Source organism: Heptranchias perlo, unplaced genomic scaffold (assembly GCF_035084215.1).
Source record: "Heptranchias perlo isolate sHepPer1 unplaced genomic scaffold, sHepPer1.hap1 HAP1_SCAFFOLD_44, whole genome shotgun sequence".
Classification (NCBI taxonomy): domain Eukaryota; kingdom Metazoa; phylum Chordata; class Chondrichthyes; order Hexanchiformes; family Hexanchidae; genus Heptranchias; species Heptranchias perlo.
The window spans coordinates 2,954,856-3,231,385 of record NW_027139453.1 but is presented as its reverse complement, the minus strand read 5'-3'; the positions used below and the strand labels follow the sequence as shown (position 1 = coordinate 3,231,385).

Here is a 276,530-nt window from a genome sequence, read left to right as displayed (position 1 = left end):
ATCGGACTCAAAGAGGAATAACCCGTCAATACTGACATTCACTCAGAAACATCCTGTAAATACAGATACTTACCAGGTACATCCAGCAAATACTGACACTCACTCAAGAGCATCCTGTAAATACTGACACTCACTCAGGATCGTCCTGTAAATTCTGCAACTCACTCAGGAACGGCCTTTAAATACTGACACTCACGCACGAACTTCCTGGAAATACTGGACTCACAGAGGAATATCCCGTCAACACTGACATTCACTCAGAAACATCCTGTAAATACAAATGCTCTCCATGTACATCCAGGAAATACTGACACTCACCAAGGAACATCGTGTGAATACTGACAATCACTAAGGAACATTCTGTAAATAGAGACTCTCACTCAGGGTCAACCTGTAAATATGGGCACTCATTCAGGAATATACTGTAAATACTGACACTCAATCAGAAAAATCCTGTAAATACTGATACTGACTCAGGAACCTCCTGTAAATACTGACACTCACTCAGGATCATCCAATAAATAATAACTCTGACTCAGGATCATTCTGTTAATACTGACACTCATTCAGGAACATCCTGTAAATACTGACACTCACTCAGAAAAATCATATCAATGCTGAGACTCACAGAGGAACTTCCAGTAAATATTGAAGCACAGTCAGGAAGATCCTGTAAATAATGGCAATGACCCAGGAATAACCTGTTAATACTGACACTCACTCAGGAACATCCTCTAAATACTGACACTCACTCAGAAAAATCCTGTCAATGCTGAGACTCACAGAGGAACTTCCAGTAAATATTGAAGCACAATCAGGACGATCCTGTAAATAATGGCAATGACCCAGGAATAATCTGTTAATACTAACACTCACCCAGGAACATCCTCTAAATACTGGCACTCACTCAGAAAAATCCTGTCAAAGCTGAGACTCACAGAGGAACTTCCTGTAAATATTGAAGCACAATCAGGACGATCCTGTAAATAATGGCAATGACCCAGGAATAATCTGTTAATACTAACACTCACCCAGGAACATCCTCTAAATACTGGCACTCACTCAGAAAAATCCTGTCAATGCTGAGACTCACAGAGGAACATCCAGTAAATACTGACACACAATCAGGAACATCCTGTAAATACTGTCAATGACACAGGAATAATCTGTAAATACTGACACTCACCCAGGAGCTACCTACAAATAATGACACTCAATCAGAAACTTGCTGTAAATATTGACACTCACTCAGTAACATCCTTTAATTACTGACACAAATTCAGGAACATCCTGTAACTACTGACAGTCATTCAGGAACAACCTCTAAATGCTAACACTCTACAAGGACTTCCCGTTAATAATGACACTCTCTCAGGAAAACCCTGTTATTACTGACACTCACCCAGGAACAACCTGTAAATGTTGACAATGAGCCTGGAATGATCTGTAAATAATAACACTCACTCTGGAACATCCTGTAAATACAGACACTCACTCAGCAACATCCTGTAAATACAGACACTCACTCTGGAACATACTGTAAATACAGACACTCACTCTGGAACATCCTGTAAATACAGACACTCACACAGGAACATCCTCTAAATACAGACACTCACTCAGGAACATCCTGTAAATACAGACACTCACTCTGGAACATCCTGTAAATACAGACACTCACTCAGGAACAACCTGTAAATACAGACACTCAATCAGGAACAACCTGTAAATACAGACACTCACTCAGGAACATCCTGTAAATACAGATACTCACTCAGGAACAACCTGTAAATAGTGACACTCACTCAGGAACATCCTGTAAATACTGACACTCACTCAGGAACATCCTGTAAATACAGACACTCACTCTGGAACATCCTGTAAATACAGACACTCACTCTGGAACATCCTGTAAATACAGACACTCACACAGGAACATCCTCTAAATACAGACACTCACTCAGGAACATCCTGTAAATACAGACACTCACTCTGGAACATCCTGTAAATACAGACACTCACTCAGGAACAACCTGTAAATACAGACACTCACTCAGGAACAACCTGTAAATACAGACACTCACTCTGGAACATCCTGTAAATACAGACACTCACTCAGGAACAACCTGTAAATAGTGACACTCACTCAGGAACATCCTGTAAATACTAACACTCACTCAGGAACATCCTGTAAATACAGACACTCACTCTGGAACATCCTGTAAATACAGACACTCACTCAGGAACAACCTGTAAATACAGACACTCACTCAGGAACAACCTGTAAATACAGAAACTCACTCAGGAACATCCTGTAAATACAGACACTCACTCAGGAACAACCTGTAAATAGTGACACTCACTCTGGAACATCCTGTAAAAATAGACACTCACTCAGGAACAACCTGTAAATACAGACACTCACTCAGGAACATCCTGTAAATACAGACACTCACTCAGGAACATCCTGTAAATACAGACACTCACTCAAGGACATCCTGTAAATACAGACACTCACACAGGAACATCCTGTAAATACAGACACTCACTCAGGAACAATCTGTAAATACAGACACTCACTCAGGAACATCCTGTAAATACAGACACTCAATCAGGAACGCCCTGTAAATACTGGCATTCGCCCAGGGTCATCATCTAAATAAAGACGCTCACGCAGGAACCTGCTGTAAATACAAACATCACGCTGGAAGATCCTGTAAGTATTGGCACTCACACACGAACATCCTGCAAATACAGAAACTCACTCAGGAAAAAAAAAAGCAGCAAATACTGACACTGACCAAGGAATAATCCGTAAATACTGACACTCACTGGGGAACACCGTTTAATTCTGACACTCACTTGGGAACATCGTGTGAATACTGACACTCACCAAGGAACATTCTGTATATGCTGAAACTCATTCGGGAACATCGTTTAAATACTGATACTCACTCGGCAACATCCTGTAAATGTTCACACGCACTCAGGAAGATGCTGTAAACACTCACACTCGCCCAGGAACATCCTGTAAGTCGTGATAAACACGCAGCAACATCCTGTAAATAATGACACACACTCAGGAACATCCGGTATATATTGACACTCTTTCAGGAACATCCTGTAAACACTGCCACTCAATCAACAACATCCTGTAAATACTGACACTTACTCAGGATCATACTGTAAATACTGACACTCACTCAGGAACACCCTATAAATAATGTTACTCACTCAGGAACATCCTGTAAATATTGACACTAAATCGAAAACATCCTGCAAATACAGACACTCACTCAGGAACATCGTGTAAATACTGACATTCGCCCAGGGTCATCATCGAATTAATCACGCTCACTCAGGAACATGCTGTAAATACAAACATTACGCAGGAAGATCCTGTAAGTATTGGCACTCACACAGGAAGATCCTGCAAATATAGAAACTCACTCAGGAAAAAAGCAGCAAATACTGACACTGACCGAGGAATAATCCGTAAATAATGACACTCATTTTGGAACATCCTGTAAATACTGACAGTGACCCAGGAATAATCGGTAAATACTGACAGTGACCAAGGAACATCCTGTCAATACTGAAATACACTCTGGAACATAATGTAAATACTGACACTCACTCAGTAACAACTGTAAATACTGACACTCACTCAGGAACATCCTGTAAATACCGACATTCAACCAGGAACATCCTGTAAATACTGACATTCATACAAGTACATTCAGTTAATACTGACACTCTCTCGGGAAAAACCTGTAAATTCTGACACTCACCCAGGAAACTCCTTCAAATACTCACACTCACAAAGCAACACTCTGTAATATTGACACTTTCCCAGGATCATTCTCTAAATACAGACACTCCATCTGGAACAACCTTTAAAGACCTACACTCACTCAGGAACATTTTGTAAATACTGACACTTGCCTAGTAACATGCAGTAAATATTGACGCTCACTCAGTAACATGCTGTAAATATTGACACTCACTCAGGAACTTCCTGTAAATATTGACACTCACTCAGTAACATGCTGTAAATATTGACACTCACTCAGGAACTTCCTGTAAATATTGACACTCACTCAGAAACTTCCTGTAAATATTGACACTCACTCAGAAACTTCCTGTAAATATTGACACTCACTCAGTAACATGCTGTAAATATTGACACTCACTCAGGAACTTCCTTTAAATATTGACACTCACTCAGAAACTTCCTGTAAATATTGACACTCACTCAGAAACATCCTGTAAATATTGACACTCACTCAGGAATATCCTCTAAATGCGGACACCTCACAACTGCATCCTGTAAATAGTAATACTCCCTACGGTACTTCCTGTAATTATTGAGACTCATGCAGTAAAATCCAGTGAATAACATGACTCGCCTAGCGACATGCTTTAATTACTGGCACTCGTGCAGGAACATTCTTTAAATACTGAACTTTACAAAAGAACATCCAATGAATACTGATACTCACTGAGAAACATCCTATAAATCCTGGAACACGCCTGCGAACATCCTACGAATAATGTAACGCAGCTCGCAACCTGCTGTATACACTAACATACTCCCAGAGCCTGTGTATATACTGACATACTCCCTGACCCGGTGTATATAGTGACATACTTCCTGTACTATTTATTAATAATGACATTCTCCGAGGAATCAATGGCATCTCTGAGACACTCCAAGGTTCGGAACTTCATTGAAAACATTCCCGGGGACTCCCTGAGAATCCAGTCTCACTGTACCAAACCCTGTAAACGCTCAACCACTCCCAAACATTCTGCAATTACTGAGAACTTCAATTACATTTCCTCTGAATATTGACACAATCCCAGTGATTAATTATCAATAGTGACATTCTGTCCAGGACCAACTGTAAATACTGACACACCCCAAGGGCCCTCTTAAAGCAACCTCACACTCAGGCTCCCGATCATAGAGCTTAACTCCCAGGGACCCATGTTGCATTAAATCTCACACCCAGAAGACCTGGGTAAACACAGCTCCCATCCTCCAAATCGCATTTGGTAATAAAGGCTCAGCAGGAGACCCTGCAGTTACATCTTCCATTCCGGAAAACCCCATATAGATCTAACGACTTACCAGGAGACCCCGTAATTCTAACTTCCATCCAGGAAACACCATATCTCTAATGAGACTTACCAAGAGACCCTCTAATTACAACTTCCAGACTGGAAAAACCCATATAGTTATCGAAACATACGGGAAGACCCTGCAATTACAACTTCAATCCGGGAAACCCCATATCTTTATCGAGACTTACCAAGAGACCCTCTGATTAAAACTTCCACCCCGAAAAAAACAAAGAGATTTAGAGACTTACCAGGAGACCCTGTAATTATACCTTCTATCCCCGAAACCCCATATCGATATTGAGACTTACCAGTAGAACCCGTAATTTCTCTTCTATCCCAGAAACCAGGAGACCCCGTAATTTCTCTTCTATCCCAGAAACCCCATATCGATATAGAGACTTACCAGGAGACTGTGTAATTTCTCTTCTATCCCAGAAACCCTATATCATAGAATCATAGAAGTTACAACATGTAAACAGGCCCTTCGGCCCAACATGTCCATGTCGCCCAGTTTATACCACTAATCTAGTCCCAATTGCCTGCACTTGGCCCATATCCCTCTATACCCATCTTTCCCATGTAACTGTCCAAATGCTTTTTAAAAGACAAAATTGTACCCGCCTCTATTACTGCCTCTGGCAGCTCGTTCCAGACACTCACCACCCTTTGAGTGAAAAAATTGCCCCTCTGGACCCTTTTGTATCTCTCCCCTCTCACCTTAAATCTATGCCCCCTCGTTATCGACTCCGCTACCTTTGGGAAAAAGATTTTGACTATCTACCTCATCTATGCCCCTCATGATTTTATAGACTTCTATAAGATCACCCCTTAACCTCCTACTCTCCAGGGAAAAAAGTCCCAGTCTGTCCAACCTCTCCCTATAAGTCAAACCGTCAAGTCCCGGTAGCATCCTAGTAAATCTTTTCTGCACTCTTTCTAGTTTTATAATATCCTTTCTATAATAGGGTGACCAGAACTGTACACAGTACTCCAAGTGTGGCCTCACCAATGCCCTGTACATCTTCAACAAGACATCCCAACTCCTGCATTCAATGTTCTGACCAATGAAACCAAGCATGCCGAATGCCTTCTTCACCACCCTATCCACCTGTGACTCCACTTTCAAGGAGCTATGAACCTGTACTCCTAGATCTCTTTGTTCTATAACTCTCCCCAACGCCCTACCATTAACGGAGTAGGTCCTGGCCCGATATATCGATATAGAGACTTACCAGGAGACCATGTAATTACATTTACCATCCCAGAACATCCATTTAAATTATAGAGAATCAGCAGGAATTCCCGTAATTACATCTCCCATACAAGAAAACCCATATCGATAAAGGGACATGCCAGTAGATATCGGAATTACATCTCCCATTCTGGAACCCTACATAGATATAAAGACTTAGCAGGACACCTCCGCAATTACATCACCTATCCCAGAGACCGCTTCAAGATATAACGACCGAAGAAGAGTGCCCGTAATTAGATCACCCATTCCGGAATCCCCATATCGATACCAAGACTTATCAGGACACGCCTGTAATTACATTTAACATCCCAGAAACCCCAAATAGATATTCCGAATTAGCAGCAGAATCACGTAATTTTATCACCCATTCCAGAATCCCCATATAGGTGCAAAGTCTTACCAGGAGACCCCAAAATTACATCGCCCATCCCGGAAAACCCATATTGATATAGAGACTTACGTGGAGTCCCCGCAATTACATCTCTCATCACGGAAAACCCATACAGATATAGGGACAGACCAAGAAATCCTGTAATTATAACTCCCATTCCTGATACCCCATACAGATTTAGACACATCCAAGGAGGCCGAGTTTCCATCCTGGAAACCAGATACAGATGTAGACTTACCAGGGGATCCCTTAATTGCATTTCCAATCCTGGAAACACCATATGGATATAATTTCTCAGCAGGAGACCTCCGTAATTATATCTCCCATCGGAGAAACCCCATATGGATACAGAGACTGAAGAGGACAGCCCAGAATTACATCTCCCATCCCGGATAAATAATGTAGCTATGGAGACTTGGATGGAAAACCCGTAATTACCTTTCATCCTGGAAACCGATATAGATATAGAGGTTTACGAGGAGACCCCGTAATTACATCTCCGATCCCGACAACCCCAAATGGATAAAGAGAAATACCAGGAGACCCCGTACTTAAATCTCGAATCCTGGAAACACGTGTAGATATAGAGACTTACCAGGAGACCCCGCAATTTCATCTCGCATCCTGGAAACACATGTAGATATAGAGACCAGGAGACCCCGTAATTACATCTCGCATCCTGGAAACACATGATGGTATAGAGACTTACCAGGAGACGCCGTAATTACATCTCGCATCCTGGAAACAGATGTAGATATAAAGATCTACCAGGAGACCCCGTAATTTCATTTCCTTCCCAGAGATCGCATATAGATATAGAAACTTACCAGCAAACATCGTAGTTACACCTTGCGTCCCGAATCCCCCATATACATATGCATGCTAGGCAGGAGCTCCAGGAGAAGTGAAGATGCGGCAGTAAATTACAAGAACAGTAATACAGTGAAAGGTAGGTTACAAAACTAACAGCTGGATATAGAGGCTTATCAACAATAGCATCATCAGCGGGGAGTAGACAGTAAACGGGAAGAACAGTATCACAGTGAAACACGTGTTATGGAATTAATAGCTGATATAGAAGTTAACAGGAATACCAACAGCAGCGAGGAGGGGATTGTAATTTACAAGAACAGTTATACAGTGAAACATGGCTTGGAGAATTAATAGCTGGATATAGGATATAGACGATTACCAGGGACATCAATAGAAGCGAGGAGGGAATTGTAAATGACAAGAATAATAATACAGTGAAACCTGTTTTCTAGAGTTAATGGGTGAATATAGAGACTAACCAGGAACACTAACTGCAGAAAGGAGGGGATGGTAACTCACAAGAAATGTGATACGGTGAAACGTGGGACATATAAATAATAGCTCGATATTGAACTCACCAGGAACACCAAGATCAGCGAACTTGAAGAAATAAATGAGAGGAACAGGCGAACATTTAATCTTGGATTATAGAATCGATAGTTTGATACAGAGACTTACCAGGCGCAGCAACAACATCAAGGAAGGGGAAGTAAATGAGAAGAACAGTAATACAGTTAAACATGGTTTAGGGAATTAATAATATAGAATATTACCAGGGTCACCTGCAACAGCGAGGATGGGATAGTAAATCTTTTGAATAATCCGAAGTGCCAAATATATCCGAACAGCTAATCTTAGTCTATCATAATTTGCAGAAAGATAATCAAACTCCCAGGAGAAACTCCTGCCCATTGTTGTAACATTCCAATCTATTGTAACCAGATTATGACCCATTGTTGTCACATTCCAATCTATTGTCCTCAGTTTATGGCCCATTCTTGTCACTTTCCAATTTATTGTTCTCAGATTCAGACGCTTTCTCCCACTCTCTGTCGAGCCGCTGATCCCTGTAAAGGCCGGAGGTGGTACTTCACCTGACAATATGGGATAACACATTGCAAGGAGCTCCTTATTTATAGCAAAGGGAAACTCTCCAGTGAAACAATTAGGGCCCGTGGAGGCTGATTGAAGTACGGTCACTGAATAAACAGGTTCAGTTAACGCCTTTCAACCCAATACATTTTAAATCACAAAATATATTTATCCTAATATTTCACAGTTGTAAATCTAAAAGCTCAGCACATTATTTAAATTTATATTTGGAAGAACAGAAACTCTGAGACCCGCAATCTGATAGCATCGGTGTGACGCGAAATCAGCTTCAATTACAGATTGCAGATTATTTCTGAACGTGATTTATTAATTAATTTCAGTTAGTTTCTACCCATTTCTAAAGGGTTGGCTTTACACTCAGAGATAGAAACAGAACCTTTTCCCAGTCAGCTTGAAGACCACCCTGCCAATATTGGTGTAATCTCTGGATAACCCGTCAATATTTTTAAGTCAATGGATTATCTTGGAAATATTGGGTACAGTCTCTAAGTTTACCTTTAAGTAACGGTACAATTTTTGGATTGTACTGTATATATTCGCACAGTCTATGGGTTTCCCTGCAAATATTCCTACAGGCAACGATAAAGGCTCTGGATAATTCTAAAATTATTGGGCCATCTCATGATTTCCCATTATTATTGAAACATCTTTGGATACTCCCCATGAATATTGGCACCAACTCTGCATCATTCTCCAAATACTAACAGTTTCTGGATCCCATGTAATTATTACTCCAGTCTCTTCTCTTCCAGTAAAGTTTAATGCAGTCTATGGATATACTTGTAAATATTGGTATATTGTCTGGATCGCTTTGCAACCGTTGTAGAGTGTGTGAATTCCCTTAAATAAGAGTTTTGCCTTACGCTCTCATAAGTTAGTAGCAAGAACACGTAGCCTTTGTGAATATTAGTAGAGTCTCTAAGTTTTCTAGTGTTATATTTAAACACTAACTACACCCGTTCTCGATATTTGTGCGTTCCCTGAGACTGACTATCACATTATAGGGACTGATCGAAAGTGTACTCTCCATGGTACACCTATACATAAGAACATAAGACATAGGAGCAGCATGAAGCTATACGGCCCCTCGAGCCTGCTCCACCATGCAATCAGATCACGGCGGATCTTCAACCTCAACTCCACTTTCCCGCCCGATCCCCATATCCCTTGATTCGTTTCGTGTCCAAAAATCTATCGACCTCAGTTTTAACTGTCCTCATCGACTGAGCTTCCACAGCCCTCTGGGGTAGAGAATTCCAAAAATTCACAATCCTATGAGTGAAGATTGTTTTTTCTCATCTCAATCCGAAATGAACGATCTCGTATTCTGAGGCCATGACCACTTGTTCTAGACTCTCCAGCCTGGGGAAACCACCCCTCAGTATCTACCCTGTCAAGCCCTCGAAGAATTTTGTTTGCGTTTCAATGAGATCACCTCTCATTCTTCATAACTCCAGAGAAAAAAGGCCCAATCAACACAATTTCTCCTCAAAGGACAACCCTCTCATCCCACTAATCAATCTCGTGAGCCCTCGCTGCACTGAATCTAAAACAAGTACATCCTTCCTTAGGTAAGGAGGCCCAAACCACTCACAGTAAATCAGGCGTGGTCGAACTAAAGGCCTTTTTAATTGCAGCAAGATATCCTTACTGTTGTACTCCAACCACATGCCATAAAGCATAACATATCATTTGCTTTCCTTATTGCTTGCTGTCCCTGCATTTTAACTTTCTGTGATTCGTGTATAAGGACACCCATATCCCTCGAATATCAATATTTACCAGTCTCTCACATTTTAAAGAATATTCTGCTTTTCTATTCTTCCTACAAAGTGGATGATTTCACATTTCCTCACATTATACTTCATCTGTTACCGATTTGCCCAATCACTTAAACTGTCTTTAAACCTTTGTATCCTCTCGGTGTCAATCTCATAGCTTACATTCCCACCTAGATTTGTACCGTCAGCAAACTTGGCTACATTACACTAGGTCGCCTCATCTAAGTCATTAATATAGATTGTAAATAGATGAGGGCCATGGACTGATCCTTGCGGTACCCCACTAGTTAAAACATGCCAACCCAGAAATGAACTGTTTATTCATATTCTGTGTTTTGTGTCTGTCAGCCGATCCTCAAACCATGCTAATATATTACCCCCAACCCTACGGGTCCTTATCTTGTATGACAACCTCAACTGATGCACCTTATCAAACGCCTTTATAAAATCCAAACATGCTGCATCCACTGGTTCCCCCTTATCTGCCCTGCTGGTTAGACCCTCACGAAACTTTAATAGATTTGTCAAATACGATTTCCCTTTTATAAAACCGCGTTGACTCCGGCTAATCACATTATGAGTGTCTATGTGTCATTTCATCACAGCCCAATAATAGATTCTATCATTTTCGCAACCACTGATGTCAGGCTAACTGGCCTGTAGTTCCCTGTTTTCTCTCACCTTCCTGTCATGAATAGCTGGATTACATTTGCTGCCTTTGAATCGAGGGAATTCTGGAAGATGAAAACAAATGCATCCACTATCTCTGTAGCCATCTCTTTTAAAACCCTAGGATGTAAGCCATCAGATCAAGGCGATTTGTCCGCTTTTAGTCCAATTAATTTATCCAGTACCTTTCCTTTACTAATCTTAATTACTTTAAGTTCCTCACTCTCATTGGACCCCTGGTTCACCACTATTTCCGGTACCTTTTGTGCCTTCGACTGTGAACACAGATAAAACATATTTGTTCAACGTCTCCGCCATTTCCTTAATCCCCATTATGATTTCTCTTGTCTCTACCTCCCCTAAAACCCTTCTTTTCTAAGCTGTGTTGTGTGCAGCATTGCTGTGGTCGGGACAAGACCACCGTAACTGATGTGTGGGGCAGTGATCGTACAGTGGTGACACACGTGTTAAAAAACGGGTGTGAGGATGAACGCAACAACTACAGGCCAGTCAGTTTAACCTCGGGAGTGGTGAAACTTTTAGAAACGATAACCCGGGAAAAAAATAATCGTCATTTGGACAAGTGTGTATTAATTAAGGAAAGCCAGCACGGATTTGTTGAAGGCAAATCATGTTCGACGAACCTGCTTGAGTTTTTTGATGGGGTAACAGAGAGGGTCGATGAGGTCAATGCGGTTGATGAGGTATAAATGGACTTCCAAAAGGCGTGTGAAAAATTTCCGCATAATAGGCTTGTCATCAAAGTTCAAGCCCATGGAATAAAGGGGACAGTGGCAGCATGGATACGAAATTTGCTCAGCAACAGGAAACAGTTTGCGGTGGTGAACGGTTGTTTTTACCGACTGTAGGGAGGTGTACAGTGTTGCTCCCCGGGCGTCGGTACTAGGACCACTGCTGATTTTGATATTTATTAATAAATTGGATTTGGGTGTACAGGCCACAATTTCACAATTTGAAGATGACAGAAAACTTGGAAGGGTAGTGAACAGTGAGGAGGATAGTGATAGAGTTCAAGAGGATAGAGACAGACTGGCGGCATGAGCGGACACATTGCACATGAAGTTCAACGCAGAAAAGTGTGGAATGTTATATTTCGGTAGTAAGAACGAGGAGAGGCAATATAAACTAAAGGGTATTATCTGAAAGGGGTGCAGGTAAAGAGGGGTCTCGGAGTATATGTGCACAAATCGTTGAAGGTGGCAGGGCAGGTTGGGAAAGCGGTTAAGAAAGCATATGGGATCCTGGGCTTTATAAAAAGAGGCACAGAGTACAAAAGCAAGGGTGTTATGATGAAGCTTTGTAAAACACTGGTTCGGCCACAACTGGAGTATTGTTTCCAGTTCTGGGAACCGCACTTCAGGAAGGATGTGAAGGCCTTATGGAGGGTGCAGAACAGATTCAATGGGACGATGCCAGGGATAAGAGACATCAGAGACGGGCATAGAGTGGAGAAGCTGGGGTTGTTCTCCTTATAGGAGAGAAGTTTGAGAGGAGATTTGATAGAGGTGTTCCAAATCATGAAGGGTCTGGACAGAGCAGATAGACACAAACTGTTCCCATTGGCGGAGGGGTCAAGAACCAGAGCACATAGATTTAAGGTGACTGGCAAAATAACCAAAGGTGACATGAGGAAAAACTTTTTGCACAGCGAGGCTTCACATCCTTCATTAAGTGCGGTGCTGAGACCAAGGCAGAATATTCCTGTTGTGGCCGAAGCAGTGTTTTATAAAAGTTCATCATAACTTCTTTGCATTACTACTCTATGCCTGTATTTATAACGCCCAGGATCCCCTAAGCTTTCTTAAAATATCTTTACACAGCGAATGGTTGTGACCTGGAATGCATTGCCTGAGGAGGTGGTGGAGGCAGATTCAATAGCGCCTTTCAAAAGGGTATTGGATAAGTACGGGAATGGAAAATAATTGCAATGATACGCGGATAGGGACGAGTTAGATTGCTCTTGCTGAGAGACGACACTGACTCGATGCGCTGAATGGCCTCCTCCCGTGCTGTTACCATTCTCGGATTGAATGCTGAAGTACTGAACATCACGACCAGAATTCGAACCCACGCAATCTGAACACATGGCCTTAGACCATGCGGCCATCCTCGCTCCCTGGTGCATCATTCAAATCCATTAATCAACAGGTCACGTTCTGTATCAGATTGCCGGAAATCCTAACATGGTCAGCGAGTCGCCGTCAAAAATGTCATATGTTTTTTGTGTTTTGCCCATGTTGATTTTCATCCATTCTCATTATACAGACAGTATTTTGGGACTTGGTTAAAAATGTTCCGTTCTTATGTCAACAGGAATCTAGAAAGAATTTAAATTCTCCACCTCGCTAAACACCACGGTAACTATTGCCCCCATTCTATCTTGCAAACACACCAAGTGCCGCCTCAATTGAAAAACCTTAACTAATACGATCCCCCTCTCCGCCACTATTTAAAACCTCAGGTGTGCATAAACAAAGTGTGAGTGTGTTTGTTTGACTGCGATATTTTTGAAATAGCAGCCTGCAATCCCTTCGTGTCTATGGAAAGTTTGTTAGTGACGAAAGTCGAATCGTGCCCTGACAATACTGGAGCATCAATGTCGGGGCTCAGGCCACTGGACCGCGCTCTATTTCAGTGTTGTCCAATGGAAAATGCTGACTAACCGCAGGTGTGACTGTGGAGACACCGTTTTATCCACATGAACGGATTTTAGTGGAAACATCTCCCACACACAATACAGGGAAATGGACTTCACATGTGTGTATTTCACAACATCTTTCACCATTCAGTAACCAAGGAATTAAAACACTCACAACGACGAAACAACACTCGCACAATCTCCTTTTCATCTTATCATTTTACCAACAACACAAAAAGGGTTAAAGATCACATGCAAACCGCATGCGAATATGAGTATTGAGATCACACGCCGAAAGACTGTGTTCATTACTCATTTTTCAATTTAATAATTTCAATTTAAAATACATAAAGGGCAAAAGGGTAACTAGGGAGAGAGTAGGGCCTCTTAAGGATCAACAAGGTCATCTAAGTGCGGAACCACAAGAGAGGGGTGAGATCCTGAATGAATATTTCACATCGGTATTTACGGTTGAGAAAGGCATGGATGTTAGGGAACTTGGGGAAATAAATAGTGATGTCTTGAGGAGTGTACATATTACAGAGAGGGAGGTGCTGGAAGTCTTAACGCGCATCAAGGTAGATAAATCTCCGGGACCTGATGAAATGTATCCCAGGAAGTTATGGGAGGTTAGGGAGGAAATTGCGGGTCCCCTAGCAGAGATATTTGAATCATCCACCGCTACAGGTGAGGTGCCTGAAGATTGGAGGGTAGCAAATGTTGTGCCTTTGTTTAAGAAGGGCGGCAGGGAAAAGCCTGGGAACTACAGACCAGTGAGCCTGACATCTGTTGTGGGTAAGTTGTTAGAGGGTATTCTGAGGGACAGGATCTACAGGCATTTGGAGAGGCAGGGACTAATTAGGAACAGTCAGCATGGTTTTGTGAGAGGAAAATCATGTCTCACGAATTTGATTGAGTTTTTTGAAGGGGTAACCAAGAAGATAGATGAGGGCTGTGCAGTAGACGTGGTCTACATGGACTTCAGCAAAGCATTTGACAAGGTACCGCATGGTAGGTTGTTACATAAGGTTAAATCTCATGGGATCCAAGGTGAGGTAGCCAATTGGATACAAAATTGGCTTGACGACAGAAGACAGAGGGTGGTTGTCGAGGGTTGTTTTTCAAACTGGATGCCTGTGTCCAGCGGTGTGCCTCAGGGATCGGTGCTGGGTCCGCTGTTATTTGTTATTTATATTAATGATTTGGATGAGAATTTAGGAGGCATGGTTAGTAAGTTTGCAGATGACACCAAGATTGGTGGCATTGTGGACAGTGAAGAAGGTTATCTAGGATTGCAACGGGATCTTGATCAATTGGGCCAGTGGGCCGATGAATGGCAGATGGAGTTTAATTTAGATAAATGTGAGGTGATGCATTTTGGTAGATCGAATCGGGCCAGGACCTACTCCGTTAATGGTAGGGCGTTGGGGAGAGTTATAGAACAAAGAGATCTAGGAGTACAGATTCATAGCTCCTTGAAAGTGGAGTCACAGGTGGATAGGGTGGTGAAGAAGGCATTCAGCATGCTTGGTTTCATTGGTCAGAACATTGAATGCAGGAGTTGGGATGTCTTGTTGAAGTTGTACAGGGCATTGGTGAGGCCACACTTGGAGTACTGTGTACAGTTCTGGTCACCCTATTATAGAAAGGATATTATTAAACTAGAAAGAGTGCAGAAAAGATTTACTAGGATGCTACCGGGACTTGATGGTTTGACTTACAGGGAGAGGTTAGACAGACTGGGACTTTATTCCCTGGAGAGTAGGAGGTTAAGGGGTGATCTTATAGAAGTCTATAAAATAATGAGGGGCATAGATAAGGTCGATAGTCAAAATCTTTTCCCAAAGGTAGGGGAGTCTATAACGAGGGGGCACAGATTTAAGGTGAGAGGGGAGAGATACAAAAGGATCCAGAGGGGCAATTTTTTCACTCAAAGGGTGGTGAGTGTCTGGAACGAGCTGCCAGAGGCAGTAGTAGAGGCGGGTACAATTTTGTCTTTTAAAAAGCATTTGGACAGTTACATGGGGAAGATGGGTATCGAGGGATATGGGCCAAGTGCAGGCAATTGGGACTAGCTTAGTGGTATAAACTGGGCGACATGGACATGTTGGGCCGAAGGGCCTGTTTCCATGTTGTAACTTCTATAATTGTAATTCACCACATCAGAATTCCCATTTGGCCATAAGAGCCCAGTTGCAACGGTATTGAACGACACTGGTCGATGCCACGATAGATTGATTGGACGGGCCGTGTTCTGCTGAACCCCAACACGAAACATTCTCACAACAATTAAAAATAAACCTGCCGTGGACGGATGTCCGGTTGGTTTTCTAGTTGGTTTCCTGGTAGGAGCAAATCAACAAGGCAGAAAAAATACCTCCAGACGAAGGCACAAAAAAATGTTCGGTACATGTAAAGAACTAAACGTCAGAAGTGAAATTCGAACAGAGACATACAGGAGAAATTGAAATTTAAACACAATGCCTTCAGCCGCTCGGCCATCCTGACTCCAAACTCTGTAAATTACTGACCCTGATTTTCACACTGAGTCCCAATGACCGGTTCACTCTCTGGTTCTCGGTAAATCCTGCTGGGACGCCGTGTGACCTGGATACATGCTCCCCGGATTTCCCTGTACCTGTGCACGGTATATGGGGATGTTCGGTCGGGCTGTGATATCTTGTTTCCCATGAAGAGGCAGCAATGCGCGGTCTGAGGCTGAATTCGTTGCTTTCCGTCGGCAGCGGGTGATTGAAGAGAGCGGGGCCGGACAGGCGGTCTGAATGTTGTGATTTGTCGCGGCCTCAGTCACTCAGGGAACTGGGGAACAGCGAGAAACTGATGGGTTGTTGCTGTATCGCTATTGAATTTTAATTTTCCAATATAAAGGGAGCGACATTCATTGTGGAAACACCATGTCAATATAAATTAAAGGGCTCAACTCTAAAAGGGGTAATGGAACGGAGATACCTGTGCATGAATCGTTGAAGGTGACGGGACAGGTTGAGAAAACGGTTAAAAAGCATACGGGATCCTGGGCTTTATAAATAGGGGCTGAGATTAGAAAAGTATGGAAGTCATGATAAACCTTTATAAAACACTGGTTCGACCACAACTGGAGTATTGTATTTAGTTCTGGACACCACGCTTTAGGAAAGATGTAAAGGCCTTAGAGTGGGTGCAGACGAGAATTATTAGAATAGTTCCAGGGATGAGGGACTTTCGTTACGTGGATAGACAGGAGAAGATTCGATTGTTCTCCTTGGAACAGAGTAGGTTGCAAGGAGATGTGTTTGAGGTATTCAAAATCATGAAGGATCGAGACAGATCAGTTGGAGAGTAACTGTTCCCATTGGCTGAAGTTTCAAGAACCAGAGGACATAAATTTCAGGTGATTAGCAAAAGTACGAAAGGTGACATGAGGAAAAACTTTTTTAAAGAACGAGATGTTAGGATCTGGAATGGACTGCCCGAGGGGCTGTTGGAGGCAGATTCAATCATAGCCTTCAAAAGGGAACTGGATAAGTACTTGAAAGGAACAAATTGCAGGGCGACGGGGTAGAGCGGGACGAGCTGGTTTGCTCTTGCCTTGAGTCGGCGCGGACTCGATGGGCCGAATGTCCTCCTTCCGTCCTGTAACCTTTCTATGATTCGATGATTCTACATGGAAACAGCCTGTTGTCATTCGCTACAGAAATATCCATGTCAAAGCGAGCCAGCTCTCCTGCAACCAATGAGTTCTCCCTTCGGACCTTGTCTGTCAAGAAGAATTCTGATTTCCGTGAAGTCAATCTCGGATTTTTACAGCAAAATACTGCGGATGATGGAAATCTGAAATAAAAAGAGAAAATTCGTCTGGGCTTCTGACGAAGGGTCTTCGACCTGAAACGTTAACTCTCTTTCTTTCTCCAAAGATGCCGCCTGACTTGCTGAGCTTTTCCAGCATTTTCTGTTTTATTTCGTTTTTTTACATATTGTTCCTGCGCCTGCTCTTGGACCGCTGGGTAAATGGTGGAATATCAGCCGCGCTCAGCTGGGAATGTTTCCGTCCTCTTCACTATTAGTGCAAGGGACAACTTTATAGACGCCGTGTAGTGTTACAGACCGGCCCATCGGACAGGCTCATTTCAACTCATCTCATTTTCACAAACCTGAACATTACTGAAATAGAGGATGGTGAATCACAGCTGGAAAAATCAATCCTCTCTATCACTGGGGGACTGAGTCTTCCAAACTTCAGGTGTTTAATGGCAAGGGGAGTTTGATATTCACAAATAATACAGCACAGATTTTCACTCAGGCAAGATTCACCCCCTTTATTATGGAAAAAGAAACTGAAAATAAAGAGCTGTTCTATTGTTCGCTGCAATCTGAAGCTTTAACTCAGTGAATTAAAGGCGAAGTGTTGCTCATGATCTGTCTGTAGCGCAATCGGTTATCGCGTTTGCTTATTTAATTGTAAAAATATGATGTTTCGAGTCCATCCAAGAGCGATAGGGTAACTTTTACCCGAACTTTTATGGTCTCGCCTTTCCCGGTTTCTAATGTGTGTCTTGGTGCAAGAAAATGGGCCGGAAACATTCCCAGCTGAGCACGGCAGATGCTTCACGGTTTACCCAGCGGTCCAATAGCAGGCGCAGGAACAAAATATAAAAAAACCTAAATAAAAACAGAAAATGCTGTAAAGGTCAGCAAGTGAGGCGGCATCAGTGGAGAAAGAAACAGAGTTAATATTTCAGGTCGAAGACCCTTCGTCAAAAGCCTGACGAATTTTCGTTTTTTATTTCAGATTTCCATCATGCGCAATATTTGACGATAAAAACCGAGATTGGCTTTACGGAAATCAGAATTCCACTTGACAGACAAGGTCTGAAGGGAGGACTCACTTGTTGCAAGAGAGCTGGCTCACTGTGACATAGACATTTATTCAGTGAGCGACACCAGACTCTTTCCTTTTTTCCACAATAAATGTCGTTCCATTTATTTTGGAAAAGTAAAATGATATTCACATTCCGACAGGTTTCAGTTGATTTCTGAGCGATCATGAAAGGAACCTGGAGCGCTGCCTCCGTTAATAACAACAGTTCTAAGCCGCATTTCGGATTCAGTAACAAACCCATCAGTTTCTCGCTGTTCCTCAGCTCCCTGAGTGAATGAGGTCACGACAGCAGCAACATTCAGGCCGCCTGTCCGGTCTCGCTTGCTCCAATCAACCGCTGCGGACGGAAAGCTCCGAATCCAATCTCAAACCGCGCGTTACTGCCCCTCCCCGGGAAACAATATTCCACCGCGCGACCAAACCTCCCCATAGACCGAGCACAGGCACAGGGAAATCTGGGGAACTGGTATCCTTTTCACCCGGTCTCCCTCCAGGAATGACCGACAACCAGAGTGAAACGGTCACTGGGCCTCTGTGGAAAATCAGGGTCACTAAAATAGCAATTGTCGAGTCAGGATGGCCGAGCGGTCTAAGGCGCTGCGTTCAGGAAGCAGTCTCCTCTGGAGGCGTGGGTTCGAATCCCACTTCTGACATTTCGACCTTTGCAAACACAGAACGATTTTTACTTCTTTCGGCTGCAGGCGATTTTTGGGCCCAGTGAATTTGTTCTTTCCAGAAAACCAATCCGCCATCCTTCCACGGCAGGTTTACTTCTATTTGTTGTAAGAATGTTTCGTCCTGGGGCTCAGCAGAACACGGCCCGTCCCATCAATCCATTGTGAAACAGACCAGTGTTGTCCAATACCTTGACCATGTAATAAAAATGAGTAATGAACACAGTCTTTGGGCCTGTGATCTCAATACTCATATTTGCATGCGGTTTGCATGTGAACTTTAACCTTTCTGTGTTGTTGGTAAAATGATAAGATGAAAAGCAGAGTGTGCGAGTGTTGTTCCGTCGTTGTGAGTGTTTTACTTCCTTGGTTACTGAATGGTGATAGATGTTATGAAATACACACATGTGAAGTCCATTTCCCTGTATTGTGTGTGGGAGATGTTTTCTATTAAAATCCGTTCATGTGGATAAAACGATATCACCATAGCCACACCCGCGGTGAGTCAGCAATTTCAATTGGACAACACAGGCATCGAGCGTGGTCAAGTGGCCTGAGCCCGGACATTGATGCTCCAGTGTTATCAGGGCGCGATTCGACTTTCGTCACTAACAAACTTTCCATGGACACGGAGGGATTGGAGGCTGCTATTACATAAATATCACAGTCAAATAAACACACTCACACTTTGTATATACACCACTTGAGGTTGTACAATAGTGGGGGGCACTAGTTAATGTTCTTTCAATGAGGCGGCACTAGTTGGGATTGTATGATAGAGTGGAGCAGTAATTACCGTTGTGTTTTAGTGAGGTGGGGAATTTAACAATTCAACACATGCAAAACACAAAAACTTATTTAAGCTTTGACTGACTCGGTGACCATGTTCGGATTTCCTTCAGTCTGAAGCACAAAGTTATCGGTTGACTAATGGCGAATAGAAGAATTATTCATCTTCTTTAAAGAGTTTGCTGAGTTTCTCGTAATTAATACAATAAACTGTTTTGTACAAGTGAATTCTCCGAAACGGGATTCGAATCCGCCTCCCGCACTGAAAATATTTGCAGACCGCTGTTCTCTTCTGAGTTGTTCCTGTAATAATTTACAGAGCTGAGTTTCAGTAGTATTATGTTTATCACTCTCGGCTAATATACAAAAAGTCCCGGGTTTGAAATTGCGTGGAATTATTTTGAAAACATTCCTCATTAAGGACTCAAAAATTCAAAAGTTGAAGAATTCATTTTGAGGTTAAATATGAATAAAATACAATATCTCATAGCCCCGGTGTATTCTTTCTTTCTCTGTACATTTCTACACACAGATACCGGCAGTGTCTCTCCCTCACTCCCATTCCCTGCCCTGATGATGCAATAAACCCCTCTCAAAGCTGCACATTCAGTTGATTTGTGAGAGATCATTAAATGATCCTGCCGCGCTGCTTCTGTTAATAACAAGAGGTTGTAACCGGATTTTTTCAGCGGCAACAAAGCCATCAGTTTTTCTCTGTTGCACAGCTCCCAGAGTGAGTGAGGCCGCGACAAGCTGCAACATTGAGGCCGCCTGTCCGGCCCCGCTCTCTCCAATCACCCACTGCCGGTGGAAAGCAACGAATGCAGCCTCGCATTCCTGCCGCTCACTGGGAAACAAGATGCCACCGTCCGTTCAAACCTCCCCATGCACCGAGCAGATGGGCAGGAAATACTGGGGAGATTGTATCCCAGTCACTCAGCCCACAGGAAGCATTTAACGAAGTCCGGAATGAGTGAAAATGTATTTGTGTTTTTATCTGGAAATGAGAGAATGTGACCACTGCATCCAGGAGTCGGGAGTCTGAGGCGCTGCGTTCACGTCACGTGGAGACGTGGGTTCCAATCCCAGTCCTGACGTTCAGTCCTTTACAAAGACGGGACAATTTTTGATGCATTCGGCTGGATGGGATTTTCGGCCTTGTTGATTTGTTCCTTCAAAAAAACCAACCCGACCTGCATCCGAATCCTGACCACGAGATCACCAGGAAACCTGCTGCAATTTTCCTGCAAGCAAGCCGACCAACGCTGCCCATCCTGCTTCTCCCTTTGAAATTTAGGTCACTTTCGCCCCTGACAAGCTGCTCAAACAAAATGACATTTACTGTAAGAACACGAAAGACTTGTTCGGAGAATGAAAGCATCAAGTGCGGGTAGGCATGAACATGGAATGGACAGTGAGGGGAAATACTATCACACGCTGCTGGTGTCACTGTTCCCATTTCCAAAACACTCCTACCTGATCAATGCATCTCCTTGGAAAGGTGCAAGTCAACGCCGGCCTGTCATGCCTCATTTGAAGCAAGTGACACTCACATTTTCTGTCAGTTTCACCTGCCATCTCCTTCTGTTTCTGTCTGTTATTTTCCTCCAGCTTCCTCTGTTCCTCCAGATGCAAGGGAACTGGATGTTCGAAACAAATACTGCGGCTGAAAAATAAACCTTAACAGGAAAGCAGGGAGAGGGGAAGAAAGATGTTGGGCATTGAGAGAAGATGGATTTTGCAGATGCCAGGGTAAATAGACACATAGATCTCATCTCCCTGCCTCTCTCAGCCACTGAATATCTTAATGCTCAAGAGATGTTCTCACTGCCCCAGGCCCATTCTCCCGAGTCACCCTGTCCCTCCGATCCTGCACACGTTGCTTCGCTTTGAAACTCTCCATCACCCCCGTGCTCTCTCACCTACATTGGCTCCCGGTCCGCCTTTGCCTCGATTTTAAAATTCTCATTCTTGTGTTCAGATCCGTGCATGGCCTCGCCTCTTCTTATCGATGAAACCTCCCACAGCCCGACAACCCTCCAAGACCACTGAGTTCCTCAAATTATGGCCTCTTTTGCACGCCTTATTTAATCGTTCCACCATTGGCGATCTTGCCTTCAGCTGCCTGGGCCTATACTCTGGAATAGCCGACTTGAACCCCTCCGCCTCTCTCTCCTCCTTTATGATGCTCCTTTTTGACAAAGTTTTAGTTCACCTGTCTGAATATCTCCTTTTTTGGATCTGTGTCAAATTTTACCTGATTCCGCTCCTGTAAAGCGCAGTGGGACATTTAATTATGTTAAAGGCGCGATATAAATGCAAGTTGTTGTGAATTGTAAGGTCTCCCACCATTTAAAGAAGTCAGGATATATCAGTAAGCTTCGTAACTGCGAAGCATCTATTGCTGCGCCCGATTCACCGTTTCCATCACCAGCCCAGGAGCACCCTCTCGAGAGGATGTACATAGTGAGACTGAGGGTATCTCACAGGGTGAAGCACCGAGCACCAGTGAGCAGGGGGAGCTCGAACTAATTATGATAATTACTGTTACACAAACTTTGAACAGCCCATAACTTAAACAATGAGCCAATATTAAACCAATCGCCACGCGCTGGCGTGACTCCAGTGGCGCAATCGGTTAGCGCACGGTACTTATATCACAGTGTTTCAGGCTCGAGAAATGTTAAGGTTGTGAATTCGAGCTTCACCTGGAGCAGTTTAACCTTTTGCTTCTGAACATTTCCACCGGAGTTCAAGGGACAGCTGGTATGTTCCACAAAGCATCGCCTTCTTGGTGATCTCATGAGGGCACTTCAGGTCTTCTGGCCGGCCGTCTTGCAATAGCAGGTGTGAGTTTAGTTGTTCACAGGCGGGAGAGGGGTCGATTGGCGACAGCGTGAAATGACAAAGGAGGCGGCACGAGATCTTTAAATCTAAAGAACCAAACACACAATTCCTCTTTTCGTGAAGCAAAAATTCTTCTGTTTGAAGTATCGTGTCGGAAAATTCGGAAGGTCAATGTGTTTCCCGCTGTCACTGAGGAACGGGTGAAATTATTCCGCTTTCAGTTGTTGATCCGCTGACAGGTCGAGAGACCTTTTCCAGGTCCCGTGTGGGAGAAGTTTAGCTTTTGAGCCACTGGGTAAAGTGTTTTTTTTTAACTGATGCCAACGAATGACAGGACATTTGGCACAAACAAAAAGATTTGTAAACTCACGAGTTTCCTCTCCATGTTTCTTACATCAGGTTCAACACAAACAAGAATTCTCCTCAAAACGTTACTGAGAATTTCATAAAACGAACCCTCACCCGAGTTCGACGCCGACAAGGGATAATTCTGAGATAGACCATGAATCTGCATGATGGAAACTAACACAACGATAAAGCCTGGATAGCTCAGTCAGTAGCGCATCAAACGTTTAAGTAATTTCAGGGATTCAGGATTCAAATCCTTGTTTAGCTTGTCAATTTTAAAACAGCTGGCAAATTATGCCTTTCCAGCAGAAAAACAACTGCGGGAGAGACGATGCCTGCGATTTGTTGTCAATATGTTGACCTTTGGTGAGCATTCTCAGAAAAAGGGCTTTGTTCTTGTCTGACCACCATTTTTACCAGAAACATTTGGACAGTAGATGATCAGTTAGAAAACCACTGATTGCCCGTTCACACCACCCGTCCTTTTTTGTACAGAAATTGAAGTTTATTGTCTAAACTGCTTCAAAGTGAGTCTTTTCCACAGTTACCTGGAAATATTTGGATTGGTGCAGTTATCTGCAGCTTGCCAATTAGATGGTGAACACTGAGTTTAGTTTGGCTCATCTGATTTCTTTGCTCGAATAAATTAGATACTTTTTAACCCCCACCCACTCCTTGCAGACACTTCCAGCATCATCTCCGTGGGCGGTAGAATGCAGAGACATTCAGCGCTACAAATCAATCCGTGCTGCCTCTTACCGAAACTCGGGAACAATGTTCACCATTTCAGCCTCTCAGATGCCGATGTCGCCAATTTCATCTTGTGCAGCCAGAACCGCTGGTGATTTTACAGTCACTGAAGTTCGAATCACTTTCCGCAAAGTTTACTCTAAGAGAGAACAACGAAAAATAAAGGAAAAGTGAGCGTTTCATCTTTGGTGGCGAAGCAATATCGCTGCTCTCTTTCCTTCCACCGTTCATCTTCCTGCGGGCGATGAACCTTCTGCACGCCGCCATTTTGTATCACATGACCAGGAAGTGAAACACGTTGAACGTGAAAGTGGGAGCAACAAATTGGATCAAGCGATCGGCGGGTCGGGATATTTCAAATCAAACAGCCAAGCAACGAGGGGCGGGTCAGCTGTTGCATAAGAACATAAGAAATAGGAGCAGGAGTAGGCCTTACCGCCCCTCGAGCCTGCTCCGCTATTCAATGAGATCATGGCTGATCTTCGACCTCGACTCTATTTTCCCGCCCGATCCCCATTTTCCTACACGACACTTCAAACAGAAGAATGCCTGTTTCACGTAATGAGGAATTGTGTGTTCGGTTCTTTAGATTTGAAGATCTCGTGCCAACTTCTTGCCCATTCCATGCTGTCGCCAATCGCCCGTTCTCCCGCCTATTAACAACTAAACTCACACCTGCGATAGCAATACGGCCGGCCAGAGGACCCTAAGTGCCCACACGAGCACACGAAGAAGGAGATGCTTTATGGAACAGACCAACTGCAACTTGAACTCCGGTGGAAATGTTCAGAAGCAAAACGTTAAACTGCTTTAGTTGAAGCTTGAATTCACATCTTCGGTATTTCTTAAGCCTGATGCTATTATATAAATACCGCGCGCTAACCGATTGTGCCACTAAAGATGGTCTCATCAAACACTCATATTTTCGGCATGTGAAACTGTATGTTCTTTCAGACAGGTTTCCGAGTGGACACATGCAGCCAACTGCCGCATGGGCATTGGTGTTTTCGGGGTCGATTTCTTACTTGCCTTAGAGGAAGCTGGCGTTCGATTACCGCCCAATGCAGGAGCATTTCCATTCTGCATTCATGACATCGCGTGAATTGGGATAAATTCATATTCAGCTTCAATCTGTACAACATCTGGAGACATGTTCTTTTCCCCATGCGTGTTGCATCCACAAAACCTCGGCTTCTACACGCAAAGGGCGGGGTGGGGGGGGAGACGTTTGGAACGCACTTCTGCAGACGGTCGTTGATGTAACTCACTTGTGAATGTTAATTCTGAGATTGATCGATTTCTGTGAACCAATGGTATTAAGGCTAAGGTGGGTATATGGAGTTAGGTCACAGGTCCACCATGATCTCATTGAATGGTCGAACAGGCTCGGCGGGCTAAATGCCACTGCCACTTGCTGCCTCCTGATATGCGCCACCTATTCCTGCAAGAAAGCAGGACGTGTGCCTGTGTGATGTACCTGTCATGTTTGAATAGCTGACAGTTTGTGTGACCTGTGAGTTGTGGGTGGGCGGCTTTCAAAAGTGGTAATGTGTGAGGGCGAGAGAAAGCCTCTGGTTCAAAGAGTTGAGTACTGATGGAAAGAGTTTGTTGGTATGCGGGGGATGGGGGGTGTAATGCTTAGTGCAGTTCATAGGAGACGCCACTTGAGAGTTGACCTCACTCACCTTGACGACTGAAGTCAGAGCATTAAACTTCTTCCTGCACTGCTTCCATGTTCATTCTGCTGTGCGCCTGGCATTGAATTCGTCCCCCGCTGCCTCCCTCTGCCTTTTGAATATATGTCTGGAGGACCTCGTGCACCGCCCCACACTCCCTCCCGCTCTGCGGATATCGGATGTCACTCCTTCTGTCCACCCTTTGGAAGAAGATCTCCCAGCATCAGCAGAGACATTTGGTGCATGGACTCTCCAGACCTGGTAACAACTCAGATCGGCTGATTGGTGAGGTCTGGCGTGCAGATTGGAGGATGTGGGATTTAGTAGTGCACAACCTTTAGTCAATGTTTAAACATCAGTGTGCAAACATAGGGATGCAACCTGCATCTGTGTTTTACGTGTGCAATGGCTGTTCAGACTCCGTGCAGACAGTAGACTGTTATTTTTTTAGCAAATAAGGTGTACCTGCTGCCTTTTCGAAATTGCGATGAACCATCCTTCGTTTCAGAGATTGAGCTCCCCTGGTGGTGGACAGTATGAATTGCATTGATTCTCCGTGTCAGGTCCGGAATGGAACGCTGATGGGAGCTAATTCCTCGGCCCAGCTGAACCTTGCGGCCTGCCTGTGCAAGGGTCATTGGGCGCTGTTAATAGCGCATGACGCCAGCTGCACCCAAAAGCGGCCCTTATCCAACTTTTACCACAACATTCCTGCTGTTTATATGCATTATCCTGAAGAATATTAAATACTGTTCTCAACATCTTTTGAATATAAGAACATGGAAGGGGGAAGACGTTTTCGTGGGCCATCTTGGGACCAATGACGGCGGTAAGAAAAGGAAGGAAGTCCTGCGCAAGGAATATAAGAGGTTAGGAACTAAATGAAAAAAAAAACAGGACCTCAGGGGTGATAATCTCGGGATTGTTACCCGAGCAACATAGTAATTGGCAGAGGGAAAGGCAAATCAGGAAGGTGAATACGTGGCTGAAGGACCGGTGTGGGAAGGAAGAGTTCAATTTCATGCAATGCTGTCATCAGTATTGGGACAGGTTGGAGCTATACCGCTAGAACGGGCTCCACCTGAAAGAATGGTACCAATGTCCTAGCGGAAAGGATAAAAGGGTTTGTGGATAGGACCTTAAACTAGTAAAACGGGGAGAGATCTCGTGAAAATGACATAAGTCTGAAGATAAAAGAAATAGGATATGAGAGTAAAGGTCAGAACACGGAAAGGAACTAAATAGTCAGGGAACAAATACAGGTGAAGAATATCAGTACAAAATGACTGTTAAAAATGAAGCAAGGGGGAGCAAATATTAAAATCAAATTATGTTGCCTGTACAGCATTGTTTACAGCATCCAAAACAAAACGGGGGAACTGGGGGCAGTAATTCGAAGCGAGGAGCCAGATGCTATCGGGATAACTGAAACATGGCTACAGAAAGAACAGAAATGGCAGTTAAATATTTCAGGATATGACGTATTTGGAAAGGATAGAGAGGGAAAGAGCAGCTGTAGTAATTAGAGACAAAATAACGGCAATAGAAAAAAGGGACATGAATAATATTAGGATTGAAAGGGAATCCATGTGGGTTGAGGCAAAGAATAACAAGTGATCGACCATGGTAATAGGTATATTCGACAGACTACCTAATAATGGAAGGCAAGTGGAGGAAGAAATAGGGAGACAAATCTATGAAATGAGTAAAAAACATTGAATAATAATCATCGGAGTTTTCAACTACCCCAAAATGAACTGGCAAGAAGAGTTCGGAAAAGGGGGAAGGGAGACGGAATTTTTACAGTGTGTACAGGACTCCTTTCTTACTCAGTATGTGAGATGCCCGACAAGAGAGGAATCACTGCTGGATCTATTAATGGGAAAGGAACAGGAGCAGGTAAGAGAGGGACGCATCGTGGAACATGTTGGCAATAGCGATCATCACATAATAAGGTTTAAAATAATGATTGAAAAAAACGTAAGTAAGAAAAAGAACAAAGTAATAAATTGGAAAAAAAGCGAATTTTGAGTGGATGAGAATGGAACGAGGGAAGATAAACTGAAAAAAAAATGTTGAAAGACAGAGAGTTAGAACAAAAGTGGGAAATATTTAAAATGGTGATCAATAGAGTCCAGGAGAAATATATTGCTCCAAAAAACAAAATAAATCGAGCCAATAATGAAATATTTTGGATGAACAAGGAGCTGAAGATGAAATTGAAACTGCAGAATAAGGCATATTCCAAGTATATAGACAATAAAGGAAAGGTTGACTAATGGGAATAAGAAGAGGTTCAGAAAGATGTCAAAAAACAATTCAGAAAGCAAGGAGGAACTACGAAATTAAAGTATGAAGGAATATAAAAAGAAATAGTTGAAGTATTCTTCAAACACATAAATAACAAAATAAAAATCAGGATAGGGATAGGGCTACTAAGGGATGCACAAGATCAGCTCACAGGTAATGACCTTGAAATGGAAGAAATATTGAATAGTTACTTTTCCTCAGTAATTACCAGGGAGTCGAATAAAGTCGGTATGATATCAGATGAATCGATCAAAATGGACATTTAAATTAAAAAGCACGGTGTGGGGGTGGGGTGGTGGTGGTGAAATAAATGATAAACAATTCAGACATAGAGAGGATAAAACCATTGATCCAGATGAATTGCATCCACATATATTAAAAGATGTTCGGGAAGAGATAGCAGAGGAACTATTACATATATATACATAAATCATTAGAAAAGGGAATAGTGCCAGAGGACTGGCGGACAGCTAATGCTCTTCCTGAATTTAAAAAGAGAGATAGAACAATTTCAGGGAACTACAGACCAGTTCGCTTAACTTCGGCGGTAGGAAAGATAATTGAATCTTTCCTCACAGATGTAATAGGAAAACATGTGGCAAACGAAATATAATAAAGAGTAGTCAGAACAGATTTCAAAAGGGAAAATCATGCTTGACCTAACTTATTGAATTATTTGAAGAAGCAACAGAAATCGTAGACAAGGGCAATGCAGTAGATGTAATATATTTGTTTTTTCAAAAGGCCTTTGATAAGGTACCACCTTGTAAACTCAAGAGTAAGGTCAGAGCATGTGGAGTTAGGGTACAGGTAGCAGGGTGGACAGCAAACTGGCTACAAAACCCAAAACAGAGAGTAGGTGTTAAGGGTAGTTACTCAGACTAGCAAAGGGTGGGAAGTGGTATTTCACAGGGATTAGTGCTGGGATCATTGTTGTTCACAATTTACATGAAAGATTTGGACTCGCGAATCGGAAGTACAATTTCAAAATTTGCAGATGACAACCACTTGGGAGGTGTAGTTAATACAAAGGAAGAATGCGTCAAAATGAAAGAGGACATTAATAAACTTGCAGAATGGGCGTGCAATTGGCAAATTAATTTCAATATAGATAAGTGTGAGGTGGTGGTCTTTGCTTTGTAAATTAAGGAGGCCACATATTTCTTGGATAATAAGGGACTCAATGGGGCACTGGAGCAAAGGGATCTCCGGGTACAGACACACAAATCACTAAAAGTAGGTGAATAAAGCCATAAAAAGACAAACCAAGCACAGGGCTTCATTTCTAGAGCTAACATGCAAAAAGAAGAGAGAAGGCATGGAATGAACAACATCAACAAAGTGAAAGCAAGAGACAGATACAATCGGAGTGTTCAATCACTTCTGCTCCGGGTTTAACATCATTTGCTGGCGAGTGACTATCAGTGATTGCGTGGTCAAAAGGATAAGGCGTCTGACTTCGGCTTTAATGGTGCTGTGACCACAAAATCGACTTTCTACCCAGGTCGTTTCACACACTGGGTGATAAAGTGACCAACATGGCCTGGAACTTTTTTACACCCAATCATTTATAAGAGTCCCTGATCTGATGTAACGGAAATACATTATAAATCGACACAAAAAAACCACAGCACTTACATTACTGAAACGCCATAGCCCGCCCAAAGTTGCTTCACATACAATGAATTATATCTTAATTATCATAGTATCATGGTCAGCACAGCACAGGAGGAGGCCATTTGGCCCATTTTACCGATGCCAGCTCTTCGAAAGAGCTATCGAATTGGTCCCATTCGTGTCCCCTGTCAGTAACAGTTAACAGAAACTGTAAGTTCAGTCACAGTTCACAGAAACTGCAAGTTCAGTAACAGTTGAGAGAAACTGCAAGTTCAGTAACAGTTAAGAGAAACTGCAGGTTCAGTAACAGTTAACAGAAACTGCAAGTTCAGTCACAGTTCACAGAAACTGCAAGTCAGTGGCCGTTAGCCGTTAATCAGTTGTCGGTGATGGTCTGAATTGAGGGTAATTACTGTGAGCTGGAAGCTGATTGAATAGTTGTAACTGCTGTTCTCAAAAGGTGTATCAAGTAAAAGGTGCACGCTGAAGCACAGAGGGAATTGAGTGGATTGTGAACAGAGTGGGAACTTGAGAATTTGGTGAGACGGGGCATTAGGTGTGGAGGGAGAAAGACAGTGAGCAGCGAGGAAGATCTCTGAGAGACCCGGAATAAAAGGGTAGGTTAATCGTGTTAAGTGAACAATAAGTAAATTAATAAAAATGGAGTGTCCAAAGAGAGATTAGAAAAAATAAACTGAATGAAATAGACGGGAGCTGAGACCCATCGCCTGCAATTCTGGCTCCATGTGGAAAACTTCAGGACTTTTCATACGTCCTGGAGGGCCAAGTTTGCAGGAAATGCCTCCAGTTCCTCGAGCTCAAGCTGAGGGATTCTGAGATTTCGGGGCAGCTGGATTCACTGCAGAGCATAATCGAGGCTGAAGATTTCCTGGATCGTACCTTCCAGGAGGTTTTCACCCCGCAGCCACAGAGAGTTCAGGACAGCAAGTTGGTGGCCATCGGAAAGGGTAGCAAGAGGCAGGCAGTGCTGGAATCTTCTGGATGCGTGCCACTGCCAAACCGGTGTTCATCACTGGATGCCAGTGAGGGTGATGACTCCTCGAAGGAGAGCAGTCCTGAGCATGGCACCATGGGGCAAAGGACTGCACGGGGGAGCACAGTGACGTGTAGAATTGCAGTAGTCATTTGAGATTCGATAGTAAGCGGCACAGACAGGCGTTTCATTGACCGTCGCCGTGAGTCCCACTTGGTGTGTTGCCTCCCTGGTGCTAGGCGAGTGGGCATCATGGAGAGGGTGTGGAACATTCTGCGGGGGGAACCGGAACAGCCAGATATCGTGGTCCATGTGGGTACCAAAGACAGAGGTAAGGAAAGCTATGAGCTCCTGCGGCTGGAATTTCAGGAGCTCGGAGGAAGTTAAAAAGCAGGAACTCAACATTAGTAACATTTGGATTACTCCTAGGGCAACACGCGAGTTTGTAGAGAAATAGGAAGATAAGGCAGGGTAACGTGTAGCTAAAGACATGTGCAAGAGGGAGGATTTCAGATTCTTGGGGCATTGAGACCAGTTCTGGGAGAGAGGGAACATGTTAAAGATGGGTGGCTGATACCACAAATGAGCTGGGACCAATGTACACATGGGAAGGTTCACAAGTGGTGGAGGGATTTGAAATAATTTGGAAGGGGGTTAGGTACCAGGATGGAGCATTAGAAAGGAGAAACGAAGTACACAAAGGATTGAGAGAGAGAGATAGCACTAGTGTAAGAAATAGCACATTATTAGGTGGGATCAGACTGAGAGAGAAGACGAGAAGGTCGAAGATAGGTTTAGAGTGGACGTGTTTAAACCCACGAAGCGTGGTCAATAAGGTTGGTGAGCTGCAGGCGCGAATATTCACACGGGAATATGATGTGTTAGAGGTAACAGAGACCTGGCTCAAAAAAGTACAGGAATGGGTACTAAATATTCCTCGATACAAGGTGTTCAGGAAAGACAATAAAGAGGTGTGTCGGGGGAGGTAGTGACGGGGGTTGCAGCATTGATGAAGGAGAATATTGCAGCGTTGGAGAGAGACGGTGTCCTTGAGGGATCATGAGCAGAGTCTGTTTGGTTCGAGTTAAGAAACAATATCGGTGTCATTGCATTACTGAGTTTATTCTAAAGGCCACCAATTAGTGGGGAGGATACAGAGGAGGGAATTTGCATGGAAATCACAGAGATGTGCAAGGACTATAGAGTAGTGATAATGGGAGACTTCAACTATCCTAATGTAGAATGGGATAGTGATAGTGCATAGAACAAAGAGGGGGAAGAATTTCTGAATTGTGTTCAGGAGAGCTTTCTTGATCAGTATGTTTATGGCCCAACGAAGAAGGAGGCATTGCTCGATCTGGTTCTGGGGAATGAGGTGTGCCAAGTGGAGTAAGTGTCACGGGGAGGGAAATTTAGGGAACAGTCATCATGGAATCATAAGGTTCAGGTTAGTTATGGAAAGTGACAAGGAACAATCAAACACAAGAATACTAACAGGAGATGGGCTAGAGTAAAAATACATGATTGGAGGAGGGCCAATTTCAGTGGGTTGAGAACGGACCTTGACCGAGTAAATTGGAATCAAAGATTGGAAGGCGAAACTGTAAACAAAAAATGAGCCGCCTTTAAAGAGGACGTGGTTCGGGTACGGTCTCGGTACATTCCCACGAGGAGGAAAGCTTGGCAACCAAAGCCAGAGATTCCCGGATAACGAAAGCGGTAGAGAGTAAGATGAGGCATGACAGATGTGAGGTTGATAATACAAGTCCGAACCAGGGTGAATATAGAAAGTGCAGATGAGATGTGAAAAGGGAAATAACTGGGGAAAACAGAGAGTATGAGAATAGATTGGCCGTGAACATAAAAGGGAATTCAAATATCTTCTGTCGGCATGTGAATAATAAACGGACAGTGAGAAGCGGGGTGGGACTGATTAAGGACCAAAAAGGAGATCTACTCATGGAGGCAGTGGGCATAGCTGAGTTAGTAGATGAGTACTTTGCAACTGTCTTTACCAAGAAAGAAGATGCTGCCAAAGTCACAGTAAGTGAAGAGGTAGTTGACATTCTGGATGGGCTGAAAAATGACAAGGAGAAGGTACTCGAAAGGCTGGCTGTACTTAAAGTAGATATGTCACCCGGTCCACATGGGATGTATCCTAGATTGCTGAGGGAAGGAAGGGTGGAAATTGCAGAGGTGCTGGCCATAATCTTGCAATCCTCCTAATATATGGGATTGATGCCAGAGGGCTGGAGAATTGCAAATGCTACACCCTTGTTTAAAAGAGGGCGCAAGGATAAACTCGGCAACTACAGGCCAATCAGTTTAACCTCGGTCGTGGGGAAGCTTTTAGAAATGATAATATGGGACAAAATTAATAGTCACTTGGACAAGTGTGGACTAATAAAGGAAACCAAGCACGGATTTGTTAAAGGCAAATCGTGTTTAAATAACTTGATTTAGTTTTTGATGAGATAACAGAGAGGGTTGATGAGGGTAATGCGTTTGATGTTGTGTTTGTGAACTTCCAAAGGGTGTTTCTTAAACTGCCATATGATAGGCTTGTCACCAAATTGGAGTCCATGGAATAAGAAGCGCAGTGGCCAGAGAGATTCGAAATTGATCACGTGATAGGAAACAGAGAGTAGCGGTGAGTGGTTGTTTTTCAGACCAGTGGAACGGATATAGTGGTGTTCCCCAGAGCACCGTCCGATATTTTTGGATATATATTAATGACTTGGACTTGGGTGTACAGAGCACAATGTCAAAATCTGCAAATTACACAAAACTTGGAAGCGTAGTGAAGAGTGAGGTGGTTAGTAAAAGACTTCAGGAGGACATAGACAGGCTGGTGGAATGGGCGGACGTAAGGTAAATTAAATTTAATGTCGAGAAGTGCGATGTTATATATTTTCGCAGGAAGGACGAGGAGAGGCAATAAAAAACTAAATGATACAATTCTAGGTGGGGGGGAGGGGTGGAAGTGCAGGAACAGAGCGATCTGGGGGTATATGTGCAGATAACTTTGAAGGCGGCAGGACAGGTTGAGAAAGTGGTTAAAAAGCCTACGGAATCCTGGGCTTTGTAAATAGAGGCATAGAGTGCGAAAGCAAGGAAGTTATGTTGAGCGTTCATTGAACACTGCTTCGGCCACAACTGCAGTATTGTGTACAATTCTGGGCACTGCACTTCAGGAAAGATGTGAAGACATTAGACAGGGTACAGAAGCGATTTACTAGAATGGTTCCAGGGATGATGGACTTCAGTTACGTGGATAGACTGGAGAAGCTGGGGTTGTTCTCCTTATAGCAGAGGAGGTTAAGAGGAGATTTGATAGAAGTGTTCAAAATCATGAAGGGTTTAGATATTGTAAATGAAGAGAAACTGTTCATATTGGCGGAAAGTTAGAGAAACAGAAGACGCAGATCGAAGGTGATTGGCAGACGAACCAAAGGCGACAGGATGAAAAACGTGTTAATGCAATGAGTAGTTATGACGTGGAATGCGATGCCTGAAAGTGTGATGATGTGGAGATGCCGGTGATGGACTCGGCTGGACAAATGTACGGAGTCGTACAGCACCAGGTTATAGTCCAACAGCTTTATTTGAAATCACAAGCTTTCGGAGCTTTGCTCCTTCGTCAGGTGAGTGAAGGGTTCCATAAAGGCACTGCATGTATAGTCAGGGACCCTTCACTCACCTGACGAAGGAGCAAAGCTCCGAAAGCTTGTGATTTCAAATAAAGCTGTTGGACTATAACCAGGTGTTGAAAGTGCGTTGGAAGCAGATTCAATTGTGGCTTTCAAAAATGAATTCGATAAATGCTTGCAGGGGGAAAAAAGCTGCAGGGCTACGGGAAAAGAACGGGCCAATAGGACTAATCGGATTGCTCTTACAAAGAACTAGCATGGGCTGGATGGGTCGAATGGCCTCCTTCTGTGCTGTAACCTTTCTATGATGACATGATTCTATGAACGTTACTATCTATTGAATCTGCTTCCACCACCCTTTTAGAAATTCCACATCATAACAACTCGTTGCTTAAAAAGTCACCTCACTTCCCCTATGCTTCTTGTGCCAATTATCTGAGAATTTTGATTCATCCTTCATACCAACGAAACAAGGGCTAGGAACTAACGTTATTACAAAATGAAGGAATATCTATTACATCAACAGACTTCAAGTTCGTCAGACAAACTCTTTCGTTACAACACCAGCAATTGGGAGGGTTGCGAGCTGCAGTGTGGATCAGATTTTTCTGTGTTCCTCCATTCGTACAAGTGTACATTGGTCGATGTCCCTATTCTTGGTCCTTTCTGTACTGCAGGCTGCATTTTTCCAATGGTCAATGCCATGCAGCCTTGGTCCCTACCGCTGATGTCAAAGGGGCAGGGCTACAAGGTTAGTAGAATCTATCCACGCTGAATGGGAAATTTGAGGTTATTCACTTTGGTAGGAAGAACAAAAAAGAAGAATGTTTTTAAATGGTGAAAAAATATTTAATGTTGGTGTTCAGGGAGATCTGTGTGTCCTCGGACAAGAAACACAGAGTTAGCATGCAGGAACATCAAGCAATTAGGAATGCAAACGGAATGTTGGACTTTATTGCAGGGGGGGTAACAATTGCATCAATACTTCCTTATAGTAAGGAAATCTTGCTGCAATTGTACTGGGCTTTGTTGAGAACACACTAGGAGTACTGTGCACAGTTTTGTTCTCCCTTTCTCAGGAAGGATATACTGGCCTTGAGAGGCGGTGCAACGAAGGTTCACAAGATTGATTCCTGGGATGAGAGAGTTCTCCTATGAGGAGAGGTTGAATAAAATTGGCCTATTTTCTCTGTAGTTTAGAAGAATGAGATGTGATCTCATTCAAATATATAAGATTCTGAAGGAGCTTGACAGGGTTGATGTTGAGAGGTTATTTCCCATGGCTGGAGAGTCGAGAACTAATGGGCATAGTCTCAGAATAAGGGGTCGGCCATGTAAGACTGAGATGAGGAGAAATTACTTCACACTTCACTTTGGAATTCGCTACTCCAAAGGGCTGTGGATGCTGAGTGTTTGAATATATTCAAGGCTGAGATCGGTAGATTGCTGGACACGAGGGTCCTCAAGGGATATTGGGATCAGGCAGGAAAGTGGAGTTGAGGTCGATGATCAGCCATGATCTTGATGAATGGCCGAGCAGGCTTGAGAGGCCGTAAGGCCTACGCCTGTTCGGATTTCAGATGTTCCGTCTGCATGATCTGGGTAAAGGTAACACTGGAACAACATTTTCAGGTTTGAAGGCACTTCGGGGAACAATGCCCCTTGAACCGAATTAAAAATCACCGTAGTGGTGCCTGGGGATGTCAGACAAGACATAATTTTTGGGGCTCTGCCTCACTGGAGAAGCACTGACCAAATTGTGACCACCTGCTGCTGGCCTTGTATTATTGATGCCATACAATACTGCAGGGGAGCTGCGCCAGGCTGCTTTGAGCAGATGCATCAAACAAGCCTCTGACTGGGGTTTGTCAGAGGAAATGTCCCAGAGTCATAGAATCTTATAGTTCAGATTTCCATCCAAGTACATACTATGGTTGATTGCATTGGCGTCATGGCTTCGACTGAAACTTGGCTCAAGGTTGGCGACACCTTAGGAATAAGTTAACAGGTGTTGACTATTCACCCCCTCGAGCCGTTCGTTGGATTTTGGCTGATCCCCATCTTAACTCCATTTAACCGCCTTTGATCCAAATGCCAATGGCGTTACTGGCGAGCGTGTCCTGACAGCATTTGACTGGGTGAACTTCCTCCATGTGATGCACAACTTCGAAGAACGAACTACAGACTGTCTCTATCTTGGCACAATCTCCGGGGGTTGCACAGGCATCATTTCCTCTCCAAAGGTATTATTTCAGAATGAGGGTGTGTGAATTTTGATGACTATGACAACGGTGACGAGGAGGTGGCGGAATCGGGTGAAAATCCTCACTAATCCCAGGTGATGTTCAATAAGATGATGTTGGTGATGACACTGAAAAGATGTAAGAAGCCAAATGGTGATTTTTGACTTAAAATGGTATCACAGCAGTGCTCGTGAGGGATTTAAGCTCGTATTTCAATCAGTGAAAATACCGAAGCGAAAATCAAAACTCCAAAACCGACACGCACTGCTACACGAGGATCCTCTTGTCACTGAGTAGCGGTTGAGGTGATTATGGTTTCCACCTGCAGACAAGGAATTGCTGATGGACATGTTTGGGCTGGAGTGGGGGCCAATGGACGGCGGAAGGTAATGGTCTTTCGAGTGGGACAGTTGGGAGAAGTGGATAAGTGGGAAGTCGTTGAAGCGACTGGAAGTGGAGAATCGATTGAGCTTGGTGTTGGGGCAGCTCGGAGTGGTGGGGAAGTGTGAGATGGAGCTGAGGCAGCTGGAAATGTAGGATACGTTGGTGTTTGGTTGGAGTTGATGGAAGTGATGGGTAGTGTGGAATAGCACAGGGCGGCAGGTAACGGTGGATAATGTGGAGGTTGAGGAACAGACGATGGGGAATGTTCATGGAACAGGGTGAACGACAGGCGTCAGATGGACTGGACTCTCTCTCTAATACTATAACTGCAGCGGAATTACCTGATGGTCCCAACTCCTGTAAAATCGGGACTGTCTGCCGACAGCTGGACCATTGTTCATCTATAATTCCGCTACAGCGCTTTCTAACTCCTCCACCCCACGACTTCTCTTTAGCAGAACTTCAGCACGTGGAATCCTACTTGCTCTAACCTGTGCAGCAAGTGTCTCAGCTTTATCTCTTTTCTCTACCTTTATATTTAAATCTTTCTCGGCCTTCCCCTTCTCATCGTGCATTTCCATCGCTCTATCCTCTTGTTGCTGTTTATTTCATTCCTTCAATATTTCTCACTCCTTTCTGAGACCATTATTGGTCTCGGATCTCAGCCACGAGCAGGAATGCAATTTTGGTTCTAAACTTCCTCGAGATCTGCAGAATGTCCTTTTTAATGATCTATGCTAACTCAGTCAGGCACTTTGTCTTTCCTAGAAGATCACTGATCCTTAGAGATGTCTCGCCATGATGCACAGAGTACACATCTATATATTCGCCCAGATCTTCCATATTCCCCAATCAGCTCGAAATGCGTCTGACTGGAGATGGCCCGACCCAAATCAGACGTTAAAATACCCAATGAATTCCAGTCCAGACAGCTCGCCAGTTAGGTTGGGTTTGTGGGATAGTCATTGATCTTTACCATTAGTACAAATTCGTGGGCTAGCAAATAGTGTGACGTATGGTTAATATATTTTCTTCATCAATTGAATGATAAAACCCATCTTATACCTGGTCCTGTTCATAATCTTACATTCCCACACTCTCTCCAGATTACCTGGTCTTATGGCAATAACATTTCTCATCGGTTCCGATCAACTGTTAGTGAATAATGTCTGTCACACACGAGGCCCTGTCCTCGTCCTGTATGTGACCTCCTACAGCTGCAGCAAAATTAGTTGGAGTGTGTGTGTTTTACATTAGGAAATGCTCATTAGCGCCATTTGAGAAAGAGCGACTTGTATTTATTCCGCGCCTTTCACGACCGCAGGTCGTTTGAAAGCGCTTTACAGCCAATGAAGGACTTTGGAAGTGCAGTCATTGCGGTGCTAATGTACGAAACGCGGCAGCTGATTTGTGCACAACACGGTACCACAGACAGCAACCTGTCAATGATCATGTTTTTTAGTGATGTTGGTGGAGTGATAAATATTGTCCAGGACTCTTCCCTGTTCTTCTTCGTTATCGCGCGGTGGGATCAATCAAGTCCACCTGAGAGGTTTAGCATCTCATTCAAAAGACAGCAGCTCTTGACAGAACAGAACTCCTTCGTGCTGCCCGTCCGACAGTGCAGCGCTCCCTCAGCACTGACCCTCCGACAGTCCAGCGCTCCCCAGCACTGACCCTCCGACAGTCCAGCGCTCCCTCAGCACTGCCCCTTCGACAGTGCAGCGCTCCCTCAGCACTGACCCTCCGACAGTGTAGCGCTCCCTCAGAACTGCCCCTTCGACAGTGCAGCGCTCCCTCAGTACTGACCCTCCGACAGTGCAGCGCTCCCTCAGTACTGACCCTCCGACAGTGCAGCGCTCCCTCAGTACTGACCCTCCGACAGTTCAGCACTACCTCAGTCCTGCCCCTCCGACAGTACCGCGCTCCCTCAGCACTGCCCCTCCGACAGTGCAGCGCTACCTCAGTACTGACATTCGACAGTGCGGCGGGGACTATCGGCTTGGGTGGAACATCAACCAGGATTGAATTCTGACGCTGGAAATTCTTCCATTCATCTCAGTTTTTAATGAATTTAACATTTATAGTAATGGGATATTTCACCACATTCTTCAACTGCTCTCTGAATTTAGTCTGGGTCACTGCATAAATACAAGTGTTTGTGCAGCAACTCAGGAGTTGGAGCATGAATCCAATTTCTAGTACAAAAAGAGGTGGTTGGAAAGACATATAACCAAGATACCACATTCGCTGCGCTATCGAACACATCATAAACAGCGCCCATAACAGGATGAAATTCCCCGAGATAACGAACAGTAAAATGATGGATTTCCTTCGGCTCACCATCTCTGGGTCTCTGGGGTTCTCCCCACTGTCGTGGCCCCGGAGTCTCCTGCGGGCTCTGCTGGCCACTAAAATGTATCTGACGGTGAAAACATTGAGCAGCAGAATCAGAACAAATGGGACACACGGAGTGAGGATATAATGAAGGAGTTCGATTGCTGTCCATAATTCTGAAATCTTAACAAGGACGCTCACATAACAAAACCAGGGGTTATTATACATCGTGTACCAAGGTTGATACATAAAGTACCAGAAAATGTTATTTAAACAGCTCACCACAGTCACTGTTCCCAGAATCACAGCCGCCGTTTTCTCGTTGCAATATTTAGTTTTTAGCTTCTGGCAGCAAATGGCCACAAATCGATCAAAGGTGAAACTAACGGTGAACCAGACAGAACAGTCTGTGGCTGCGTACAGCAGGACGGCGTGAATATTACACACGGGAATGAATCGCACAAAGCTTATTTGATGAGCAGTCGGAATTTGCCTCAATATCAGATCGGTGATAACGACCAGTGGATCCGCCGCTGCCATGGCTACCAGATAGCGAGTGACACATTTGGAGAGTCCGCACGTTCCTTGACACAGAATCTTGATCGTCACTAAGTTAACTGGTAAGAAGAGAAATAAACAGACACATTAACAGAGCAGGATGAGAGCGAAATCAGAGGTTTGATTGAGTTGGGGTGAAATTTCCAGACTTGTTCTTGCTTCCAATGATGGAATTGAATAACTTTCATTGTGAACGGGCTTTCAGCTGGAGAAAGGAATTACAATGAAAACTATAACTAACTGCTCAGTGATAAATTGTGAAACGAATCCGGGAGTGGGATTAAATCATGGAAACATAACGCGGTGTGAAATAAACTGTTAATTAAACAGGACATTGCTTGAACTTCAACTCAAATCTGAAACTTCAAGTCCACTGAATGTAAAATATTTATTGAGAAACATTTAAAAACTCTTTCCAATCACAGAATCTTCAATCGACTTACAAACAATCTTCACTTTAAATAATGTAAATGATATTACCAATCATGTTTTGAGAAGGGTCCTCGTCCGAACTGGTGACTTCTCTCTTCTCTCTACAGATACTCGGGGTATTTATACCGACAGGTGCTGGTGTATACTGTACAATCTGGAATCGGCCGCCCTTTATACACTCCGAGTCAATGAGTGGGAAACCGGCCATGGTGTATAATGTACAATGTGGAATCAGCCGCCATTTATACACCCGAAGTCAATGGAATGGAAACAGGCAGTGGTGTATAATGTGCATAGAAACATAGAAATATAGAAAATAGTAGCAAAACTTGGCCATTCGGCCCTTCGGGCCTGCTTCGTCATTCAAAATGATCATGGCTGATCGTCTAACTCAGTACCCTGTTCCCGCTTTTTCCTCATATCCCTTGATCCCTTTAGCATTAAGAAATATATCCATCTCCTTCTTGAATACATGTAATGACTGAGCCTCCACTGCCTTCCATGGCAGAGAATTCCACAGGTTCATCACCCTCTGAGTGAAGAAATTTCTCCTCTTCTCTGTTCTAAATGGCATACCCCATATCCTGAGACTGTGACCCCTGGTTCTGGACTCCCCAGCCATTGGGAACATCCTCCCTGCAGCAAGTCTGTCTAGTCCTGTTAGAATTTTATATGTTTCGATGAGATCACCTCTCATTCTTCTAAACTCTAGTGAAAATAGGCCAAGTTGACCAAATCTCTCCTCATACGTCAGTCCTGCCATCCCAGGAATCAGTCTGGTATACCTTCCTTGCACTCCCTCCATGGCAAGGACATACTTCCTCAGATAAGGAGACCAAAACTGCACACAATACTCCAGATGTGGTCTCACCAAGGCCCTGTATAACTGCAGTAAGACATTCCTGCTCCTGTACTCAAATCCTCTTGCAATGAAGACCAACATACCTTCCGCCTTCCGAACAGCTTGCTGCACCTGAATGCTCGCTTTTAGCGACTGGTGTACAAGGACACCCAGGTCTCATTGCACCTCCCCTTTTCCCAATCTATCACCGTTCAGATAATCATCTGCCTTTCTGTTTTTACAAAAAAAGTGGATAAGCTCACATTTCTCCACGTTATACTGCATCTCCCACTCACCCAACTTGTCTAAATCACACTGGAGCCTCTTTGCATCTTCCTCACAGTTCACATTCCACCCCAGCTGTTTGTCGTCTGCAAACTTGGAAATGTTACAATTAGTTCCCTCATCCAAATCATTGATATATGTTGTTAATAGCTCGGGCCCAAGCACTGATCCCTGCGGTACCCCACGAGAAACTGCCAGCCACCAGGAAAAAGACCCGTTTATTCCTACTTTCTGTTTTATGGAATCGGCCGCCCTTTATACTCCACGAGTCAATGGATGGCAAACCGGCCGTGCTGTATAATGTACAATGTGGAATCGTCCGCCGTTCAAACACCGAGTCAATGGGTGGGAGACCGGCCGTAGTGTATAATGTACAATGTGGAATCGGCCGCCTTTTATCCACCCCGAGTCAATGAGTGGGATACCGGCCGCGGTGTATAATGAACAATGTGGAATTGGCTGTCCTTTAGAAACCCAGAGTCAATGGATGGGAAACAGGCCGTGGTGTATAATTTACAATGTGGAATCGGCAGCCCTTCATACACCCAGAGTCAATGGATGGGAGACAGGCCGTGGTGTATAATGTACAATGTAGAATCAGCCGCCCTTTAAACAATTCGAGTCAATGGGGAGAGACAGGCCGTGGAGAATAATGAGCGCGAATTCCAATCGCCCTTTTTGGAACATCGCAAATGATTCACATTATAACCAGCTGTGTGAATGCAGATTTCGTTCTTTGTATTTGATAATAAGATGAATATAATTTACCACCTTGGGGTTTAACAAAGTATCTGAACCCGACTAGATCAGTTCTAATCTGTAGTCCTTTAACAGTTGGTGAGATGTGTTTAAGTGCCTGGACCCGACTAGAGCAGTTCAAACCTGGAGTCCTGTAACTGTTGGTGAGATTTGATAAAGTATCTGAACCCGACTAGATCAGTTCACACCTGGAGTCCTGTAACAGTTGGTGAGATTTGATAAAGTATCTGAACCCGACTAGATCAGTTCACACCTGGAGTCCTGTAACTGTTGGTGAGATTTGATAAAGTATCTGAACCCGACTAGATCAGTTCACACCTGGAGTCCTGTAACTGTTGGTGAGATTTGATTAAGTGCCTGTACCAGATTTGACCAGTTCTAATCTGGGGTCCTGTTAATGTTGGTGAGATTTGATTAATTATCTGAACCCTACGAAATCAGTTCTAATCTGGAGTCCTGTATTTGTTGTTGAGATTTGATTAATTATCTGAACCCAACTGGATCAGTTCTAATCTCGATTCGAGTAACTGTTGCGGAGATTTGATTAAGTGTCCAAACCTGACTAGACCAGTTCTAAACTGAAGTCCTGTAACTTTTGGCGAGATTTGATTCAGTATCTGAACCCGACCAGATAAATTCTAATCTGGAGCTCTGTAAATATTGGTGGGATTTCATTAATTGCCTGAGATTGATTAATTATCTGAACCCGATTGGATCAGTTCTAATCTCGAGTCCTGTAACTGTTCCTAAGATTTCATTTGGTATGTGAACCCGACTAGATCAGTTCCAATCTGGTGTCGTGTAACTATTGGTGAGATTTGTTCAATTGTCTGAACCCAACTACATCAGTTCACACCTGGAGTCCTATAATCGTTGGTGCGATTCGATTAAGTATCTGAACCCGACTACATCAGTTCTGATCTGAATTCCTGTAACTGTTGGTGAGATTTGAATAAGCATCTCAACCCGACTAAATCATTTTTAACCTGGAGTCCTGTAACTGTTGGTGTGATTTGATGAAGTGTTTAAACCCGAATCGATAAGCTCTAATCTCGAGTCGTGCAACTTTTGGCGAAATTTGATTAAGTATCTGAACCGGACTAGATAACTTCTAATCTGGAGTCGTGTAACAGTTGGTTAGATTTTATTTATTTTCTGATCCCGACTAGATCAGTTCTAAACTGGATTCATGTTACTGTTGATAAGATTTGATGAAGTATCTGAACCCGACGATGTCAGTTCTAATCTGGAGTCTTGTAACTGTCGTTGAGATTTGATAAGTGCCTGAAGCCAAATAGATCAGTTCTAACCTGGCGTCCAGTAACTGTTGGCGACATTAGATTAAGTTTCTGAACCCGAATAGATCAGTTCTAACCTGGCGTCCAGTAACTGTTGGCGACATTAGATTAAGTTTCTGAACCCGACTGGATCAGTTCTAACCTGGCGTCCAGTAACTGTTGGTGAGATTTGATTAAGTTTCTGAACCCGACTATAACAGTTCTAATCTGGATTCCAAAAACTGTTGGCAAGATTAGATTCGGTTTCTGAACCCGATTAGAACAGTTCAAATCTGGAGTCCTGCAACTGTCGGTGAGATTTGACTCGTGTCTGAAGCCGACGAGATCAGTTCTAACCTGGAATCAGTAACTGTTGTTGAGATTAGATTAAGTGTCTGAACCCGACTAGATCATTTATATTCTGGAATCCTGTAACTGTTGGTGAGATTTGATTAAGTGACCGAAACCGAAGAGAACAGTTGAAACCTGTAGTCCTGCAACTGTCGGTAAGATTTGATTAAGTGTCTGAACCCGACCCGATCATTTCTAATCAGGAGCTCTATAACTGTTGGTGAGATTTGATTAACCGTCTTAACCCGACGAAATAAGATCAAACCTGGAGACCTGTAACTGTTGGTGTGATTTGATTAAGGGTTGAAACTCGAATCGTAAGTTCTCATATGGATTCGTGCAACTCTTGGTGAGATTTGATTTAAGTATCTGGACCCGACTGGATCAGCACTAATCTCGAATTGCCTAACTATTGGTGGGATTTGATTTAGTGTCCGAACCCGACTAGATCAGTTCTTATCTGGAGCTCGATAACTGATGTTGAAATTTGACCAAGTTCTAACCTAGAAACCAGTAACTGCAGGTGAGATTTGATTGAGTATCTGAACCCTACGATATCAGTTCTAATCTGGAGTCCGAGAAAAGTTGCTGCGATTTGATTAAGAATCTGATCCCGACTAGATCAGTTCTAATCTGGAGTCGTGTTACTGTTGGTGAGATTTTATTAAGTGTCTGAAGCCGACTAGATAATTTCTAATCTGGAGTTCTGTTACTGTTGATGAGATTCTATTCAGTGTCTGAAGCGGACTAGTTCATTTCTGATCTGGAGTCCTGTTACTGCTTGTAAGGTTTGATTAAGTATCTCAACCCGACCAAATCAGTTCTAATCTGGAGTCCTGTACTTGTTGATGAGATTTGATTAAGTGTCTGAACCCGACCAGATCAGTTCTAATTTGGACTTCTGTAACTGTTGTTAATGTTTCATTAAGTGCCTGAACCGGACTAGATCAGTTCTAACCTAGAGTCCTATAACTGTTGATGAAATTTAATTAACTGCCTGAAGCCGACTAGATTAACATTAATAATAAAAACGGAAAATACTGGAAGTACTCAGCAAGTCACACAGAAAATACAGTCACACAGTTAAACAAGATTTACAACATGAATAGTAGGAGATAGTTCCTTACCCGGAATCCCGACAGCAGCCAGGATAGGGTAGTATATCTTCTGTACGGCATGAACGGCCGCAAGTATCTGAAACTCAACGAACATTCTTCCCCTCTCCTTTTTGCAGCTGCTCCCTGCTTTTGCTGAGGGTGATGCTCTGACTGATACCATTGAGTAATACATTGAGGTAAATCCCTGATTTATATCAGAGGGAAACCCTCCAGTGACTCAATTAGGTTCCATGGAGACTGACATTAATTACAGTCACTGAACAAACACATTCAGTTAACCCGTTTTAAACCCAGCACTTTTTATATAACTAAATATAATTGTACAGAGGAACTGCCCCAGCACGATATATTAATATTAATAACAATGGGGAAGGACAAACAATGTGAAACCCACATTCTGATTGCACTGATTGTCACCTTGATTTCTTCGACCTTGCTATCTCCCGTGGCTTCTCTACTTCCATTTTCCCGGTCACATACATAAGAACATAAGAACATAAGAACATAAGAAATTGGAGCAGGAGTAGGCCAATCGGCCCCTCGAGCCTGCTCCGCCATTCAATAAGATCATGGCTGATCTGATCCCAACCACAAATCTAAAGAACACAAGAAGTCGGAGCAGGACCCGGCCACATAGCCCCTGGGCCCTCTCCGCCACCCACAGGGCATTGACCGATCCGAACTCAGCTTCATGTCCAATTTCCTGCCCGCTCCCCATAACCCCTAATTCCCTTTACTTCTAGGAAACTGTCTATTTCTGTTTTAAATTTATCTAATGATGTAGCTTCCACAGCTTCCTGGGGCAGCAAATTCCACAGACCGACCACCCTCTGAGTGAAGAAGTTTCTCCTCATCTCAGTTTTGAAAGAGCAGCCCCTTATTCTAAGATTTATGCCCCCTAGTTCTAGTTTCACCCATCTTTGGGAACATCCTTACTGCATCCACCCGATCAAGACCCTTCACAATCTTATATGTTTCAATAAGATCGCCTCTCATTCTTCTGAACTCCAATGAGTAGAGTCCCAATCTACTCAACCTCTCCTCATATGTCCGCCCCCTCATCCCCGGGATTAACCGAGTGAACCTTCTTTGTACTGCCTCGAGAGCAAGTATGTATTTTCTTAAGTATGGAGACCAAAACTGTATGCAGTATTCCAGGTGCGGTCTCACCAATACCTTATATAACTGCAGCAATACCTCCTTGTTTTTATATTCTATCCCCCTAGCAATAAAAGCCAACATTCCGTTGGCTTTCTTGATCACCTGCTGCACCTGCATACCAACTTTTTGATTTTCTTGCACTAGGACCCCCAGATCCCTTTGTACTGCAGTACTTTCCAGTCTCTCGCCATTAAGAAAATAACTTGCTCTCTGATTTTTCCTGCCAAAGTGCATAACCTCACATTTTCCAATATTATATTGCATCCGCCAAATCTCCGCCCACTCACCCAGCCTGTCTATATCCCCTTGCAGGTTTTTTATGTCCTCCTCACTCTCTACTTTCCCTCCCATCTTTGTATCATCTGCAAATTTTGATATGTTGCACTCGGTCCCCTCCTCCAAATCGTTAATATAGATTGTAAAGAGTTGGGGACCCAGCACCGACCCCTGTGGAACACCAATGGTTACTGGTTGCCAGTCCGAAAATGAACCATTTATCCCAACTCTCTGCTTCCTGTTCGATAACCAATCCTCCACCCATGCCAGAATATTACCCCCAATCCCGTGATTTTTTATCTTAAGTAATAATCTTTTATGTGGCACCTTGTCGAATGCCTTCTGGAAGTCTAAATACACTATGTCCACTGGTTCCCCTTTATCCACCCTATACGTTATATCCTCGAAGAACTCAAGCAAATTTGTCAGACATGACTTCCCCTTCATAAAGCCATGCTGACTTTGTCCTATTAAATTATGCTTATCTAAATGTTCCGTTACTGTCTCCTTAATAATAGACTCCAAAATTTTACCCACCACAGATGTTAAGCTAACTGGCCTATAATTTCCAGCCTTCTGCCTACTACCCTTTTTAAATAACGGTGTTACATTAGCAGTTTTCCAATCTGCCGGGACCTCTCCTGAGTCCAGGGAATTTTGGAAAACTATCACCAAAGCATCCACAATCCCTACTGCCACTTCCCTCAAGACCCTAGGATGGAAGCCATCAAGTCGAGGGGATTTATCCGCCTTGAGTCCCATTATTTTACTGAGTACCATCTCCTGAGTGATTTTAATCGTATTTAGCTCCTCCCCCCCGAGAGTCCCCTGTTTGTCCAGTGTTGGGATATTCTTAGTGTCCTCTACTGTAAAGACTGAAACAAAATATTTGTTCAGCATTTTTGCCATCTCCATGTTTCCCACCATTAATTTCCCGGTCTCATCCTCTAAGGGACCTATGTTTGCCTTAGCCACCCTTTTTCTTTTTATATAACTATAGAAACTCTTGCTATCTGTTTTTATATTTTTTGCTAATTTCTTTTCATAATCTAACTTCCCTTTCTTAATCAATCCTTTAGTTACTTTTTGCTGTCTTTTGAAGAATTCCCAATCTTCTATCCTCCCACTAAGTTTGGCTACCTTATATGTCCTTGTCTTTAGTCGGATACTATCCTTGATTTCTTTACTTAGCCACGGGCGGCTGTCATTTCTTTTACACCCTTTTTTCCTCAGTGGAATATATTTATTTTGAAAGTTGTAAAATAACTCCCTAAATGAACACCACTGCTCATGTACCGTCTTACCCTTTAATCTATTTTCCCAGTCCACTTTAATCAATTCCGCTCTCATACCATCATAGTCTCCTTTATTCAAGCTCAGTACGCTTGTTTGAGAATCAACCTTCTCACCCTCTAATTGGATATGGAATTCAACCATGTTGTGGTCGCTCGTTCCAAGGGGATCCTTAACTAGGACATTATTAATTAATCCTGACTCATTACACAGGACCAGGTCCAAGGTTGCCTGCCCCATTGTAGGATCAGTTGCATACTGCTCAAGAAATCCATCCCTGATGCACTCAATGAACTCGTCCTCAAGGCTGCTCTGCCCAATTTGATTTGTCCAGTTAATATGATAATTAAAATCCCCCATAATTATGGCTGTTCCCTTATTACATGCCCCGACTATCTCCTGATTAATACTTCTTCCAGCAGAGTTGCAACTATTAGGAGGCCTATATACTACGCCCACTAATGTTTTTTTTCCCTTATTATTCCTTATCTCCACCCAAACTGTTTCATTATCTTGATGCTTTGTCCCAATATCATTTCTCTGTATTACAGTGATTCCTTCCTTTATTAACATAGCCACCCCACCTCCCCATCCTTCCTGCCTGTCCTTCCTGATTGTTAAATACCCTGGCATATTTAATTCCCAGTCGTCGTCACCCTGCAGCCATGTTTCTGTAATGGCCACAAGATCATACCCATACGTAGTTATTTGTGCCGTTAACTCGTCCATTTTATTACGAATGCTACGTGCATTCAGATAAAGAACTTTCAAATCTGTTTTGTGACGCTTAGTTCCTGCTTTTTCCTTTTTTAACACTTTACCTATTACTCCATACCTTCTGTCCCTTCCTGTTACGCTTTCCTCTCTCTCCCTGCTCAGGTTCCCAACCCCCTGCCACTTTAGTTTAAACCCTCCCCAACAGCACTAGCAAACACTCCTCCTAGGACAGCAGTCCCGGCCCTGCCCAGGTGCAGACCATCCGGTTTGTACTGGTCCCACCTCCCCCAGAACCGTTTCCAGTGTCCCAGGAATTTGAATCCCTCCCCCTTGCACCATTCCTCTAGCCACGTATTCATTTGAAATATCCTCCTATTTCTACTCTGACTAGCACGTGGCACTGGCAGAAATCCTGAGATTACTACCTTTGAGGTCCTATTTTTAAATTTACCTCCTAACTCCCTATATTCTGCTTTTAGGACCTCATCCCCTTTTTTACCTATATCGTTGGTGCCTATGTGCACCACGACAGCTGGCTGTTCGCCCTCCCCCTCCAAAATGTTCTGTAGCCGCTCCGAGACATCCTTGATCCTTGCACCAGGGAGGCAACACACCATCCTGGAGTCTCGGTTGCGGCCGCAGAAACGCCTGTCTATTCCCCTTACAATTGAGTCCCCTATCACTATAGCTCTGCCACTCTTTTTCCTCCCAGCCTGTGCAGCAGAGCTACCCGTGGTGCCAGGAAGTTGGCTGCTGCTGCCTTCCCCTGATAACTCGGTGTGAGGACAACAGTGTGCTGAGAGTTCGGTACGTGTGGGAGTTGAAGGGTTAATCTCTTTAAATCTAGTGCATATTGCTTCAACTGTTTAAGGTCAATTTAAAAGTTTAAATTTCTAAGTTTCTGTCTGGATTCAGCAGAGAGCTGCTGTAGCAAGTTAATTGGTTAGCTAGATTCAATTGGTCCCTGAAGGTGGGGCAGGCCTGACTCATCTGAGCCTCAACTGTAGAAATACAGGGGCCTGTCAGTGCGGACAGCACGGTGTGAGGACAACAGTGTGCTGAGAGTTCGGTACGTGTGGGAGTTGAAGGGTTAATCTCTTTAAGGGTTAATCTCTTTAAATCTAGTGCATATTACTTCAACTGTTTAAGGTCAATTTAAAAGTTTAAATTTCTAAGTTTCTGTCTGGCTTCAGCAGAGAGCTGCTGTAGCAAGTTAATTGGTTAGCTAGATTCAATTGGTCCCTGAAGGTGGGGCAGGCCTGACTCATCTGAGCCTCAACTGTAGAAATACAGGGGCCTGCCAGTGCGGACAGCACGGTGTGAGGACAACAGTGTGCTGAGAGTTCGGTACGTGTAGGAGTTGAAGGGTTAATCTCTTTAAGGGTTAATCTCTTTAAATCTAGTGCATATTGCTTCAACTGTTTAAGGTCAATTTAAAAGTTTAAATTTCTAAGTTTCTGTCTGGCTTCAGCAGAGAGCTGCTGTAGCAAGTTAATTGGTTAGCTAGATTCAATTGGTCCCTGAAGGTGGGGCAGGCCTGACTCATCTGAGCCTCAACTGTAGAAATACAGGGGCCTGCCAGTGCGGACAGCACGGTGTGAGGACAACAGTGTGCTGAGAGTTCGGTACGTGTGGGAGTTGAAGGGTTAATCTCTTTAAGGGTTAATCTCTTTAAATCTAGTGCATATTGCTTCAACTGTTTAAGGTCAATTTAAAAGTTTAAATTTCTAAGTTTCTGTCTGGCTTCAGCAGAGAGCTGCTGTAGCAAGTTAATTGGTTAGCTAGATTCAATTGGTCCCTGAAGGTGGGGCAGGCCTGACTCATCTGAGCCTCAACTGTAGAAATACAGGGGCCTGTCAGTGCGGACAGCACGGTGTGAGGACAACACAGTGTGCTGAGAGTTCGGTACGTGTGGGAGTTTGGTAAAGTGGGGGAAGGAGGTGCTGCTTTGCCTTGCTTATCCTGCAGAGCGGTAGTGGACCTGAGAGCGGTGAGCGGCGGTAAAGAGCGAGACCAGAGCGGGGATAAAAACAGCGCAGAGAGAGCGAGAGTCCAGTCGGTGAGCGGCGGGAGAGAGCGAGACCAGAGCGGGGATATAAACAGCGCGGAGAGAGCGAGAGTTCAGTCGGTGAGCGGCGGGAGAGAGCGAGACCAGAGCTTACTCTGAGAGCGAGACTCTGAGACCAGCGGCAGAGTTCAGGGTGACGTCACCAGTCAGAAAGTGACGCGGCACAGGGGAGGCAGCTGATTGGTGAGTAGGTTCAGGTGAGTATTTCTACCATTTTACTGTAAGTAAAGTAATAAGAAAGGGAAGATCTGCAGGTTTTATAGCAGATAGTGTTTTTTTTTAGTGAACCTAGGTCCCTAGTATAGTTAACATTTTCTAATTTCAACGTAATTTAAAAGGGGTAACTAAGCTAAGGCAAGTCATGGCAGCAGACCTCGCACCCGTGATATGCTCCTCCTGCAAGATGTGGGAAGTCATGGACACTACCAGTGTCCCTGCCGACCATGTGTGCGGGAAGTGTATCCACCTGCAGCTACTGACCGATCGTATCTCGGAGCTGGAGCTGCGGTTGGACTCACTGTGGAGCATTCGCGATGCAGAGAAACTCGTGGAAAGCACGTTTAGCGAGTTGGTCACACCGCAGGTAAAGGGTATACAGGCAGGAAGTGAATGGGTGACCACCAGGAAGAGTAAGAGATGCAGGCAGGTAGTGCAGGGGTCCCCTGTGGCCATCCCCCTCTCAAACAGATATGCCACTTTGGATGCTGTTGGGGGGGATGGACATTTCAGACCAATAACCTGCATCCCTCACCATCCACATCTCCAGTTCCATTCTAACCTCACTTCCTACTGTGTCCGCCGCTGAAAAAAAGTATTCTCTCTCCAAGTCATTTGGAGCGACTCTTTAAAACTCCCAAATTACTCGCCTTTAGTTGTCCATTTCCAAGGATATTTCTCCAGTTTTCGATCTGCTCAGCCACTCACTAATCTACACCTTGATGTCCTTAACCCCAGTAAAACCCTTACTCTCTTCCACTCCGGTCAGTCCCCTGGTATATCCCTCATCTTCTCTCCCTTAAGCCACAGAGTAACGAATTGGTTGAGCCATCCATTGCCAGATCTGCCTCGACCAGATCAAAACCTATCGGGCCTTGGTCTCCTCTGCTAAAACAGCTCACTACTCCATGATTATCCCGGGACGCAAACATAACCCCTTGTCTTCCTTTCTCCACTGCCAACCGTCTCGTTAAACTTCTCTTCACTGTCCCTCCAACCGAACCATTAACAACTGCGAGAAACTGACGGGTTTCATTGTCACTGTTCAGAACATCCATTCATCTGCCTCTGGGACATCCCCCTTACCCATCAAGAAAAACCTCCCCCAAGGCTTCTGCATCATTTAACCCTGAACATGGCCCTTTCTCTACTTTCTCTCCTTTCTAATTTCATACCCACTCCCTGCTCATAATTCCCATGGGACCAAACTCCTGTTCTTTAGACCACTAAACGTCGGACCACCCAACTTCCTGGCCCTCAAGTGAACAGTTATTGTCAACGGTTTCCTCTCCTGAAAGCCAAGCCCGCCTGTCCTGCAGCTCCCTGTTTGAATCTCTCCAATAAGATTGGCGCCCCTGCAGCAGGACTGAAACGGCCCTAATCAATGTTACAAATGATATCTTATGTGACTGTGACCGTGAAGCACTCTTCCTCCTCAGCCTTCTCGACCTGCCTGCAGTCTTTGACAGGCTCGACCACACCCTCCTTCACCGACGCCTCCCCTCCGTTGTCGAGCTAAGTTGGACTGCCCAAGTTTGGTTCCACTCTTGCCGATCCAATCATCTCCCGAGTATCTTCAGCAATGCATTCAATTCCCAATCCCGTGCCGAAATATTTGGAGTCTCCAACGGATCTACCCTTCCCCCCCTCGCCCTCATATGCACGCTGCCCCTTGGTGAGATGATGCAAACACATGGGGTCAGCTCCCACATGTACGCTAATGACACCGAGCTGTGACTCACCACCAGCTCTATCGACACGTGAACTACCTCTGTCTTGGCAGACTGCATGTCTGAAATCGAGACTTGGATGAGCCACAAATTACTCCGATTGAATATTGGAAAGACTGAAGCCATCGTCTTCGGCTCCATCTGCAAACTCCGTACCCTCGCCAGCAATTCCATCCCGCTCTCTGGTCATTCTGTTCGGTTGGAATAGGATTGTCCGCAATCTATTTGATGCTGGGATGAGCTTCCGACCGCATATCATCTCCATCATGAAGGCAGCCTTCTTCCGCCTCTGTAAAATCACTTGTACCTGAATTCGCCTCAGCCACCTGCTCCAGGAACATTCATCTATGAAAATGTCACCTCCACACTCGAATATTCCAACGGTCTCCAGGCCGATCTCCCATCTTCCACTCTCCATGAACTCGAGCTCATTCATAACTTTGCTGACCGTTACCCCTGTGCTCGCTGATCTACTTTGGCTCCTGGTCCCCTAAAGATTAAAATTTAACATTGTCATCCTTGTGTTTAAATCACTTTATAGCCTCACGTGCCCTATCTCTATAAATTGTTCAAGCCATACAACCACCTGAAAAATCTGTGTTCCACCATCTCCGACATCTTGTGGACCACCCCTTCCAGGCTACCCACAAATGGGGGCTGAGCATTCAGTCGTCTTGGTCATAGGTTCTGGAATCCCATTCATGAACCGTCCTTTCTCTCCACGTCGCTCTTCCACATTTAAAACTCCTTAAAATGAGTCTCTTTTTTCCAATCATTTCGACATCACATCTTCTTCGGCTCAGAATCGAATTTTTCTGATTATTTTTCTGTGCTTCTTGACTTCCCTCCGAAATGGCCAAGCTGTAATTTGAAGATTGTGCCTCATCGTTCATGATTCCAGGAACAGAGGAAATCGTTTCTCTGTATCGACTCTATCGAATATTTTCAAAAATTTTAATCAACTCCGTCAGATCACACCTCAATCTTCTACACTTAAGGGAATATAAAACTAGTTTATGCAACCTGTCCTCATAGTTTAAGGATCTAAGTTTGGTATCCTTCCAGTGAAGCTGCTCTGCAACATTCTAACGCCAATATTCTTGAGAGTAATTTTACGCCACTCATCTCAGCCCCGGCGATATTGCTGCAGGAGTTCCTCAGGGCAGTGCCCCAGGCCCAACCATCTTCAGATGCTTCATCAATGACCTTCTCTGCATCATAAGGTCAGAAATCGGGATGTTCGCTGATGATTGCAAAGTGTTCAGTTCCATTCGCAAACTCTCAGATAATGCAGTGGTCCGTGCCTGCATGCAGAAAGACCTGGACAACATCCAGGTTTGGGCTGATAAGTGGCAAGTAACATTCGCGCCAGGCAAGTGCCAGGCAATGACCATCTCCAACAAGAGAGAGTCTATCCACCTCCCCATGACATTTAATGCCATTACCATCGCTGAATCCCACACCATCAACATCCTGGAAGTCACTATTGACCAGAAACTTAACTGGACCAGCCACTTAAATGCTGTGGCTACAAGAGCAGGTCAGAGGCTGGTTATTCTGCGGCGAGTGACTCACCTCCTGACTCCCCAAAGCCTTTCCAGCATCTACAAGGCACAAGTCAGGTGTTTGATGGAATACTCTCCACTTGTCTGGATGAGTGCTGCTCCAACAACACTCAAGGAGCTCGACACCATCAAGGTCAAAGCAGCCCACTTGATTGGCACTCCGTGCACCACCCTAAACATTCAATCCCTTCACAACCAGCGCACCGAGACTGCAGTGTGTACCATCCACAGGATGCACTGCAGCAACTTGCCAAGGCTTCTTCGACAGCACCTCCCAAATCCGCGAACTCTACCACCTAGAAGTACAAGGGCAGCAGGCGCATGGGAACAACACCAACTGCACGTTCCCCTCCAAGTCACACACCATCGCGACTTGGAAACATATCGCCGCTCTTTCATCGTCGCTGAGTAAAAATCCTGGAACTCCCTTCCGAAAAGCACTGTGGGAGAACATTTACCACACGGACTACAGCGGTTCAAGAAGGCGGCTCACCATCACCTTTTCAATGGCAATAAAAGATGGGCCTTGCCAGCGAAAGCCACATCCCATGAACGAATTTTAAAAATATGTACATCCTGAGCTGCAGTGCCCAAAACTGAACGCAGTATCTCTCGATGGGGTCTGACCAAGCCTCGATACAACTGAAGCATAACTTCCTCCCCTTTGTATTCCAGGCCCTTGAGAGAAAGGCCATTCTTCCATTAGTCTTTTTCTTTGCTTTTTGTACCTGCCTACTTACTTTTAATTTTGTGTATCCTGTTCAATTCCTCGTTTCCCTCCATTTATACTCTAAGTTATCTTTCCCAGTTCCAAACTGAATTCACATTGAACTCCGTCTGTTATAGTTTTGCCCACTCAATTAATCGGTCTCTGTCCCCTTTCAACTCTCTGCTCCCCTCTGCACGACTTACTGTTCCTGCTAATTTAGTGCCACCTCCAAACTTAAATATACAACCCTCTCTTCTTTCATCCAAGTCATCAATAAATATGTCAAAAAGTTGACTCCCCGGAAGAGATCCCCGGAGAACATCACTTATCACATTTAGAATATCAGAAAACAAACACTTTATCTCCACAATATATTTCCGACATCACAAACAATTCCCAACCCAGATCAAAAAGCCACTTCCAATTCCATACTCTCTCATTTCTGCGTATAATTTTTGTGTAGAGCTTTAACGAATGCCTTCTGGAAGTCCATTTACAAAACACCTTAAGAAACTCCCATGCCAATCTTATTCGTGAACTCCTCAAAAAATTAAATTGATCAGGCATTGGATGGACTATGAGTTGAACGACGTAACAGTAAAGCATTCAAGACTTTGGTAGGAATTGGTACAGATCATTGTGCAGTCGTAATTTAATGGGGGATGTATCAATAAGGAGACATGAGAAGCATGTAACGAAAGCAATGTTGTTATAATGGGAGATTTTAATTTTCAAATGGACTGGTGTAAGCAAAGGTTTAAACATAGAAACATAGAAAATAGGAGCAGGATTGGGCCATTCGGACCTTCGACCTGCTCCGCCATTTAATATGATCATGGCTGATCCTCTATCGAAATACCATATTCCCGCTCTCTCCCGATACTCCTTGATGCATTTTGTGTCTAGAAATCTATTTGGCTCCTTCTTAAATATATTCAGCGACTTGGCCTCCACAGCATCCTGTGGTAGAGAATTCCATAGTTTCACGACCCTCTGAGTGAAGAAATTTCTCCTCATCTCAGTCCGAAATGACCTACCCCCTATCTTGAGACTGAGACCCCTCGTTCTGGAACCCCCAGACAGGGGAAACATCCTCCCTGCATCCAGTCTGTCTAGCCCAGTCAGAATTTTATACGTTTCAATGAGATCTCCTCACATTCTTCTAAACTCATGTGAATACAGGCCGAGTCGAACCAATCTCTCTTGATACGACAGAACTGCTATCCCAGGAATCAGTCTGGTGAACCTTCGCTGCACTCCCTCTATGGCAAGTATATGCTTTCTCAGGGTAACTGTGAACAATACTCCAGGTGTGGTCTCACCAAGGCCCTGTATAACTGCAGCAAGAGATCCTTGCTCCTGTACTCAAATCCTCTTGCAATGAAGGCCAACACACCATTTGTATTCCTAACTGCTTGCTGCAACTGCATGTTTGCTTTTAGTGACTGATGTACAAGGACACCCAGGTGCCTTTGCACATCAACGTTTCCCAATCTATCACCATTTACACAATACTCTGCCTTTCTGTTTTTCCTTCCGAAGTGGATAACTTCACATTTATCCACATTATACTGCTCTGCCATGTATTTGCCCACTCACTCAACTTGTCTAAACCGCCGTGAAGCCTCTTTGCATCCTCCTCACAATTCACGATCTCACCTATTTTTCTGTCGTTAACAAACTTGGAAATGCTACATTTGGTTCCCTCCTGCAAATCATCGATACATATTGTGAATAGCTGGGGCCTAAGCACTGAACTCTGCGTTACCCAACGAGCCGCTGCCTACCACCCGTGAATAGCTGGGGTCCAAGCACTGATCCCTGAGGTTCCCCACTAGTCACTGCCTGCCACCCCGTGAATATCTCGGGTCCAAGCATTGATCCCTGCGGTACCCATATATTCACTGCCTGCCAACCCGTGAATAGCTCGGGCCAAAAACTGATCCCTGCGGTACCGAAGTTTACTAAGACTGTCCTGCAGTCTGTTAATGTTGTCCTTCTATTGACGTGATTTCATATTGTAAAAATGCTCAGCTTTCGCCCTTACCTGTTCAGTGGGAAATTCTCAGTCAAATTAAAGTCGGACCGGTCCATTGGGCCTGACTGACCCTACAGCAATGGTCAGTTTCAGGATGAAGTATTAAGAGGTTTAATTAAAGACCGCCATTCAATACTGAAGCATTTGATAAAAGGGTGGGTAAACAGTTTGTGCTGCAAATGAAAACGCCTGGGTAAACATTATCCGAATGATGCACAAACAAAGGCAGACTTATAATTTATGGTTTCACATGCTAGAATGGCAATTATATGGATAAATTGCGAAACAACAGACACGATAACAAAGTAAGGCAGATATAGTTGTTAGTGCAACAGGAAAATGAGCTTGTTAAGTGAGGAAAATACAGATATTTTAAGGGATAAACTCATAAGTTCTCCTTATAAGAAGTTGCATTTTTAACTTTTATGCAATTATGTTATGCAGAATTTATGGATTGTCACGTGGACACAGTTAGAACCACGTACAAAACTGTCGGTGCGTAATGAGGGTTCGGTTCTGTAAAGGCCGAAGATACTGAGATCAGAACTGTAACAAGTTTCCAGTCACAGGTTTCTTAGTAAATATTGCCTTTTAAGAACAGTATAAATGATATTGCTTGTACTGTATGATTACTGCATACCCTAGAAAGGATATGTTGACCTTGGAACGAAGTTAGCTCAGATTCACCAGAATGTTACCAGGTCTTAAAGGCTTAAATTATGAGACATTACTTATACTGGACTAGGAATCCCAGAAATATAGAAGATGTTTGATTTAGACTTCTAGGATTTTGAAAGGCATTGAGAGGGTACAGAGAAATAAAATAATTTCTGCTTCTGAGGAAGTCTTGGAAAAAAGGACATAACTTTGAAATCATTGCCAGGCCATTGAGGAGAGAAGTTTTGTAGCGCAAAAGCTGGTAGAAGTGTGGAATTCTCTCCGACAGAAAGCAGTAGATGCTAATTCGATTAATAATTTTTAAATCTGAGATCAATAGTTTATTTTTAGCCAAGAGCTTTGAGGGGTATAGGTCCAAGGCGGGTGGATGGAGTTAGGATATACATAAGCCATCATCTCATTGATTGACGGAACAGGCTCGAGAGGCTGAATGGCCTACTCCTATTCCTATATTCCTCTGAGACAACTGGTTTTCAAAGATTAAGAATTTAATTGAGTTGCGCAGTACTTTATGAAAAAGAACACTTCATCAACCAGTTAATAGATAATTAGGCAATAATAGATAATGCACAGCCAAAAAAGTAATAGTTAATTGTTAAATCGGATATGATGAACAATTCAAAGCGGAATACATTTACAGTTCACTGCTAATTAGGGTATGATAACAAATACACAGAGAGAGGCAGTTACAGTTAATCGTAAAGTTCGATATGAAAACGGGGGAATCAAGTTAATGTTAAAATTGGATATGATAATCAAAGAAGGGGAATCAAGTTATCGTTAAATTGGAAATGACAATCAATAGACGGCGATTCAACTTATTGTTAAATTGGAAATGATAATCAATAGATGGCGATTCAACTTATTGTTAAATTGGATATGATAATCAATAGACAGCGATTCAATTAATTGTTAAACTGGAAATGAAAATCAATTGACGGCGATTCAACTTATTGTTAAATTGGATATGATAATCAATAGACAGCGATTCAACTTATTGTTAAACTGGAAATGATAATTAATAGACGGCGATTCAACTTATTGTAAAATTGGATATGATAATCAATAGACAGCGATTCAACTTATTGTTAAACTGGAAATGATAATCAATAGACGGCGATTCAACTTATTGTTAAATTGGATATGATAATCAATAGACAGCGATTCAAGTTATTGATAAGTTGGATATGGTAATCAATAGACGACGATTCAAGTTATTGATAAGTTGGATATGATAATCAATAGACGGCGATTCAAGTTATTGTTAAATTGGAAATGATAATCAATAGAAGGGAAATCAAGTTATTGTTAAATTGGATATGGTAAGTAATACACAAAGTAATAATATTACATTTAACTGTTGAATTGAAAATGATAACCAATACACAGTGATACAATGAATGTGATAATCCACCCCTGTTTTCTTCCTCTTTGGGCTGGAAACCTACTGATAATTGAAGTTCCCTTGTACACCTTTCAGGAACTCCTCACCTTCTTTTCCTTTACACTGTTTGGTTATATTAGACTAATTGAAGTCTGCACATTATCACGACTCTAAAGTTCTTGAACGTTTCTACAATCTGCCTCTAAATTTGCTCCTCTGTCTCCTTCCCACTATTTGGTGGGCTCTAATATCCACTGAGCAGCGTAATCGCTCCTCTCTTGTTCCTTAATTCGAACCGAATAGATTCAATCTTTGAAATCTTAAATACATCATTCCTTCCTAGTGCTTTAATGATATATATTTTTTTCAATACTGCCACCCCCTGCTCCTTTTCTTTCCTTCCGTATTTTTCCTGAATACATTGTAGCCAGGAATATGAAATGTTCATTCCTCCCCTTTTTTGAGTCAGGTCTCCGTCACAGGCACTAGATTACAATCCCACGTGGTTCCTTGCGCCTGCAGTTCATCAACCTTATTTACCACATTTATGTACATTCACTTGTTTTCTGCACCACCCCCCCCCCCCCGCCACCCCCATCTGACCCCTCCTACCTTTGAACTACTATTAACTCGACTGCTGTTCGTCTCTCCCAGTCCTCTGCGCACCTTACATTTCCTCTCTTCATCCAGGTGTTCCTCTCCCTGCCAAAATAGTTCCAGTGATTCCAATCCACGTGTTCAATTCTAAACTTGCGCCTTTGTGAGTAAAAAGTTCCCACTGCTCCTTTACATTTCCGTGACAAAATATGAATCAATCCTGGTATAAAAAATCAGCTGTTCCATGTGGTTCAGTTTTCCCCAGTGAGATAGACAGGAGGGAGCGAATCTTTCTGTGAGGAGGTTGAACCCGCCTCCCAGGGTAAGTTGCATTTTCTGCCTCAGCATCTGCTTCCCGCTCGGTAGCTGCTGAAACTTCTCTCTCGATGACAAACTGATTCTCGTTTGGAGCTAATCATTCAGGTTTGAGATTAAACACAGACAAGCAACACAGGAGCGCTTCTGGTTCATGGCTGTAATCCATAAATCTGAAGTATTTTAGCAACGAGGTTAAAGAGCTGGATTCTAAATCGAATGGGAACCTAAGCACTGGTTTGACCCGATTTATACGGTTAATGAAGTGAAGTGAGCCTTCTGGATCCACTTTATCCCTTCATTTCTAACAGTATTTATTGTGAGTGACAGATTGAAACTAATTGAGATTTCGGTTGTCAGCTTTCCGATAACTTGGAAGCTGATGAAGGGACAAAATAAGGAGAGCGACAAAATGACACCAAAACTCGAATTAAAACAATCACCTTGTCTCTAGTTTTAAGGACCATTAATTCTCCCCAGTGTCCTGTCCAATATTTATCCCCACACCAACATCACTAAAACGGATTATCTGGTCATTATCACCTCGCTGCTTTTTTTGGATCGTGCTGTGCGCATATTGGCTGTCGCATTTTCCACATTTCAACAGTGACTAAACTTCAAAAAGCACTTAATTGACTGAAAAGTGATTTGGGACGTCCTGCGGAGGTCAAAGGCGCTATTTTATGCAAGACTTCCTTTAGGTGGCACCATGGCCACGGTTGCAGGTTGGAGCGCAGTCGCTTGTTGATTCAGGAAAACCTTAACCCACCATCCATTGCGGTCCGTGGTGGTACAATGGTTAGAATTCTGCGCCCGCGCCCCGGGCTCGATTCCCACATGGAAGATTATCTTTTTTGAGAACCGAATCAATTTTAAGGTAACCAATTAAATTCTGAATAAGTAAAAGCTTTTGCAGTGTCTGGTGGTTTCGTATGATTCAATGTTACTGAGAATTGAACACACAATTCTTACACAGTTTTCCAAAAATGTGCATTTTTATTATTTATTTTTTAACTTGATTTCATGCGGTAATTTTAAACAGTTTATTCCGATCAAACATTGGAATGTGGAAGCGGAGAAGGCCATTCAGCCCCTCGAGCCTGTTCCGCCATTCAATGAGATCATGGCTGATCTGTATAATTTGATGCATGCACCCGCCTTGGCTCCATATCCCTTATTAACCTTGGTCAGCAAAAATCTATCGAGCTCAGATTTAAAATTATTAATTGAGCTCGCACCTACTACTTCTTATGGGAGAGAGTTCCACAGTTCTACCGCCCTTTGTTCGAAGAAAAAGTGTTTCCTAACTTCTCTCCTGAACGGCCTGGATCTGATTTTAAGGTTATGTCACGTTGTCCTAGAATCCTCCAGCAACAAAAAAGAGTTTATCTCTATCTACCCTATAAATTCATTTCAAAATCCAAAAACCTCAATCAAATCATTCCTCAACCTTCTATATTCCAGGGAAAATGAGCCTAGTTTATGTAATTTCTCCTCATAATTTGACCCGTTTAACCTTTGTATCATTCTGCTGAATCTGCTCTCAACACATCCCAATGCCAATATATCCTTCTGAGGTTCGGTATCCAATGCAGAACGCAAAACTCCAGATGGGGTCTGACCAAGGCATAGTACAACTGAATCATCACTTTTGTACTCGAACCCCCTTGAGATAAAGGTCAATATTAACATTCAATCAGGCTTTTTGATTGCTGCTTTTACCTGTCTACCGAATTTTAATGATTTGTGAACATGGACTCCTAAATACCTTTGCTCCTCTGTAGTCCTGAGCTTCTCCCCATTTAGAAAGTAGTCTGATTTATATTTCTTGTGTCCAAAGTGGGTGACCTCACACTTGCCCACTTGAACTCCATTTGTCATAATTTTGCCCACTCTGTCTATGTCCCTTTGCAATTTGCTGCTCCCGTCTACACTGCTTACTGTACCTCATCATTTATCCTCATCTGAAAATATCGATATCCAATCCTGTATTCTTTCCATAGAACCATAGAACCATAAAAAAGAAACAGCACAGATGGGTGCCATTCGGCCCATCGTGTCCACGCCGGCTCGAAGAACAACTAGGTTACCATTCTAATCGTACCTTCCAGCACCCGGTCCGTAGCCCTACAGCTTACAGCACTTTAGGTTTAGGTCCAGGTATTTTTTAAAAAGAGGTGAGAGTCCCTGCCTCGACCACCAATTCGGGCAGCGAATTCCATACGCCCACCATCCTCTGGGTAAAAAAGATTTTCCTGATGTCCCCTCTAATCTTTCCGCCAATCAGCTTAATCTATGTTCTCTCGTACTTGTACTCTCCGCTAGGAGAAACAGATACTTCCTGTCGACTCCATCTGGGCCACACATAATTTTGTACACCTCAATCAAGTCACCCCTCAGCCTCCTCTGCTCCAAGGAAAACAACCCCAGCCTATCCAATCTCTCCTCGTAGCTGCAATTTTCTTTCCGTGGCAACATTCTTGTAAATCTTCTCTGCACTCTGTCCAGAGAATTATGTCATTCCTGTAATATGGTAACCAGAACTGTGCACAATACCCCAGCTGTGGCATTACCAGCGTTTTATACAGTTCCATCATTACATCCCTGCTTTTTCATTGCATACCTCGGATAATAACGGAGAGCATTTCGTATACCTTCGTCTCAACCTTATCTCCCTGGACTGCCACCTTCGGGCACCTGTGCACATGCACTCCAAGGTCGTTCACTTCGTCTGCCCCAATCCATATATTCCCTTTTACTGAATATTCCATTTTACTGTTTGCCCTCTCTCAGTGCATTACCTCACACTTCTCCGGGTTGAACTCCATTTGCCAATTTTCCGCCGACTCCACCAACCCATTGATATCTTCTTGGAGTCCACAGCTATCCTCTTCACTATCAAATACACGGCCAATTTTTCTGTCGTGTGCAAATTTGCCAATCATGCCCCCGACATTCAAGTCCAATTCATTAATATACACCGCAAACAGCAAGGGACCCAACACTGAGCCATGTGGTACGCCACTGGAAACGGATTTCCGTTCGCAAAGACACCCATCGACTTTTACCCTTTGTTTCCTGTTGCTGAGCCAATTTTGGATCCAATTCCCCTCATTCCACTGTATCCCATGGGGTTTAACTTTCTGACCAGTCTGCCATGTGGGACCTTGTTAAATGCCTTACTAAAATCCATGCAGACAACATCCAATGCACTTCCCTCATCAAACCTCATTCTCACTTCCTCAAAGAATTCAATCAGATTTGCAAGGCATGACCTTCCCTGAACAAATCCATGCTGACCATCCCTGATTAAACCATGCCTTTCCAAATGAGAGTTTATCCTATCTCTCAGTATTGATTCTAATAGTTTGCCCACCACCGAGGTAAGACTGACTGGCCTATAATTTTTCGGCCTTTCCCTCGTATCCTTTCGAAACAATGATACTCTGTTTGTAGACTTCCAGTCCTCCGGTCCCTCCCCTGTATCTCGTGAGGATTGGAAAATAATCCGCAGAGCACCCGCTAATTCCTCCCTGGCTTCCTTCAATTGCCGAGGAAACTATCCATCCGGCCCTGGTGACTTATCAACTTTCAAGAATTCCAGTCCCTTTGGTACTTCCGCTCTCGTTATCTTCACCTTATCGAATCTTTCACATCTCTCCTCTTTCACTACTACATCTGGATCATCCCTTTCCTTTGTGAATACGGACACATAATATTCATTGTTTCTCTGTATTCCTACCCACATCCTCTGCTTCTACACACAAGTTACCCTTATCATCCCTGATAGGTCCCACCTTTTCCTTAACTATCCTCTTGTTCTTAATGTACTGATAAAGCATTTTGGGATTTCTTTAATCTTACCAGCAAATATTTTGTCATGGCCTCTCTTTGCTTTCCTTATTTCCTTTTTACGTCGTCTCTGTACTTTCTATGCTCCTCTATGCTTTCATCCAAGTCATTAATAAATATTGTGAACAGTTGAGGCCCCAGAAGAGATCCCTGGGGAACACAACTTGTCACTTCCAGCGAATCAGATAATAAAAAACTTTATCCCCACTCTGTCTCCTACCTCCCAATTAATTTTCAACCCATGTCAAACGGTTACCTCAAATTCCGTTCCTCTCAATTTTGCCAAAACATTTCTTTCCTCTTTAATTAATTTCCTGCAAATTGAATATTACTAAACCCGCGAAACATTTCCTGTCGAAATGAAACACACGTTACAGGACATGTATCGAGTATATAGCAAGAACCTCGCGATTTTGTTATTAAACAGCGAGAATACGGATGTTAACACTGAGCGCCTGATCTGGATCGAACCCATTAGCCCGAGGTGACGGGACCCCCTCCGCGTTTATATTTACCAAAAAATGAAAATCAGAATTAGCGAACGTTCGTATTTTACAGGACATGAATCGGCCAATCGGCCCGTTGAGCTTGGACAGTAAATTCTCTCCACTCTGTTGTTCTAAGTGTAGAGTTTTATTAGATCAATTTGTCTTTAATTTTATTTCCCTTCTCTCTATTTTACGAACTCAGTGTGTGAAAGAGGTACGAATTGAGGGCTAAACATTTAGATCAAGATTTGAACATTATTTATTTTAATTGTAGCTTAATGAGAGACAAAGCGTGAATTTAGTTGCCAGTTTTCTGATAACGCAAAAGCTGAAGCTCCAATTTTATAAAAGAAAGAAAAAGTAAATGAACGATATCAACAGAGTGAAAGCAAGGGACAGATAAAAACAGAGTCTTTAATCACCTCGGCTGCAGAATTAAAATCAGTTTGTGAACGGATAGGTCAGTGGTCATGCAGCCCAATGGATAAAGCTTATGACTCCGGTGTGAATCATGATGTTATCAGAAATTTGCAAGATTGATTCTGTCACGGTCAGTTCACAAACTGGGTGAAAACGCGTTCTTAATGGGTCGCAACTGTTTTACACCCGCCCATTTCTAACAGTCCCTCCTGATGAAACGGCAATATATTAAAAAGCCAAACAAAGAGACAGGATATTTATATAAAGTTATAGCACGCTCCCAATCGGTTCATAGAAAATGAATTATATCTTAATTATGTTTTGAACAGGCAAAAAAAAATCAAACTTACTTTTGTGAAACTTATCAAAGTGTCAGTGTGAATGTAAGAATCACCGATCTTTGGGACACGTTGTCTAAATTGTTTCCGGGCTGTCGAGTCAGGAGAAAGACTCAAATTAAACAAACTTGATAAGAAACGCAGGTTTGTGAGTTTCCGCTAATTCTTATGCCTGGGACAGACTGCATCATTGAAGGGAACAGTAGGTCGTTTATATAAAACCATCGGGAGTTGTCAATGCTCCTCTGAGCCAATAATTCGAATACACAAAAACTTTCTAATCCCATGACACGGGTTCAGAGGTCAAACTGCAGGGATCAGCCGCTGACCACTGACATTCAGTGGAGAGGGGCCAGTGTTGTTCATTGGGAGAACAGCCGCTGACCACTGATATTCAGTGTAGAGAGGGGCCAGTCTTGGTCATTGGGCATCAGCCACTGACAACTGATATTCAGTATAGAGAGGGGTCAGTGTTGATCATTGCGTGATCAGCCGTTGACCACTGATATTCAGTGTAGAGAGGCGTCAGTGCTGGTCATTGGGGGATGAGCCGCTCTCCACTGACATTCAGTGTAGAGAGGGGCCAGTGTTGGTCATTGGGGGATCAGCCGCTGACCACTGATATTCAGTGTAGAGAGGGGTCAGTCTTGGTCATTGGGACATCAGCCACTGACAACTGATATTCAGTATAGAGAGGGGTCAATCTTGGTCATTGGGACATCAGCCACTGACAACTGATATTCAGTATAGAGAGGGGTCAGTGTTGATCATTGCGTGATCAGCCGTTCACCACTGATATTCAGTGTCGAGAGCGGTCAGTGTTGGTCATTGGAGGATGAGCCGCTCTCCACTGATATTCAGTTTAGAGAGGGGTCAGTGTTGGTCATTGCGGGATCAGCCGTTGACCACTGATATTGAGTGTAGAGAGGGGTCAGTGTTAGTCATTGGTGTTTAGTAATTGACTTCCTCACCGGCCACGCCAGATCCTCGGGATCAATGTCGGACAAACGCAAAACTTCAAATCTAAAATGTTATTCCATTTGCACAGAAACAACGTAATGCAAAGTCACTAAACGAAACGCAGAGCAAAAGAAATGTCAGTTAATTTTGGTATTTTCAAAAAGATGGTGAGTCATTGCAGACCGCTGTTACTGCGGTCGCTTCATTTTCTCGGTCAATTAATGGTTTAGCGTCGCAAATATTTCACCGCCTTTGTGGCGCAATCAATCAACTTGTTCGGCTATTAACTGAAAAGTTTGTGATTCTAAGCCCACCCAGGGCCGTAAACAGAAAATTAATTGACTTGTCGGTTAAATTTACAGTCTGAGACGTTCACTGTTTCAATGTGTCCTTCGACTGTAATATTGTCCTCATCACAGGGTGTACATTTGAAGTCGTCTGGTGCATTTTTATGACTGGTTTTGGACCAGATTATTCAGCTCGTGTAATAATTTTGTAAATACTGATTCGGCGAAACAAGGATCGGAATAGACTGTTTACGATTTCGGTATGAAAATAATTCAAATAAATATATAAACATTCTAAATGAAAACTATACACGAATCGGGAGTTCCACCCTCAGTATCAACGAATCTTTGAAATTCACACTCTGCGCAGGGCTTTAATAATTGCTTTTAGACTTTGATTCGTTCTCTTTAATATTATTGGCTTCTCTACTGTTTTGTAAGAAGTTGTTTTTTAAAGTGGAATTGAACCCGGTTCACAGCAGTGAAAACACGGTGTCATAACTGGACCTCCTGCTCAAATTCCGCCCAACTTTTCCTGCGTGAGCTGGTCGACAGGATTCTGATATGGGACCTGGCACATGGGGCCACTGAAAGAAAGACTGCTTTTTCTTTCGGTTGCCCGTCACACCCCATGACGTCCCAAAGCGCTTTACAGACAATGAAGCACTTTTGGTAGTGTCGTCACTGCTGACATGTAGGAAACGAGGCAGCCAATTGGCGCATAGCAAGATCCCAAACACAGCGATGTGACAATGACCAGATAATGTATTGTAATGACGCTAGTGGAGAGATGAATATTGAACGAGGTAGCAGGGAGGGATAATTGCCCTTAAAGGGGAAGACAAGATGATTGTATCAATTCGAGTTTTGACCTTTGTAATGCTTTTCTTTCCTTATTTTTATCTCCTTCAGATTCCAACTGATCAGAAAACTGACAACTGAACTCTCAACGAATTTTCGATAAATCTGTCACTCAAAATGAACAATGTTATAAATAAAGAAATAAACCGGATTGAGACGGTTCACTTCACTTCACTGAAACGACCAATTCCGGTTAAACCGGCGCGGCGGAGTCACAGCAGCTCATCGCTGATCTGCACCTCAACTCCATTTAGCGATACAGAAACTGGAAAACTCATGTTTCGAGGCGAGTTTACTAATTTCCTGCAAAATGAATATCACTAAACCACCAAAACATTCCCTGCCCTGATTAAACACACAGCAAGGGGATGTGTCGAATATATAGCAAGAAACCCGCGATTTTATTGTTACACGGATAGAATCCCGTGCTCAATAATAACATTAACACTGAGCGCCAGGTCTGGATCTGACCCGTTTACCCCATGGTGCGGGACCCCGTCCACGTTTATATTTACCAAAAAAAGAAAATCAGAAAATAATAATCTCACCCAGCAGAATTTTGGGATGTTCCTATTTTACAGGACAGGATGAGGCCACTCGGCCCGTCGGGCTTGGATAGTAAATTCTGTTCACATTCTCCGCTCTCTGTTTTTCTCCGTGTACATTTTTAGTTTACCGATTTGGCTTTTATTTTATTTCCCCTCTCTCTATTTTTCAGGCTGAGTGCGAAAGAGGCTAAACATTTTGATCAAAGATTTGAACATTGTTTATTCTGATTGTAGGTTTCTCGGAGATCCAGCGGGAGTTCGGTTGTCAGTTTCCTGATTCGTCGGAAACAGTAGAGCCAACTTGCTACAAGAAAGAAAACAATAAATGAACAACATCATCAAAGTGAAAGTGAGAGAAAGATGCAAATTGAGTCTCAATCACCCCTGGCCCGGGTTTAAGATCTTTAGCTGAAACTTTGCAGCAACGACCGTGTGGCCTAATGGATAAGGCGTCTGACTTCAGTATTAGTCGTCGATGTTATCAGAAGATTGCAGGTTCGAGTCCTGCCGCGGTTGTTTTTGCATTCCTTCGAACGTGCGCCGTTGCAGTTTCATCCCGAACCGTTCCTTGCAGTTGCTGACCTCATGGAACGGAAATCCGTAAATTCCTTTGCTGACAGAAGTTGACCCGACACTTTCAACATTGTCGGCCTGGGTGCTCGGGCAGGACACAGTGTAAAAGTGACTTTATTTCGACTGTTTGGATTCAGAAATGTTCGAATAATCCATTGTGCTCTGTCCGGACGGGTCCGAATCCCATCCGTGTCGTTATTGTATTGAACTTTCGTTGCGGCCCTACAAAAGATTTCCACAATCAAAATGGGCTTGAATGCTATTATTATCAATCCAACACCGATGTTTTAAGTCTGTGTCCCTGGTTTGTTTCTATTTTGTTTAAATGGAGAGGGACAATTGGAATTTTTCACCTGCTGTAATGAGATAAAGGGTGAGTAGAGAGGACAGATCGGAGACAGATCTCTCTGTCCTTCCTTGCTGCCTCTGGGGTTTACAGCGAATGAAAGATTAACGGGAATATCAAATGATAAGGGAGCTGGAACTTAAAGGGTTAACTTTATCAAAACTTTTTAACAATCTTGAACCAGTCCAGATATTAGATTTGCACCAAGTCTGTACATTGTTTCTGTTAAATTTAATTCCTCCACCCGGTCTTCATCAAGAAAAAATTAAATCTGGAGGGAAGTCCGGTCCAGATTTGAGCGCAGGATCTCTCTCAGTGTTAACAGTCTCCCGTTTTGAACTCGAATCCCACCCATGGCTCGGTTCCCAGTAACTGCTGCAGAGATTGAAGGACTTCGGTCCCTCCTGCATCTCCTGCATTTTACCATCTCGCGATTATTCGATCGGTATTTGGTAACATGGGAGAAAGCCTGGCTTTCAATCCCGAACATTTAAATCCTCAACAATCCGTCTGTTGATCCCATTCCACGGTGTCTTTAGTTAACAATAACCGCGGGAGTGCAATAGGAACCCAGTCCGCAGTTTGCTTCCTTCTCTGTTCCTGTTCTCTCTCGGTGTCTCTGAAAGACGATACACTGTTTGGATCAGGAACCGAGTTCTGATCAGACCTGTGACAGACAGGCAAGAATCCGTCACTGAAACCCCGAGACACAGGGAATGCTGTTCATTCTGTTCCAGGGACACTTCGTGAGTCGCTGAAACGTTCGAATTCCTATTCCCACAAAGGACGGAGCCAAGCGGAGGAGGGACGTGTTTCTCAATGATCGGACATTGGAGCCCATCGAAGTGTGAGTTCCGATGGTCGATGGGTGTCTGTGGAACGCCGTGAGGGCTTTGGTTTCCTCTCTTAAACTTGGACCCTTCAGTTCGGTCTTTGTGTTCAGCTCTTTTTATTGGTGTTACTGAGTCAGGAATGTTGGACAAGACAGCGGGAGAATTCCCTGCGCTGCTTTCAGCAGCGCTGGGTAATCTTTAACATCCACCGGCAGGTTCTCATTTAATCGTCTCTTCTGAAACCTCCCGCCAGTTATCCCTCAGGACTGCCCTGATCTGGGTTCCTTTGCCAATCACCTTAAACCTGTGCCTTCTGGTTCCCGACCCTTCTGCCACTGGAAACAGTTTCTTCTCACACGCACAATTAAAATCGCTCATGATTTTGAACACCTCTGTCAAATCTCTTCTTAACATTCTCTGCTCTAAGGAGAACAACCTCAGCATCTCCAATCTCTACACATAACTGAAGTCCCTCATCCCCGGTACCATTCTTGTAAATCTCTCCTGCACCTTCTCTGAAGCCTTGATATCCTTCCTCGAGTGTGGTGCCCATCACTGAACACAATACTCCAGCTGAGGCATAACTGGTGTTTTATTCAGGTTTAGCATAACTTCCTTTCTTTTGTACTCTATGGCTTTATTTATGAAGCCAAGGATCCAATATGCTGATTTAACAGCCTTCTGTACTTGTCCTGCCACTTTCAACGATTTGTTTACATACATCCCCAGATCTTTATGTTCCTCCACCCGATTTAAAATTGTACTATTTAGTTTATATTGTCTCTCCTCATTCTTTAGGCCAAAATGTATCACTTCACAGTACTTTGCGTTAAGTTTCATCTGCCATGTATCTGTCCATTTCATCAGTCTTTCTGTTTCGTCCTGAAGTCTGTTACTACACTTTTAATTGTTTATCACATTGTCCAGTTTCGTGTCATGTGCACACTTTGAAATTCTGCCCTGTCCATCCAAGTCCATGTTGTACACTATCTATTTCAAGCCGACGCGATCAGGCCTTCTTTACCAAAATCGTTCTCAATGTGCGACGAGCTTTATCAAGTAAGACTTTGCAGAATGTATGAGGTAAGAAACTACGTTTTTTTCTGTATGTCCAACGTAATAAAGTGCTTCCTGATTTCACCAGTGAAAATCCGAGCTCTAATTTTATGTCCCGCCCCACCGCCACCACCAGAGGAAATAGCTTCTCAGTATCTACTCTTCCAAATCGTTTTATCATTTTAAACACCTCAATCGGACCAATCTTTCAAACCGAAGGGAATATAATGCAAGTTTGGCTCGGGATCCCGGTCTGGTCTCTGTCGCGGACAATGTTTTCTCCCTGATCGGTTTCCCTCTGCTTTCACAAATTACCCCAGGGACCAACGTTTATACCTGGAGTCAGCACCAGGCAGAGAGATAGAAACAACTGCCTGGTGTTTATTGACCTGATCGGGTGGTTAATGTAACCCAAGGCTGATGCACTGAGATCACCAAGCCTGTGCTCGGCTCCCATTTGGTTTGGTTCCCTGTTCGACGCTTGTTCTCGCCGGGTGAAGTCGACAGATTTTCTCTTTCACCAGGTTGTTACAATACTGGACCGGTGTCATTTTTTTGTGTGAATAACTGGGATAAGTGGACAGAGTAGGGACAGAGAAGGCTGTTGGAACCCGGAGTGGAACAAAGTATAACTTTTGACGGACCAGAATTATTTCAATATCATTATAATCCTGCAATTGCTGGGACCTCGAGCCACAATGATGCATTCACGGCGTGCGCCATTGTCGATAGGTGAATGTTGCAGCAAGTGAGATACGGGATGGGGTGATTTGCCCATAATTTCTGGAACATTTGCGCCGTTCCTCGGAAAGGCTCGATTAAACGATAAAAGTTATTTTCGTCGCTCAGCCCACCGTTGCCGTCAACGGCGATCGCCAATTCGCTGTATTTACGCCATTAATCGCGCCGCAGCTAATTACGATTGGACAATGAAGGCAAATAAAGTATGAAGCAACAAGAAGTCACAGAGAAAAGTCACAGACTTCAGCCTCTCAGCTTCTCTCCTGCCTTCTCGCTCTCAGGCTCAGTCTTTTGTTACTTTTCAGTCGTGTTTATTTTTGCTCCCTCCCATCTTCCTTCCTTCTATCCTTCACTGTCCTCTTTCTTGGAAAAAGGCGCTCCTGCCGTCTGCAGCTATGAAAAAATCTGAGAAGCCAATTGATGATTTTTCACTTAAAATGGAAGCGTAGTGGGGCTTAACTGGAGTTCGATCCCCGGACTTCTCACTTATCAATCAGTGAAAGCCTCAAAGTGAAAGTAAAACCCGAAGTTCAACGAAACGCTGGCAATTGACCATGCAGCCATGTAAAACTTCGCTGCCACACACAGCCGATCAGCCATCCTTTCAGACGCTTCCTCTTCATTCAATCTCGCTTTCTATTCCGATGAACAGCATCATCGAGTTGTACACTAATTATTTCAAGTAAACAATATCAACATCTCTTCACCAAATTTTGAATGTCCAACTTGTCTTATCCAGGATGAATTTCTAAAATTAAAATCATCTGAAGCAAAATTGCCGTTTGTGTGAGAATAGGTACACCGGGTAGACTAGCGCGAATACACATTTCCTAATGGAAAACAAACACACATTAAACTATTGTGCAGTCGATGACGGAGGTCACCCACAGGAGGAGGTCAGGGCCGGGTGTATCACACACAGTACTCACCAACATTTCATGGGAAGAGATCAGAAATGCAATAGGGTAAGACCAGATAGTCTGGAGAAAGTTTGGGAATCAAACAGGATGAATAGGACTAGATATAAGATGTACTGACAGGGGATAAGGAAGAGAAGGTCATGACTGATATACATGGTTTCTCAGGCTGAGACCGTTGAACAAATGATGGATAATGTTTCGCAGACGCACTGAAGGGGAAGGCTCAACAAAGCCGCTTGACAAAGGTATCAATACCATAACGTTGGGCAAAGTTTGCACAAATGTGGGCGCCGTGGCTGAGTGGTTAAAGCACCTGTCTTGTAAACAGGGGATCCTGGGTTCAAATCCCAGCGGTGCCTTTAGTTCATGTTGTTTGTTTCTTTGCTCCCATTTTCCCACCCTTTGTGCTTCAGAGAGCAGCGAGAGCAATGATTCCTCCTCCTCATTGGCAGCCTCCAGAAGCCCTTCGTTTTGCTTCCCAGCCTCTCTGTGTTGACTGCCGAGTTAAATTAGTTCCAGAGATTCCCATCCACGGTTTTCCAATTGCAACGAATCATCTCCGTGAGGTTAAAGTGCCCCCTGCTCCTTTACATTTCTATTAAATAATATCAATCAATTGCAGAATAATAATTCAGCTGTTCGCTGATATTCTGTAGACAGGAGGGAACGAATCTTTCTGTGAGGACTTTGGACAAACTGATTCAAGGGTAGAGCTGAACATTCAGGGTGGAGATTAAACACAGACCAACACCGCCGGACCGCTTCTGGTCAACGCACAGACCTTCTCAGAGGACAAACACGGGACGCAACTAACAGAGTACCCTACGTCGTCCAGTACTTCCCCGGAGCGGAGAAACTACACCATGTTCTCCGCAGCCTTCAACATGTCATCGATGACGTCGAACACCTCGCTATGGCCATCCCCACGCCTCCACTGCTCGCCTTTAAACAGCCACCGAACCTCGAACAGACCATCGTTCGCAGCAAATTACCCAGCTTTCAGGAGAACAGCGTCCATGACACCACACAACCCTGCAACGGTAACCTCTGCAAGACATGCCAGATCATCGACACAGATACCACCATCACACGAGAGGACACCACCCACCAGTTACATGGTTCATACTCCTGTGACTCGGCCAACGTTGCTTACCTCATACGTTGCAGGAAAGGATGCCCCATAGCATGGTACATTGGCGAGACCATGCAGACACTGCGACAACGGATGAACGGACACAGCGCAACAATCGCCAGACAGGAGGGTTCCCTCCCAGTCAGGGAACACTTTAGCATTCAAGGACATTCAGCCACCGATCTTCGGGTAAGCATTCTCCAAGGCGGCCTTCGAGACACACAACAACACAAAATCGTCGAGCAGAAATTAATAGCCAAGTTCCGCACCCATGAGGACGGCCTCAACCGGGATCTTCGGTTCATGTCATGCTACGCGTAACCCCACCAGCGGGAAAAAAAGTTAACTGTTTTTTAATATAACTGGACATTCTCTCTCTCTCTCTGCCTTTCGGGTCTCTTTCTCTCCTTGTCTGTGTAATTTGAGCCTTGTGTATTCAGTATACTGGGACATACTGTTTTCCGTGGCTAACCTGTCTGAACACCAACGACACCTTTGATTCCCAGCCTAATATAAGATATGCGATTTGAGAACCTCTCATTCACTCACTCACCTGACGAAGGAGATAATCTCCGAAAGCTTGTGATTTTCAAATAAAACTGTTGGACTATTACCTGATGTTGTAAGATTCCTTACATTTGTCCACCCCAGTCCATCACCGGCATCTCCACCTCATCATTCAACTAGTTCATCGCTGATCTGTACCTCAGCTCCATTTACCCGTCTTTTCTCCACACCCTCTGATAACCTGAACCAACAAAAATCTCTCGACCTCAGTACTGATATTTTCATTTCATGGAGTCACCACAGCCTTTTCGGGGAGAGAGTTCCAGAGTTCACGGAAAAGCAGTGCCCATGACAAAAGCTGGTCTCGATCTACAAACCGCCTCCTCAATGTACCCGGTTTACTGGACGGGCAGAGAAATTGAGGGGCAGCAGATCCTTACAATTCCTGCGCTCAGCTCCAATACTAAACAGCAAATCCCCAATGTTACAGAAAGAGTTTTCATTCGACATTCTAAGCCCCTTGTATTTGAAATGTGCTGTTGAGAATACAGCACGTGCAGACAAAGGGACAGGCAGAAATGCAGATTTGGCAAATCACAACGCAAAATAGATCCTCACAAATTAAACACATTGTATAAGGAAATGGGGAAAATGATAAACAGTAACGATAATAATGAAACTAACGATAATAATCCTCATCATCATCATATTCTTTTTTTTATTCGTTCACGGGATGTGGGCGTCGCTGGCGAGGCCGGCATTTATTGCCCATCCCTAATTGCCCTCGAGAAGGTGGTGGTGAGCCGCCTTCTTGAACCGCTGCAGTCGGTGTGGTGACGGTTCTCCCACAGTGCTGTTAGGAAGGGAGTTCCAGGATTTTGACCCAGCGACAATGAAGGAACGGCGATATATTTCCAAGTCGGGATGGTGTGTGACTTGGAGGGGAACGTGCAGGTGGTGTTGTTCCCATGCGCCTGCTGCCCTTGTCCTTCTAGGTGGTAGAGGTCGGGGGGTTGGGAGGTGCTGTCGAAGAAGCCTTGGCGAGTTTCTGCAGTGCATCCTCTGGATTGTACACACTGCAGCCACGGTGCGCCGGTGATGAAGGGAGTGAATGTTTCGGGTGGTGGATGGGGTGCCAATCAAGCGGGCTGCTTTATCTTGGATGGTGTCGAGCTTCTTGAGTGTTGTTGGAGCTGCACTCATCCAGGCAAGTGGAGAGTATTCCATCACGCTCCTGACTTGTGCCTTGTAGATGGGGGAAAGGCTTTGTGGAGTCAGGAGGTGAGTCACTCGCCGCAGAATACCCAGCCCATCACATGCTCTCGTAGCCACAGTATTTATATGGCTGGTCCAGTTAAGTTTCTGGTCAATGGTGATCCCCAGGAAGTTGATGGTGGGGGATTCGGTGATGGTAATGCCGTTGAATGTCAAGGGGAGGTGGTTAGACTCTCTCTTGTTGGAGATGGTCATTGCCTGGCACTTATCTGGCGCGAATGTTACTTGCCACTTATGAGCCCAAGCCTGGATGTTGTCCAGGTCTTGCTGCATGCAGGCTCGGACTGCATCATTATGTGAGGGGTTGCGAATGGAACTGAACACTGTGCAGTCATCAGCGAACATCCCCATTTCTGACCTTATGATGGAGGGAAGGTCATTGATGAAGCAGCTGAAGATGGTTGGGCCTAGGACACTGCCCTGAGGAACTCCTGCAGCAATGCCCTGGGGCTGAGATGATTGGCCTCTAACAACCACTACCATCTTCCTTTGTGCTAGGTATGACTCCAGCCACTGGAGAGTTTTCCCTCTGATTCCATTTACTTCAATTTTACGAGGGCTCCTTGGTGCCACACTCGGTCAAATGCTGCCTTGATGTCAAGGGCAGTCACTCTCACCTCACCTCTGGAATTCAGCTCTTTTGTACATGTTGGGACCAAGGCTGTAATGAGGTCTGGAGCCGAGTGGTCCTGGCGGAACCCAAACTGAGCATCGGTGAGCAGGTTATTGGTAATTAAGTGCCGCTTGATAGGACTGTCGACGACACCTTCCATCACTTTGCTGATGATTGAGAGTAGACTGATTGGGCGGGACATACCTGGGCAATTTTCCACATTGTCGGGTGGATGCCAGTGTTGTAGATGTACTGGAACAGCTTGGCTAGAGGCGCAGCTAGTTCTGAAGCACAAGTCTTCAGCACCACAGCTGGGATGTTGTCGGGGCCCATAGCCTTTGCTGTATCCAGTGCACTCAGCCGTTTCTTGATATCACGTGGAGTGAATCGAATTGGCCGAAGACTGGCTTCCGTGATGATGGGGATATCGGGAGGAGGCTGAGATGGATTATCCACTCGGCACTTCTGGCTGAAGAAGGTTGCAAACGCTTCAGCCTTGTCTTTTGCACTCACGTGCTGGACTCCGCCATCATTGAGAATGGGAATGTTTGCAGAGCCTCCTCCTCCCGTTAGTTGTTTAATTGTCCACCACCATTCACGACTGGATTAATCCAGAAGGAGAATTAATTGTGGGGAATGTCCGTGGAACGAGGTATATCATAGGTGAGAGCGCAGTCGATCAGCATCGCCTCAAGATTTCGGCCACCGAGACGCACCGGTAGCTTCCAAAAGCCGTTTTATTTCCTTCTTTCAGAATCCAAACAGTGGGAATTAAGTCACCGGTACAACATGTCCTGCCCGTGCACCCAGATCGACAATGTTGAAATCGCACAGTCAGGAAGACAAGGAATGTATGTATTTTCGTCAAGTCTGTTCTGGGTCTGTTAGAAATGGTCGGATGTCAAACAGTTCCGGCTCATGGAGAACACGTTATCAACCAGTTTGCAAAACGACCACAGCAGGACTGGAACCTGCAATATTGTGATGCCATCACGATTAAGAGCGAAATCAGATGTATTTTTTATTGGACCACGATCACCAAATGATCTAAAACCCGGAACAGTGTTCATTAAAGCCTTTACTTCTTTCTGTCTCTTGCTTTCACTTTGTTGATGTTGTTCATTTAATTGATTATCTCTTCTTTTACCAAGTTGGCCCTTCGGCTTCCGAAATCGAAATAAATCTTTCAATAAACTGACCACTGAACTCCCGCTAGGTCTCCGAGAAATTTACAATCAATATAAACTATGTTCAAATAATTGATCGAAATGATTAGCCGCCAAACCGAACCTCTTCCACACTCAGTCCGTAAAATAGAGAGAGGAAAAGACAAATTGGTGAACTGAAAATCTATACTGAGAGCAACATAGAGCAGAGAGAGCGAACATAATTTACTGCGGGCCCCGACGGGCCGAATGGTTTCTTCCTGTTCTGTAAAATACGAACATTCTCTAATTCAACTGGGCGTGATTACTATTTTCTGATTTTCATCTCGTATTAAATATGAACGCAGTGTATGTGTGAGATTGTGTGAGTTTGGGGGTGTCCCGGACTCTCGGGGTAATGGGTTCGATCCAGATCTGGCGCTCAGTGTTAATATGTGTATTCTCACTGTTTACTAGTTAAATCGCGGATTTCTTGCTATGCACTCAACATATTCCCTGGGATGGGTATTTAATTTCTGCAGGGAAAATTTAGCGGATTTCGTAATAATTAATTTGCAGGAAATTAATAAAAAGGCAAAAAACATTTTTGCGAAAATGAGAGGGCAAGGAATTGGAGGGAGCCTTTTAACTTGGGTTGAACATTAGTTGGGATGTAGGAAGCAGAATGTGGGAATAAAGTTTAGGTGTTCTGATTGGCGGGATGTGACAAGTGGTGTTCCCCAGAGATCTGTTCTGGGGATTCAACTCTCCACCATATTTATTAATGGATAAAGGAATTGAGGGTTGGATATGCAAATTTGCAGATGCGACTAAGTTTGGACGGACGGTAAATAGTGAAGATGGGAGCAGGACGTAGCAAAGGCGCATAGACAGATTAAGAAAGTGGGCAAAACTATGGCAAATAGAGTTCAAAGGGGGCAAGTCTGAGGTCATCAACTTTTGACACATTAATCGGCTTATTTTCTAAATGGCAAATGGATGGAGGAGCAAAGAGATTTGGGAGTCCAAGTACATAAATCAGTCGAAGGCAGTAGACAGGTCCAGAAAGCAATCAAAAAGGCTAATGGTATGTTGGACTTTATCTCAAGGGGGCTGGAATACAAACGTGATGAAGTGATGGTTCAATTCTATAGAGCCTTGTTCACAGCCCATTTAGTGAACTGTGTTCAGCACAGCGCCTCAGAAAGGATATTTTGTCCTTGGATGAAGTGCAGCTTCACCAGAATGATACCGGGGCTGAAGGTGTTAGTTTTGAGAACAGTTTGCATGAATATAGCATTTCATCACTTGAGTATAGGAATTGAGCGATGGTCTGATCGAGGCGTTTAAAACGATAAATGATTTAATCTGGTAAACAAGGAGAAATAATTTCCTTTGGTGCGGAAATCAAGAACATAGGGACATCAACGTAAAATTAATTCGAGGCCATTCAGTATAGGAATTGCGGGATGGACTGATCGAAGTCTTTAAAATGATAAACGATTCAATCGGATAGATACGAAGAAACTATTTCCTTGTGTGGGGAAATCAAGGACAAGTGACATAAACTTAAAAGTAGATCGAGGCCATTCAGGAGCGAAATCAGGCAGCACGTTGTCACACGAAGGGCAGTGGAAATTTGAAACTCATTCTCCCAAAGGCTGTAAATGCAGGGGTTCAATTGCAGCTTTTAACAGTGTGAAAGATAGATTTCTGTTGGTTAAGGCATGTGGAGTAAAGGTGGGAAAATAGATTCAAGATACTGATCAGCCATGATATATTGGATGGTTGAACAGGCCCGATGGGTTGAATGGCCGACTTCTGTTTCTGATGTTCGATTTGTCGTAGGCGTCAACGACTATAAAGTCACAGAAAACATCTAAGTGAAACTCCCTGGAATGGATAATAATTAAAAATAATGAACGGAGCAGAAACTGGAATCCCCACCGCAGCCCACAGAATCCTGGGGACGTAGATTTCCGGAGAGGTTCTGCTTCTGACTTATTCCTATATTGTCCAGGTCCCGATACCTCGGGTAGCGCATTTCAAACAGAAAGGTGTCAGTTTTGTCATCATGTGTAAACTTTAAAGATTCTTCATGTCAGTGAAACCGAGGTTGTTTCAAGCCCGTGTCCACATTTCGTCTTCTGAGAGTTGAAATTTATTTTATTCGAGGTGTTCCTGCAAAGCCCGATGTCTTCCTGTTCCAAAGACATAAATTTCAAATTCAATTGTGAGCATATATTCCCACATTCAAACGGATGGAGAAATGATGCAAAAGGGAGGGCTTCAGATTCCTGGGGCATTGGGATTAGTTCTGGGGCTGGAGCGTTCGGTTCAAGATGGACAGGTTGCACCACAGCAGAGCTGGGACCAATGTTCTTACAGGGAGGTTCAATGGTGACACGGGGGAGGGTTTAAACTAATTTAGCAGTGGGATGAGTACAGGAGGAAATAGTACAGAGGAGAAACAACGTGCACAGAGGACTGGGAGGGACACATTCCACTAGAGTGAAGAACAGATCGGAAATATCAGGGATCAGATAGGGGGAAAATTCAAAGCAGTCGAAGATGAGTTTGGGGTCCAAATGCTTAAATTTACGTAGCGTGGTAAACCAGGTTGATGAGAAGCCGGCTCAAGGGCACAATGTGTCTATGATATAGTGGCAATAACAGAGAACTGGCTCAAAGATGGGGTGGATTGGATACTTAATACTCGTGGCTACAAGGTATTCAGGAAAGATAGGGAAGGGAAGAAAAGAGGGGCAGCATTGATCGAATAAACTATTAAAGCATTTGAAAGTGATGATGTAGTTGAGAGGTCAAAGACAGAATCTATTTGGTTAGAGTGAAGGAACAATAGAGGAGCAATTCCGCTACTGGATGTATACTCTACGGTTGAAGTTGTGTATATGGAATTTCAAATCGCAGGTGGTAAAGTACCACATAATAGAATTGTTAGAAAAATTAAAGGCGGTGGGATTAAAGGGACAGTTGCAGCGTGAATACAAAATTGGTTGAGAGACAGAAAGCAGAGAGTAATGGTGAACGGTTGTGCTTCAGACTGGAGGAAAGTATACAGTGTTGCTCTCCAGGGGTCAGTATTTGGACCACAGCTTTTATTTAGATATATTAATGGCCTCGAAATGGGTACGGAGGATATAATTTCAAAGTTTGAAAATGAAATGGAATTGTTGTAAACAATGTGAAGGATAGCAGCAGACTTCAGGTAAACAGAGACAGACTGATTAAATGGGCAGACATATGGCAGATTAAATTTAACACAGAAAAGTGTGAAGAGATACATTTTGGTAGGAAGAATAAGGGGAGGTAATATCAACTAAATGGTACAATTTTAAATTGGTTCAGAATAGAGAGAGCTGGAGGTGCACATACTCAAATCTATGAAAGTGGCAGGACAAGTTCAGAAGGTTGTTAACAAGCATATGGGATCCTGGGCTTTACTAATAGAAGCATAAAATCGTAAACAGTTTTGATAGACTGAATGAGGAGAAATTGTGGCAGAAGGGACGTTAACCAGAGGACACAGATCCAATGTGATCAGCGACATGTGGAAACATTTTTTAGGCAGTTGGTTGTAATGAAATGGAATACATTGTTTGAATGGGTGGTGGAAGCAGGTTCAATAGAAACTTACAAAAGGGAATTGGAGAAAGACTTGAAGGGAAAGAATTTACAGGGCTATGGGGAAAGAACTCTGCCACTAGTTGGATCGCACTTTTGAAGAGTCGGCCCAGGAACGATGGGCCGAATGGCCTCCTACTGTGCTATACCACATTATGATACTTTGATACTCTACGTTTCCATCGCCGGGGGCGAAGTAAACCCTTGAAGGATATCTCAGAATTCTCGGCACCGATTTCGTGCATCGACAGGAGTAAAACGTTTCACAAAACAGAACGGAAACTGAACCTCGTTCTGATTAACGTGTTGCAGTGATGCAGTCAGTGTCCGGCTTACTGTATATTGTTAGATAGAAATGTGAACAAAATATTGCACCAATCGTTGGGATGTTTCATTTCAAAACACTTGCAATATCATTTGGAATTAATTAGTGCAGCACACACATTACAGTGAAGGGAATTGCGGGCTGTCCAAATGAATGGAAGTAATGTCAAAGCTGCTGCTGTTCCCTGATCCCACGGGAGGTTTCCCTCGATTATAAATAATGATTTTCTCTTAATCTCTCATCTCATAGAGTCAGTTGGAGCCGTGTGTCCAGCGTCAGGATTCATCATCACTTCTCAGACAGAATGAGAGTTCCATTCACCGCGTATCCATTTACCGAGTTACCGCCAATTTTACGGACAACAATGATTTACTATCCGTTTATAGCAGCCGTGGGAGTCCCCGGTAAGTTATTATATTCATTTCCTAAATGTATGATTCAGGTTTTAACCGTATCATGGCGCTTATCACAGAAACTTTCCTTATTTCACTGTGTTATTCCCAAGTTATTTCAAGGCAGAAATTCAGTTACTGTATTTCCCGCTCTATCTTGTTCCTTGACTGATCATTCTATTGACATTCTAATGTTATTGTTCATCTCCATCAAAAGCTGCAGGTTATTTTCTTTATTAAATGTCTTTCAAATTGATGTACTTTTAACTCAGAATCCGTGCAGTATGTGATATAATGGATGTATTTAGATTTCAAGCTTTTTATTGTGTTCCCAACAAACTCCCTCTCCTCTCTTCCTTCTCCTGATCGAACACTCGGCAATATCCGTTCAATACGTGGACATATAACAGACTCCCTCTCCTCTCCACCTTCCCCTGATCTAACACTCGGTAATATCCGTTCAATGCCTGGACATATAACAGACTCCCTCACCTCTCTTCCTTCTCCTGATCTAACACTCGGTAATATCCGTTCAATGCCTGGACTTATAACAGACTCCCTCACCTCTCTTCCTTCCCCTGATCTAACACTCGGTAATATCCGTTCAATACCTGGACATGTAACAGAAACCCTCTCCTCCCCTCCTTCCCCTGATCTAACACTCGGTAATATCCGTTCAATGCCTGGACATATAACAGACTCCCTCGCCTCCCGTCCTTCAGCTGATCTAACACTCGGTAATATCCGTTCAATGCCTGGACATATAACAGACTCCCTCGCCTCCCGTCCTTCCGCTGAAATAACACTCGGTAATATCCGTTCAATACCTGGACATATAACTGTGAATCCGGACAATCAGGACTGAGGTTTGTTCAGTCCCATTAATCAGAATTTTCCGACAGTTTTCGGTCTTTTCCTACCAAAGTGTTGATATTATTCCTGGTGCTCTCAGAAAATTTCGATGGTGGGTTTGTACTACACGCGGAACACAAATTCTCCCCCCGATCTTCTCCCATGACCGGTTATCAGCCTGTTCTCAGCCATCTCTTCAGCAAACGGGCCGGCATTTTGATGCCTTGAGCCGGTGGGAGCACCCCTTGCTGTAACGATGCAGGTGAGATTGGGAATCCAATGCCGTGAGTGAGGGATTGAAACCGCCGAGAGGCGCTCAGTGAAACTGTCTTGTGTTTGTTCCGATTTGAGAAACCCGTTTCACTTTCACCACCCACATATTACCCATATCATCGATTAGATGCCGGGATGTTCTCCCTTTATCCAAACCGGACACTTTTATTGGTTCGATCACTTAATGCAAGTTGATACAACACCTGCTGCACTCTTAGAAAGTCTGTCCTCCCGGTCAAAACGCTGCTCGATACAAATTCACCTTTAATATCATTCAGATCCTTAGAATTAAAAGATAGTTCTGATCACATTTACCCAACCTGTCCCCGTATCCCATCATCACCTCTTCCTCCATCCACCTCTCCAATCTACTTTAAACCTTGGCAAATTTTCTGCCTCAACCACGAACCCAGGAATTGAATTTCACCGCCTCCCAACTCTCTTTGTAAAGAAGTTTCTCCAGCTCTATGTTCTAAATGTGTTATATTTAATCTTGCATCGATGGCGCCTCAATCTTCAGCCCCTCGTCTATTTTAAACAATGGGCTTGTATCTACCTTCTCACAACCTTGCATAATTTTAAACACTTCCATATAATCGCCCCGTAATTTCAGTCTATGTTACACTGCTATACCTCACATTTACAGTTCAGAAAGACAGAGTCCAGTTTATGAAGCCGCTGTGTTTTAACTCTGTCTGTACCACGGACTCAAATTTCCCGCTTCAGTTGGAAAACGGAAATTTCACATTGAGTCGAATGAATTCCCATCACGGGGTGCTATTAAACCCTTCCACCGTCCAGCTTTCATTTGGAAGGAAATGTGATCGGAATTATGCACCAATACTTATGGTGTCTGATTATAAAACTCTGTAAAGTCTATTTAAAGATGTTACTCAGTAAGAACAGAGTGAAGTGAGTTCACTAACTGTCCTACTGACTGTCACCAATCTCAGTGTCAATGCAGCCTAATACTCCCACTGGAAGGTTAGCGCCTGTATTAATGAGGGTTTCTCGGAATATATCAACTCACAGGGTCAGTTGTAGCTCGGTGTCCCTCACCCAGAATCAAAATAAATTCTCAGACACTAAAAAAAAGTTTAATTGATTGTATATCCGTTCGCCGTGTTCCAGTTCTCCAGGTGGTGTTTGGTCTGGCCGGTAACTGATTCGGAACAATTACTCACTTTGTGAATCAGGGTTTAACGGTATCACTGATCTTCTTAAGTTTCCGATAAATTGGTCTTTTTTTCGTGACGTATTTGTGTTCATGTTTCTTTCTCAACGTCAGAATTTCATTGACGATCAAATCTGCCTTTTCTTCCATCTTCCTTGTGTGATATGTTCATTGAGATCATAATGTACTTGTAATGTTCAGCAAAAGCTCGAAACCTTCATTGAATGTGGGGTCAGCTGGTGTTATTTTAACTGAGAATATCTTCAGTACTGGATGAAATTTTATGTAACCACCACCTCCCACCAACTATTCTCAAGTTGTGTTAGAATGTCAATCATTTCCGTGCTTTTGACAGTTTTCGACCAAGAGATTATTAGCAAAAATGCGAACGCCCAGAATTGGATGTAAACTTGTGACAGGAGTCAGTAATTGGTTGTGAGGTAGGAGACAGAGAGTAGGGATCGATGATCGATGTCAATGGAATCTTAGCTTTCATCGCAAGGAGTTTAATTGAAAAGTGTGGAAGTGATACTTCAGTTGTACAGAGCCTTGTTCAGACCCTATCTGGAGTACTCTTTTTAGATTTGGGCAAAGAATCTCAGGAAGGATATAATGGCCTTGGAGGGGATGCAACACAGATTCACCAAAATGATACCGGCTCTTAACGGGTTCAATTATGAAGCCGGTTCGCATAAGCGTGGTTTTGTTCCGGTGAGTTTAAATGGGCGAAGAATGATCCAATCTCGGTGTTTAAAATGATAAAGGGATTCGATCAGTTAGATGCAGAAAAAAACATTTACTGTGGTGGGGTCCTGAATAAGAGGTTAAATTTAAAATTAGAGCTCGGACATTTGTGAGTGAAATAAGATAACACTTTTCACCATAAGAATTCTGGAAATCTGGAAATGAACAGTGAGATTGATAGATTATTGTTGGGTCAGAATATCAGGGGATATGGAGCAAAGGAGGGTAAATGGAGTTAGGGCACAAATCCACCCTGATCTAATTCAATAGTGGAACAGACTCGAACGACTGAATGACCGACTCCTGTTCCTATGTCCTTTTTTCCCGTATCTAGGATAATGAGTCATAATTTCTGAAATGAGAGTTAAAATCATCGTATGCCCATTTCCAGAGTAACTAAAACCTTTACAGGTACAAAAGATTTCCTGTGTTAATCTTGCAGCCCTTAGAGTTCCCGGTAAATCACTGTAAGCTGTTCCTGTTTGTATAAATCCAGGTCTCACTGTATCACTGCTGCTCTTCCTGGTCTGGTAACTTGCTCTGTTTGTCTGGAAGTGATTAGTCTGTTGATTTCGGGTGAGTTTCAGAACTTTAGCGACTATCCCCACCTCCCTTTCCTCCATCTTTCTTGCGATATGATTATTGCTTGAATAATGTTCTTTTAATCTACATAAAAATATCTTGTTATTTTATACATTGAATGTTTCAGGGTAATGCGGCTCTAAATGAGAATATGAGCAGTATTCGCCCAGTGAATTGTTGTTAGATTTTGAAGTGGTTCCAGTTTATCTGCAGCAGCGACAGGGAGCTCTGGCTAATATTCTCCAGCTGACATTCTCTGGTTATCTTCTTTTCCTCGCCGTTAACTGTAACAGATAGTAACTGTAGTTTAATACAAAGTGAAAGATTTTGAATTCACTTTCAGTTTTAGTGGAAGATATGCTGGGAAACGGAAGTAAGAATCTGCTGATAGATAGTGAAGGCCCACATTAACACTGATAGAGGGTAACTTACAAGTGTTGTATTACAGTGTATTTCTGGGAAATGATAGGAAGAGTAGCATGTGGAGTTGGTGGAGAGCAGAGGGATCTCAGTGTAATGCATCCAAGTTTGCTGATGATGCGAAGCTAGGTGGGAAAGTAAGCTGTGAGGAGGATACCAAGAGACTGCAAAGAGATAGGGACAGGTGAAGTGATTGGGCAAAAAAGATTGCAGATGGAGTATAATGTAGGGAAATGTGAAATTATTCACTTTGGTCGGATGAATAGAAAATCATTTTTAAATGATGAGAATTTATTAAATGTTGGTATTCAGAGAGATTTGGATGTCCTCGTAGAAGAAACATAAAAAAGTTAACTTGCTGGCATAGCAAGCAATTGGGAAGGAGAATGGCATTTCGGCCTTTATTGCAACGGCTTTAGACTGCAATAGTAAGTATGTCTAACTATAATTGTACAGGGCTTTAATGAGACCTCACCTGAAGCAATGTGTACAGTTTTGGTCTCCTTATTAAAGGCAGGATATTCTTGGAGGTGGTGCAATGAAGGTTCACTGTATTGATTCCTAGGATGAGAGGGTTACCCTCTGAGGAGCGATTGAGTTGAATGGGCCGATTCTCTCTGGAGTTTAGAAGAATGAGAGGTAGTCTAATTGAAACATATAATATTCTGAGGGCGCTTGACAAGGTTAATTCTGCGAGGTTGTTTCCCACGGCCGGAGAGTCTAGAATTTGGAGGCATAGTCCCAGGATAAGAGGTCGGCAATTTAGGACCAAGATGAGGAGGAATTTCTTCAATCAGAGGGTTGTGAATGTTTGAAATTCTCTACCCCAGTGGGTTGTGGATGTTGAGTTGTTCAGAAAATTCATGGCTGAGTTAGATGGATTATTAATTGTAGAGGAATCAAGGGATATGGGGATCGGCAGGAAAGTGCAGTTGAGGTAGAAGGTGAGCCATGATCTTATTGAATGGCGGAGCAGATACGAGGGGCCGAATGGCCTACTCCTATTCCTATTTCTTATGTTCTTTGCTTTCTTTGTTTGAAGTGCGGCCTCTGTTGTTACTTGCACTGGTCGAGGCTGCGATCTGGGGAACGGGTTGAACTGCAGCCTCTATTATCACTGCACTGGTCTCGGCTGCGACCTGGGGAACGGGTTGAACTGCAGCCTCTATCATTACTTGCATTGGTCTATTCTGCGATCGGGGGATTGAGTAGAACTGCAGACTCTATTATCATTTGCACTGATCTATTCTGCGATCCGAGGACCGGATTGAACCACAATCACTATTGTCACTTGCACTGGTCTGAGCTGCAATCTCGGGATCGCTGCCATCACCCCCCTCTGATGTCGGGATTGTGCCCCTTGTTGCATCCTGTACTTTGGAAGGTACATTGATTTTTTTGGGATAATAGAGCAAGATAAAGTTATCTGTTGTTGCTCATTTCGCACTCTTCACCCCTTGTGCTCATTGTTGGAGTTTCCCCAGATGGTGTTGGAATGTTGAAGTCGTCAATAACAAGACATGGGTTTTGCAGCGAGGGAAAGTCTGTTGACCATGTGAACGATTCACGTGGGCGTTTGTAAAATGAAATTGCTGCAACTTGGTCGAGTTCAAACCGAACAAGTCCCCTTTTATGATGGTGTTCGACAGCAGAGTTTTGCTGCAATCTGTTGTCACATCCTCCAGTCTGAGAATAAAATCTGACAACTCCGAGCCATTTCCGACCACCAGCTGGTCCACTCCCCTCTCCTGCTCACGGGTCCAAACCCAGCCAGTTGAGCTCAACCTTGGTGATCCCCATTTTGTATTGACCGCATTTCGGACTGGCTTCTTTTTCACTGCTCCGCAATGAACAATTATCTCCCAATTTATAATTGACTATTTATTACTTATCAGCAATCAATGTTCTTACGTTATCTTTCCATTACGTCATTTGCTCTTCCGAATTACTACAGAATGTAATTATTTATAAATTATTATCTCGCTTTATTTTGGCGAATGTTCATCAATGGCATGAACAATCCTTGGTGCTGCGCCGGGTTTACACTGCTCCTCTGACGAACTTACGGCGTCAGAGAGGGTGCAGTTGCGAGTAAATTCACAGAGAATGTCTTTGATGCATTCCTTCCTCTTTACTGGGAATATTTATTTGTCATTATTTACTTAGCACTCTCAATAGTTTCACTCAAAATAGTTGGAAACTGACTCTTTTGCTGCAACCGGGTCGCTTATTCACTGGTTCTGTTTGTTTCCCTTTCACAGCTAACGTGATGACGATTATGATCATCTCCCGAGGAAAGTGCGGTCTCTCTAAATGTGTCACTCGCTACCTGGTGGCCATGGCAGCGGCGGATCTATTGGTCATTATCAATGACGTGGTACTGTTTCGGATTAAGGAGTATTATTTCCCGACTAACTTCCTGTTCCTCACCCCTGTGTGCTCTTTCCAAACTGCCCTTAACCATGCTGTCTCAGACATTTCTGTCTGGTTAACAGTCGCTTTCACTTTTGATCGTTTTATAACCATTTGTTGCCAGAAGCTGAGGACTAAATATTGCACCGAGAAAACTGCAGCCGTGGTTATAGGAACTTTGTGCCCGCTGTTCTGTTCAAAAAACATCCCCTGGTACTTTGCATTTGAACCATACATTATATTGGAGAACGTACCCTGGGGCTGTATTGTAAAACCAGACTTTTATCCTTCAGCTGCATGGGTCGCATTTACATGGATTCACCGCTGTTTCACTCCATTGCTCCCAATACTACTGGTACTGCTGCTCAATTCTCTGACTGTACGAAGCATTGTAGCAGCCAGTAGAGTCCGCAGGAGGCTTAGGGGCAGCAAGAGTGATGCGAATCACAATGATCCGGAGATGGAGAACCGAAGAAAATCCATCATCTTACTGTTTGCCATTTCCGGCAATTTCATACTGCTATGGATGACGTATGTTTTATTTTTCCTATCAGTGCGAATTACAAACCGTTATTATCGCACAGGTTTCAATGACCCGATGTTTATCGCAGATCAAACCAGCTACATGCTCCTGCTTTTGAGCTGCTGCACAAACACGTGTATTTATGCAGTGACCCAGACTAAATTCAGAGAGGAGCTGAAGAATGGGGTGAAATATCCTCTCAAATTAATATTTAAATTAGTTAAACGAGGACAATAGCGGCAGAATTCCCGGCATTGGAACTTTATTCCGTCTCATATCCCACCCTGTGCTCCTCGATGGGTTTTAGCGGGTCCCAGCAGGTTGGCTCTCCTTCCCGACGCTTCCCAAACCCAACACTGGGAAATATGTGACAAAGACCGCATGTTCTATACATTGTAACATCGGAACAGGAGGAGGTCATTCAGTCCCTCGAGCCTGTTCCGCCATTCAATGAGATCAGGGCTGATCTGTATCCTAACTCCACTTACCCGCCTTAGCTCCATATCCCATAGTACTCATTGCTGCCAAAATCTATCGATCTCAGGTTTAAAGTTATTGATTAAGCGAGTAACTATTGCTTTTTGGGCGAGATATTTCCACACTTCCACCACCCCTTTCCTAACTTCTCTACTGAATGATCTGACTCTGATTCTAAGGTTATGCCCCCTGGTCATAGACTCCTCCACCAGCGAACAATATTTATCTCGATCTACTACATCAATTCCTTTCAAAATCGGAAAAACCTCAATCAAAACACCACTTAACCTTCTGCGCCTGCGTGAGATCACAAAGACGATCTGCCAACATCGCGCCTGTGGGAGAGTCTCAGTTATCCCTTCCTGTCTCAAAGCTCTGATGTTGCTTTACTCTGTAAGCACACACTCCCTTTATTAAATGCTCCGAATAACGCTTGGTGCGTTCCTTTCCGTTGATCACTTATCTTTTTTTTGTCGCCAAGCAAATCATTTGCATTCTGTTCTTTTCATAAATCACATTTTGTTCCACTTTGTCACTCAGTAACATTGACCATTTTAACATGTTATTAGCTCAGACCTCTCTGTTTATTCACGGATTTCTTGGCTTGCAATACCCAATTGTTTCCAATTGGGAAAATTGGACCTCACTCATGTCTTATTTGACTTTTGCCAATCTGTGTGCACATTTATCTCCTGAAAATACCACCCCAGATTTTAAAACCCTTTTTTTATCTCATTTTGTTACAACCTCCCTGTTTACCCCTGGAACCTCTGTCAGTGATGTGACCCATTCGGCCTTTAACCTGTTCTTTATCCATCTGGTATTCAGCCTGCCCCACAGCTGGTCCCGTTGAATTTGCCTTCATTCCAGCCGATTCAATTGGGCCAGTTCCACTTTCAGGCGGATCATTTCCTGTTCAGTATCATAATCTTCAAACACCCCTTTCTTTATAAATACAGGTGGGATCATTTGGTATTACAGGTTACTTTAACCAGCAAATCTCCGCGTTGTGTTTCTCCCAATCCGCCATCTATTGCCCTGTTCTCCCGTTCGCTCAATTTAACATTTGTTCCTTTATACTGTCAGCCTTGACTAAGCGGTTGAATTCTCGATTCTGAGCCAGACGGTCATTGTATCGAACCGTAATCCAGAGATTCGAGCATATAATCTAGGCTGACACTTCAGTGCAGCACTGCGGGTGTGCTGCATTGTCGGAACTGTCACACTCCAAAGACAAACGGAGGAGGAGTATTGTGTCAACATTTGGAGCAATGCGGTTCGCTTCTGTGTCCTGCATGAGATAATTGGAAATGCCACTTGGATTCCTGCTTCTGGTTAGAATATTAATGCATATTGATAACTGAAATTAATGGAACAGTAAACTGCATAAAATGCAACATTGGCATGCAATAATTACAGGTAATTGTGTTTAAAATGCACTCGTGTAAATATTAAGATGATAAATATAAGTGCAGTGCAGTTGTAAAGATAACTAGTCTGTAAAAAAGTGTTTTGAAGATAGAGTTTTCTACATTTTTGTTGAAATACACAAATTTCAGCTCACTGAAAGGAAATCTTTCCAAATAACATCACAATAACATGAATACAATGGGCTTTGACTTCGAATAGTGTGATATCATTGACCATGCAATGTTCCACTAAATGCATTGATTCGTATCGAAATCAGACGAATTATCCACTAGCCAAAGTGGTCGGCGATTGATTTTGTAAAGTATCCGAATACAAATGGGAGAGGTTTATCCTGGTACGTTTTTCACCAATGGTGCAGAGAAAACACAGACGAGGAAATCCCAACGTGTTTTCCTATCATCAGTACGTCCGTTCCCATCAGCTGAGATCGCTTATCCTAAAGTACATCAGAAGACAATAAAGGGACACTCTGGGACTCAATGAGAGATTCACTCAACTGTGCCAGACAGGCGTAGGATTCAACTGTAATTTCAAAACAAAGATGGGAAATAAATATATTGCAATGTAACTAAATGAACATTTTGTGAGAATGTAAATTGTACTTGTAATCCTATTCTAACCGGCAGAAACTGCGGCACGAATACAGAACTGGAGATGTTAGGAAAGGAGACACTGACTGTTCAAAATCATGAACGGTTTTGAAAGAATCAATAAGGACAAAGTGTTTCCAGTGGAAAAAGGGCCGGTAACCATAGGACACAGGTATAAGGTGATCGGCAGAGCAGCCAGTGGCGACATGAGGAAATATTTTTTCACCCAGCGAGTTGTAATGATCTGGGATTCAGAGCATGAAAGGATGGAGGAAGGCAATTCAACAGTAACTTTCAAAAGGGCATTAGATAAACACTTGAAGGGGAAAAACACAGGGCGATGGGCAAAGAGCAGTGGAATGGTCATATTTTGATAGCTCTTTTGAAGATCCAGCGAGGCGCGATGGGCCGAATGTCCACTTCCGGTGCTGTACCTTTTTTGATATTATGACTGGAACTGAACCATTCGCGGAAATTTTCAGACATTTAAAGGCGTGTTTGTGATGGGCCAGGATTTGTCCTGTGACTCTGTCAGTAATGACAGGAAGCAGAACGTGCAAAGTGTCCTAAACCATGAGCACATTCGTTTGATCTGATAGAAATGTTCAGCGTGGATAGTAGACTGAAAGTTGTTCAATAAATAGACTCGTCTAATATCATTGCTGGAGTTTGATAGAGAATATTTGAATCTTGGTAACACCGTACCACGTACAGAATCAATAGCCGACAGAAGCCTGGATAGTTTGGGAAACGACAAGAAGAAAAACACATTTAAGCAGGATTTACAGAATTATTAACTGGGTATAGAGATTTACCAGCCACACCAATAGCAGCAAAGATAAGCCAGTATTTTTATTTATCAATCAATGCATTAACAAAGACACAAAAAGTTGAAGCACAGAATTCCATTAAAACTGATGGTAAACAGGAAGAATAAAATTAGAGTTAAACATGGTTTATAGAATTAATCACTGGACGTAGAATCTTCCGATGAACACCAGCAGCAGCGAGGAGGGGATAGTAAATCTTCTGTATATCCTGAAATACTTTAAATATTTGTTCGAAAAAGGTATTGAAAATCGATCTGCGAATCCATGATTGTAATTCTGTGAGAGTGACTGATGGCTTTTATGCGAAAGCAATGAACTGACTGTATGAGTTCACACAGCGAAGGGAGCTCCTTATTTAAAGCAGGGAGCATTAATCACAGGCATTTAACAAACAGACTTGTTGTCAACATAATACTTTTCTACAACAGAATCTAGCTTAACATATAATACACATTTTTAAATTGATGGTAAGCGAATGCGAAATATTTCAACTGCCCATAAAATACCGAGGAAAAAACAGAAAAAACCGAGTTCCTCCTCCTGTGTTGAGCTAAAGCGGAGGAAGAAATACGAGATAGTGAAAGAAAAAAAGCAAGGAATGACAGCGGAAAAATATCTGGATCGCAGAAACTGGTTCTCTGTTTTAATCCATCCCAAGATATCAGGGTACACATTTCACGATAAACAACTCTTCCTAAATTGCAGAATCTTACCAAGCACGGATCCCGGCGATGGAACGATGAGCTGCTCCCAACTCAGGCCTTAAACGAGAACAAGACAACAACAACATGTTTCGAAAGAGTGACCTCACCCAGACAAACATATCATGGTGTTTACAGAGGGGGTGGAAAAATAAAAGAAGCAAAGGATTGGCACCAAGGAATCAAAGGAAAACGTATAAAATATTAACAAATGAAATAATTAGCGTGGAAACATCGGAACACTCCATGAAACCCATTGCAAACTTTCGCATTCTCGCAAAATAAAACTGTAAACTTTAACAGTCTCATAGAAACACCCTGTAAATATGTATAAACTCACACAGCTCTCCTATAGGTATAAACACAGTGAGAGAAACAACCTGTCACTATTTATAGATTCAGACAACTAACATATAGATATAAACATGCCGAGAGAAACAACCTGTCACTATTTATAGATTCACACCACTAACATATAGATATACACATACCGAGAGAAACAACCTGTCACTATTTATAGATTCACACCACTAACATATAGTTATAAACATACCGAGAGAAACAACCTATCACTATTTATAGATTCACACAACTGTCATATGGATATGGACAAACACAGAGAAACATCCTGTAAATAGTTATAAGTTCACGCAGCTATCATTGAAGTGAGAAGTGTTCCATTTTTAAAGGGAGAAACAGGCGAGGCAATGTAAAAAAATTGGTACAATTTTTAAGTGGGTGCAGGAATAGAGTGACCAGAGGGTTAACATATAGAAATTTTTGTCGGTCGCAAGACAAGTTGAGAAAGCTTTTTAAAAAAATGTGGGTTCCTCGGCTTGAAAGAGAGGCATACAGTACTAAAGCAAGGAAGTTATACTAAACCTTTACAAATCACTGGTTAGGTCTCGGCTGTGGTATTGTGTCCAATTCTGAGCATCACACTTTCAGAAGTATGTCAAGGCATTGGAGATGAAGCAGGAGAGAATTACTAGAATGGTTCCAGGGATGAGGGACTACAGTTATGTGGAGAGACTAGAGAAGCTGGGATGGTTCTCCTGAGAACAGAGAAGGTTAAGGCGAAAATTAATCGAGGTGTTCAAAATTAAGAGAGGGTTTGACAGAGAAAAAAATGAACAGTTTCCACTGGCAGGAGGGTCGATATCCAGAGTACACAGATTGAAGATAATTGGCAAAAGAACCGGAAGACAGATGAGGAGCAATTTCTTTACGCATCCAGTTGTTATGAACTGGAATTCACTGCCTAAAAGGGCGGTGAAAGCAGATTCAATAGTTACTGTTAAAAGGGAATTGGATATCTACTTGAAAAGGGGAGTGGCCTTGTGATTACTCAACATTGCCGACAGACCCCATGATGTGTCATTTCTTCAGCTCAAACCTCTTACGGATTATGACCATTATCGTCCTCCCTCAGCTGATGAATCAGTACTCATTCATGTTGAACATCATTTGTTGGAATCGCTGAGAGTCGAAAGAGCACAGAATGTACTCTGGATGGGGGAATTTCAATGTCCATCATCAAGATTATATCCGGATCATCCCAGCGGTGGATACGTTGAGCTGGCATCGACGTGGCGAGCTCACTTCTGGGAAAGGACAAAATGTCGGATGCGGAGTGGGCGTGGCAGCAGCGTTGGAGGCGGCCATGTTGGGTCATTATTGTCTTACGCGGCGAGGTCACTTCCTGTGAGTCGCACCGAGGCCAGAGCCCCTGTCCCCTCTCCCTTTCTGCAAACCTCCATTGTGCTCAATGTCTGGGGGTCGCTTTGCTTCTCTCACAGCAGGGGATTAAGAACAATGTTGAAGAGCTTCAAAAGGGTTTAAAAGGAGACTAATGTTATAAAGTGGATTAAAAAGAGGGTTAAACGGGGTTAAATAAGTTACTGGTTGAAATGGTATTAAAGAGGTTAAAAAGAGGGCTAAATAAGTTGAAAGGTTAAAAAGGGGGTTAAACTTTTAAAAGGGGGTTGGAGGAAAAAAAGTGGTTCAAGAGGTTAAAAGGTTTAAAAAGGACAGTTGTAAGCGGTTGAAGGAGGTTAAATAGTTAAACGGGCGGTAAAGGGGTTTAAAAGGGGTTAGGAGAGAGACTGTGAGCGCGGTGAGAAAGAGATGGGTTTCAAAAGGAACCACAGTCGGAGAGTTTGGAGAAAGACAGTCTCTCCAAAAAATGGGTTTAAAAAGGGGCCAAAATGAGTAGGGTTGAAAAATGAGGTTTAAAAGGGATTAAAAGGGGTTTAATGAAGTTTCAAATGATAAATTAAAGTGGATTTAATAAGGGGGGATACAATTGGTATAAAAAGGAGGTTTAAATAGAGGGTTCAGGGGGCCGATTGAACCTTGTCTTATTTGCGATTCTATATTTTAATTCTGGACCAGTGTGCGATGCTCATTTTCTCTCGTGCTCTGTCTGAGTTTGTGTCACACCTTTACTCTGTTTCTGTTTAATTCTCTCCCCCTCTGTCTCTCTGGCTCTCTCATCTATCCCGCTCTATTTCTCACCACTTCTTGCACTGTGTGTCTCCCTTTCCCTCTCACTTTGGTACGGTCTTTCCCCTCACTCTTTGCCGAGGAGGGAATGCCATCGCCTGGTCCATTCCCACCTTTCCAGTCATCGTCAGAGAATCAACTGCAATTGCTTCTATTCCCGCTCCCGCACATTTACCCCCGGAATCGCTCATTGCTCTCCCCTTGGCCCCCGCCTATTTATCCTCTCCATGCTGCGCCTCGCCGAGATCATCCGAAAACACAACGTCAGGTTCCAGACGGCCTGTGGCGATCAAGCGCTCGTTGGGATGTCGCTTTTTGATCCTTCGATGTTGGCTGTTCCTATCATTATGAGGTACAATTCACCCAGCGCTGGATTGTTCACACGCTAATATTGAACCTTAGCTCCGATCAGACCGTCGAGAGAAAGGTTAGTTTCACACCACGTAGACCTGTTGTTGCAATAGTAATCCTGCTCAGTCCGGGAGGAACCAGTTCAGGCTGCTGACGAGACCCAGCTCCACATCCCCACCATCTCTCCCGACCGCTCCACTGCCTCTCATTTGTTAGGCTGCTTCTCCGTCATCCAGCATTAGTTGAACAGAAATTTCCTCCGATAAAACGTCGGGAATACCGAAGCCATTGTCTTCGGTCCCTGCCACTAAATCCATTCCCGAGACACCGACTCCATCCCTCTCCCTGGCCAATGTGTGAGGCTGAATCAAACCGTTCACAACCTTATCGCCCAAATTGACTCTGAGATGAACTTCTGACCCCATACCCTCTCCATCACCAAGACCGCCAACTTCCGCCTCTGCAACATCGCCCGTCTCCACCCTTTGCCTCAGCTCATCTGCTGCTGAAACCCTCATCCATGCCTTTGTTACCTCCAGACTCAACTACTTCAATGCTCTCCCAGCCCGCCTCCAACCTTGAACCCTCTGCAAACTTGAGCTCATCCAAAACTCTGCTGCCGGAATTCTCACTCGAATCAAGTCCCGTGCTCCCATCACCCCTCTGTGTTCGCTGATCTTCATTGGCTCCCGGTCCAGCAACGCCCCGATTTTAAAATTTTCATCCTTGTCTTCAAATCCATTTACGGCCTCGCCCCACCTTATCTCTGAAACTTCTACCAGCCCGACAACCCTTCGAGATCTCTGCGCCCCTCCAATTCTGGCCTCTTGCCTTTCCCCGATTTTCATCGCCCCACCATTGGCGGCCATGCCTTCAGCTGCCTGACCTCTGAAGTGCCGTCGCAAAACCTCTTTGTCTCTCTGCCTTCCTTTCCCCCTTTAAAACGCTCCTGAAAACCTACCTCTTTACCAATGTTTTTGGTCACTTGTCCTCATATTTCCTTCGGCGGCTCGGTCTCAAATTTTGTTTGATAATCGGTCCTGTGAAACGCCCTGGGATGTTTCACTACGTTAAAGGCGCTGTATAAATGCGAGTTATTGTTGTTAATATTCACCTATATCTCTGTCAGGGTGTTAATATTCCTGAGATCAGTGGGAGTCTTTTACAGGTCACATGTTGTCTCTGGCGGGGGCTATGAAGTACAGAGTGTCTCAGTGAGAGTGTTAATATTAAGTTCTGTAATCTATCGGTGTGTTAATATTCATGAATCATTGGCAGTATGTTATTGTTTACTGGAATTCTCTGGCAGTGTTGTGGTTGGTACAGGGTGTCTGTTCATCAACTGTAATATTTACAGGATGCTTATGTTCTTTTATTAACTCATCCTGGGGGTCTAAGGGAGTGATTCCTTGCTGACAGGAAGTGACTGGCAATATATTAGTATGGAAAGATATCAGTATTTCAGGGCTTGCTGCGTGTATCTGTGAGACTTTTCAATGTTTACAGGGTGTTTCCTTGAATCTGTTAATTTTTACAATGTTTCTGACAGTCTGTTAATGTTTACAGTGTATTTTTGTGAGTCTGTTAAAGTTTACAGTGTTTCTATGATTCTATTAATATTTACAGTGTCTTTCTGTGCGTATGTTATTATTTACAACCTGTTTCTGTGAATCGGTTAATGTTTACAGGGTGTTTCTGTGAGACTGTTCATGTTGACAGGTGTTTTATGTGAATGTTAATGTTTACAGGGTGTTCCTGTGAGAAGGTTAATACCTAAAGAGCCATTCTGTGCGACTGTTGATGATTACTGCGTATTTCCTTGAGTCTGTTAATGTTTACCGGGTGTTTCTTGACTGTGTAAATGTTCACTTGTTGTCCAATTAAGTTTGCAAATATTCAAAGGAGTCTTCCGTCATGTTACTGAACGTTTAATTGACAATTTATTTCAATAATTTAAAGCATCTTCCAACGATTGTCCAGTCCCACAATGTCTCGACAGGAAGCAGTAGTGAAATTCCCGGCCCCATTCAAGAAGCACTGCAGGGAGCTCAGAGGTTGTGATCGTCCCCAAACCTCCATTCAAATTGGGAACCGATGATCGCATTTTGGACTGGTTCGGTGTCATAGCCGATTGACCCCAATATCTCAATAGCACAAACCCCGGGGGCGGAGCGGGTCGGACAGAATATGAAAGAGGATTGAGTTCTGATGCTGGGAATTCTTCCGTTCTTCTCATCATTTAATGGTTTTAAGAATTAGAGAAAAGGGATATTTCAACATATTCTTCAACTGCTCTCTGAATTTATTCTGCGTCACAGCATAAATACAAGTGTTTGTGCAGCAACTCAGGAGCTGGAGCATGAATCCCAGTTCCATGAGAAAGATAGGCGGAATTCCAGTCCGACCTGTGAAACCGAACACCCGAATCCATATAGAATACAACGTAAACATCGCCCATAACAGAATGAAATTCCCCGAGATGACGAACAGTAAAATAATGGACTTCCTTCGACTCGTAATTTCTGGGTCACCGGGACTCTCTTCACTGCTGTGGTCCCGGAGTCTCCTGCGGGTTCTGTTGGCCACTACAATGTGTTTCACGATTAAAACATTCAGCAGCAGAATCAGAAGAAATGGGACCCCCGGGGTTAGAATATAATGAAGAATTTCGATTGCTCCCCATACCCGCCAATCGTTAACACTGCCCTCGACAGCACAAAACCAGGGGACGTTGCCAAGAGTATACCAACGCGATAACATAAAGTACCAGGTGATGTCCTTTAAACAGCTCAGCACAGTCACTGTTCCCAGAACCACAGCCGCCGTTTTCTCGGTGCAATATTTAGTTTTCAGTTTCTGGCAACAAATGGCCACAAATCGATCAAAGGTGAAAGTGACGGTGAACCAGACAGAACAGTCTGTGGCTGCATAAAGCAGGACGGCGTGGATATTACACACCGGGATGTTATAGAGTAAAAGTAATTGTTCGTAATAAGTAATGGGAATCTGCCTCAAAATCAGATCGATGAGAACGACCAATAGATCCGCCGCTGCCATGGCCACCAGGTAGCGAGTGACACATTTGGAGAGGCCGCACTTTCCACGGGACAGGATCACAATCGTCACTAAGTTAACTGTAAGGAAGGGAAATAAACAGGGAAATTATATTTCTGGCTGGGAGCTAAAGCAGCAGTTTGATGGAGTTCGGGGTGAAATTTGCTTCTTTATTACTGCATCCAGTGATGGACCTGATTATTATACTTGTGATACGGCTTTCCACTGGTGACAGAGTTTAAATATAATAATAGTGATTGGACTGGGGAATAGAGAAACAAACAGAGATTTCTGCTCGAATCAGGAGTGGATTGAGAAGTAAATAAAAGAACGGGATTAAATTACACATGAAAGACAATAGGTTTGCAATGACTCAATTGTAAATATTAATACAATCTGTGGTTCCAAAGTAAATATTGTCATAATCTGTGGACCCACTTGTTAACATCGTACCGTCCCTTTAACTCTTGTAGATATGGCCACAGATTATAAGCGGCCCTATAAACATTCAGGAAATCCATTAAACCAACTTTCAACATTCCTACAGTCTCTGGATCCCGTGTTAATGTGGTATAGTCCCTGAAGCCCTCTGAACAATTGGTACATTCACTGAATCCCCATTAATGTTGATCTTTTCATTCATTCTCCAGACCGTGTCAGTCTAGGAAAGGGTCGGTGGACAGTGTCAATATTTCAAACAGTAAAAGAATCATAGATAAGACAAGGAGGAAACTCGGTCCACCGTACCCTAGCCGGCTCTTTTAAAGAGTTACCAGTTAATCCCACTCCCCTGCCCTTTCCCGACAGCACTGAAAATGTTTCCTTTTCAAGTATATATCCAATTACCTTTTCGACGCTACTGTTAAATATTCTTCCACCACCTTTCAGACAATACATTCCAGATCATAACAACTCGCTGCATGAAAAAAAAATCTCCCCATCTCCCCCTGCTTCCTTTGCCATTTTTCTTAAATCGGTTCCTTTGTTTACCGACCCTCCTGCCAGTGGATACAGTTTCTACTTGTTTACTCTATCAAAACCCCTCATTATTTTGAACACCTTTATTAAATCTCCGCATGGTTTTTCTGCTCTAATTGAACAATCCCAGCTTCTCTAGTCTCTCCGCATAATGAAACCCTTTATCCCTGCTGCCATTTTAGCCAATGGCCTCTGCACTCTTTCTTTGACGAACTTTCTAAAGTATGGTTCCCAGAATTGGGCACAATACTCCAGCTGAGGCCGAACGAAACAGTACCAGAGCGTGTACATATTCAGGCAGACGCCAGAATGCGTCAGTGTTTACATGGGTGGGTGAGTCAATATTTACAGGGTTACCAGGGTGCGTGCCCATTCAGGCAAAGCCCGAGTGCGTTGGTAAGTACAGTTTCTATAACAATAAGTCAATGCGAATCTAGAACAAAGGACCAGGAGTGGGCCATTGAGCCGCTCGAGTCTGTTCACCATCCAATAAGATCATGGCTGCTCCACATCTCAACTCCTTTTACCGCCCGTTTGATCCATATAATTTGTTAATAAACACAAAACTATCGATTTCAGTCTCGAAAATGTGAATTTACCCAATACACACATCCATTTGGCGAAGAGTGTTCAAGGTTTCCACTACCCGTTGGGTCAAAAAGTGCCTCCTGATTTCGCTCCTAAATGGAATAATTTGCCCTCTACTTTTGGATACCACCAGAATGGAAAATGTTTTCGGTATCTACCCGATTCAATCCATTTGTGACTTTAAAAACGTCGATTAGATAACTTCTCAGATTTTAAACTAACGGCAATACAAAAAAAGTTTATGCATCCCACAAGTACTGACAAGCACAAAGGAACATCCAGCAAAGAGTGAGAATCACATGAGAATAACGTATAATTACTGACACACAAATAGAAAGATCCAGCAAATACTGACACAAATTTAGAAACAACCTGTAAATATTGACACTCAACCAGTAACATCCTGTACATACTGACACTCGACCAGGAACATCCTGGAAATACTGACACTGACCTAGGAACATCCTGGAAATACTGACACTCAACCAGGAACATCCTGGAAATACTGACACTCACCTCGGAACATTCCATAAATAATGTTACTTAACCAGGAACATCCTGTAAATACTGACACTCACTGAGGAAAATTGTGAAAATAATGATACTCAGCTAGGAATATCCTATAAATAATGACACTCACTCAGGAACATCCTGTAAATACTGACACTCACAAAGGAACATCCTCTAAATACTGACACTCAAACAGGAACATTCTTGAAATACTGACACTAAGCGAGGAACATCCTGTAAATACTGACACTCACAAAGGAACATCCTGTAAATACTGACACTCACCTCGTAACAGGCTGCAAATACTTACATCCTGAAAAAACTGGAACTCACCCAAGAACATCCTCTAAATACTGACATTCACCTCGTAACAATCTATAAATACTGACACTCACCTAGTAACATCCTACAAATACTAACATCATGTAAATGCTGACACTGACCAAAGAACATCGTCTCAATACTGACACTCACCTCGGAACAATCTATCATTACTGACACTCACCGAGTAACATCGTGTAAATACTGACACTCACCGAGGAACATCCTGTAAATAGGGACACTCAAACAGGAACATTCTGTAAATATTGACACTCACCTAGGATCAGCCTGAAAATTATTACACTCATGCAGGAAAATCCTGACAAAAACTGAAACTCACCCAGGAAGATGCTCTAAATACTGACATTCACCGAGGAAGAATCTATCAAGACTGGCGCTCACCGAGTAACATCCTGTAAATACTGACACTCAGCTAGGAACATACTGTAAATACTGACAGTCGAACAGGAAATTCCTGCAAATACTGACACTAAAACAGGAACATCCTGCAAATAATGACACTCACCCAGGAACATCGCCAAAATACTGACACTCACCCAGGAACATTCTTTAAGCACTGACACTCACCCGGGACCCTGCTGTAAATACAGACAGTCAACGAGGAACATTCTGTAAATAATGTGAGTCACCTCGGAATATACTGTATACACTGACATTCAACCAGGAGCCTTCTGTAACTATTGACACTCACCTAGGAATATCCTGAAAATACTGACACTCACTCAGGAATATCCTGTAAATGGTGACATTCACTCAGCAACATCCTATCAATTCTGACACTCACACAAGAATATTCTGTAAATACTGACACTCGCCCAGGAACATCCTATAAATACTGACATTCGCCCAGGAACATTCTCTAAATACTTACACTCACCTGGTAGATCGTGTAAATAAAACATCACGCAGGAACATCCTGTAAATATTGACACTCCAACACGATCATTCCTAAAATACTGACACTAACCGGGGAACATCCTGAATGTATTGACACTCACACAGGAAAATCCTGCAAATACTGACACTCACCCAGGAACATCCTGTAGATAATGACACTCAAACAGGGACATTCTTAAAATACTGACTCTAACCGGGGAACATCCTGGATGAACTGACACTCACCCAGGAAAATCCTGTAAATACTGACACTCAACTAGGAACAGCTTGCAAATACTTACGCTCACTAAGGAACATCCTAAAAAAATTGACACTCACTGAGGAACATCCTGTAAATACTGACACTCACCGAGGAACATCCTGTAAATACTGACACTCACCGAGGAACATCCTCCAAATACTGACACTCACCGATGAACAATCTATAAATACTGACACTCACCGAGGAACATCCTCTAAATACTGACACTCACCGAGGAACAATCTATAAATACTGACACTCACCGAGGAACATCCTCTAAATACTGACACTCACCGAGGAACAATCTATAAATACTGACACTCACCGAGGAACCTCCTCCAAATACTGATACTCACCGATGAACAATCTATAAATACTGACACTCACCGAGGAACATCCTCTAAATACTGACACTCACCGAGGAACATCCTCTAAATACTGACACTCACCGAGGAACATCCTCTAAATACTGACACTCACCGACGAACAATCTATAAATACTGACACTCACCGAGGAACATCCTCTAAATACTGACACTCACCGAGGAACATCCTCTAAATACTGACACTCACCGACGAACAATCTATAAATACTGACACTCACCGAGGAACATCCTCTAAATACTGACACTCACCGAGGAACATCCTCTAAATACTGACACTCACCGAGGAACATCCTCCAAATACTGACACTCACCGAGGAACAATCTATAAATACTGACACTCACCGAGTAACATCCTCTAAATACTGACACTCACCGAGGAACATCCTCTAAATACTGACACTCACCGAGGAACATCCTCTAAATACTGACACTCACCGAGGAACATCCTGTAAATACCAACAATCAAACAGGAACATCCAGTAAATACTGACACTCACTCAGGAGCATCCTATGAATACTGACACTCATGCACGAACTTCCTGTAAACACTGGACTCACAGAGGATTATCCCGTCAATACTGACATTCACTCAGAAACATCATGTAAATACTGACACTCACTCAAGAGCATCCTGTAAATAAGGAAACTCACTCAGGAACGGCCATTAATACTGACAGTCACTCAGGAACTTTCAATAAATACTGACACACAGGAGCATCCTATAAATACTGACAATCACTCACGAACTTCCTCGAAATACTGAACTCACAGAGGAATATCCCGTCAATACTGGCATTTACTCAGAAACATCCTGTAAATACCGATACTCACCAGGTACATCCAGCAAATACTGACACTCACCCAGGAACATCGTGTGAATACTGACAATCACTAAGGAACATCCTGTAAATACAGACTCTCACTCAGGATCAACCTGTAAATATGGGCACTCATTCAGGAATATACTGTAAATACTGACACTGACTCAGGATCATCCAACAAATAATGACTCTGACTCAGGATCATCCTGTAAATACTGACACTCACTCAGAAAAATCCTGTCAATGCTGAGACTCACAGAGGAACTTCCAGTAAATATTGAAGCACAAACAGGAAGATCCTGTAAATAATGGCAATGACCCAGGAATAATCTGTTAATAATGTTCGCCCTCCCCCTCCAGAACATTTTGGAGGGGGAGGGCGAACAGCCAGCTGTCGTGGTGCACATCGGCACCAACGATATAGGTAAAAAAGGGGATGAGGTCCTAAAAGCAGAATATAGGGAGTTAGGAGGTAAATTAAAAAATAGGACCTCAAAGGTAGTAATCTCAGGATTGCTGCCAGTGCCACGTGCTAGTCAGAGTAGAAATAGGAGGATATTTCAAATGAATACGTGGCTAGAGGAATGGTGCAAGGGGGAGGGATTCAAATTCCTGGGACACTGGAAACGGTTCTGGGGGAGGTGGGACCAGTACAAACCGGATGGTCTGCACCTGGGCAGGGCCGGGACCGCTGTCCTAGGAGGAGTGTTTGCTAGTGCTGTTGGGGAGGGTTTAAACTAAAGTGGCAGGGGGTTGGGAACCTGAGCAGGGAGAGAGAGGAAAGCGTAACAGGAAGGGACAGAAGGTATGGAGTAATAGGTAAAGTGTTAAAAAAGGAAAAAGCAGGAACTAAGCGTCACAAAACAGATTTGAAAGTTCTTTATCTGAATGCACGTAGCATTCGTAATAAAATGGATGAGTTAACGGCACAAATAACTACGTATGGGTATGATCTTGTGGCCATTACAGAAACATGGCTGCAGGGTGACAACGACTGGGAATTAAATATGCCAGGGTATTTAACAATCAGGAAGGACAGGCAGGAAGGAAGGGGAGGTGGGGTGGCTATATTAATAAAGGAAGGAATCACTGTAATACAGAGAAATGATATTGGGACAAAGTATCAAGATAATGAAACAGTTTGGGTGGAGATAAGGAATAATAAGCGAAAAAAAACATTAGTGGGCGTAGTATATAGGCCTCCTAATAGTTGCAACTCTGCTGGAAGAAGTATTAATCAGGAGATAGTCGGGGCATGTAATAAGGGAACAGCCATAATTATGGGGGATTTTAATTATCATATTAACTGGACAAATCAAATTGGGCAGAGCAGCCTTGAGGACGAGTTCATTGAGTGCATCAGGGATGGATTTCTTGAGAAGTATGTAACTGATCCTACAAGGGGGCAGGCAACCTTGGACCTGGTCCTGTGTAATGAGTCAGGATTAATTAATAATGTCCTAGTTAAGGATCCCCTTGGAACGAGCGACAACAACATGGTTGAATTCCATATCCAATTAGAGGGTGAGAAGGTTGATTCTCAAACAAGCGTACTGAGCTTGAATAAAGGAGACTATGATGGTATGAGAGCGGAATTGATTAAAGTGGACTGGGAAAATAGATTAAAGGGTAAGACGGTACATGAGCAATGGTGTTCATTTAGGGAGTTATTTTACAACTTTCAAAATAAATATATTCCACTGAGGAAAAAAGGGTGTAAAAGAAATGACAGCCATCCGTGGCTAAGTAAAGAAATCAAGGATAGTATCCGACTAAAAACAAGGATATATAATGTAGCCAAACTTAGTGGGAGGATAGAAGATTGGGGATTCTTCAAAAGACAGCAAAAAGTAACTAAAGGATTGATTAAGAAAGGGAAGTTAGATTATGAAAAGAAATTAGCAAAAAATATAAAAACAGATAGCAAGAGTTTCTATAGTTATATAAAAAGAAAAAGGGTGGCTAAGGCAAACGTAGGTCCCTTAGAGGATGAGACCGGGAAATGAATGGTGGGAAACATGGAGATGGCAAAAATGCTGAACAAATATTTTGTTTCAGTCTTTACAGTAGAGGACACGAAGAATATCCCAACACTGGACAAACAGGGGACTCCCGGGGGGGAGGAGCTAAATACGATTAAAATCACTCAGGAGATGGTACTCAGTAAAATAATGGGACTCAAGGCGAATAAATCCCCTGGACCTGATGGCTTCCATCCTAGGGTCTTGAGGGAAGTGGCAGTAGGGATTGTGGATGCTTTGGTGATAGTTTTCCAAAATTCCCTGGACTCAGGAGAGGTCCCGGCAGATTGGAAAACTGCTAATGTAACACCGTTATTTAAAAAGGGTAGTAGGCAGAAGGCTAGAAATTATAGGCCAGTTAGCTTAACATCTGTGGTGGGTAAAATTTTGGAGTCTATTATTAAGGAGACAGTAACGGAACATTTAGATCAGCATAATTTAATAGCACAAAGTCAGCATGGCTTTATGAAGGGGAAGTCATGTCTGACAAATTTGCTTGAGTTCTTCGAGGATATAACGTATAGGGTGGATAAAGGGGAACCAGTGGACATAGTGTATTTAGACTTCCAGAAGGCATTCGACAAGGTGCCACATAAAAGATTATTACTTAAGATAAAAAATCACGGGATTGGGGGTAATATTCTGGCATGGGTGGAGGATTGGTTATCAAACAGGAAGCAGAGAGTTGGGATAAATGGTTCATTTTCGGACTGGCAACCAGTAACCAGTGGTGTTCCACAGGGGTCGGTGCTGGGTCCCCAACTCTTTACAATCTATATTAACGATTTGGAGGAGGGGACCGAGTGCAACATATCAAAATTTGCAGATGATACAAAGATGGGAGGGAAAGTAGAGAGTGAGGAGGACATAAAAAAACCTGCAAGGGGATATAGACAGGCTGGGTGAGTGGGCGGAGATTTGGCAGATGCAATATAATATTGGAAAATGTGAGGTTATGCACTTTGGCAGGAAAAATCAGAGAGCAAGTTATTTTCTTAATGGCGAGAGACTGGAAAGTACTGCAGTACAAAGGGATCTGGGGGTCCTAGTGCAAGAAAATCAAAAAGTTGGTATGCAGGTGCAGCAGGTGATCAAGAAAGCCAACGGAATGTTGGCTTTTATTGCTAGGGGGATAGAATATAAAAACAAGGAGGTATTGCTGCAGTTATATAAGGTATTGGTGAGACCGCACCTGGAATACTGCATACAGTTTTGGTCTCCATACTTAAGAAAAGCCATACTTCCTCTCGAGGCAGTACAAAAAAGGTTCACTCGGTTAATCCCGGGGATGAGGGGGCGGACATATGAGGAGAGGTTGAGTAGATTGGGACTCTACTCATTGGAGTTCAGAAGAATGAGAGGCGATCTTATTGAAACATATAAGATTGTGAAGGGTCTTGATCGGGTGGATGCAGTAAGGATGTTCCCAAAGATGGGTGAAACTAGAACTAGGGGGCATAATCTTAGAATAAGGGGCTGCTCTTTCAAAACTGAGATGAGGAGAAACTTCTTCACTCAGAGGGTGGTAGGTCTGTGGAATTTGCTGCCCCAGGAAGCTGTGGAAGCTACATCATTAGATAAATTTAAAACAGAAATAGACAGTTTCCTAGAAGTAAAGGGAATTAGGGGTTATGGGGAGCGGGCAGGAAATTGGACATGAAGCTGAGTTCGGATCGGCCAATGCCCTGTGGGTGGGGGAGAGGGCCCAGGGGCTATATGGCCGTGTCCTGCTCCGACTTCTTGTGTTCTTTAGATTTGTGGTTGGGATCAGATCAGCCATGATCTTATTGAATGGCGGAGCAGGCTCGAGGGGCCGATTGGCCTACTCCTGCTCCAATTTATTATGTTCTTATGTTCTTAATACTGACACTCACCCAGGAACATCCTCTAAATACTGGCACTCACTCAGAAAAATCCTGTCAATGCTGAGACTCACAGAGGAACTTCCAGTAAATATTGACACACAATCAGGAAGATCCTGTAAATAATGGCAATGACCCAGGAATAATCAGTAAATACGGACACTCACTCAGGAGCAACCTACAAATAATGACATTCACTCAGAAACTTCCTGTAAATATTGACACTCATTCAGTAACATCCGTTAAATACTGTCACAAATTCAGGAACATCCTGTAACTACTAACAGTCATTCAGAAACAACCTCTAAATGCTGACACTCTACAAGGACTTCCCGTTAATAATGACAATCTCTCAGGAAAACCCTGTTATTACTGACACTCACCCAGGAACAACCTGTAAATGTTGACAATGAGCCTGGAATGATCTGTAAATAATAACACTCACTCAGGGATATCCGGTAAATACTGACAGTCACTTAGGAACATCCTGTAAATATTGACACTCACTCAGGAACATCCTATAAATATGACATTCGCCCAGGAACATCCTATAAATACTGACACTCACCTGGTACATCCTGTGAATAAAACCTCACGCTGGAAGATTATGTAAATACTGACACTCACTCAGGAACATCCTGTAAATCCTGACACTTACTCATGAATATCCTGTCAATACTGACATTCACCTGGTTCATCCTGTAAATACTGATACTCACCCAGGAAGATCCTGTGAATTCTGACACTCACACAGGAACATCCTGTAAATACTGACACTCACTCAGGAACATCCTCTAAATACTGACACTCACTCAGGAGCATCCTGTAAATACAGACACTCAATCAGGAACATCCTGTAAATATTGACACTCACTCAGGAGCATCCTGTAAATACAGACACTCAATCAAGAACGTCCTGTAAACACTGACATTCGCCCAGGGTCATCATCCAAATAAAGACGCTCACCCAGGAACATGCTGTAAAAACAAACATCACGCTGGAAGATCCTGTAAGTACTGGCACTCACACAGGAACATCCTGCAAATATAGAAACTCACCCAGGAAAAAAGCAGCAAATGCTGACACTGACCAAGGAATAATCCGTAAATAATGACACTCAATCAGGAACATCCTGTAAATAATGAAACTGACTCAGGAACATCCTGTAAATAATGAAACTGACTCAGGAACATCCTGTAAATGCTGACACTCACTCAGGAACATCCTGTAAATACTGAGAGTGACCCAGGAATAATCGGTAAATACTGACAGTGACCCAGGAACATCCTGTAAATACCGACATACACTCTGGAACATCCTGTAAATACTGACACTCACTCAGTAACACCTGTAAATACTGACACTCACTCAGTAACACCTGTAAATACTGACACTCACTCAGGAACATCCTGTAAATACTGCTACTCACGCACAAACATTCTGTAAATACCGACATTCATCCAGGAACATCCTGTAAATACTGACTCGCATACAAGTACATTCAGTTAATACTGACACTCTCCCGGGAAAAACCTGTAAATTCTGACACTCACCTAGGAACAACCTGTAAATACTGACAATGACACAGGAACATCGTGTAAATACTGACACTCACACAGGAAACTCCATTAAATACCCACACTCACACAGCAACAATCTGTAATATTGACACTTACCCAGGAACATTATCTAAATACTGACACTCACTATGGAACATCCTTTAAAGACCGACATTCACTCAGAAACAGTTTGTAATTACTGACACTTGCCTAATAACATCCTGTAAATACTGAGACTCACTCAGGAATATCCTCTAAATACGGAAACCCTCACAGCTACATCCTGTGAATAGTAACACTCCATACGGTAATTCCTGTAATTATTGAGACTCATGCAGGAAAATCCAGTGAATAATATGACTCGCCCAGGGACATGCTTCAATTACTGGCACTCATGCAGGAACATTCTTTAAATACTGACCTTTACGAAAGAACATCCTGTAAATACTGATACTCACTGAGAAACATCCTATAAATCCTGGAACTCGCCTACGAACATCCTACGAATACTGAAACGCAACTCGCAACATGTTGTATACACTGACATACTCCCAGACCCTGTGTATATACTGACATACTCCCTGACCCGGTTTATATAGTGACATAATTCCTGTACTATTTATTAATAACGACATTCTTCGAGGATTCTATGGCGTCTCTGAGACACTCCAAGGTTCAGAGCTTGATTGTAAACATTCCCGGGGACTCCCTGAGAATCCTGTCTCACTGGAAGAACCCCTGTAAATGCTCAACCACTCCCAAACATTCTGTAAATACTGACAACTTCAATTACACTTCCTGTGAATACTGTCACAGTCCCAGGGATTATATATCAATGTTGACATTCTGTCCTGGACCCACTGTAAATACTAACACACCCCAAGGGCCCTCTTAAAGCAACCTCACACTCAGGCTCTCGATCATAGAGCTTAACTCCCAGGGACCCATGTTGCATTAAATCTCACATCCAGAAGACGTGCGTAAACACCTCTCCCATCCTCGAAACCCCATATTTAAATAAAGGCTCAGCAGGAGACCCTGCAATTATATCTTCCATCCCGGAAAACCCCATATAGATCTAGCGACTTACCAGGAGACCCCGTAATTATATCTTTCATCCCGGAAAAACCATATCTATAGCGAGACTTACCAAGAGACCCTCTAATTACAACTTTCATCCAGGAAAACCCCATATAGATACCGAAACATACGGGGAGACCCTTTAATTAAAACTTCCATCCCGAAAAAACCCATATAGAGTTATCGACTCACCAGGAGACTCCGTAATTATATCTTCTATCCCGGAAACCCCATATGGGTATAAATACTTACCAGGAGACCCCGCAATTATATCGCCCTTCCCAGAAACCCCATATCGATATAGAGACTTACCAGGAGACCATGTAATTGCATTTACCATCCCAGAAGATGCATATAAATTATAGAGAATTAGCAGGAGTTCCCGTAATTAAATCTCCCATACAAGAAAACCCATATAGATAAAGGGACATGCCAGTAGATATCGGAATTACATCTCCCATTCTGGAAGCCTACATAGATAGAAAGACTTAGCAGGACACCTCTGCAATGACATCACCCATCCCAGAGACCGCTTAAAGATATAAAGTCCGAATAAGAGTGCCCGTAATTAGAACACCCATCCCAGAAACCCCATATCGATATCAAGACTTATCAAGAGACGCCTGCAATTACATATAATATCCCAGAAACCCCAAATAGATATTCAGAATTAGCAGCAGAACACCGTAATTTTATCTCCCATTCCAGAAACCACATATAGGTGCAGAGACTTACGAGGAGACCCCAAAATTACATCGCCCATCCCGGAAAACCCATATTGACATAGAGACTTCCGTGGAGTCCCCGTAATTATATCTCCCATCACAGAAAACCCTTACAGATATAGGGACAGACCTAGAATTCCTGTAATTATAATTCCCATTCCTGATACCCCATACAAATTTAGAGACACCCAAGGAGACCGAGTTTCCATCCTGGAAACCATATACAGATGTAGACTTACCAGGGGATTCCTTAATTGCATTTCCAATCCTGGAAACACCATATATATATATAATTTCTCAGCAGAAGACCTCCGTAATTATATCTCCCATCGGAGAAACCCGATATAGATATCGAGACTGAAGAGGACAGCCCAGAATTACATCTCCCATCCCGGATAAATAATGTAGCTATGGAGACTTAGAAGGAAAACCCGTAATTATCTTACATCCTGGAAACCGATATAGATATAGAGGTTTACGAGGAGACCCCGTAATGAAATTTTCTATCCCGACAACCCCATATGGATATAGAGACTTAACAGGAGACCCCGTAATGACATCTCGCATCCTGGAAACGCATGTAGATATCGGACTTACAAAGAGACCCCGTACTTTAATCTCGCATCCTGGAAACACATGTAGATATAGAGACTTACCAGGAGACCCCGGAATTACATCTCGCATCCTGGAAACACATGTAGATATAGAGACTTAGCAGGAGACCCCGTAATTACATCTCGCATCCTGGAAACACATTTAGATATAGAGACTTACCAGGAGACCAAGCAATTTCATCTCGCATCATGGAAACACATGTACATATAGAGACTTACCAGGAGACCCCGGAATTACATCTCGCATTCTGGAAACGCATGTCGATATAGAGACTTACCAGGAGACCAAGCAATTTCATCTCGCATCCTGGAAACACATGTAGAAATAGAGACTTACCAGGAGACCCAGTAATTACATCACGTATCCTGGAAACACATGTAGAAAGAGACTTACCAGGAGACGCCGTAATTACATCTCGCATCCTGGAAACAGTTGTTGATATAAAGATTGACCAGGAGACCCCGTAGTTACATCTCCTTCCCAGAGATCCCATATTGATATTGGAACTTACCAGCAAACATCGTAGTTAAACCTTGCGTCCCGAATCCCCCATATACAAATGCACGCTAAGCAGGAGCTCCAGGAGAAGTGAAGATGCGGCAGTAAATTACGAGAACAGTAATACAGTGAAAGGTAGTTTACAAAACTAACAGCTGGATATAGAGGCTTATCAACAATAGCATCATCAGCGGGGAGCAGACAGTAAACGGGAAGAACAGTATTGCAGTGAAACACGTGTTATAGAATTAATAGCTGATATAGGATATAGAGGATTACCAGGGACACCAATAGAAGCGAGGAGGGAATTGTAAATGACAAGAATAATAATACAGTGAAACCTGTTTTCTAGAGTTAATGGGTGAATATAGAGACTAACCAGGAACACTAACTGCAGAAAGGAGGGGATGGTAACTCACAAGAAATGTAATACGGTGAAACGTGGGACATATAAATAATAGCTCGATATTGAACTCACCAGGATCACCAAAATCAGCGAACTTGAAGAAATAAATGAGAGGAATATGCGTACAGTTAATCGTGGATTATAGAATCGATAGTTTGATACAGAGACTTACCAGGCGCAGCAAGAGCAAGGAAGGGGAAGTAAATGAGAAGAACAGTAGTACAGTTAAACATGGTTTAGGGAATTAATAATATAGAATATTACCAGGGACACCTGCAACAGCGAGGATGGGATAGTAAATCTTTTGAATAATCCGAAGTGCCAAATATATCCGAACAGCTAATCTTAGTCTATCATAATTTGCAGAAAGATAATCAATGTCCCAGGAGAAACTCCTGCCCATTGATATAACATTCCAATCTATTGTAACCAGATTATGATCCATTGTTGTAACATTCCAATCTATTGTCTTCAGATTATGGCCCATTCTTGTCACTTTCCAATTTACTGATCTCTGATTCAGACGCTTTCTCCCACTCTCTGCAGAGCCGCTGATCCCTGTTCAGGCCGGAGGTGGTACTTCACCTGACAATATGGGATAACACATTGCAAGGAGCTCCTTATTTATAGCAAAGGGAAACTCTCCAGTGAAACAATTAGGGCCCTTGGAGGCTGACTTGAATAACAGTCACAGAATAAACAGGTTCAGTTTACGCCTTTCAACACAATACATTTTATATCACAACATATATTTATCCAAATATTTCACAGTTGTAAATCTAAAATTCAGCACATTATTTTAATTAATATTTGGAAGAACAGAAACTATGCGACCCGCAATCTGAGAGCATCGGTGTGCAGCGAGAGCAGCTTCAATTACAGATTGTAGATTATTTCTGAACGTGATTTATTAATTAATTTCAGTTAGTCTCTACCCATTTCTATAGGGTTGGGTTTACACTCAGAGATATGAACAGAATCCTTTTACCAGTCAGCCTGAAGACCACACTGACAATATTGGTGGAATCTCTGGATACCCCATCAATATTGGGAAGTCAACGGATTATCTTGCAAATATTGGTACAGTCTCTGGGCCCACCTTTAAGTATCGGTAATTTTTTGAATTGTACTGTATATATTCGCACAGTCTATGGGTCTCCCTGCAAATATTCCTGTAAACTACGATAAAGGCTATGAATAATTCTGAAATTATTGGACCATCTCATGATTTCCCATTATTATTGAAACATCTCTGGATAACCCCCCAAAATATTGGCACCATCTCTGCATCCCTCTCTAAATACTAACACACTGTCTGCATCCCATGTAAATATTTGTCCAGTCTCTCCACGCACAGTGAAGTTCAGTGCAGTCTATGAATCTATTTGTAAATATTGTTTTTTTTCTGGATCGCTTTGCAATCGTTGTAGAGTGTGTGGTTCCCCTGAAATAAGAATTATAGCCTTACCCTCTCATTAATTAATAGCAAGAACTTTGTAGCATTTGCAAATATTGGTAGAGTCTCTAAGTTTTCTCCTTATATATTTGAACACTAACTACATCCATTCTAAATATTGGTGCATTCCATGAGACTATAGGGACTGACAGAAAGTGTAGTCTCCAAGCTACACCGATACAGAAGAATATAAGATATCGGAGCAGCATTAGGCTATACGGCCCCTCGAGCCTGCTCCGCCATTCAATCAGATCATTTTTTTTATTCGTTCACAGGATGTGGGCGTCGCTGGTGAGGCCAGCATTTATTGCCCATCCCTAATTGCCCTTGAGAAGGTGGTGGTGAGCCGCCTTCTTGAACCGCTGCAGTCCGTGTGGTGACGGTTCTCCCACAGTGCTGTTAGGAAGGGAGTTCCAGGATTTTGACCCAGCGATGATGCAGGAACGGCCGATATATTTCCAAGTCATGACTGAACTTCTACCACAACTCCACTCTCCCGCCCGATTCCAATATCCCTTGATTCCATCAGTGACCAAAAATCTATCGACCTCAATTTTGAATGTAATCAGCGACTGAGCATCCACAGCCCGCCGGGAAGAGCATTCCAAAAAAAAATCACATTCCTGTGAGTAAAGAATTATTTCACATCTCAATCCTAAATATCTGACCCCGTATTCTGAGACCACGAACACTTGTTCCAGACTCTCCAGCCTGGGGAAACCACCCCTCAGCATCTACCCTGTCAAGCACGCCATGAATTATGTTTGCGTTTCAATGAGTTCAACTCTCATTCTTCCAAACTCCAGAGAAAAAATGCCCAATCAACACAATTTCTCCTCAAAGGACAACCCTCTCATCCCTGGAATCAATCTAGTGAACCTTCTTTGCACTGCTTCTAAGGCAAGTACATCCTTCCTTAGGTAAGGAGGCCCGAACCGTACACAGTAAATCAGGCGTGCACTAAACACCTATTTAATTGCAGCAAGATGTCCTTACTCTTATACTCCAGCCCCATGCCATTAAGCAGAACATATCATTTGCTTTCCTTATTGCTTGCTGTCCCTGCATTTTAACTTTCTGTGATTCGTGTATAACGACACCCATATCCCTCTGAATAACAATATTTACCAGTCTCTCACATTTTAAAGAACATTCTGCTTTTCTATTCTTCCTGCAAAGTGGATGACTTCACATTTCCCCACATTATACTTCATCTGTTGCCGATTTGCCCAAACACTTAAACTGTCTTTAACCCTTTGCATCCTCTATGTGTCAATCTCACAGCTTACTTTCCCACCTAGCTTTGTACTGTCAGCAAACGTGACTACATTACACTAAGTCGCCTCATCTAAGTCATTAATATAGATTGTAAATAGATGAGGGCCATTGACTGATCCTTGCAGCACCCCACTGGTTAAAACCTGCCAACCCGAAAATGAACTTTTTATTCTTACTCTGTGTTTTATTTCTGTCAACCGATCCTCAAACAATGCTGATATATTACCCCCAACCCCACGAGTCCTTATCTTGTATGACAACCTCTTGTGATGCACCTTATCAAACGCCTTTATAAAATCCAAACATACGACATCCACTGGTTCCCCCTTAACTGCCCTGCTAGATCGACCATCAAAAAACTTTAATAGATTTGTCAAATACGATTTCCCTTTTATAAAACCGTGTTGACTCCACGTAATCACATTATAATTTTCTATGTGTCCTTTCATCACAGCCCAATAATAGATTCTATCATTTTCCCTACCACTGTTGTCACGCTAACTGGCCTGTAGTTCCCTGTATTCTCTTTCCTTCCTTCCTTGAATAGCGGGGTTACACTTGCTGCCTTAGAATCGATGGGGATCGCGGGAAATCTGGAAGATGAAAACAAATGCATCCACTATCTCTGTAGCCATCTCTATTAAAACCCTAGGATGTAAACCATCAGGTCCAGGCGATTTGTTGGCTTTTAGTCGCATTAATTTATCCAGTACCTTTTCTTTACTAATCTTAATTACTTTAAGTTCCTCAATCTCATTTGACCCCTGGTTCACCACTATTTCCCGTACCTTTTGTGCCTTCTACTGTGAAGACAGATACAACATATTTGTTTAACGTCTCTGCCATTTCTTAATTGCCCATTATAATTTCTCCTGTCTCTGCCTCATCTAAAACCCTTCTTTTCTAACCAGTATTGTGTGCGGCATTGCTGTCGTCACAGCAAGAATACCGTTTCTGATGTGTGGTGCAGTGTTCGTACAGTGGTTACACACGTGTTAAAAAAGTTTGTAAGGATAAACTCAACAACTGCAGGCCAATCAGTTCAACCTCGCGAGTGGGGAAACTTTTAGAAACGATAACACGGGACAAAATTAATAGTAATTTGGACAAGTGTGGATTAATTACGGAAAGCCTGCACAGATTTGTTAACAGCAAATCATATTTCACGAACTTGATTGAGTTTTTTGATGGGGTAACAGAGAGGGTCGATGAGGGCAATGCGGTTGATGAGGTATAAATGGACTTTCAAAAGGCGTTTGAAAAATTGCCGCATAATAGGCTTGTCATCAAAGTTCAAGCCCATGGAATAAAGGGACAGTGGTAGCAAGGATACGAAATTGGCTCAGTAATTGGAACAAAGAGTAGTGGTGAACGGTTGTTTTATGGACTGGGAAAGATATATAGTGGTGTTACCCGGGGGTCTGTGGTTGGACCACTGCTGTTTTTGATATATTTTAATGACTTGGACTTGGGTGTGCAGGGCACAACTTCAAAATTTGAGGATGACACAAAACTTGGAAGTGTGTTGAACAGTGAGGAGGATAGTGATAGTGTTCACTCGGACAGAGACAGGCTGGTGGCATGGGCGGACACGCAAAGTGCATCACTTCACACTTATCCGCATTAAATTGCATCTGCCAAGTGACAGCACACCTTACCAGTCTGACTATGTTCTCCTGAAGTCTCCTGCGATTTTCCTCACTATTTACAACATTGTAAAGTTTTGTACCATCCGCAAAATTCGAAATTGTACTCCCCATACCCAAGTCTAGGTCATTTATATATAACAGGAAAAACAATGACCCTTATACTGACCCCTGGGTGATCCCACTGCACACTTCAATCCATTCAGAAATACACCCGTTTACCACTACACTCTGCCTTCTGTCCCTTAGCCAATTACATACACACGGTACGACCGCCCATTTAATAACATGAGCTTCTATTTTCAGAATAATTCTGTTCGGTGGCACTTTATCACATATGTCCTGATAATAGCTATAACCCCGTGATTTTAATCTTAAGCAATGAGAATACAAACATTCAGGCCGAGTGAGAGATCGGGTTCATTCCCATTACTCGGGGGTGACGGGACCCGAGGAGAGCCAATCACATATGGGTTTACAGTCTCCGAAATCAGAGACGGAAAATAGCAAATCTCATCCCATCGAAATACATCAGTTGGGCTGAAGATCCGACAGCCCCTCGTCCCATCCCGGGTTTCCAGAACTGGCCGCTCAAGGGAACCTGAGAAGTCCATCAGAGGAAAACAAACAGGGGCAAGAGACATAGGCAGAGATAGAGAGATACATGCAACGAAAAAAAGAGTAAAAATCACCAAGTTCAGTGACTGATCAGAATTGAAGGTGCAGCTTAAAGGAAATTCCATCCCATGCGGTGAAATCTTCCAGCTGAACATTGGGCTGGAGGATCTCTGAAGCTCTAAGATAAGTTAGCGCTGCCTGGTACCGACAGACCTTATTTATTTGAGCATGTAACAGAATATTCCATTCCATGCGACACTGGTACAAGTACTGGGACAGGAAGGAACTGTACCATTGGAATGGACTCCACCTGAACCGAGCTCGGTACTGGGTCCGAGCGGAAAGCATAAAATGGGCGGTGAAAAGGACTTTGAACCAGTAAATGGTGGGGGAATGGCTCAGGTTGAAAAGGTAGTATGAATAATAATTCTAAAACAAACGAAAGGGAAGAGAGTGAAGTAGTGCTCAGAAATTACACTTTAGGCACTACAGATAAAGGCAAAACTAAAAGATATCAAGTAATTATATTAGGAAAGAGAAATAAGAAATGTGTGAGAAAAATAACATGAGAGCAGAAGGAGAGGGTAGGGTGTGTGGCGGAAATGAAGCGTTCTTTATACATACACACCGAGTATAAGGAAGAAATTGAATGAATTGCAGGCGCAAGTTCAACTTAAAGGTTAAAGGATGTTAGCCATTACTGAGACATGGCTGCAAGACGATCAGAACTGGAACTGAATATAGCAGGTTATAAGGCCCACAGGAAAGATAGGGAAACTGGAAGAGAGGGAAGAATAGCCTTAGTGATTAATGATGAAATGCTTCGATGATAAGAGAGGATATAATGAGAGATAGGCATGCAGTGGAGACTTTATGGGTAGAATTGAGAAATAAAAAAAATACTTAAAGCTGTAATGGGAGTTGTGTATAGGCCCCCTGAAAGCAGCTGTGAAGTGGCAGAATGTATAAATTCACGGACAGGGCATAATGCAAAGGAGACTTTCTTGCTGGTCACCTTCTGAATCCAGGGCTTTGCCTATTTGGTAGATACTACACAGTGAACGAGTTATACTTATAAAATAATGTAATGCAACACCTTTATAAATCGCTGGGTTAGGCCTCGACTGGAGTATTGTGTCTAATTCGTGGACGCCACATATTACGAAGGCCATTAGGAAGGCCCTGGAGATGGTGCAGAGGAGATTTACTTGTATAGTTCCAGGAATTAGTGAGTTCAGTTACGCGGGGAGACGAGAGAACTAGAATTGTTCTCCTTAGAGCAGAAAAGGTTAAGGGGAAATTAACGAGAATAGAGCCAGTGATAAGGGACCTCAGTTAAGTGGAGAGACCAGAGAAGCTGAGATTGTTCTCCTTCGAGCAGAGAAGGTTCAGGGGAGATGTATTAGAGGTCTTCAAATTTACAAGGGCTTTTGATAGAGTGAAGAAGGAGAAATAGTTTCGACTGGCAGGATGGTGGGTAACCAGAGGACACAGATTTAAGATAATTGGCCAAAGAAAAGAAAGGTGAGATGAGGAGAAATTCCGTTTCCGCAGGGAGCTGTTATGATCTGGAATGCACTGCAGGAAAGGATGGATGAAGCAGATTCAATTGTTACTTTTAAAAAGGGAATTGGATAAAGACTGGAAGGGCAAAACAATTGCAGGACTATTATGAAAGCTGGGAAGTGAGACTAATTGGATAGCCGAAAAAGAGCCGACATCGCAATGATGGGCTGGAAGACCTCCTCCCGTGCTGTCAGATGCAACGACCGCTGAGGTGTTAAACTCCATGCCACAAGAAGATGGCACCTTTGCCTAAAACATTCCCACTCACCCCAGAGGACTGTTGGAAGCATAGATTCAGAGAATGGTTAAAGCACAGTAGGAGGCCATTCGGCACGTCGAGTCCGTGCCGGCTCTCTGCAAGACCAATCCAGCTAGTCCCACTCCCCGCCCTATCCCCGTAGCCCTGATTTTGTTTCCCTTCAAGTACTTATCAAATTCTCTTTTGAAAGCCACGATTGAAGCTGCCTCCACCATCCCTTCAGGAGGGTGATCATTCATTCCTGATCACAACCAATCGCTATGTAAAAATGTCACGAGCGCGAGAGAGAGGGAGATTGAGGATGAGGAAGAGACAGAAAGAGAAAGACAAACACACACACGCACACACGGAGTTAGAGAGAGAGAGTTACAGAGATAGGGAGAGAGAGAGAGGCAGATTGAGAGAGGTATAGGGAGAGAAACAGAGAAATCGAGAGCTAGAGAGACAGAACGTAGACGGAGAGAGAGGGAGAGAACAAGAAGGAACGTAAATGAGAGAGAAGGACACACACGCACAGAATGACAGAGACAGAGACACACAGAGAAAGAGAGTGAGAGAGGGGCGAGAAGGAAAGAGACACAGAGGGAGAGATGGAGAGACAGAGAGAGAGAGAGAGAGTGACGTCAGAGACAGAGTCTCATAGAGGGACAGAGATATAGAAAGAGACATAGACAGAAACAGGGAGAGAGGGAGAGAGAGAGAGAGCGAGAGAGACACAGAGAGAGACAAGGAGTGTGACAAAGCGATGGAGACAGAGAGAGAGCAGAGAGACAGGGAGAGTCAGAGAGAGAAAGGAAGAGAGAGAGAGAGACGGAGAGAGAGAGACAGAGAGAGAGGAAACGAATCTGTAATGATTAACAGAAACAAAAAGAGAGAGTGAGAGAAAGGCAGACAGAGGGACAGCGAGCGAGAGACCGAGAGAGAGAAAGATAACGAGAGATAAGAGACAGAGAACGAGCGTCAGAGCAGAATGGGAGGCAGAAGGGGAGGCAGTGAGAGAGAGAAAGACAAGAGGGACAGTCGGAGAGAGACAGAGAGGGAGAGGGGGACTGGGAGAGAGGTAGTTGGAGAGAGAGAGATACAGAGCCACAGAGAGTCAGAGCGAATGGTGGAGAGAGCGGAGATAGAGACAGAGAGAGACAGAGAGAGAGAGAAACAGAGAGAGATTCACAGAGAGAGAGAGACAGAGAGAGGCACAGCGGGAGAGAGACACACACAGAGAAACAGAGAGAGTGTAACAGAGTCAGGGAGAAAAAGCAGAGAGAGAGGCACAGTGAGATAGAGAGAAAGACTGTGCAGTGTGAGGAAACAACTCTGAAATAATCAACAGAAACAAAAGAGAGGGGGAGAGGGAGACACAGAGAGAATGAGAGGGAGAGCGGAGAGGGGTCAGAGGGGAGAAACTGAGAAAGAGAATGACAAGAGGGGAGACAGAGAGATATACAGAGCGAGAAGATAGAGAGAGTAGAGATAGAGAGAATAAAGACGGAGAGGGAGAGTGTGGTCGGAGAGAGACAAAGCAGACATTGAAAGACAGAACGACAGAGAGGGTCAGATCAATAGTTGAGGCGGAGGCAAGATTGCGAATGTAAAATAAAGACAGAGCGAGAAAGACAGGGAGAGAGAGAAATAGTGAGAGAGATAGAGAGAGTGTGGAGAGAGGAAAACACACAGAAAAGAGGGAGACAAGGAGGTACAAGATCGAGAGACAGAGGGATCGTGAGAGAAAGAGATCGAGATAAGACTGAGAGACAAAAGAAGAAAAAAGAGACGGAAAGAGGGTAATAGAGAGATAGAGAGAAAAAAGAGACAGAAAAACAAAGATAGAGGGAAGAGAAAGGAAGTGAGAGAGTTGGGGCAGAGAGAGAGGGACAAAGATAGTGAAACAGGGTGAGAGAAAAAAGGCAAAGTGAGATAGACAGTGGGATGGAAATGAGAAGGAGAGAGAGAGGGGGGACGCAAAAGTGCAACGCAGCTGATGAATTCGGAGCTAATGTTTCCACATTTATGTCTCTTCGCCCTCACAGTGAAAAATTAGCAATTTTATTATCCTTATGGTTCAGTGTATAACCTGCAGATGCTGATACAGTAGCTTTAGAGCAATAAATTCTGCAGAGTTTTACCTGATAATACAAGTCGTTCATTCAAAAGGAATGTGGTAAAGAGAGCTTAATATTGGTGACTTCCCCGATTTCCTGCACTGCACCATTGGCAGCCGTGTCTTCAGCTGCCTGGTCCCTAAGCTCTGGAATTTCCTGCCTCTGATTCACTCTCCTCCTTTATGATGCTACTTAAAATTCACCTTCTCACGATATCCCTCAATCCACAACTGCCCACCTTCTCCTCATATCACTAAACCCCACCTACCTGCCTTCTCCTCATATCCCTTAATCGCCAACTGCAAACCTTCTCTCCCATTCGCTAAACCCGACCTACCCACCGTCTCTAAATAACCCTCAATCCCACCTTCCAACCATATCCCTCAATCCCCAACTAGCAACCTTATCCCCATATCACTAATTCCAACCTACCCACTTTCTACCCAATTTCCTTAATCTCACCTATCCATCGTGTGCCCATATTCCTCCCTCTCACCTACCAACCTTCTCCCCTTATCGCTCAGTCCCACCTACCCACCTTCTCAAGAGTTCAGAACGTACTCCCCTAATAAAGGTGAGTTTGGAGACTCAGAATCACTCCCAGGAGTATTCCAGTTTCTGAAGGGGTAAAAAGAGTTATGTTGTTCCTGATACTCAAACTTTCCCTCAAACTCTGAATCAGCTCCCACGCTAACCTGGTTGACGTAACTGCCCTCTGAAATATGGCCTCGGTATCAGACAGGTGCACCGAGCCCAGACGGGCCTGCAAAGTCCTTCTCACTCACGACTGGGAACTGGTGCCAAAGTTGGGAGATCTGTCCAACCGACTCGTCAAGCAATAACCTGACATCGTCTTCATGAGCCGAGGCTCAGTAGGCAGCATCTGGCCTCATAGTAAGAAGGCCCTGCGCTCGGGCCCCACACACACCAGAGACTTAAGCATCTTAATCCAGGTCGACAATTTCCTATGCCAGTACTGCCGGAGCGCCGCACGCTCAGAGGGTCAGTACTGAGGGAATGCTGCACTGTCAGAGGAGCAATACTGAGGAAGCGCCGCACGGTCGGAGAATCAGTAATGAGGGAGTGTTGCACTTTCGGAGGGTCAGTAAAGTGGGAGTGCTGCACTGTCGGAGGGTCAGTACTGAGGGAGTGCTGCACTGTCGGAAGGTCAGTAATGAGGGAGTGTTGCACTGTCGGAAGGTCAGTACTGAGAGAGCGCTGCAGTGTTGGAAGGTCAGTACTGAGGGAGGGCTGTACTCTTTGAAGTTTCGTCATTTGGATGAGATGTTAAACCGAGTGCGCTCATCTCAGTCTTCAATGGCCGACCCCTTATCTGGGGAATGGGGAATGAATATTCCCCAATGTTCTAGATTCGCCAGTCAGTGGTGTCACCATCTGTCCTGTCAAGTCCCCTCAGAATACCATATGTTTCAATGAGATGAGAAAGGAATAGGATATGTTGATGGGGTTAGATGAAGAAGGGTGGTGGGAGGCTCGTGTGGAACATAAACCCCGGCATGTATCTATTGTGCCGAATGGCCCGTTTCTCAGCTGTACAGTCTAAGTTTTTCTGGAAACTTATCATATATTGGGCCCGTCATGCCTGTGCTCGTTCTTTGAAAGAACTCCCCAATTTAGTCCAACACACCAGATTTTGCCCCATAACCCTGCAAACTAGTCCTCTTCAATGATATGCCCACTTGCCTTCAAAAAGAGCCTGTGGAATGTGGTTCCACCGCTCTTTCAGGAAATGCATTCCAAATCATGATAAACATCAGTGAAAAAATGTTTTCAAATTTACCCGAGATCTTTGGCCAATTATTTTATTATCACAGAGAGGAGAGCTGAAGAAAGAATATAGAGCTGAAGAAAGAGGGAGAGTGTATAGAGAGACAGAACGAGTATAGTCAGAGAGAGAGCAGGAGAGAGAGAGAAACATCCGGAGAATCAGGTGAGAAAGAGAGAGAGAGTGAGAGGGGATGAGACGGGGTAAGAGAGAGGGAAGGTGAGCACAAGAAGAGAAGCAGAGACAGAGGGGAAGACAGAGAAAGATAAGGGGGATAAGGAGAGAGACCGAGACAGGGCCAGAGAGAGAAAAAATAAATCAGAGAGAGAAAAAAAAACAGGCGAAGACAAACAGAGAGAGTGACGATTAGCTCACGTGGTGAGAGCGTGATATTAATGCCACAATGGGCGCAGGTTTGATCCCTGTAAGGACCATGAACGTTCTTTTTTATGAAGAGCGCAGTTTCCTCTCTTAATTTTAGACTGCGAGCGAATTATAAATGCAAAGTTTGGAAGGAAATTCACTCAGAACAGAGCATCGCAGAAGCATTTTCATGTTGGTGCTGTCAGTCCCGTATCATTCTGTGTCTGTTTAAAAGGGGTGAGCTGTCAGTCCAGGATCATCCTGTGTCTGTTTAAAAGGGGTGTGCTGTCACTCCTGGATCATTCTGCGTCTGTTTTAAAGGGATGTGCTCTCATTCCCGCATCATTATGTGACTGTTTATGAGGGGTGTGATGTCAGTCCAGGATCATACTGTGTCTGTTTTAAAGGGGTTTGCTGTCAGTCCTGGATCACAGACTCAAGTTACTGTTCAGAGCCTGAAAGCTTCGACGGCTCGATCATACTGGAGATCACAACCGACTGAGCGGAACTGGAGCATGAAAATCTTTCAATTAATGAAACAAATACTTCAAACAGGAAGAATTGAGCCCCCATAGAAATACTGAGATCAGAGGAGCCTGTCGCTAAGGCAAAGCAGTTATGAACGGAGATTTCAATTTTCCCATTGTCTGCGACATAGTGCATTTCGGACAGTTTACTGAAACAATATCATCGAACGGGGAGGATATAACTGTCACGAAACGGAGAACAAGCTTGAAAAGAAAAGACTGAGGAGTGACCTGATAGAAATCTTTAAGTTTAATGACAGGTTAGATTGGGTAGTCGGAGAGAAAATTATTTCACCGGCGAGTGAAAGCAGAACAAGGGGTTAAAAATCGAAGCTGGTCACTGATAAATCCAATATTAATTCAGGAGAAACTCCTTTACCCAGGGAGTGGTGAGAGTGAGCAACTCGCTACCACAAGTGAGTTGAGGCGACGAGCAAAGATGCTGCTAAGATTAAGCGAGATAAACACACGGGGGAAAAGGGAATAGAAGGATATGTTGATTGGGTTCGATGAAGAAGGATGAAAGGAGGATCATCTGCAGCATAAGCAACGGCATGGACTCTTTGGGACGAATGGCTTGTTTCAGTGCTCTACAGTGTATGCAGGGGGTAAGAGAAAGAGAGAGAGCAAAGGGAGAAAGAGAGAGTAGAGGGAGAGAGAGAGAACACGAGAGAGACAGGCAGAGACAGACAGAGAAAGAGATGGAGTTTGAGGAACAGTTTATGGAGAAAGAGAGGAGGGATAAGTAAATAGAGACAGAAGAAGATGTTTTGGAAATGCCTGTGAGCTGTTGGCAGCTGAACAATAGCCACTTGTTGCTGCTTCAATGGATTTGTTCCAGGAAGAATTTCGACAAAAACAGCAATTTGTATCTTAACATCAATCGGACTGAGAGAGTGGAGCAGACAGAGAAGGAAGGGAGAATGACCGAGAATGGGGGAACGCATTGATCTCTGGGAAAGTCCCAGGCTCCATCCCGGTGTCCGTTCGAAGATATCACCCGGTGTGGGATTGAGACCCACACACAGAGCATGGGAGAGTGCAGAGGGACTTTTACTCTATATCTAACCTGTGTTGTAACTGCCCCTGGAGTGTTTGATGGGACAGTGTAAAGGGAGCTTTACTCTGTTTCTTACCGTTGTTGGACCTGCCCTGGGACGGTTTGATGGAAGAGTGCAGAGGGAGCTTTAATCTGTTACGAACCGCAACTTCACCTCCCCTCGGAGTGATTGATGTGACATTGTAGATGGTGCTTTACTCTATATCTGACCCATTTTATACCTGTCCTGGGAACACTTTAAAATAAGTTGGTTGGTATTTCCCATGCCTCATATTAGAAAGCATTAATTCCGTGACAGTGTCTCTGTTGGTGAGCCCTGTTATTACAAAAATCTTTCTGTTCACACCGGAAGGTTCTGTCTCTCACTGGTATTCTGTTACTCGAGCAGTTCCTTCACAGGTCAGTGCTATGTGGCAATTGTATCATGGTGGGGGAGGGGGGGGCATCATTCCCAGGGCCCACCATCGTGCAGACACGGAGAGAGTCGATCGTTGTCCATTCAATGAGAGATCAAAACACAGTCCAGACTCTGAGAGAGGAGATCAGTCCAGATATTGAGAGAGGAGATCACAGTCCAGACATTGAGAAAGGAGATCACAGTCCAGACACTGAGAGAGGAGATCACAGTCCAGACACTGAGAGAGGAGATCACAGTCCAGACACTGAGAGTGGTGATCACAGTCCAGACACTGAGAGTGGAGATCACAGTCCAGACTCTGAGAGAGGAGATCACAGTCCAGACACTGAGAGAGGAGATCACAGTCCAGACACTGAGAGAGGTGATCACAGTCCAGACACTGAGAGAGGAGATCACAGTCCAGACACTGAGAGAGGATATCACAGTCCAGACACTGAGAGTGGTGATCACAGTCCAGACACTGAGAGTGGTGATCACAGCCCAGACACTGAGAGAGGAGATCAGAGTCCAGACACTGAGAGAGGAGATCACAGCCCGGACACTGAGAAAGCAGATCAGACCAGACAGGGAGAGAGGAGATCACAGTCCAGTCAGTGAGAGGGCATCACATTCCAGACACTGAGAGATGCGATCACAGTCCAGACACTGAGAGAGGCGATCACAGTCCAAATACTGCGAGGGTATTACAGTCCAGACACTGAGAGAGATTTAAGTCCAGACACTGAGAGAGTGGATCACAGTCCAGCCATGAGAGAGGAGATCACAGTTCAGACACTGAGAATATCAGGAGCAATTTTTTTTAAAAAATGCACTCAAGGGTTATAATCTCTGGATTATTACCTGAGCCACGTGCAAAGAGTCGGAGGGATAAGCAGATTTGGGAGGAGAACACATGGATGAAGGAGTGGTTCCATTTCGTGGGACACATTCACCTGTCCGAGGACAGGATGGAATTGTTCCGTTTTGGAGAGGCACCACCTGACCCGGGCGGGGGCCAGGATCCCAGCGCTCAGGTTAAATCGGGCTTTAAACGAGTAAATGGGGGGTAGGGCTCAGTTGGAATGTAATATAAATAACAATTCGAGAACAAAAGGGAAGAGACTATCGTCAGAAATTATGCGTTAGGCACTGCAGGTAAAGGAAAAATTGAAAGATGTAAAGTAATTAAATCGGGAGGGAGAAACAAGGAAAGTGTGAGAAATACAATAATACAATATGGGTAGGGTGTGTGGCCCAAATAAGCGTTCATTATAGAAACGCATGGAGTATAAGCAACAAATTGAATGAAATGCGGGCACAAATTCAACGTGCAGGGTACGAAATGGTAGCCATTACTGAGGCATGGCTGCACAACAGTCAGGAATGGGAACTGTCGGAAGGATAGGAGAACTGGTGGAGGGGGAGGAGTATCCTGAGTGATTAAGTATGAATTTACTTCAGTGATAAGAGAGGATGTAACGAGAGGTAAGCAGGCAGTGGAAACTTTATTGGATGAATTAGGAAATAGAAAAGGAATTAAGACCAAAGTGGGAGTTGTGTATGGACCCTCCTGTCGCAGCTGTGAAGCGGAAGAATGTATAAATGCGGAGATTAGACAAGCAGTGTGTTTGTAAAGGGGATAGATTTTTACTTTCATGCAGATAGGGATAAACAGACGAGCTCATGTCAGAAAGGTAACGAATTTCTGGAGTAAGTTCAGGAAAGATTTCTGCAACAATATATCCGAGGACCAACAAGGGGGCAGGCCATACTGGAATTATCAATGAGTAATGGGGCAGATTAGTTAATAGCCTAAAGGTGCATGAACGTTTATCTAAATTGGAAAACTGCACATGTCACTCCACTATTTAAGAAAGGTGACAGAAGAAAACCAGGGAATTATGGACCAGTTCTCCAAACATCTGTTTCGAGAAATTACTCGAGTCTCTAATTAAGGATAGTGACTGAACACCTTGAACATTTTCAGCTGATCGAAAGAGCCAGCATGGATTTTGTTTAGAAGAGGTCACTGCAGTAGTGGACAGGGGAATGCCTCTGGAGTTTGTTTCAATGGCATTCGATAAAGTCCCTCAGAAGAGACTGTTCGCTAAAGTTGAAGATGGTGGAAGTGAGGGGAAATGATTGACCTGGATTGGAAATTGGCAGAGCTGCAGGAGACATTGGGACAGAAATCGCTACGAGCGGCGAGGCAACGCTCACTGCAGCTGCTGCGAATTAAATTAACAAAACTACTGACTGCAGGCTCTGTGGCGATCAATTGCTGGAATTCGAACTTCACAAAAATTGTGCACGATCAACCCAGCCTCTGAGCAGCGTGATTTGCTGCGCAGCTGGAAAGGTGTGTGAGGAGAAGACACGACTACAAAAATCGGTAAGGACGAGTAATCCCGCCCACAGAATCAGGCTGCATTGCTGAAACAATCAAGCAGACCTCATTCCTTTGAAGTTAGCATTCTGTGTGGCATTGTAAATTTAAATAAAATCAAAAACCAAAGAAATAATCGAATTAAATTAAAGAGACAGAAGGGAAAAGTTTAAAAAATTATTTTGGAGTTTTAATTGTTCTTCAATAACCAAAAACTAATAAAATAAAGAGTAACATGAGAGTCCTCGTTTTTAAAAGTTAATCTTCACTTGTTTCGCAGTCATTAAAACTTACCGAGCTGTTAAAACTCAGTTTGGACATTGTATTTAGTATAATGATACCTGGACTTCAAGGGTGAGACAATGAAGTGAGATAACACAAACTAGGTTTGCATTCTCTGGAATTTAGAAGATTAAGGGGTGATTTGTTCGAAGTTTTCAAGACATTAAGGGGAACTGATAGGGTCGACAGAGAGAAACTATGTCCGCTGGTTGGGGAGTCCAGCAATAGTGGTGTCAGCCTGAAAATTAGAGCCAGAACTTTCAGGAGTGAAGTTATGAAACACTTCTACACGCAAAGGGTGGGAGATGTTTGGAACTCTCTTCTGCAAACGGAAGTTGATGTTCGCTCAATTGTTAATTTTAAATCTGAGGTTGTTAGATTTTTGTTAACTCTGTTAATATTGGGTTTCAGGCGGGTGAATGAAGTTCAGTCAGACATTCGCCATGATGCCATTGAATGGCGTAACAGGCTCGAGGGATCAAATGACCGAATCCTGTTCCGACGTTCCTGGTCAATGTCATCAACCACCCCAATCTTCAACACTCGGCGCTGCTGACCAGCAGTGACAGAGCAAAGAGAGACAGAGAAAGGGGCAAGAGAAAGAGAGACATAAGCAAAACGGTTGATAAATGGGGAGAGGGAGGGAGAGAGAAAAATGAAGATATCGACAGATAGTTCGGGAGAGTGAACGAGAGATACAGACAGGTTACAAAGAGAGATAGAAACAGAGAGGAGAGAGCAAGAGATAGTGAGAAATAGGAGAGCCCGAAAGAGAGACAGACAGAGAGGTAGCGACGAGGATAGAGGGAGAGACGAGGACAGAGGGAGAGAGAGCTGAGGGAAAGAGAGAGAGAGACGCAGAGGGAGACGGAGAGAGAGAGAGACGAATGGCGGGGGGAGAGCGATGGAGAGGGAGACAGAGAGATAGTGATAGAAAGGCAGAGAATCAGCAGAGAGAGAGAGAGACATAGAGAGAGAGACAGAATTATAGAGACAGAGAGATGGTGGGGGAGAAAGAATGAAAGATACAAACAGAGGGAGAAACAGACAGAGAGAGTGGGCGGAGGGAGGAAGAAAGAGAGGGAGAGACGGAGATGGATCATTGAGTGTCGATGGAGGGAGACAGAGAGAGAGAGAGAGAGAGTAGCGACAGAGAGAGGACGGTGCTTGTAGAGAGACGGGGAAAGAAAGAGAGAGAGAAAGAAAGTGAAGGGTGAGTGACTGGGAAAGAGAGAACCTGAGGGAAAGAGTCAGAGGGATGGGGACGGGATAGAGGGTGCAGTGGCAGAGAGTGTGGTGGCACAGACTGTAGTGCACAGAGTGTAGTGGCACAGAGTGTCTTGGCAGAGACAAAGAGAACGAGTAAATGGGAAGCTTGAAATTGAAGTTGAGATATATAGAAAGGGAGAGAGTTAGTGACTGAGAGAGGTGGAGACGAGAGGTGGAGAGGGAGAGAGATGGAGAGTAGAGGCAGAGAGTGAGGGGAGAGAGTGAAGAACGAAAGAGGATGACACAGTGCAGAGGCATAGAGACACCGAGAGAGACAATGAGGAGGCGGCGGAGTGACAGAGAGACAGGCAGACAGACTGTGAGAATCTGAATAATACGGACAGAGAGATAGTGGGGGCGAGGGAGAAAGAAAGAGACAGACAGATGGAGAAACAGACAGAAACAGACAGAAAGAGAAAGAAAAAGTGGAGACAGAGAAACGGAAGAGAAATAGTGAGAGATGGGGAAGAGTCAGAGACTGAGAGAGTGAGAGAGAGAGAGAGACAGAGAGAGAGAGAGAGGAATGGGGAGAGACATGGAGTGGGTGAGAGGGTGAGAGAGAGAGAGAGGAATGGGGAGAGACATGGAGTGGGTGAGAGGGTGAGAGAGAGAGAGAGGAATGGGGAGAGACATGGAGTGGGTGAGAGGGTGAGAGCGAGTACGGAGCGGGGAGAGTGCGACATACAGAGTGAGAGAGGCCGAGAGAGAGAGAGGGAGAGAGGAAGGGGTTAGAAAGCGAGCAGAGGGAGAATACGAGCAAAGAGCGAGGAGGGTGAGACGCAGAGAGAGAGTGAGGTATCTTGGGACAGGGACAGGGAAAGAGAGAGAGACTCCCACCTACCGATCTTCTCCCCATTTCACTCAACACAACCACCCAAACCTTCTCACAATATCCCTCAACAAAACTTATCACCTTCTCACCATATCCATCAACCCCACCTACCGAATTTCTGCCCACATCACTCAACCCCACCAACACACATTCACACAATATCCATCAATACCCACCAACCCACATTCTCCACATTTCCCTCAAACTCCACCTAATCACCTTCTCCACAAATACCTGACACACGGCGACCCAACTTCTCTCCATATCCCGCATTCCTTCCGACCATCCTTCTCCCAAGATCACTCTAACCCACCTAACCTGTTTCTCACAATATCTCTCAATCATAACCTACCCCCTTTATTCATATTTCCCACAATCACACTTAACCATCTCCTCACCATATCCGTCCACCACACCGACCAATTTCTCCCCATATTTCTCAATCCCCACCTACAAACCTTGTCCAAATATCACTCAACCACACCGACCCACCGTCATACAAAATCCCACAATTCCCAACTACCAATCTTCCCCCCATAACCCTCATTGCCCACCGACCTATCTTACTCCCATATCCCTCAATCCCAACCTACCCACATTCTCTCCTTATTCCTCAATCCCACCTACACACCTTCTCACACTATCCCTCAAACCCCAGATACCCAAATTCTCACCATATCCCTCAGTACAACCTAACCAACTCCCAATAACACTCAAATCACAGGTACACAACACTCCCCGTAACACTCAACCCCACCTGCCCACATTCTCACAACATCACTCAATCCCCACCAACACACCATCCCAACATATCCCTCAATCCCATCTACCCAACTTCTCACCATGTCAGTCAATCCCAACTAACCACATTCCGAGATCCCTCAATCAACATCCATGCACCTTAACCCCATATCCCTCAATCCCACCAACCCAACTTCTCAGCATAGTCCTCAATCCCCACCTAACCACCTTCCTTCCGTATCCCACAAACGCACCATCTCAGCAGATCATTCAAACACACCCAACCACCTTCTCACAATATCCATTAATTACCACTTAACCACCCTCTCACCATATCCGTCAACCGCACCTACAAACATTCTACCCATATCCCTCAATCCGCACCGACACACCTACTCCCCATATCACTGAATCCCACCGACACGCATTCACAAAAATCCCTCAATCCACAACTACCTCTCTTATCCCTGAACCCCCTATTGACGTATTTCCGCCATATCCTTCAATTCCCACTTCATCATGGGTGACTTTAATTCACATATATACTGGCCAAACCAAATTAGCAACATTACTTTGGAGCATTAAATTATAGAGTGTGTACGAGATGATATTTTAGACCAGTATGTTGAGGAGCTAATTTGGGAACAGGCTATCCAAGATTGGGTGTTGTGCATTGAGAAGTGGTTCATTAATAACCTTGTTGTGCTGGGTGCTTTCGGGAAGAGTGACCGCAACATGATAAAATTATTCATTCAGATACAAAGTGAAGTCGTGCAATCCGAAACTAGGGTACTAAATCTAAACAAACGAATCTTAGAAGTTATGAGGAGTGAGTTGGCTATGATAGATTGGGAACCTTCATTAAAATGTATGACGGTGGATAGGCAATTGCTGACATTTAAAGAACGAATGCATGAATTGCAACAGTTATACATTCCAATCTGGCACAAAAAAGACAAAAGGAAACGAGGTCCAAACACGGCAAACAAAATAAATTATGGATAGGATGAGACCCAAAGAGGAGTCATATAAATTTGCCAGAAAATGTAGCAAGCCTGAGGATTGGGAGCTGTTCAGAATTGAGCAAAAACGAGCCAAGAGATTGATTAAGAGGGAAAAATAGAGTATGAGTGTGAACTTGCAAGGAACATAAAAGCGGGTTGTCAGAACTTCACAAGAGGGAATATGATATTGAGATAGAGGATCAGCCATGATCATATTGAATGGTGGAGCAGGCTCGAAGAGCCGAATGGCCTTCTCCTGCTCCGATTATCTATGATTCGATGACTCGGTTGCCGAGATTTCCACCTTCAGCAGGTGGTGTCAGATCGGTCGTCCATTACACACCCTGCCACATTTTCACTTCGATTCAATTGAAAATAATTGACAGAATATTATGGGCTGATTGCCTGCAATTTCCCAAAGTGCTCTCCCGGGGAGTGACGCTCCACCGCAAGTTCCACTGCCCGGATTGTGAGTCCGCTGAAGGTTGAATTCACCCCCAGTGATTCATGGGGGAGAACAAAACCCTGCACGGCCTCGGTTTCGCGCTCTCCACAGTTTGTTTGATTAGTTTCCCTGTTCGGGTCTTACACATTTTGAACATTTTAAAATTTTTGTTCTTGAAATGTCTCTCATTTACTCCGCAGATATTTTTGTCATCTCTCAATTTCTTAATATCCTGAAGTAGATTCCAGGTCAGTCAAATCATGAAATTCCCACTAACTCCTGTTTGTCGCCTCCGTTCTGTCCTTTTCCCAGTTCCACTAAAACTGTTTCACTTTTTTTCAGTCCACACTAGAGTTAGACCTGAACCGTTACCCTGTCCTTTGTCCAGACACTGACCGATCCGCTGGGTATTTTCACCTCTTCCTTTCATTGTTTCAGATTCACAATAATTGCAGTTTGAACGATTTCTTTCCAGTTTGGTCTGCTTCTCTTCTGTTAACTTCTATGATCCTAAGATCTGATATCCTGTTAGTTTTGTGATGTTTAAATAATCCAAACTCATCCTGTTCCCCTCCCACTTACCCGATGTTCTTGTCCACTGAAATGCCTCTCGTATGTTGACAACAAGCTGACTCCGTCCACCCATTCTTCAACTTCCTGTTCCAGTCTGTCCCGGTAGAATTTCGTTGACTGACTGGATCAGTTGGTAACCGTCAGACTTTGTCAAGAACTCAGTGATCGCGGTATTCGGTCTGTGAACAACAATGGAGAAAACTAAACACATTATCGACCTTCCATCCAGGCGGCGACAATTCCTCTGACACCAAACGGCTGAAGCCTCCTGTGAGCCACGTTATCAAATAACTTCTGAAAACCCATATATGCCGCATGTGTTAAAATTCATTGACCGATATAGTCACGTCTCAACAAAAGCTGTGTCAAATTTGTCAAATACAAAGTCAAATGTCCACAGTTAATCCGTTCTAAACTTCCCCGAATCTGAAATGTTCACTAATTACGTGTCTGTTCAAAAGGGGTGTGCTGTCAGTCCCTGATCATTCTGTGTCTGTTTGAAAGGCGTGCACTGTCAGTCCCGGATCATTCTGTGTCGTTTTTAAAGGGTTGTGCTATCAGTCCCAGATCATTAAGTGTCTGTTTAAAAGGGGTGTACTGTCTGTCCCAGATCATTCTGTGTCTGTTTGAAAGGCGTGTACTGTCAGTCCCGGATCATTCTGTGTCGTTTTTAAAGGGTTGTGCTATCAGTCCCGGATCATTCTGTGCCGGTTTGAAATGGGTGTGCTGTCAGTCCCGGATCAGAGAATCAATTTGCTGTTCAGAGCTGAACCCAGAGACGGCTCGATCACAATGGAGATCACAACCAACTGAAACGTACTGGGGCATGAAAAGCTTTCACTTAATGAAAAAGTTCTTCAAACAGGAAGTATTGACCCGACACAGAAATAGGGAGATCGGAGGAGCATGTAGCTGAGGCAAAGCAGTTATGATTGGAGATTTCAATTTTCACATAGACTGAGACACAAAGGCAATACATTTCAAGAATGCATCCCTGACATTTTTCTGAAACAATATCATAGAACTGAGAGGTTACACATTTCAGGAAAGAGAGAAAAAGCTGGGGCTCTTTTCTCTGGAAAAGAGAAGACTGAGGACTTACGTGATAGAGTTTTTTTAAGATTAATGATCTGTTTGATAGTTTGGACCTGGAGAAGATGTTTCCACTTGAAGGGGAGACCAGAACCACGGGTCATTATTATAAGATAGTCACTAATAAATCGAATTGAATCGAATAATGAATTCAGTAAAAACTTCTTAACCCAGTGACTGGTGAGAATGTAAAACTCGCTCCCACGAAGTGCAGTTCAGAAGGATCGCAAAGATGCATTTAAGGGGAATCTGGATAAACAGATGAGAGAGAAAGAACATAAGAACATAAAAAGTGGGAGCAGGAGTACGCCATCCAGACCCTCGATCCTGCTCCACCATTCAATCAGATCATGCTTTATCTTCTACCTCAACTCCACTTTCCCGCCCGGTCCCCAAATCCCTTGAATCCCCGAGAGACCAAAATTCTATCAATTCCAGCCTTGAATATACTCAACGACTCAGCATCCACAGTCCTCTGGGTAGAGAATTCCAATGATTCTCATCCCTCTGAGTGAATAAATTCCTCCTCATCTCAGTCTTACATGGCCGACCCCTTATTTGAAGACAATTTCCCCTTGTCCTGGACTCGACAGCCAAGGGAAACAATCTCTCCGGATCTATCCTGTCAAGCCCCCTCAGAATCTTATGTTCTATTTTATGTTTCAATGAGATGGCAGAGGAATAGATGGACATGTTGATGGGGTTAGATGGAGAAGGATCGGCGTGGGGTCGTTGAGAGCATCAGCACCGGCATGGACCTACTGGGCTGTATGGCCTGTTTCTGAGCTGTGCAGTCCACGTAATTCTGGAATCTTAGCCTACATTAGGCCTGTCATGCCTGTGCTAGCTTTTTGAAAGTACTGCCCAATTTAGTCCTACACCCCAGCGATTCCCCCATCACCCTGCAAATTATTCCTCTTCAATGACATGTTCAATTGCCTTTTGAAAGTGCCTATGGAATGTGGTTCCACCGCTCTTTTCGGTATTGCATTCCATATCATATCAAATCACGCTGAAAAAATGTTTCTTCTTTTCCAATCGAGATATATTGCCAATTAATTTTATCTCACAGAGGCGCGGGAGAGAGAGAGAGAGAGAGAGAGAGTAGAGTGCGTGAGAAAGACAGAGTAGAAGGAGACCGAGAGGGTACCGACAGAGAGAGTGGGAAATACAGGAGAGTAAGGTGTGGAAGAGAGATAGAGAGAGAGAGAGAGAGAGTAGAAGGAGACAGAGACAGTACAGACAGAGAGTGTACGAGAGACAGTGATAGAGAGAGGAGAGTGGGGTGAGAAAGAGAGAAAGAGAGAGAGTAGAAGAAGACAGAGAGGGTAGAGGGATAGAGGGGAAGAGAGGATGAGACAGAGACAAGAGGAAGATCAGGAGAACACAAGAAGATAAAGGAGACAATGGGGAATGCAGAGAACGATCACAGGAGAGTGAGAGAGACCGAAAGAGGGACAGAGAGAGGGAGGGAAACAGACAGAGAGTGAAACAGGGGAGAGACGGACGGAGAGTGTGAGAGATAGGGACAGAGCGAGTGACAGAGACTGGTCAGGGAGAGAGAGAGCAGAGAGAGAGAGATCGGGAGAGAGAGAGAAACAATCAGGATCACAGCATCACAAGGCGTTGGAATCACCGAGCATGGGGGAAGACAATGATCTGTGGGGAAGGCCCAGGCTTCATCCCAGTCTCTGTTGGTAGATCTCACCCAGTGTGCGGCTCACACCCACACACAGAGAATGGGAGAGTGTAGAGGGAGCTTTAGTCTGTGTCCAAACTCTGTTATTCAGGCCCTGAGAGTGTTTGAAGGGATAGTTTAGGTGGAGCGGAACTCTCTGTCTAGCTTGTGCTCTACCTGCCCTGGGAGTATTTGACGGGAAACTCTGGAGGGGTTTTCACCCCTTATCTAATCCGTTCTGTACCTGTCTTGTGAGTTTTTGATGGGACAGTGTCTAGGGGGAGTTACTCTGTATCTAACCGGTGCTGCATCCAACCTGGAAGTAGTTGACGGGACACTCTGGAGGGGTTTTCACACTGTATCAAACCCGTGCTGCACCTGCCCTGGGAGTGTTTGATGGGACAGTGTGGAGGGAGCTTTACTCTGTATCTAACTCGTGCTGGACCTGCCATGGGAGTGTTTGATGGGAGAGGGTAGAGGGGCTGTACTCTGTATCTAACCCGTGCTGATTCCAACTTTTGAACAGTTTAGACTGAGGTGGTTGATATTCCTCATGCCTCACATTCCTAAGCGTTAAACACCGTGACAGTGTTTTATTTTGCTCCGCCCTGTTATTGTAAATCTCTCTCTGATCAGGTCGGAATTTTTTGCCTCCCGCATGGATCCGTGTTCCACCGGCAGATGCCCCACAGGTCAGTCCTGAGTCTGGTTATTGTACCATGGGGTTTATCACTGCCAGTCCACGTCATGTCCTCCCGTCACAGGCAGAACCCACCGACTCCATCCCTCTCCCTTGACACCGTCTGATGCTGAAATATACCATTCACAATCCTTGACGTCCGATTGGAACCTGAGCTGAGATTACGACCACATATTCTCTCCATCACCAAGTCCGCCTACTTCCATCTCTGTAATTCGCCCGTCTCCGCTCCTGCCTCTTCTCATCTATTGCTGAAACCCTTATCCGTGCCTTAGTTACTTCGAGACTGGACAATTCCAATGCTCTTCCGCCAACTTCCATCATCCACCCTTCATTAACTTCAGCTCATCCAAAACTCAGCTGCCCGTATCCTAATTCGCACAAAGTTTTGTTCAATCATCACCCCCTGTGTTCGCATTGGCTCACGGTCCGGCAACGCCTCGATTTGAAAATTCTCATCGTTGTGTTCAAAACCTTCCACGGCCATCGCTCCCCCCTATCTCTGTAACCTCCAACAAGACTACAACCCCATCGTCCCCCACTGAGATCTCTGCGCTCCTCCCATTCTGGTCCACCGCGCATCCCCGATTTCCTGCACTGCAGCATTGTCGGCCGAGTCTTCAGCTGCCTGGTCCATAAACTCTGGAATTTCCTGGCTCTGATTCACTCTCCTCCTTTTTGACGCTACTTAAAATTCACCTTCTCACGATATCCCTCAATCCACAACTGCCCACCTTCTCCTCATATCACTAAACACCACCTACCTGCCTTCTCCTCATATCCCTTAATCGCCAACTGGAAACCTTCTCTTCAAATCGCTAAACCCGACCTACCCACCGTCTCTAAATAACCCTCAATCCCACCTTCCAACCATATCCCTCAATCCCCAACTAGCAACCTTATCCCCATATCACTAATTCCAACCTACCCACTTTCTACCCATTTTCCTTAATCTCACCTATCCATCGTCTGCCCATATTCCTCCCTCTCACCTACCAACCTTCTCCCCTTATCCCTCAGTCCCATCTACCCACCTTCTCAAGAGTTCAGAACGTACTCCCCTAATTAATATGAGTTTGGAGACTCAGAATCACTCCCAGGAGTATTCCAGTTTCTGAAGGGGTAAAAAGAGCTATTTTGTTCCTGATACTCAAACTTTCCATCAAACTCTGAAACAGCTCCCACACTAACCTGGTTGACGTAACTGCCCTCTGAAATATGGCCTCGGTATCAGACAGGCGCACCGAGCCCAGACGGGCCTGCAAAGTCCTTCTCACTAACGAATGGGAACTGGTGCCAAAGCTGGGAGATCTGTCCAACAGACTCGTCAAGCAATAACCTGACATGGTCATTATGAGCCGAGGCTCAGAAGGCAGCATCTGGCCTCATAGTAAGAAGGCCCTGCGCTCGGGCCCCACACACACCAGAGACTTGAGCATCTTAATCCAGGTCGACAATTTCCTATGCCAGTACTGTGGGAGCGCCGCACGCTCAGAGGGTCAGTACTGAGGGAATGCTGCACTGTCAGAGGAGCAATACTGAGGAAGCGCCGCACGGTCGAAGAATCAGTAATGAGGGAGTGTTGCACTTTCGGAGGGTCAGTAAAGTGGGAGTGCTGCACTGTCGGAGGGTCAGTACTGAGGGAGTGCTGCACTGTCGGAAGGTCAGTACTGAGGGAGTGTTGCACTGTCGGAAGGTCAGTACTGAGTGAGCGCTGCAGTGTTGGATGGTCAGTACTGAGGGAGGGCTGTACTCTTTGAAGTTTCGTCATTTGAATGAGATGTTAAACCGAGTGCGCTCATCTCAGTCATAAATGGCCGACCCCTTATCTGGGGAATGGGGATTGAATATTCCCCAATGTTCTAGATTCGCCAGTCAGTGGTGTGACCATCTATCCTGTCAAGTCCCCTCAGAATACCATTTGTTTCAATGAGATGAGAAAGGAATATGATATGTTGATGGGGTGAGATGAAGAAGGGTGGTGGGAAGCTCGTGTGGAACATAAACCCCGGCATGTATCTATTGTGCCGAATGGCCTGTTTCTCAGCTGTACAGTCTAAGTTTTTCTGGAAACTTAGCATATATTGGGCCCGTCATGCCTGTGCTGGTTCTTTGAAAGAACTCCCCAATTTAGTCCTACACCCCAGATTTTGCCCCATAACCCTGAAAACTAGTCTTCTTCAATGAGATGCCCACTTGCCTTCAAAAAGAGCCTGTGGAATGTGGTTCCACCGCTCTTTCAGGAAATGCATTCCAAATCATAATAAACCTTAGTGAAAAAATGTTTTCAAATTTACCCGAGATCTTTGGCCAATTATTTTTTTATCACAGAGAGGAGAGCTGAAGAAAGAATATAGAGCTGAAGAAAGAGGGAGAGTTTATAGAGAGACAGAACGAGTATAGTCAGAGAGAGAGCAGGACAGAGAGAGAAACATCTGGAGATTAAGGTGAGAAGGAGAGACAGAGTGAGAGGGGATGAGACAGGGTAAGAGAGAGAGAAGTTGAGCACAAGAAGAGAAACAGAGACAGAGGGGAAGACAGAGAAAGACAAGGGGGATAAGGAGAGAGACCGACAGAGGGCCAGAGAGAGAAAAAATAAATCAGAGAGAGAAAAAAAAACAGGGAAGACAAACAGAGAGAGTGACGATGAGCTCAGGTGGTGAGCGCGTGATATTAATGCCACAATGGGCTCAGGTTTGATCCCTGTAAGGACCATGAACGTTCTTTTTATTAAGAGCGCAGTTTCCACTCTTAATTTTAGACTGCGAGCGAATTATAAATGCAAAGTTTGGAAGGAAATCCACTCAGAACAGAGCATCGGAGAAGCATTTTCATGTTGGTGCTGTCAGTCCCGGATCATTCTGTGTCTGTTTAAAAGGGGTGAGCTGTCAGTCCAGGATCATTCTGTGTCTGTTTTACTGGGATGTGCTGTCAGTCCCGCATCATTATGTGACTGTTTATGAGGGGTGTGCTGTCAGTCCAGGATCATCCTGTGTCTGTTTTAAAGGGGTGTGCTGTCAGTCCTGGATCACAGACTCAAGTTACTGTTCAGAGCCTGAAACCGTCGACGGCTCGATCACACTGGAGATCACAAGCCACTGAGGGGAACTGGGGCATGAAAAGCTTTCAATTAATGAAACAAATACTTCAAACAGGAAGCATTGAGCCCCCATAGAAATACGGAGATCAGAGGAGCCTGCAGCTAAGGCAAAGCAGTCATAATCGGAGATTTCAATTTTCCCATTGTCTGCGTTATAGTGCATCTCGGACAGTTTACTGAAACAATAACATAGAACGGGGAGGATATAACTGTCACGAAACGGAGAACAAGCTTGAAAAGAAAAGACTGAGGAGTGACTTAATAGAAAACTTTAAGTTTAATGATAGGTTCGATAGTGTCGACGGAGAGAAAATGATGTCATCCGCGAGTGAGAGCAGACCAAGGGGTTACAAATCGAAGCTGGTCACTGATAAATCCAATATTAATTCAGGAGAAACTCCTTTACCCAAGGAGTGGTGAGAGTGAGCAACTCGCTACCACAAGTGAGTTGAGGCGACGAGTAAAGATGCTGCTAAGATTAAGCGAGATAAACACACGAGGGAAAAAGGGAATAGAAGGATATGTTGATTGGGTTCGATGAAGAAGGATGAAAGGAGGATCATCTGCAGCATAAGCAACGGCATGGACTCTTTGGGACGAATGGCTTGTTTCTGTGCCGTACAGTGTATGTAGGGGGTAAGAGAAAGAGAGAGAGCAGAGGGAGAAAGAGAGAGTAGAGGGAGAGAGAGAGAGAACACAAGAGAGACAGACAGAGACAGACAGAGAAAGATATGGAGTTTGAGGAACAGAATATCGAGAAAGATAGGAGGGATAAGTAAATAGATACAGAAGGAAATGTTTTGGAAATGCCTGTGAGCTATTGGCAGCTAAACAATAGCCACTTGTTGCTGCTTCAATGGATTTGTTCCAGGAAGAATTTCGACAAAAACAGCAATTTTATCTTAACATCAATCGGATTGAGAGAGTGGAGCAGACATAGAAGGAAGGGAGAATGACCGAGAATGGGGGAAGGCATTGATCTCTGGGAAAGGCCCAGGCTCCATCCCGGTCTCCGTTCGTAGATATCACCTGGTGTGGGATTGAGACCCACACACAGAGCATGGGAGAGTGCAGAGGGACTTTTACTCTGTATCTAACCTGTGTTGTAACTCCCCCGGGAGTGTTTGATGGGACAGTGTTAAAGGAGCTTTACTCTGTATCTATCCGTTGTTGGACCTGCCCTGGGACGGTTTGATGGAAGACTGCAGTAATCTGTTACGAACCCCAACTTCACCTGCCCTAGGAGTGCTTGATGTGACATTGTAGAGGGTGCTTTACTCGATATCTGACCCATTTTATACCTGTCCTGGGAACAGTTTAAAATCAGGTGGTTGGTATTTCCCATGCCTCATATTCCAAAGCATTAATTCCGTGACAGTGTCTCTGTTGGTGAGCCCTCTTATTACAAGAATCTTTCTGTTCACACCGGAAGGTTCTGTCTCTCACTTGTGTTCTGTTACTCGAGCAGTTCATTCACAGGTGAGTGCTGAGTGTGGCAGTTGTATCATGGTGGTGGGGGCATCATTCCGAGGCCCACCATCGTGCAGACACAGAGAAAGTCGATCGCAGTCCAGACACTGAGAATTGAGATCAAACCAGACATTGAGAAAGGAGTAAACAGTCCAAACAGTGAGAGGGGATCACAGTCCATATAGTGAGAGAGGCGATCACAGTCCAGACACTGAGAGAGGCGATCAGAGTCTAGACACTGAGAGAGTGGATCACAGTCCAGCCATGAGAGAGGAGTTCACAGTACAGACACTGAGAATATCAGGAGCAAAATTTAAAAAAAATGCACTCGGGGTTATAATCTCTGGATTATTACCTGAGCCAGGTGCAAATAGTCGGAGGGATAAGCAGATTTGGGAGGAGAACACATGGATGAAGGAGTGGTTCCATTTCGTGGGACACTGGCACCTGTAATAAGACAGGATGGAACTGTACCGTTGGGAGCGGCTCCACCTGACCCGGGCGGGGACCAGGATCCCAGCGCGAACGATAAATCGGGCTTTAAACGAGTAAATGGGGTGTAGGGCTCAGTTGGAAAGTAATATAAATAACAATTCGAGAACAAAACGGAAGAGACTATCGTCAGAAATTTTGCTTTAAGCACTGAAGGTAAAGGAAAAATTGAAAGATGTAAAGTAATTAAATCGGGAGGGAGAAACAAGGAAAGTGTGAGAAATACAATTTTACAATATGGGTAGGGTGTGTGGCCCAAATAAGAGTTCTTTATACAAACGCATGGAGCAAAAGCAACGAATTGAATGAAATGCGGGCACAAATTCAACCGACAGGGTCCGAAATGGTAGCCATGACTGAGGCATGTCTGCACACCAATCAGGAATGGGAACTGAACACAGCAGGTTTTAATGTCTCTCGGGAGGATAGGAGAACTGGTGGAGGGGGAGGAGTATCCTGAGTGATTAAGGATGAAAATACTTCATTGATTAGGGAGGATACAACGATAGGTAAGCAGGCAGTGGAAACTTTATTGGAAGAATTAGGAAATAGAAAAGTAATTAAGACCAAAGTGGGAGTTGTGTATGGACCCTCTTGCAGCAGCTGTGAAGCGGCAGAATGTATAAATGCGGAGATTAGACAAGCAGTGTGTTTGCAAAGGGGATATATTTTATCTTTCTTATAGATTGGGATGAACAGACGAGCTCATGTCAGAAAGGTAACGAATTTCTTGAGTAGGTTCAGGAAAGATTTCTGCAACAATATATCCGAGGACCAACAAGGGGGCGGGCCATACTGGAATTAATAATGAGTAATGGGGCAGATTAGTTAATCGCCTAACGGTGCCTGAACATTTATTAAATTTGAAAACAGCACATGTCACTCCACTAATTAAGAAAGGTGACAGAAGGAAACCAGGGAATTTTGGACCAGTTCGCCAAATACCTGTTTTCGAGAAATTACTCGAGTCTCTAATTAAGGATAGTGACTGAACACATTGAACATTTTCAGCTGATCAGTAAGAACCAGCATGGATTTTGTTTTGAAGAGGTGACTGAAGTCATGGACAGGGGAATGTCTATGGAGTTCGTTTTAATGGACTTCCAAAAGGCATTCGATAAAGTGCCTCATAAGAGGCTGTTTGCTAAAGTTGAAGCTGATGGAATTGAGGGGAAATGATTGACCTGGTCAGGAAATTGGCAGAGCGTCAGGAGACATTGGGCCAGAAATCGCTACGAGCGGCGAGGCAACGCTCACTGCAGCTACTGCGAATTAAATTAACAAAAATACTGACTGTAGGCTCTGTGGCGATGAATTGCTTGAATTTGAACTTTACAAAAATTGTGCTCTATCAACCCAGCCTCTGAGCAGCGTGATTTGCTGCGCAGCTGGAAAGGTGTGCGAGGAGAAGACACGACCACAAAAATCGGAAAGGACGAGAATACCTGCCCATAGAATCAGGCTGCATTGCTCAAACAATCAAGCAGACTTAATTCCTTTAAAGTTAGCATGCTGTATGGCATTCTAATTTTTTTTTAAAATCAAAAACCAAAGAAATATTTGAATTAAATTCATGAGACAGAAGGAAAATGTTTAAAAAATAATGTTGTAATTTGAATTGTTCTTCAATAACCAAAAACTAATAAACTAAAGTGCAACATGAGAGTCCTCGTTTATAAAAGTTAATCTTTACTTGTTTGGCAGTCATTAAAACTTACCGAGCTGTTAAAATTCAGTTTGGACTTTGTATTAACTAGAATGAGAAGTGGACTTCAAGGGTTAAATAATGAAGTGAGATTTCACAAACTAGGGTTGCATTCTCTGGAATTTAGAAGATTAAGGGGAAATTTGTTCGAAGTTTTCAAGATATTAAGGTGAAATGATAGGGTAGAAAGAGAGAAACTAGATCCGCTGGTTGGGGAGTCCAGCACTCGGGGTCTGAGAACAAAAAATAGAGCCAGAACTTTCAGGAGTGAAGTTATGAAACACTTCTACACGCAAAGGGTGGGAGATGTTTGGAACTCTCTTCTGCAAACGGAAGTTGATGTTAGCTCAATTGATAATTTTAAATCTGAGGTTGTTAGATTTTTGTTAACCCTGTTAATATTGGATTTAAGGCGGGTGAATGAAGTTCAGTCAGAGATCCGCCATGATCCCAGTGAATGGCGTAACAGGCTCGATGGATCAAATGGCTTACCCCTGTTCCGACGTTCCTGGTCAATGTCATCACCCACCCCAATCTTCAGCAGGCGGCGCTGGTGACCAGCAGTGACAGATCAAAGAGAGACAGAGAAAGCGGCAAGAGGAACAGAGACAGAAGCAAAAAGGTTGAGAAATGGGGAGAGGGAGTGAGAGAGAAAAATGAAGACATCGACATATAGTTCGAGAGAGTGAACGAGAGAGACAGAGAGGTGACAAAGAGAGATTGAAAAAGAGAGGAGAGAGCAAGAAATAGAGAGAAGTAGGAGAGGCCGAAAGGGAGACAGACAGAGAGTGAGAGAAGAGGATAGAGGGAGAGACGAGGATAGGGGGAGAGATAGCTGAGGGAAAGAGAGAGAGACGCAGAAGGAGACGGAGAAAGAGAGAGAGAGAGAGACGAATGGAGCTGGGGGGGGGGGGGGAGCGTGATAACGGTGGAGAAGGAGACAGAGAGATCGTGATAGAAAGGCAGAGAATCAGCAGAGAGAGAGAGAGACATAGCGAGAGAGACAGAATTATAGAGACAGAGAGATGGTGGGGGAGAAAGAATGAAAGACACAAACAGAGGGAGAAACAGACAGAGAGAGAGGGCGGATGGAGGAAGAAGGAGAGGGAGAGACTGAGATGGATCAATGAGTGTAGATGGAGGGAGACAGAGAGAGAGAGTGCGAGTAGAGACAGAGAGAGGAGGGTAGTTATAGAGAGACGGGGAAAGAAAGGGACAGAGAAAGAAAGTGGAGGGTGAGTGCCTGGAAAAGAGAGAATCAGAGGGAAATATTCAGAGGGAGAGAGTGAGAGGGAGATAAAGGGACAGAGTTACACAGTACAGGGCGAGAGACAGAGAGAGAGACAGAGAGATGGGGATGGGACAGAGAGTGTAGTGGCACAGACTGTAGTGCACAGAGTGTAGTGACACAGAGTGTCGTGGCAGTGAGAAAGAGAACGAGTAAAAGGGAAGCTTGAAATTGATGGTGAGATATATAGAAAGGGAGAGAGTTAGTGACTGAGAGAGGTGGAGACTAGAGGTGGTGAGGGAGAGAGATGGAGAGTGGAGGGAGAGAGTGAGGGGAGAGAGTGTAGAACGAAAGAGGATGACACAGTGCAGAGGCAGAGAGACACCGAGAGAGGCAATGACGAGGCGGGGGAGTGACAGAGAGACAGGAAGACAGACTGTGAGTATCTGAAAAATACGGACAGAGAGATATTGGGGTTGAGGGAGAAAGAAAGAGACAGACAGATGGAGAATCAGACAGAAAGAGAAAGAAACATTGGAGACAGAGAAACGGAAGAGAAATAATGAGAGATGGGGATGAGTCAGAGACAGAGAGAGAGAGAGAGAGAAAGGGGGAGAGACATGGAGTAGAGGGTGAGAGCTAGTAAAGAGCGAGGAGAGTGCGACAGAAACAGAGATAGAGGCCGTGAGAGAGAGAGGGAGAGAGGAAGGGGTGAGATAGCGAGCAGAGGGAGAGCACGAGCAGAGAGCGATGAGGGTGAGACAGAGAGAGAGAGTGAGTGGTATAGGGAGGGGGACAGGGAAAGAGAGAGAGATTCCCACCGACCGATCTTCTACCATTTTCACTCAATACAATCACCCAACCTTCAACCAATATCCCTCAACAAAACTTACCACCTTCTCACCATATCCATCAACCCCACCGACCGAATTTCTCCCAACATCACTCAACCCCACCTACACACATTTACACAATATCCATCAATACCCACCTGCACACATTCTCCACATTTCACTCAAACTGCACCTAATCACCTTCTCCACATATAACTGACACACGGCTACCCAACTTCTGCCCATATCTCGCACTCCCTCTTACCATCCTTCTCCCAAGATCACTCTAACCCACCGAACCACCTTCTCACAATATCTCTCAATCATAACCAACCACCTTGATTAATATTTCCCACAATCACACCTAACCAACTCCTCACCATATCCATCCACCCCACCTACCACCTTCTCCACATATTCCTCAATCCCAACCGACACACCTTCTCCCCATGTCACTCAACCACACCATCCCACCTTCACACAAAATCCCTCAATTCCCAACTACAAATCATCCCCTCATATCCCTCAATCCCAACCTACCCACATTCTCTCCTTATTCCTCAATCCCACCGACACAACTTCTCACCCAATCCCTCAAACCCCAGATACGCAAATTCTCACCATATCCCTCAGTACAACCTAACCAACTCCCAATAACACTCAAATCACAGCTACACAACTCTCCCCGTAACACTCAACCCCACCTGCCCACATTCTCACAACATCCCTCAATCCCCACCAACACACCTTCCCAACATATCCCTCAATCCCATCTACCAACTTCTAACCATGTCAGTCAATCCCAACTAACCACATTCCCAGATCCCTCAATCAACATCCATGCACCTTAACCCCATAATCCTCAATCCCACCAACCCAGCTTCTCAGCATAGTCCTCAATCCCCACCAAAATACCTTCCTTCCGTATCCCACAAAAGCACCATCTCAGCAGATCATTCAAACACACCCAACCACCTTCTCACTATAACCATTAATTACCACTTAACCACCCTCTCACCATATCCGTCTACCGCACCTACAAACATTCTACCCATATCCCTCAATCCCCACCGACATACCTTCTCCCCATATCACTGAAGCCCACCGACCCGCATTCACAAAAATCCCTCAATCCACAACTACCTCTCATATCCCTCAACCCCCTATTGACGTATTTACGCCATATCCTTCAATACCCACTGAATCATGGGTGACTTAGCATTAAATTGTGGAGTGTGTCCGAGATGATATTTTAGACCAGTATGTTGAGGAGCTAATTTGGGAACAGGCTATCCAAGATTGGGTATTGAGCATTGAGAAGCGGTTAATTCATAACCTTGTTGTGCGGGGTGCTTTCAGGAAGAGTGACCGTAACATGATAGAATTCTTCATTAAGATAGAAAGTGAAGTCGTGCAATCCGAAACTAGGGTACTGAATCTAAACAAAGGAAACGAGGAAGGTATGAGGAGTGAGTTGGCTATGATAGATTTGGAACCTTCATTAAAAGGCATGACGGTGGATAGGCAATGGCTGACATTTCAACATAAATGCATGAATTGCAACAGTTATACATTCCAATCTGGCACAAAAAGACAAAACGAAACGAGTCCCAAACATGGCAAACAAAAGAAATTATGGATAGGATGAGATCCAAAGAGGAGTCATAGAAATTTGCCAGAAAATGTAGCAAGCCTGAGGAATGGGAGCTGTTTAGAATTGAGCAAAAAAGAGCCAAGAGATTGATTAAGAGGGAAAAATAGAGTATGAGTGTGAACTTGCAAGAAACATAAAAGCGGATTGCAAGAACTTCACAAGAGGGAATATGATATTGAGACAGAGGATCAGCCATGATCATATTGAATGGTAAGGCAGGCTCGAAGGGCCGAAAGGCCTACGCCTGCTCCTATTTTCTATGATTCGATGACTCGGTTGCCTTGATTTCCACCTTCAGCAGGTGGTGTCAGATCGACCGTCCATTACACACCCTGCCACATTTTCACATCGATTCCGTTAAAAGTAATTGACAGAATTTTATGGGCTGATTGCCTACAATTTCCTAAAGTGCTCTCCCGGGGAGTGACGCTCCACCGCAAGTTCCACTGCCCGGATTGTGAGTCCGCTGAAGGTCGAATAAACCCCCGGTGAGAACTGGGGGAGAACAAAACCCTGCACGGCCTCGGTTTCGCGCTCTCCACAGTTTGTTTGATTAGTTTCCCTGTTCGGGTCTTGCACATTTTAACCATTTTAACATTTTTGTTCTTGAAATGTCTCTCATTTACTCCGCAGATATGTTTTGTCATCTCTCAATTCCTTAATATCCTGAAGTAGATTCCAGGTCAGTCAACGCATGAAATTCCATCTAACTCCCGTTTGTCGCCTCCGTTCTGTCGTTTTTCCCAGTTCCACTAAAATAGTTTCACTTTGTTTTCAGTCCACACTAGAATTATACCTGAACCGTTACCCTGTCCTTTGTCCAGATACTGACCGATCCGTTGGGTATTTTCACCTCTTCCTTTCATTGTTTCAGATTCACAACAATTACACTTTGATCCATTTCTTTCCAGTTTGGTCTGTTTCTCTTCTGTTACTTTCTCTGATTCTACGCTCTGATATCTTGTTAGTTTTGTGATGTTTAAATAATCCAAACTCATCCCGTGTCCCTCCCACTTACCCGATGTTCTTGTCCACTGAAATGCCTCTCGTATGTTGACAACAAGCTTACTCCGTCCACCCCTTCTTCAACTTCCTGTTCCAGTCTGTCCCGGTAGAATTTCGTGAACTGGACCAGTTGGTAACCGTCAGACTTGATCAAGAACTCAGTGATCGCAGTGTTCGGTCTGTGAACAACAATGGAGAAAACCAAACACATTATCGACCTTCCATCCGGGCGGCGACATTTCCTCTGAGACCAAACGGCTGACTCCTCCTGTGAGCCATGTTATCAAATACCTTCCGAAAACCCATATATGCCGCATGTGTTACAATCCATTGACCTATATAGTCACGTCTCAACAAGGCTGTGTACAATTTGTCAAATACGATGTCAAATGTCCACAGTTAATCCGTTCTAACCTTCCCCGAATCTGAAATGCTCACAAATTAACATGTCTTTTTAAAAGGCGTTTGCTGTCAGTCCCGGATCATTCTGTGTCTGTTTAAAATGGGTGTACTGTCAGTCCCGGATCATTCTGTGTCTGTTTAAAATGGGTGTGCTGTCAGTCCCGGATCAGAGAATCAAGTTGCTGTTCTGAGCCTGAACCCATAGACGGCTCGATCACACTGGAGATCACAACCAAATGAGATGAACTGGGGCATGAAAAGCTTTAAATTAATGAAACAAATACTTCAAACAGGAAGTATTGACCCTACACAGAAATACGGAGATCAGAGGAGCATGTAACTCAGGCAAAGGAGTTATGGAGGGAGATTTTAATCTTCACATAGACTGAGACACAAAGACAATACATTTCCAGAATGCATCCAGGACAGTTTTCTGAAACAATATCATAGAACTGAGAGGTTCCACGTGTCAGGAAAGAGAGAACAAGCTGGGGCTTTTTTCTCTAGAAAAGAGAAGACTTAGGAGGGACGTGATAGAGGATTTTAAGATTAATGATGTGTTTGATAGGTTATACCTGAAGAAGATGTTTCCACTTGAAGGGGAGACTCGAACCAAGGGCCATTATTATCAGATCGACACTAATAAATCGAATTGAATCGAATAATGAATTCAGTAAAAACGTCTTAAACCAGAGACTGGTGAGAATGTGAAACTCGCGCCCACGAAGTGTACTCGAGAAGAATCGCAAAGATGCATTTAAGGGGAATCTGGATAAACAGATGAGAGAGAAAGAACATAAGAACATAACAAATGTGAGCAGGAGTAGGCTATCCGGGCCCGCGAGCCTGCTCCACCATTCAATCAGATCATGCTTGATCTTCCACCTCAACTCCACCTTCCCGCCCGATCCCCAAATCCCTTGATTCCCCTCGAGCACAAAATTCTATTAATTCCAGCCTTGAATATAGTCAACGACTCAGCATCCACAGCCCTCTGGGCAGAGAATTCCATTGATTCACATCCCTCTGAATGAATAAATTCCTCCTCATCTCAGTCTTTCATGGCCGACCCCTTATCTGAAGACAATTTCCCCTTGTTCTCGACTCGACAGCCAAGGGAAACAATCTCTCCGGATCTATCCTGTCAAGTCCCCTCAGAATCTTATGTTCTATTTTAGATGTTTCAATGAGATGGCAGAGGAATAGATGAACATATTGATGGGGTTAGATGGAGAAGGATAGGCGTGGGGTGGTTTATAGCATAAGCACCGGCATGGACCTTGTGGGCTGAATGGCCTGTTTCTGAGCTGAGCAGTCCACGAAATTCTGTAATCTTAGCCTACATTCGGCCCGCCATGCTTGTGCTAGCTTTTTGAAAGAACTGCCCAAATTAGTCCTGCAACCCAGCGATTTCCTCATCACCCTGCAAATTATTCCTCTTCAATGGCATGTCCAATTGCCGTTTGAAAGTGCCGATGGAATGTGGTTCCACCGCTCTTTTAGGTATTGCATTCCACATAATAACAAATCTCGATGAAAAAATATTTCTTCATTTCCCATTGAGATATATTGCCAAGTATTTTTTTATCTCACAGGGGAGCGGTAGAGAGACAGAGAGAGAGAGAGAAAGTGGAGTGCGCGAGAAAGACAGAGTAGAAGGTGACAGAGAGGGTACAGACAAAGAGAGTAGGAGAAAGACGAGAGTAATGTGAGGAAGAGAGATAGAGAGAAAGTAGAAGGAGACGGAGAGAGTACATACAGAGAGAGAACGAGAGACAGAGATAGAGAGAGAGGAGATTCGGGTGAGAAAGAGAGAATGAGAGAGAGTAGAAGAAGACATAGAGGGTAAATGGATAGAGGGTAGAGAGGATGAGACACAGACAAGAGGGAGATAAGGAGAGCACAAGAAGAGAAAAAGAGACAAAAAGGGGAAGACAGATAAAGACCACGAGGAGAGTGATAGAGAACGACAGAGGGACAGAGAGAGGAAGAGAAACAGACAGAGAGAGTAACAGGGGAGTGACGGACCGAGAGAGGGAGAGACAGGGACAGAGCGAGTGATTGAGACTGGTCAGAGAGTGAGAGTAGAGTGAGAGAGAGAGAGAGCGAGAGATAGAGAGAAACAATCAGGATCAAAGCATCAGAGGGCGTTGGAATCACCGAGAAGGGGGGAAGTTATTGATCTTTGGGGAAGGAGCAGGCTTCATCCCAGTCTCTATTGGTAGATCTCACACGGTGTGCGGCTGACGCCCACACACAGAGCATGGGAGAATGTAGAGGGAGCTTTACTCTGTATCTAAACAGTGATGTTCCTGCCCTGAGAGTGTTTGAATGGATAGTGTACAGGGAGCTTGACTCTCTATCTAACTCGTGCTCTACCTGCCCTGGAAATATTCAATGGGACACTGTAGAGGGATCTGTACTCTCTATCTAACCCATGCTGTACATGCATGGGAGTGTTTGATGGGACAGTGTGGAGCTAGATTTACTCTGTATCTCACCGTGCTGTACCTGCCCTGGATGTATTTGCCGGGACACTCTGGAGGGATTTTCACTCCGTATCTAATCCGTGCTGTACCTGTCCTGGGAGTGTTTGATGGGACTGTGTAGAGGGGGCTTTACTCTCTATCTAACCCGTTCTCTTTCGAACTTGTGAACAGTTCAGACTGAGGTGGTTGATATTCCTCATGCCTCACATTCCTAAGCATTAAACACTGTGACAAGGTTTTATTTTGCTCCACCCTGTTATTATAAAACTCTTTCTGTTCACCTCCGATGGTTCTGCCTCTCGCATGGATCCGTGTTCCACCGGCAGTTGCCGCACGGGTCAGCGCTGAGTGTGGTTATTGTACCATGGGGTGTATCACTGCCAGTCCACGTCGTGTGCTCCCGTAACAAGCCCAACCCACCGACTCCATCCCTCTCCCTTGACACCGTCTGATGCTGAAACAGACCATTCACAACCATTGACGTCCAATTTGACCCTGAGCTGAGATTCCGACCACATATTCTCTCCATCACCAAGTCCGCCTACTTCCATCTCTGTTACTCGCCCGTCTCTGCTTCTGTCTCATCTCATCTGTTGCTGAAACTCTTGTCCGTGCCTTTGTTACCGCGAAACTGGATTATTCCAATGCTCTTCTGGCCAACCTCCCATCTTCCACCCTTCATTAAATTCAGCTCATCCAAAACTCAGCTGCCCGTATCCGAATTCGCACAAAGTCCTTTTCAATCATCACGTAAATTGGCTCCCTGTTCGGCAACGCCTCGATTTTAAAATTCTCATCGTTGTGTTCAAATCCTTCCACGGCCATCGATCGCCCTATCTCTGTAACCTCCCCCAAGAATTCAACCCCATCCTCCGCCACTGAGGTCTATGCGCTCCTCATTCTGGCCTCTTGCGCATCCCTGATTTCTTGCACTCCACCATTGGCGGCCGTGCCTTCAACTGCCTGGTCACCAGCCTCTGGAATTCCCTCCGTAAACTATCGAGTTCACTCTCCTCCTTTATGAAGCTCCTTGAAATGCACCTTCTCACAATAACCCTCAATCCACACCTGCCCACCTTCTCCCCACATCACCAAAGCCTACCTACTCGCCTTCTCCACATATCCCTTAATCCCCAACTGAAAACCTTCTCTCCCTATCGCTCAACGCGACCTACCCACCTTCCCACCATATCCCTCAATCCCCACCTACCCGTCTTCCCACCATATCCCTCAATCCCCACCTACCCGTCTTCCCACCATATCCCTCAATCCCCACCTACCCGTCTTCCCACGATATCCCTCAATCCCCACCTACCCACCTTCCCACCATATCCCTCAATCCCCACCTACCCACCTTCCCACGATATCCCTCAATCCCCACCTACCCACCTTCCCACCATATCCCTCAATCCCCACCTACCCGTCTTCCCACCATATCCCTCAATCCCCACCCACCCGTCTTCCCACCATATCCCTCAATCCCCACCTACCCACCTTCCCACCATATCCCTCAATCCCCACCTACCCACCTTCCCACCATATCCCTCAATCCCCACCTACCCGTCTTCCCACCATATCCCTCAATCCCCACCTACCCGTCTTCCCACCATATCCCTCAATCCCCACCTACCCACCTTCCCACCATATCCCTCAATCCCCACCTACCCGTCTTCCCACCATATCCCTCAATCCCCACCTACCCGTCTTCCCACGATATCCCTCAATCCCCACCTACCCGCCTTCTCCCCATATCCCTCAATCCCCACCTACCCGTCTTCCCACGATATCCCTCAATCCCCACCTACCCGTCTTCCCACGATATCCCTCAATCCCCACCTACCCGCCTTCTCCCCATATCCCTCAATCCCCACCTACCCACCTTCCCACCATATCCCTCAATCCCCACCTACCCGTCTTCCCACCATATCCCTCAATCCCCACCTACCCGCCTTCTCCCCATATCCCTAAATCCAACCTACCCACTTTCTACCCATATTCCTTCATCTCACCAATCCATCTTCTCTCCATATTGCTCATTCTCACCAAGCAACCTTCTCCCCTTATCCGTAATTCCCAACTACCCACCTTCTCAAGAGTTCAGAACATACTCCTCTCATTAAGGTGAGTTTGGACTCAGAATCACTACCAGGAGTATTCCAGTTTCTGAAGGGGTATAAAGAGCTATTTTGTTCCTGACACTCAATCTTTCCTTCCAACTCTGAATCAACTCTCACACTAACCTGGTTGACTTAACTGCCCTCTGAAATATGGCCTCGGTATCAGACAGGCGCACCCAGCCCAGACGGGCCTGCAAAGTGCTTCTCACTAACGTCTGTGAACTGGTGCCAAAGTTGGGAGATCTGTCCCACGGACTCGTCAAGCAATAACCTGACATAGTCATTATGAGCCGGGGCTCAGTGGGTAGCATCTGGCCTCAGAGTCAGAAGGTCGTGCGCTCGAACCCCACACACACCAGAGACTTGAGCATCGTAATCCTGGCCGACAATTTCCTGTGCCAGTACTGTGGGAGCGCTGCACGCTCAGAGGATCAGTACTGAGGGAATGCTGCACTGTCAGAGGAGCAGTACTGAGGAAGCGCCGCACGGTCGGAAGGTCAGTATTGAGAGAGTGTTGCACTTTCGGAGGGTCAGTAAAGAGGGAGTGCTGCACTGTCGGAGGTTCAGTACTGAGGGAGTGCTGCACTGTCGGAAGGTCAGTACTGAGGGAGTGCTGCATTGTCGGAAGGTCAGTACTGAGGGATTGCTGCACTGTCGGAAGGTCAGTACTGAGGGAGTGCTGCACTGTCGGAAGGTCAATACTGAGGGAGTGCTGCACTGTCAGAAGGTCAGTACTGAAGGAGTGCTGCACTGTCAGAAGGTCGGTACTGAGGGAGGGCTGTACCCTTTGAAGTGTCGTCATTTGGATGAGATGTTCAACCGAGTGCGCTCATCTCAGTCTTTAATGGCCGACCCCTTATCTGGGGAATGGGGAATGACTATTCCCCATTGGTCTCGATTCACCAGTCAGTGTAATCACCATCTATCCTGTCAAGTCCCCTCATAATACTATATGTTTCTATGAGATGAGAAAGGAATAGGATATGTTGATGGGGTTAGATGAAGAAGGGTGGTCTTTTGCTCGTGTGGAACATAAACCCCGGCATGTATCTATTGTGCCGAATGGCCTGTTTCTAAGCTGTGCAAATCGAAGTATTTCTGGAATCTTAGCATACATTGGGCCCGTCATGCCTGTGCTGGCTCTTTGAAAGAACACACTGGAGATCACAACCCACCGAGGGGAACTGGGACATGAAAAGCTTTCAATTAATGAAACAAATACTACAAACAGGAAGTATTGAGCCCCCACAGAAATACGGAGATCAGAGGAGCCTGTAGCTAAGGCAAAGCAGTTATGAACGGAGATTTTAATTTTCCCATTGACTGCGTTATAATGGCAATACATTTCCCGAGTGCATCACGGACAGTTTACTGAAACAATATCATAGAACGGGGAGGATATAACTATCACGAAAGAGAGAACAAGCTGGATGTCTTTTCTCCTTAAAAGAGAAGACTGAGGAGTGACCTGATAGAATTCTTTAAGTTTAATGACGGGTTTGATACGGTAGACGGAGAGAAGATGATTCCACCCGCGGGTGAGAGCAGAACTAGGGGTTAAAAATCGAAGCTAGTTAATGATAAATCCAATATTAACTCAGGAGAAACTCCTTTACCCAGGGAGTGGTGAGAGTGAGCAACTCGCTACCACAAGTGAGTTGAGGCGACGAGCAAAGATGCTGTTAAGATTAAGCTCGATAAGCACACGAGGGATGAGGGAATAGACGGATATGTTGATTGGGTCATGATGAAGCAGGGTGAAAGGAGGACCATGTGGAGCAGAAGACAACGGCATGGACTCTTTGGGACGAATGTCTGTACGGTGTATGTTGGGGGTAAGATAAAGAGAGACGGAGAGAGTAAAGGGAGAAAGAGAGAGTAGAGGGAGAAAGAGAGCACGATAGAGACAGAGAGAGACATAGAGAGAAAGACATAGAGTTTGAGGAACTGAAAATCGAGAAACAGAGGAGGGATAAGTAAATAGAGACCGGAGGAGATGTTTTGGAAATGCCTGTGAGCTGTTGGCCGCAAAACAATAGCCACGTGTTGCTGCTTCAATGGATTTTTTCCAGGGAGAATGTTGACAAAAACAGCAATTTGTATTTTAACACCAATCGGACCGAGAGACTGGAGCAGAGCATCGAAGAAAGGGAGAATGAACGAGAATGGGGGAAGGCAGTGATCTCAGGAAAAGAACCAGGCTCCATCCCGGTGTCCGTTAGTAGATATCACCCGGAGTGGGATTGAGACCCACACACAGAGCATGGGAGAGTGCAGAGGGACTTTTACTCTGTATCTCACCTGTGTTGTAACTGGCCTCGGAGTGTTTGATGGGACAGTGTAGAGGGAGCTTTACTCTGTTTCTAACCCTGTACCTGAACTGGGACTGTTTGACGGGACAGTGTAGATGCAGCTTTACTCTGTTTCTAACCCCTATTTCACCTGCCCTGGGAGTGTTTGTTGTGACATTTTAGAGGGAGCTTTACTCTATATCTGACCCATTTTATTCCTGTCCTTGGAACAGTTTAAACGAGGGTGGTTGGTATTTTCCATGCCTCATGTTGCAAAGCATTAAGTCGTGACTGTATTTCTGTTGGTGAGCCCTGTTATTACAAAAATCTTGCTGTTCACACCGGAAGGTTCTGTTTCTCAATGGTGTTCGGTTTCTCGAGCAATTCCTTCACAGGTCACTGTTGAGTGTGGCAATTGTATCATGGTCGGGGGGGTGGGGGCGGGGGCATCATTCCCAGGGCCCACCATCGTGCAGACACAGAGAGAGTAGATCGTTGTCCATTCAATGAGAGATCAAAACACAGTCCAGACACTGAGAGAGGAGATCAGTCCAGACATTGAGAGAGGAGATCACAGTCCAGACACTGAGAGAGGAGATCACAGTCCAGACACTGAGAGTGGTGATTACAGTCCAGACACTGAGAGAGGAGATAATATCCAGACAGTGAGAGGGGATCACCGTCCAGACACTGAGAGTGGAGATCACAGTCCAGAATCTGAGAGATGTGCTCACAATCCAAGCACTGAGAGAGGAGATCACAGTCCAGACACGGAGAGAGGCGATCTCAGTCCGGACAGTGAGAGAGGAGATCAGAGTCCCAACACTGAGAGAGGTGATCACAGTCCAATTGCTGAGAGGGAATTACAGTCCAGACACTGAGAGAGATCAAAGTCCAGACACTGAGAGTGGAGATCACATTCCAGCCATGAGAGAGGTGATGACAGTCCATAAAGTGAGCGTTTCAAGAGCAAAATTTTAAAAAGAACAGACACACAAGAGTTATAATCTCTGGATTATTACCTAAGCCACGTGCAAATAGTCGTAGGGATAAGCAGATTAGGGAGGAGAACACATGGATGAAGGAGTGGTGTGGGAAGGAGAGGTTCCATTTCGTGGGACACTGGCACCTGTACTCGGACACGATGGAATTGTACCGTTGGGACCGGCTCCACGTGACCCGGGCTGGCACCAGGGTTCCAGCGTTAAGAATAAATACGGCTTTAAATTTGTAATTGGGTCTGGAGCTCAGTTGGAAAGGTAATATAAATAACAATTCTGGAACAAAAAGGAAGAGCGTAGAGTGATAGTCAGAAATTATGCTTTCAGCACTACATGTAAAGGAAAAACTGAAAGATGAAAAGTAATTAAATCTGGAGAGAGAAATAAGGAATTTGTGTGAAATACAATACTGATTGATGAAAAGTAATTAAATCTGGAGAGAGAAATAAGGAATGTGTATGAAATACAATACTGATTGATGAAAAGTAATTAAATCTGGAGAGAGAAATAAGGAATGTGTGAGAAATACAATATTACAATCTGGGCAGGGTGTGTGGCCCAAATAAGCGTTCTTTATACAAACGCATGAAGTATAAGCAACAAATTGAATGAAATGCGGGCACAAATTCAACCTACAGGGTACGAAATGGTAGCCATTAGTGAGGCATGGCTGTACAACAGTCAGGAATGGGAACTGAATATACCAGGTTATAAGGTCTATAGGAAGGATAGGAGAACTGGTAGAGGGGGAGGAGTATAGTGAGTGATTAAGGATGAAATTTCTTCATTGATAAGAGATGATATAACGAGAGGTAGGCAGTCAGTGGGAACTTTATGCGTAGAATTAGGAAATAGAAAAGGATTCAAGCCCAAAGTGGGAGTTGTGTATAGAACCCCTGTAGCAGCTGTGAAGCGGCAGAATGTATAAATGTGGAGATTAGACAAGCATGTAGCAAAGGCAGAGTGGTTTATATGGGGATCGATTTTAACTTTCATATAGATTGGGATAAACAGACGAGCTCATGTCAGAAAGGTAACGAATTTCTTGAGTATGTTCAGGAAAACTTTCTGCTACAATATGACCGAGGAGAAACAAGGAGGCAGGCCACAGTAGAATTAATAATGAGCAATGGGCCAGATTTAATTAACAGCCTAACGGTGTACGAACATTGATCTGAATTGGAAAACTGTACATGTCACTCCACTATTTAAGAAAGGTGATAGAAGGAAACCAGGGAATTATAGACCAGTTCGCCAAACATCTGTTTTCGAGAAATTACTCGAGTCTCTAATTAAGGATAGTGACTGAACACATTGAACATTTTCAGCTGATCGAAAGAGAGAGCATGGATTTTGTTTTGAAGAGGTGACTGAAGTAGTGGACAGGGGAATGTCTATGGAGTTTGTTTCTATGGACTTCCAAAAGGCATTCGATAAAGTCCCTCAGAAGAGACTGTTAGCTAAAGTTGAAGCTGATGGAATTGAGGGAAAATGATTGACCTGGTTAGGAAATTGGCAGAGCGGCAGGAGACATTGGGCCTGAAGTCGCTGCGAGCGGCGAGGCAACGCTCACTGCAGCTCATGCGAATTAAATTAACAAAAATACTGACTCTAGGCTCTGTGGCGATGAATTGCTTGAATTTGAACTTTACAAAAATTGTGCTCTATCAACCCAGCCTCTGAGCAGCGTAATTTGCCGCGTAGCTGGAAAGGTGTGTGAGGAGAAGACACGAACACAAATTCGGTAAGGACGAGACGTCCCGCCCACAGAATTAGGCTGCATTGCTCAAAAAATCAAGCCGACTTCATTCCTTTAAAGTTTGCATTTTGTATGGTATTGTAATTTTTTTCTAAAATCAAAAACCAAAGAAATAATTGAATTAAATTAATGAGACAGAAGGAAAACGTTTAAAAATTAATATTGTAATTTTCATTCTTCTTCAATAACCAAAAAACTAATACAATAAGGAGTGATATGAGAGTCCTCGTTATTAAAAGTTCATCTTTACTTGATTGGCAGTAATTAAAACTTACCGAGCTGTTAAAACTCATTTTGGACTTTGTATTTACTGGAATGATACCTGGACATCAAGGGTTAAATAATGATGATCGATTACACAAACTAGGGTTGCATTCTCTGGAATTTGGAAGATTAAAGGTTGATTTGTTCGAATTTTTCAAGCTATTAAGGGGAACTGATAGGGAAGACAGAGAGAAACAATGTCCGCTGGTTGGGGAGTCCAGGACTATGGGTCTCAGCCTAAAAAATTAGAGCCAGAACTTTCAGGAGTGAAGTTATGAAACACTTCTACACGCAAAGGGTGGGAGATATTTGGAACTCACTTCTGCAAACGGAAGTTAGTGTTAGCTCAATTGTTAATTATAATTCTGAGGTTGATAGATTTTTCTTAACTCTGTTAATATTGGGGTTAAGGCGGGTAAATTAAGTTCGGTCAGAGATCCGCCATGATGCCATTGAATGGCGCAACAGTCACCAGGGATCAAAATTCCGACTCCTGTTCCGACGTTCCTGGTCAATGTCATCACCAACCACAATCTTCAGCAGGCGGCACTGCTGACCAGCAGTGTCAGAGCAAAGAGAGACAGAGAAAGGGGCAAGAGAAAGGGTGACATAAGCAAAAAGGTTGAGGGAGGGAGAGAGAAAAATGAAGACATGGAGATATAGTTCGTGAGAGAGAACGAGAGAGACAGACATGTGACAAAGAGAGATAGAAACAGAGAGGAGAGAGCAATAAATAGAGATAAATAGGAGAGGCCGAAAGGGAGACAGACAGAGAGGGAGAGACGAGGATAGAGGGAGAGACGAGTCTTGAGGGAGAGATAGCTGAGGGAAAGAGAGTGAGACTCAGAGGGAGATGGAGAGAGAGAAAGAGAGAGACGAATTGTGGGAGAGAGAGAGAGAGCGATGGAGAGGGAGACAGAGAGATAGTGATAGAAAGGCAGAGAATCCGCAGAGAGAGAGACACATGGAGAGAGAGAGAGAGAATTATAGAGACAGAGAGATGGTGGGGGCGAAAGAATGAAAGACACAAACAGAGGGAGAAACAGACAAACAGAGAGGGCGGAGGGAGGAAGAAAGAGAGGGAGAGACGGGGATGGATCAGAGAGTGTAGATGGAGGGAGACAGAGAGAGAGCGAGTAGAGACAGAGAGAGTAGGGTCGATGTAGAGAGACGGAGAAAGAAAGAGAGTGAGAAAGAGAGTGGAGGTTGAGTGACTGGGAAAGAGAGAGCATCAGACGGAAAGATTCAGAGTGGGAGAGTCAGAGGGAGAGAAAGGGACAGAGTTAGAGAGTTTAGGGAAAGAGACAGAGAGAGAGACAGAGAGATGTGGATGGGTCAGAGAGTGTAGTGGCAGAGAGTGTAGTGGCACAGAATGTAGTGCACAGAGTGTAGTGGCACAGAGTGTCGTGGCAGTAGCAAAGAGAACGAGTACAAGGGAAGCTTGAAATTGAAGGTGAGATATATAGAAAGGGAGAGAGTTACTGACTGAGAGAGGTGGAGATTAGAGCTGGAGAGGGAGAGATATGGAGAGTAGAGCGAGAGAATGAGAGGAGAGAGTGAAGAACGAAAGAGGGAGACACAGTGCAGAGGCAGAGAGACACCGAGAGGGAGAATGAGGAGGGGGTGAGGAGTGTTACAGAGAGACAGGCAGACAGACGGTGAGAATCTGAATAATACAGACAGAGAGATAGTGGGGGTGAGGGAGAAAGAAAGAGACAGACAGATGGAGAAAAAGACAGAAAGAGAGAGAAACAGTGGAGACAGAAAAACGGAAGAGAAATATTGAGAGATGGGGAAGAGAGAGAAAGAGAGAGAGAGGGAGGAGAAGGGGGAGAGATATGGAGTAAAGGGTGAGAGCGAGTAGAGAGCGAGGAGAGTGCGACAGACACAGAGAGAGAGAGGCCGAGAGAGAGAGAGAGAGGGAGAGAGGAAGGGGTGAGATAGAGAGCAGAGGGAGAGCACGAGCAGAGAGCGAGGAGGGTGACAGAGAGAGAGAGTGAGGGGTATCGGGAGAGGGACAGGGAAAGAGAGAGAGACTCCCACCTACCAATTATCTACCCTTTTCATTCAACAAAACAACCCAAAACCTTCTCACAATATCCCTCAACAAAACTTACCACCTTCTCACCATATCCATCAACCCCACCTACCGAAATTCTCCCCATATCACTCAACCCCACCGACACACATTCACACAATGTCCATCAATCCCCACTTAAATACATTCTCCACATTTCACTCAAACTCCACCTAATCACCTTCTCCACATATACCTGACACACGGCTACCCATCTTCTCCACATATCTCTCACTCCCTCCTACCATCCATTTCCCAAGATCACGCTAACCCACCGAACCACCTTCTCACAATATCTCTCAATCATAACCTACCCCCTTTATTAATATTTCCCAAAATCACACTTAACCAACTCCTCACCATATCCGTCCACCCCACCTATCCATCTTCTCCCCATTTCACTCAACTACACCTACCCACCTTCAGTCAAAATCCCTCAATTCCCAACTACCAATCATCCCCCATATCCCTCAATCCCCACCGACCTTTCTTACCCCCAAATACCTCAATCCCCACCTACCCACATTATCACCTTATTCCTCAATCCCAGCTAAACAACTTCCCACCATATCTCTCAATACCACCTAAACACCTCCCCATGTTCATCAAACCAGAGCTGCACAACTTATCCCCATAACACTCAACCCCACCTACCCACATTCTCACAACATCCCTCAATCACCACCTACACTTCTTCGCACCATATACCTCAATCCCCACCTAACCGCCTTCTCTTCATATTCCTCACTCATACTTACCCATCTTCTCCAAATATTCCTCAATCCACACATATCCATCGACTCACCATATGCCGAAACTCACCTACCCACCTTTTCAAAAAATCTCTCAACCCCACATTCCAACCTTCGACCCCTGTCCCTCATAACCACCTTCACGCCATATCATTCAATCCCCAACTACTAACCCAACTTCTCCCTATATCCCTCAATTCCACCTCCGCAACTTCTCAGCATAGCCCTCAAAGCCCACCTAACTACCTTCTCTCCGTATCCCACAAACTCTCCGACGCACCATCTCCACAGATCACTCAAACACACCCAACCACCTTCTCACTATATCCATTATTATCACTTACCCACCCCCTCACCATATCCGTCAACCCCACCTATCCACATTATCGTCATATCCCTCAATCCCACCTATAAACCTTCTCCCCTTGTCACTCAACCCCAACTACACACATCAAAAAAAAATCCTCAATCCACAACGACCTCCCATATCCCTCAATCACCTGAAGACATCTTTACGCCATATCCCTGAATCCCAACTTAATCATGGCTGACTTTCACCTACATATATACTGGCCAAACCAAATTAGCAATAATACTGCGGGGCATTAATTCCTGGAGTGTGTACGAGATGGTTTTTCAAACCAATATGTTGAGCAGCCAATTCGGGATCAGGCTATTCTAGATTGGGTATGGTGCATTGAGAAGCAGTTAATTGATAACATTGTTGTGCGGGGTCCTTTGAAGGAGAGTAACTGTAACATGATAGAATTCTTCATTAAGATAGAAAGTGAAGGAGTGCAATCCGAAACTAGGGTACTAAATCGAAGGTATGAGGAGTGAGTTGGCTATGATAGATTTGGGACCTTCATTAAAAGGCATGACGGTGGATAGGCAATGGCTAACATTTTAGGAACGAATGCATGAATCGCAACAGTTATACATTCCATTCTGGCACAAAAACACAGAAGGACAAGAGCCGCAACCATGGCTAACAAAAGAAGTTAAGGCTAGGATGCGATGCAAAGTGGAGTCATATCAATTTGCCAGAAAATGCAGCAAGCATGAGGATTGGGAGCAGTTTTGAACGGAGCAAAAAAGGGCCAAGAGATTGATTAAGAGGGAAAAATAGAGAATGAGAGTGAACTTGCAAGGAACATAAAAGCGGACTGTAAAAACTTCTACAAACGGGAATATGGTATTGAGATAGACGATCAGCCATGATCATATTGAAAGGCAGAGCAGGCTCGAAGGGCCGAATGGCCTACTCCTGCTCCTCTTTTCTATGATTCGATGACTCGGTTGCCAAGATTTCCACCTTCAGCAGGTGGTGTCAGATCGACCGTCCATTACACACCGTCCTCCATTTTCACTTCCATTTACTTCGATACTATTAAAAGTAATTGACAGAATATTATGGGCTGATTCCCTGCAATTTCCGAAAGTGCTCTCCCGGGGAGTGACGCTCCACCGCAAGTTCCACTGCCCGGATTGTGAGTCCGCTGAAGGCAGAATTAACCCCCGGTGATGAATGGGGCAGAACAAAACCCCGCACGGCCTCGGTTTCGCGCTCTCCACAGTTTGTTTGATCAATTTCCCTGTTCGGGTTTTATGCATTCAATCATTTTAACATTTTTGTTCTTGAAATGTCTCTCATTTACTCCGCAGATATTTTTTGTCATCTCTCAATTCCTTGATATTCTGAAATAGATTCCAGGTCAGTGAAAGAATGACATTCCCACTAACTCCTGTTTGTCGCCTCTGTTCTGTCCTTTTCCCAGTTCCACGAAAACTGTTTCACTTTGTTTTCAGTCCACACTAGAGTTATACCTGAACCGTCACCCTGTCCTTTGTCCAGATACTGACCGATCCGTTGGGTATTTTCACCTCTTTCTTTCATTGTTTCAGATTCACAATAATTGCAGTTTGAACCATTTCTTTCCAGTTTGGTCTGTTTCTCTTGTGTTACCTTCTATGATTCTAAGATCTGATCGTCTGTTGGTTTTGTGATGTTTAAATCATCCAAATTCATCCCATGTCCCTCCCACTTACCTGATGTTCTTGTCCACTGAAATGCCTCTCGGATGTTGACAACGAACTGACTCCGTCCACCCCTTCTTCAACTTCCTGTTCCAGTCTGTCCCGGTAGAATTTCGTCAACTGGATCAGTTGGTAACCTTCAGACTTTGTCAAGAACTCAGTGATCGCAGTGTTCGGTCTTTGAACAACATTGGAGAAAATTATCACATTATCGACCTTCCATCCGGGCGGCGTCATTTCCTCTGATACCAAACGGCTGACGCCTCCTGTGAGCCATGTTATCAAATACCTTCTGAAAACCCATATATGCCGCATGTGTTACAATCCATTGACCGATATATTTTCGTCTCAACACGGCTGTATCAAATTTGTCAAATACAATGTCAAATGCTACAGTTAGCCGTTGCAGCCTTCACTGAATCTTAAATGCTAAATAATTCGACGTGAAATTTCAGATTCGAGGGGTTTGTCCACAAATGACGTGGACTAATTAGTCTCGAGTTATCTTTTTTTTTATTCCTTCTTGGGACGTGGACGTCGCTGGCGAGCCGGCATTTATTGCCCATCCCTAATTGCCCTTGAGAAGGTGGTGGTGAGACGCCTTCTTTAACCGCTGCAGTCCGTGTGGTGAAGGTTCTCCCACAGTGCTGTTAGGAAGGGAGTTCCAGGATTTTGACCCAGCGGCGATGAAGGAAAGGCGATATATTTCCAAGTCGGGATGATGTATGACTTGGAGGGGAAAGTGCAGGTGGTGTTGTTCCCATATACCTGCGGCTCTTGACCTTCTAGGTGGTAGAGGTCGCGGGTTTGGGAGGTGCTGTCGAAGAAGCCTTGGCGAGTTGCTGCAGTGCATCCTGTGAATGGAGCCACTGCAGCCACTGTGCGCCGGTTGTGAAGGGAGTGAATGTTTCGGGTGGTGGATGGGGTGCCAATCAAGCGGGCTGCTTTGTGCTGGATGGTGTCGAGCTTCTTGAGTGTTGTTGGAGCTGCACTCATCCAGGGAAGTGTGGAGTGTTCCATCACACTCCTGATTTGTGCCTTGTAGATGGTGGAAAGGCTTTGGGGAGTCAGGAGGTGAGTCACTCGCCGCAGAACACCCAGCCTCTGACATGCTCTTGCAGCCACAGTATTTATATGGCTGGTCCAGTTAAGTTTCTGGTCAATAGTGACCCCCAGGATGTTGATGGTGGGGGATTCGGCGATGGTAATGCCGTTGAATGTCAACGGGAGGTGGTTAGACGGTCTCTTGTTGGAGATGGTCATTGCCTGGCACTTGTCTGGCGCGAATGTTACTTGCCACTTGTCAGCCCAAGCCTGGATGTTGTCCAGGTCTTGCTGCATGCGGGCTCGGACTGCTTCATTATTTGAAGGGTTGCGAATGGAACTGAACACTGTGCAATCATCAGCGAACGTCCACATTTCTGACCTTATGATGGAGGGAAGTTTATTGATGAAGCCGCTGAAGATGCTTGGCCCAGGACACTGCTCCGAGGAACTCCTGCAGCAATGTCCTGGGGCTGAGATGATCGGCCACCAACAACCACTGCTATCTGATTGACACAGTCTCCTTATTTTAACACAGACATGACTTGGTCTCTTTCAGTACACCTGGATATTTTCATCAACAATTGTGTTATCAAAAATTGTGAGTTTTGAAAAATTGTGGTCATAGTCCCTCCTATCTGCTCTCTGAATTCCTTTAAAAGCCTCGGTTGCGTTATCTCTGAGCTCAGTGGCATATCCAGCTCGGCAATTAAATTCACAACCAAATCCTTCCCTAAAATTGTCTCGAAATATGGCTCGCTGAAGATGCTGTATCGACGCCTTTGTATTGAATAATTTTACTGTAGACAGTTTGATACTGTGATACTTTGATGCTTTGAAACCAACATTTGCACATCTGCCATCATTTTTAGAAACTGACTGAAATATTTTGTATCTCCCCAAAAGTTCATCCACTCCAGCCCTGTCTTTGCGACACGAGAACACATCTCTCATGATTCTGACTTTCCAAACGTGCTCGGAATGATTTGTAGATTCACAGACATAACACACAATCTGAACTCCAATTCATTGGACTGTTGACCAGTTCTCGTTTTTTTCTCTTTTTTTAATATCAAGTTACTTCTTCTGTCACGACTTCAAAAACCTCCTTCCTTTTTTCCTGCGAATAACTTTTCACTATTTCATCAATCTTCTGTTCCTGCTCCAACAGTTTTATTATTTCCACTCTCTAGTCTCAGATCCGGATATTTCACACGCTCCAGTCTTTTCAGGTGAAACACTCCCACTGCTCCCTATACCCATTCTGTCAATCCGTTTTGGCTGGTTGGTTCAGATCGTAACCGTCCCTACCCTTCGTCCTGAACTCACCCGAGTGTCCCAAGAGCATGAACCCTTCCCTCCTGCTCCAGCCCTGCAGCCGCACATTGACCTGCCTCATATTGTCCTCAGTAAGCGGCCCAGTGCAAAACAATTCGGAGATCACCAACTTGAGGCCTTGTTTTTCAGTCTCGTGCTCAAATTCTAATATTCTCTGTATAACCGTGTTATTGGCTCCGACTATGAATATTTACCGCTCTCCTTTCCTTCCCAGAGATGGTCACACCTGTTGCAGGAAGTACTTCCTTGTGGCACCAGGGAGGCAACTTACAATTTGGACCTGCTCAGGGCTGCAGAAGAGTCTGTCTATTCCCCTTACCATAGATTCTCCCATCACTCTCGCTCTCCTATTCCTGTGCCTTCCCTGCCTCTCACCACTCCCCCAATGATCCCTGGTTTCACATTGTTACTCAGGAAGACCAATCTGAGTCACTGTTTCTATCCACCTTACAGTCCATAACATCAGGTGTCTATTGCCAGTTCCACGACTGAGATCCCTCCACCTGTGACTGAACTGCCCCACGAGATGGTCACTCACTTTCTTCTATCTACACACCATATGCTCGGTTTCTTCTTCCTGTGAGAGCAACAGGATCTTGTTCGTGATCTTGACCCTTTATCAGGACACATTTGATATATTAAAGATTGTTCTGAACCTACCGGTGTCTATTCCCTTTCTTGTTGATGATGTTGGATCTTCTCCCCTGTTTGGACCTTCAGCCATGGTGGTAAGAGGCGTTCCAAGATTCTGACGCTCTGTAATAAATATATTAATAGGAAGGTTAGACTGAAATATTATGATGAGAATGATAAAACAGCGTCTTGTTGAATGTGATATCAAGTCCCTTCTCCCCCATCAGGACAACAGCTGTTAGATCTGGGATCCAGCATTTCCCGACTTTTACGATCAACTCTCCACATGAGGTGCGGCACAGACAACTGCCCAGTGAAACCCAATGAGTCCCTCTGATCTTCACAACCCAGTGAGAGTCGGCCGAGATTCTGCACTCGGAGCACCAATTGGTAAGATTTCGTCACAGTGCATGCCAGCACCAGAATTATTCCTGAGGTAGTGAATATTCTGGAGGGCAATATGGAACGAGGTGATGAATTAAATGTTCCTTCACTCGTTGTTACACAGTCTGGCGCTGTTGTATTATTTTATTCACAGATTTGTTTTTAATATTTTTGATTTGTTAAGTTTTGATATTAAATTCTGATGTTTATGAGCCTGATATCTTTCTACATACACAATATTTAGCTTGGTGTGATTTCTCTGCTCTCTTTGGTAGTGACATTGTTCGTGTGTTCATGGAGATGTGTTTTGGTTGGTGCTTCTATTTGAATATATTTACCTTATCCCTCATAGTATCAGCTCCTGATTAATGACCACTGTTCAATAATATTAACACTCATGTTTAATATTATGAATTGCATAACTTTAAACAGGTGCTGCACATTTATTTTTGGATTATTTTTAGGTGTCTCACAATCTCAAAAAACATCACAACTATATAAGTTGAAGATTTGACGGCTGTTTTACAATCATAATTCCCCATTGTGTGTCTGTCTCGCTCTGTGTGTGCACGCACAGGCAAGAGGAAATAATCAAACTATCAGTCACCGTCCTTTCCTTTCCACACTGTGGAAATGTAAGAGATTAGTCTCGGTCCGTAATTTCTTCAATCAATAGTTGAAGTCATTTGCTGTCAATTGTGTAATAAACGGACATGAGCAATAAAAAATATATTTACACCGACACTAATTGCATTCGTGCAATCAAACACAAGATTAACTTGTGTCGTTACTTTTTATATGAAGATTAGTGATAGGTCCTCCTGCCTATTTTTAATTTCAGTTGTTACGTTTTATATAAAGATTAGTGATTGATACTCGTACTTGGCGGTAAATTCAGCAGTTATTTTTTATGAAAATATTAGTGATGAGACCTCCTGCCTGTTTTTAATCTCAATAGTTACTTTTTTATATGATGGACCCTTCTACCTGCTGGTAATTTCAGTGGTTACTTTTTAAATAAAGATAAGTGATGGATCCTCCTCCCTGTTGGTAATTTCAGTAGTTTATTATTTTACTAATATTAGAGATGGACCCGCCTATCAGTGGGTGATTCCAGGAGTTACTTTGTTTAAACAGATTACTGATGGACCTTCCTACCTGTTATAATTTCAATCGTTGCTTTTTATTTAAAGATTAGTGATGGACCCTCCTGCCTTTTGGTAATTTCTGTAGTTTATTTTTTAATAATGATTCGTGATGGACCCGACTACCTGTTGCAGATTTCAGTAGTTACTTCGGTTATCTAAAGATTCGTGATGGTAATTTCAGTAGTTACTTTTTTTATCTAAAGATTATTGATGGACCCTGCTGCCTGTTGATAATTTCAGTATTTACTTTTAATATATAGATTAATGATAGACCCACATACCTGTTGGTAATTTCATTTGTTACTTTTTATATAAAGATTAGTGACGGACACTTCTACTTTTTGCTGATTTCAGTTGTTAATTTTTATATAAAGATTATTGATGTACACTGCTACCTGGTGGTAGTTTCGGTAGTTATTTTTGAGGTAAAGATTAGTGATGGGACGTCCTGCTTGTTGGTAATTTCAGTGGTTTATTTTTTATAACGATTACTGATGGACCCTCCTACCTGGTGGTAATTTCAGTTCTTACTTTTGATATAAAGATCAGTGATGGGCCCTCCTCCCTGTTGTAATTTCAGCAGTTACTTTCTATATAAAGATTAGTGGTGTACACTGCTACCTGGTGGTAGTTTCAGTCGTTTTTTTAGGTAATGATTCGTGATGGGTCCGCCTGCTTGTTGTTAATTTCAGTGGTTACTTTTTTATGCAAAGGTTAGTGATGGACCCTCCTACCTGTTGGTAATTTCAGCATTTACTTTTTTATAAATATTAGCGATGTGACATCCTGCCTGTTGGTAATCTCAGTCGTTCATTTTTTTAATCTGAACATTAGTGATGCACACCACTGCATGTTTTCAATTTCAGTATTTACTTTTTATATAACGATTTGTGATGGACAATACTCCCTGGTGGTAAATTCAGTGCTTACTTTTTATCTAAAGATTAGTGATGGACCTTCCTGCCTGTTGGTGTTTTCAGTCGTTACTTTTTATATAAAGATTACTGATGGACACTCCTCCCTGTTGGTAATTTCAGTAGTTACTTTTTATATAAAGATTACTGATGGACACTCCTCCCTGTTGGTAATTTCAGTAGTTACTTTTTATATAAAGATTACTGATGGACACTCCTCCCTGTTGGTAATTTCAGCATTACTATTGTTATCTAAAGATTCGTGATGGACCCTCCTGCTTGTTGGTAATTTGAGAAGTTATTTTTGTATTCGAAAGATTAGTGATGAACTCTCCTGCCTGTTGGTAATTTCAATCGTTACTTTTCATACAAAGATTAGTGAGGGACACTCCTACCTGTTGCTAATTTAAGTTGTTACTTTATATAAATATTAGTGATGGACCCGACTACCTGGTGGTAATATGTGTAGTTACTCTTTTTATGTAAAGATTACTGATGGACCCGAACACCTGGTGGTCATCTCAGTAGTTATTTTTTTTTATCTATAGATTATTGACGGACCCTTCTGCCTGTTGTATTTTCAGTCGTTACTTTTTCTATAAAGGTTAGTGATGGACCCTCCCACCTGGTGGTAATTTCTGTCGTTATTTTTTTAATCTAAAGATTAGTGATGGCCCCTCCTGCCAGTTGGCAATTTAAGTAGTTACTTTATATATAAAGATTAGTGATGGACACTCCGCCCTGTTGGTAATGTCAGTACTTACTTTTGTTATCTAGTGATGGACCGTCCAGCTTGTTGGTAATTCGAGTAGTGACTATTTATATAAAGATTACTGATGGACACTCCTCCCTGTTGGTAATTTCAAGGGTTACTTTTTATATAAAGATTAGTGATGGGCCCTCATGCCTCTTGGTAATTTCAGTCGTTACATTTTATATATAAAGATTACTAATGGGACCTTCATCCCTGGTGGTAATTTCAGTAGTTTCTTTTTACATAAAGATTAGTGATGGGCCCTCCGACCTGTTGGTAATTTGAGTTGTTACTTTTTATATAAACATTAGTGATGAACCCCTCTACCCGTTGTTAATTTCAGTGGTTACTATTTATACAAAAATAATTGATGGACACTCCTCCCTGTTGTTAATTTGACTTGTTACTTTTTATATAAAGATGAGCGATGGATCCTCCAGCCTGTTTGTAATTTCAGTAGTTACTTTTTATATAAAGATTAGTGATAGACACTCCTACCTGGTGGTAATTTCAGTGGTTACTTTTTATATAAAGATAAGTGATGGATCCTCCTCCCTGTTGGACATTTCAGTAGTTTATTCTTTTACAAATATTAGAGATGGACCCGCCTACCAGTGGGTAATTCCAGGAGTTACTTTCTTTAAACAGATCACCGATGGAACTTACAACCTGTTATAATTTCAGATGGACCTTCCTACCTGTTATAATTTCAGTCGTTGCTTTTTATTTAAAGATTAGTGATGGACCCTCCTGCCTTTTGGTAATTTCTATAGTTTCTTTTTTAATAATGATTCGTGATGGACCAGACCAACTGTTGCAGATGTCAGTAGTTACTTCGGTTATCCAACGATTCATGATGGACCCTCCTGCCTTTTGGTAATTTCAGTAGTTACTTTTTATATAAAGATTAGTGATGGACCCTCCTACCTGCTGGTAATTTCAGTTGTTACTTCTTTTATAAAGATTAGTGATGGGAACTCCTGCTTTTTTGTAATTTCAGTAGTTAGTTTTTAAAAAGGTTTGTGATGTGACCACCTGCCTGTTGGTAATTTCAGTAGTTACTATTTTATGCAAAGATTCGTGTTGCACCCTCCTCCGTGGTGTAATTTCAGTTGTTACTTTCATTATAAAGATTAGTGATTTTGCCTCCTGCCTGGTGGTAATTTCAGTAGTTACTTTTTATATAAAAGTATTAGTGATGGACAATCCTACCTGGTGGAAATTTCAGTCCTTACTCTTTTATCTAAAGATAAGTGATGGACCCTCCAGCCTCTTGGCAATTTCAGTAGTTACTTTTTAAATAAAGATTAGTGATGGACGCTCCTACCTGTTGGTAATTTTAGTAGTTACTTTTTAAATAAAGATTAGTGATGGACACTCATCCCTGTTGGTAATTTCAGTAGTTTCTTTTTGATGAAGATTAATGATGGACCCTACTGCCTGTTTGTAATTTCATTAGTTAATTTTATATAAAGATTAGTGAGGAAACTCATCCCTGTTGGTAATTTCAGTGTTTTTTTTAAAGATTAGTGATGGACACTGGTACCTGTTGTTAATTTCAGTCGTTACTTTTTATATAAAGATTAATGATGGACCTTCCTACCTGTTAGAATTTCAGTAGTTGCTTTTTATATATAGATTAGTGATGGACCCTCTTGCATTTTAGTAATTTCTGTAGTTTCTTTTATCATAATGATTCGTGATGGACCCTCCTACCTGATGGAAAATTGAATTGTTACTGCCTTTTTGTAATTTCAGTGGTTAGCTTTGTTCTTAAAAAAGGTTAGTGATGGGACCTCCTGCCTGTTGGTAATTTCAGTAGTTATTTTGTATGTAAAGATTAGTGATGGAAACTCCTTCCTGTTGGTAATTTCAGTGGTTACTTTTTATACAAAGATTAGTGATCGGCACTCCTACCTGTTGGTAATTTCAGTAGTTACTGTTGTTATCTGAAGATTAGTGATGGACCCTTCTGCCTGTTGGTGATGTCACTAGTTACTTTTGTTATCTAAAGATTCGTGATGGACCCTCCTACCTGTTGGAAAATTGACTTGTTACTTTTAATATAAAGATTTGTGCTGGACCCTCCTTCCTGTTGATAATTACAGTAGTTGTTTTTTATATAAAGATTCGTGATGTACTCTCCTACCTGCTGGTAATTTCAATAGTTACTTTTGTATGTAAAGTTTAGTGATGGTCCCTCCTACCCGTTGGTAATTTGAGTAGTTACTTTTTTATAAAGATTAGTGATGGGATCTCATGCCTATTCGTAATTTCTGTTGTTACTTTTAGTATAAATATTAGTTATTCATCCTCCTGCCTTTTTGTAATTTCAGTAGTCAGTTTTTAAAAATTGGTTGGTGATGGAATCTCCAATCTCTTGGTAATTTCAGTAATTACTTTTTGTATAAAGATGAGTGATGGACCCTCCGACATGTTGTTAATTTCAGTAGTATCTTTTTCTGTAAAGTTTAATGATGGACACTCCTACCTGGTGGTAATTTCAGTCGTTATTTTTTATGTAAATTTATTGATGGACCCTCCTACCTGTTGGTAATTTGAGCAGTTACTTTTTTTTATAAAGATTAGTGATGGGACCTCCTGCCTATTAGTAATTTATGTTGTTACTTTTAGTATAAATATTAACGATTGATCCTCCTGCCTTTTTGTAAATTCAGTAGTTATTTTTTTTAAAAAGGTTGGTGATGGAACCTCCAATCTGTTGGTAATTTCAGTTATTACTTTTTACATAAAGATGAGTGATGGACCCTCCTAGCTGTTGTTAATTTCTTTCGATAATTTTTATAAAAAGGTTACCTGTTGGTAATTTGACTTGTTACTTTTTATAAAAAAGATTAGTGATGGACCCTCCTACCTGGTGGTAATTTGTGTCGTTAATCCTTTCTAATATTAGTGATGGACCCTCCTGCCCGTTGGTAATTTCAGTAGTGACTTCTTCTTTAACGATTAGTGATTGACCCTCCTCCCTGTCGATAAATTCAGGAGTTACTTTTTACATAAAGATTAGTGATGGACCCTCCTACCTGGTGGTAATTTCAGGAGTTACTTTTTTATATAAAATTTAGTAATGGACGCTCCTACCTGTTAGTAATTTCAGTCGTTTCTTTTTTATAAAGATTCGTGATTGACCCACCTCCTTTTTCGTAATTTGAGTTGTAACTTTTTATATAAAGATTACTGAACCCTCATACCTGTTTGGTAATTTCAGTAGTTTATTTTTTGTATCAAAAGTAACAACTCAAATTATCAACAGTTAGGAGGGCCCATCACTATAAAATTAGTGATGGGCCCTCCGAACTGTTCGTAATTTGAGTTGTTACTTTTTATATAAAGATTAGTAATAGCCCCTTCTCTCTGTTGGTAATTTTTGTAGTTAATTTTCATGAAAAGATTAGTGATGTACACTTCTACCTGGTGGTATTTTCAGTAGTTATTTGTTTAGGTAAAGATTAGTGATCGGACTTCCTACCTGTTGGTAATTTCAGTACTAACGTTTGTATGTGGAGATGAGTGATGGACCCTCCAACCTGGTTGTAAATTCAATAGTTACTTTCATATAAAGATTAGTGCTGGGACCCTCATACCTGCTGGTAAATTGACTTGTTACTTTTTTATATAAAGATTAGTGATGGACCCTCCTACCTGGTGGTAATTTCAGGATTTACTTTTTGTATAAAAAATAGTGATGGACCCTCCGACCTGGTGGTAATTTCAGTAGTTATTTTTACATGAAGATTGGTGATGGACCCTCCTACCTGTTGGTAATTTCAGTTGTTACTTTTTTTTACACAGATTTGTGATGGGACCTCCAACCTGGTGGTAATTTCAGTAGTTACTTTTTATATAAATATAAGTGATGGACACTCCTCCCTGTTGGTAATTTCAGTAGTCACTTTTCATGTAAAGGTTAGTGATTAACCCTCCTACCTGTTGATTATTTCAGTAGTTACCTTTTATATAAATATTCGTGATGGACCCTCCTACCTGTTGCTAATTTGAGTTGTTATTTTTTGAAAAAAGATCTGTGATGCGCCCTCCTAACTGTAGGTAATTTGAGTTGTTATTTTTTATATAACGTGTATTGATGGACTCTCCTCCCTGTTGATAATTTCAGTATTTACTTTTTCTATAAAGGTTAGTGATTGACCCTCCTACAGGTTGGTAATTTCAGTCGTTAATTTTTGTATAAAGATTAGTGCTGGGGCCCTGCAAGTTTATTGACGTTTTTCCACCTCTCGCACGGAACCATATATTCATACTGATGTCCTCAATATGTTGTAAACAGGAACATTTCTCTGTGTTCTGTGAAAACCCAGGCCCTGTTTTAAAGATACCTGATCACATTTCTCATGATTCTGACTTTCCAAACGTGTTTGGAATGATTTCGAGATTGACAGACGTAACACACAATCTGAATGTCAATTCAATGGAATGTTGACCCGTTCTCGTTTTACTTTTTAAGATCAAGTTACTCTTCAAAACCTCCTTCCATTTTCCTGCTAATAACTTTTCACTGTTTCATAAATCTTCTGTTCCTGCTCCAACAGTTTTATTAATTCCACTCAGTGCTGTGGCCCTCCTACCTGTTGATATTAAAAGTAACTACTCAAATTACCGGTTTCCCTTTAAAACATTCTGGAAGTTTGTTTCTCTCCAAAGGGAGCGGCCTCTTTTTATTTAGTTGAGCCAGTTCAACACCGTCACGAACATATTTCAGCAAAAACAGAAGTCCCTGCTCCATTCTCCCACCTAATTCGCATTAAACTAATCAATTATAATTGATCAGGAACAAGTTTTGGCTCCGATTTTGCTCCTGTCCTGTGATTGGATGGCGTTCAGTCCAGCCTCGTGTAACCATAGGCTGATTTCCCAGGTGTCCGGCAGAGAGCGATAATCGGCCATTGCGAATCTGTTAACCCTTTACTGAGCTGAACTTTGTGTTCGATCAGTCTTTGATCAGTGCACCGGGAACCAAACGGTTCAGTAATTAAAAAGAGCCAGTGTCATAGTTTTAAAAATGCAAATAGAGTGAGAAAGGCCAGTTTCCCACCCCTGTTTACTGAATATCAAATTCTAACATGAGGAGGAGGCACATCTGGACTAAGATGGTGCAAATCTCCAGAGTTCGTGTTCCTGCTTTCTCTCCCGTAATCGCTTTAAAATGTGCCTGTGGGGAGATTGGTGGGGTCCATGAAGGGATAAGCACTGAAATTCCCAGTGTAAAATACCCGGCCTTCAGTCAGTGCCTGAGCGAACAATTAGTGAATTGTTCCATCCGCGAGGAATGGAGAGCTCCCTCCGCCGGAGAACATATCTAACAGCGGGAAATCGGCTTTAGAAAAGAGGAAGGGGCAGAAAAAGTTAATTTAAATCAAATTGACACGACTTGAACCTTACCTTGATCCCGCAAGTATTTTCCGCCTCGCAATGTCCGTGTAGATTTGACAAATTATATCCTTGTTATTTCAATGTAATCAATCGACTGTAAGTTCTTTGCATTATTTTAGCAGTTCACAACTTCAGAATTTGATCTGATCCTTGTTATGTGAGATTCAGAGCTCCGCCCCCTGTGAAAGCTGCTGCCAGACATCAGGATGGATTTCAACACAAACATTCCTCATGTGTTTCAGAACAGGGAGCGGCCTTTCTGGTGGAATCAAATCGAACCGGGTTGACAATTCGCTGCCACGTCATTTGTGAACAAAGATGGTGATAAATTTTACTTTTTCTCTTCTTGTTAAAGAGAAGTTCAGTAAAACAGATATTTGGTGAGAAATAAATAGTTACATTTGCATCAGGGACATTGTTCACTGAAGTCCCATCGATTTTCTGATGTTGGCGCTTTCAATCCTGTGGCCAAGAGCCAGTGTTTCGTCAGTGAGCAGAGGAGAGGCGATTTCTGCAAGTGAGGATATTAACCATTAAACCGCCGAATTAAACTATTGCGAAGCATCAATCAGATCAATCACTGGGGGAATGGACAGTATGGGTAAATGTTGGGTTTATATATCATTAATACATTGTTACATGAACAGCGTGGTTAAATGGTGGGTTTATATATCATTAGATACACGGCCAAATGGACAGTGTGGGTAAATGCTGAGTTTATATATCATTAAATACACTGTTAAATGGACAGTGAGGTAAATGATGGGTTTATATTTCATTAAATCCTCTGTTAAATGGGCAGTGTGGTAAGTGGTGGATTTATATATTGTTAAATACGCGGCTAAATGGACATTTTCTTAAATGGTGGGTTTATATATCATTTAATACAATGTTAAATGGAGAGTGTGGGTAAATGTTGGGTTTATATATCATTAAATACACTGATAAATGGACACTGTGTGTAAATGGTTGTCTTATGTATCATTAAATACACTGTTAAATGGACAGTGTGGGTAAATGGTGGGTTTATATATCATTAAATACAATGTTAAATGCAGTGTGGATAAATGGTGGGTTTATATATCATTAAATACAATGTTAAATGGACACTGTGGGTAAATGGTGGGTTTATATATAATTAAATCCACTGTTTAATACACATTGTGGGTAAATGGTGGGTTTATATCATATTAAATACACTGTTAAATGGACAGTGTGGGTAAATGGTGGGATTATTTATCATTAAATGCAGTGTTAAATGGGCAGTTTAGGTCAATGCTGTGAATTTTCACATTAAATACACTATTAAATGGACAGTGTGGGTAAATGTTAGGTTGATAAAGCGTTTAATACACTGTTAAATGGACGGTTTTGGTAAATGGTGGGTTTGCGTGGAGTCAGGGTGTGTTAATTGAAATTTCTAAAATGATAAAAGGATTCAATAGAGAATTACATAGAATTACATAGAACATATGACATTGTAACAGGCCATTCGGCCCAACATGTCCATACGACACACGAGACTCCACCCCCTACTTCTTCAATCCCGACCACCATATCCTTATATTCCTTTATCCGTCGCTTGTTTATCTAAGTTTCGTAAATGCATCTATGCTCGTCGCTTCAACCATTCTCTGGGTGAAAAATTTCTGCTGAATTCCCTATTGGATTTACCCCCAGAACCCTCTGCTCCTCTACCAGATTTGGACACTTATTATCCAAGCAGTTTGTGGCCCCCTTATTTTACCTACTAAAATGTAATACCTCACACTCATTAGGTACAGATAATGCATTTCGTCTGATGGAGGAGTCCAGAACAAGGGGACACAATATTAAAATTAGCACTCGGCCGTTCAGGAGTGAAATCTGGACGCACTTTTTTTCACACAAAGTTTACTGGAAATGTGGAATTCCCTCCTCCAAAAGGTTGTGGATTCTGGGTCAACTGAAATTTTCACGGTTGATAGCGGCAGATTTCTTTTGTTCACGGTGTGAAACGATGTATCATAATAGGTACATCACAGGAGTCCTTTCGGCCCATGATGCCTGTGCTGGCTCTTTGAAAGAGCTTTCCAATTAGTCCATTTTCCATGCTCTTTCCCCAAAGCCCTGTTAATTTTTCCTTCAAGTTTTTATCCAATTCCCCTTTGAAATTTACTGTTGAATCTCTCTTTTTGCCCCTCTTATTTCCACCTTTTTTTTATAGATCTCCTCTGTTCCTTCTGTATTCAGCCTGGTTCACTCCTGTATTATAAACCTTACATTCGTCATAAGCCTCAGTTTTCTGTTTCATTTTAATATCTCTCTCTTTAGTCATCCAGGGAGCTCCAGCTTTGGATTCCCTTCCTTTCCCCCTCGTTAGGATGTGTCTGCACTGTGCCCGAACCAAGTAGGCTCTGACTGGCTGTTTTTTATTTAAGGCAGAGCTCCATCGGTTCTGAACTTCGCAGAATTCCAGGGGAGTAAAGATCAGATAATCGGTGCAAGAGAATCGAAGGTAAACGTTGTTAAATATAGTTTTGTAAACACTCCCATTGTTCCACCCTGTGTCCAGTCAGAATTAAACAGTGAAACCCCGAAACCAACCTGCGATTTTATTACGTGGCCGGTTAAAAGTTCAGTACAAGAGATTCTGTATCTGTAGATTTTAAATACTAATTCCTGAAATTGATGCTTTTTGTATCTGCCGAGATGCTGAACTGATGTGTCCAGGATTCTGGATCGCAATTCACCTCCCCCCACCCCCAAACCCACGTTATCATAAGAATCTTGTGCAGTCGATAAACAGAGAGACAGGTCAGGACATCGCAATCTCTGGCGCCGTTTGGGAGTCTCCGCCTCTGCCGGGCGAGTCCCAGCAGTTCTCCCGCACCCACCTGGCAGGACAAGGCAATACTTGCACAGAAGGTTGTTTTTTAATATGTGTGTTTGACAGTGCAGTCCTTCTAACTCATCTGCTTTAACCGCAGCAATGCACAAACACAGCCTGCCGGCTCCGGGCATTTTATTGGTGCATTTTGAAGTACCCCTTCTACCGTGTTCTGGATTGTGCCGAGATTGCCTGAATTTACCCGCTACTCGGGGACAAGATTATGTACTGGGTTGTTCCTGTCCGTCATTACTTTCCTTTAATTCCTGTCGTCACTTGTTCAATGCATTATTTACCAACATTATCAGGAAAGATTTAACAGGCTGTGGCTCTGTTCTCTTTTAAGTTGAAGACGGAGAGGTGACCTGATTGAGGTCTTTAATATACGGAAGGAGTTCCATAGGTCCGACCGAGAGAGGATGCTACCAATTGAGGGCGGTCCAAAACTAGAGGCCATGAATATAAGATAGTTACTAATGACACCAAGATATAATTCAGGAGAGACATCTTATAGAATAGCGAGAAAGTGCAATTCGCTACCACGTGGAATGGTTGAGGCGAAAAGTGCAGATGCATTTAAGGGGAAGGTAGATAAATACACGAGGGGGCTAGAAATAGAAAGATAAGTTGATCGGGTGCGATGCAATAGTGTGGGACAACGCTAGTGTTGAGCATAAATACAGTCAAAGATCTGTTGGGACAAATGGGCTGTTCCTGAGCTGTAAAATGCTATGTAATTCAATTAATATTTTTATTACACCAGCTCTTTCATCAACACAGATGCAGTCAGTAATAACAACCCTATATTGAGCAGGGATACTGTCAGAATTAGCAGCCCTATAATGAGCAGGGATACTGTCAGTAAAAACAGCCCTATAATGAGCAGGGATACTGTCAGTATTATCAGCCCTATAACGAGCAGGGATACTCTCAGTAAAAACAGGCCTATAATGAGCAGGGATACTGTCAGAATTATCAGCCCTATAATGAGCAGGGATACTCTCAGTAATAACTGCCCTATAATGAGTAGGGATACTGTCAGTAATAACAGCCCAATATAGAGCAGGGATACTCTCAGTAATAACAGCGCTATATTGAGCACAGATACAGTCAATAATATCAAAGCTATATTGAGCACAGGTACAGTCAGTAATATCAGCTCTATGATCAATACAGGTAATCTCAGAAGTATAAGCTGTATACTGTCAGTTGTATCATCTCTATAATCAACACAGATACTGTCAGTAAAATCAGCTCTATAATCAATACAGATCCTGTCAGTATATCAGCTCTATAATCAATATAGATACTCTCAGTAATATCAGCTCTATAATCAGTACAGACACTGTCATCAATATCATCTCTATAATCAGTACAAATACTGTCATTAATATCAGCCCTGTAATCAGTACATACACTGTCAGCAATATCATCCTTACTGTCATTAAGAGCAGTTCTAAAATGAGTACAGATACTGTCAGTAATATCATCGTTGTAATCAATACCGATACTCTCATTAATATCAGCTCTATAATCAGTAGAGATACTGACATTAATATCAGATCTGTAATCAACACATGTCCGTAATATCGGCTCTATAATTAATACCGATACTGTCAGTAATATCAGCACTTTTTAGTTTCACAATTGCTATGCTGAGATATGAACTCACGATCCGAGCGCTGTTCTATTACCAATAGGCTTGCTCTTTGAAACAGTCTCGAATCGCCAACATGCCACATTCATTCGCCACATTATATTAGGGACTCTGAGGTCGCTCTGATGCTCAGACTCGGGATAACAACACCTCCCCCCACACCCCGGTTTTCGTGCATTCGGGTGGTTTCTTTCCCACATAAACCGGGTAAGAAGAATCCAATCCATTTGAACCCCAGATCCCCACTCCTCATAAAGAGTAGAGTGGATTAAACCTCCTCCCGCACTGAGGGGCCAATCAGAGATTTATGAATCCATTCTCATCCCACACTTGGAGGCCAATCAGAGACCCGCACTTTCCAGCAGCCACCGGGAACCCTGGGTGTTGTCACTCCCCCAAACGCAGAAGCAGAGGAGACAGAGGGGCATTCTGGGAGAAGTCAGCTCAGTCACCTCAACTGAACAGTGGGTAGCAGAAGAAGCCCTTCAGTGACTACCAGGAGGAAAAGCATCCAGCAAAGGAGACAGAGGGGCATTCTGGGAGAAGAGGGCTCAGTCACCTCCACTGAACAGTGGGTAGCAGAAGAACTGGAATCGAGGAGCAGTTAAACCCGAAACACAACACTTGTGTTTCCCTCCCTCCTCCTCCAACCAAAAAAAAGAGGCACTGTGAGGAGGGCAAGCAAGTTGACTCGGAGGAGGATCGAGCTACTGCAGCTGCTGGAGGCACGAAGTCACAGCCAACAGGTAAATGATTGGCTGGTGACTGGTAAGCTGTTTTTCTTTCCTTTTTTATTTGACATTGTAGTTGTTGTTAAGCTAATTTAAGGTTTACGTCATGGCAGGAGATCCCAGACCCGTGTCATGTTCCTCTTGTGGGATGTGGGAATTCAGGGATCCTTCCTGTGTCCCTGATTCCTTCACCTGCGGGAAGTGTGTCCAGCTGCAGCTACTGTTTGACCGCTTGACGGCACTGGAGCTGCGGATGGACTCACTTTGGGGAATCCACGATGCTGAGGAAGACGTGGATAGCACGTTCAGTGAGTTGGTCACACCACAGATAAAAATTACTGAGGGAGATAGTGAATGGTTGACCAACAGACGTAGGAAGGCAGTGCAGGGGTCCCCTGCGGTCATCTCCCTCCAATACAGGTATACCGTTTTGGATACTGTTGGGAGAGATGGCTCACCAGGAGAAGGTGACAGCGGCCAGGTTCATGGCACTGTGGCTGGCTCTGCTGCACTGGAGGGCAGGAAAAAGAGTGGCAGAGCTATAGTGATAGGGGACTCGATTGTAAGGGGAATAGACAGGCAACCGAGACTCCTGGATGGTATGTTGCCTCCCTGGAGCAAGGGTCAGGGATGTCTCGGAGCGGCGGCAGGACATTCTGGAGGGGGAGGGTGAACAGCCAGTTGTCGTGGTGCATATAGTTACCAATGATATAGGTAAAACACGGCATGAGGTCCGACAAGCTGAATTTAGGGAGTTAGGAGTTAAAGTAAAAAGTAGGACCTCAAAGGTAGCAATCTCAGGACTGCTCCCAGTGCCACGGGCTAGTCAGAGTAGGAAAGACAGGATAGCTGGGATGAATACGTGGCTTGAGAGATGGTGCAAGAGGGAGGAATTCAAATTCCTGGGCCATTGCAACCGGTTCTGGGGGAGGTGGGACCAGTACAAATTGGATGGTCTGCATCTGGGCATGAGTGGAACAAATGTCCTAGGGGGAGTGTTTGCTAGTGCTGTTCGGGAGGGTTTAAACTAATGTGGCAGGGGGATGGGAGCCGATGCAGGAAGTCAGTGGGAAGTAAAGTGGTGACAGAAACAAAAGGCAATAAGGGAGAGTGTACGAAACATGACCGGACAGATGGTCTAAGAAAGCAGGGCAAAGACCAATGGAAGTCTAAATTAAACAGCATTTATTTCAATGCAAGAAGTCTGATGGGCAAGGCAGATGAACTCAGGGCATGGATGGGTACATGGGACTGGGATGTTATCGCTATTACTGAAACATGGCTAAGGGAGGGGCAGGACTGGCAGCTCAATGTTCCAGGGTACAGATGCTATAGGAAAGATAGAGCAGGAGGTAAGAGAGGAGGGGGAGTTGCGTTCTTGATTAGCGAGAACATCACGGCAGTAGTGAGAGGGGATATATCCGAGCGTTCGCCCACTGAGTCTATATGTGTAGAAATGAAAAATAAGAAGGGAGAGATCACTTTGATAGGATTGTACGACAGACTCCCAAATAGTCAACGGGAAATTGGGGAGCAAATATGTAAGGAGATTACAGACAGCTGCAAGAAAAATAGGGTGGTAATAGTAGGGAACTTTAACTTTCCCAACATTGACTGGGACAGCCATAGCATTATGGGCTTGGATGGAGAGAAATTTGTTGAGTGTATTCAGGAGGAATTTCTCATTCAGGATGTGGATTGCCCGACTAGGGAGGGGGCAAAACTTGACCACCTCTTGGGAAATACGGAAGGGCAGGTGACAGAAGTGTTAGTGAGGGATCACTTTGGGACCAGTGATCATAATTCCATTAGTTTTAAGATAGCTATGGAGAATGATAGGTCTGGCCCAAAAGTTAAATTCTAAATTGGGGAAAGGCCAATTTTATTGGTATTAGACAGGAACTTTCAGAAGTTGACTGGGAGAGTCTGTTGTCAGGCAAAGGGACGTCTGGTAAGTGGGAGGCTTTCAAAAGTGTGTTAACCAGGGTTCAGGGTAAGCACATTCCTTATAAAGTGAAGGGCAAGGCTGGTAGAAGTAGAGAACCTTGGATGACTCGGGAGATTGAGGCCCTGGTCAAAAAGAAGAAGGAGGCATATGACATGCATAGGCAGCTGGGATCAAGTGGATCCCTTGAAGAGTATAGAGATTGCCGGAGTAGAATTAAGAGAGAAATCAGGAGGGCAAAAAGGGGACATGAGATTGCTTTGGCAGATAAGGCAAAGGAGAATCCAAAGAGCTTCTACAAATACATAAAGGGTAAAAGAGTAACGAGGGAGAGAGTAGGTCCTCTTAAGGATCAACAAGAAATAGGTGAGATCCTGAATGAATATTTCACATCGGTATTTACGGTTGAGAAAGGCATGGATGTTAGGGAACTTGGGGAAATAAATAGTGATGTCTTGAGGAGTGTAAATATTACAGAGAGGGAGGTGCTGGAAGTCTTAACGCGCACCAAGGTAGATAAATCTCCAGGACCTGATGAAATGTATCCCAGGACGTTATGGGAGGTTAGGGAGGAAATTGCGGGTACCCAAGCAGAGATAGTTGAATCATCGACAACTACAGGTGAGGTGCCTGAAGATTGCAGGGGAGCAAATGTTGTGCCTTTGCTTAAGAAGGGCGGCAGGGAAAAGCCTGGGAACGACAGACCGGTGAGCCTGACATCTGTTGTGGGTAAGTTGTTAGAGGGTATTCTGAGAGACAGGATCTACAGGCATTTGGAGAGGCAGGGACTGATTAGAAACAGTCAGCATGGTTTTGAGAGAGGAAAATCATGTCTCACGAATTTGATTGAGTTTTTTGAAGGGGTAACCAAGAAGATAGATGAGGGCTGTGCAGTAGACGTGGTCTACATGGACTTTAGCAAAGCCTTTGACAAGGTACCGCATGGTAGGTTGTTACGTAAGGTTAAATCTCACGGGATCCAAGGTGAGGTAGCCAATTGGATACAAAATTGGCTTGACGACAGAAGACAGAGGGTGGTTGTAGAGGTTTGTTTTTCAGACTGGAGGCCTACCAGCGGTGTGCCTCAGGGATCGGTGCTGGGTCCGCTGTTATTTGTTATTTATATTAATGATTTGGATGAGAATTTAGGAGGCATGGTTAGTAAGTTTGCAGATGACACCAAGATTGGTGGCATTGTGGACAGTGAAGAAGGTTATCTAGGATTGCAACGGGATCTTGATAAATTGGGCCAGTGGGCCGATGAATGGCAGATGGAGTTTAATTTAGATAAATGTGAGGTGATGCATTTTGGTACATCGAATCAGACCAGGACCTGCTCCGTTCATGGTAGGGCGTTGGGGAGAGTTATAGAACAAAGGGATCTAGGAGTACAGGTTCATAGCTCCTTGAAAATGGAGTCACAGGTGGATAGGGTGGTGAAGAAGGCATTCGGCATGCTTGGTTTCATTGGTCAGAACATTGAATACAGGAGTTGGGATGTCTTGTTGAAGTTGTACAAGACATTAGTAAGGCCACACTTGGAATACTGTGTACAGTTCTGGTCAGCCTATTATAGAAAGGATATTATTAAACTAGAAAGAGTGCAGAAAAGATTTACTAGGATGCTACCGGGACTTGATGGTTTGACTTGTAGGGAGAGGTTAGATAGACTGGGACTTTTTCCCCTGGAGAGTAGGAGGTTAAGGGGTGATCTTATAGAAGTCTATAAAATAATGAGGGGCACAGATAAGGTAGATAGTCAAAATCTTTTCCCAAAGGTAGGGGAGTCTATAACGAGGGGACATAGATTTAAGGTGAGAGCGGAGAGATACAAAAGGGTCCAGAGGGGCAATTCTTTCACTCAAAGTGTGGTGAGTGTCTGGAACGAGCTGCCAGAGGCAGTAGTAGAGGCGGGTACAATTTTGTCTTTTAAAAAGCGTTTGGACAGTTACATGTGTAAGATGGGTATAGAGTGATATGGGCCAAGTGCAGGCAATTGGGACTAGCTTAGTGGTATAAACTGGGCGACATGGACATGTTGGGCCGAAGGGCCTGTTTCCATGTTGTAAACTTCTATAACACTGAGTCCGATTGTCAGCGTCTCACTGCAGCCCAGACTGAGACCCACCCTGGGACCTTCCTGTCTGTACATTTGTCCACTGTCCCACTGCAGCCCAGACTGAGCCCCACCCTGAGGCCTTCCTGTCTGTACATTTACTCAGTGTCCCACTGTAGCCCAGACTTAGCCCCACCCTGGGCCCTTCTGTACATTGAGTGTCCCATTGCAGCCCAGACTGAAAACCGCCATGGGCACTTTATTTCTGTTCATTGACCCACTGTCCCACTGAAGACCAGGCTGAGTCCTACCCTGATCCCTTCCTGTATGTACATTGACCCAGTGTCTCATTGCAGCCCAGATTGTATCCTGCCCTGATCCCATCCTGTCTGTAGATTGACAAAATCCCCATTAGGGAATATTGAGCCCCGGATATCCTGCAGAATCAGCGCTGTGGGACCGGGTGACTGAGTCTCATGATCCTGTCGCTGCGCCTCTGACTTCACAATGGGAGACAACGCTCGCTCAGCTCGAGCTTAAAACCTGGAGCGCGGCCCGTGAATGGGGAGGGACAGAGAATCGGGCAAAATGATCAAGGACTGAGAGCACATCGCTTTTAAACAGAGACAGAATGATCCGGGACTGATCGCTCACCGCTTTTAAACAGGGACAGAATGATCCGGGACTGATCGCTCACCCCTTTTAAACAGAGACAGAATGATCCGGGACTGATCGCTCACCCCTTTTAAACAGAGACAGAATGATCCGGGACTGATCGCTCACCCCTTTTAAACAGGGACAGAATGATCCGGGACTGACAGCACATCCCTTTTAAACGGAGACAGAATGATCCGGGACTGACAGCACATCCCTTTTAAACAGGGACAGCATGATCCGGGAGTGACAGCACGCCCCTCTTAAAGAGACACAGAATGAACCGGGACTGACAGCACATCCCTTTTAAACAGACAAAGAATGATCCGGGACTGACAGCACACCCCTTTTGAACAGACACAGAATGACCCGGGATTGGTTAAAGGAAAGAAACAGAAAGTCGGGATAAACGGGCCATTGTCAGGTTGGCAGGGTGTTACTGGTGGGGTGTCGCAGGGGTCAGTGCTTGGGCCTCAGCGATTTACAATCTATATTGATGAATTAGTTGAAGGGACAGTGTAAAATGTCCAAGTTCGCTGACGATACAAAGCGAGGTTGGAAAGTAATTTGTGAGGAGGACACAAAGAGTCTGTGAAAGGATATAGACAGATTAAGTGAGTGGACAAGACGGTGATAGTTGTGGCATAATGTGTGGAAATGTGAGGATATTCACTTTGGAAGGAAGGATAGAAAAACAGAATATTTTAAAATGGTGGAAGACTATTAAATGTTGGTGTTCACAGAGAATTGGGTGTCCTTGTATAAGAAACTCAAAAATGTAGTATGCAGCTAGAGCAGTTAATTCGGAGAGCAAATGGCATTTTGGCCTTTATTGCAAGGGGGTTCGAGTACAAGAGGAGGGAAGAATTACTACAGCTGTACACGGCTTTAGTGAGACCTCACCTGAAGTATTGCGTCCAGTTTTGGTCTCCTTATCTAAGGACGGGTATGCTTGCCTTGGAGGCGGTGCAACGAGGGTTCACTAGCTTAATTCCTGGGATGAGAGGGTTGTCCTATGAGAAGAGATTGAGCAGATTGGGCCTGTACTCTCTGGAGTTTAGAAGAATGATAGTGATCTAATTGAAACATATAAGATTATGATGGGGCTTGACAGGTTAGATGCTGAGAGATTGATTCCCCTAAATGGAGATTCTAAAACTAGGTTGCATAGTCTCAGGATAAGGGGTCGGCCAATCAAGACTGAGATGAGGATGAATTTCTTCACGCAGAGTGTTTTGAATCTTTGGACCTCTCCACCCCAGAGGGCTGTGGATGATGAGTCATTGAATATATTCAAGGCTGAGATCGATAGATTTTTTGAATTGTGATCAAATTCCCTCCTATCTCCTCTCTGACTTCATTTAACAGCCTCGGGTGCGTTATTTCTCAGTGACTTATCCACCTCGGCAATTAAATTCAGATCCCAATCCTTTTCTACAGTTATATCGAAATATGGTCCCACATGCTCCACTGTTACAACAACATTTTCACATCTGCCATCACTTTTAGAAACTAAAGGAAATGTGTTGTTTCTCCCCAAAACCTCATCCATCACAGCCCAATCTTATAGATACTAGATCACATCTCTCATCAATCTAACTTTCCAAATGTGTTTGGAATGATTTGTAGATTCACAGACATAACACACAATCTGAACTCCAATTCATTGGACTGTTGACCTGTTCTCGTTTTTCTTTGCTTTTAATATTAAGTTACGTCTTCTGTCACGACTTCAAAACCTCCTTCCTTTTTCCTGCTCATACATTTTCACTATTTCACAAATCTTTTGTTCCTGCTCCAACAGTTTTATTATTTCCACTCTCTCGTCTCAGATCCGGATATTTCACACGATCCAGTCCTATCAGGTGAAACCCTCCCACTGCTCTATATACCCAGTCTGTTAAACCGTTGTAGTTTGTCGGTTCAGTTCGTAACCGTCCCTCCACTTCGTCCTGAACTAACCCTGTGGTCTAAAAAACATGAACCCTTCCCTCCAGTTCCATCCCTGCAGCCGGACATTGACCTGCCTCATATTGTCCTCCTTTCGCAGCCCAGCGCAAAACAATCCAGAGATCACCACGTTAAGGCCTAGTTTTTCAGTCTAGAGCTCAAATGTTAATATTCCCTCTCTTAACGGAGCTCTTTCCTTGTTATTGGTTCCGGCCATGACTATTTTCCGCTCTGCTTTCCTTCCCAGAGAGTGTCCCACCTGTTCCAGGAAGTTCTTCGCTCTGACACCAGGAAGGTAACTTACTAATTGGGACTGCATAGAGCTGCCGATGAATTTGTTTATTCGCCTGACTATCGCTCTCCTATTCATGTGCCCAACTTGCCTCTCACACATGCCCCTACTCCCTGGTTTCACACTATTATTCAGAAGGACCATCCTGCGTCGCTGTCGCTATCCACCTTACAGTCGAAACACCAGATATCTATTGGACAGTTCCAGCACTGAGCTCCCTCCACCTATGACTGCACTGGCCCACTAGATGTTCACTCACTTCCCCCTATCCACACAGTATCTGCTCGGTTTCCTCTTCCTGAGTGAGCTGTAGGTTCTTGCTCGTGATCAGTACCCTTTATCAGGATATAATTGATATTGTAAAGGTTGATCTGAACCTACCGGTGACTATTCTCATTCTTGTTGATGAAGTTGGATCTTCTCCCCTGTTTGGACCTTCAGCCATGGTGGTGACAGGCGTTCCAAGATTCTGCTGCTCTGTAATAAATATATTAATAGGAGGGTTAGACGGAAATATTAAGATGAGAAGGATAAAACGTCGCCTTGTCGCGATATCAAGTCCCTACTCCCCCATCAGCACAACAATTGTTAGCTCTGGGATCGAGCATTTCCCGACTGTTACCAACAATTCTCCACATCAGGTGCGGCACAGACAGCTGGCCAGGGAAAACCAATGAGTCCCGCAGACCTCCACAACCAGTTCCAGACGGCCGAGATTCTGCACTGGGAGCACCCATTGGTAAGATTTAGTCTCCGTGCAGGACAGCACCAGACTTATCCCTGAGCTGGTGAATATTCCGAAGAGCAATATGGAGCGAGGTGATGAGTTCAATGATTCTTCACTCGGTGTTACCCAGTCTGACGCTATTGTATTATTTTATTCACAGATTTGTTGCAATTTTTTGATTTGTTGAGTTTTGATATTAAATTCTGGCATTTTATGAACCTGATATCTACCTACATACACAATACGGAGCTGGGTGTGATTTCTCTGCTCTCTGTGGGTAGTGACGTTGTCCGTGTGTTCATGGAGATGTGTTTTGGTTGGTGCTTCTATTTGAATATATTTACCATATCTCTCACGGTATCAGCACCTGACTAACGTTTGCCGATGACACAAAGATTGGTGGCATTGTAAGCAGTGTAGATGAAAACATGAAATTACAAAGCGATATTGATAGAATAGGTGAATGGGCAAAACTGTGGCAAATGGAATTCAATGTAGACAAATGTGAGATCATTCACTTTGGATCAAGAATGGATAGAAGAGGGTACTTTCTAAATGGTAAAATGTTAAAAACAGTGGATGCCCAAAGGGACCTCGGGGTTCAGGTGCATAGACCATTGCAGTGTCATGATCAGGTGCAGAAAATAATCAATAAGGCTCATGGAATGCTGGCCTTTATATGTCGAGGACTGGAGTACAAGGGGGCAGAGGTCATGCTGCAGCTATACAAAACTCTGGTCAGACCGCACCTGGAGTACTGTGAACAGTTCTGGGCACCGCACCTTCGGAAGGACATGTTGGCTTTGGAGGGAGTGCAGCGTAGGTTTACTGGAATGATACCCAGACTTCAAGGGTTAAGTTACGAGGAGAGATTACACAAATTGGGGTTGTATTCTCTAGAGTTTCGAAGATTAAGGGGTGATCAGTTCGAAGTTTATCAGATATTAAGGGGAACGGATGGGGTGGATGGAGAGAAACTATTTCTGCTGGTTGGGGAATCTTGGAGGTGGGGGCACAGTCTAAAAATTAGAGCCAGACCTTTCAGGAGCGAGATTAGAAAACGTTTCTACCACAAAGGGTGGTAGAAGATTGGAACTCTCTTCTGCAAACGGCAATTGACACTAGCTCAATTGCTAAATTTAAATGTGAGATATATAGCTTTTTGGCAATCAAAAGTATTAAGGGATATGGGCCAAAGGCGGTTATATGGAGTTGGATCACAGATCAGCCATGGTATTATCAAATGGCGGAGCAGTCACGAGGGGCTGAATGGCCGACTCCTGTTCCTGTTTTTCCTATGTTTCCGAATTTTACACCGTTCAATAAAATTAACACTAATGTATAATGTTATCAATCGTGTAATCTTAAACTGGTGCTGCACAGTTATCTTTGGATTATCTTTAGGGGTCTTACAATCTCAAAAACCACCACAAATATATAAGTTGTCGATTTGAGGGCTGTTTTACAATCATAATTCTCCATTGTGTGTGTGTCTCTCTCTGTATGCGCAAAGGCAAGAGCAACAAATTAAACTATCAGTCCCGGTGCTTGCCTTTCCACACTGTCGGAATGTAAAAGCGATTCATCTCGGTCAGTAAATTTCTATAAACTATAGTTGAAGTTTTCTCCAGCATAAATGTGCAGCCAAGATTGAGACCTTGTAAGATGCAGTTATCTGTTGTTTCAGTCACGCTCACACTAGTGTAATAAACGGACAACAGCAACAAAAACTTACATTTACACCTACACTAATTACATTAGTTTAATCAAATACAAGATTCTTTTGAGCAGTTACTTCCTTTTTTATATAAAGCCTAGAGATCGGGCCCTAAAACCTGTTGGTAATTTGAATGGTTACTTTTTATGTAAAGATTAGTGATGGACCCTCCGACCTGTTGGGAATTTCAGTAGCTATTTTTTCTGAAGATTAGTGATGGGCCCACCAACCCGTTGGTAATTTGAGTTGTTAGTTTTATTTAAAGATTAGTGTTGGACACTCCCACCTGTTGGTAATTTCAGTGGTTAATTTCTTTATAAAGACTTGAGATGGACCCTCCTTCCTGATTGTAATTGGAATTGTTACCTTTTCGATAAAAATTAGTGGTGAGGCCCTGCTACCTGTTTGAAATTTATGTCGTTACTTTTTATACAAAAAATACTGATGGACCCTCCTACCTGTTGGTAATTTAGATTGTTACTTTTTATATAAAGATTAGTGATGGATCCTCGTGCCTGTTGCTAATTACAGTAGTGACTTTTTATATAAAGATTAGTGATGGACACTCCTGCCTTTTGGTAAGTTTTTTTTATGAGGACTAGTGATGAGGACTCCAAACTGTATATATTGGAAGTAACTACTCAAATTATCAAAATTAACGATCAGGAACCTCCTTTCTCTGTGAAAGATGGTTTCAGCCCTGAAGCTGTTTCTCTTTAAAACAGTCCTGCAGTTTACTTCTGCCTAAAGGGAGAGGCCTCTTTTTCTTCAGTTGAGCAAATCTAACTACCAGCATCCTCAATAACTTATTTTTCGAAAAAAGGTGAAGTCCTTGCTCCATTCTCCCACCTAATTCGCATTAAACTAATTAATTATAATTAATCAGGAGCAAGTTTTGTCTCCGATTTTGTTCCTATCCTGTGATTGGATGGCGTTCAGTCCGGCCTCGGGTCAGCTGAGGCTGATTTCCCAGGTGTCCGGCAGAGAGCGATAATCGGCCATTGCGAATGTGTTAACCCTTTACTGAGCTGAACTGTGTGTTCGATCAGTCTTTGATCAGTTGAATACAAGTATGCCGGGCACATAATGGTTCAGTGAGTAAGAAGAGCCAGTTTCACAGTTACAAGTAAATGCACATAGAGTGAGAAAGGCCAGTTTCCCACTCCTGTTTACTGAATATCAAATTCTAACATGGGGAGGAAACACCGCTGGACTAGGATGGTGTAAATCTCCAGAGTTCGTGTTCCTGCTATCTGTCCTGTAACCGCTTTAAAATGTGTCTGAGCGGAGATTGGTGGGGTCCAAGAAGGTATAAGCCCTGAAATTCTAGGTGTAAAGTAGCCACCCTTCAGTCAGTGTTTGAACGAACAATTAGTGAATTATTCAATCCGCGAGGAATGGAGAGCTCCCGACGCCGGGGAACATATCTGACCGCGGGAAATCGACTTTAGAAAAGAGGAAGGGGCAGAAGAACTTAATTAAAATGCAAATTGACATTACATTAACATTACCTTGATCCCGTCTCTCAATGTCCGTGTAGATTTCACAAATTATTCCCTTGTTATTTCATTACACCCAATCGAGTACAAGTTCCTTGCTTTATTTTAGCAGTTCACAACTTGGGAATTTGATCTGATCCTTGGTATGTGAAATTCAGAGCTCCGCCTTCTGTGAAAGCTGCTGCCAGACATCAGGATGGATTTCAACACAAACATTCCTCATTTGTTTCAGAACAGGGAGCGGCCTTTCTGGTGGAATCAAATCGAAGCGGGCGAACAATTCGCTGCAACGTCAATTGTGAACAAAGTCAGTTATAAATATTACGTTTTCAAATTTGGTTCCAGGGAAGTTCAGTAAAGCAGATACATGGTTGGAAATAAATTGTTACATTTGCATCAGGGACATTGTTTGCTGAAAATCCCATCGATTTTCGGATGTTTGCGCTTTCAACCCTGGGGCCAAGAGCCAGTGTTTCGTCAGTGAGCTGAGGACAGGCTGTTTCTGTAAGTGAGGACATTAACCGTTAAACTTCCGAATTAAACTCTTGTTGAGTATCAATCACCTCAATCACTGGGGGAACGAGTACTGACATTCCACAGTTACATTTATCAGAGTAAATATTCAGCAGATACAACAGTGACATTGTTAATTCCGGAAAGGACCATTCCTGGACTGTGATTGGTATAAGGATTGGATTTCCCCCATTTTCAGAGGGTTCACAGACAGAATACAAAAACAACTCCACGGGTTGGAAGTGTCCAAAGAGAGAAAGTATGTGAGCACAGACTGTGGTGATAATTCCGAGGGACGGATTGTTGTGATCAATCCCAGGGACAGATTGTGGTGATAATTCCGAGGGACGTATTGTTGTGATCAATCCCAGGAAAATATTGTGGTGATAATCCCGACGGACGGATTATTGTGAACAATTGTCGAAACGGATTGCTGTGATAAATCCTAGGGACAGATTGTGGTGATAATCCCGAGGGACTGATTGTTGTGATCAATCCTAGGGACAGATTGTGGTGATAATTAAATACTCTGTTAAGTGGACAGTTTGGGTAAATGGTGGGTTTATATCTCATTAAGTACACTGTTAAATGGACAGTGTGGGTTAATGTTGAGTTAATATATCATCAAATACAATTTTCAATAGACAGTACTGGTAAATGGTGGGATTATATATCATTAAATACACTGTGAAATGGACAGTGTGGGTAAATAATGGGTTTTTATATCATTAAATGCACTGTTAAATGGACAGTGTGAGTAATTGGTGAGTTTATCTATCATTAAATACACTGTTAAATGGACAGTGTTTGTAAATGGTGGGTTTATATATCATTAAATACACTGTTGAATGGACAGTGTGGGTAAATGGTGTGTTTATATATCATTAAATGCACTGTTAAATAGACAGTGTGGGTAAATGGTGGGTTTCGATACAATTAAATACAATGTTAAATGGACTGACAGTCCCTGTACTGATTATCTAGCTGATACTGCTGACAGTATAAGTTTTGCTTATAGAGCTTATGCTTCTGAGATTACCTGTATTGATCATAGAGCTGATATTACTGACAGTATCTGTATTAATTGTAGAGCTGATATTATGAACAGTATCTAATCTGAATATAGAGCTGGTATTCCTGGCCTTATCTCTGCTGATTTTACATGTGATATTACTGAACGTACCTGCACTGATTATGGAGCCGATATTACTGACAGTACTTGTATTTATTATAGAGCTGATATTACTGATCATATCTGCACTGATTATAGAACTGATATTAATGACAGTACTTTTATTGATTGTCGAGCTGATATTACTGAAAGTATCTGTCCTGATTGTTTAGAGCTTAATAGTGAGAGTATTTTGATGCTTATAGGGTTGTTATACTGAAAATGTCTGTTTTGATTATGGAACTGATATTACTGACTGTATCTGTGCTAATATGACGCTGTTATTACTGACTGTATCTCTGCTCAATATAGCGCTGATATTACTGACAGTATCTGCGCTAATATGTCGCGGTTACTAACTGTATCTCGGCTCAATATAGCACTGATATTACTGACTGTATCTGTGCTCAAAATAGCCCTGCTTTACTGACTGTATCCCTGTTCAATATAGGGCTGATTATTCTGACAGTATCCCTGCTCAATATTGAGCTGTTACTACTGACTGTATCTGTGTTGATGAAAGAGCTGGTGTAATAAAAACATTCATTGAATGACTTAGAATTGTCCAGCTCAAGAACAGCCCATTTTTCCCACATGTCTTTGCCTGGATTTATGCTCCACACGAGCGTCCTCCCGCACGATTTCATCGCACCTTATCAACTTATCTTTCTATTTCTAGCCCCCTCGTGTATTTATCTACCTTTCCCTGAAATGCATCTTAACTTTTCGCCTCAACCGTTCCATGTGCTGGAGAATTGCACATTCTCACCACTCTCTGAGTAAGATGACTCTCCTGAATTACATCTTGGTTTCATTAGTAACTTTCTTATATTCATGGCCTCTATTTTTGGACTGCCCTTAAGGGAAAAAATGCTCTCCAGTTCGAGCCTATGGAACCCCTTCCGAATATGAAAGACCTCTATCAGTTCACCTCTCCGTCTTCAACTGAATGGAGAAAAGAGACAGAGCCTGTTAAATCTTTCCTGATATTGTTGGTAAATAATGCATTGAACAAGTGACGCCAGGAATTAAAAGAAAGTAATGCCAGTAAGGAACACCCAGGCCACAATCTTCTCCCATGGGAGCGGGTAAATTCAGGCAATCTCGGCACAATCCAGAGCACGGTAGAAGGGGTACTTAAAACTGCACCAATAAAATACCCGGAGCCGGCAGGCTGTGTTTGTGCATTGCTGTGGTTAAAGCAGATCAGTTTGAAGGACTGCACTGTCAAACTCACATATTAAAAAAACAACCTTTGGTGCAAGTGTTGTCTTGTCCTGCCAGGTGGGTGCGCGAGAACTGCTGGGACTCGCCCGGCAGAGGCGGAGACTCCAAAACGGCGCCAGAGAGTGCGATGTTCTGACCTGTCTCACTGTTCATCGACTGAACAACAAGATTCTTATGATAACGTGCGTTTGGTTGGGGGGTGAATTCCGATCCAGAATCCTGGACACATCAGGTCAGCATCTCGGCAGATACAAAAAGCATCAATTTCAGGGCCATAGTATTTAAAATCTACAGATACAGAATCTCTTGTACTGAAATTTTAACCGTCCCCGAAATAAAATCGCAGGTTGGTTTCAGGGTTTCACTGTTTAATTCTGACTGGACACAGGGTGGAACAATGGGTGTGTTTACTAAAGTATATTTAACAAAGTTTACCTTCGATTCCATTGCACCGATTATCTGATCTTTACTCCCCTGGAATTCTGCGAATTGCAGAACCGATGGAGCTCAACCTGAAATACAAACAGCCAGTCAGAGCCCATTTGGTTCGGGTACGGTGTGGACATATCCCTAGGAGGGGGAAAGGAAAGGCATCCAAAACTATATCACCCTGAATGACTAAAGAGATGGAGATATTTAGAAAAATGAAAATGGAGGCTAATGATGAATGTAAGGTTTATAATACAGTAGAGAACCAGGCTGAATACAGAAAGAACAGAGGAGATCTAAAAAAAAAAGGTGGAAATAAGAGGGGCAAAAAAAGAGAACCAATTGTAAATTTCAAAAGGGAATTTGAAGGGAATTAAAAAACTTGAAGGAAAAATTTACAGGGCTTTGGGGAAAGAGCATGGAAGAGGGAATAATTGGAAAGGTCTTTAAAAGTGCCAGCACAGGCGTCATGGGCTGAATGGACTCCTGTGCTGTACCTGCTATGATACTACGTTGCAACCATTTAAAGGGAACAGACAATCCTTCCGTTGCTGAAGTCATTGTACAGAAACTCGAATTAAACTTCACATTCGTCAAATGCCGTAATCCAGCACATGTTTAAATATAAGAACGTAGGACCAGGAGGAGGCCATTCAGCCCCTCGAATCTGTTCTCCCATTTAATTAGATCATGGCCGCTCTGTACCTGAACTCTATTTACCTGCCCTTGACCCATTTCGCTCATGCCCTGAACTAAAAAAAACTGCCGCTGTCAACCGTGAAAATTTCAGTTGACCCAGAATCCACAACCTTTTGGAGGAGGGAATTCCACATTTCCAGTAAACTTTGTGTGAAAACGTGCGTCCAGATTTCACTCCTGAACGGCCTCGAGCTAATTTTAAGATTGTGTCCCCTTGTTCTGGATTCCTCCATCAGAGGAAATGCCTCCTCTGTACCTAATGAATGTGAGGTATTAGATTTTAGTAAGAAAAATAAGGGGGACACATACTGCTTGGATAATAAGTGTCTAAATAGGGTAAATGAGCAGAGGGTTCTGGGGGTAAATCCAATGGGGCATTGAGCAGAAATTTCTTTACCCAGAGAGTGGTTGGAATGTGGAACTCAGTACCACAAGGCAGAATTGAGGCGACTCGCATCGACGCATTTAAGGGAAGCTAAATAAACACACGAAGGGTAAAGGAATAGAAGGATATTAGCGCACATACTGTCAGTAATATCAGCGCTATATTGAGCAGAGATACAGTCAGTAATAACAGCGTCATATTAGCACAGATAAAGTCAGTAATATCAGCTCCATAATCAAAACAGACATTTTCAGTATAACAACCCTATAAGCGACAAAAAATACTCTCACGATTAAGCTCTATAAAATCAGAACAGATACTTTCAGTAATATCAGCTCGACAATCAATAAAACTACTGTCATTAATATCAGTTCTATAATCAGTGCAGATATGATCAGTAGTATCAGCTCTATAATAAATACAAGTACTGTCAGTAATATCGGCTCTATAATCAGTGCAGATATGATCAATAATATCAGCTCTATAATAAATACAAGTACTGTCAGTAATATTGGCTCTATAATCAGTACAGGTACGTTCAGTAATATCACATGTAAAATCAGGAGAGATAAAGCCAATAATACCAGCTCGATATTCAGAGCAGATACTGTTCATAGTATCAGCTCTACAATTAATACAGATACTGTCAGTAATATCAGCTCTATGATCAGTACAGGTAATCTCAGAAGCATAAGCTCTTTCAGCAAAACTTATACTGTCAGCAGTATCAGCTCGATAATCAGTACAGGGACTGTCAGTCCATTTAACATTGTATTTAATTACATTGAAACCCACCATTTGCCCACACTGTCCATTTAACAGTGTATTTAATGATATATAAACACACCATTTACCCACACTGTCCATTTAAAAGTGTATTTAATGATATATAAACCCACCAATTACCCACACTGTCCATTTAACAGTGTATTTAATGATATATAAACCCACCATTTACTCACACTGTCCATTTAACAGTGTATTTAATGATATATAAACCCACCATTTACAAACACTGTCCATTCAACAGTGTATTTAATGATATGTAAACCAACCATTTACCCACACTGTCCATTTAACAACTTGTTTAATGTTAATTAATCGACCATTTTCCCACAATGTCCAATTAACTGAGTTTTTAGCAATATATAAACCCACCATTTATCCACACTGTCCATTTAACAGTGTATTTAATGATATGTAAACCAACCATTTTCTCACACTGTCCATTTAACAACTTGTTTAATGTTAATTAATCGACCATTTTCCCACAATGTCCAATTAACTGAGTTTTTAGCAATATATATACCCACCATTTACCCACACTGTCCATTTAACAGTGTATTTAATGATATATAAACCCACCATTTAACCACACTGTCCATTTAACAGTGTATGTAATGATATATAAACCCACCATTTACCCACACTGTCCATTTAACTGTGTATTTAATGATATATAAACCCACCATTTACCCACACTGTCCATTTAACAGTGCATTTAATGATACATAAACCCAACATTTACCCACACTGTCCATTTAGCAGTGTATTTAATGATATATAAACCCACCATTTATCCACACTGTCCATTTAACAGTGTATTTAATGATATATAAACCCACCATTTACCCACACTGTCCATTTAACAGTGTATTTAATGATATATAACCCCACCATTTACTAACTATCAATTTAACAGTGCATTTTATTGTATATATACCCAGCAATTATCCACACTTTCCATTTAACAGTACATTTAATGATATATAAACCCACCATTTACCCACACTGTCCATTGCCCCAGTGCTTGAGCTGATTGATGCTCAGCCATAGTTTCATTCGGCGGTTGAATGATTAATGTCCTCACTTGCAGAAGCAGCCTCTCCTCACCTCACTGACGAAACACTGGCTCCTGGTCGCAGGGTTGAAAGCGCAAACATCAGAAAATCGATGGGACTTTCGTAAACAACGTCCCTGATGCAAATGTGACAATTTATTTCTGAACAAGTATATATTTTACTGAAATTCCCAGAAACAAGAAGAGAAAAAGAACATTTAGAACCAACTTTGTTCACAATTGACTTTGCAGCGAATTGTGAACGCGGCTCGATAACATTCCACCAGAAAGACCGCTCCCTGTTCTGAAAGAAATGAGGAATGTTTGTGTTGAAATCCATCCTCATGTCTGGCAGCAGCTTTCACAGTGGGCGGAACTCTGAATCTCACAACAAGGATCAGATCAAATTCCCAAGTTGTGAACTGCTAAAATGAAGCAAAGAACTTGCACTCGATTGATTACAATGAAATAACCAGGATATAATTTGCAAAATCTGCACGGACAGTGAGAGACGGAAAATACTTGCGGGATCAAGGTAAGGTTAACGTAGTGTCAATTTGTTTTTAAATTAACTTTTCCTGCTCCTTCCTCTTTTCTGAAGCCGATTTCCCGCGGTCGGATATGTTCCCCAGCGTAGGGAGCTCTCTATTCATCGGGGATTGAACAAATCACTAATTGTTCGCTCAGACACTGACTGAAGGCCGGCGATTTTACACCGGGAATTTCAGGGCTTATCCCTTCACTGGACCCCACCAATCTCCCCACAGACAAGTTTACAGCGGTTACGGGACAGAAAGCAGGAACACGAACTCTGGAGATTTGCACTACTCTCGTCCAGCGGTGCCTCCTCCCAATGTTAGAATTTGATAGTTATTAAACAGGGTTGGGAAACTGTCCTTTCTCACTCTATATGCATTTATTTATAACTGTAACACTGGCTCGTTTTACTCACTCAACCGTTTTGTGCCCGGTACACTTTTATTGAACTGATCAAAGACTGAAATAACACTCAGTTCAGCTCAGTAAAGGGTTAACTCTTTCGCAATGGCCGATTATCGCTCTCTGCCGGGCACCTGGAAAATCAGCCTATGGTTACACGAGGCCGGACTGAGCGCGATCCAATCAAAGGACAGGAGCAAAATCGGAGACAAAGCTTATTCCTGATTAATTATATTTAATTAGTTTAATTCGAATTAGATGGGAGAATGGAGCAGGGACTTCAGTTTTTGCTAAATTATGTTATTGAGGGTGTTATTTGTTAAATTGGCTCAACTGAAGAAAGAGAGGCCGCTTCCTTCGGACAGAAACAAATTTCAGGAATGTTTCAAAAGGGAAACCGGTTCAGGGCTGAAACTATCTTTCAAAGAGAACGGAGGTTCCTGATCGTTAATTTTGGTAATTTGAGTAGTTACTTCTAATATCAACAGGTCGGACGGTCCATTACTTATCTTTATATCAAAAGTCACTGCTGAAATTACCGACAGGCTCGAGGGTCCATCACTAATCTTTATATAAAAAGTCAACACTGAAATTACCAACAGGCAGGAGGGCCAATCACTAATACTTATATGAAAAGTCACTACTGAAATTACCAACAGGGAGGAGGGTCTATCACTGAACTTTACATGAAGAAAACCCACTGAAAATACCAGAAGCCAGGCGAGTCCATCGCTAATCTTTTTTTTAAAAAAGAAACTACTGTATTTACCAACAGGTCGGAGTGTCCATCACTCAACTTTATATGAAAATTATCTACACAAATTAACATCAGTTGGAGGGTCCATCACTAATCTTCATACAAAAAGTAACCACATAAAAATTACCACCAGGTAGGAAGAGCCATCACGAATCTTGACATAAAAAGTAACTGCTGAAATCACCAACAGGTATGAGGGTCCATCACTAATCTTGATATAAAAAGCAACCACTGAAATTACCAACAGGAAGAAGAATGCACACTAAACTTTTTTAAAAAAATAACAAATCAAATTACAAACAGGTTGGATGGTCCATCAGTATTTTTTGCATAAAAAATAACGACATAAACTACAAACAGGTAGCAGGGCCCCACCACTAATTTTATCTAAAAAGTAACAACTCCAATTGCAATCAGGAAGGAGGGTCCATCTCAAGTCTTTATAAAGAAATTAACCACTGAAATTACCAACAGGTGGAAGTGTTCAACACTAATTTTTACAAAAAAGTAACAACTCAAATTTCCAACAGATCGGATTGTCCAACACTAATCTTTAGAAAAAGTAACTACTGAAATCACCAACAGGTAGGAGGGTCCATCACTAATCTGTATATAAAAAAGTAACTATACAAATTACCAACAGGATTTAGGGCCCGATCTGTAGGCTTTATATAAAAAAGGAAGTAACTGCTCAAATGAATCTTGTGTTTGATTACACTAATGTAATTAGTGTAGGTGTAAATGTAAGTTTTTGTTGCTGTTGTCCGTTTATTGCACTGGTTGTGAGCGTCACTGAAACAACAGATAACTGCATCTTACAATGTCTCAAACTTGGTTGTACATTTATGCTGGAGAATAACTTCAACTATAGTTTGCAGAAATTTACTGACCAAGATCAATCGCTTTTACATTCCCACAGTGTGGAAAGGCAAGCACCAGGACTGATAGTTTGATTAGGCGCTATTGCCTTTGCGCAGAACACAGCGTGGCACACAAACAATGGAGAATTATAATTGGAAAACACCGTCAAATCTTCAACTTATATATTTGTGGTGTGTTCTGAGATTGTAAGACCCCTAAAGATAATCCAAAGATAAATGTGGAGCACCAGTTTAAAGTTACACGATTGATAACATTATACATTAGTGTTAATATTATTGAACGGTGTAAAACTCCTCACCTCATAAAATGCTCATTAGGAAACATAGGAAACATAGGAACAGGAGTAGGCCATTCAGCCCCTCCTGCCTGTTCCGCCATTTGATAAGATCATGGCTTATCTTTGATCTATCTCCATCGACCCGCCTTTGCCAATATCCCTTAATACCTTTGGTTGCCAATAAGCTGTCTATCACAGATTTAAATTTAGCAATTGAGCTCGTATCAACTGCCATTTTCGGAAGAGAGTTCCAAAATTCGACCACCCTTTGTGTGTAGAAATGTTTTCTAATCTCGCTCCTGAAAGGTCTGGTTCTAATTTTTACACTGTGGACCCGACTCCTGGAATCCCCAACCAGCGGGAATATTTTCTCTCTATCCACCCTATCCGTTCCTCTTAATATCTTATAAACTTCGATCAGATCACTCCTTAACATTCGAAAGTCCAGAGAATACAACCCCAATTTATCTAATCTCTCCTCGTAACTTAATCCTTGAAGTCCGGGTATCATTCCAGTAAACCTACGCTGCACTCACTCCAAATCCAATATGTCCTTCCGAAGGTGCGGTGCCCAGAACTGCTCACAGTACTCCAGGTGCGGTCTAACCAGGGTTTGGTACAGCTGCAGAATTACTTCTGCCCCCTTGTACTCCAGTCCACTTGATATGAAGGCCAGCATTCCATTCGCCTTAATGATTATTTTCCGCACCTGTTGATGACACTTTTATGATCTATGTACCTGAACCCCTACGTCCCTTTGGATATCAATTGTTTTTAACTTTTTAACATTTAGAACGTACCCTGTTCCATCCTTTTTTGACCAAAGTGGATGACCTCACACTTGTCCACATTCAATACCATTTGCCACAGTTTTGCCCATTCACCTAATCTATCAATACCGCTTAGAAATTTTATTTTCATCTACACTGCTTACAATGCCACCAATCTTTGTGTCATCGGCAAACTTAGATATGGAACTTTCTATGCCTTCATCTAAGTCGTTAATAAATATTGTGAATAATTCAGGCCCCAAGACAGATCCCTGCGGGACTCCACGAGTCACATCCTGCCAAAGTGAGTACTTACCCATTCTCCCTACTCTTTGTCGCCTTTCGCTCAGCCAATTTCCGAATCAAGTCCGTACTTTTCCCTCAATTCCATGGGATTCTATCTTAGCTAACAGTCTCTTACGGGGGCCCTTATCAAATGCCTTCTGGAAGTCCATATAAATAACCTCCATTGACATTCCCCTGTCCAATACTTTAGTCACCTCTTCAAAAAATGCAATCTGATTGATCAGGCACGACCTAACTTTCACAAATCCATGCTGGCTCTCTCTGATCAACTGAAAATTCAGAGGTGTTCAGTCACCCTATCCTTAATTATAGACTCCAGCATTTTCCCCACAACAGATGTTAGGCTAACTGGTTTATAATACTCCGCTTTCCCTCTCTCCTTTCTTAAAAAGCGGAGTGACATGTGCAATTTTCCAATCTCGATGGACAGTTCCTGAATCTAGAGAAATTTGAAAGTTTATAGTTAGGGCATCTGCAATGTGCTCACTTACTTCCTTTGAAACCTTGGGATGGAAACCATCCGGTCCTCGGGATTTCGCACTCTTTAGTGCCATTATTTTCTTCATTACTGTTGCTTTACTTATGTTAATTTTATTGAGTCCCTGTCCCCGATTCAATATTAGTTCTCATGGGATTTCCGGCATGCTATCTTCTTTTTCTACTGTAAATACTGACGCAAAGTAATTATTCAACATGTCCGCCATTTCCACATTGTCAATGACAATACCCCCACTTTCAGTGTTTAAGGGGCCAAAACTGCTCCTGACCATCCCCCTTTTCCTAATGTAATTATAAGTGTACTTCGTATTGTTTTTGATATCCCTTGCATGTTTCTTTTTATACTCTTTTTTGTAGCTCTTACGATCTGTTTTGTGACCCTTTGTTGATCTTTGTATCTTTCCCATTCGCCAGGATCTGTGCCATTCTTTGCCTTTTTAAATTCCCTTTCCTTATGTCTTATACTGTCCCTTACGTCTTTAGTTGTCCATGGCTGTTTTTTTATGGCAAGTAGAGTTCCTGCCCCTCAGCGGTATAAACCGGTTCTGTATCTCGTTAAATGTTTGTTTAAACATTTCCCATTGATCATCAGTAGTTCGAACCATTAACACATTTGCCCAGTTCATGTGGACAGTCTCTTTTGTTCAGCCTGGGCTGCAGTGGAACACTGGGTAAATGTACAGACAGGAAGGGCCCAGGGCCGTGGTCAGTCTGGGCTGCAGTGGGACACTGGGTAAATGCATAGACAGGAAAGCTCAGTGTGGTGCTCAGTCTGGGTTGCGGTGAGACGCTGATAATCGGACTCAGTATTCGTGGGTTTAGGGAGTGACAACACCCAGGGAATTCGGTGACTGCTGGAAAGTGCACCTATATGGGTCTCCGATTGTCCTCTCAGTGTGGGATGAGAATGTATTCTTAAATCTCTGATTGGCCCCTCAGTGAGGGAGGAGGTTCAACCCACTCTGCTCTTTATGAGGAGTGGGGATCTGGGGTTCAAAGGGATTGGATTCTTCAGACCCGGTTTATGTGGGAAATAAACCACCCGAATGGCACGAAAACCGGGGTGCGGGGGGGGGGGGGGGGGTGTTGTTTTCCCGAGTCAGAGCATCAGAGCGACCACAGAGTCCCTGATATAATTTGGCGAGTGAATGTGGCAAGGTATTGGCGATTCGAGACTGTTTCAAAGTGCAAGCCTCGTGGTTATAAAACAGCGCTCGGATCGTGAGTTCAATTCTCAGCCTGTGAAACTAAAAAGTGCTATAATTACTGACAGTATCTGTACTGATTGTGGAACTGACAGTGCTTGTATTGATTGTAGAACTGACATTATATGTGCTGGTTTTACAGAGCTTAACAGAGAGGATATTTGTGATGCTTAAAGAGTTGTTATACTGACGGTGTCCTTTTGATTATAGCGCTGATGTTACTGACAGTATCTCTGCTAATCTGACGCGGTTATTACTGACTTCTCCCTGCTCATTATAGGGCTGATATCACCGACTGTATCCCTGATCAACATAGCCCTGTTACTACTGACGTATCCCTGCTCAATATGGGGCTGATATTTCTGACATTATCTGTATTGATGAAAGAGCTGGTGTAATAAAAATATTCATTGAATTACATGGAATTTGACAGCACAGAAACAGCCCACTTGGCCAAAAAGGTCTTTGCCTGGATTTATGCTCGACACGATCGTTCCCCACACTACTTCTTCGCCTCCTATCAACTTATCTTTCTATTGCTGCGGTTCAAGCAGATCAGTTAGAAGGACTGCACTGTCAAACTCACATATTAAAAAAAATAAGTGTTGCCTTGTTCTGCCAGGTGAGTGCAGGAGAACTGCTGGGACTCGCCCGGCAGAGGCGGAGACTCCGAAACGGCGCCAGAGATTGCGATGTTCTGACCTGTCTCACTGTTCATCGACTGAACAACAAGATTCTTATGATAACGTGGGTTTGGGGGGTGAGGGGAGGTGAATTCCGATCCAGAATCCTGGACACATCAGGTTAGCATCTCGGCAGATACAAAAAGCATCAATTTCAGGACCTTAGTATTTAAAATCTACAGATACAGAATCTCTTGTACTGAACTTTTAACCGTCCACGAAATAAAATCGCCGGTTGGTTTCAGGGTTTAACTGTTTAATTCTGACTGGACACAGGGTGGAACAATGGGTGTGTTTACTAAACTATATTTAACAAAGTTTCCCTTCGATTCCCTTGCACCGATTATCTGATCTTTACTCCCCTGGAATTCTCCGAAGTGCAGAATCGATGGAGCTCAGCCTGAAATATAAACAGCCAGTCAAAGCGCATTTGGTTCGGGTACAGTGTAGAACATCCCTACGAGGGGGAAAGGAAGGGCACCCAAAGCTAGAGCTCACTGGATGACTAAAGAGATAGAGATTAAAATGAAACAGAAAACGGAGGCTTATGACGAATGTATGGTTCATAACACAGTAGAGAATCAGGCTGAATACAGAAAGAACAGAGGAGATCGAAAAAAAGGGAATAAGAGGGGCAAAAAGAGAGATTCAATTGTAACTTTCAAAGAGGAATTGGATAAAAACTTGAAGGGAGAAATTTGGATGGCTATGGGGAAAGAGCAGGGGAAAGGGACTAATTGGACAGCCCTTTCTAAGAGCCAGCACAGGCGTCATGGGCCGAATGGCCACCTCCTGTGCTGTACCTACGATGATACTATGTTGCATCCATATAAAGGGAACGTATGAACCATCCAGTGCTGAAGTCATTTTACAGAAACTCTGGTTAACCTTCACATTCACCAAATGCCGGAATTGATAATCCAGCACATGTTTAAATACAGGAACATAGGAAGAGGAGTAGGCCATTCAGCCCCTCGAATCTGTTCTCTCTTTTAATTAGATCATAGTTGCTCTGTACCTGAATTCCATTTACCTGTCCTTGATCCATTTCGCTTGATAGCCTTACCACAAAAAATCTGCCGCTATCAGTCGTCAAAGTTTCAGTTGACCCAGAATCCACAACCTTTTGGAGGAGCGAATTCCACATTTCCAGTAAACTTTGTGCGAAAAGGTGCGTCCAGATTTCACTCCTGAAGGGCCGAGCGCGAATTTTAATGTTGTGCCCCCTTGTTCTGGATTCCTCCATCAAAGATAATGTCTACTCTGTATTTAATGAGTGTGAGGTATTACATTTTGGTTGTAAAAATAGCGGGGCCACAAACTGCTTGGATAATAATTGTCCAAAAAGGGTAGAGGAGCGGGGGGTTCGGGGGGTTCAGATAAAGAAATCACTAAATGTAGCGAAGCAGGTTAATAAGGCCATAAAAAAGCAAATCAAGCAATGCGGTTCTTTCCAGAAGGCTAGAACTGTAAAGCAGAGAAGTGAAGTTAAATTTGTATAGAACCTTGGTTAGGCCACACTTGGATTACTATGAATAGTTCTGGTCTCCACATTATAAAAAGGATATAGAAGCATTGGAGAAGGTACAAAAAGATTTACTAGGATGATACCAGAACAGAGAAGTTATACCTATCAATGAAGATTGAGCAACATGGGGCTCTATTCCCTGGCACAAGGAAGACGGACGGGTGGACGTAGAGAAGATGTTTCCACTTGCGGGAGAAACCAGAACGAGGGACCATAAATATCAGATAGTCACTGATAAATCCAAAAGGGAATTCAGCAGGAACTTCTTTACCCAGAGATTGGTTGGAAAGTGGAACTCACTACCACAAGGAGTAGTAGAGGCGAGTAGCATTTAATTGAAGCAAATTAAACTCATGAAGGAGAAAGGAATTGAGGGAATTGCTAATAGGGGTAGATTAAGGGAGGAGGTTAGTGTGGAGAATGGACCATTTGGGCCGAATGGTCTGTTTCTGTGCTGTACGTTCTATGAAATTCTCTATCGAATCTTATCATCATTTTAGAAATGTCATTTAAAGCACCCTGACTACATGCAAACCCACCATTTACAAACGGTCCATTTAACAGTGTATTTAATGATATATAAACAAATCATTTGCTCACACTATCCATTCAACTGTGTATTTAATGATATATAAACCCACCATTTACTCCTACTATACATTTAACAGTGTATTTAATGACATACAAACCAACCATTTACTCCTACTGTACATTGAACAGTGGATTTAATGATATTTAAACCCACCATTTACCCACACTGTCCATTTAACAGTGTATTTAATGATATATAAACCCATCATTTACACACACTGTCCATTTAACAGTGCATTTAATGACAGAAAACCCACCATTTACCCACACTGTCCATTTAACAGTGTATTTAATTATATGAATCGTTCGTTTGAATATTTTTACAAAATGAATAAAACTCCGTTTAACTCAGCGATAGATTGAAAGAAGTAAGAAAGAGAAGGTCTGTCGAGGGAGAATTCACAGGAAGACTAATATTCTGGAATGTTTCGTTCCGCCACTTTAGGTTGTGTCTCCGGCCCGAATGAATCCTCAATCCTGGTCAAAAAACAAGGGGGAAATTGGAGAGAAAAGGGGAAATATCGCAATCTGTCCCTGGGATTGATCACAACAATCCATCCCTCGGGATTATCACTCCAATCTGTCCCTGGGATTGATCACAACAATCTGTCCCTCGGAATTATCACCACAATCTATCACAGGGATTGATCACAACAATCCGTCCCTCGGAATTATCACCACCATCTGTCCCTGGGATTGATCACAACAATCCATCCCTCGGGATTATCACTCCAATCTGTCCCTGGGATTGATCACAACAATCCGTCCCTTGGAATTATCACCACAATCTGTCCCTGGGATTGATCACAACAATCTGTCCCTCGGAATTATCACCACAATCTATCCCTGGGATTGATCACAACAATCCGTCCCTTGGAATTATCACCACAATCTATCCCTGGCATTGATCACGACAATCCGTCCCTCGGAATTATCACCACAATCTATCCCTGGGATTGATCACAACAATCCGTCCCTCGGGATTATCACCACAATCTATCCCTGGGATTGATCACAACAATCCGTCCCTCGGGATTATTATCACAATCTGTCCCTGGGATTGATCACAACAATCCGTCCCTCGGGATTATCATCTCAATCTGTCCCTGGGATTGATCACAACAATCCGTTCCTCGGGATTATCATCAGAATCTATCCCTGGGATTGATCACAACAATCCGTCCCTCGGGATTATCATCACAATCTGTCCCTGGGATTGATCACAACAATCCGTCCCTCGGGATTATCATCACAATCTGTCCCTGGGATTGATCACAACAATCCGTCCCTCGGGATTATCATCACATTCTTTCCCTGGGATTGATCACAACAATCAGTCCCTCGGAGTTATCACCACAATCTATCCCTGTCATTGACCACAACAATCCGTCCCTCGGGATTATCACCACAATCTATCCCTGTCATTGACCACAACAATCCGTCCCTCGGGATTATCACCACAATCTGTCGTCAAACACTTTCTCTCTTCGGACACTTCCAACCCGGGGATGGGCTATTTATAACTGTCTGTGAACCCCCTCAAAATGAGGGCAATCCAATCTTTATACCAAGCACAGACCAGGAATGGTCCTTTCCCGATTTAACAATGCAACTGGTGTATCTGCTGAATATTTACTTTGATAAATGTAACTGTGGAAAGTCAGTACTCATTCGCACAGTGATTGAGGCGATTGATGCTCAGCGATAGTTTCATTTGGCGGTTAAATGGTTAATGTCCTCACTTACAGAAACAGCCCGTCCTCAGCTCTCTGACGAAACACTGGCTCTTTGCAACCGGGTTGAAAGCGCAAACATCAGAAAATCGATGGGACTTTCAGCAAACAATGTCCCTGATGCAAATGTAACAATTTATTTCGAACCAAGTATCTGTTTTACTGAACCTCCCTGGAACAAGATGATAAAAAGTAAAATTTATAACTGACTTTGTTCACAATTGACGTGGCAGCGAATTGTCAACCCGGTTCGATTCGATTCCACCAGAAAGGCCGCTCCCTGTTCTGAAAGAAATGAGGAATGTTTGTGTTGAAATCCATCCTGATGTCTGGCAGCAGCTTTCACAGAGGGCGGAGCTCTGAATCTCACATAAGAAGGATCGGATTAAATTCACAAGTTGTGAACTGCTAAAATAAAGCAAGGAACTTGTTCTCGATTTATTGTAATGAAATAACAAGGATATAATTTGTAAAATCCACACGGACATTGAGAGACGGAAATTCCTTGCGGGATCAAGGTAAGATTAATGTCGCTGAAATTTGTTTTTAAATTAACATTTTCAGGCCCTTCCTCTTTTCTAAAGCCGATTTCCCGCGGTCAGATATGTTCCCCGGAGTACGGAGCTCTCTATTCCTCGCGGATGGAACAATTCACTAATTGTTCGCTCAGACACTGACTGAAGGCCGGTTACATTCCACCGGGTATTTCAGGGCTTATCCCTTCATGGACGCCACCAATCTCCCCACAGACACATTTTGAAGCGGTTACAGGACAGAAAGCAGGAACACGAACTCTGGAGATTTGCACCATCCGAGTCCAGCGGTGCCTCCTCCCCATGTTAGAATTTGACATTCAGTAAACAGGGGTGGGAAACTGTCCTTTCTCACTCTACATGCTTTTATTTTTAACTGTAACACTGGCTCTTTTTACTCACTGAACCGTTTTGTTCCTGGTACTTATCAAAGACTGATCGAACACACAGTTCAGCTCAGTAAAGGGTTAACACATTCGCAATGGCCGATTCTCCCCATCTGCCGGGCACCTGAGAAATCAGCCTCTGGAAACCTGAGGCCGGACTGAAAGCGATCCAATCAAAGGATCGGAGCAAAATCGGAGACAAAACTTGTTCCTGATTAATTATAATTAATTAGTTTAATGCGAATTAGGTGGGAGAATGGAACAGTGGCTTCTGTCTTGCTGAAGTATGTAACAGCGGCCTTTCGAGAAAAACAAACTTCAGGAATGTTTTAAGGGGAAACCGGTTCAGGGCGGAAACCATCTTTCGCACGATAGTTGGTTCCTGACCGTTAATCATGGTAATTTGAGTTGTTACTTTTAATATCAACAGGTCGGAGGGCCCCAGCACTGAGTGGAATTAATAAAACTGTTGCAGCAGGAACCGAAGATTTATGAAATAGTGAAAAGTTATTAGCAGGAAAAAGGAAGGAGGTTTTGATTAAGTAACTTTATATTAAAAATGGAAAACGAGAACGGGTCAACATTCCAATGAATTGGAGTTCAGATTGTGTGTTATATCTGTGAATCGACAAATCATTCCAAACACGTTTGGAAATTGAGAATCATGAGAGATGTGATCTAGTATCTATAAGACTGGGATGTGATGGATGAGGTTTTGGGCAGAAACTAAATATTTCCTTTAGTTTCTAAAAGTGACGGCAGATGTGAAAATGTTGTTTTACCAGAGGAGGATGTGGGACCATATTTCGAGAAACTGTTGAGAAGGATTTGGATCTGAATTTAGTAAACATTTGGAAAGTCAGAATCATGAGAGATGTGATCTACTATCTAGAAAACAGGGCTTGGGTTTTCACAGAACAGAGTGAAATAATCCTGGTGATAAAATTTTGAGGAGAGAGGACGCCAGTATGAATAAATGGTTCCATGACAGAGGTGGAGAAACATCAACAAACTGGCAGGGCCCCAGCACTAATCTTTATATAAAAAGTAACTACTGAAATTACCAACAGGTATGAGGGTCAATCACTAATTTTTATATAAAAAGTAAATACTGAAATTACCACCAGGAAGGAGGGCCCATCATTAATCTTTATATTAGAAGTTACTATTGAAATTACAAACAGGGAGGAGGGTCCATCACTAATCTTTACATAAAGAAGTAACAACTCAAATTACCAACAGGCAGGAGGCCCCATCGCTAATGTTTACATCAAAGTGTAACTACTGAAATTACCAAAAGGCAGGAGGGTCCATCAATGATCTTTATACAAAAAGTAACAATACAAATTACCTGCAGGTTTGAGGGTCCAAGCACTAATCTTTACATAGAAAGTTGGAGCTCAAATTACCAACAGGGAGGAGGGTCCATCACTAATCTTTATATAAAAAAAGAAACTACTGAAATTACAAACAGTTAGTGGGGTCCATTAATAATCTTTAACAAAAACGTAACTAATGAAATAATCAACAGGTAGGAGCGATCATCACTAATCTTTACATAAAAATAACGACTGAAATTACCAACAGGTATGATATTCCATCACTAATCTTTATATAAAAAGTAACCACTGAAATTACAAACAGGCAGGAGACGCCATCACCAATTTTATATAAAAAAACAATGAATGCATTTAGCAACAGGTATGAGGGTCCATCACTAATCTTTATATAAAAAATAACGACTGAAATCACCACAAGGAAGGAGGGCCCATCACTAATCTTTATGTAAAAGGTAACTCCTGAAATTACCAACAGGTAATATGGTGCATCATTAATTTTAAATAAAAAGTAATTGCTGAAATCACCAACAGGTAGGAGGATCCAACACGAATCTTCATGTACAAATAAACTACTAAAACTACACGAGGTAGGTAGGTCCATCACTAATAATTACCAACAGGCAGTGTCCCCATCACTAATTTTATATAAAAATAACTACAGAAATTACCAACAGGGATGAGGGTCCGTCAATAATCTTTATATGAAAAGTAACAACTCAAAATACCAACAGAGATGAGGGGCCATCAATAATCTTTATATAAAAAGTAAATACTGAAATTACCACCGGGTAGAAGTGTCCATCACTTATGATAATACAAAAAGTAACTACTGAAATTATCAGTAATTATGAGGGTTCCATCACTAACCTTTACCGAAAAAAATAACGACTGAAATCACCACCAGGTAGGATTGTCGGTCACTAATATTGATATAAAATGTAACTACTGAAATAATCAACAGGTAGGAGTGACCATCACTAATCTTTACATGAAAATTAACTACAGAAATAAGCTCCAGGGAGAAGGGTCCATCACTAATATTTATGTTAAAAGAAACCACTGAAATTACCAACAGGGAGGAGGATCCATCACTAATTTTATATAAATAGTAATGACAGAAATTATCTACAGGTAGGAGGGTCCATCATTAAACTTTATATGAAAAGAAACCACTGAAATTACCAACGGGCAGGAGGGCCTATCACTAATTTCAAATGAATGTAACTACTGAAATCAGCACCAGGTTGGATGGTCCATCACTAATCTTTACACAAAAAGTAAATATTGAAATTACCAACAGGCAGGAGGGACCATCACTAATCTTTGCATATAAAGGTACAATTCAAATTGCCAGCAGGAATGAGGGTCTCATCACTAATCTGTACATAAAAAAGTAACCACTGAAATTACCCACAGGCAGTCGGCCAAATCACTGATCTTTACCGAAAAAAATAACGACTGAAATTACCACCAGTTAAGAGTGTCCACTAATCTTTATATAAAAAGTAACTACTGAAATTACCAACAGGCAGGAGGGTCCATCACTGATCCTTAAATAACAAACTAACTGCTGAAATTAACAACAGGTAGGAGGGTCCATCACTAATCTTTATGTAAAAAGTAACCACTGAAATTACCAACGGTCAGCACACCCCATCACTAATATTTTATCAAAAAGTTACAACTCAAATTACCAGCAGGTAGGAGGGTACATCACTAATCTTTATATGAAAAGTATCTCCGCAAATTACCAAATGGGTGGAGGATCCGTCGATAATCTTGATATAATGAGTAATAATTCAAATTACCACCAGGTCAGAGTGCCCATCACTAATTTGTATAAAAAAAGAAAGTACTGAAATTACCAACAGGTGGGAGGGTCCATTACCAATCTCTGTATAACAAATAATTACTGAAATTATCAACAGGGAGTAGTGTCAATCACTAATCTCTTTAGAAAAAGTAACAACCCAAATTACCAATAGGTAGGAGGGTCCATTACCAATCTTTGCATAAAAGGTAATTCCTGAAATTACCAACAGGGAGGAGGGTCAATCACTAATCTCTTTGGAAAAAGTAACAACCCAAATTACCAATAGGTAGGAGGGTCCATTCACAATCTTTGTACAAAAAGTAATTTCTGAAATACCAACAGGGAGGAGGGTCAATCGCGAATCATTTTATAAAAAAAGTAACAACCCAAATTACCAACAGGTAGGAGGGTCCATCACTAATCTTTACATAAAAAATAACTACTGAAATCACCACCAGGAAGTAATGTCCATCACTCATTTTTATAAAAGAAAAAAATAAACTCCTGAAATTATCAACAGGCAAGAGGTCCGATCCCTTATCCTTCCCTAAAATATAACTGAAACTACCACCAGATGGCAGTGTCCATCATAAATCCTGACATGAAAGGTCACGACTGAAATTACCATCAGGTGGGAGTGTCCATCATTAATCTTTATATCAAAAGTAATTACTGAAATTAGCACCAGGGAGTCCGGTCCATCACTAATTTGTAAATAAAAAAACAGCTACTGAAATTACCAACAGGCAGGAGGGTCCATCACTAATCTTCAGATAACAAAAGTATCTACTGAAATCACCACCAGGTGGTAATGTCCATCATTATTTTTTATAAGGAAAGAAATTACTGAAATTACCAACAGGTAGGAGGGTCTACCACTAATCTTTACATAAAAAGTAACTACTGAAATTACCAACAGGCATGAGGGTCAATCACAAATATTTATTTAAAAAGCTACTACTGAATTTACAACAGGCAGCAAGGTCCATCACTAATCTTTTAAATAAACTAATTATTGGAATTACCAACAGGTGAGTGGGTCCATCACTTATTTTTAAATAAAACGAAACCACTGAAATTACCACCAGGCCGGAGTGTCCATCACTAATCTTTATATAAAAAGCAACTACTGAATTTACAACAGGTAGCAAGATCCATCACTAATCTTTTTAAATAAAATAACTACTGGAATTACCAACAGCTAGGCGGCTCCATCACTAATCTTTGTAGAAGAAAAAACTACTGAAATTACAACAGAGAGGAGGATCCATCACTTATCTTTATATAAAAAGCAACCACTGAAATTACCACCAGGTGGGACTATCCATCGCGAATCTTTATATGAAAAGTAACTACTGAAAATAACACCAGGCAGGAGGTTCCATCGCGAATCTTTATATGAAAAGTAACTACGAAATTACCACTAGGCAGGAGGGTCCATCACTAATCTTCATATAAAAATTAACTGCTGAAATCACCACCAGGAAGTAATGTCTATCACTCATCTTTATAAAAGAAAAAAATAAACTCCTGAAATTATCAACAGGCAAGACGTCCGATCCCTTATCCTGAACTAAAAATTAACTGAAACTACTACAAGCTGGCAGTGTCCATCATCAATCCTCACATCAAAGGTAACGACTTAAATTACCACGAGGCAGGAGTGTTCATCATTAATCTTTATATCAAAAGGAGTTATTGAAATTAACACCAGGGAGTCCGGTCCATCACTAATTTGTCTATCAAAAAAAACAGCTACTGAAATTACCAACAGGCAGGAGGGTCCATCACGAATCTTTAGATAACAAAAGTATCTACTGAATTCACCACCAGGTGGTAGGGTCCATCATTATTTTTATAAGGAAATAAATTACTGAAATTACCAACAGGTAGGAGGGTCTATCACTAATCTTTATGTAAAAAGTAACCACTGAAATTACCAACCGTCAGGACACCCCATCACGAATATTTTATCAAAAAGTTACAATTCAAATTACCAGCAGGTAGGAGGGTCCATCACTAATCTTTATATAAAAAATAACTCCTGAAATTACCAAATGGGTGGAGGGGCCGTCATTAATCTTGATATAATGAGTAATAACTCAAATTACCACCAGGTCAGAGTGCCCATCACTAATCTGTATAAAAAAAGAAAGTGCTGAACTGACCAACAGGTAGAAGGGTCAATTACCAATCTTTGTACAAAAAGTAATTACTGAAATACCAACAGGGAGGAGGGTCAATCGCGAATCATTTTATAAGAAAAGTAACAACCCAAATTACCAACAGGTAGGAGGGTCGTTCACTAATCTTTACATAAAAATTAACTACTGAAATCACCACCAGGAAGTAATGTCCATCACTCATCTTTATAAATGAAAAAAATAAACTCCTGAAATTATCAACAGGCAAGAGGTCCGATCCCTTATCCTCACCTAAAAAATAACTGAAACTACCACCAGATGGCAGTGTCCATCATAAATCCTGACATGAAAGGGAACGACTGAAATTACCTTCATGTGGGAGTGTTCATCATTAATCTTTACATCAAAAGTAATTACTGAAATTAACACCAGGGAGTCCGGTCCATCACTAATTTGTTTATACAAAAACAGCTACTGAAATTACCAACAGGCAGGAGGGTCCATCACTAATCTTCAGATAACAAAAGTATCCACTGAAATCACCACCAGGTGGTCGGGTCCATCATTATTTTTTATAAGGAAATAAATTACTGAAATTACCAACAGGTAGGAGGGTCTATCACTAATCTTTATACAAAAATTAACTACTGAAATTACCAACAGGCATGAGGGTCAATCACAAATCTTCATATAAAAAGCTGCAACTGACTTTTCAACAGGTAGCAAGGTCCATCACTAATCTTTTAAAATAAAGTAATTATTGGAATTACCAACAGGTGGGTGGGTCCATCACTTATTTTTAAATAAAACGAAACCACTGAAATTACCACCAGGCCGGAGTGTCCATCACTAGTCTTTATATAAAAAGCAACGACTGAATTTACAACAGGTAGCAAGATCCATCACTAATCTTTTTAAATAAAGTAACTACTGGAATTACCAACAGCGAGGCGGGTCCATCACTAATCTTTGTAGAAGAAAAAACTACTAAAATTACAACAGAGATGAGGGTCCATCACTTATCTTTATATAAAAAGCAACCACTGAAATTACCACCAGGTAGGACTATCCATCGCGAATCTTTATATAAAAAGTAACTACTGAAAATAACACCAGGCAGGAGTGTCCATCACTAATCTTTATATAAAAATTAACTACGAAATTACCACTAGGCAGGAGGGTCGATCACTAATCTTTATACCAAAAGTAACAACTGAAATTACCAACAGGCAGGAGGTCCAATGACTAACCTTCACCTAAAAAAACGACTGAAATTACCAACAGGTAGGAATGTCCACCACAAATCTTTATATAAAAAGTAACTCCTGAAATTAACAACGGGCAGGAGGTTCCATCACTAATCTTAATATAAAAATCAACTACTGAACTTATAGCGGTAGGAAGGTCCATCACTAATCTTTTCAAATAATGTAACTAATGAAATTACCATTAGCCAGGAGGTCCCATCAGTAGTCTTTACATGAAAAGTAACTACACAAATTATCAACATGGAAGATAGTCCATCTGTATTCTATATGTAAAAAGGAACTACTGAAATTACCACCAGGCAGGAGTGTCCATCACTAATCTTTATATAAAAAGTAACTACTGAATTAATAACTGGATATAAAACTTACCAGGGACACCGAGAGCAGCTGGGCAGGCACAGTAAATGACTAGGACAGTAATACAGTAAATCATGGTTTATGGAACTAATAGCTAGATGTAGAGAATTACCAGGGACACCGATAGCAGCTCGGTGGGCACAGTAAATGACGAGAACGGTAATAAAGTGACTCATGGTTTATAGAACTAATAGCTGGATATAGAGAATTACCAGGGTCATCAAGAGCAGCTAGGTGGGCACAGTAAATGACTAGAGCAGTAATAAAGTGACTCATAGTTCATGGAACTAATAGCTGGATATAGAGAATTACCAGGGACACCAAGTGCAGCTCGGTGGGCACAGCAAATGCTCGAAAAGTAATAAAGTGACTCATGGTTTATAGAACTAATAGCTTGATATAGAGAATTTCCAGGGACATCGAGAGCAGCTAGGTGGGCACAGTAAATGCTAGAAAAGTAATAAAGTGACTCATGGTTTATAGAACCAATAGTTGGATATCGAGAATTACCAGGGACACCAAGAGCAGCTCGGTGGGCACAGTAAATGACTAGAACAGTAATAAAGTGACTCATGATTTATAGAACTAAAAGCTGGATATAGAGAATTATCAGGGACACCAATAGCAGGGAGGAGGGAATGGTAAATGATAAGAACAGTAATTTTGAAACACGCGTTATACAATTAATAGCTGGATATAGAGAAGTATCAGGGACACCAATAGCAGGGAGGAGGGAATGGTAAATGATAAGAACAGTAATTTTGAAACACGCGTTATACAATTAATAGCTGGATATAGAGACGGATCAGAAGCACCAACAGCAGTGATGAGGGGATGGTACATTACCAGAACAGTAATACAGTGAAACATGGTGTATGGAACCATTCTAGTAAGTCTCTTCTGCATCCTCTCAAAGGCCTTTGCATCTTTACTAAAGTGCTGTGCCCAGAAGTGGACACAATACTCCAGTTGTGGCCGAACCAGTGTTTTATAAAGGTACATCATGACTTCCATACTTTGTACTCTATGTCTCTATTGATAAATCCCAGGATCCCGTATGCTTTTGAAACCGCAAGCTCAACCTTCCCTGCCACCTTCAACGATTTGTGCACATATACTCCCATATCTCTCTGTTCCTGAACGCCTTTTAGAATTGTGCCCTTTCGTTCATACTGCCTCTCTTCGTTCTTTCTACCAAAATGTATGACTTCGCACTTTTCTGCGTTAAATTTCTTCAGTCACGTGTCCGCCCGTTCCACCACGCTGCCAATATCCTCTTGAAGTATATTACTATCCTCCACACTGTTCACTACACCTCCTAGTGTTGTTTCATCTGCAAATTTTGAAATTGTGCCCTGTACACCCCAGTCCACGTCATTAATATATATCAAAAAAGCTGTGATCCCATTAGCGACCACTGGGGCACACCACTGTACAGCCCTCCAATCCGAAAAAAAATCGTTCACCATTATTCTCTGTCTTCTGTTACGTAATGAATCCCTGCTGCCGCTTTTATCCCATGGGGCTTCAACATTGATGACAAGCCTATTATGCAGCACTTTATCAAACGCCTTTTGGAAGTCCATATGCACAACATCAACCGCATTGCCCTTATCGAACGTCTCGGTTACCTCATCAAATAACTCAATCAAGTTATTAAACACGATCGGCCTTTCACAATTCCGTGCTGGCTTTCCTTAATTAATCCCCAATTGATCAAGTGACGGTTAATATCGTCCCGGATTAACGTTTCGAAAAGTTTCTCCACCACCGAGGTTAAACTGACTGGCCTTTAATTGCTGAGATTATCCTTACTCCATTTTCTGAACAATGGTGTAACATTTCCAATTCTCCAGTACTCTGGTACCACTCCCGTATGCAGGAAAGATTGGAAGATTATGGCCAGTATCTGCAAAATTTCCCTCCTGAATTCCCTCAGCATCCCATCCAGACCGAGTGATTTATCTACTTTAAGCACAGCTAACCTTCCTAGTACCAAATATTTATCAATTTTTAACCCATCCAGTATCTCAACTACATCTTCCGTTACTGTGACTTTGGCAGCATCTTCTTCCTCGGTAAAGACTGGAGCGAAGTACCCACTTAGAACCTAAGCCTCCATGTGCATGATCACCTTTATGGTCCCGAATCGGTCAGATCTCTCCCTTTACTACCCGTTTGCTGTTTATATGCCGATCGAAGACTTTTGCATTCCTTTTTATTTGTTCGCTGCCAGTCTATTCTCATCGTCTTTCTTTGCCCCTCTCATTTCCTTTTTCACTTCCACTCTGATCTTCTTACATTCAGCTTGATTCTCACTTGTATTATCAACCTGACATCTGTCATACGCCCCCTTTTTCTCCTGCTTCATTTACCTCTCTATTTCTTCGTCATCCAGGGAGTTCTGGCCTTAGTTGCCCTAACTTTCGCCCTCGTGGGACTGTATCTAGAATGTTGCTGATTCATCCCCACTTTAAAGGCTACCCATTATTCAATTACAGTTTTGGCTGCCAATCATTGATTCCAATTTAACGAGGCAGAAAAGTTCTCATCCCATGGAAATTCGCCATCCACCAATTGAGCATTTTTCTCCAGAGTAGTCCTCTGAGTTATCCATTTTTAAACAGGGCCGCACTCTGAACAAGGGCCGCACTCTGAATATGGGCCGCACTATCAACACACAACCCCCACTCTCAACAGGGCCGTACCATGAACATGGAGCCCTCTCTCAACACGGACCCCACTCTCAACACACAGACCCCACTCTCAACAGGGCCGCACCCTCAAAACGGACCCCACTCTCAACACGGACCCCACTCTCAACACGGACCCCACACTCAACACGAACCCCACTTTCAACACGAACCCCACTCTGAGCACGGACCCCACTCTCAACACGGACCCCACTGTCAACACGGACCCCACACTCAACACGGACACCACTTTCAACACGAACCCCACTCTGAGCACGGAGCCCACTGTGAACACGGGGCCCACTCTGAGCACGGACCCCAATCTGAGCACGGACCCGACTCTGAGCACGGACCACACTCTGAGCACGGACCCCAATCTGAGCACGGACCCCACTCTCAACACAGAACCCACTCTGAGCACGGACCCCACTCTCTACACAGAACCCACTCTGAGCACGGCCCCTACTCTCAAAACGGACCCCCCTCCCCCAGCACAAAGCACACTCTGAGCACGGACTTCACTCTGAAGAATGACCCCACGGTAAACATAGTCCCCACTCCGAACACAGACTCATTCTGAACACAGACCCCTCTCCGAACTTGGACCCCAATCTGAAGATTTCTGTGTTAGCCTTGATGGAGCTTTATTGTACATCTGGACGATGTTGTTCCTCTCTCCTCACTTCTCCTTCACCCCCCTGGTTCCACCCACCTCTGGAACATTACGAATGTCATTTACATTCCCCCCTCCTCTTCATTCCCGAATTCTTCTCTCCTCCTCTTTACGTCTTTCTATAAATCTTCTTTAAATCTGCTTTTAATTTCCCCATTTCACCTGCCTGTCCCAGTAACTGAAACATTTTGGTCATTTTCCAACTGAATTCCTTACTTTGCATACCAAGCAACAAAGCCACCACATCGACGGAACATTCATCCTGAGACTAAAGTTTTCAGAAATAATTGATATGTGGAGCTCAGACCCGTATATATTTCGTTCCAGTAATGAGAGATATCCTGAATCGTCCCTGAACTGATAAAGTTGCTCTAAGGTGCCTTTCGAGTGCCTTCAAAAACCTGCTTAAAACCTGTTCAAAACCTGTTTCTTCAAATTTATTTTCTCCGCCTATCTCCTTACCACGCACTGCCTCTGCATCACATTTTGCGAGATGTTGAATTCTTTGTAAAGTAATCTCCGATATCTATTTACAAACAAAGCCTGACACTGAACACAGACCGAAACTGAACATTGTCCCCACTCTGAAAACTCTCCCCACGCTGGGAACACAGAGCCCACAGGAAGCGGGGTGGGCGGCGGTGTTATCAACGTAGCTGTGAGAGCCGGTGTTCTTAATAAGTCCCTGAATTGGCAGCGTTGCTCTGTGGTGCCGATCATGTGCACGCAAAAAGAAGCCTATTTCTTCAAATGGCTTTTCCTCCATTTTCTGTTAAACCCGCACTCTCTCTCTCTCTTTCTGCCACATTCTGCGTGCAATCGAATTCTTTGTAAAGTAATCTGATGTATCTATTTATAAACAAAGCCTGACACTGAATACCGACCACCACTGCATTAGGGCAATAATCTGAACACAGACCCCTCTCTGAACACAGACTCCATTCTGAAGATGTTTTTGTTAGTGTGCAGGAAATTTTATTGTACATCTGGACGATGCTGTTCCTCTCCCCTCATTTCTCCTTCATCCCCCGTGGCTTCACCCCGCTTTGTATCATTACTTGTGTCATTTAGATTTCCCCCTCCTCTTCTTCATTGAACCTTCCTCTCCTCCATTGTATTTCTTTCTCTAAGTATGCTGTAAATCTGCTTGTTATTTCCACCATTTTATTTGCTTTTCTTGTAAATATGACACTTTGGTCAGTTTTTAACTTAATTCCTTAATCTGGATTCCGAGCAACAAAGCCACCTCATCGACAGAATATATCGAGATTGCTCAGGCGGAAGGAGGAATTCTGTTTAGTTGAAGGTGCAATTCTCACAAAATTGCATCCAGAACCATCTATGAGACACCGCCCTGTGTTACATGGACATTCAATCCTGGGGCCTAAATACCTGAGATAAAAGTATTGAGCGGAGTTCAGGCCTAAAAATATTTAGTGCCAGTAATGTAAAGATGTCCTTAAAATGTCCTGAATTGTAAAGTGGCTCGAAGGTGTTTACAAGTGCCTTCAAAATCTGTTTCAAAACCAATTTCTTCAAAGAGCTTTGCCTCCATCTATCTCTTTAAGACGCACTTTCTCTCACATTCTGCAAGCTGATGAATACTTCATAAATTAGTCTGAGGTATCTATTTATAAACAAAGCCTGACAACGAACACAGATCCGACACGGAACACAGACTCCTCTCAGAAGAAAGAAATCACTCTCTACACAGTCAACACTCTGAACACAGGCCACACTTTGAACAATGTATATTCAGTGTACTGGGACGTAGTGTTCTCCGTGGCTAATCTGCCTGAACACCAACGACACCTTTTGATTGGTGTGATGGTGTTCCAGCCTAAAATAAGATATGCGATTTGAGAACCTTTCACTCATTCACCTGACGAAGGGAATAATCTCCGAAAGCTTGTGATTTTTAAAATAAATTGGTTGGACTATAACCTGGTGTTGTAAGATTCCTTACGTTTGTCCACCCCAGTCCATCACCGACATCTCCACATCATGAAGCTTTCTGTGTTCGTATAGAAAGAGCTTTAATGTACATCTGGACGACGCTGTTCCTCTCTCCTCACTTCTCCTTCACCCTCGTGACTCCACCCATCTTTGGAACATTACATATGTCATTTACATTCCCCCTTCCTCTTCATCCCCGAATTCTCCTCTCCTCCACTTTAGTTCTTTCTGTAAATCTTCTTTAAATCTGCTTTTTATTTTGCCCATTTTACCAGCCTGACTCAATAACTGAAAAACTTTGGCCATTTTCCAAATGAAATGCTTACTTTGCATTCAAAGGAACAAAGCCACCTCATCGACAGAATAATATTTTCATACGGGACAGAGATTGCTCAGGGGGAAGGAGGAATTCTGTTTAGTAAAATGCTTAATTCTCACAAAATTGTCTCCAGAACACAATATAATACACCGCCCTGTGTCACATGAAGGGAACACTTTGAACATTCACCACTGGGAACTAAATACCAGAGATAAAATTACTGTGCAGACTTCAGGCCTTGAAATATTTAGTGCCAGTAATGAAAAGATGCCCTGACTATATCCTGAATTGTAAAGAGGCTTTATGGTGTCTGCAAGAGCCTTCAAAAGCTGCTTTAAAACCAATTTATTCAGAGAGCTTTGCCTCCATCTATCTCTTTAAACTGCTCTCTCTCACACATTATGCACGCAGTTGAATCCTTTATAAATTATTCTGAGTTATCGATTGATAAACAAAGCCTGACACTGAACACAGATCCCACACGGAACACCTGACTGCTCTCAGAACACAGACCACACTCTGAACACAGACACCACTCTGAACAAAGACAGCACTCTGAACACAGGCCCAATTCTGAACACAGACCCCACTCTGAAAAAAGACCCCACTCTGAACACAGACCCCACTCTGAACACAGGACACACTTTAAACACAGACACCACTCTGAACACATACACCACACTCTGAAAACTGTCACCACTCAGAACACAGGCCCCACAATGAGCACAGACCCCACAATGAGCAGAGCCACCACTCGGAGCACGGAGCGCACTCTGAGCACAGATCCCACTGTGAACACAACCCCCCCTCTCAACACAGAACCCACTCTGAGCACGGACCCCAATCTGAGCACAGACCCGACGGCGACCGCAGTCCCCACTCTGAACACAGAACCACTCTGAAGCAGAATCAACTCTGAATACAGTCCCCACACTGAACACAGACCCATTCTGAACACACACCCACACTGAACTAGATCCCACTCTGAACACAGACCCCACTATGAAGATTTCTATGTTCGTATAGAAAGAGCTTTATTGTACATCTGGACGACGCTGTTCCTCTCTCCTCATTTCTCCTTCACCCCCGTGGCTCCACCCACCTTTGGAACATTACATATGTCATTTACATTCCCCCTTCCTCTTCATCCCCGAATTCTCCTCTCCTCCACTTTTGTTCTTTCTGTAAATCTTCTTTAAATCTGCTTTTTATTTTGCCCATTTTACCAGCCTGACTCAGGAACCGAAAAATTTTGGTCATTTTCCAATTGAATTGCTTACTTTGCAGACAAAGCAACAAAGCCACCTCATCGACAGAATATATTTTCATACGGGACAGAGATTGCTCAGGGGGAAGGAGGAATTCTGTTTAGTTAAAATCTTAATTCTCACAAAATTGTATCCAGAACAAACTACAATAAACCGCCCTGTGTCAAATGAGGGGAACACTGTGAACATTCAACCCTGGGAACTAAATAACCGAGATAAAATTACTGTGCGGAGTTCAGGCCTTGAAATATTTAGTGGCAGTAATGAAAAGATGCCCTCAATGTATCCTGAATTGTAAAGAGGCTTTAAGGTGTCTGCAAGTGCCTTCAAAAGGTGCTTTGAAACCAATTTGTTCCGAGAGCTTTGCCTCCATCTATCTCTTTAAGCTGCACTCTCTCACACAGTATGCACGCAGTTGAATCCTTTATAAATTATTCTGAGTTATTGACTGATAAACAAAACCTGAGAGTGAAGACAGATCCCACTCGGAAAACAGGGTCCTCTCAGAAGACAGACTCCACTCTGAACACAGACCAAAGTCGGTACACAGGCCCAAATCTGAACACAGACCTCACTCTGAACACAGACCCCACTCTGAACGTAGGCACCACTCTGAACACAGCCCCCACTCTGAACACACACACCACACTGAACACAGACCCCAATCTGAACGCAACCTCCACTCTGAACACTACCCCATTCTGAACACATTCACCCCACTCTGCACACAGACGCCACTCTGCACACAGACGCCAATCTGAACACAGACCCCACTCTGAACACAGGCCCCAATTTGAACACAGAACCCACTTTGAACACAGGCACCACTCTGAACACAGACACCACGCTGAACACAGGCCCCACTGTTAACATGGACCACACACTGAACACATACACCCCACTGTGAACACAGAAACCACTGTAAACACAGACCCCACAATGAGCACAGACCCCAATCGGAGCACGGAGCGCACTCTGAACACAGATCCCACTGTGAACACAACCCCTCCTCTCAACACAGAACCCACTCTGAGCACGGACCTCAATCTGAACACAGACCCGACGGCGACCGCAGTCCCCTCTCTGAACACAGAGCCACTCTGACGCAGAACCAACTCTGAATACAGTCCCCACACTGAACACAAACCCCATTCTGAAAACAGACCCCACACTGAACTGGATCACACTCTGAACACAGACCCCACTCTGAACACAGTAACAAATCTGAACACACACCCACTCTGAACACAGACCCAATTCTGAACACAGACCCACTCTGAACACAGACCCACTCTGAACAAAGACCCCACTCTGAAGATTTCTACGTTCGTATAGAAAGAGTTTTTTTTGTACATCTGGACGACGCTGTTCCTCTCTCCTCATTTCTCCTTCACCCCCGTGGTTCCACCCACCTTTGGAACATTACATATGTCAGTTACATTCCCCCTTCCTCTTCATCCCCGAATTCTCCTCTCCTCCACTTCTGTTCTTTCTGTAAATCTTCTTTAAATCTGCTTTTTATTTTGCCCATTTTACCAGCCTGACTCAGGAAACGAAAAATGTTGGTCATTTTCCAAATGAATTGCTTACTTTGCATACAAAGCAACAAAGCCACCTCATCAACAGAAAAAAAATTCATACGGGTCTCAGGTAGAATTGTTATGTTTTGCTCAGACCCGAACATATTTCGTGCCAGTAATGAAAGACATACTCAATAGTCCCTGAACTGATAACGTTGTTCTAAGGTGCCATTCAAGTGCCGACAAAATCCTATTAGAATCCTGTTTCTTCAAACTTATTTTCTCGGCCTATCTCCTTACCCCGCAGTGTTTGTCCCTCATATATATTTTCATACGGGACAGAGATTGAAGAGGGAGAAGGAGGAATTCTGTTTAGTTTAAGGCGTAAATCTCATAAAATTGTATCGAGAACAAATTATGAGACACCGCCCTGTGTCACAGGAGGGGAACACTCTTAACATTCACACCTAAAATTACAGTGCGGAGTTCAGGCCTTAAAATATTTCGTGCCAGTAATGTAAAAATGCCCAAAATATGTCCGTAATTGTAAAGAGGGTCTAAGGTGTCTGCAAGTGCCTTCAAAAGCTGTTTTGAAACCAATTTCTTCAAAGAGCTTTGCCTCCATCTATCTCTTTGAGCCGCTCTTTTTCTCACATTCTGCTCGCAGTTGAATCCTTTATAAATTAGTCTGAGGTATCTTTTTTTTTATTCGTTCACGGGATGTGTGCGTCGCTGGCAAGGCCGGCATTTATTGCCCATCCCGAATTGCCCTTGAGAAGGTGGTGGTGAGCCGCCTTCTTGAACCGCTGCAGTCCGTCTGGTGACGGATCTACTTTTCGTTGCGAGATTTTACAACTGAGTGGCTTGCTCGGCCATTTCAGAGGGCAATTAAGAATCAACCACATTGCTGTGGGTCTGGAGTCACATATCGGCCAGACCGGGTAAGGGCGGCAGGCTTCCTTCCCGAAAGGACATTAGTGAACCAGATGGGTTTTTACGACAATCCGGTAGTTTCATGGCCATCATTACTGATACTAGTATTTTAATTCCAGATTTTTTTTTTTTTTTTTTTTTTTTAATTTAATTAATTTAATTAATTGAATTTAAATTCGCCAGCTGCCGTGGCGGGATTTGAACTTATAACTCTGGATTTTAGTCCAGTCCTCTGGATTACAAGCACAGTAACATAACCACTATGCTACCGTACCCGGTATTTATAAACAAAGCCTGACACTGAAAATAGATCCGACACGCAACACAGACTCCTCTCAGAACAAAGACACCACTCTCCACACAGAATAAATTCGGAACACAGACCCCACTCTGAACAAAGACAACAATCTGAACACAGGCCCCACTCTGAATACATACTCCCCACTCTGAACACAGGCCCCACTCTGAACTTAGACCCCACTCTGAACATAGACTCAACTCCACACATAGTCATCACACTGATCGCAAATCCCAGTCTGAACACAGAAACCCACTCTGAACACAGACCCCACTGAAGATTCCTGTGTTCTTGTAGACAGAGCTTTATTTTACATCTGGACGATACTTTCATCTCTCCCCACTTCTCCTTCAAACCCCGTGGCTCCACCCACGTTTGGAACATTACTTATGTCATTTACATTCCTCCTTCCTCTTCATGCCCGAGTCATCCTCTCCTCCACTTTAATTCTTTCTGCAAAACTTCTTTAAATCTGCTTTTTATTTTCCCCATTTTACCTGCCTGACTCAGTAACCGAAAAATGTTGGTCATTTTCCAAATGAATTGCTTACTTTGCATACAAAGCAACAAAGCCACCTCATCGACAGAGTATATTTTCATACGGGACAGAGATTGCTCAGGGGGAAGGAGGGATTCTGTTTAGTTAAATGCTTAATTCTCACAAATTTGTATCCAGAACAAACTATAATAAACCGCCCTGTGTCAAATGAGGGGAACACCGTGAACATTCACCACTTCGGAACTAAAGAGCCGAGGTAAAATTACTGTGCGGAGTTCAGGCCTTGAAATATTTAGAGCCAGTAATGAAAAGATGCCCCTTAATATATCCTGAATTGTAAATAGGCTGTAAGGTGTCTGCAAGTGCCTTCAAAAGCTTCTTCAAAACCAATTTGTTCCGAGAGCTTTGCCTGCATCTGTCTGTTTAAGCTTCACTCTCTCACACAGTATGCAAGCAGTTGAATCGTTTGTAAATTATTCTGAGTTATCGATTGATAAACAAAGCCTGACACTGAACACAGATCTCACACGGAACACAGACAACTCTCAGAATACAGACCCCACTCTGAAAACAGACGCCACTCTGAAAAAAGACAACACTCTGAACACAGGCCCAACTCTGAACTAAAACGCCACTCTGAACACAGACCCCACTCTGAACACATACAATACTCTGAACAAATACCCCACTCTGAACACATACACCCCACTCTGAACACAGACAATACTCTGAACAAATACCCCACTCTGAACACATACACCCCACTCTGAACACAGTGCTCACTCGGAGCAGAGGCCTCACTTTGAATACAGACATCACTCTGATCACATACACCCGACTCTGAACACATTCACCACAATCTGAACACAGGCACCAAAATCTGAACAGAGACAATCTGAACAAAGACTTCACTCTGAAAAAGACAGCACACTGAACCCGACACCACTCTGAACACAGATACCACACTCTGAACACATGGACCCCACTCTGAACACATGCACCCCAATCTGAACAAAGACACAACTCTGAAAACAGGTCCCACTCTGAATACAGGCCCTCTCTGAACACAGGCCCCACCCGGAACACAGGCCCCACTCTGGACACAGACCCCACTCTGAAGATTTGTGTGTCAGTGTAGACAGAGCTTTATTGTACATCTGGACGATGCTGTTCCTCTCTGCTCATTTCTCCTTCACCCCCATGGCTCCACCCACCTTTGGAACATGACAGATCTCATTTACATTCTCCTCTCCTTTTCATCCCCGAATTATCCTCTCCTCCACTTTAGTTCATTCTGTAAATCTTCATTTAATCTGCTTTTCATTTTCCCCGTTTCACCAGCCTGACACAGCAACTGAAATATTTTGGTCATTTTCCAAATGAATTGCTTACTTTGCATTCAAAGAAACAAAGCCACGTCATCAACAGAATACGTTTTCATGGGAGACAGAGATTGCTCAGGGGCAAATGAGGTATCTGTTTTGTTGAAGTTCGAATTCAAACAATATTCTATCCAAAACAAACTGTGAGACAGGACTTTGTGTCACATGAGGAGAAACGCTCCGATCATTGTTATGTTATGCACAGACCCGAAAATATTTCGTGCCAATAAAAAAATAAATTCTAAATAGTCCCTGAACTGATAAAGTTGTTCTAAGGTGCCATTCAAGTGCCATCAAAAACCTATTTAAATCCTGTTTCTTCAAACTTATTTTCTCCACCTATCTCCTTACCCCGCACTGTTTGACCCTCACATTCAACACGCTGCTGAATTCTTTGTAAAGCAATCTCCGATATCTATTAACAAACAAAGCCTGGCACTGAATACAGACCGAAACTGCATAAGGGCCATATTCTGAACACAGGCCCCAGTCTGAAGATGTTTTTTGTTAGTGTACAGGAAACTTTATTGCACATCTGGACGATGCTGTTCCTCTCCCCTCACTTCTCCTTCACCCCGCCCCACCCCCTTGGCTCGAGCCATCTTTGTAACATTAGTTGTGTCATTTACATTTCCCCTTCCTCTTCGTCAGCGAATCTTCCTCTCCTCCACTTTACTTCTTTCTCTAAGTATGCTGTAAATCTGCTTTTATTTTCCCCATTTAGTTGCTTTCCTCTGTAAACATAACACTTTGGTCAGTTTTCAACTTGATTCCATAGTTTGGATTCGTAGCAACAAAGCTAACTCATGGACAGAATATATTTTCATCAGGGACAGAGATTGCTCACGGGGAAGGAAGAATTCTGCTAAGTTTCAGGCGTAATTCTCAAAACATTGTATCGACGACAAATTATGAGACTCGGGCCTGTGTCACAGGAGGGGAACACAATTAACATTCACCCCTGGGAACTAAATACCTCAGATCAAATTACAGTGCGGAGTTCAGAACTTAAAATATTTAGTGCCAGGAATGTAAAGATGCCCTTAATATGTTGTTAATTGTAAAGAGGGTCTAAGGTGTCTGCAAGTGCCTTCAAAAGCTGTTTTAAAACCAATTTCTTCAAAGAGCTTTGCCTCCATCTATCTCTTTAAGCCGCTCTTTTTCTCACATTCTGCTAGCAGTTGAATCGTTCATAAATTAGTCTGAGGTATCTATTTATAAACAAAGCCTGACATTGAACACAGATCCGACACGGAACACAGACTCCTCTCAGAACAAAGACACCACTCTCAACACAGACAGAAGTCGGAACACAGACCCCACTCTGAACAAAGACACCAATCTGAACACAGGCTCCACTCTGAATACATACCCCCCACTCTGAACTTAGACCCAGTCTGAACATAGAGTCTAATCAACACATCGTCATCAGACTGAACGCAAATCCCAGTCTGAACACAGACCCCACTCTGAACACAGACCCCACTCTGAAGATTCCTGTGTTTGTGTAGACAGAGCTTTATTTTACATCTGGACGATACTTTCATCTCTCCCCACTTCTCCTTCAGCCCCGTGGCTCCACCCACGCTTGGAACATTACTTATGTCATTTACATTCCCCAGACCTCTTCATTCCGAATTCTCCTCTCCTCCACTTTAATTCTTTCTGCAAAACTTCTTTAAATCTGCTTTTTATTTTCCCCGTTTTACCTGCCTGACTCAGTAACTGTAACATTTTGGTCATTTTGGAACTGAATTATTTACTTTGCAGACCAAGGAACAAAGCCACGTCATCGACAGAATATATTTTCATGCGGGACAGGGGGAACGGAGCTATCTGTCTAGTTAAATTTCGAATTCAATCAAAATTCTATCCGAAACTGTGAGGCAGGACCTTGTGTTACATGAGGGGAAACACTCTGAACATTCACCCCTGAGACCGACAGATCTCAGGTAGAATTGTTATGTTTTGCTCAGACCCGAACATGTCTCGTGCCAGTAATGAAAGACATCCTCAATAGTCCCTGAACTGATAAAGTTGTTCTAAGGTGCCATTCAAGTGCCGTCATAAACTTATTTAAAACCTGTTTCTTCAATGTTATTTTCTCCAATTATCTCCTTAACACGCACTATCCCCGCCACACACTCTGCGCGCTTTGAATTCTTTTTAATGCAATCTCCGATATCTGTTTAAAAACAAATTCTGACACTGAATACAGATCGAAACTAAACATTGTCCCCACTCTGATAACTGTCCCCTCTATAGGAACACAAAGCCCACAGGAAGCGGGGTGGGAGGCGGTGTAATCAATGTAGCTGTGAGAGTCGGTGTTCTTTTTAAGTCCCTGAATTGGCAGCTTTGCTCTGTGGTGCCGATCATGTGGACGCAATAGAAAACGTATTTCTTCAAAAGGCTTTTCCTCCATTTTCTCTTTAACCCGCAAACTCTCCCACATTCTGCGTGCAGTCGAATTCTTTGTAAAGTAATCTGTGGTATCTATTTATAAACAAATTCTGACACTGTATACCGACCACCACTGCATAAGGGCCATGCACTGAATAGAGGCCCTTCTCTGAACACAGACTCCATTCTGAAGATGTCTTTGTTAGTGTACAGGATACTTTATTGTAAATCTGGACGGTGCTGTTCCTCTCCCCTCACTTCTCCTTCACCCCGCACCACCCCCTTGGCTCGACCCATCTTTGTAACATTACTAATGTCATTTACATTTCCCCCTCCTCTTCTTCATTGAATCTTCCTGTCCTTCACTTTACATCTTTCTCCAAGTATGCGGTAAACCTGCTTTTTATTTTTTTTTCCATTTTAGTTGCTTTTCTCTGTAAATATAACACTTTGGTCAGTTTTCAACTTATTTCTTGACATTGGATTACGAGCAACAAAGCCACCTCATCGACAGAATACATTTCCATACGGGACAAAGCTTGCTGATGGTGAGGCAGTAATTCTGTTCAATTAAAGGCGTAATTCTCACAAAATTTTATCGAGAACAAACTATGAGACACCGCCCTGTGTCAGAGGAGGGGAACACAATGCACATTCACCCCTGGGAACTAAATACCCGAGATAAAATTACTGTGCAGATTTCGGACCTTGAACTATTTCGTGCCATGAATGTAAAGATGTCTTTAATATATCCTGAATTTGTAAAGAGGCTGTAAGGAGGCTGCAAGTGCCTTCAAAAGCGGCTTTAATACCAATTAGTTCAGAGAGCTTTGCCTCCATCTATCTCTTTAAACTGCACTCTCTCACACAGTATGCACGCAGTTGAATCCTTTATAAATTATTCTGAGTTATTGATTGATGAACAAAGACTGACAGTGAACACAGATCCCACACGGAACAGAGACTCCTCTCAGAACACAGACTCCACTCTGAACACAGACCAAAGTCAGAACACAGGTCCAACTCTGAACACAGACCCCACTCCAAACACAGACCCCACTCTGAGCACAGACCTCACTCTGAACACAGACCCCACTGTTAACATGGACCCCACTCTGAACACATACACCTCACTGTGAACACTGACCACACTGTGAACACAGACCCCACTCTGAACACAGGCCCCACTTTGAACACAGACCCCACTCTGAACACAGGCACCACTCTGGACACAGACACCACTCTGAACACAGACCTCACTCTGAACAAAAACCCCACTCTGAACACAGAGCTCACACTGAACACAGACAACCCACTCTGATCACAGAGATCACTCTGAAAAATAGACCCCACTCTGAACACAGGAGCCACTCAAAACAAAGGCCGCACTTTGAGCACAGACCACACAGACACCATTCTGAACACAGGACCCACTGTTAACATGGACCCCACTCTGAACACATACACCACACTGTGAACACAGACCCCACTGTGAACACAGACTCCCCTCTGAACACAGACACAACTCTGAAGAAAGACAGCACTCTGAACACAGTCCCCACTCTGAACACAGACACCACTCAGAACCCATAAACCCCACTCTGAACACTGTCGCCACTCAGAACACATTCCCCACAATGAGCATGGACCCCACTCTGGACACGAACACCACTCTGAGCACGGGGCCCACTCTGAGCACGGGGCCCACTCTGATCACGGAGCGAACTCTGAACACAGATCCAACTGTGAACACAGTCCCCGCTCTCAACACAGAACCCACTCAGAGCATGGACCCCAATCTAAACACAGAACCCACGGAGAACACAGTACCCACTCTGAACACAGAGCCACTCTGAAGCAGAACCCACTCTGAATGCAGTCCCCACACTGAACACAAACCTATTCTGAACACAGATACCACACAGAACGCAGATCCCACTCTGAACACAGACCACATTCAGAACAGAGACCACACTCTGAACACAGACCCCACTCTGAGCACAGAATCCACACTGAACACAGACCCAATTCTGAACACAGATCCACTCCGAACACAGACCCGACTCTGAAGATTTCTGTGTTCGTATCGAAAGAGCTTTATTTTACATCTGGACGACGCTGTTCCTCTCTCCTTATTTCTCCTTCATCCCCTTGGCTCCACCCACCTTTCGAACGTGACATTTGTGAGTTACATTCCCCCTTCCTCTTCATCCCCGAATTCACCTCTCCTCCACTTTAGTTCTTTCTGTAAATCTTCTTTAAATCTGCTTTTGTTCCACCCATTTAACCAGCCTGACTCAGTAACCAAAGAAAATTGGTCAGTTTGCAAAATGAATTGCTTACTTTGCATACAAAGCAACAAAGCCACCTCATGGACAGAATGTATTTTCATAAGGGACAGAGATTGCTCAGGGAATGGAGGAATTCTGTTCAGTTAAAAGCTTAGTTCTCACAAAATTGTATCAAGAACAAACAATAATACACCACCCTGTTTCACATGGGGGGAACACTGTGAACATTCAGACTTGGGAACTAAATACTGGAGATAAAATTACTGTGCGGAGTTCAGGCCTTGAAATATTTAGTGCCAGTAATGAAAAGATGCCCTCAATATATCCTGAATTGTAAAGAGGCTGGAAGGTGTCTTCAAGTGCCTTCAAAAGATGCTTTAAAACCAATTTGTTCAGAGAGCTTTGAGTCCATCTATTTCTTTAAGCTGCACTCTCTCACACAGTACGCACGCAGTTCAATCCTTTAAAAATTATACTGAGTTATCGATTGATAAACAAAGCCTGACACTGAACACAGATCCGACACGGAACACAGACTCCTATCAGAACACAGACTCCACTCTGAACACAGACCCCACTCTGAACGCAGACCCCACTCTGAACAAAGACATCACTCTGAACACATTCCCAACTCTGAACACAGACCTCACTCCACATGCAGGCATCACACTGAACGCAAACACCACTCTGAACGCAGACACCACTCTGAACATCGACTTCGCTCTGGAAAAAGACACCACTCTGAAAACAGACCCCACTCTGAACAAAGAACTCACTCTGAACACATACACCCCACTCTGAACACAGAGATCACTCTGAAAAAAGACAGCACTCTGAACACATGCCCAAATCTGAACACAGACCCCACTCTGAACACAGAGATCACTCTGAAAAAAGACAGCACTCTGAACACATGCCCAACTCTGAACACATACCCCACTCTGAACACAGACCTTACTCCACATGCAGGCATCAGACTGAACGCAAACACCACTCTGAACGCAGACACCACTCTGAACATCGACTTCGCTACGGACAAAGACACCACTCTGAACAAAGACAGCACTCAGATCACAGAAACCACTCTGAAAACACATCTATCCCACTCTAAAAACACGCACCCCAATCTGAACAAAGACACCACTCTGAACACAGGCCCCACTCTGGACACAGACCCCACTCTTAAGATTTCTGTGTTAGTGTGGACAGAGCTTTATTGTACATCTGGACGATGCTGTTCCTCTCTCCTCACTTCTCCTTCACCCCAGTGGCTCCACCCACCTTTGGAACATTACATATTTCATTTACATTCCTCTCTCCTTTTCATCCCCGAATTCTCCTCTCCTCCACTTTAGTTCTTTCTGTAAATCTTCTTTAAATCTGCTTTCTATTTTCCACATGTTACCAGCCTGACCCAGTAACTGAAATATTTGGTCATTTTCCATATGAATTGATTGCTTTGCATACAATGGGACAATGCCACCTCATCAACAGGATGCGTTTTCATAAGGGACACAGATTGCTGAGGGGAAACGGAGGTATCTGTTTTTTTGAAGTTCGAATTCAAACAATATTGTGTCCAAAACAAACTGTGAGACAGGACTTTGTGTCACACGAGGACAAACGCTCCTCACATTCAACCGTGGGATCAACATATCTCAGGTAGAATTGTTATGTTTTGCTCAGACCCGAACATATTTCGTGCCAGTAATGAAATACATCCTCATAGTCACTGAACTGATAAAGTTGCACTCGGGTGCCATTCAAGAGCCATCAAAAACCTATTTAAATCCTGATTCTTCAAACTTATTTTCTCCACCTATCTCCTTACCCCGCACTGTTTTTACCTCACATTCTGCACGCTGCTGAATTCTTTTTAAAGTAATTTCCGATATCTATTAACAAACAAAGCCTGGCACTAAATTCAGACCGAAATTGCATAAGGGCCATATTCTGAACAGAGTCCCCAGTCTGAAGATGTTTTTTGTTAGTGTACAGGAAACTTCATTGCACATCTGGACGATGCTGTTCCTCTCCCCTCACTTCTCCTTCACCCCGCCCCACCGCCTTGGCTCAACCCATCTTTGTAACATTAGTTATGTCATTTATATTTCACCTTCCTCTTCCTCATCGAATCTTCCTCTCCTCCACTTTACTTCTTTCTCTAAGTATGCTGTAAATCTGCTTTTATTTCCCCCATTTTAGTTGCTTTCCTCTGTAAACATAACACTTTGGTCAGTTTTCAACTTAATTCCATACTTCGGATTACCGAGCAACAAAGCCACCTCATGGACAGAATATATTTTCATAAGGGACAGAGATTGCTCAGGGGGAAGGAGGAATTCTGTTCAGTTAAATACTTAATTCTCATGAAATTGTATTGACAACAAATTATGAGACTCCAACCTGTGTCACAGGAGGGGAACAATATTAACATTCACCCCTGGGAACGAAATAAATGAAATGAAATTACAGTGCGGAGTTCAGGCCTTAACATATTTAGTGCCAGGAAGGTAAAGATGCCCTTAATATGGCCTTAATTGTAAAGAGGGTCGAAGGTGTCTGCAAGTGCCTTTAAAAGCTGTTTCAAAACCAATTTCTTCAAAGAGCTTTGCCTCCATCTATCTCTTTAAGCAGCACTTTTTCTCACATTCTGCAAGCAGCCGAATCCTTTTTAAATTAGACTGAGGTATCTATTTATAAACAAAGCCTGACACTGAACACAGATCCGAGACGGAACACAGACTCCTCCCAGAACAAAGACACCACTCTCTACTCCAACCAAAGTCGGAGCACAGACCCCACTCTGAACAAAGCTACCAATCTGAACACGGACCCCACTCTGAATGCATACTGCCCACTCTGAACACAGGCCCCACTCTGAACATGGAGTCTGATCAACACATCGTCATCACAATGAACGCAAATCCCAGTCTGAACACAGAAACCCACTCTGAACACAGACCCCACTCTGAAGATTCCTGTGTTCGTGTAGACAGAGCTTTATTTTACATCTGGACGATACTTTCATCTCTCCCCACTTCTCCTTCAACCCCCGTGGCTCCACCCATGTTTGGAACATTACTTTTGTCATTTCCATTCCCCAGACCTCTTCATTCCGAATTCTCCTCTCCTTCACTTTAATTCTTTCGGCCAAACTTCTTTAAATCTGCTTATTATTTCCCCCATTTTACCTGCCTGACTCAGTAACTGTAACATTTTGGTCATTTTCTAACTGAATTCATTACTTTGCATACCAAGGAACAAAGCCACGTCATCGACAGAATATATTTTCATGCGGGACAGAGATTGCTCAGGGCGAACGGAGCTATCTGTCTTGTTCAATTTCGAATTCAATCAATATTCTGTCCGAAACTTTGAGGCAGGACCTTGTGTCACATGAGGGGAAACATTCAGAACATTCACCCCTGAGACCCGAACATGTCTCGTGCCAGTAATGAAAGACATCCTCAATAGTCCCGGAACTGATAAAGTTGTTCTAAGGTGCCATTCAAGTGCCGTCATAAACCTATTTAAAACATGTTTCTTCAATGTTATTTTCTCCACCTGTCTCCTTAACACGCACTATACCTGCCACAAATTCTGCGCGCTGTTGAATTCTTTGTAAAGCAATCTCCGATATCTATTTGCAAACAAAGCCTGACACTGAATACAGATCGAAACTAAACATTGTCCCCACTCTGATAAATATCCCCGCTTTGGGAACACGAAGCCCACAGAAAGCGGGGTGGGAGGCGGTGAAATCAATGTCGCTGTGAGAGCCGGTGTTCTTTATATGTCCCTGAATTGGCAGCTTTGCTCTGTGGTGCCGATCACGTGCACGCTAAAGAAAACCAATTTCTTCAAAACGCTTTTCCTCCATTTTCTCTTGAACCCGCAATCTCTCCCACATTCTGCGTGCAGTCGAATTCTTTGTAAAGTAATCTGAGGTATCTATTCATAAACAAATTCTGACACTGTATACCGATCACCACTGCATAAGGGCCATGCTCTGAATAGAGGCTCTTCTCTGAACACAGACTCCATTCTGAAGATGTCTTTGTTAGTGTACTGGATACTTTATTGTAAATCTGGACGGTGCTGTTCCTCTCCCCTCACTTCTCCTTCACCCCGCACCACCCCCTTGGCTCGACCCATCTTTGTAACATTACTAATGTCATTTACATTTCCCCCTCCTCTTCGTCATTGAATCTTCCTGTCCTCCACTTTACTTCTTTCTCTAAGTATGTGGTAAACCTGCTTTTTTTTTTTTCCATTTTAGTTGCTTTTCTCTGTAAATATAACACTTTGGTCAGTTTTCAACTTAATTCCTTACTTTGGATTCCAAGCAACAAAGCCACCTCATCGACAGAATATATTTCCATACGGGACAAAGCTTGCTCAGGAGGAGGGAGGAATTCTGTTTCGTTAAAGGCGTAATTCTCACAAAATTGTATCGAGAACAAACTGTGAGACACCGCCCTGTGTCACAGAAGGGGAAAACTATGAACATTCACCCCTGAGAACTAAATACCCGAGATAAAATTACTGTGCGGAGTTCAGGCCTTGAACAATTTAGTGCCATTAATGTAAAGATGCCCTTAATGTATCCTGAATTGGTAAATAGGTTGTAAGGTGTCTGAAAGTGCCTTTAAAAGCTGCTTTAAAACCAATTTGTTCAGAGAGCTTTGCCTCCATCTATCTCTTTAAACTGCACTCTCTCATACATTATGCACGCAGTTGAATCCTTTATGAATTATTCTGAGTTATTGACTGATAAACAAAGCCTGACACTGAACACAGATCCCACACGGAAAACAGGCTCCTCTCAGAACACAGACTCCACTCTGAACACAGACCAAAGTCGGAACACAGACCCCACTCGGAACACAGACCCAATTCTGAACACAGACCGACTCTGAACACAGACCCAGCTCTGAAGATTTCGGTGCTCGTATCGAAAGAGCTTTATTGCACATCTGGAAGACGCTGTTCCTCTCTCCTCATTTCCCCGTCACCCCCGTGGCTCCACCCATCTTTGGAACTTTCCATATGTCAGTTACATTCGCCCTTCCTCCTCATCCCAGAATTCTCCTCTCCTCCACTTTAGTTCTTTATGTGATTCTTCTTTAAATCTGCTTTTTATTTTCCACATTTTACCAGCCTCACTCAGCAACCAAAATATTTTGGTTATTTTCCAAATGAATTGCTTACTTTGCATACAAAGCAACAAAGCCACCTCATGGACAGAATATATTTTCATAAGGGACATAGATTGCTCAGGGGATGGCGGAATTCTGTTAAGTTCAAGGCTTAATTCTCACAAAATTGTTTCCAGAACAAACTATAAAACACCGCCCAGTTTCACATGGGGGAACAGTGTGAACATTCACCTGTGGGAACTAAATAGCCGAGATAAAATTAATGTGCGGAGTTCAGGCCTTGAAATATTTAGAGCCAGTAATGAAAAGATGCCCTTACTATATCCTGAATTGTAAAGAGGCTGGAAGGTGTCTGCAAGTGCCTTCAAAAGCTGCTTTAAAACCAATTTGCTCAGAGAGCTTTGCCTCCATCTATCTCTTTCAGCTGCACTCTTTCATAAAGTATGCACGCAGTTGAATCCACTCTGAACACAGACCCAATTCTGAACACAGACCCACTCTGAACACAGACCCAGCTCTGAAGATTTCTGTGTTAGTATAGAAAGAGCTTTATTGTACATCTCGACGACGCTGTTCCTCTCTCCTCACTTCTCCTTCACCCCCGTGGCTCCACCCATCTTTGGAACATTACATATGTCAGTTACATTCCCCCTTCCTCTTCATCCCCGAATTCTCCTCTCCTCCACTTTAGTTCCTTCTGTAAATCTTCTTTAAATCTGCTTTTTATTTTCCCCATTTTACCTGCCTGACTCAGCAACCGAAAAAAGTTGGTCATTTTCCAAATGAATTGCTTACTTTGCATACAAAACAACAAAGCCACCTCATCGACAGAATATATTTTCATACGGCACAGAGATTGCTCAGGGGGAAGGAGGAATTCTGTTTAGTTCAATGCTTAATTCTCACAAAATTGTATCCAGAACAAACTACAATATACCGCCCTGTGTCAAATGAGGGGAACACCGTGAACATTCACCCCTGGGAACTAAATAACCGAGATAAAATTACTGTGTGGAGTTCAGGCCTTGAAATATTTAGTGGCAGCAATGAAAAGATGCCCTTAATATATCCTGAATTGTAAAGAGGCTGTAAGGTGTCTGCAAGTGCCTTCAAAAGCTGCTTTAAAACCAATTTGTTCCGAGAGCTTTGCCTCCATCTATCCCTTTAAGCTGCACTCTCTAACACGGTATGCACGCAGTTGAATCCTTTATAAATTATTCTGAGTTATTGACTGATAAACAAAACCTGAGAGTGAAGAAAGATCCCACTCGGAAAACAGGCTCCTCTCAGAACACAGACTCCACTCTGAACACAGACCAAAGTCGGTACACAGGCCCAACTCTGAACACAGACCTCACTCTGAACACAGACACCACTCTGAACACAGCCCCCACTCTGAACACAGATACCACACTGAACACAGACCCCACTCTGAACGCAACCCCATCTCTGAACACTGCCCCATTCTGAACACATTCACCCCACTCTGCACACAGACGACACTCTGAACACAGACCCAACTCTGAACACAGACCCCACTCTGAACACAGGCCCCACTTTGAACACAGACCCCACTTTGAACACAGGCACCACTCTGAACACAGACACCACGCTGAACACAGGCCCCATTGTTTACATGGACCTCACACTGAACACATACACCCCACTGTGAACACAGAAACCACTGTAAACACTGATATCACCCTGAACACAGAAACCACTCTGAAGAAAGACAGCACTCTGAACACAAATCCCACTCAGAACACAGTCCCCACTCTGAAAACAGACACCGCTCTGAACACATAAACCCCACTCTGAACACTGTCGCCACTCAGAACACAGACCTCAATCTGAGCACGGACCCCACTGTGAGCACGGGCCCCACTATGAGCACGGACCCCACTCTGGACACGAACCACACACTGAGTACGGAGCACACTCTGAACACAGATCCCACTGTGAACACAGTCCCCCCTCTCAACACAGAACTCACTCTGAACAGGGACCCCAACCTAAACACAGAACCCACGGTGAACACAGTCCCCACTCTGAACACAGAGCCACTCGGAAGCTGAACCCACTCTGAATGCAGTCCCCACACTGAACACAAACCCCATTCTGAACACAGACCCGCCACTGATCGCGGATCCCACTCTCAACACAGACCCCACTCTGAGCACAGACTCCACTCTGAACACAGACCCAGCTCTGAAGATTTCTGTGTTCGTATAGAAAGAGCTTTATTGTACATCTCGACGACGCTGTTCCTCTCTCCTCATTTCTCCTTCACCCCCGTGGCTCCACCCACCTTTGGAACATTACATATGTCAGTTACATTCCCCCTTCCTCTTCATCCCCGAATTCTCCAGTCCTCCACTTTAGTTCCTTCTGTAAATCTTCTTTAAATCTGCTTTTTATTTTCCCCATTTTACCTGCCAGACTCAGCAACCGAAAAAAGTTGGTCATTTTCCAAATGAATTCTTACTTTGCATACAAAACAACAAAGCCACCTCATCGACAGAATATATTTTCATACAGCACAGAGATTGCTCAGGGGGAAGGAGGAATTCTGTTTAGTTCAATGCTTAATTCTCACAAAATTGTATCCAGAACAAACTACAATATACCGCCCTGTGTCAAATGAGGGGAACACCGTGAACATTCACCCCTGGGAACTAAATAACCGAGATAAAATTACTGTGTGGAGTTCAGGCCTTGAAATATTTAGTGGCAGCAATGAAAAGATGCCCTTAATATATCCTGAATTGTAAAGAGGCTGTAAGGTGTCTGCAAGTGCCTTCAAAAGCTGCTTTAAAACCAATTTGTTCCGAGAGCTTTGCCTCCATCTATCTCTTTAAGCTGCACTCTATAACACGGTATGCACGCAGTTGAATCCTTTATAAATTATTCTGAGTTATTGACTGATAAACAAAACCTGAGAGTGAAGAAAGATCCCACTCGGAAAACAGGCTCCTCTCAGAACACAGACTCCACTCTGAACACAGACCAAAGTCGGTAAACAGGCCCAACTCTGAACACAGACCTCACTCTGAACACAGACACCACTCTGAACACAGCCCCCACTCTGAACACAGACACCACACTGAACACAGACCCCACTCTGAACGCAACCCCAACTCTGAACACTGCCCCATTCTGAACACATTCACCCCACTCTGCACACAGACGACACTCTGAACACAGACCCCACTCTGAACACAGACCCCACTCTGAACACAGGCCCCACTTTGAACACAGACCCCACTTTGAAAACAGGCACCACTCTGAACACAGACACCACGCTGAACACAGGCCCCAATGTTTACATGGACCCCACACTGAACACATACACCCCACTGTGAACACAGAAACCACTGTAAACACTGATATCACCCTGAACACAGAAACCACTCTGAAGAAAGACAGCACTCTGAACACAAATCCCACTCAGAACACAGTCCCCACTCTGAAAACAGACACCGCTCTGAACACATAAACCCCACTCTGAACACTGTCGCCACTCAGAACACAGACCTCAATCTGAGCACGGACCCCACTCTGAGCACGGACCCCACTCTGGACACGAACCACACACTGAGTACGGAGCACACTCTGAACACAGATCCCACTGTGAACACAGTCCCCCCTCTCAACACAGAACCCACTCTGAACAGGGACCCAAACCTAAACACAGAACCCACGGCGAACACAGTCCCCACTCTGAACACAGAGCCACTCGGAAGCTGAACCCACTCTGAATGCAGTCCCCACACTGAACACAAACCCCATTCTGAACACAGACCCGCCACAGATCGCGGATCCCACTCTCAACACAGACCCCACTCTGAACACAGACTCCACTCTGAACACAGAATCCACTCTGAACACAGATCCAATTCTGAACACAGACCCACTTTGAACACAGACCCCACTCTGAAAACAGACCCCATTCTGAACACAGACCCACTCCGAACACATACCCCACTCTGAAGATTTCGGTGTTCGTTTCGAAAGAGCTTTATTTTACATCTGCACGACGCTGTTCCTCTCTCCTCATTTCTCCTTCACACCCGTGGCTCCACCCACCTTTGGAACATGACATATGTCAGTTACATTCCCCCTTCCTCTTCATCCCCGAATTGTCCTCTCCTCCACTTTCGTTCTTTCTGTAAATCTTCTTTAAATCTGCTTTTTATTTTCACCATTTTACCAGCCTCACTCAGCAACCAAAAAATATTTGTTAATTTTCCAAATGAATTGCTTACTTTGCATACAAAGCAACAAAGCCACCTCATGGACAGAATATATTTTCATAAGGGACAGAGATTGCTCAGGGGATGGAGGAATTCTGTTTAGTTAAAGGCTTAATTCTCACAAAATTATATCCAGAACAAACTATAATACTCCGCCCTGTTTCACATGGGGGAACACTGTGAACATTCACCTGTGCCAAGGAAATACTGGAGATAAAATTACCTTGCGGCGTTCAGGCCTTGAAATATTTAGAGCCAGTAATGAAAAGATGCCCTTACTATATCCTGAATTGTAAAGAGGCTGGAAGGTGCCTGCAAGTGCCTTCAAAAGATGCTTCAAAACCAATTTGTTCCGAGAGCTTTGCCTCCATCTATCTCTCCAAGCTGCACTCTCTCACACATTATGCACGCAATTGAATCATTTATAAATTATTCTGAGTTATCGATTGATAAACAAAGCCTGACACTGAACACAGATCCCAACGGAACACAGACTCCTCTCAGAACACAGACTAAACTCTGAACGCAGACCCCACTCTGAACACAGAACCCACTCTGAACAAAGACAGCACTCTGAACACAGGCCCAACTCTGAACACAGACCCCACTCTGAACACAGACCCCACTCCACATGCAGGCATCAGACTGAACGCAAACACCACTCTGATCACAGACACCACTCTGAACGTAGACCTGACTCTGAAAAAAAAACACTCTGAATACAGACCTCAGTCTGAACACCGACACCTCACCCTGAACACATACACCCCTTTCTGAACACAGGCACACGTCTGAACAAAGACACCACTCTGAACAAAGACAGCACTCTGATCACAGACACCACTCTGAAAACACATCTAACCCACCCTGAAAACATGCACCCCAATCTGAACAAAGGCCCCACTCTGAAACACAAACCCACTCTGGACACAGACCCCACTCTGAAGATTCCTGTGTTAGTGAAGACAGAGCTTTATTGTACATCTGGACGATGCTGTTCCTCTCTCCTCATTTCTCCTTCACCCCCGTGGCTCCACCCACCTTTGGAACATTACAGATCTCATTTACATTCTCCTCTCCTTTTCATCCCCGAATTCTCCTCTCCTCCACTTTAGTTCTTTCTGTAAATCTTCTTTAAATCTGCTTTTCATTTTCCCCATGTTACCAGCCTGACCAAGTAACTGAAATATTTTGGTCTTTTTCCAAATGAATTCCTTGCTTTGCATACAATGGAACAAAGCCACGTCATCAACAGAATACGTTTTCATAAGGGACACAGATTGCTCAGGGGCAACGGGGGTATCTGTTTTTTTGAAGTTCCAATTCAAACAATATTCTGTCCATAACAAACTGTGAGACAGGACTTTGTGTCACACGAGGAGTCTGTGTTCCGTGTCGGATCTGTGTTCAGTGTCACGCTTTGTTTATAAATAGATACCTCAGACTAATTTAAAAAGGACTCAACTGCTTGCATGAGCTGAGAAAAGGTGCGGCTTAAAGAGATAGATGGAGGCAAAGCTCTTTGAAGTAATGGGTTTTAAAACAGCTTTTGAAGGCGTTGCAGACACCTGAGACCATCTTTACAATTAAGGATATATTAAGGGCATCTTTACATTAATGGCACTAAATATTTCAAGGCCTGAACTCCGCACTGTAATTTTATCTCAGGTATTTAGTTCCCAGTGGCGAATATTAATAGTGTTCCCCTCCTGTGTCACAGGGCGGTGTCTCATAATTTGTTCTCGATAAAATTTTATGAGAATTACGCCTCAAACTAAACAGATTTCCTCCTTCCCCCTCATCAATCTCAGTCCCTTATGAAAATATATTCTGTCTATGAGGTGGCTTTGTTGCTAGGAATCCAAAGTATGGAATTAAGTTGAAAACAATGTGGTGTCTTTGTTCAGACGGGTGCCTGTGTTCAGAACGGGGTCTATGTGTTCCTCCAAACATTCAACCCTGGGATCGACAGATCTCAGGTTGAATTGATATGTTTTGCTCAGACCCGATCAAATTTCGTGCCAGTAATACAAATAAATCCTCAAAGTCCCTGAACTGATAAATTTGCACGAAGGTGCCATTCAAGTGCAATCAAAAACCTTTTTAAATCCTGTTTCTTCAAACTTATTTTCTCCCCCTATCTCCTTACCCCGCACTGTTTGTCCCTCACATTCTGCACGCTGCTGAATTCATTGTAAAGCAATCTCCGATATCTATTTACAAACAAAGACTGGCAATGAAAACAGACCGAAACTGCATAAGGGCCATATTCTGAACACAGGCCCAAGTCTGAAGATGTTTATTGTTAGTGTACACGAAACTTTATTGCACATCTGGACGATGCTGTTCCTCTCCCCTCAATTCTCCTTCACCCCGCCCCACCCCCTTGGCTCGACCCATCTTTGTAACATTAGTTATGTCATTTACATTTCACCTCCTCTTCGTAATCGAATCTTCCTCTCCTCCACTTTACTTCTTTCTCGAAGTATGCTGTAAATCTGCTTTTATTTTCCTCATTTATTTGCTTTCCTCTGTAAACATAACACTTTGGTCAGTTTTCAACTTAATTCCATACTTTGGATTCCTAGCAACAAAGCCACCTCATGGACAGAATATATTTTCATATGGGACATAGATTGATGAGGGGGAAGGAGGAAATCTGTTTAGTTTGAGGCGTAATTCTCATAAAATTTTATCGAGAACAAATTATGAGACACCGCCCTGTGACACAGGAGGGGAACACAATTAACATTCACCCCTGGGAACTAAATACCTGAGATAAAATTACAGTGCGGAGTTCAGGCCTTGAAATATTTAGTGCCATTAATGTAAAGATGCCCTTAATATGTCCTTAATTGTAAAGATGGTCTAAGGTGTCTGCAACGCCTTCAAAAGCTGTTTTAAAACCAATTTCTTCAAAGAGCTGTGCCTCCATCGATCTCTTTAAGCCGCAAATTTTCTCACCTGATGCAAGCAGTTGAGTCCTTTATAAATTATAAACAAAGCGTGACACTTAACACAGATCCGACACGGAACACAGACAACTCTCAGAACAAAGACACAACTCTCTAAAAAGACCAAAGTCGGAACACAGACCCCACTCTGAACAATGAGAACAATCTGAACACAGGCCCCACTCTGAATACATACTGCCCACTCTGAACACAGGCCCCACTCTGAACTTCGACCCCACTCTGAACATAGATTCTACTCCACACCTCGTCATCAGACTGAACGCAAATCCCAGTCTGAACACAGAAACCCACTCTGAACACAGACCCTACTCTGAAGATTCAGGTGTTCGTGTAGAAAGAGCTTTATTTTACATCTGGACGATACTTTCATCTCTCCCCACTTCTCCTTCAACCCCCGTGGCTCCACCCACGATTGGAGCATTACTTTTGTCATTTACATTCCCCAGACCTCTTCATTCCGAATTATCCTCTCCTCCACTTTAATTCTTTCTGCAAAACTTCTTTAAATCTGCTTTTTATTTTCACCATTGTACCTGCCTGACTCAGCAACTGAAATATTTTCATCATTTTCTAACTGAATTACTTACTTTGCATGCCAAGGAACAAAGCCACGTCATCAAAAGAACATATTTTCATGCGTGACAGGGATTGCTCAGGGGGAACGGAGCTATCTGTTTTGTTGAATTTCGAATTCAATCAATATTCTGTCCGAACCTGTGAGGCAGGACTTGTGTCACATGAGGAGAAACACTCTGAACATTCACCCCTGAAACTTAAAGATCTCAGGAAAAATTGCTATTTGGAGTTCAGAGCGTAACACATTTCGTGCCAGTAAGAAATATGTCCTTTTTAGTCGCGGAAATGGTAAAGTTGCTCTAAAGTGCCAATTAAGTGCCTTCAAAAAACTGTTTCAAACCTCCAAGGTATTCCCTCCATCTATCTCTTTATGCCGCACTCTCTCTCTTTCTCTCTCACCTTCTGCACGCAGTTGAATTCTTTGTAAAGCAATCAGAGATATCAATTCACAAACAAAACCTGACACGGAACACAGATCTCACTCTGAACACTGTCCCCACTCTGAACCCAAACCCCACTCTGAACACAGGCCCCACTATGATCACAGACACCACTCCGATCAATGTCCCCACTCTGAACACTGTCCCCACTCTGAACCCACACCCAACCCTGAACACAGGCCCCACTATGATCACAGACACCACTACGATCACTGTCCCCACTCTGAACCCAGACCCCACTCTGAACACTATCCCCACTCTGAACACTGTCCACACTCTGAACAAAGACCCAGTATAAGCACGGACCCCACTGTGGACACGTCCCCACTCTGTGCACGAAATCAACTCTGAGCACGGATCCCACTCTGAGCACGGACACCACTCTGAGCACGGACCACACTCTGAGCACGAACCCCACTCTGAGAAAGACCCCCACTCTGAGCACGGACCCCATTCTGAGCACGGACCCCACCCTAAGCAGCGACACCACTCTGAGCACGACCACAATACTTAGTACGAACCCCACTCTATGCACGGATCCCACTCTGAGCACGACCCCCACACTGAGCACGGGCCCCACTCTGAGCACGAACCCCACTCTCAGCACGACACCACTATGTGCACGAGCCCAACACTGAGCACGGACCCCATTCTGAGCAGGAACCCCACTCTGAGCACGGGCCCCACTCTGAGCACAGACACCACTCTGAGCACGGAGCGCACCCTGCGCACAGATCCCACTGTGAACACAGTTCCCCCCTCTCAAACCTTTGAGCACGGACCCCAATCTGAACACAGACCCCACGGCGAACACAGTCCCAACTGTGAACACAGATACACTCTGACACAGACCCCACAGTGAACACAGTCCCCATTGTGAACACAGATACACTCAGACACAGACCCCACAGTGAACACAGACCCCACAGTGAACACAGACCCCACAGTGATCACAGTCCCCACTCTCAACACAGATCCACTCAGACAAAGAACCCACTCTGAGCATAGTGCACATTCTGAACACTGACCCAACTCTGAACACGGACCCTTCTATGAACACTGATCCCACTCTGAACACAGACCCCACTCTGAAAATAGACCCCACTCTGGACACAGTCCCCACTCTGAACACTGATCCCACTCTGGACACAGACATCGCTCTGAACACTGACCCAACTCTGGACACAGACCCTTCTCTGAACACTGATCCCACTCTGAACACAGACCCCACTCTGAAAATAGACCCCACTCTGGACGCAGACCCCACTCTGAACAGAGACCCCACTCTGGACACAGACCCCACTCTGAACACTGATCCCACTCTGAATACAGACCCCACTCTGAACAGAGACCCCACTCTGGACACAGACCCCACTCTGAACACTGATCCCACTCTGGTCACAGACCCCACTCTGGACACAGACCCAACACTGAACACAGACCCCACTCTGGACACAGACCCCACTCTGAACAGAGACCCCACTCTGAACACAGACCCCACTCTGAACACAGACCCCACTCTGAACAGAGACCCCACTCTGGACACAGACCCCACTCTGAAGATTTCTTTGTCAGTGTAGAGGAATCTTTATTGTACATCTGGACGATGCTGTTCCTCTCTCCTCACTTCTCCTTCACCCCAGTGGCTCCACCCACCTTTGGAACATTACAGATCTCATTTACATTCTCCTCTCCTTTTCATCCCCGAATTCTCCTCTCCTCCACTTTAGTTCTTTCTGTAAATCTTCTTTAAATCTGCTTTTTATTTTCCCCATTTTACCAGCCTGACTCAGGAAACGAAACATTTTGGTCATTTTCCAAATGAATTGCTTACTATGCATATAAAGCAACAAAGCCACCTCATCAACAGAATTTTCGTAGGGGACACAGATTGCTCAGGGGTAAACGAATGTATTGGTTTTGTTGAAGTTAGAATTCAAACAATAGTCTGTCCAAAACAAACTGTGAGACAGGACTTTGTGTCATATGAGGAGAAACACTCCGAACATTCACCCCTGAGACCTACAGATCTCAGGTAGAATTGTTATGTTTTGCTCAGACCCGAACATGTCTCGTGCCAGTAATGAAAGACATCCTCAATAGTCCCTGAACTGAAAACGTTGTGCTAAGGTACCATTCAAGTGCCGTCCAAAAACGATTTAAAACCTGTTTCTTCAAAGTTATTCTCTCCACTCTGGACACAGACCCCACTCTGAACACAAACACCCCACTCTGAACACAGGCACCACTATAAACAAAGACACCACTCTGAAGGCAGACCCCGGTCTGAACATGGACCCCACTCTGAACACAGACACCACTCTGAACACATACACCCCACTGAGAACACAGACCCCACTGTGAACAGAGACACCACTCTGAACACAGACACCACTCTGAACAAAGACCCCACTCTGAACACGCACCCCACGATGAAGAAAGACCCCACTCTAAACAAAGAACCCACACTGAAAAAAGACCCCACCCTGAACATAAACCCCACTCTGGACACAGACCCCACTCTTAAGACTCCTGTTTTAATGTTGACGATGTTGTTCCTCTTTTTCACTTCTCCTTCACCCCCGTGGCTCCACCCACCTTTGGAACATTATGTATTTCAATTAAATTCCCCCTTCTCTTCATTCCGAATTCTCCCCTCCTCCACTTTCGTTGTTTCTGCAAATCTTCTTTAAATCTGCTTTTTATTTTCCCCATTTTACCAGCCTGACTCAGTAACTGAAACAGTTTGGTTCTTTTCCAACTGAATTGCTTACATTGCATACCAAGGAACAAATCCACCTCGTCAACAGAATAAGTTTTCGTGAGGGACACAGATTTCTCAGCTCAACGGAGGTATCTGTTTTGTTGAATTTCGAATTCAACCAATATTCTGTCCGAAAGAAACTGTGTGGCAGGACCTTGTGTCACATGAGGAGAAACACTCTGAACATTCACCGCTGAGACTTTAAATCTCAGGTTAAATTGCTATTTGAAGTTCAGAGCCTAAAATGTTTCCTGCCAGTAATGAAAGATGTCCTTATTAGTCCCGAAAATGGTAAAGTTGCTCTCAGGTGTCACTCAAGTTCCTTCAAAAAACGGTTGAAACCATTTTCTTCCAAGGTATTCCCTCCATCTATTGCTTTCACCCGCACTCTCTCTCTCTCTCACCTTCTGCACCGAGTTGAATTCTTTGAAAAGCAATCTGAGATATCTATTTACAAAAAAAGCCTGACACTGAACGCAGACCCCACTCTGAATACAATCCCCGCTATAATCACAGACACCACTCTGAATACTGCCCCTACTCTGAACCCTGCCCCCACTATGAAAACTGACCCCACTCTGAACACGGACCCCACTGTGGACTCGGACCCCACTCTGGACACGGACCCCACTCTGAGCACGAACGCCACACTGTGCACGGACCGCACACTGAGCACGGGCCCCACTAAGAACATGGACACCACTCTGAGCACAGACGCCACTCTGAGCATGGAGCCTGATCTGAACACAGACGCCACTGTGAACACAGTCCCCGCTCTCAAAACAGAACCCAATCTGAGCACGGACTCTACTCCGAACACCGACTCCACGGTGAACACAGTCCCCACTCTGAACACGGACATACTCTGGCACAGACCCCACTGTGAACACAGTCCCCACTTTGAACACAGACCCACTCTGACATAGAACCCACACTGAGACAGAACCTACTCTGACACAGAACCCACTCTGAACACAGACCCACTCTGACATAAAACCCAGTCTGATACAGAACCAATCTGACATACTCTGAACAAAGACCCCACTCTGAAGATTCCTGTGTTAGTGTGGACAGAGCTTTATGGTACATCTGGACGATGCTGTTCCTCTCTCCGCATTCCTCCTTCACCCCCGTGGCTCCACCCACCTTTGGAACATTAAATGTTTCATTTACATTCTCCTCTCCTTTTCATCCCCGAATTCCCCTCTCCTCCACTTTAGTTCTTTCTGTAAATCTTCTTTAAATCAGCTTTTTATTTTCCCCATTTTAACAGCCAGACCCAGCAACTGAAATATTTTGGTCATTTTCCAAATGAATCGCTTACTTTGCATACAAAGGAACAATGTCACCTTATCAACAGAATACGTTTTAATAAGGGACACAGATTGCTCAGGGGCAACGGAGAGATCTGTTTTTTTTAAGTTCGACTTCAACCAATATTCTGTCCGAAACATATTGTGAGGCAGGACCTTGTGTCACATGAGGAGAAACACTCTGAACACTCACCCCTGGGAGCTACAGATCTCATTTGGAATTGTTATGTTTTGCTCACACCCGAACATATTTCGTGCCAGTAACAAAATAAATCCTCAAAAGTCCCTGAACTGATAAAGTGGTTCTAAGGTGCCATTCAAGTGCCGTCAAAAACCTATTTAAAACCTCTTTCTTCAATGTTATTTTCTCCACCTATCGCCTTACCGCGCACTGTCTCTCCCTCACATTCTGCGCGCTGTTGAATTCCTTGTAAAGCAATCTCCGATATCTGGTTGCAAACAAAGCCTGACACTGAATTCAGATCTAAACTGAACATTGTCCCCACTCTGATAACTGTCCCCACTCTGGGAACACACAGCCCACCGGAAGCGGGGTGGGCGGCGGTGTTATCAATGTAGCTTTGAGAGCCGGTGTTCTTTATAAATCCGTGAATTCGCAGCGTTGCTGTGTGGTGCCGATCATGTGGACGCAAAAGAAAACCTATTTCTTCAAATGGTTTTTCCTCCATTTTCTCTTTCACCCGCACTCTCTCACACAATCTGCGTGCATTCGAATTCTTTGTAAAGTAATCTGAGGTATCTATTTATAAACAAAGCCTGACACTGAATACCATCCACCACTGCATAAGGACCACACTCTGAACACAGACCCTTCACTGAACACAGACCCCAATCTGAATACAGGCTCCACGCTGAGCACAGACTCCACTCTCTGCACGGACCCGACTCTGAGCACAGACTCCATTCTGAAGATGTCTTTGTTAGTGTACAGGAAACTTGATTGTACATCTGGACGATGCGGTTCCTCTCCCCTCACTTCTCCTTCACGCTCCATGGCTTCACACACTATTGTAATATTACATATTTCATTTACATTTCCCCCTCATCTTCGTCATCGAATCTTCCTTTCCTCCACTTTACTTCTTTCTCTAAGTATGTTGCAAACCTGCTTGATATTTTCTCTATTTCAGTTGCTTTTCTCTGTAAATATAAGACATTGGTCAGTTTTTAACTCAATTCCTTACTTTGGATTCCGAGCAACAAAGCCACCTCATCGACAGAATATGTTTTCATACGGGACAGAGATTGCTCAGGGGGAAGGAGGAATTCTGTTTTGTTGAAGGCGCAATTCTCAAAATTGTATCCAGAACAAACTATGAGACACGGCCCTGTGTCACATGAGGGGAACACTATGAACATTCACACCTGGGACCGAAATACCTCAAATAAAAGTACAGTGCAGAGTTCATGCCTTAACATATTTAGTGCCATTAATGTAAAGACACCCTTAATAATTAATTAATTGGTCAAGAGTCTGTAAGTCCTGAATTGGTTAGGAGACCACACTCTGAACACAGACCCCACTCTGAAGATTTCTATGTGAGTGTTGACGGAGCTTTATTGTACATCTGTTCGATGCTGTTCCTCTCTCCTCACTTCTCCTTCACCCCCGTGGCTCCACCCACCTTTGTTACATTACTTATGTCATTTCTGTTCCCCCTACCTCTTCATTCCCCAAACCTTCTCTTCTCTACTTCAGTTCTTTCTGCAAATCATCTTCAAATCAACTTTTTTATTTTTCCCATTTTACCTGCCTGACTCAGTAACTGAAACATTTTGGTCATTCGCCCCACTCTGGACACAGACAGCACTCTGCAAACAGACCCCACTCTGGACACAGACCCCACTCTGCACACAGACCTCACTGTGAATATTCCTGTGTTAATGTTGACGGAGCTTTATTGTACATCTGGAAAATGCTGTTCTTCTCTCCTCATTTCTCCTTCAACCCCCGTGCTTCACCCACCTTTGCTACAATACTTATGTCATTTACATTCCCCCCTCCTCTTCAGTCCGACTTCTCCTCTCCTCCACTTTTGTTTTTTCTGCAAATCTTCTTTAAATCTGCGTTTTATTTTTTCCTATTTTACCTGCCTGACTCAGTAACTGAAACATATTGGTCATTGTCCAACTGCATTCATTAATTTGCATGCCAAGGAACAAAGCCACCGCATCGACAGAGTAGATTTTCATTTGGGAAAGAGATTGCTCAGGGGGAACGGAGCTATCGGTTTTGTTGAATTTCGAATTCAACCAATATTCTGCCCGAAACAAACTGTGAGGCAGCACCTTGTGTCACATGAGGAGAAGAACTCTGAACATTCACCACTGAGAATTAAAGATCTCAGGTAAAATTGCTATTTGGAGTTCAGAGCCGAACGTATTTCGTGCTAGTAATGGAAGATGTCCTTATTCGTCCCGGAAATGGTAAAGTTGTTCTGAGGTGCCAATCAAGTGCCTTCAAAAAACTGTTTAAAACCTTTTTTCTTCCAAGGTGTTTCGTCCATCTTTCTCTTTAACCCGCACTCTCTCTCACGTTCTGCATGCAGTTGAATTCTTTCGAAAGCAATCTGATAGATCTATTCACAAACAAAGCCTGACACTGAACAAAGACCGACAATGAACACAGACCCCACTCTGAAAACATTCCCCACTCTGAACACAGACCCCACTCTGAACAAATTCCCCGCGACGAACACATTCCCCACCCTGAACACAAACCCCACTCTGAACACAGTCTCCACTCTGAACAGAGAGCCAATTATGAACACAGACCCCACGATGAACACAGGCCCCACTTTGAACACATCCACCGCACTCTGAGTACGAACCACACTCTGAGCATGAACCCCACTCTGAGCACGAACCGCACTCTGAGTACGAACCCCACTCTGAACAAAAACCCCACTCAGAACCCATTCACCCCACTCTGAACACAGTGCTCACTCGGTGCAGAGGCCTCACTTTGATTACAGACCTCACTCTGAACACATACACCCCATTCTGAACACAGGCACCACAATCTGAACGAAGAAAAACTGAACAAAGACTTCACTCTGAACATATATACCCCACTCTGAACACATATACCCCACTCTGAACATATATACCCCACTCTGAACACATATACCCCACTCTGAACATATATACCCGACTCTGAACATATATACCCGACTCTGAACACATATACCCCACTCTGAACACATGCACCCCAATCTGAACAAAGACACCACTCTGAAGACAGGCCCCACTCTGAAGATTTCTGTGTTAGTGTAGACAGAGCTTTATTGTACATCTGGGCGAAGCTGTTCCTCTCTCCTCACTTCTCCTTCACCCCAGTGGCTCCACCCACCTTTGGAACATTACAGATCTCATTTACATTCCCCTCTCCTTTTCATCCCCGAATTCTCCTCTCCTCCACTTTAGTTCTTTCTGTAAATCTTCTTTAAATCTGCTTTTCATTTTCCCCGTTTCACCTGCCTGACACAGCAACTGAAATATTTTGGTCATTTTCCAAATGAATTGCTTACTTTGCATACAATGGAACAAAGCCACCTCATCAACAGAATATGTTTTCATAAGGAACACAGATTGCTCAGGGGCAACGGAGGTATCTGTTTCTTTGAAGTTCGAATTCAACCAATATTCTGTCCGAAACAAACTGTGAGACAGGGTTTGTGTCACACGAGGACAAACGCTCCTAACATTCAACCCTGGGATCTACAGATCTCAGGTAGAATTGTTATGTTTTGCTCAGACCCGAAAATATTTCGTGCCAGTAATCAAAATAAGTCCTCAATAGTCCCTGAACAAATAAAGTTGTTCTAAGGTGCCATTCAAGTGCCATCAAAAAACTATTTAAATCCTGTTTCTTCAAACTTATTTTCTCCACCTATCTCCTGACCCCGCACTGTTTGTCCCTCACATTCTGCACGCTGCTGAATTCTTTTTAAAGCAATCTCCGATATCTATTTACAAACAAAGCCTGGCACTAAATACCGACCGAAAATGCATAAGGGCCATATTCTGAACACAGGCCCCAGTCTCAAGATGTTTTTTGTTAGTGTACAGGAAACTTCATTGCACATCTGGACGATGCTGTTCCTCTCCCCTCACTTCTCCTTCACCCCGCCCCACCGCCTTGGCTCGACCGATCTTTGTAACATTAGTTATGTCATTTACATTTCCCCTTCATCTTCCTCATCGAATCTTCCTCTCCTCCACTTTACTTCCTTCTCTAAGTATGCTGTAAATTTGCTTTTATTTTCGCCATTTTAGTTGCTTTCCTCTGTAAACATATCACTTTGGTCAGTTTTCAACTTAATTCCATACTTCGGATTACCTCGCAAGAATGCCACCTCATGGACAGAATATATTTTCATACGGGTCACAGATTGCTCAGGGGGAAGGAGGAATTCTGTTCAGTTGAAGGCTTAATTCTCATAAAAATTGTATTGACAACAAATTATGAGACTCGGGCCTGTGTCACAGGAGGGGAACACGATTAACATTCACCCCTGGGAACTAATTAAAGAGATAAAATTACAGTGCGGAGTTCAGGCCTTAACATATTTAGTGCCAGGAATGTAAATATGCCCTTAATATGTCCTTAATTGTAAAGAGGGTCTAAGGTGTCTGCAAGTGCCTTCAAAAGCTGTTTCAAAACCCATTTCTTCAAAGAGCTTTGCCTCCATCTATCTCTTCAAGCACCACTTTTTCTCACATTCTGCAAGCAGTCGAATCCTTTTTAAATTAATCTGAGGTATCTATTTATAAAGAAAGCCTGACACTGAACACAGATCCGACACAGAACACAGACTCCTCTCAGAACAAAGATACCACTCTCAACTCAGACCAAAGTCGTAACACAGACCCCACTCTGAACAAAGACACCAATCTGAACACAGGCCCCACTCTGTATACATACTGCCCACTCTGAACACAGGCCCCACTCTGAATATAGAGTCTAATCAACACATCGTCATCAGACTGAACGCAAATCCCAGTCTGAAAACAGAAACCCACTCTGAACACAGACCCCACTCTGAAGATTCCTGTGTTCGTGTCGACAGAGCTTTATTTTGCATCTCGACGATACTTTCATCTCTCCCCACTTCTCCTTCAACCCCGTGGCTCCACCCAGATTTGGAACATTACTTATGTCATTTACATTCCCCAGACCTCTTCATTCCGAATTGTCCTCTCCTTCACTTTAATTCTTTCTGCAAAACTTCTTTTAATCTGCTTTTTATTTTCCCCATTTTACCTGCCTGACTCAGTAACTGTAACATTTTGGTCATTTTCTAACTGAATTCTTTACTTTGCATACCAAGGAACAAAGCCGCGTCATCGACAGAATATATTTTCATGCGGGACAGAGATTGCTCAGGGGGAACGGAGCAATCTGCCTTGTTCAATTTCGAATTCAATCAATATTCTGTCCGAAACTGTGAGACAGGACCTTGTGTCACATAAGGAGAAACACTCTGAACATTCACCCCTGGGACCTACAGATCTCAGTTCGAATTGTTCTGTTTTGCTCAGACCCGAACATGTCTCGTGCCAGTAATGAAAGACAACCTCAATGGTCTTTGAACTGATAAAGTTGTTCTATGGTTCCATTCAAGTGCCGTCAAAAATCTATTTAAAACCTGTTTCTTCAATGTTATTTTCTCCACCAATCTCCTTGACACGCACTATCCCTGCCACACACTCTGCGCGCTGCTGAATTCTTTGTAAAGCAATCTCCGATATCTATTTAAAAACAAATTCTGACACTGAATACAGATCGAAACTAAACATTGTCCCCACTCTGATAACTGTCCCCGCTCTGTGAACACAAAGCCCACAGGAAGCGAGGTGGGAGGCGGTGTAATCAATGTAGCTGTGAGAGCCGGTGTTCTTTATAAGTCCGTGAATTGGCAGCGTTGCTCTGTGGTGCCGATCACGTCCACGCAAAAGAAAACCTATTTCTTCAAAAGGCTTTTCCTCCATTTTCTATTTAACCCGCAATCTCTCTCACATTCTGCGTGCTGTCGAATTCTTTGTAAAGTAATCTGAGGTATCTATTTATAAACAAAGTCTGACACTGAATAACAACCACCACTCCATAAGGGCCATGCTCTGAATTGAGGCCCCTCTCTGAATACAGACTCCATTCTGAAGATGTCTTTGTTCGTGTACAGGATACTTTATTGTAAATCTGGACGGTGCAGTTCCTCTCCCCTCACTTCTACTTCACCCCGCACCACCCCCTTGGCTCGACCCATCTTTGTATCATTACTTATGTCATTTACATTTCCCCCTCCTCTTCGTCATTGAATCTTCATCTCCTCCACTTTACTTCTTTCTCGAAGGATGCGGTAAACCTGCTTTTTGTTTTCTCCATTTTAGTTGCTTTTCTCTGTTAATATAACACTGGTCAGTTTTCAACATAATTCCTTACTTTGGATTCCTCGCAACAAAGCCACCTCATCGACAGAATATATTTTCATACGGGACAAAGCTTGCTCAGCAGGAGAGGAACAGCATCGTCCAGATGTACAATAAAGCTCTGTCCACACTAACACAGAAATCTTCAGAGTGGGGTCTGTGTCCAGAGTAGGGCCTCTGTTCATTGTGGTGTCTTTGTTCAGATTGTGGTGCATATTTTCAGAGTGGGGTAGATGTGTTTAAAAAGTGGTGTCTGTGATCAGAGTGCTGTCTTTGTTCAGAGTGTTGTCTTTGTTCAGACGGGTGCCTGTGTTCAGAATTGGGAGCATGTGTTCAGAGTGGGGTGTCGGTGTTCAGAGTGAGGTCTGTATTCAATGTGGGGCCTGTGTTCAGAGTGGCACCTGTGTACAGAGTGGGGTCTTTTTTCAGAGTGAAAGGCGTAATTCTCACAAAATTGTATCGAGAACAAACTATGAGACACCGCCCTGTGTCACAGGAGGGGAACACTATGAACATTCACCCCTGGGAACTAAATACACGAGATAAAATTACTATGCGGAGTTCAGGCCTTGAACTAATTAGTGCCATTAATGTAAAGATGCCCTTAATACATCCTGAATTGTAAAGAGGCTGTAAGGAGTCTGCAAGTGCCTTCAAAACCTGCTTTAAAACCAATTTGTTCAGAGAGCTTTGCCTCCATCTATCTCTTTAAGCTGCACTCTCTCACAGTATGCACGCAGTTGAATCCTTGATAAATTATGTTGAGTTATTGATTGATAAACAAAACCTGACACTGAACACAGATCCCACACGGAACAGAGACTCGTCGCAGAACACAGACTCCACTCTGAACAGAGACCAATGTCGGAACACAGACCCCACTCTGAACAAAGACACCACTCTGAACACAGGCCCAACACTGAACACAGGCCATCTCTGAACACAGAGCACACTCTGAACACAGAGCACACTCAGAACACAGGCACCACTCTGAACACGGACCTCACTCTGAACACAGGCCCCACTCTGAACACAGACCCCACTCTGAACACAGGCCCCACTTTGAATACTGACCTCACACTGAACACATACACCCCACTCTGAACACAGGCACCACTCTGAACAAAGACACCACTCTGAAGACAGACCCCTCTCTGAACATGGACCTCACTCTGAACACAGACACCACTCTGAACACAGACACCATTCTGAAGACAGACCTCACTCTGAACAAAGACACCACTCTAAACAAAGAACCCACTCTGAACAAAGACCCCACTCTGAACACAAACCCCACTGTGGACACAGTCCCCACTCTGGAGACCTGTTTTAATGTTGACGGAACTGTATTGTACATCTGGACGATGCTGTTCCTCTCTTCTCAATTCTCCTTCACCCCCGTGGCTCCACCCACCTTTGGAACATTGTATATACCAATTAAATTCCCCCTCCCCTTCATTTCGAATTCTCCTCTCCTCCACTTTCGTTGTTTCTGCAAATCTTCTTTAAATCTGCTTGTTATTTTCCCCATTTTACCAGCCTGACTCAGTAACTGAAACAGTTTTGATCCTTTTCCAACTGAATTACTTACATTGCATACCAAGGAACAAAGCCACCTGGTCAACAGAATACGTTTTCGTAAGGGACACAGATTGCTCAGGGGAACGGAGGGATCTGTTTTGTTGAATTTCGAATTCAACCAATATTCTGTCCGAAACAAACTGTGAGGCAGGACCTTGTGTCACATGAGGAGAAACACTCTGAACATTCACCCCTGAGACTTAAAGATCTCAGGTAAAATTGCTTTTTGTAGTCAGAGCCTAACATGTTTCGTGCCAGTACTGAAAGATGTCCTTATTAGCCCCGGAAATGGTAACGTTGCTCTCAGGTGCCACTCAAGTGCCTTCAAAAAACGTTTCAAACCATTTTATTTCAAGTTATTCCCCCCATCCATCTCTTTAACCCGCACTCTCTCTCTCTCTCTCTCAGCTTCTGCACGCATTTGAATTCTTTGTAAAGCAATCTGAGTAATCAATTTACAAACAAAGCCTGACACTGAACACAGTCCCCACTCTGAACACAGACCCACTCTGACATAGCACCCACTCTGAGACATAACACACTCTGACACAGAACCCACTCTGACACAGAACACACTCTGACACAGAACCCACTCTGAGACATAACACAGTCTGAGACATAACCCACTCCGACACAGAACACACTCTGAGACAGAACCCACTCTGACATCGAACCCACTCTGAAAACAGACACACTCTGACACAGAACACACTCTGACACAGGACACACTCTGAAACAGAATCCACTCTGGCACAGAACACACTCTGACACAGAATCCACTCTGACACAGGACACATTCTGAAAACAAACTCACTCTGACACAAAACCCACTCTGAGACAGAAGCCACTCTGAAAACAGACCCACTCTGACACACAACACACTCTGACACAGAAGCCACTCTGAACAAAGACCCCACTCTGAAGATTTCCGTGTTCGTGTAGACAGAGCTTTATTGTACGTGTGGACGATGTTGTTCCTCTCTCCTCACTTCTCCTTCACCCCCGTCGCTCCACCCACCTTTGGAACATTAAATATTTCATTTACATTCCCCTCTCCATTTCATCCCCGAATTCTCCTCTCCTCCACTGTAGTTCTTTCTGTAAATCTTCTTAAAATCTGCTTTTATCCCCCCCCCCCCCATTTTACCAGCCTGACCCAGTAACTAAAATAGTTTCGTCTTTTTTCCAAATGAATTGATTGCTTTGCATACAAAGGAACAAAGTCACCTCATCAACAGAATGAGTTTTCATAAAGGACACAGATTGCTCAGGGGCAACGGAGGTATCTGTTTTGTTGAAGTTCGAATTAAACCAATATTCTGTCCAAAACAAACTGTGAGACAGGGCTTTTTGTCGCATGAGGAGAAACACTCCGAACACTCACCCCTGGGACCTACAAATCTCAGGTAGAATTATTACGTTTTACTCACACCCGAACATATTTCGTGCCAGTAATGAAAGAAATCCTCCATAGTCCCTGAACTGATAAACTTGTTCTAAGGTGCCATTCAAGTGCCGTCAAAAACCTATTTAAAATCTATTTCTTCAATGTTATTTTCTCCACCTATCTCCTTACCCCGCACTGTCTGTCCCTTACATTCTGCGCTCTGTTGAATTCTTTGTAAAGCAATCTCCGATATCTATTTACAAACTAAACCTGACACTGAATACAGTTCGAAACTGAACATTGTCCCCACTCTGAACACTGTCCCCACCCTGAGTGCACAGAGCCCACAGGAAGCGAGGTGGGAGGCGGTGTCATCAATGTAGCTGTGAGAGCCGGTATGTTTTATAAGTCCCTGAATTAGCAGCGTTGCTCTGTGGTGCCGATCATGTTGACGCAAAAGAAAACCGATTTCTTCAAAAGGCTTTTCCTCCGTTTTCTCATTAACCCGCACTCTCTCACACAACCTGCGAGCAGTCGAATCCTTTGTAAAGTAATCTGAGGTATCGATTTACAAACAAAGTCTGACACTGAAAACCGACCACCAATGCATAAGGACCATACTTTGAATAGAGGCCCCTCTCTGAACACAGACCACAATCTGAATACAGGCTCTAGTCTGAACACAGACCCCAATCTCTGCATGTACCCGACTCTGAGCACAGACTCCATTCTGAAGATGTCTGTGTTCGTGTACAGGACACTTTATTGTACATCTGGACGATGCTATTCCTCTCCCCTCACTTCTCCTTCACCCTCCATGGCTTCACACACTATTCTAACATTACATATTTCATTTACATTTCTTCCTCATCTCCGTCATCGAATCTTCCTCTCCTCCACTTCATTTCTTTCTCTAAGTATGCTGTAAATCTGATTGTTATTTCCCCATTTTACTTGCTTTTCTCTGTAAATATAACACTTTGGTCGGTTTTCAACTTAAGTCCTTACTTTGGATTCCTACCACAAAGCCACCTCATCGACAGAATATATTTTTCATCAGGGACAGAGATTGCTGAGGGGGAAGGAGGAATTCTGTTTTGTTGAAGGCGTAATTCTCACAAAATTGTGTCCAGAAGAAAATGAGACACTACCCTCTGTCACATGAGGGGAACACTATGAACATTCAACCCTGGGACCTAAATACCTGAGATAAAAGTACTGTGCGGAGTACAGGCTTTAAAATATTTCGTGCCACTAACCCGCACTCTCTCTGTCTCATATGCTGCACGCAGTTGAATTCTTTGTAAAGCAATCTGAGACATCTATTGACAAACAAAGCCTGACACTGAACACATTCCCCACTCTGAACACATTCCCCAATCTGAACACTGTCCCCACTCTGAACACTGTCCCCACGCTCAACACCGACCCCACCCTGAACACAGACCCCACCCTGAACACAGACCCCATTCTGAACACAGACTCCACTCCGAACACAGACTCCACTCTGAACACAGACCCCACTCTGAACACAGACCCCACTCTGAACACAGAGCAAACTATGAACACTGACCCCACTCTGAACACAGAGCCAAATATGAACACAAACCCCACTATGAACACAGAGCAAACGATGAACACAAACCTCACTGTGAACACAGACCCCACTCTCAACACAGACCCCACTCTGAACAGTGTCCCTATTCTGGAAACAGAACCCACAGGAAGCGGGGTGGGAGGAATTGTAATCAAGTTCGCTGTTTGAACCGTTGTCCTTTATAATTCCCTGAATTGGCGGAGTTGCTCTGAGCTGCCGATCATGTGCCCTCAAAGGAATGTTTAGAAACTATTTCTTCAAAGGGCATTTCCTCAAACTTCTCTTTATTCCGCACTCTCTCACACTTTTTGCGTGCAGTCTTTGTAAAGTATCCTGAGGTATCGATTTATAAACAAAACCTAACATTGAATACCGACTCCCACTGCTTAAGGACCATACTCTGAACACAAACCCCTCTCTGAACACAAACCCCAATCTGAATACAGGATCCACTCTGAACACAGACACCATTCTGAAGATGTCTTTGTTAGTGTACAGGAGGCTTTATTGTACATCTGGACGATGCTGTTCCTCTCCCCTCACTTCTCCTTCACCCTCCATGGCTCCACTTACCTTTGTTACATTACATTTGTCATTTACATTTCCCCCTTTCTCTTCGCCATCGAATCTTCCACTCCTCCACTTTATTTCTTTCTCTAACTATGCTGTAAATCTGCTTTTTATTTTCCCCATTTTAGTTACTTTTATCTGTAAGTATGTCACTTTGGTCAGTTTTCAACTTAATTCCTTAATTCGGATTTCTAGCAACAAAGCCACCTCATCGACAGAATATATCTTCATACGGAACAGAGATTGTTCAGGGCGAAGGAAGAATTCTGTTTCGTTGAAGGCGCAATTCTCACAAAATTGTGTCCAGAACAAACTGTGAGACAGGGACCTGTTTCACATGAGGGAAACCGCTGAGAACTAAATATCTCTGATAATATTGCTGTGCAGAATTCAGACCCTCAAATATTTAGAGCCATTAATGAAAATATATCCTTAATAAGCCCTAAATTGGTAAAGTGATTCTAAGGTGACGATCAAATGCCTTCAAAAGCTGCTCGAAAACCAATTTCTTCAGAGAGCTTTGCCTCCATCTATCTTTTTAAGCCGCACTCTCACCCATTCTGCAAGCAGTTGAATCCTTTATAAATTCGTCTGAGGTATCGATTTATAAACAAAGCCTGACACTGAACACAGATCCGACACGGAACACAGACCCCATTCTGAACAAAGACCCCACTCTGAACACTGTCCAAACTCGGAACACTCCATTGAAAGGCAAACAAGGCAAGGCAGTACAAAATAAATGGGGGGATACTGAGAGGAGAAGAGGAACCAACGGACCTTGGTGTGCTTGTCCACAGATCCCTGAAGGTAGCAGGACAGGTAGATCAGATGGTTCAAAAGGCATACGGGATACTTTCCTTTATCACTCTGAGCACAGATCCACTCTGAACACAGACACCACTCTGAACACAGACTAACATTTAACGCAAACCTCATTCTGAACACAGACTCCACTCTGAACGTCGATCCCAATCTGAACAAAGACCCCATTCTGAACAGAGACCCCACTCTGAACACAGAACCCAATCTGATCAAAGACCCCATTCTGAACAAACACCACTCTGAACATTGACCCCATTCTGAACACAGACCACACTCTGAACACAGACCCCATTCTGAAGATGTCTTTGTTAGTGTTCCAAAGAAAAAAAAATAGCATTTTCTATCTTTACTAATAGCTAAAATTCTCCAGCTCTGGCAACATCCTCGCAATTCTCTTCTGTCCCCTCTCCAGTGCAATCACATCTTTACTGTAATGTGGTGACCAGAACTGTAGCAAGTACTCAAGCTGTGGCCTAACCAAAGTTTTATGCGGTTCTCGCATAACCTCCCTGCTCTTGTATTCTATGCCTCCGCTGATAAAGGAAAGTATCCCGTGTGCCTTTTGAACCATCTAATCTACCTGTCCTGCTACCTTCAGGGATCTGTGGACATGCACGCCAATGTCCGTTGGTTCCTCTACTCCTCTCAGTATCCCCCCATTTATTGTGCACTCCCTTGTCTTGTTTGCCTTTCACAAATGCATTCCCTCACTCTTCTCTGCATTGAATTCCATTCGCCACTTTTCTGCCCAACTGACCAGTCCATTGATATCGTTCTGAATTCCACAGCGTTCCAACTCACGATCAACCACACGACCAATTTTTGTATCATCTGCAAACTTCATGGTCAAGCTCCCCACATTCAAGGCCAAATCAATAATATATACCACTTAAAGCAAGACACCTACTATCGAGCCCTGTTGGACCCGAAAGGAAACAGCCTTCCAGTCGCAAAAACAACCGTCAACCACGGTAGGAACAACTCGGGTTAGATACAGAGTAAAGCTCCTCCTACACCGCCCCTTCAACACTCCCAGGGCAGGTACAACAGAGGTTAGAGACATAGTAAAGCTCCATCAACACTCCCATGAACTGTGTGTGGGTGTCAGTCCCACACCCGATGAGATCCACCAACAGAGGCCGGGATGTAGCCTGCGCCTTCCGCAGAGATCACAGATGTGATGCTGTGATCCTGATTCTCTCTCTCTCTCTCTGTCATTCTGCTCTCTCTCTGACCAGTCTCTATCACTCGTTCTGTCATCGTCTATCGCTCTCTCTGTCTATCTCTCCCCTGTTTCTCTATCTGTGCCTGTATCTCTCTCTCTCTTTTCTCTCTGTCGGTCTCTCTCACTCTCCCCCTTGTCTTTCTCTTTCTTCCCCTCTGTCTCTTTTTATATTTCTGTGCTCTCCTTCTCTTCCTCTACTCTATGTCTCATCCTCTTTTCTCTCTCTCTATCTCTCTACTATCTCTCTTTCTCACCCTACTCTATGTCTGTCTGTCTGTCTCTCTCTCCTAATCGCTCTACCTCGACTCTGTCTGTCTGTCTCCACTCTCCCTATTTCTCTTGCCCTCTAGTCTCTCTCTCTGTACCTCACCTCTCTGTGATAATAAATTAATTGGCAAAAGATCTAGATGCAAAATGAGGACACACTTTGCACTGAGGTTTATTAAGATCTCGAATGCAACATCTGAAAGAGCGGTGGAACCACATTCCAACGGCACTTTCAAAAGGCAATTTGCAGGGTGGTGGGGAAATAGCTGGGGTGTGGGACTAAATTGGGCCGTTCTTTCAAGGAGCCAGCACAGGTATGAAGGGCCGAATGTATGTTAACATTCCAGGATTTCGCAGACTATACAGCTTAGAAACAGGCCAATCGGCCCAACAGGTCCATTCCAGTGTTGATGCTCCAAACGAGCCCCGTCCCCTCCTTCTTCATCTAACCCTATCAACATGTCCTTCTATTCATTTCTCAACTCACTGAAACATATAAAATAGAATATAAGATCCTGAGAGGGCTGGACAGGATAGATGCTGAGAGATTGTTTCCCCTGGCTGGCGAGTGTAGATCAAGGGGGAATAGTCTTCGGATAAGAGGTCAGCCATTTACGACTGAGATGAGGAGGAATTTCTTCACTCAAAGGTTTGCGAATCTTTGGAATTCTCTATCCTAGAGGGCTGTGGATGCTCAGTCGTTGAGAATATTCAAGGCTGGGACTGATCGATTTTTGGACTTTAGGTGAATCAAGGGATTTGGGGATCGGGCGGGAAAGTGGAGTTGAGGCAGAAGATCAGCCAAGATCTGATTGAATGGCGGAGCCGGCTCAAGGGGCCATACGACCTAATCCTGCTCCCATTTCTTATGTTCTTATGATATTACTCTCTCATGTGTTTATCTTGCTTCCCCTTAAATCCATCTTTGCTATTCCTCTCTACTACTCTTTGTGGGAGCGAGTTTGACATTCTCAGCACCATCTGGGTAAATAAATTTCTCCTGCATTTATTATTCGAATCAATTCGATTTATTAGTGACGATCTTATAATAATGACCCCTGGTTCTGGTCTCCCCTTCAGGTGGAAACATCTCTACGTCTACCCTATCAAACACGTCATTAATCTTAAAGACCTCTAGCACGTCACTCCTCAGTCTTCTCTTTTCTAGAGAAAAGAGCCCCAGCTTGTTCTCTCTTTCCTGACATGTGTCATCTCTCAGTTCTATGATATTGTTTCATAAAACTGTCCTAGATGTACTCTAGAAATGTATTGCCCTTATGTCCCAGTCTATGTGAAAATTAAAATTTCCCTTCATAACTGCTTTGCCTTAGCGACAGGCTCTTCTGACCTCCGTATTTCTGTTCAGGATCAATACTTCCTGTTTAATGTATTTTTTTTCAGTAATTGAATGTTTTTCATGCCCCAGTTCACCTCAGTTGATTGTGATTTCCAGTGTGATAGAGCCGTCCACGGGTTCGGGCTCTGAACAGCAATTTGATTCTCTGATCCGCGACTGACAACACACCCATTTTACACAGGCACAGAATGATCCGGGAGTGACAACACACCTCTTTTAAACATGGACAAAATGATGCGGGAGTGACAACACACCCCTTTCAAACAGGCACAGAATGATCCGGGAGTGACAACGCACCTCTTTCAAACAGGCACAGAATGATCCGGGGCTGACTGTACACCCCTTTTAAACAGAGACAGAATGATCCGGGACTGACAGCCCCAACCTTTTAAACAGTCATAGAATGATCCGGGACTCACAGCACCAACGTGAAAATGATTTTTCAGTGCTGTAAGCAACTGAGCTAACCGGCCAGTTCCGAGAAGAGCTGCTGGCACTTTCAGATCAATTTGCAAAGTTGGCGTCCACGGGAACCGAATCTCTGCAGCTGCCTCTCAAAGAAACTGCTGGAGGGTAGAAATGTATGAAGATGTGCAACATAGGCCTGAAACATCTGTAATCTCTGCAACAACGTATAGCACAGACCTGAAAAATCTGTAATCTCTCTAACATTGTGTAACATAGGCCTGAAACATCTCTAAACTCTGTAAAATTGTATAACATAGGCCTGAAACATCTCTCAACTCTGTAACATTGTACAACATAGGCCTGAAACATCTCTAAACTCTGAAACATTGTATAATTCAATTTCTTATGTTCTTATAATTAGGTGTTACAGGGAGCGGGCAGGACTCCTGCTCCTAATTCATATGTTCTTATGTTCTAATAACATAGGCCTGAAACATCTCTGATCTTGATGCAGCAATAAATCTGATCTCTCTCTCCTGCTCGCTGCTCAATTCTTTAATATCTCACCTAGTCTGGTCTCTCTTCCACCCGCCCCTCTCAAGCAGTCAGCATCATGATTCTAAGTACCGAGAGCAGCACTTTTATCACACACAAACATATACAGTCACATGCACACGAATACGAACACATACAGGCACATACATACACATAAAGGCACATACACACACATAAAGTCACAGACGCACATACACATACATACAGGCGCATACACACATATACACGCATATACATACATATAAAGACACAGACACACATACGGCACAAACACAAACACACACACACAGATATAAACGCACATACAAATACACTCATACAGACACACACAAACAAATAAAGGCACATACACACACATACGGGAACATACAGACAAATATGGGCGTCACACATAATGCCACATACAAACATACACATACACACACATAAAGGCACATACACACACATACTCATACATACACAAACAGGCAAATGCACACAAATAAAGGCACATGCACACATATACACACATAGAGGCACATGCACATATATCAAGGCACATACACAGACATACACAAACACAAATATAAAGGTATGGAATCATACAAAGTTAAAGCACAGAAGGAGTTCATTTGGCCCATTGTGCCGGTGCCGGCCGATAATGAGCTATCCAGCTTAATCCCACTTTCCAGAACTTGGTCCATAGCCCTGTAGGTTACGGCACTTCAAGCGCTCATCCAAGTGCTTTTTAAATGAGTTGAGAGTTTCTGCCTCCACCACCCTTTCAGGCAGTGAGTTCCAGACCCCCACCACCCTCCAGGTGAAACCTTTTGTCCTCAACTCCCCTATAATCCTTCTACCAATTACTTTAAATCTATGTCCCCTGGCACTGACATCTCTGCTAAGAGAAATAGGTAATCTCTATCCAATCTATCTAGTCCCATCATTATATTATATACTTCAATTAAAACTCCCCTCAGCCTCCTTTGTTCCAAAGAAAACAACCCCAGCCTATCCAATCTTTTCTCACAGCTAAAATTCTCCAGCCCTGGCAATATCCTTGTAAATCTTCTCTGTATCCTCTCTTGTGCAATCACATCTTTCCTGTAATGTGTGACCAGAAATGTACGCGGTATTCAAGCTGCGGCCTAACCAATGATTTATACAGTTCGAGTAAAACCTCCCTACTCTTATATTCTATGCCTTGGCTAATGAAGGAATGTATTCCATATGCCTTCTTAACCACCTAATCTACCTATCCTGCTACCTTCCGGGATCTGTGGATATGCACTCCAAGGTCCCTCACTTCCTCTACATCTCTCAATATCCTCCCATTTATTATTTATTCCATTGCCTTTTTTGACTTTCCCAAATGCATTATCTCAAATTTCTCTGCATGGAATTCCATTTGCCACTTTTTTTGCCCACCTGACGAGTCCATTAATATCTTCCTGCAGTCTACAGCTTTCCTCCTCACTGACAACGACACGGCCAAGTTTTTTATCACCTGCAAAATTCTTGTTCAAGCCCTCCAAATTCAAGTTCAAACCATTAATATATACCACAAGAAGCAACAAACCGAGTACTGAGCCTTCCAGTCGCAAAAACACCCGTCGACCATTACACTTTACTTCCTGCAACTGAACCAATTTTGGATCCAATCAATCACTCTCCCTTGGATCACATGTGCTTGTACTTTTTGACCAATCTGCCATGTGGGACCTTGTCAAAAGCCTTGCTAAATCCATGTACACGAGATCAAACGCTTTACCCTCATCGACCCTCCTTCTTACCTGCTCAAAAAATGCAATCAAGTTAATCAGACACGACCTTCCATTAACAAATCCATGCTGACTCTCCTTGATTAACCCGTGCCTTTCTAAATGTCGGTTCATTTTATCCCTCAGAATCGATTCCAATAATTTGCCCACCACCGAGGTGAGACTGACTGGATGTATTACTCTATCTATCTCTTTCTCCATTTTCAAACAAATGGTACAACGGTAGCAGTCCTCCAATCCTCTGGCACACACCTGTAGCCAGGGAGGATTGCAAAATGATGGTCAGAAACTCCGCTATTGCCTCCCTTGTTTCTCTTAACAGCCTGGCATACATTTCATCCGGGCCTAGTGATTTATCTACTTTCAGAAATGCAGAACTTCTTAATATTTCCTATGTCGCCAAGTTTATCCCATCCAATATTTCACACTCCTCCTCCTTAACTTCAATTCCTGCATCATTCCTCTCCTTTGTGAAGACAGAAGCCAAGTATTCATTAAGAAACATACCCACATTTTCCACCTCCACTCATAGGTTACCTTTTTGATCTCTAATAGGCCGTATTTTTCCTTAGTTGCCCTCTTGCTCTTGAAGTATTTATAAAACATTTTTAATTTTTCCTTAATTTTAGTTGCCGGTATTTTTCTTTTCTTTCCTAATTTCCTTTTTAATTTCAGCTATTTAATTTAATTTCACTTTCTATACCACTCAAGGCTTTCTGCAGTATTGAGATCTTGGTGTCTGACATCAGCTTCTGTTTTTTGCTTTATCTTTCCCTGTATCCTTCTTGTCATCCAGGAGGCTCCAGATTTGGCAGTCTCATCCTTTATCTTTGTGGCAACACGTTTACTCTGAAACCCTTGAATCTCCCCTTTTAATGGCTCCGAATGCTCGAAACGGACTTACCTTAAAGTAGCTGTTTTGATTCCACTTTTGCTAAATCACTTCTCAGCTTAGTAAAATTGGCCTTAAACCAATTTTGAACTTTAAATCCTGTCCTATCTCTCCTCCAAACTACTTCATCTAACCCTATCAGCATCCCCTTCGATTCATTTCTCCCTCGTGTGCTTATATAGGGATTTAAAGGGGATGTGGGTGTCCTTGTAGATGGATCATAGAAAGTTAGCATGCAGGTATGACATTGAATTGGGAAGGCAAATGGTATGTTAGCCTTCATTGCAAGGGGGTTGGATTAAAATAGTAAGGAGGACTTGCTGCAATTGTACAGGGCACTGGTGAGATCACACCTGGAGTACTATGTACAGTTTTGGTCTCCTTACCTAAGGAAAGACATACTTGTCTGAGAGGAGGTGCAGCGAAGGTTCACAAGGTTGATTCCGGCTCCCTAGATTCATCTCTGTTTGTGGAAATACGCTTCGCAGAATAGCAGGTATTGCTTGCCAGCTATTCAAAAATTTCAGATCAAAATTAGAAAAAGCACAAACAGATTCAGTTACAGAGACGGACTGTCAAAAATAAGGAAAAACAAGGTCCAGAAGATTTAGAGAGAAGCAAATCAGAGGCATCGATATTTCCTGGATAAAGAAGAGTGTGTATATGTCACTTGAAGATGGAAGGTAATAAATTTAGTTCAGGAATCGAGGCTGGATGAGATGTGGAGGCAGAGGTGCAGCAGAAGTTAGAACCAAAAGCAGGCTTCCCTCTCGAGCAATGGCAAAATCTTGCAGGACCCCAGGCCACTGGTGGGCCTTGCACATCCTGAGCAGCTCATTTGCGAACTAGGGGTGCAGAAGCTGTGATCAGCTCATGCAATGTGTTCAGAGTACAGGCTGGGATCAGTGTGAAATTGCTTGTGTTGGGATAGTCCTGATGCATTCGGGTTCTTAACTGAGAAAGAAGACACGGAGAGAGAGAGAAAGTGAGTAAGTGAAAGACAGATAGGAAACAGTGACAGGTGAAAATAAGAGAGAGAGGGAGAGAGAGAGAGACTTAGAGAGAGATAGAGAGAGAGGAGAGGGTAGGAGAGTGAGAATGAGGCAGAGAGATAGAAAGGAGGGGCGAAGGTATAGCAGCAGAGATGGAAAGGAAGGGAATGAGGCAGAGAGAGAAAGAGGAATGAGAGACAGGAAAGCGACAGAAGTGGCGAGAAACAATGAGGCAGATAGAAGAAAGAGGGACGATGCAGATGGAGTGAGGGGGGATGAGAGCGAGGCAAGAAGAGGGAACGTGAGATGGAGAAGAGAGGAAGGCAGGAAGTGTAAGAGAGACGAGGCAGAGTGAAATAAGCGAGAGGTAGAGAGAGAGGGATTGAGAGAAAAAAAAGAGAATCCCCGTAAAGGTGAATGAAAGAGGGAGAACGAGGCAGGGAGTGACAGAGCCAGAGATAAATAAACAGAGGCAGAGAAATCAGAGGCAGAGAAAGAAAAGCATGGAGAGAAATAAAATAAGTCCAAGAGGGAAAGAGTGAGATAAAACGAGACCGAGGGATTTGGCAGAGGCAGAGAGAGAGAGACAGAAGGTGGAACAGATTTTATCCCTGCTTCCGTGCACAGTTAAATATTTCTTATATATTTATTCTTCTATAATAAGAGCGCTGTTGGATTATAATCACAGATTTTGAACCCATAAAATTTTGCTCAATAAGTATTGATTTTGAGAGAGTTACTGATGTCAGAGCAGGTTCATCCAGCAGCATCGAGTTATACTGCCAGCTGTACAAGGGTCTCTGGTCAATCGCCCTCTGCATTGACACATCAAACTCTCCCAGGGCAGGTAATAGCAAGGGTTAGAAGGAAAGTAAAGCTCCATTTACACTGCCCCCATCAAAAACTCCCAGGGCAGGAACAGCATGGATTAGATACAGAATAAAGCTCCCTCTACACTGTCCCATCAAACATTCCCAGGGCAGAAACAGCACGGGTTGGATTCAGAGCAAAGCTCCCGCTTCAATGTCCGATCAAACAATCTGATGGGCCTGATGCAATGCGCGTCTCCTTCCAATCTTGAACCTTGAACGGTCAGAATGCTGACACTCTGGGACACCTGTCTTATCTCAGTAACTTTCTGAATGTGTGATTAGGCACTTTCAGAGATTCCCTGCTGTGGTCTCCTCTTCCCATTACCTACAATTCCAACATCTTCCCGCAGCCTGATAAGACGCCTGAACACCCCATCCTCGGACACAATGATCCTAAAGAGAAACAAGACACGGATATGAAGCTGTGATCAATGCAGTGAGATTTATTTCTGAGTACAGCCCATTATTCAGACAGCAGTAATACAGGGTCAGTGGTTGTGGGATCTACACAATCAAATAGAGCCTGCTCCCCGTGAAGGAAGGTTTCATTCAGTGAGAACTTGGAGAGCTCGGGCTGGTGAGAATCCATCACTGGATCTTTCTCTCGTTCGGTCTACAACATTGTAACCCATCGCCGCAGAATTTCGGCAGAGTCTCCTCGTTTGTGTGACAGGATCCTATACGACACATTCCTACAAGACGGCTGCATCTGTCGTTGGCAACTAAAATCCAAAATGAAGAGTTAATTAATTGACCGTTCTGGACATAGAGGGAGGGAGAACAATGAGAAAACATGAAGCTTAGTCTGTCCGTGTTACTGGGACTGACTCTGGACCACACATGAACCTCAGCTCATTTGTAATTCATTAAACCTCACACTGACCCCTCCCCGACCGGTAGAGACTCACTCTTTGTTCTCAAGGGCAGCCCAATAGTTTTTCCACAGAATGGAGCCCACTGTTCGCGCTTTCTGAGACTAGAGTCAAAGAAAAGAATGATCTAACATTTATATGGAGCCTTTCCCGTTAACAGAAGGGCCCGAAGAGTTTCACAGACAAAGGATTATTTCTGAAGTACCGACACTGTTTTGTAACCAAATTGCTCACAGCAAAGTCCCACAAACAGCAAATGAGATTTGACAGTGTAGGGAGTTTCTGGTGATGTTAGTTGAGAGAGTGATGTTGGTCCAAGAAACCAGGAGAACTCCCAGCTCTTCAAATAATGCGACCAAGTGTTTCCTGCCCCATGAACAGGTAGACAAGGTCTCCGTTTAACGATTCATTCAAAAGATCACACCTCCAACAGTGCTGCACTCCCCCAGTGCTGGGCTGTATGTACTGGAGTGGGACATCAACCCTTAACTTGTTCACTCAACTCCCAACTGAGGTAAACTGACACCCGGCTCCTGAAAATTGATAGTTTCACCGCTTGACTCGTCCACGTATTTAGTGTCCTCATATCCTGATCTCTATGAAAGCTGCAGAATTATTAGAATTCAGAAACCTATTTTGAAACCCTTTTGATCCAATCCCCTCCCCTCATGTTATGAAAATCTGACTCATCTCTGGGGATCGGTTCCTCTGACGCCTCCAGTATCGATCCCAATTCACGATTCTTTGTCTGTGTGTCTGAGCAGCGAGTGTGGGGGAAAGGGACTGAAGAAGCTCCCGTCCGCACACTCACATTTTACAGCAGGTAACACTGATCGGGAGCAGGAACTGTGAGTTTCCCCCTCCACAGTACCTGGGTACTGAAGCCAATTTCAGACTTTCCCAAACAGGTCAATTCTCCGGCTGAGATCCGGTAACTCGGCACTGGCCAGTAATTTGTGCTGTAATTCTTGGTCTGTTTGGATCCTCACACAACACCCACCATTCCCACTCCCCGCTCAGGTACCGACTAAACAATCGGACGATTTTCCTGTGGAACTGGTTCAGGTTAAATTCTTCATTCATTGTTACAATATTACAATAATGTTCATTTAAGCAATCAAACCGTGAGCTTCAGTCAGAGAATAAAATAGTTTAAACAAAAATTGGTATTGAGAGATCAAATAAACTTACTTTTTTCAAAGAAAGAAGATCCGATACCTGTAACACTTCCACTGAACAGATGTCGAGCAGTGATGGACTGAGTCAGCACCAGGAATACAAATACCAAAATTAGAACTTTCGCCATCTTCCGCTGAGTTCCTCAGAGTCAGGATCAGACGGCTGGAGTTCACAAATTTTGTATCTGGTCTTAGAGAGTTTGCTGTATTTATAATCACATAAAAGGGGAGTGACTCTCTGAAAAGATCCTGGTAAAAGGACTTTCCCTTCTGTATGACGGTGGATCAGTTGGCAGCTTGCCTCAGTTGGCAGTTCTCTATCGTTCAGATCACAAGGTTGTGTTTTTGGCACCACTTCAGGGTTTGAAACATGAGCTCATCTGACAGGTTGTACCAGGTACAAAAGCAGGACATTTAATGGTTAACTCCACCCCCACTATTGCTTCCACAGGAGCTCTAAATCTGCCCCCTCTCTCCTGTTCCCTCCTCGTGCCCTTTAATATACCACTTAAATTGATCTCAAATCCACCGAGCCCACTTCAAGCAGTGATGGATTAATTCAACACCAGGACTCCAAAGAACGAGAGCAGCGATTTCATCAGTTTTGGCAAGGAGTTTGCTGCATTTTATCATCACACACACGGGGACTGACCGGTCTCTGAAAATATCCTGGGAAAAGTTGCTTCCATCCTGTATGACTGCTGATCAGTTGACAGGTGGACTAAGCTGTCAGTTATTTATCTTTCAGATCACAAGATTGTGAACTTGGACCCAACTGAAAGGCTTAACATGTGAGTTCCGCTGACAGGATGTGCCAGGTAGACGAACAGGGCATTTAACCCATCAACTCCAAAGACAGTATTCTCCCCACATGAAGCCTGCATCGAGCCCCTCGCTCCTGCTTGCTCCCTGTGCCCTTGAGTATTTTCCAGCCTGATCGCTCTTCCACCGTTGAACAGGCACAGAATGATTCGGGACTGACTGCACATCCCTTTCCAATGGATAGAAACATAAAATGATCCGGGACTGAGAACGCACCTTTTTAAAAGACATCGACACAAAATGATCCGGTATTGACTGCACAATCCTTTTAAATCGACATCGACACAGAATGATGGGGGATTGAGTGCACATCCCTTTTAAAAAAAACATACACACAGAATGATCCGGCACTGACTGCACACCACTTTTAAACAGACATAGACACAGAATGATCCGGCACTGACGGCAGACCCATTTTCAACAGATACAGAATGATCCGGAACGACAGGACACCAAGATTAAACAGACAGTGACACATTATGATCCAGGACTGATGTATGTTATTGACCTGAACTTAGGTAAACAGTATATAATTTAAAGTTTTCAGCAGACAAGAAACGCAGAAACGTGGTAAACAATGTGGCGAACAGTAATAGTCTTTAGGAGGACACAGAGAGACTGGTGAAATGGGTGGAACCATGGCAGATGTAATTTAACACAGAGAAGTGCAGTGAGACATTTGCTGGAAGAATGAGGAGAGGCAATATAAATGAAATCGTACAATTTTAAAGGGCGAGCAGGAACAGAAAGATTTGGGGGTATATGTGTGCACATCTTTGAAGGTTGACAAGTTGAGAAGGCTGTAAAAAACATATGGGATCCTGGGCTTTATTAATGGAGGCATAGAGTATGAATGCAAGAAAGTTTTGCTGAACATTTATTTTACACCGGTTAGGCCTCAGCTGGAGTATTGCGTACAATTCTGGACACCACTCTTTAGGAAGGATGTTAAGGTCTTGGAGAGGGCACAGTCGAGGTTTTCCAGGATGATACCAGCGATGAGGGACTTCAGTTATGTGGAGAGATGGGAGAAGCTAGGATTGTTCTCATTGGAGCAGAGAAGGTTATGGGATACCTATAGAGGTATTCAAAATAATGAGGGGTTTTGATAGAGCAAGTAGGGAGAAAGTGTTCACTTTGGCAAGTGGATCGGTAACCAGAGGTAATAGATTTAAAATAATTGGCCAACGAACGAGAGGGGAAATGAAGCGATTCTTTCACACGGAGGGTTATGAAGATAGAGAACGCATGACCTGAAAGTTCCTATCAGGCTCGATAGGACCTTTCAAAAGGCAATTGGACATGTACTTCAACAGGACTAATTTGCAGGACAATGTGGAAAAAGCTGGGAAGTGGAATTAAATTGGACATTTCTTTCAAAGAACCGGCACAGGCCCGACGGGACGAAGGGCCTCGTTCTGTTCTGTAAGAACGTATCATTCTATGATTCTCTAAACCTGCAAACTTCTTTCATCTCTATTTGACATCATCAGGAGGCGTTTACCATTCTTTGTGTTTCTGGACTTCTGAAGTGTGGTTGAACCGTGAGACAAAAGTTTCGTGTAATTAGTGCGGGAGGAAGCTATCAGTGTAAATATCAGATATACACGTGGATGGTTCACTGGGTACCGTGGGAACCAGATACACTGCTCATTCCGGTTATTTGTCCAGCAGAACAGAGCGAACATTCTCTTCAACTGTACTCACCAGAAGGAAAATGAAACAAACTGAACTGTTCTGTTATCTTCTGCTGGTTTATGCCCACTCATAGAGAACGTGACCTAGAGAGAGAGACTGAGAGATTGGATTGGCTTTTTCTCTTTGTAATCGATTATCCTTTGTATTTATTGTAAGAGGCGGTTCCATCCCTAACGTCCCGTGCCTGACATTCTCATTGATACTAAGATATGTTGTAAAATAGTTTCTACCAATTGCACGTTGCAGATAAAAGCTGAACATCGAAAACGGCTTTGAAACCAGTTTCGCTTCGCACCCTTGAGTAGGAGATGGGTTGCTGGTTGTAACGAAAGAAGTTTGTAAAATCAGCCCTTCAGAGCAGTATCGGTGAAATGTGTTCTGGACACATTCTATGAGATGCCTGTTGTACAATGAAGGGGCGCTTACACACAGTAATTCCAGAATCCTTACCTAGTTGGCTCCCAAACTATTACAAATCGCGCCCTCGGATATTTTTTCCTTAAATTCACAATGAATAAATATCACTGAGGTCAAAAAAGGCCCCGCGATAAAGCGAACCCAGGATGTCCTATTTATTAAACAAGTGCTTTGACCAGCTAAACCACGGCGCCAAATCACCGAGATCGATCAGCTACCGCACAGCAGAGAAGGTTGGTTTGAGGAGTATCCTCATCGCTTCTCTTGCCTATTTCCGGCAGGTTTCCCGATACTGCCAGTGTCTCTCGCTCTGTTTATCTGTGTCAATGTGTGAGTTGATTCTAATTTAAGACGCCTGCTTGTGTTTGTTTCTTATACGAAATAAATGAGGAGATCAGAGAATTCTCCTTCTGACACTGGGGAACTAATGAGACAAATTTATAGCAAGATATTGTTTATTATGATGCAGCAAAGAAAATCTGCCATCTTGAATGATTTCGGTTCAGTTTCCTCCAAAAACAAACTGTGACCCCCAACCTATTTCCAACACAGCGCCTTTAAGTTGATGCCAGACACGCTATTATTGAACCTCAGGCTGTAGTCAGCGCACTGATGACCTTCAAGTTTCTATGGGCTCTTCAGGCACTTCGTGTGACACAAGAGCTTTCCAATCCCGTCCAGCTCCTGGAGACGGAGACATGCGTCAGAGGCAGCATTCGCCGCTAGGGGCGATATCGCGCTCGAATTAATCGCCTGCCGTCAGCGGAAGGCAGCAAATCCAAAACAAAGCATTGCGGACAGCGTCTGGAAATCAGTTAACCGTTCAGTGTGCAGACTTTCGTGAGAGCTCCAAACAGGACCCGGGGAAGTTTTAAACTGTGTATGTGGATATGACTGCGCTTTTGCTTTATAAAATATCGGAGTATACATTTGAGTATGACGTTTATAAATGAAGTATGGGTATGAATGAGTGTGAGGTTTATATTGAAGAGTGGGTGTGTGTGAATCGGTTAGGTTCACCCCAACGCAAACCTTAACTCTAATGTTTATAGCAACGTAGGAGCAGAAGTAGGTGATTCAGCCCCTCGAGCCTGTTCCATCATTTTATTGGATCATGGCTGGCCTGTATCTTAACTCAATCTACAACCTTGGTTCCCTAACCCGTCGTACGCTTGCCAAACAAAAATCTCTCAATCTCAGTCGTGAAATTTTCAATTGGCCCAGCCTCAACAGCTTTTTGGGGCAGAGTGTTTCAGATTTCTAGTCCTCTATGTGTGAAGAACTATTTCTTGACATGAACCCTGAACTGCCTGGCTCTAATTTAAAGGTTATGCCCCCTTGTTCTTGACTCTCCACCAGAGGAAATATTGTCTCTCTATCTACACGATCAACTCCTTTAATCATCTTAAACACCACAATATTTAAGGGAATGCAAACATCGTATGTGTTTTCTGTCCTCAAAATTTAACCCTATTAGCCCCAGCAATATTTTGGTGAAACTGCTCTGCACCCCTTCGAAGGTCAGTATGTCCTTCCTGATTTGCGGTGTCCAGAACTGAACACAGTACTCGAGATGTGGTCTATCCAGAGTTTTATATAACTTTAACATCAATTACACCCCTTTATATTTTAACCCCCTTGAGAAAGGGGCCAACATTCCATTAGTCTTTTTTATTATCTTTTGTCCCTGTCCACCAGGTTTTAATGATTTCTGTACTCGGACCCCCAATTCCCTCTGCTCATCCACAGTTCCTAGCTTCTCGTCATTTAGATAATATTCCGATCTATCAATCTTAGTTCCGAAGTGGATGACCTCATACTTCTCCATGTTGAACTCCATCCAAAACAGTTTTTTCCACGTAATTATCTACCAATATCCTTTTGCACATTTCAGCTCCTATCTACACTATTTACTGTACCACCTGACTTGGCATCGTCAGCAAACTTGGATGTCTAGCTCTCCATTCCTTCATCTAAGTTATTTATAAATATAGTGAAATGCTGCTGCCCCCCTCTCAAATCTGTGGGTACCACCTCTAGTCACATCCTGCCAATTGAAGCACACTCATTATCCTTACTCTATGTCATCTACATCTTAACCAATTCGCTATCCCTGTCAATAGTTTCCTTCCAATTACATGCACTCTCATTTTTGTTAACAGTCTCTTTTGAGGAACTCTAACGAATGCCTTCTGGAATGCCATATAAATAACATCAACAGACACTCCCTTATTTACCACGTTGGTTACATACTCAAACGATTCAACTAGATTCGTTAAACATGACATACCCTTTAAAAAGTCATGCTTGCTCTCTCTGATCAGTTCATGTTCGTCCAAATGTTCAATCACTCTGTCTCTACTAACAGATTCAATTAACTTCCCCATAACAGGTGGTAGACAAATAGAGTATAATTTCCTAGTTTATCTCTCTCACCATTCCTAAATAATGGAGTGACATTGGCAATTTTCCAATCCAAGACGAAACTTCCTGAATCAAGAGAGATGTCGAAGATCATGATTAAAGCAGCTACAATGCCCTCGTCTGTTTCTTTTAATACCCTGGGTTGGAAACCACATGGAGATTTGTGTGTCTTTCGTCTCGTTATTTTTTCCATTGCATTCTTTTACTCCTATTCACAACAGAAGGCGGCTGAAACGAGCACGATATGGGCGCTGAAAAAGAATTCTACTTCCCAAGGCTGGATCACACCCTGCAAGAGCTGGTGGAGATTTGAAAGTCTTTATATATCACAAAGCTAGTATTTATGAAACGGTGCCTCAAATATCTCCATAGCCAGGAAGGGCGAACTGACCATCAACGACCTCGAGGCAATAAGGTAGCACATTCAGATCTGGAGGCTGCACGTTAAAATCACGTCGGGGTCACCGTTACCTTTATACCAAATGTGTGTCTGGATAAATCGACCCGCCTCACAATAAACACAGTCGCATTTAAAAATTTAGCGGACGAGTT

The 276,530-nt window shown here is 43.4% G+C and overlaps 2 protein-coding genes, 1 long non-coding RNA gene and 2 other non-coding genes across 16 annotated transcripts; 4 read left to right on the top strand and 1 right to left on the bottom strand.

Annotated features, from left to right (window-relative positions):
• The first annotated feature begins 19,257 nt into the window (after positions 1-19,257).
• trnal-cag (transfer RNA leucine (anticodon CAG)) lies at positions 19,258-19,340 on the top strand. The gene has a single exon. It is a non-coding gene; the product is annotated as a tRNA-Leu (tRNA).
• A 52,843-nt stretch (positions 19,341-72,183) lies between these two features.
• trnat-ugu (transfer RNA threonine (anticodon UGU)) lies at positions 72,184-72,256 on the top strand. Its single transcript has one exon. It is a non-coding gene; the product is annotated as a tRNA-Thr (tRNA).
• Positions 72,257-80,843: 8,587 nt separating this feature from the next.
• Positions 80,844-88,148, top strand: LOC137312886 (probable G-protein coupled receptor 139). The gene is made up of 2 exons (XM_067979264.1): positions 80,844-80,943; positions 87,238-88,148. The coding sequence occupies exons 1-2, from the start codon at positions 80,844-80,846 to the stop codon at positions 88,146-88,148; spliced, it is 1,011 nt and encodes a 336-aa protein (XP_067835365.1).
• Positions 88,149-96,708: 8,560 nt separating this feature from the next.
• LOC137312967 (probable G-protein coupled receptor 139) lies at positions 96,709-206,541 on the bottom strand. 12 transcript variants are annotated; one of them, XM_067979335.1, is made up of 11 exons: positions 196,038-196,411; positions 193,181-193,257; positions 189,847-190,336; positions 186,273-186,368; positions 173,747-174,248; positions 165,156-165,251; positions 146,938-147,103; positions 131,977-132,146; positions 110,695-110,782; positions 110,518-110,605; positions 96,709-97,930 (listed from the first exon to the last, which is right to left on the bottom strand). In XM_067979335.1, the coding sequence occupies exons 10-11, from the start codon at positions 110,543-110,545 to the stop codon at positions 97,032-97,034; spliced, it is 927 nt and encodes a 308-aa protein (XP_067835436.1). In that variant the 5' UTR covers positions 110,546-110,605; positions 110,695-110,782; positions 131,977-132,146; positions 146,938-147,103; positions 165,156-165,251; positions 173,747-174,248; positions 186,273-186,368; positions 189,847-190,336; positions 193,181-193,257; positions 196,038-196,411; the 3' UTR covers positions 96,709-97,031. The 12 variants fall into 12 exon arrangements, 11 of the variants coding, with proteins under 11 accessions (XP_067835436.1, XP_067835434.1, XP_067835437.1 ...); XM_067979333.1 differs by lacking the exons at positions 110,518-110,605; positions 110,695-110,782 and adding an exon at positions 170,246-170,363; XM_067979336.1 differs by lacking the exon at positions 110,695-110,782.
• LOC137312968 (uncharacterized) lies at positions 196,411-264,032 on the top strand. Its single transcript, XR_010960984.1, has 3 exons — positions 196,411-196,633; positions 206,283-206,785; positions 263,158-264,032. It is a non-coding gene; the product is annotated as an uncharacterized lncRNA (long non-coding RNA).
• The last annotated feature ends 12,498 nt before the right edge of the window (positions 264,033-276,530 follow it).

Excerpts from the sequence above, each read along its gene's own strand:
- LOC137312967 (XM_067979328.1), bottom strand. The coding sequence starts at position 132,040 with ATGGGTGGACGGAGTCAGCTTGTTGTCAACATACGAGAGGCATTTCAG. Across the intron at positions 97,931-131,976 it reads TCAGTGGACAAGAACATCGG|TTAACTTAGTGACGATTGTG; the intron begins GTAAGTGGGAGG and ends CCTTCCTTACAG.
- LOC137312886 (XM_067979264.1), top strand. The coding sequence starts at position 80,844 with ATGAGAGTTCCATTCACCGCGTATCCATTTACCGAGTTACCGCCAATT. Across the intron at positions 80,944-87,237 it reads AGCAGCCGTGGGAGTCCCCG|CTAACGTGATGACGATTATG; the intron begins GTAAGTTATTAT and ends TCCCTTTCACAG.